General features: G+C 52.7%; 14 protein-coding genes and 1 long non-coding RNA gene across 21 annotated transcripts; 6 read left to right on the top strand and 9 right to left on the bottom strand.

The window, feature by feature from the left end:
• Window positions 1-1,176: 1,176 nt before the first annotated feature.
• On the bottom strand, window positions 1,177-13,348 carry KCNS1 (potassium voltage-gated channel modifier subfamily S member 1). Of its 2 annotated transcripts, none has more exons than XM_053993312.1 (3): window positions 12,996-13,348; window positions 7,069-8,061; window positions 1,177-2,468 (listed from the first exon to the last, which is right to left on the bottom strand). In XM_053993312.1, the coding sequence occupies exons 2-3, from the start codon at window positions 8,032-8,034 to the stop codon at window positions 2,013-2,015; spliced, it is 1,422 nt and encodes a 473-aa protein (XP_053849287.1). In that variant the 5' UTR covers window positions 8,035-8,061; window positions 12,996-13,348; the 3' UTR covers window positions 1,177-2,012. The 2 variants fall into 2 exon arrangements, with proteins under 2 accessions (XP_053849287.1, XP_053849286.1); XM_053993311.1 differs by lacking the exon at window positions 12,996-13,348 and adding an exon at window positions 11,253-11,513.
• Window positions 13,349-24,140: 10,792 nt separating this feature from the next.
• On the bottom strand, window positions 24,141-24,864 carry LOC128815968 (elafin-like). The gene is made up of 3 exons (XM_053993157.1): window positions 24,790-24,864; window positions 24,475-24,636; window positions 24,141-24,300 (listed from the first exon to the last, which is right to left on the bottom strand). Exons 1-3 carry the CDS (start codon window positions 24,851-24,853, stop codon window positions 24,296-24,298), a joined length of 231 nt encoding a protein of 76 aa, XP_053849132.1. The 5' UTR covers window positions 24,854-24,864; the 3' UTR covers window positions 24,141-24,295.
• Window positions 24,865-29,585: 4,721 nt separating this feature from the next.
• On the bottom strand, window positions 29,586-45,125 carry MATN4 (matrilin 4). The gene is made up of 11 exons (XM_053993221.1): window positions 45,061-45,125; window positions 35,844-35,960; window positions 34,360-34,929; window positions 33,890-34,012; window positions 33,293-33,415; window positions 33,068-33,190; window positions 32,810-32,932; window positions 31,944-32,357; window positions 31,447-31,599; window positions 30,546-30,650; window positions 29,586-30,378 (listed from the first exon to the last, which is right to left on the bottom strand). The coding sequence occupies exons 2-11, from the start codon at window positions 35,914-35,916 to the stop codon at window positions 30,320-30,322; spliced, it is 1,866 nt and encodes a 621-aa protein (XP_053849196.1). The 5' UTR covers window positions 35,917-35,960; window positions 45,061-45,125; the 3' UTR covers window positions 29,586-30,319.
• Window positions 44,693-58,426, top strand: RBPJL (recombination signal binding protein for immunoglobulin kappa J region like). The gene is made up of 12 exons (XM_053993324.1): window positions 44,693-44,758; window positions 44,860-45,104; window positions 51,042-51,167; window positions 53,080-53,150; window positions 53,394-53,509; window positions 54,345-54,519; window positions 54,882-55,019; window positions 55,515-55,624; window positions 56,629-56,769; window positions 57,079-57,234; window positions 57,427-57,530; window positions 57,933-58,426. Exons 1-12 carry the CDS (start codon window positions 44,693-44,695, stop codon window positions 58,204-58,206), a joined length of 1,722 nt encoding a protein of 573 aa, XP_053849299.1. The 3' UTR covers window positions 58,207-58,426.
• Window positions 58,427-69,299: 10,873 nt separating this feature from the next.
• On the bottom strand, window positions 69,300-86,626 carry SDC4 (syndecan 4). Its single transcript, XM_053993251.1, has 5 exons — window positions 86,475-86,626; window positions 72,830-72,971; window positions 71,908-71,960; window positions 71,483-71,666; window positions 69,300-70,242 (listed from the first exon to the last, which is right to left on the bottom strand). The coding sequence occupies exons 1-5, from the start codon at window positions 86,547-86,549 to the stop codon at window positions 70,091-70,093; spliced, it is 606 nt and encodes a 201-aa protein (XP_053849226.1). The 5' UTR covers window positions 86,550-86,626; the 3' UTR covers window positions 69,300-70,090.
• A 6,392-nt stretch (window positions 86,627-93,018) lies between these two features.
• On the top strand, window positions 93,019-95,518 carry SYS1 (SYS1 golgi trafficking protein). Its single transcript, XM_053992602.1, has 3 exons — window positions 93,019-93,206; window positions 93,833-93,900; window positions 94,474-95,518. Exons 1-3 carry the CDS (start codon window positions 93,045-93,047, stop codon window positions 94,712-94,714), a joined length of 471 nt encoding a protein of 156 aa, XP_053848577.1. The 5' UTR covers window positions 93,019-93,044; the 3' UTR covers window positions 94,715-95,518.
• A 3,024-nt stretch (window positions 95,519-98,542) lies between these two features.
• LOC128815684 (neuritin-like) lies at window positions 98,543-102,741 on the bottom strand. Its single transcript, XM_053992603.1, has 3 exons — window positions 102,616-102,741; window positions 102,045-102,192; window positions 98,543-99,566 (listed from the first exon to the last, which is right to left on the bottom strand). The coding sequence occupies exons 1-3, from the start codon at window positions 102,656-102,658 to the stop codon at window positions 99,341-99,343; spliced, it is 417 nt and encodes a 138-aa protein (XP_053848578.1). The 5' UTR covers window positions 102,659-102,741; the 3' UTR covers window positions 98,543-99,340.
• Window positions 102,742-104,316: 1,575 nt separating this feature from the next.
• Window positions 104,317-111,815, bottom strand: LOC128815685 (uncharacterized). Its single transcript, XR_008439705.1, has 3 exons — window positions 111,731-111,815; window positions 105,132-105,209; window positions 104,317-105,044 (listed from the first exon to the last, which is right to left on the bottom strand). It is a non-coding gene; the product is annotated as an uncharacterized LOC128815685 (long non-coding RNA).
• Window positions 106,951-113,807, top strand: DBNDD2 (dysbindin domain containing 2). The gene is made up of 4 exons (XM_053992601.1): window positions 106,951-107,094; window positions 111,744-111,899; window positions 112,290-112,433; window positions 113,211-113,807. Exons 1-4 carry the CDS (start codon window positions 107,052-107,054, stop codon window positions 113,417-113,419), a joined length of 552 nt encoding a protein of 183 aa, XP_053848576.1. The 5' UTR covers window positions 106,951-107,051; the 3' UTR covers window positions 113,420-113,807.
• Window positions 113,808-115,482: 1,675 nt separating this feature from the next.
• Window positions 115,483-121,132, top strand: PIGT (phosphatidylinositol glycan anchor biosynthesis class T). Of its 2 annotated transcripts, none has more exons than XM_053992600.1 (12): window positions 115,483-115,856; window positions 116,276-116,453; window positions 117,373-117,500; window positions 117,967-118,067; window positions 118,225-118,311; window positions 118,564-118,651; window positions 118,726-118,823; window positions 119,100-119,265; window positions 119,387-119,555; window positions 119,985-120,251; window positions 120,370-120,453; window positions 120,586-121,132. In XM_053992600.1, the coding sequence occupies exons 1-12, from the start codon at window positions 115,667-115,669 to the stop codon at window positions 120,836-120,838; spliced, it is 1,809 nt and encodes a 602-aa protein (XP_053848575.1). In that variant the 5' UTR covers window positions 115,483-115,666; the 3' UTR covers window positions 120,839-121,132. The 2 variants fall into 2 exon arrangements, with proteins under 2 accessions (XP_053848575.1, XP_053848574.1); XM_053992599.1 differs by having other exon boundaries at window positions 115,650-115,856; window positions 119,355-119,555; window positions 120,086-120,251.
• Window positions 121,133-123,828: 2,696 nt separating this feature from the next.
• Window positions 123,829-131,573, top strand: BLCAP (BLCAP apoptosis inducing factor). The gene is made up of 2 exons (XM_053993174.1): window positions 123,829-124,002; window positions 129,949-131,573. Exon 2 carries the CDS (start codon window positions 130,034-130,036, stop codon window positions 130,295-130,297), a length of 264 nt encoding a protein of 87 aa, XP_053849149.1. The 5' UTR covers window positions 123,829-124,002; window positions 129,949-130,033; the 3' UTR covers window positions 130,298-131,573.
• A 4,290-nt stretch (window positions 131,574-135,863) lies between these two features.
• On the bottom strand, window positions 135,864-163,679 carry SRC (SRC proto-oncogene, non-receptor tyrosine kinase). 3 transcript variants are annotated; one of them, XM_053992897.1, is made up of 14 exons: window positions 163,639-163,661; window positions 151,175-151,249; window positions 147,459-147,708; window positions 147,158-147,257; window positions 146,692-146,709; window positions 143,299-143,397; window positions 142,440-142,543; window positions 141,149-141,298; window positions 140,723-140,878; window positions 140,381-140,560; window positions 140,224-140,300; window positions 139,697-139,850; window positions 139,435-139,566; window positions 135,864-139,122 (listed from the first exon to the last, which is right to left on the bottom strand). In XM_053992897.1, exons 3-14 carry the CDS (start codon window positions 147,697-147,699, stop codon window positions 138,914-138,916), a joined length of 1,620 nt encoding a protein of 539 aa, XP_053848872.1. In that variant the 5' UTR covers window positions 147,700-147,708; window positions 151,175-151,249; window positions 163,639-163,661; the 3' UTR covers window positions 135,864-138,913. The 3 variants fall into 3 exon arrangements, with proteins under 3 accessions (XP_053848872.1, XP_053848873.1, XP_053848874.1); XM_053992898.1 differs by lacking the exon at window positions 151,175-151,249 and having other exon boundaries at window positions 163,639-163,679; XM_053992899.1 differs by lacking the exon at window positions 146,692-146,709 and having other exon boundaries at window positions 163,639-163,660.
• Window positions 163,680-171,847: 8,168 nt separating this feature from the next.
• On the bottom strand, window positions 171,848-180,220 carry MANBAL (mannosidase beta like). Of its 2 annotated transcripts, none has more exons than XM_053993217.1 (4): window positions 180,120-180,220; window positions 178,540-178,659; window positions 176,732-176,926; window positions 171,848-174,282 (listed from the first exon to the last, which is right to left on the bottom strand). In XM_053993217.1, the coding sequence occupies exons 3-4, from the start codon at window positions 176,879-176,881 to the stop codon at window positions 174,175-174,177; spliced, it is 258 nt and encodes an 85-aa protein (XP_053849192.1). In that variant the 5' UTR covers window positions 176,882-176,926; window positions 178,540-178,659; window positions 180,120-180,220; the 3' UTR covers window positions 171,848-174,174. The 2 variants fall into 2 exon arrangements, with proteins under 2 accessions (XP_053849192.1, XP_053849191.1); XM_053993216.1 differs by having other exon boundaries at window positions 178,611-178,659; window positions 180,120-180,219.
• Window positions 180,221-188,100: 7,880 nt separating this feature from the next.
• On the top strand, window positions 188,101-196,053 carry GHRH (growth hormone releasing hormone). The gene is made up of 7 exons (XM_053993047.1): window positions 188,101-188,273; window positions 191,380-191,479; window positions 192,303-192,434; window positions 193,091-193,195; window positions 193,798-193,935; window positions 194,221-194,317; window positions 195,150-196,053. Exons 2-6 carry the CDS (start codon window positions 191,400-191,402, stop codon window positions 194,282-194,284), a joined length of 519 nt encoding a protein of 172 aa, XP_053849022.1. The 5' UTR covers window positions 188,101-188,273; window positions 191,380-191,399; the 3' UTR covers window positions 194,285-194,317; window positions 195,150-196,053.
• A 2,252-nt stretch (window positions 196,054-198,305) lies between these two features.
• RPN2 (ribophorin II) lies at window positions 198,306-217,616 on the bottom strand. 2 transcript variants are annotated; one of them, XM_053993064.1, is made up of 18 exons: window positions 217,535-217,616; window positions 217,250-217,452; window positions 214,827-214,922; window positions 213,991-214,166; window positions 213,067-213,142; window positions 212,551-212,685; window positions 210,335-210,511; window positions 209,840-209,958; window positions 209,389-209,494; window positions 206,920-207,011; window positions 206,657-206,771; window positions 206,129-206,323; window positions 205,555-205,641; window positions 204,968-205,063; window positions 203,782-203,857; window positions 202,756-202,885; window positions 201,028-201,112; window positions 198,306-198,676 (listed from the first exon to the last, which is right to left on the bottom strand). In XM_053993064.1, the coding sequence occupies exons 1-17, from the start codon at window positions 217,614-217,616 to the stop codon at window positions 201,061-201,063; spliced, it is 2,013 nt and encodes a 670-aa protein (XP_053849039.1). In that variant the 3' UTR covers window positions 198,306-198,676; window positions 201,028-201,060. The 2 variants fall into 2 exon arrangements, with proteins under 2 accessions (XP_053849039.1, XP_053849040.1); XM_053993065.1 differs by lacking the exon at window positions 201,028-201,112 and having other exon boundaries at window positions 217,535-217,565.
• Window positions 217,617-260,041: the final 42,425 nt, after the last annotated feature.

Raw genomic sequence — 260,041 nt, 5'->3', positions numbered from 1 at the left:
CAGGGGTGAGGTGGGAACTCTGCTGTGCTCCAAGGTGGGGCTGGAGCTGGCTGACAGGGACCTGCAGCACTGAGGGAGCAGCTTGGCTGCTCCTGCTCACCTTGACCCGGCCCTGGCTCAGCCTGCATGAGCTCATACAGCTGCCACAAACCAGAAACCAGCATCCACAGCAGGTCATTGAGGTCTTTAATAAAATATACAGTATGCATCCCATGCATAGATAGAAAATTAATTTACATGCTCCTAATTATTTGCATAATGCTTTTTCATTAATAGATATAATTTACTCTTCACATTTGAATACATTTTGCTACTGGAATATTTATGTTGAGGAGGGGAAACTCCTTCCTGTATTCAAGTAACAGTGCAGCAGGAGCTGGTTGGAGCACAGGGTGCTGCTCTCCAGTCCCAGCTCCCAGCAGGAATAAGCATGGAGTGGACCATGGAGTTGGTACTGGAAGACTTGATGATGCCAGAAGAGTGAGCACCCTCCCATCCCACACCACCTTTCCTTGGGGACCCTCCCTGAGTCCCACTGGGCTCAGAAAGGCTGGACCTGCACCAGTGTTGGTTTGGCTTTCCTTGCCCATGACCAGCAGATTGCTACAGGCAGAGCCAGCACCAGCAACTGCAGCTGTGCTGAAACCCAGCCAGGAGAACCAGCAGCAAACCCATGATCCAGGCACCTGGGGTCATCCTGCAGCCTTTAGCGTGTGCTTGAGGTGGTTTGGGATTGTGGGATGCACGTTTCTCCTGCTCAAAACAGGCATTGCTGGGTGCACTCCTCTGTGTGCCACAGAGCTGCACAATTTCCAAACAGAGAACGGGCGTGGGAGGGCAAGGAAAAGCTCTGTAGGGAATTAATGCCGTGCTGGGAGCAGCCCAAAAGTGCTCAGGTGGGCTGGGGGTCCAGGCAGAAGGGGTTTGGTGTTCCAGGCTGACCTCCCTGCGTGGCTGTGAGGTGCTCAGAGGCTGCGGTGACAAAAGCAGTGCAAGGTCCCCTCTGCCCCAGATCTTTCCCTGCAGGGAATGACTGAGGGAAAGTGAGTGCAGCGGCACCCGAGGAGCTCAGCTCCCTGTGAGGACACCTGGGGCAGTGTGACCCCCTCCTTACAGCCCTCCTGGCCCTGCCTGGCCCTGAGAGAGGGAGGGAAGAGGCAGGATAAAGCCAGGCTAAGGGAGGCCAGGGCTTGGGGGACAGCCCCACTGGGATTGGCTCCTCAGTTCCCCCGGCCTGACCCCTTTGAGTGCTGCTGCCTCAGGGGACAGTGTTCCTTCTGCCATCCTGGCCATCCCTGGGTGTGTGGGCAGTGTCCCTCCCCCATGTGCCACACTCCCAGCACAGCCCCAGGTTCCTGGGGGTCCCGGCAGTGGTGGTGCAGGAGAGCAGATAAATCCTAGCAATGCAAAGAAGGTGAGGTTCAGTCGATCCCACTGCAGGGGCTGGGGACCATGGGGCTCACCCTGAGCTGGACACTGCCTCTCCTCCCATACAGACTCATTCCTAGGCCCCTTTCCTTTATGGCTGGAGGGGCAGTTGAGCCTTTTGAGCCTGTTTCCTGCTGGGGGTAGGACAAGGCTGGGGCTGGAGTTGTCGACATGGCACAGGATCTGTAAGGGCTGCCAGCCTGGTTGAGGGCTGCCTCATCCTTGAGCTATTTAACCTCACCCCGGACAACACAAAACATTAGGGCAGAGGAAAATCCCTCTCCATACGCAGGGGCAGTGCCTGATCAGGGGTCACTTGTATTTCTTATTTTCTGCCTCCCTTTCTGGTAGGGGTATATCCAGCACCACAACCTCTCTTTTCAGCCACGGGTGAGCAAGCTGAAGGCTGAAACACATCCAGGCAGGCACAGGAAGCATCCAGCACCCACTGGGCATCTCCTCCAACCCCTCCTGTCCTCCCCAGGGCAGGGGCGATGCCAGCCGCGGCTCCTCCGCCGTGTCCCGGTGCCGTGCTCACCGTGAGCAGGCAGGTCCCACATGGCCCAGGGCTGCAGTGCGAGGGGTCAGGGGCTGGGCTGGGCACCGGGGGTCAGACCACGGCGGTCGGGGCTGCCCCTGTCCAGGGAGGTCTCGCTCAGAGCCTCCGAGTCTCGGTCGCGGCTGGAGATGCTCCCCGCCTCCTCAGGGTCCTTCTTGCCGCTGTTCCTCACGGCCGCCTCCAGCGCCTTCTGCTTGCGGTAGAAGTGGGAGAACTTGTTGAAGATGATGGTGATGGGCAGTGCCACGACCAGGATGCCCCCCAGGATGCAGCCCGAGGCCGCCAGCTTCCCTGCCACGGTGACGGGCACCACGTCACCGTAGCCCACGGTGGTCATGCTGACCGTGCCCCACCACCAGCACGCTGGGATGGTGTCGAAGCCGACGTCTTCCTCCTTCTCAGCAGTGTAGGCCACTCCAGAGAAGACAGAGACCCCCACGGCCAGGTAGAGCAGGAGGATCCCCACCTCCCTGTAGCTGTGCTGGAAGGCAAAGCAGAGCCTTGGTCAGTGGGGGCCACTGACCAGGACACAGAGATCCCACAGTGCAAACACAGCCCTGCACAGACTCCCTGCACACCTCCACCAGGGAGCTCAGTGCCTCTATCCACCTCTGCTGTGGGATGTCCTGCTCCGGGGGTGGGCTGGAATGGGGCAGGAGTGACTCACATCTGGAGCAAGTGGTGCAGCCAGGAATCATTCCTGGCACCCACAGCTGCCTCTCTGCTCTCCACCAGGCTGCAAGTGCTGGGAGGGAAGACAGAGCTGTGCACCCCAGCCAGGGATCCCCGGCAGAGGCTGCTCCCCTGCCTCCAGCACTCACTCTGGCCTGATCTCAGCTAACAATATTTAGCACATTTTCTTTTTATCTTGGCAGGTCCCCAGAAACCACCTAATAGGCAGCCACTAAAAGAAGCAATTTGTACCTTCCTGAGTCGCTGGCACTGCTCGCAGGGAGGACGTGGTCTCTGCTGCAGGCTCAGCTCAGCTCTTACCCAGGTCTCAGCCCAGGCTCCCTGGGGACCCCTGAGCCCCAGGGTCCCTCCTGTACCCCAACACCACTGAGCCTCAGCATTCATGAAACTCTTTGTTACACACCTGTAGAAACATCACATCAGAGCTGACACAAAATCAAACATCCCTGGTCATCAGGGCAGAGCAGGGACCCACCCAGTGTCAGCATGGGCTGGTCTTAGCACCCATCCTACAGGGTGCTACAAGCCCCAGCTTGGTAAGGTACAGCCCAAGGGGTCTGGAAGCCTTGATGGGAATAGAGCCATGGGACACCCAGCTCTGATGGCAGTGGCAGGCAATGCTTCTTGAAGAAGACATCATTTCTCTGGTTTCAACCTAAACCTTTGTGCTGTGGTCTTTCTTTTTATATTCCTAATATTTGAATAAAGTATAAACCTGTGCCAGAAGCCCAGGGGGAAAAGGCAGTGGGCAGTTGGAGGACCAGGCAGCAAGTCATGCCAGGAAGGGACTGCTAGGGGACAGACTGCCACCACTATCCTCCCAGCATTCCTTGTCCAATCACTTTCTGACTGCCATAAGGGAATTTTTTTGATGTTTCTGCCCACTGACCTGCCAGCTTGCTCTTCATCTTTTGGGGAAAGGAAAGCAGAGCTTTGACTGTGGGAATTTTTTCCCAGTCTCCTAACAAGCAGAGAATGCTTTACAGGAGACCACATAATGGCTAAAGGAAACAACGTTTGAGCAAAGCAAACAGCAGCAGATGTGGGAAAAGGCTTCTGTGGTCAGGATGAGACTTAAAAGGAGGTGGATTCATGGCAGGGAATGAGGAGACTTTGCTTAAGACAGCTGGCAAAAGCTTCTCAGATAATTCCAGTAACACCAAATAGCGTCCTCTTCCTCCCCTTCCTCCTCCTCCTCCTCCTCCCTTTCCCCTCCCTCACCTGTGGCTGCAAATGCCCTGTAGCAGTGCCAAGGGAGCTCCTCGAGGAGGACAAACAGCTCAGAGCCAAGGGTGTATCACCTGGCCAAGAAAGACCTGCTCCTGGCTGGAAGTTAACAGCAGGTCTGTACATCCCAGCTGGGGACCAGCAGCACCGAATAGCCTCATACATTTTTTAAGAGTATCAGTTCTGGCCCTGGGATGTGTTGGAGGGGGAAGGCAAAGGGGAAGTCAAGCAGCTCCATAGCTCCTGCTGCTTCAATTTACACACAGGGTCAGGGTTTGCAGCACAGGGAAGGCTCCAGAAACCTCCCGGCTGATCCTCAGGCACTGGCTGCCACCTATTTGCAGCCCTTTATCTGCAAAACTTCTGGTTTGCTCATTGATTGAGGGGGAAGGCAGCTGCAGATGGCGTTTGGCTGGGATGCAGTTTTAGCCGTAGTTTGAGTGGGATGCAGGCTTAGCCAGGGCTCAGATGGAATGCAGGTTTAGCCAAGGATCAAGTGGGATGCAGGCTTGGATAGGGTTTGGGTGGGATGCAGTTTTAACCAGGGTTTGGGTGGGTTGCAGGCTTAGCAAGTAGCCAGCCTTGGGGGAGGAATTGCTAGGTAATAAAAGACTCCAGCAAAAAGCCCTCCAAGCAGCAGTCTCTCCAGGTTCCTGCACATCTTTCCTCCAGTACAGCAGAAGACAATTGGAATGGATGAGCCCACTTTGAGTCTTGCCAGAAATGGTGTGGAGACCGAGCAAAGACAGCCCATGGTAGTGACAGCAGGGTGACATGGGATGTGCAGAGTTCCAACCTCTTTATGTATTTGGGCCCCTGAGGGGACAGACAGCAACTCCTGAAAATCCCTGTATGTTCTGTAATTACCCAGGGACCAACATCTATGGACAGCCAGTGGGAGAGGGGATCCAAACCCACACCCATGGAGCTGCAATAGCAGTAATGGATGTCAGGAAGAGCAGAGATGTGTAGGAAGCCTCTCCTCAAATTAAACATGCTGTGGATCAGGCCCCAAGCAATCTGAGGACTGTTCAGGGTTTACGATGCACAAATGGCAGAATTCCCTCTACTAGCACTTTCATGGCAGAGGAACAATCACTCAGCTTGCCAGAGCCATCGCTCCCGCTTCCTGGCTGTTAACAGCCTTCGCTGCTCTGCTCCCGCTTTCTGCTCTCGCAATAGGAAGTAAATTATTATTAACAAGACATTGTAATTTATGTGCCCACTAAATCACAATGCCAAGCTGCTGCATCAGATTTGTGTCTTTGCTCATCCCCACGTAGAGCTGGCTACGGAGTCCCCAGGAAGGGGCACTTTCCAGCACGTCACTGGGTGAATCAGCTGCTCGTCAGAAGCCAGAGCCGGGATGCTGCCGGCTCCCCAGATCTCGTCTGCTGCTTATTAATATGCACATGAGTCCATCAGTGCCTGCTCTGCTGAAAGGTGTTGTTCATGCTTGGATGGAGCACCAGCAGGACTTAGGGAACCCTTTCCACGTGTGCAAGTTTCCTTAAATTTCACCAGCAGTTTTACCTGGGTCTGTCACTTGTCAGTGCCCTTTCAAGGTGAGTGTTCAGAAGCAAGTATGATGCAGGTAGGACTTCAGGCATCTTCATTTCAAGCAACCCACCCCGGACTCTTATTTTCAGCAGGTTTTGAGGATGCCAGGAATATTTTGATGCTCTGTGTGCTCTGCAAGATTAGTTCTGGGCAGGGCTGATCCTGCGTCACAGCAGAAGCTGGCAGAAGACCTTTCCTGCTGCCCATCCTCACCCCCATTCACACTCAGCAGTTGCTTTCCTCCATGACTCAGCCACGGGAATGGGTCCAACCCCAGCAGCCGAGACCTGCCGATGCCAGTACACCCCATGCCAGCCCTGTCACTGCTGCAGAGCAAAAACAGGGCGTCCCCAGCTACTCATCCCTGACATGGCCCTTCAGAGGGAGCAGCACCAGGAGCTGCAGCTCCCTCCCATGCCAGGCACTGAGTGGGAGGAGAGTGGCCCTTTGGTTGAATTTCAGGCTCTGTTACAAAGATTGCTTGCTTGGCCATTCGTGTGGTACAGCAGTTGTTTGCAGGGTAAAGCACAGGGATATTTGTGCAATTGCCCCGAGAAGAGGCAATGTTTGCCCTGGTGATCATCCCCCCGTGCCCAGCATGAGCCCCATGTGTGGTGGCACATTGGGAGCATGTGTCACTCTGAGCAGGCTCAAGGATCATCTTTAGGATTCCTATTCATGCATCACCAAGAACCAGGGATAATTAAAGGCTGAGTTTAATTGGCTTCTGCACCAGGCTGGATTTTCTGTATAAGCACAGGAGGTGAGTTTCCTTCTCCCCAGATTCCAGAACATGGCCCTCAGCAGAAGGGGGGTGGAGGGGAGAGGTGGTGGGGGTGAGCAGAACCACACTGGGTGTGGAAGCTGGTCCTCCTTCAGCACTGAGCTGCAGTGATGGAGGTCTGGCTGCAGCACCAGGATAGTGACGATTGCATGACAGATTTCAAGTTGCCCTTGGTCTGTCTGAAGAGGCCAGGGGTGCTGTGGGTGGGGGTCTGGAGAAACACAGCCTTGAGGCATGTTATGGGCGATGTCGACCCTCTCGCCAGACCTGCAGGGATGCCACCTGTAGGTATACCTGAATCCTGGTCCTCCACTTCATCAGCATTTCCTCCAGACCTTCCTCCTGAGGACCACATGGTCCTGGGACCAGCTTCCCCCAGCCCTGCATGCCAAGTTTTCCATCACACTGAGGGGCAGCTGCTGGAAACCCAGGCTCTGCTGAGGGCATAGACCCTGCCTGAGGCTGGTTGTCCCAAGCCACACAGCTCACCCATTGCTTTTCTATTGCTGCTTTGTGCCAGTCCCAACCTCACTGTATCCTGAAGCATTCAAGTATCAACTCAGCTGGATCAGGATTTCTGTTTCCCTAAATGGGCAGACACCAGGGGTTGGACACTGGCCTCTGGTCAGCTGGCAGCATGCCCTTAGGAGGGTTCCCCTTTTCCCAGAATGGGGACAGGAGCAGCCCTGAGCCATACACACTGGTGCTGGCAGACCCAGCAGCTGCTGGCTGGCCTGCTACCTGCTCAGCAGGTCACTCTGAGCCCTACTAGGTACTAGACTAAAGGAGTAGATAAGGAGATTGAGAGCCGGTTTACCTTCAAGGTGGCCCCCAGTGACCTCAGTCCAGTGGAGTGCCGAGCCAGCTTCAGCACCCGGAATATCCTCATGAGCCGAAACACCTGCACCACCTTGCCCAGGTTGCCCAGCTCCGAGTCACTGCCCATGGTCACATCCACCAGGAGGGTGAAGTAGAAGGGCAACACTGAGACAATGTCAATCAGGTTCAGCGGGTGCTTGAAGAACTTCCTGGGGTTGGGTGAGAGCAGGAGGCGGGAGGATACTTCAAAGGTGAACCAGGAGATGCAGAAATACTCCAGCTTGTGCAAGATGGGCTCATCATGCACGTTGCCATTCTCATCCACCTCCTGGTACTCGGGCATACTGTGGATGCACATGGTGGCTATGGACACCAGCACCACGCTGATGGACACGAAGCTGAAGAGTTTGCTGGGGATGGAGTAGCCTGGGTTCTCCATGGTGAGCCAGAGGCGCTTGCGCAGGTTGCCGCAGCGCAGGGTGCTGTAGCGCAGCAGGTCGTGGTTGATGTCAGAGATCTCATCAGGGGACGTGTCCACGCTGCTCACCTCGCTCTCCTCATCCCAGTTGTGGTGCCGGCTCTCCAGCTTGCGCTCGTGGTAGCGGTAGCTGCAGCAGGAGTCCAGGAAGAATTCGTTGATGCCCCAGTACTCGATCTCCTGGCAGAAGGAGAAGACGCACAGCTCCTCCATGACGTGCAGCTTCCCCGTCTGGTAGAAGTGGAGGACATAGAGGAAGAATCCGGGGTTTCGGTCGAAGTAGAACTCCCTGGCGCTCACGTCGTAGTCATCGCAGAGCTGCAGGATGGACTCCTCCGAGTCGCAGGAGAGCAGCCGTCCCAGGCGGGTGTCGGGGAACTTGGAGAGGGCGCTGGAGCTGAGCCGCCTCCTCAGACCCCCCACGTTGATGTTGATAACGTCCTCCTCAAAACTGGGACCCCAGTAATTTAAGGTCTTGTTGACCATGATCAGCAGAGCAGGAGTGGGTTCCACCTGTGGATGAGACAGCGGGGCTGGAGGGGACACAGGGCTCCCCCAGACCTGGGTTCTCCTGGGTTGGGGGGGAGGGAGAGAAGCACCCTGGGGAGTGAGGAGGGATGTTTACATTTTGAGAAGTGAGGACCAAGAAGAGAGAAGGGGAGAAAAACAGCTTTAGACTGTTGTTCTCCTGTGGTATGGAAGCTAAAAAAAGAAAAGCCAATGATTTTTCCATGTGAAACTTTTCCTTGCTTTTTTACCTCCTAAAGTTTCTCCCTTTGCAGGTTGTTAATGGCCTAAGGAAGGCAGTTTAATTCACCTCCAGCACCTCACCCGTGGGGCTCTCCTTCAAACAGGTAATTAGTCACTGAAAAGAAGATTTATTCCCCAAAGAGTCTCCCGGAGGAAAAATTAGATCTTGTCAAATCACCACTGCTGTGATTCTGCCAAAGTGCTTTGTAGCCCCACTACCTACGCTACTAATTAGACCTGGTCAAAAAATCCTTAGATGGTGCAATCTTTCCAGCAGCACAGGCAGTTTTGCCAAAATCAAAGTATTGTCACAGAAGGTGTCGATTTTAGGGAGAATTTGAGAGGAAGAAGTGTCAAAACAATTCATCTGCCTGTTTTGTTTCCTCTTGTGTGTTCTGCCATGTAAAATATTAAGATTATTTTGATTATGTTGAAATGCAACAAAAACATGATTCAGAATCATTGATGACTGAATAAAATCTGTATGTCAATGGGGAAATAAAAACCCAGAGTTTTGATTTCTATTGCATTTTCAGGATTTATAAGTTTCAGGGAGCTGGGCTTTTTTGTGCAGCAGAAAATCTATTTTCTAATGAGAAATGGTTAAAACATCAAAGAAAGAGAAGCATTCCCAGATGCAGATGCATTTACCTGTCTTGACCAGAAATTTAGAACAAAAAGGCAAATAAAAAGCATCGTGATCTTTATGCACCACCTTGAAATCAGATTTTTCCACCTACCTTTTTCATCAAAACAACCAGGGGACACATGGACCAGCCCTGTACTCACAGGATCTCCCTGCTCCTGGCACAGGGTGGTGGGGTTTGAGGGACACTGCTTTGTTCTCATGGTGGAGGAAATACATTTTTTCCTGTCTTATGTCACCCACAGAATTTTCCAAGCTTTTAGGGGCTGCAGGGACACGGGGCACAAACAGGCAACAGGAGCTGAGTTAAAAAAGGCTGCAGCCCCTGCAGTGATGCTGAGTTGCCAGCAGACCCCACAGAGAACAGCCTGGTCCCACAGCAGCCACCAAGGGCCAAGGCCAGGTCAATGACACGAGGTGGGTCACACCACCCAGGGGAGTCCCATGAGTCCTTCCTCACCAGCCGTCTCACAGGATTTATGGGGCAAACACCAGGGCTCTACCTGCTTTCCAGTCCGAGAACCTCGGTGTAAAAGGTTTGTCAGACTGGGAGGGACCTGGGGGACACGGTGACATCTAAATCTGTAGGTCAGAGCAGAGCTGCAGAGGAACAGGTGATGGAGCCATGGTTAAGCCCCGGAGGTGTTTTTAAGCTGAGCAGGGCTGTGGGTGCAGGAAATGCCAGATTTGTGTGAAACAGCCTGGCAAAGGCATCTGCGAACTCCACTGCATCTCCCGGCCAGGGCTCCTTAAAGACACAGCTTGCACAACCAGCACTTCCATTACACCACGTCTGGAGGAGGCAACCAGCTGGTGATAAACCTCAGAGCCTAATGGACTCAATGTCTTGCCTTTCAAACAGGAGGGAAGAAGGAGAAGGATTTTTAATGCTTATGCCAAAAGCAAGGGAGAAGAACGGGTGTAAACCCTTCTTTCAGGGATAAATTGGAATTTCAGTGTCAGATTAGCTTTTCCAGAGAAGACATCACACAGCCCATCTGTGGGGTAGGGATGACTAATCCAGGTTCCTTCCAGAAGGATGCTCATGCATTCAGGCTATAAGCACACACACACAGATGGGGGGCCCTGGAGGTGCATCTGTGGGATCCAGCTTATCCCAAAACCAGCCTCAGACTCTCTCTGCACCCTCCCTATAGAGCAGCCTCTCTGACAGGTCAGGCCACCAAAATCAAAGGCAAGGTGTTTTGGGGGCTGGGCTGGGGCACAGGACAACCCAGGATGGCAGGACAAGCCTGAAGCATTACTCCAGCTCAGCCGGACCATCCCCAGTGCACAGCTGTGGCTCTGGGTGAGATGTGCCAAACCCTGACAGCCAGAAGGGGATGGCTCCTACCTCTCTCCCTGCTCAAAATTAAAAGGTGGGTGTCAGGACACTGCAAGCTTTGTACCCCAGGGAAATCCCTCCATCCCTCCTGCACTGGAAGCAGAGCGAGGAGAAGGGTCACGAACTGCCAGAGATGTTCCTTTATGATGTTCACTTATGAATAGACCAAATAATTTCTGCCCACATACAGCTTTCATCTAGGAATCTAAAGCAGCAATTAATAGTTTTATAACTCCCTTGCCTATTTGTTTCACGAACAGCTAAGCTCAGCTTTAGAACAAAACTGGGCTTTGAACTGGGACCCAGTGTGATCTCCCCTGTTGGACCATCAAAGCACATGTGCACCCCATTCACATTTGCAGGGTATCAGCTGGGAAACAGAAGCTTACTTTGGGAAGCTTGGGTGGTTTTTATTTAAAAGCCTGACGGACAGAGAATACAAATGTGTCTGTCTGGGATAAAGTGAATTTGCAAAATTTTCCTTTAGTTGACCCAAAATTTCCATGAATTATTGGAAAAAAGGAACAGATCAAGCCAGTCTCTTTCTGATAGATGTTGAAATACATTGTAAGCTATTTTGAGACAACCGTCAGAATTACACAAGCCCAGTGTGAGCTGGGTGTTGGGCGTTCAAATTAATATCTATCTTGTGGAGAAAAAAATCCCTGGTATATGCATTTGTGACAGTAAAAATAAAATATAAAACAGATCAAGCATGTCTATAAGAAATGCTAGAAGAGTTTCCCTTGACAACATTTTTTTTTTTTTTCTCAAAGGCTTTCAAATGGAAGTTATGTATATTTATTCTACCTGGCAGAGGGAACTCAAGGGAATGGGAAGGAAGGTGCTAATAGACATTCAAGTGAGGATGCAGCAAGTGCAGGGAGCATTGCACGCAGGGTCTTTTCTAACCAGGTACAATGGATTTAGATTAACAGTCCAAATAAAAAACCCTGTACTTACAGCTCAGCGAGGCTTCCCAGCAGGGAGTCGTGTGGCTTGTCTCAAAGGAGCCATTAGAAATGCGTAGAGGAGGAGGAACCTCTTATCCTTTGCCTGTAGCCTACCCTAAATGCTCTGTCACCCGGGACTTGTGACCGTGCATGTCCCAGGTGTGCAGGGGTGGTGGCTGCAAACCACTGAGGAGATCCTGTGCAAGATATCCGTGGGACTGGGGTAGGACTGGGAGTCCCCTGCTGAGTACCTGAGGGGGCCAGTGGGGCTGGGTGGCATCCCAGCTCCTGCAGGGTGTCCCCATATGGGACAGGACTGGGGAGACATCTGCTTTCTGGTCATCCAAAACTGCCCCTGCAGAGCCCCATCCCCATTGCTGAGCGTCTTCGTTCTCATCGGCTTGAAGATGCTCAGGACTGCCTTGGGCGGTGTGAGGGTTTGCCAGGCAGGCAGTGGGGAGAATGGAAGGGGGATTCCCGCTACTGGCTGCTCCCTGCAGGCAGAGCACAAGCTGCTGCTGTATGCTGAGAGGCCACCGAAATGCTCAGGGCTGGAGATGGAGATGACGGGGGAAGCCCCTGTTCGCCTCGGGTGCAGGAGAGGGTGATTATCAACAGCCCAGCGCTGTGCCAGCCTCCACTGCCGGGTCTCACGCTGCGCGTGCACAGCGCTCCAGAGGGACCTCCGTGCTCCGTTCCCCGGGGAGGGGGAATGCAGCCCCCGGGGAAGGCAGGCTCCGGGGCGAGGGACTCCACTACACCCGCCCGCAGAGCGACGGGGAGGAGTGTCCCTGCGACCCGGCACCCAGCAGCATCCCGGGGTGTGGATGCTGGCACGGCGGCTCCCCGCTTACCCCGGGATGACGGTGCCTCGCTTCCCCGCTCATCCCTGCATGCCGCTGCTCCGGTTGCCCTCTCACCCCGGGATGCCGATGCCCCGGGTCTCCGACGCACCCCAGGGTGCTGACCCCTGCAATGCCCGGGGGTTCTGGTACCCCGGGTACCCGGGTTGCAGATGCCCCGGTCCCTGTGTTACCGATCTTAAGGTCCTCGCCGCGCCCCGGGATGCCAGTGCCGCGGGTCCCCGGGATGTCGGTGCCTGCAGCTCCCCGGGATGCCGATGCCGCGGGTCCCCACCCCGCCCCGGGATGCCGGTCCCTGCTGCGCCCCGGGATGCCGCTGCCCTCGTCCCCGCCCGCCCCGGGTGCCGGTGCCGCGGTCCCCGCGCTGCCGGTGCCCGCAGCACCCCGCTGGCGGAGCCCGGCCCCGCGCCGCCGCTCACCTGCCTCGGCGCCGCCCCCGCCGCAGCGAGCGCGCCCGGCGCGGAGCCGCGAGCCCTGCGGGGCCGGCGGCGGCGGCGGCAGAAGCTCCGCGGGGCCGGGGGGTCCCGCCCGCCGCCCTTCCCGGTGCCGCCCTCCGCCCGCCCGCCGGCGCCGCGGCGCGGGAACAGTCGGGGAGAGCCCGGTTCCCTATGCCGGTTTCCAGTCCCCGGTTCCAGACCGCCGGTGCCCGGTTCGTGGCTGCCTCTGCCTCCCACCAGCCCCTCCCGAGCTCTGTATAGGGGACAGGGCTAAGGATGCCCGGGGAGAACCCACCGGACGAGACCAGAGACCTGATTTTGGCGAAACCGGCTGACAGGTCGGCACAGCTCCGTGCGAGGCTGTCGGTGTCCCCTGCGAAGGCACCACCACAGCGGAACCGAGCCGGGAATCTGGACCAGGCGAGGGTACCCCTGGCTTTCCTGAAGTCTTACCTGCTGGAAGTCCCTTGGAAGGCGGGAGAGCTCGCAGGATGGCTGTGGCAGCCGCGCTGGGGGTGCCCGTCTCACCCGGCCCTGGGCTACCCCAGGTCTTTGCGAAGCTGCCCGGGTGGCAAGCGCTGCCCTTGGGGCTGAGCCCCCGGAGCCGGGAGTGCCGGGCTGTCCCGTGCCGAGCGCGTTCAGGCCGAGCAGGGCCCGGGCAGCGGTGCCGCCCTGCGCCGGGCACACGATGCGCCCCTGCCCTCGCAGTCGCCCTCCATGCGATCCATCTCCATCTTGCTCCTTGGAACTGGGAGTGTGTGGGGCACCGGGGCAGCCCCGCGGGGAAGCGCTCCCCTGGCTTGCTGAGCTCCTCGGAGTCTCCTCAAAGGCTCACTGGGAGGTGGGTGAAGGCAGCGAGCCCCGGGCATGGCACACGCTGGTTTCAGGTCAGCGAGCTGCCGCCGCCGCCCGGGGCCATCCCCAGCCAGCCCGGGGAGCACTGCAAGCGCACCAACTCCCCTGGAAGTCAGCTGCTGGAGCAGAGGGATGGGAAGGAGAGGATGGGAAAGGGACCTTCCCAGGGTGACGGCCGGGGCTGCATGTCCCCGCAGCGATGGCTCATTGCTCCGGCAGCAGCACAGAGCAGCTGTGTCAGACAGGCGGCTCGCACGGGGCGAGACTTCACAGCACCCTCTGCATCCCTTCCATCGGCTTGCTGATTATAGTCCGAGGGGCTGGAGCCTGAGGGCTCTCAGCCTTCTCCAGGCTTGCACGAGGCGGACTGAGAGCGCTTTTTGGTGGCGAGCATCCTTCCCCCTGCCCGCACGCCCGCCTCCCGCGTGTGCTGCCAGTCCTGTCCCTGTGCCAGGCAGAGCTGGCCGCTGCAGGGCCATCAGCGTGTCTCCATGTGTGTGATGTGTCAGACTGTGTGTGCCTGCGCTTGTTTACATGGCAAGGAGGCAGCGGAGGGAGGGGGAAGGGATGACTTTGAGGGAGGCCTCAGAAAAGAGAAAAAAAAAAAAAAAGAAAAAAAGAAAAAAAAAAACAGAGGGAAATTCCTCTGTTCTGTGATATGAAGCAAAAAGCATTTATTTTTATGGCAATTAGAGATGGCTGAGCATCCCTGGAAGCTGCAAGGTAAACATGCCCATCTTTGTCTGCTCCAGGCAGCTGCGAGCCTGGCTGATGGTGGGTGCTGAGCCCCAGCGGGGTGCAGCCCACAGGGTAGGAGGAGGGCTGGCTCCCACGTGGGGTTTTCTCTGCCTGTCACTGACATATGGTGATCAGGGTGAATTTTCTTTTCCCTTCTGAAAATAGTTCTCATCCAGCCATTTTTCAGGGAAGGAGCTGTGCCTGGTGCTGCAAGGGTGCCCACTCCATCTGGCACTTGGTATCTGCACCAGAGCCCTGTTTATGCTCTACTACAGAGTAGACCTCAGCTCTGTCTCTCCCAAAATCAGCTCTCCCAGTACAAGGAGATTTGCTGAGTGTCCCTGGGCCATGTGGAGGAGCTGATTCCTGAGTGGGAAAGGAGTTGACAGGGCTCTGTCCTTATTGCTCCCAGACTGGAAGGATTACCCTGGGAAGGAGCTGGAGAGACACGGAGAGGAGATACCTCCTTGTCTCCTGCTGCAGCTCAAGGCTCTGGCTGGAAGCAACTGCAGAGAAGGGAAGTTCACTTCCCAGGCTGCAGAGGCCCCGTGCAGGTTTGTGATGGCATCACAGCATCCTTCAGAGCGGACTTGGCTGCTGCATCAATGGCACCTGAGGTGAATTTTCTGCACAAGTTCAGAGGCAAAAGGCCTGACTCTGCCACGAGCCGACCAGAGCCTGTTGGCCTGCCTTCACACTGACACTGGTAAGCTGTGGCAGGAAAGGGTGACTCCCACTTTAAGGCTGTTTTACAGCGAATTGAGGTGTAAGGGCTGTTCCTTGGCACAGCTGTGTTTGCGATGGCGTTGGTAAAGCGCAGCTCCCCACGGCACGGGCCAGCCCTGTGCCCTCACTGCCACTCCTGAGCTAACCGGCAGTGATGTGGAGATGGGAACAAGCAGAAAATCAGGTCAGCTGGAAATGCCTCGCCATCTCTTCCTTTCATGTCTCCCCCCATCTTCCTCTCTTGAGGAAGGCAAGTCTCCGCCCGCCGAAGGCTGGGGAAGATTATGTCGATAACCACACGGCAAATCCTCCACGCAGGCACAAGGGGCAAAACCTCTTGCCGTGGTCTCTTCTGCAGTCTGGAAGCAAATCGCAGAGGCAGGGTGAGTCTGAAGCCAGCAGCCATTTCAGTGCTGCAGTGAGTCATCCCAAAAGGCGCTCAGCTTGTGGCAGCTCCCTTCCTTTCTTCTTTTTGCCTTTTTTTTTTTTTTAATAGCTGATGTAGCAATAAATTAAAAAATAGCAGGAAATACATATGAATATAGCATGTCTCCAGAGCTCCTCTAATTAAAAGAAAAATCTTCAAGCACTTTTGAGCCCCTTGGATATCTGTTGTGAAAGGCTGGAGCCGCTGGGTACCTGCCACGTGGGAGGGTGGGATAGAGCAGCGCACCTGCGAGTGCAGGGGGATCCACGGAGCTGGCGGCTGACAGGGGCTGATTAATGCCGGGGACATGAGCACAAAGCATTTCACAATTTGTCCTTTCCAGAGGGAAAGAGCTAAATTAGGGCAGATGCAAAAGCCTGGTCTTGTGTTTCTCAGTGGCAAAGACTTCATACTAAATACATGGGCTTTCCTTAATGCTGTTATTTCCTGGTGGTTTCTGTGCTCGCTGGTGCGTTTGTTCCCTGAGCTATGGGAGGGGGTTGCTTCAGCCAGAGGGGCTTGGGCTTTTCCTTCCCATGCCATTGGCTGTTCCCATTCTTGTGCTGTCAGCTGTCCCAGTTTCCATGCCTCTCCCTGGAGCCAGTTCATGGTTGGGGGGGGGGGGGCAGGAGAGAAAGCAAGCTGTGATGGCAGCATCCTCTGAGCAGGAGGAGAAAAATGGGGACACAAATTCCATGGGATTCCATCCCTACAACTCCCATCTTCCACCCAGAGCCACAGGGTGTCTGTAGATGCTGCTGACAGGGGGATATCAGCCTGCTCCATGCTGGAAATTAACTAGCTTCATTCAGTCTCTGGAGCCCTTGGACACACCTGCATATCCAGCCCCCTGCAGAAAGGTGATTTGTTGGAATCCATCTGCAGCAGGCCTGGGACAGGCTCTCAGTATGGCCTGCAATAGCCCATCCCTCTGACAGCCTGGAACTCTTCTGGACTTGAGTGTTACTGAGCTCACTGGGTGCCTGAGCCAGGAAAGATTAATGAACATTCACTGAACTTGCTGGGGACCTTGACTTGAGTTTGGACTCTGAAACTCTAACAGGAAACATGAGAAAATATGGAGAGTCGTACCAATGCAGTGGCTATTTTTTATAGAGATGGAGAGCCTCTGGTGAGGGAGCAGGGAGATGCTGCAGTGTAGGGTCAGGCATTTCAGAGCACTGATTTACTATCTGGCGAGTTCCCACATGCCCTGAGCATATGGATTGCCTCCATCTTACAGCAACCTGCAATCTCCACGTGCTGCATCCCCTCTGTCTCTGCTCCAAGTTGTCTCACCATCCTCCAAGACCCAGGACACATTACCAAAACTGAATTCATCAAAAACAAAGGCTCTTCCCAGGCTCATCATTAGCCTCTTGGAGCATCTCGGGCCAAGGCTTCCCATGGGCCAAGCCCTCTCCAGACCATTCCCAGCAGAGCCAGGAGCTGCCACAGGTAGGGATGCTGGCAGAAGGGCAGCATGGTGTCAGAGAAGAGGTTAATGTCAGGACTTGCTCTGTTCCCTGACACCCATCTTTGGTGTCAGGGTCAGTTTGGCCACACTTCATTTACCACTACAGAGAAAGCCACAAAACCCAGTCATCATGGCCATACTTGCACAGGCAGCATGGGCTCACTTCCTGGATTCTCTGCCAGGAGAGAGACAGGTGAAGATGGAAGCACAACTTTAACTGCAATTAAATCTTACAGTAGTGCAGGTAGAATGGTGCAAGTAACCAAGAGTGCAGCCGAGCTTTGACTCTCCGCAGGCTCGTGCAGTGAGGACACTTGCCCTGCATTTTGCTTTTGATAGCTCTGCACAGCCAAGACCATGGCCATGGTCATGGAGGGAGCCAGAGGTGGCCTCTGATTCCTGCCAGCAAGGCCAGGCTGGGTGGAGCCCCCACCTGCTGCACCGCACACAGAAATGCCTTATAAATTAGTATTTAGGAAAATTGGAAATCAGTCTTTTCATGCAATAAGGGGGTCAATTAAAGGGTGATTTCCCTGAGATTTATTTGATCCTGTGGATAATTTCATCCCACAGGTGAGGGCCCAGCACTGGTGGAAGTTAACCTGCCCTGAGGCTCTGCCTCTCCACCAGAGCTGGAGACAGAGAGTGGCCACTGGGTTTGGGGCTCTGCAGTCTCTGCCCAGCTGTGATGACACAGCTGAGAATTTCACAGCTATAAATTGCTGGTGAATTATCACTATGGTAGTTTTGCAGTTGGAAGTGCCCTGGTGGTTTGAGGCTCTGGGTGAACACCCTGCTCCCATTCCAGCTCTGCCTCCAGCTGCCTCTGTGCTGACAGGGATGAACACACAGGGACAACTACAGCTGGAGATCCTTGGGTGCAGGGAAGGGTCTGCTCTCCTGTCTCTGCAGGGATGTTGTCTTTCGGGCTCTCTGCAGAAGGTTCAGGCAGTGCTGAGGGTGGTGAGAGAGCTCTGCTCAGTCTTCTTGTCTTGAGGCTCTGAAGGATGCCGGGGACTTGCTAGCTTCCTCCATCCCATCTCTGCCTCTCCCTCCTTCAGACATCATCACAGCATGGGCAGGACCCCTCAGTCCAAGGAGGAAGATGTGGGGGTGGAGATGCTGGAGCACTGGGGAGTGGGGTGACGTGACAGCCAGGGCTACTGGGTGCCTCTGGGGGGCCAGACTGGCAGGGGACCCCCTAAGCCCCTCAGGTGCCCTTGGCAGCGGATCAGCCACGCTGTGGGTCTGTGGTTCAGGGCTGGTGACTCATTGCCAGCCTGGGAAGGCTGCAGAGCCACGGCAGCGGGGAGCAGGGTGTCTGACAGCTCCTGAGTCTCCTGATAGATATTCCTCTGCTGCTGCATGGAGAATCACTGCTGTCTCCATGTCAGAGCCCAGATTTGCTATGCTGGCTATGGATTTTTCCCTGCTGTACAGCCATCCTCGCTGCTTGGCACTAGAGTTTTGTAGTTTTGAGGGTTTTTACCAGGAATATTTGAGCAAGCTGCAGAGGAGAAGCCAAGGATGCAGGATGCATGTGGATGAGAGCTTGCTGGCTGAGTCTGGATGGCTGGGGCAGACACAGGCCCTTGCTCCTGCAATATGCACACAGGATTCCACCTTTCATTACCTTCTTCCACCACCTGCAATGTTGAGGGCACCCCTCATTCTTTCATTGATCCTGACAGAGTTCAGGGCTTGCCTTTCTTAGGCAGATTCAGGTACCAAGAGAGAACACATCTACCTTCTTTCCAAACTCTTGGAGCAGTGGAAGTAGCATTTGTGTCCCAAGAAGATGCCTGTTGGTTTGCTGGGATGCAGCATGGCATGCAGGCAGAAGCCCCGTTTGCCTGAGCCCCGGAAAGAGCCTCTTGATGACATTTCATGAAAGAATTTTTCTATTTTTAGAGGCCATCATGCCCAGAGGCAGGGAGTCAGTACAGGATTCCCAAGCTCTTGCAGAAAGCAGTTGTGCATCTCGGGATGCTCGGAGCAGCAGCCCTGGGGCTCATTAACACCATCGAGTCACAGGAGCTCCTGAAGCAGAAAGCTATTTGGGCATTTGGGCAGCAGTGCACTGCCTCTTTCGGTCTCTGCTGGGTCAGGCTCTGACCGTGCTGGGACCAAAGTGCTCCTCTGATTGGCACCACATCTCTGATCTGTGCCTCGAAGGTCCAAAGCTTCCCGTTCACCTGGCTGTGCAGGAACGCGACAGGGCGCTCTGCCGTGCTCTGCTTTTGCCCATCTCTCCCTGATTAATGTGAAATCCAGCCTCATGAATGATTCATGAAGCTTTATTTAGTCTAATGATTTCTGACATCCACTGCCTGGGAATAGCATTTTGGGACAGACCGTTTGCGACCAGCGAACTCCAGAAATAGGGAGCTGACGTTTATCCCATCTGAACGGGGAACATACAGAAGGGGAGGGAGGGGTTCAAGCAGCCCTGCCTCCTTCTCAGGGAATCACAGGTTGCTTCCTAATTAGCCAAATGTGTAGAAGCTAAATATTGATATCGTGTTGCGGTTCCCTGTGTCTTGCCATCACATTGCATGTTATTAACCTACATAATGTCAGGGAAAGGAGCATCTGTGTGTGCCTTGGCACAGGCAGGGCTGAAGAGACAGGAATTCCCCCATGCAACGCTGCTGGTGGGACCTGAAGGAGCTGGGAAATGGATTCCCTTCTGCAGATGGAGCTGGGAAGAGAGAGAAGCTCGTTGGGCTGCCCTATAGCATAAACATCCACACTTTTCTTCCTGAACACTTGGCTGTAGGGAGACACTGGTTTCAGCTGGGAGGGGCTCTCTGCAGGTGAGCAGCCCCATCTGGGAGGGGTGTGCAGGTACCTTTGGTCCTGTGCTGGTGGATTTGGGAGTGATGGTGAGTTTACAACCATGTGTGGGCCACAAGGTGGGATCTGTGCTGCAGTTTGATGAGTAAGCAGGGGCTGGTGCAGGGCTGGCATCTGTGGGAGCTGCTTTCCTCCCTGCAAACTGCTTCATGTGAGTCTCAGAGTGCTTCACCAGCCTTTACCAGAGCTGTTATTTGTGGAACATCCCAGCTGCTTGGCTGAACACAGACATCAGCCTCTCTGAGGGACTGTGGAAGGAGTGCCCTGCCGAGAGATGGGGCTACAGTGAGGGTAGGGATGATGGAGCCCAGCTGCCCTGCCTGCCATGGGACACAAGGAGGCCCAGCTGCCCTGCCTGTGCCACTGCCAGCCTCCTGCTGAGCCCTCACATGTGTCTTCATGCAGTGTGGCTTGCTGCACAGGAAGGAGATGTCTCCTTTCCTCTCTTTCTGCATGGGGAAAAGGATTGCTGGCATGTAGGGCTCTCTCAGCTACAGGGTGCCATTAGTGCCTCACCTTTTTTACCTTCTTTTTGGCTCCCTGGCTCAGGGAAGTCCTGCCAGCATCTGAAAGGCTTCCTGGGTGTGCACAACCTTGTGCAGCTGCAGCAAAAAGCATCCTGCTGAGGATTCCTGGTGGGATGGAGGGGGGATGGAGCCAAGCAGCTCAGCACAGCTCTGCTGCCTCTTGGCTGGGGCAGGCAGAGCTGTTCCCTGCCAGACAGAAGGCCTTCGTCACAAGCAGCTTGTGAGCTTTGGCAGCACTTTAGGCAGGAGAGAAATCACAGCGGGCTGCTCTGGCATCCCTCAGCCCTGGCTCCATCCCCTGCCAGCCCCCACAGCTCTGGGGCTCCCCACCGTGCAGGGGGCTGGGGCAGTGCACAGCTGGGGTGATGTGCCAGAGCCAGGCAGAAGGGACAGCTTCCATCCCTGCTCTAAAGGTGCCCTGGTGGCAGACACTGCCTCCCTCCACTCCGTAATTCCAGGGTTGCCCTCTGCCCTCCCAGCACGCTGCGAGCTGGTGTCCTGTATTGCTGCTCACTGGCCAGGGTGGGAGGGCACTGGGAAAGGTTACTGTAGGATCCTGGCCATGTAAGACAAAGCACTCCTGTGTCTTCAGAAAGAAAGTGCTGGAGGGCATCAGCTGGTGTGAGACAGCTCTGGCCCAGGCCACTCTCTCCCTGCCACTGGAGAGGGTCTAGGTGCAGGTGAGGAGCTGAGTTTGTATAAACCATCCCACAGACAAAAGAGCAGAGTGAATTCGTACATTTGTTAGCCTTTAACTGTGAGGATGGTTTGTTTTTCTGCAGAGGTGTGTGTCTATTCCTTTTATGGTGGGGAACAGAATGCTATTGACTCCTTTTCCCTCCTGGAATATCACTGCCCCTCAGCAGGAATGAGGAAGGCTGTGCACAGCTCCTGACCATGGGCAGAGCTGCTGCTGAGTGGATCTGCTCTGCCCAGGGTATTTTCTCCTCTGGAACTAATGTGATTGCTGAGATCCTGCTGGGACTACAGATTCCTACTCCTAGGCCAGGCTAGCTAAATAACCCTCCCCTTTCCAAGGTTGTCAAAGCTGTAGTAATTCTTATTAGGCTGGTTTGAATAATCTCTTGAAAAGGTCTCACATCACCATTGAGAACCAAACTGTTCTGTATTCAGACCCCAACCACCCAGTCTTCTGGGCCAGACCATAATGTACGCAGGGGGAGGCTCAAGAAAATATTAAAGATGGTCTGCAGTGCTGTGGGTGAGACCTGACTTCTCCATCCTCTGTCCTGTGTACATTTCAGAGTGGAACAAAGGACTTTGAGTGGAGAAAGGATGCTCTGTGATGCTGATGGATCCCTGGGCAGACACTCTGGATTCCATCCCCTGGGATGTTGGGGAGTGTTGGATGTTTCCTTTGGGAATTGTCCAAAAGTGACTGGCCTGAAAACCTTTGCTTTGAGGGAAGATGGAGTAAGCCAGACCTGCTGCCCACCCTGCAGTGGTGCTGCTGCTGTGATGTGCCATGATGGATGCTTCTGACTCAAAGCTGGGCCCTTGGGTGCAGCCTTTGTTCACATTCCCAGCACCAGACCTGGTGAGCCTGTCCCAGGAGAAGTCCTGAGTCCTGAGCCCCCAGGCAGAGAAAATTAACACCTTCCTCTCCAGGCTGCTCTGGCCTTGGGCAAACAGGTGATGTGGGAAGAATCTCTCTGGCAAAACACTCACTGCTTTTCCCATTGTCTTGCTGGCACCTACCTAGGACAAAGAGGGAAATTCCCTTCCTCCCCAGAGACCTGAATCAAAGGATTTCAGCCAATGCACACTGCTAGGAGCTTGCCACAGTCAGCGATCCTGACCTCTGTGTGTTTTGGTGCACTGCCCAGCTCCTCCCAGGTGGGTGCTGTTCCATGGAGGGGGTAGAGGTGAGCCTAATCCAGTGCTGGAAGCTCCCCAGGCTCCCCAGCAGAGCTGGTGATAGCTGGAAATGCTGTGCCCGGGAGGCAGGGACCTGTGCCTGGGAAGAGAAAGGCAGAGGATTTGTTGACACCGCTGCAGGTGGAGGCACAGTCGGTGCATTGCCTCTGGGATTTCTGACTTGCACGGCTCCAAAACAGAAAGCAGCAGGACTGAGACAGACTAGATGTCCCCAGAGCATCCTCTGGCCCAAAGTCACGTCCTCCTGCCTTTCTGGGCCAGCAGCTGGGTGACAGTGGTGACATGAGCAAAGCTGTCTCAGAGCAGGTAGAGGGACCTCTCACAGGGAGATCTGGAGGCCTCAGGCAGCAGGTTTTGGGAGGATGAGCCCTTCCTGCCATTTCCTTGTGTCTGCAGAGGAGCTGCTGCCCTGGGCACGGCATCCATAAGGTTATGCAGGGCCAGCTGAGAGGCACCCCATGCCTGGAGCTCTGTGCTTAATCAAACCAATTAGCAATCTAATCTTGTTAACAAACCAAGATAATTGCAGCATTATCAAATTAGCCAGCTGTATGGAAATGCCTGCTTAATAGCTGATAATAGCTGGTGCTGACGGAGGAGGAGGGCTGTGATCTGTGACTAAGGACCGCGGGAGGTGCAATCAGGCTGCTCTGCCCTGGCTGCCGCCAGCCCCGTGCGGGATGCGGGGATGGCTGCGGGAGCGCCGGGGCTCAGCCTCTCTCAGCCCACGGCTTGTGTGGCACAGCTCTCCCTGTGCAGAGGGCTCGGCTGCTGTCAGGGAGAGATTTCCCCTGCGAGGACCCTACACTGGGCAGAAGCAATGTCTGATTTTACACTGAGTTTGGCTGATGAGCTCCCAGTTCTTGTTTTGCCTGTCCCTGCTGGATCACCGGGCGTTTCCAGCCTCCCCAGCGCCGCATGAGCTCTCCGCTTCTCTCAGCCCTCCCACGGCCAGGCTAAGCAGAGTTGGTTTTTTCACCATAGGACTTCCTCCTTCTCAGTCAGAGTAATTTCTGAGTCTTGCCTCCTTCCAGTTGCTCCACAGAGAAGAGGTCACCTACATAGATGTGACCATAGAAGGACTCGCTCCAGCAGATGCTCTCCCCAGTCTTGGCCAGGAAGCTTCCAGCATCTCCCATGGACCATGCAAGGAGGAAGCCAGAGTCTTCATCCTGCCGTGTTTGTGGGTGGTTTAAAATCTGGCCAGCGGGTGCTTTGCTCGTGCCTGGCCATGGGGATCATTAGCCCAGCTTTTACACAGCAGCAGCTCCTCTCTGTTCCCTCGGTGTGTGCAGACAGACCAAGCTCCTCCCCAATCTGGGCTGGGACTGGTTGTTGAGAATGGGACATTCTCAGCAAGCCTGGCATCAGCAGTGGGCAGGGGAGGGCTGGCAGACCCCTCTGAGCATTAGGCTGGGTGATGCTCTGCCCCTGCGGTGGATGGTGGCAGTGCCTGGTTCTGCCACTGCACGGAGGCCAGCAGGTCCCTCAGGCTGCACACACTCTCTTCTGCTGATCTTTCTTGGCATATCCTGAAGTTTTGTCCCCAGCACTCAGCTGTACAAAAATTACAGGAGCCCCTTGGAGCTATGATTTTATTGCCCTGGCTTGAGGCTTTCCCAGGCAAGATTCTTCAGCTGAATTTTCCCCACCAGCTCGGGTTCAGTGAGGGGTTCAGCACCACTTGGGGTTTGGGTCTGTGTAACCCCCTCCTCTGCTCTCCAGATGAGCCCCAAGTAGAGTGTTCATAGGGAGGCTCTGCCTTCTGTGTCCCCCTGGGCAGGCAGGGTCAGTCCCCTTCCACAGCCCTGTCCAGCTCTGGAGGACACACTGCTCTCCAGAGCCCCTTGCTGCCTTCCGAAAGCAACCTGGCATGTTTTGGTCCAGTCCCTTCCCATTGCTCTCCCCTCCTGGAGCCTGTGTGGATGGATTTTGTCCCCCAAGTCTGCCCCTAACCACATTGCAGGTGTGAAGCCAGATTGTTTTCATCGTCTTTCCCCCGAAGAAGGAATTCTGAGGTGAAAGCAGCAGTGGGACTGTCTGCCAGGATGGAGAGAGGAGGTGGGGAAAGGAGTCACACGTCACAAACGCCCTTAGGAAAAGCCTTTTTTATTTGTTAAAAGAGCAGTGAGGGAGAGAGGAAGCGGGTGGCACAGAGCACAGTGCAGCAGCTGTCACGGAGTGATCCTGGAGCTGAGCTGGGATGGGAATGCTGAGATGACCCTCAGTGTATCGTGGAAGCCGGAGCTCACACTGGGAAAGGGAGAGAAAGAAAGATGCTGGGTCTGCTGTTCACCCCAGCCCACCGTCAGTCACCCCACCAGCCTGACGGGGGGCTCTGGCAGCTGGGCACAGCCCCCTGCCCAGAGCCACCTCATCAAGCCCAGCTCTGCTGCCCGTGAGCAGGCGGGGCTCCGGAGCTCCTACCGTAGGAGACGGGGATGGAGGGCGGCTTGGAGATGCACTTCATCCCGCAGAAGGACCGGCAGCACTTCTTGCCGCGGGGGCAGTGCCGGTCGATGAGGCACTGGTTCGGCGGGTTGTGCATGGCGCAGGTGAAGCGGACGGGCGGGCAGGACCAGGCGCTGCCTGCAGGAGGAGGGACTGGTTGGCTCCAGGGCAGCTGAGGGGCACCGGGCAGATGCTGCCCGGCAAACACCCCTCTCCCCTCCCACATAAACATGGCTCCTTCGCCGCACCTGAGCTTTTCCTCCCCGTCCCTTATCCTCGGACATCTCCTACCTGTTGGCAGTTCTGCCCAGAGGATGAGCATCCCCACCAGGAGGAGGGCGGCCACCGCCTTCATGCTGCCGTGTCCCTGAGAGGTGCGAGTGTGAGAAGTGGGGGACGCCAACATTTAAACCCTTGGGGAGGAGGGGTGTGGGGAGCGGGGCTGGGCACGTGCCAATGTTTGTACCTTTTTCCTCTGCCTGTTGCATTGTGTTTTCCAGAAAAGCCTTTTGCGCAAGGTTCAAATGTGATTGGTTGCTCAAAAAGCAGCTACTGCATTGCACAACTGACCCCTGCAGCCACACCTGGGGCTGAGGGACAAGCCAAGGGGAGATGTGCCAGGGCATTGTCCACCCTGGCAGGCAGTGGAGCTGCTTTCTCCTGGGCAGGTATCTTCTCCAGGTATCCTTTTTCAGGAGAAACCCTTGTGGTGACTGTGTTTTCCTCTGGAGGTCTGTTAAATGGGTTTCCCTCTGTACTTTGCTTGCACGTGGTCCTGCAAACCAAACCTTACAGCATGATCCAAATCAGCATGACACTGACAGTGCCTTCCCAGGAATGATCCTTCAAGTTTTTTCCCAGAGGTACCTTGCCCTAGCCCCAAATCCTCCTGCCCTACTGGGAGTATAAGTTGGTGTAGGGAAAACAGCTTTGGCTTAGCCCAAGGTGAGTCCTTCTCAAGCTCTGGGGGGGGGTCACCTGAACCCCAGTGTCTTCTCTGGTGGCTTCTGCCATACAGGAAGCAGGCTGGTGCTGGAAGAAAGTGGCTGACCCCTCTGGGGTAGGATAACCCACTCCTTATAGACCTGTCATCAGCCATGATGCAGCACAAGGACAACTTGTCTGAGCCCTAACTCTTGACGTCTGTAGGGATTAGGGGCTGTATCCCTTGTTTGGATGGCAAAGGTTCCACCACCCATTTCTCCCTCCCAAGGAAATTGTAACCCTGCCCTGGCCTCCAAGTAAATCTGTTTTCTTTAGGTGCCCTTGGGCAATGGGAAGTTACTGCATTTCCCACTGATTGGTCAATGTCCCACTCAGCTTGCGTAAGGGGTTCCTGAAATATTTCTGTGGGACTTCTGTGGCTGGCAGGAGCCCAAGCTGTCCTGGAAATGTGCTCTGGGAATGCCTGGGTAGGGAAAGGCTCCCACAGCCAACCTCCCCCAGTCCTGCAAAGGGCAGCCCCTGATCTCACAAGCAGGCAGGGACAAAGAGCAGCAAAAGCCCAGTATCACCTCTACATGCTCTGTGCAGCCCCTGAACACCCCCAGAACTTCACTGATCCAGCCCCTGGAGCTGCCACTTTCCATCCAGGGCACGGTGAGTGTCCCACTGTGTCCTTTCCTGCTCAGACTTCTGTTCTCAAGTCACAACAGGCCCCGTTAACTTGACTTCAACTAACCTGATATCTGTTAATTATTGTCCAATTTCCCTGTTGACTCTGTGGCTGCATTTAGCTCTTTGTGAAGTCATTTATTAAATAACATGCAAAAAGATTTTCTGGCCTGTGCACCAACAATGTAGCACTTTTAATGAGGAATACAAGCACTGGAATAATTTTTAAGCAATCCATTGCCATTCAGCTGCTGTTGGGGCTGGAGAGGACATTGCTGTGCTCCCAGCTGGTGCCAGAATCTGGCTGAGGTCGTGCTTGGACTTATGCCTCCAAGGGAGGAGAAAATATCAAAGACCAAGGCTTGGACTAAGCTGCAGAGAATATGGGAGGGATGAGGGAGGGAAAGAAATTCACCTGAAGAACATTCTATAGTGCTTTATTCACAGCAGGGGGGAAAGTGTGAACTGTTTTTGTCACAAACCTGCATGAAACAACCAGGACCCAGCATTTCTGGGCACAGGATTGCCTGCAGTCCTCATGTTGCATTCTGTTACCTGTGCAGCACCCATTGCCCCAGCACTCCCCAGAGCAGTCCCCATCCCACACGGCTCATGCTCTTCTCCATGAAAACCACTTTGTTCCCCTCCTTCCCAAGCTGCAAGGCCCCAGTTGTGCAATGTTTGGGGTGTTGTGGCAGATGCTGCTTTCTCCCAGCCAGAGCAAGGCTCTGCAGTTTGTATTCCCTGGGAAGGGAAAGGAGGGAGACCAGCAGCCCCTGATCCCCCAACCTTACCCGGGTGCACAAAGCACCCCAGGAACAGCTTGTGCCCCACCAGGTGATGCAAAGCATTCAGCCTGATGATGAGATCCATCCATCCATCCATCCATCCATCCATCCATCCATCCATCCATCCATCCATCCATCCATCCATCCCTGGCCGGCTCATGGCTCAGGAAGCTCCCCCCAGCCCCGGTGCCCGGGAGGAGAGGGTGGCCGCAGCCCAGCCTCACCCTCCCAGCGCTGGTGTCTGGTGCCACCTAGTGAAGTGTCATTGATGAGGCTCTGCAGGACCACGCAGGCTCGGCCCCGATCCCAGATGGAATCTCACGGGAATGAACCCTGTGGGAGCTGCCTCTACAAATACAAAGTGTGTACAGACCTCTAAGTGGGACCTGCTCTGTGCACAGATACCCCCAACCCAGCACTGCCAGACACTTCCAGCCCAGAGCAAGAGAAAACCACAAATTAGAAATGCAGTCTGTAGCCAACGCAAAACAAAAGAGGGCAGGAATGTGAAAAAATTGAGATTTTTTGGTCCTAGAAGAGCCACAAGTTTCCTGTTCCTGTTGTAACACGTGTATTTCACTTGTAATAATCCCTATAAAAACAACAAACTATAAAACATATTTACATAAGAATATATATAACAATTATGTATGAAACATATTTACAAAAGACAACAACACTTTCTAAAATATATATACAGAAGACTACTGAAGAACACTCTACATATATCCAGAAGAATGGCATCCCTGCCCGGCACCTCCATCAGTCCTGGAAGAAAAGCAAGCGACACGGTCACCCCGGTCAGGCACAGAGGGCTGTTCCCTGTGCCCCCAGGCTGGGACACGCTGGCAGAGCGGGACTCTGCTGCCAGCACTGAGCCTGGCTGGGGCTGAGGGCAGGGCCCCAGGCAGTGGGACCCAAAGGGTGGCCCAAAGCAAGCACAGGGTGGTGCTTGTGCCACCAGAAGCCAGGGCCCCCCCCCGGGCACCGTGTCCCTGAGCGGGGCCACCCAGCCCAGCCCCAGCCTGGCAGCAGGGGACCCACCCTGCCTGTGGGCAGGGCACAGCCAGCACCTGCCTGTCCTGCTGCTGGGCTGGGTCTTCACCCCAAGACCATGTCCTCCTCCTCCTCACCTTTCTCATCCACTTCCATGTCTTCAACATAATCCTCCACATCCACCTCCATCTCTTCCTCCATCTCCTCCTCCACATCCACCTCCATTACTTCATCTCCATTCTCTTCAACATCTATGGCCATACTCTCTTCTCTATCAATCTCCACATCGATTTCCATCTCCTCCTCAGTGTCTGTGGCAGCCTGCACAGGGAGCAAAACCTCACAGTGGGGTCCCTGTCCCACACCATCCCCACAGAGCTCCAGCCCACCCAGGCAGTTCAGAGGTTTCCACCTCCATGGAATGGCACTGTACCTTCACTGGGACAAAAGTGAGCATCCTGCACGGATGGGTGGCAAGATCCAGGCAGCAGGAACCACTCAGGACTGATGACAATGTCAGGGACTTGGTGACAGAGATACTCTCAAAGTGGGATGAAGGTGAGGCGGTGGGGCCAATGGTTGGTTGCTGCTATCAGCTGTTCCAGCCCTTTTCTGTAAGTTTCAGCTGAGCATTTCCTGTTTGAGCTCTGCTGCGTGCGGTCTAGGAAATGTACCATCCTGTTTGGTTTGCCTTGGAATGGACCCTGAAGATCAAACCTGAGCTACCTCCCACCAGACCAGACAGAGTCCTGTCCCCCTGGCCTTGGATGTTCCTAGGGATGGGGCATCCACAGCTTCTGTGCACAGCCTGGGCCTGTGCCTCACCCCCCCTCAGTATAAAAAAACCAGCTTCATTTTAACCCAGATCAACCTCTTGCAGCTGAAAGTCATCCCCTCTTCTCCTCCCACCACAGACCCTGTTGAACACTCTGTCCCCCTCTTTCCTATGGGACCCTTCAAGCCCTTCATGGCTGCAGTGAGGCCCCTCCATGGCCCTCTCTTCTCCAGGCTGAGCAGCCCCAACTCTTTCAGCCTTTCCTCACAGCAGAGGGACTCCAGCCCTTGCAGCACCTCCATGGCCTCCTCTGCACTCACTCCAAGAGCTCCAGGTCCTTCCTGTGCTCAGGACCCCAGAGCTGGAGGCAGGGATGGGTTCTGGGGGGGCTGCAGCTTCATGGGGAGCTGCAGCTTCAAAGGGGAATTTTGTGTTATGCCCTGAAAGGAAGTAAATGCACTCTTGTGCTGAGGGATAAAAAGAACGTAGACTGCCCCGAGCAGAGTCCTGCTGTCAGGGGTGTTTCTTTGTGAAGTCTGCAGGGATCCATCAGGAGCAGATCCCGGGTGTCCCTTTGCCTCAGCACCTGCCCCAGAGCAGCCCAATGGCCACCTTGGCCAGGCTGTGGGTCCATGCCCAGCTCAGCTCTCAGCTCCCTGTGCTCCCACAAGCAGAGGCTCCAAAGCAAGCCCTGCCCATGGGGACACGGGGTCCGTGCCACACTGGCTCCCTCCAGCTGAGGCCAGGCCTGCAGCACCCTGGGGTGCTTCAGAACAAAGATTTCCCCAAAGGATTTCTGGATCCTGGGGACAGGAGCTGATGCAAAAGCCAGAGACTCCACTTCTGACACAGAGGTACATCTGTCACCCTGCAGCCCAGCTGAAAGGAGAGGGACATGTCATACAAATCTTCAGGGTGTTTATTGTCAGAATAGAAATTCCTTTATATAAAACAAGAGTTTAAAAATAGCACTAACCCTGCTCTGAAAATTAAATATACATATATATATACACACACATAGATACTGATAGAAAGAATAATTAACCATTTTGCTATGTGATTATAAAACCAAACAAGATTAATACCAATTTCCAAACTATTCTGCCAAACCAGGGCAAAGGGATCTAAGAATTCCTGCCGCCCATCTTCCCATGAGAGCCCACCTGGGCACCGTGCTGGGAGCCAGCTGGGCATCAGGCATCCCCTGTGCTGCCTGCACCACCCAGCTGTCCTTGCCCCACCACTTGGCAGCAGAGACAACAGAAGCTCTCAGGGTGACACCACTGTAGGTTTTTTCTCTTGCAAAGCAGTCTGCCAGGGTCCAGGGGGACTGTGCCATCCCAGTCACTCTGGGGGACACCAGGTGCCATGCCTGTCCAGTGACCAGCCTGCCCACATAGTTGCTCTCCCTCATCCCAGACCTGCCAAGGAACAACAACTCAACCCCTCAGCTTTGCAGCAGGGGCTTTGTTCAAATTCCTTTTTGTGTGTTTTTAGGATTTTTAGGTTTTTTAAGTACAGTCCCCTGGGGATTTTGCAATACAAGAACAAACACTGATGCTTTACGATAACCTAGCAATAACAATGTCATGTAGCTACTGTACATCCATCCCCGTGCCCCGCCGAGCACTGCAGCCCTCTGCCAGGATCACTTCTTGTTGGCAATCTGCTTTTCCAAGTCTTCAAGTCTGGCTGTCATCTGAGCAAGTGAACGTGCTAAGGAAACAGCGTGATCCACACAGTCTGCTGGGCAAAGGGCTTCATCCCCTTAAAAGAGCCTAAAATTTCCCCCTCCCATTTACCTACCCCTCCCTCCCCCATGTGTACTCTGTCCTCAGCACCCTGACAAGCCCAGGCATCACCCCAAAGGATATTTTTCTCGGTCAGGCTCTGCAGGATGGCCACGGTGTTGGTCTGGAACTGCACCAGTGCCTCGCATTCGCACGGGCTGCGGATCTCCGTCTCCCCTTTGCCCTCCTCTGTGACGGGGGGTTTGGCTGCAGTCAGACCATGGCCCCACGGTGCCCGCTCTCCCTTGCTCCCACACAGGTCCCTTGTCCCTGCAGCCACCCACTGGGGCGCAGGGCTCTCCCCACCATTTTTCCCCCTTCTTTCAGCCTCTCTGCTTTCTGTCAGGTTGCCCTGCTGATCCAGCAAGCTCTCTGCCAGGCATCCCACAGAGCTGTCACACGCGTGGTCACAGTGTGCCAAGGACAGCCAGTGCTGAGCTCCACTTTGCCTTCAAGCTGGGGTGGGGCAGGGGGCATGTTGACTCCGTATCTGCAGCCCTGTGGGGATCTCAAGGGCACTGGGGAGACCCAGCCTGTCCCTGGGCAGGGAGACCCTCACAGTAACCCAGCAGCAGCAGAAGCACAGATCTGAACGAGGTACACAAGTCTGAACAAGGTGCACAGGCCACCTTCAGAGCATCCCGCAAGGCAGAGTGCCACTCCCAAATTCTGCCCATGCAATGGTAGAGGGGGGGTTAAGCACATTAATACTTTTTTATTAACCCCTCCTTTAATTAATTAAGTTTTTTTATTAATTCCCTCAGCTTCACCTTCTCCTCTTCCAAATCCCTCCCAGAGACCCACATCTACACCCACAACAGACTGAAGAGATCCTGTGACAGTCTAGGCTCACACCAGCCCTGCTCAGCCTTGGGGTACTTGACACAGGGTGACAAACTCACAAACCACCCCGCTGGCTCTGTGGGGACAGAAGGGCCTTCCCTGGCTTGGGGTCAAGTCCCCTGGTGTGGCCAGGAGCACCCACCTGGGCAGATGTTCAGGGAGAAGTTCTCCACAAGGTGGGTCATGGTGGTGAAGTCTGCTGAATAGGAGAAGTGCTGCTCCACTGGCTCGGAGGCGATCGCTCTCAGTTCTTCTTCCACAGCTTTTCCGACACCCACGGCAAACATGACAATCCCTGCGTGGCAAGGACAGATCCTGAGCACTGCGCTGGCCACCCCGCAGCAAGCAGCCCCAACCCAGAGGGAGCAAAGGCAACGATGTAGGATTTTCTCTGGGCTTCCCAAATATGCAGCAGGAATTTGGGAAGGACAGGCAGGAGTGTGGCAGCACTGTGGTGGTGGAGGCTGCTGCATGAAGGATGCTGCTCAGAGCACCCTGTGGCCACAACAGAGCACATCTGCCGTGGGATGCAGCTCCCCAAGGCTGGATGCTGCAGCTTTTCCCTGAGACAGTCACACCAAGGAACCATCCCAGGATGCCCAAAACACTGCAATTTGAGGTTCCCAACCCCCCCTGCACCTGATTCCTTTGCTCTTCTGGCCCATTCGGAGATGTCATCCTGGGAGCGTCCATCCGTGAAGACCAGCCCGATTCTGGGGATGTTGTGGGAGAGAGGCCTGGCACCTTCCAGCTCAGAGAAGCTGTGCTCCACCATGTGCTTGAGGGCCAGGCCTGTCATGGTGCCTTTCTCCATGTACTCCACATCCATCACCGCCTTCTTGATCTCATCCGCGCTGTGGTACTTGTTGAGGGGGAACTCGGTGCGCACGCGACTGGAGTACTGCACCAGCCCCACCCGCGTGCCGTGGGGGGACACCTCCAGCAGGTCCACGATACGGTTCACAAACTGCTTCACCAGCTCAAAGTTCTGGGGCCGCACGCTCTTGGAACCATCGATCACCATCACAAGGTCGACATGCCCAGCTCCACACTCTGCAGGCACAGGGGGAAGGTGACAGAGGAGCAGCCTGGCCACGGCCACTGTCAAGAGTGAAGGAGCCTGGGGCTGGGGGCTGAGCTTTGGGACTTCAGGACACTGTGGGAACACCCTGGAACTGCAGCTGGGAAGGAGAGCAGACTATGCCCAAGGGACTCAGCCCAAAAACCTCCACTGACACCCTGTGAAAGTCTTTTCTAGGTTTCTCTTTTCCCAAACCTTTCCTTAAAGCTGTTGCATCCTCTGGGCCATGTCTCTGAGGACACAAGCATCCATCCCCACAGCAGCCAGGGTGTTTCCCCAACCAGAGCTAGCTCTCCACCCTCTTCCAGCCTAGCTTACAGTCCCAAGTGGGGACAGAGCCCCCCAGTCCAGTTTCAGGTGAGCTCTCTCCAGGAGCACAGAGCCCAGATAAGGAGAATGTCAAGGGCTGTGTCCCAGTACTCACTGCTGCACGTCTTGCCATCAGCCTGGAGCTGCTGGCCCTCGGGGCACACACAGTGGTAGGAGCCCTCCGTGCTCACACACTTGAACTCACAGCCGTGATCCACCCCGTTGCAGAGGTCGGTGGCTGGAAGACAAGCCGAGGGCATGGGGTTATTCCCATTCAGGATGGTCCGGGAACAGCCCTTCCCTGGACGCTGGGCAGGACATAAAGGCACGTGCTATAGACACAGCCTGTGCCGTGCAGCACGCAGGGACCTACCCCTGCAGGACTTGCTGTCGGGCTGGAGCGTGAAGCCGCTGTGGCAGCGGCAGTAGTGCCCGTTGGGGATGCTCACACACTCGTGCTGGCAGCTGTGGTTCCCAAAGCTGCAGTAATCAATCACTGGGGAGACAAGGAGAGCAATGGCAGAAAGGAAAAGACAAGAAGAGAGAGAGAGAACGGGAAGCAAATGAAGAAGGGACAGGGAGGGAGGCAGTCACTTACTCGTGCAGCTCCTCTTGTTGTGGCTGAGGTAGTAACCTGGCCGGCAGCGGCAGGAGTACGACCCCTGCACGCTGACACAGTGGTGCTGACAGCCGTGCCTCCCGTCCGCACACGCATCGATGGCTGCGGGGGAACGAGACACCCATCACCCTCCTGTCCCAGCCTCCCTGGGGCAGCAGGGCAGGACTGCTCCAGGGCTTCAAAGCAGCTCCCAGCACCGTGAGACAAGAAGGAAACGTTCTGGTGTGGTGGTCAGACCAACTAACATGGCATTGCACTAAAATCCAGGGAAAAGCACTGTGCACTTTGGTGCTGGGGTGTGAACCCTCTGGTACTCACTGCCCGGACCCCCTCAGCTGACAGGCAGCTGGTTGTGCCCACATAAGTCACAAGTGTCCCATCGCAGAGAGGTGGCCAGGATTTAGCAATGCTGAATGTCTGCAGGCATTACTGACCCGGGAGGCAGTGGGCCCAGTGAACAGAGCACCCAGGCTGCTGCTGGCCTCCATGAATCCTCTGCTGTGTTCCAGCTTCCCTCCATGGGACCCATAACTACAAGCTCCTTATGAAAGTTCAGAAAATAAAAAGGGTTTTTACGGGAACAGGTCTTTCCATCCACATTGAGCCTGTAGCCTGGGTTGCACTCGCAGTAGAAGGAGCCAGGGGTGCTGACGCAGCTGTGCTGGCAGCCGTGCTCCCGCTCCACGCACATGTCCACCCCTGCAAGACAGAACGGGCATCAGAGTGGCCCACAGGCATGCCAGACACATGGGGAGACCCTGGCTCTGGCATATGCCCTGTCTCTGCAGCAGAAGCCAGTGTGACACAGCCCCACAAAGCCCCAGCCCTGCCAGCCCAGTGCTCACCACTGATTTCCAGCACACAGACACAGAGACCATGTAGTGCCCTGTCCTGGCACCTCACTGGGGAGGTTGTTTCCCCATCCACCCTGCTTCTGGCAGGGGCAGCCACCTCAAACACCCCTCTGAAGGTCACCTTCTGGCCTGGGTGAGGAGCAGACACCAGGGACCCCCCCTTGCCACTCAGCAGCAGCGGCTCTCACCCACCGCAAAGCTTGTCCTGGAACTGCTTGGCAAACTGCTGGATGAGCTCAAAGGACTCCACCAGGAAGACGTGCTCCTCCAGCGGTGGGGAGGCCATGGCCCGCAGGGAGTTCATGTCTGCCCGCTGGATTCCCACGGCATAGATCTCGATGCCAGCGTTCCGGGCCTGCGTGGCCACCTCGGTGACGCGGTCCTGGGGCCGCCCGTCCGTCACGATGATGGCGATGCGGGGGATCCTCTTGTGCAGAGGGCGCGCGCCCTCCTGCGTAGTGAAGGCCACGTTCATGGCGTACTGGATGGCCAGGCCCGTCATGGTGCCCTGGGCCAGCGGGATGATGCTGTTGATGGCCCTCTCCATGTCTGCCCGCGTGAAGAAGGTCTTGAGGGAGAAGATGTTCTGCACCTGGCTGGAGTACTGGATCACCCCCACCCGTGTGGCGTTGGGGCCCACGTCCAGGTTGCCGATGATGTCCATCATGAACCGCCGCATGGTCTCGAACTCGAAGGGGCGCACGCTGCGCGAGCTGTCGATCACAAACACGATGTCCAGGGGACCCGTCCTGCACTTCAGTGCTAAGGAGAAGGCAAAAATAAGGCTCAGTCCTGTGGCTGTCTGCAGGGAGCAGGGAGATCTCTGCCCGCTGGCTGGGGGCTGCTCATGAGGGATGGAGAGAGCAGGTTTGGGCGGCCCCCAAAGACCAGCACCTTTCCACTGCCCAGTAAATGCACAGAAGGTGGTGGCAGAGTGGAAGCAGGGTCAGCAGGCTGGGGAGACATCCCCTGGCTGTGGCTTGTTGTGGCTGTGGTTTTTTAAGGGCAGAAAATGAGACAGTAAAGGCAAAGCTAAGGGCATGCACTTGGTAGAGATTGAGTTTCTCCTGAGCATAAGGATGCTACTGGGAGAGTGTTCATCAAGTGAAATGCCAATGAACTGATTTTGCTTGGCTTGTGTGCACCCAAGCCTGGGAGAATCGGGCCCTAATCATAAGGAAACACTTTGAGTCCCTTTGGGATGATGCCAATCTCAGTTGCTCTGAAGGTCTCTGAGACATACCTGCTCCTTTCTCCATTTGGTGCCTTCACTGTTTTTAAACTAAAATTGATTTAGATCTCTCTCTCCTGGGCAGAGAGAGGCTGGTATCCCTGGGTTTGCTTTGTCCCCTGCACCTGGAGAGTCAAACAAGGACTTGACTCTTACAGCTTACAGCTGTGCCTCCTGCCAAGGTCACAGCCCATGGCCTGGAGGGTGACAAGCCCTGGGCAGGGCTATGTCACAGGTGAGGAGGTGCCCAGAGCAAGCAGCCCCAGAGCCACCATGCTGGGGCCAGGAAGTTTGTGTCCCACTGCTGGGGGGATCCTCCATCCTCCTGGGGATGCTCCCAAAGAAGAGGCATCCTGTCCCACAATGTCACACAGCAAAATGTCCTCTGAGGGCTCCACTGTCCTATATTCTCACTATATATGCACTCCCACCAGTCAGGGCTCACCTGCAGGTTTTGCCCTGGCTTCCAGTGCTGTCAGGAGAAGCAGGAGGAGAGAGGCAACAGGCAGGAGCTTCATGATGGCACTGGGAGAGCACACAGTTCCAGTGCTGGAAGGATGTGCTGCAGGGAGAAGACGAGGTGCAATCAGTGCTGAGGGTGGGCTCAGCCACAGGGCAGCATTCTCCTGTGGTGGGTGTCCCCAGGCAGTGCCAAAAACCCTGACCAGCAGCAGTTTTGACAGATCAATCCCCAAACTTCTCTGAACCCACATGGAATCTTTCCTGTTCCAAGGACTGGCAGTCTCAGCACATCTCAATTTCATTACAGTAGCAACACTGCCAAAGGGTCTGATTTTCTGCTCTGGGTGGAGCTGGCCATTGAACAAGACTTATTTTCACTTGCAAACCAGGCAGATGGGATGTTCAGCCAAATGCTTTTTCCCTGACTGTGTGGCTGTTCTCTGCAGCCAGTGGAGAGTGGGAAAGCTGCACGCAGGGATGCAGAGCACCAGCCCTCCTGATACTCCTGCACGGGAAGAGAAGCCCCCAGATGAAACACCAGCATAGACGACACCTGCTCAGAAGTCTCTCAAAGTCACTGGCAAAGATCATTTTTCCAAGTTCCATTCTCTGCCTGTCTCCAAACTCCCTGGGGAGAGCAGAAGCCTCTGCAGGCAGAGGGTGTAAGGATGCCTGTGCAGGTGGGCTCACACCTCTCCCCCCAGGCAGGTGCTGGTGAAGCACTGCCAGCCTGCTGCTCCCCTTCACATCACCCCGGGGTCCCCACCACTCTGCCACCAGCACCCTGCACCTCTCCCTGTCCTAAAGGTTTTTCCAAGGGATACTCTGCACCACAACAGTTTTTTCATGTCTTTAGGGTGGGATCAGTGGAGGAAAAGATATTTAAACTTGTTACCCAAAACTTCAGCTTCTCACTTCTCTCCCTCCCTGCCCACCTCTGTGTTGTCTTGCCTTTCCTGGCTCCTGCAGGGATATGGATTTATTTAGTTTATTTTTATTCCAGCTCTGGTTGAAAACCCAAGGTGCTAGGGATGGAAATGCCACAGATAATGTGACTCTCCCCAGGAGATGTGCAGTGCCAGGACTGGGCTCGGATACTGGAAGGGTGCTTTTAAGAAAAAACACACAAAAATTCATTTTATCGGTAGTTATCAGCCAGTATTTATTTAGCCCCAGGAGGTCTCAGCTGTAATTCATCACCAGGGTTGCTGTTTAATTGCTCAGTGGTTACGTGCAGCCCTGAACACCATGTCTTTGATAGCAGGGACACTGATAATAGGTTTCACAGCTGCATCTTAAAACTGTCTCGAGACTCAGTGTTCACACCTGGAAAACTATATTAAAGAATTAGGAGGACAGAAAAGGGGTACAAGAGGATACTGGGATCCAGAACACCAGTCTCAAAGTGAGAGACGTGGCCTTTCCCTGGAGGCAAGAGCCTACCAGCCCGGGACCAGCCCGGGACACTGACTCCGCTGCAGTCCAGGAGCTCCTGCACAACCGTGCAGGACCAGTGGGATCGCTCTGGCTGAGGGGATGAGCAGGGACAGCAGCCTGACGGGTCTTTTCCAGGGGACAGAGGTGAGCTGTGCTTCGTGGCCAGGACTGCTCAGGCACCTGTGCCCCTCACCACATGCAAGCAGAGAGACAAACAGTGCTCCTCCCCCAGCTTTGTTTCCCCATTTATTTAGCAGATTCTTTTTCCAGCACTGCTTCTTTCCTGGGAGAAAGCACTCACAAACCACTATATATTTTTGCAACAGCCATGCCACCTAGAACATTTCTGCAGCTCTCTTCTCTCCACACCTCCCTGCAGTGGCGGGCTGCTATGGAGCCTGTGTCTCACAGCATCCAGAGAGTTTCAAAGACAGCCCAGAGGGAGGAATGAGCTGTTGGGCCAGGAACCAAGAAGGAGAAAACCAGTTCACGACTGATCTATTTTTAACATCATCTCAGCTTTTGGATGAAGTCTTGGCTCTCCCCGCGGCTGGAAGGGCTGATGCTGCCTGGACAGGGCAGGGCATGGCAGCTCAGTCATATTCTGTCCTGGCAGCAGAGACCAGGCTGGGACAGAGTCCTGGTCCCTGATTCAATTTAATGCCCAGTCCTGCCGCAGGAGCAAAGGGATGGGGGAGCAAAGACGATGGGACAGATGTCCCCCAGTATCTCTCCCACCATCCCACACTTGGCAACTTCCCTCTACCCTCATTTCCCTGGGGCTGACTTGCATCCCTGCAGAGGGACTGCTCACACCCTGAGGGGTGCACAGCACCCCCTCCAAGCCCGTGCAGCAGTGGGAGGGCCATGGGTGGGAAGCGAGCGGCTGGCAGGCAGCTGCTGCGGGGTAAGGCAAACACGGCGCTGGCTGCAACGCCAGAGACCTTGAGATAACACTGAGCTATAAAGGAAAAAAGGTCCAGGCAAGGTGAGTGCTGCTGCCTGGGCTGGTTCAGCTGAACCCTGCAGATGAGCTGAGAGGGCACTTGGACCATTCCTGACATTTCTGAGCAACGCAGTGAGAGAAACAGTTATTGCTTTTCACTGCTGAAGGAGATGGTCAGTACATGATGCAAGGAGGGTGACCAAGGGGAGAGCCACACGTAAGGACAGAAGGGCCACCTCCTCTTCACTCTACACGTGATCTCAGCCAAGGAGGACATGGAGATGGATCCCCAGAGACAAACAGGTAAGCCAGCACACCTTCCCTGGGCACCTCCACTGGCAGTGCTGCTCTCCAGGGCAATTGCATCCCTCCCTGCTCCACCGCTTGTCCGTCTGCTCTCCCTGCCAAACGCTGAGTCTCAGGAAAAACAGCCGCTTCAGGTTTCAGCGTGGCCTCCTTGGCAGCTCTCTCCTGGCTGCAGGTTAACAGAAATACTCAGAATATTCCCCTCTGGTTCATCCAGATGGTGGCAGGTTGGACCTGGGCACACCCTGCCTTGGACAAGGCCAAAGGACAGGGCATGGCAGGGAGCAGGGTGAGGAGTGCTGCCAGCTCCCTGCCCTCCTTGCTGTTACAGGGATGGGGGCTTTCTGTACTGAGCTGCAGAGGGGATGAAGCAGAAGGGGAAAGGAGAGGTGGCAATGTGTTCAGAGCCCAGGAAATGCCCTGACCATAGTGTCACAAGGAGGAAAGCAGGTTGTGGACCAAGGCTATGGAGCCACGCTGCCTCCAGACCCTGCAAGTCAGGACAAGGGATCATCATGAGTTGCAAGGAGTGGGGAAGAGCTGGGAGCCTGTGAGCAAGCACCAGCCAAGGCAGAAGGCTGTCCCATGCAGCAGGGCTGTGCAAGGAGGAGGCACATACAACAGGTCCAGGCACACATGGCAGGGTGCAGGGCACTGATGCCACAAGTGCTAACAGCACCTATTTCTGTGCTGGAAGTCATGGCCAATGGTAGAGCAGCCCTAGACATGATGTTGCTGAGATTCACCCTCCTCATCTGCCTCTCCATGCATCCTACTTTGCTCTGCAGAGCTTTTCTTTGCAGAGACCCATCCAGGCAGTTTTGAGAAATTCAATTCCATCAGTGTTATTTGATCAAAGTGTCAAAAAACCCAATCAAAATACGGCCAGGAGTCCCAGCCCTGGGTCCTTTCACTTAGGACACCTGAGTTCTGCCACGACAACAGCAGAAAGACAGCAAGAGCACCATCAAGCTGGAGAATGGGGAGAAAAACTGTGATGTCCTCAGCAGGACAGCAAGTCATCATCCTTCTGGTCCATGCTTGAGGGAAAGGCTGCCCAAAAATGCATGTGGGACCAAGGGAGGAAGACGGAAGTGTGCCTTGCCCCAGGCGACAACAAAGCAACCAGAACTACCTGGAGAGATGCAGACAAGTTACATCATCCTGGAGGCACCTCTTGATACCAAAATTTGTTGTAGAAACATGGATGAATTGCTGGCACATTGTATTTGTGAGACCTGCAAGCAGTGTGAAAGAATGAGGCCTGGGACAGCCTGGAGCTGGATCCACCCTCTCCTGGAGAGCTGCCCAAAGGTTGGTTTCTCCCAGCATAATCCCCAGTCTCAAGGTGCTCTCTGCTTGCAGATGCCCAGCTCTCAGTGCTGCTCACAAGCACTGAATCCACCCTCAGGACTATTTTATAGGCAGCATTGACCTTACACTCAATCACAGCTCCAAAATCTCAGTGCTCATCCCCCCACGGCAGCTGGGTGACGAAAGGCAAATCAGAGAGGACAGCAATGCAGTTTTTAGAGCAAGGAAGACTCAGGGACCAAAGCACATCAAGACCATGGAAATGGCAAGAATTTCCAACCCAAAGGGTTTTTTTCCCCCGTTTAAGGACTGATGTGTCCTTGGTTTTTCCCAAACACGTGTGGGAGAAGCCGAGCAGACTCTTTCCAGGACATCGCCGAGCTCTCTGGTTACAACTCTATGGCAGCTTTACTGGGCCAAGTGCCACCTGGAAGGACACATTGCTTGAAAAACAAGGCTGTATTTCTCCAACAGCACATCAAGGCTCCAAACCCAACAGGAGCAAATCAGCAGGAGTGCTGCAACAGGAAAACCTTGCTGGATGCAGAAGGAACCTCTCTTTTGCTCTGCTTGCTCCCCACAAAAGCCTATTCCCCATTTTATGGGACTCACTCGTGTATATTCACAGGGAGGGCAGGAGGAAGACATTTCTTGACCAGGTCCTTTTGCAGTAACAGATGTCTTTGACTCACAGCTCGTGGACTCAAGTTCTGGCAGGTTTATACTGTGACATGACATTTGCAGTCCCCTTGGGAAGGAAATGCTGGGTGTAGCAATGAAGAAAGCATCCCCCTCTATTCTCCACAACAGCACACGGGGTATTTCTCTGCCATCAATCTATCTCTAAAAGATCTCCCAGTGCTCTGCCACACACTGGGCAGGAAAGCCTCTTGCCCAGACAACCCTGCACTGAAACAAGCTGTACCTGGGCTGCTTCAGCAACAGCTGCCACAGATAAAAGCCACATTCACTTGCAAATTAAAATGTTAAAGATCTAGCCAAGAGGAAAACACAGCTAGAGGAAAACACATCTGCCAAATCTCCTTGTTCAGCTAATCATGTCGGAGATGGCTCCTGTTTCAGGACTGCTGGTGCCATTTCTCTGTTCCTCTCTGTCCCACTCAAGACCTTTAGGCTACACTTGTCCCCTGAGCTGCACAACAGGCAAAGTCAGCCCATCGCCTAACTGCTATTGTCAACAAAACTGGAATACTCTGATTTTGATGAAGAGTGATCAACAGGGAACAGATCCACCTTACTGATTCTCTTTAAAAAGCAAATGCTCTTCTGAAAACAGGTCCTTGGAGGACAGCTGAGCTGGGCCAAGAGACTTCAAACTTTGGAGAGAAGGATGTCCTGGGCATCCAGAAGCTGACGCAGCAATCCATTGCCTAAGTTCTTGTTTTGGGAGGAAGGTGTTAGCATTTTTTTCCGCCAGAAATATGCATGTTCAACCACAAAGGAAAAGTCATGGCCCAGATCAGCCACTGGGCTGGTGCAGAGTTTGTCAGCTAAGCTCCTGCTGCAGCAGGGCTGGTATGAGATTGATAGTTACTACCAGGACATCTGTCTCCCAGATCTGCTAGGACCACTATCCCCAGCTGACCTCCAGGAAGTTTACATGGCACAGACAACCACAGAGACCGCCTGCTATTCCAGCCCAGCAATCATAGATCCATTGCCTGACCTCCTTCTCTAAGTCTTTATATCATATTTCTCACTCTACAGATATGACTCAATGTGTTGGCATAAGAAAACACTCCAGGAGAATATTCTTGTGCCTCTCCCCTTTATCCTACCCATCCTGCTATGTGTTTAATTGAAATAGCAGAAAGTGAGGAACGTTTGGCAGCTGCAGAAAGGCACGCGGGGACTTTTTGTCCCTCCTCAGAACAGAAAAGCAAGCTTTGTGTAGATACTTTTCACAGGGAGAACCTGAAAGGTAGCACAGGAAATGTCTCACACCTAACTTCACAGCAGCTTCCACATCTCTCTGGCAGCAGGAGATCTAGGACCGAGATGCCATCACCCCTTAGGAGATGCAGCAGAGAAAAGCTTCACCAGCAGCACAGTGGGCTGTGGCCTCCCTTCTGCCCACGCTGAAGAGCAGCTAACACTTTGGGGAAGCCATCCAAGTCCAGCTGCAGGTGTATGAGCTGAATTCCCAAAGGCAGTGTTTTTCCATGACTGGAGCTTGCCTAATTTTCCAGCCCAGACAGAGACTCTTGTACAGGGGGTTATCTCTGCTGTCAACAGATCTGCTCCCACTGGTTCCTGCCATAGAGCATGCACTCCTATGGGTCCACAGACTACCCTCAAAGACTCCTGAACTTACACATTGGCAAAGCACAACACAGCTCAGAGACAGAAAAGCTGAAGTCTGGAGAGAAACTAAGGTACTGCCACCTCTCTGCAAGGGACAGCAGCTGAGCCCTATGGATTTCCCTAAGGAGCACCAGGGCTAGGGATGCACTTGTGTGCAAGCAGAAGCTTGCAAGGCAAGAGGATCAGAAGTTTGCAGACAGACAGGCAAAGAGAGAATATTGATGGGAAAGATGAATTCTGACTCCAGTAAAAAATGCCAGGAAGGACAAGCTTTGAGAACCAAGAAAGATTCAGACACAGGGTAAGACTCAGTCTGGAGCATGCCACGTGGAAATGCTGCCATCTCTGTGAACCAGTCTCTGGACTCTCCTGAGCACACCCCTCTTCCCTTTTCCTGTTTTAACAGAGCTGGTTTAAAACCCTTTCTAGTTAGCCAAGGCAGGAGAGAACCAAAGCCTTCTAAGAGCTGAAAACATTACCTGGCACCTAAAGGTACATCTGTGCTGGGAGTACCTACAGGGGGTGATGCTCACCAGCCCACAGCAGGGAATGGAGAGCAGAGTCAGGGTCCCTGTGGCCAGCAGATCAGTGGAGCCCTTATGGCAGCTGCATTGAGCTCCTGATGGAGCCCCAGTGCTCAATTTGCTACTGTTTGGGCCCAAAGTGGAGAAAACACGATTACTGACAGGTAATGACAAGTGTCAGGAGCCACTCAGCCTCCTGGCTCAGCTGGAGGAGACATCTGGCATGAAAGGGCCCAAGTGGTGCAGGGAGAATAGCTGACTTTTATAAGTTTCTTTATAAGCACCACTCCATCTTTTTTTTTTTTTTTCTGTGTTTTTTCTAGGTCCCATTTATTAACTCACGGTAGGGCTTGTCTGTAAGTCCCATGTGGGTGTAGATAGAAACGTTACTTATCTCCCCTCCATATTTCAGCCCTATTCATCAGGCATTTGTAAATGGCATTTTATGAGTGCTGAGTTTTTAACAAGGCAGGCACGCTGCTCCAGAGCGAACAAAGGGGCCCCTATTGGAAACTTTAAAGATGTTTAAACAAAGACTTCTCTTGAAAACCTTTAACCCCTAATGCCAACCTCAAGGGAAACGCTATGTTATGAGCAATGGGAGCACAAACATCTTCTGTGACCACAGATTGCTACAACGGGCTGCCTTGTTGGCCACAGCTCCTCTGTTTGCTACGGCTGCCAACCAGGGCAGCTCCCAGCCCATCTTGTACTGAGCACATACGGTTTCTTTAATTCTGCAACAACAAAAGAAAGTTACAACTTCCACAAAAATCAACAGCAACTTTTCCCATTGGATGCAGCAATACCCAGCCTGCTTCCATGAAAAGTGTCATTTTACGGCAAACACCAAGATCCATCGTGTGGTTTCCAGAGGGAAGTTTGCATTTTGGATGAGGCTGAATTTATCCATATCCTGGTGGCAAATATCAGGGCTGAGATCTGAGAGATTTCCCCACAGTTTTTTGCTGCTATCAACAGCAATCTAATGAACTGCTGCAGAGATCACAAGAATCTGCTTGTGAAATTCTGCCTGTGAAATGCAATTTCTACTTGTTATTGAGAACCTGCACACTCACTGCCTGGGATTAATTGCTCCTATCCTTGAAAAAATATAAATCTTTACTATCAAGAGATGCTACAGAGGGTCCCACAGGGAGGGGTCCCAAAGGGAGAACTTCATAATAACTTTATAAATAATCTGGGTTTAAGTGAAGCAAAAATCCAGTGTGATTAAGCAAAAGAGGCAAAGCCTCGTGCCTTGTCTCAGAGTTTGGGCTGAGAACAGGTCCCTCTCATGGACCCCTGCTCCCCTCAGTCCCACTGCACACATGGTGGCTTCCACTGACACGGGACAGTCCCATTTCCCTGCCAGCCTCCTCAACCACACCAGTTCCCACTCTGCAGCCTGCCTCCTGAATGGATTCAGCAGCTCTCTGCTCCACAGCAAAGGCTGTCCCTGCAGAACGAGGGGCAAAGCCCCAGCAGAGCACATACCACCACACCGTGCATCTGCTCAGCTCCACTTAGCTCACTCGAGTGCGCGTCCGCACAAACACGATGAGTGCAGAATAATCTGATTTTCCAAACAAGTTTTCCCATGCAATTGCTTAGAACAGAAGTGCCCAAAGCTAATTTTATCCTGTGAAACACTTGGAATGATAAGCTGAAGGTGGGTGATTGCTTGTGCAAACGAGTATGCACAGACCCAATTTTCCAGTCGTGCAGAAACGGTGCATAACAAACTTAGGGTACACTTCTGAGCTTATCATTCTGCAGGATCTCGATCTCCAGCTGCTCAGTACGCCTTGCCCAGGTGTACCAGAGCTTATTATTGTCTGCTAAGAGATCCTCGGTTGTATAAGCAGGGACCTGCCCGACAGGTAGGCAAAAGCTTAGCGGGGCAGGCAGCCTGAGCCATGCCGACCGCACGGAAAAGTTCACATCGCTCCCACAGCACCGAGGCACCGAGCGGGTACCATGGCCCGGCTGCCCCACCGAACGTACCCCGGCACCGCTGCGGGGGCCAAGCCCGTGCGGCCGGGGGTCGGGAAGGCTCCGGCCCACAGATGGGAGGAAAAATCCTTTGGGGCGAAGCTTATGCTCCTTCCCTCCTCCCGGCTTTGCTTTCTGCTCCTGACGCCCAGCATCGCCGCTCCCCTTCCTGCCAGCCCCGCTCCAGGGAAAAGCTCCCCCGGAGGCTGCCAATCTCCGAGGCGCTGCGCGCAGCCCCGCCGGGCGGGCTGGGACCGGGACCGGGACCGGACTCACCCGCACCCTCCTCACCCTCCTCCTCCTCTCCTCTCCTTCCCGCAGGGGCGGCGGTGCCCGCGGAGCCCCTCACTCACCCGTGCCGGCCGCGGAGCCGCTCCCCGCCGCGCTGCTGGCTCAGGTACGCGGTGCGGGCGGTGCGGGGCGGCGGCAGCGGCGGGGCCCCGCCGGCTTTAACGGGGCGGGGGAGCGGGGGGGCGGCGGGGCGGGCACGGCCCGGCCCCGGGGCAGCGCTGGGAGGGGGGGTCCAGCCGCCTGTGCCGGCAGGGGGCTCGGGGGCTCCCGCCGGCCCCCGCCCCGCCGAGCGCGTCCCCGCGGGAGCTGCGCGCAGGTGGAACCGGCACCGAAGGGTGCGCGGCCCGGGCCGGCCGTGGGCTCACCGGCGTGGAGGGCCCTGCTGCTTTTAGCGTTTTCTTTTTCTTTTTTTCTTTATTTTTCTCTATTTTTCCTTTTTTAACTCTTTATTTCTCTTTTTATTTTTTCTTTATTTTCTCTATTTTATTGTTCTTTTTTATGTTTTTGATATTTTTCTTCCTCTTATATATTTTTTCTCCTTTTGCTTTTTTTTCTTTGTTATATTTTTATTATTTTCTTTTTTTTTTAATCTTTTTTCTACCCTTTTGTTGTCTCTTCCCCTGCTGGGGGAATGCACCTGGGAGCCCCATAAACTCAAAAGTTAATGGAAAAACGAGAGTCTAAACTTAATACCCACTTGACCTACAGGGTCCTGGAAGTTTAGGAACATCAGCAGGTAGTGGCTGCAATGTGGGGAGGTGAGTTAGAACCGGGAGACTGCAGACCAGAGCTTGGAGGGCTGCAGAGCCTCCGGTTAAGCTTCCATCAAGAAGGTCAACTGATGTGCATTGGAGATCAGCAGAGGCTTCTTAGAAACCCTGGAATAGACCTTCCCAGTCCTCCACCTCTCCCAGCACTTAGATCAATGTGGTGGTGGCAGGAACCACCTTTAGTGCTTTATAGGACTGTGTTGTGGCGCTTTAACAGCACTTCCCTTCCTCTTTGCACACGAGGAACAGAGAAAGGAGACTCCAGGAAATCACCCCCACCGTCTGAATTTTCTAGCAGACCTGCCAATACTGCATTATCAAACTTGGGCATTTTGGGGGTGCTGGTGCTGCTGGGGTGCCCTTGCTCCCTGCAGAGCTCACTGCCACAGGCTTTTCGTGCTTCCTGCTCTCGGCCGCTGTTTGCCCTTGGTGTGGTCGATAAATCCCCCAGGCCTAGAAAAGGCTGAATTTCACTTGTGTGTGCAGTGAGGAAAATACAGGATTTATAAATACCCATGCATATACAAGGGCTGTGGGTTGGGTTGGTCTGGATTAAAGGAGGTATTGAAAAATGAGGGAAGCCAGAAACTGCAGGCTTCTCATTTCTGTGATTTCTAATGGCTTTTCCTTTTGCATAAACATTGCGTTGACTCCATACCCAAGAGCACTGCAGGCATTTTCTCCCCTAATCTGCACAAAATATAACCTAGACCTCTAAAATGGATATTTTTTATTAGGATGTTTGGTTTCCCCAAACTGAGGGAAGAACAGTTGCCCTCTGTGGCAGCAAGTCCCCAGCAAGCTTCAGGGCAGCTGTGTCCTGAGCGAGGCAAACCACAGCTCCATTTTTGGGGGGAAAAGCAGCAAATTAAGTCTCTGCACTTCAATTCAGTGCTACCTGCACTTGGGGACACTGTTACTGTGAGTTACAGTTCTTTTATAAAGAGGTGATTTGAAGACCCAGTTTTTAAACAATAGCTGCCGGGATTGTATTTTGGTCTCCAGAGTTGGGTACTTTCATTCCCAGGGGACCAAATATATCAGATCCCTTCCTCAGCAGCCTGAGCTGGTGGAGCTCATTGAACTGAAAAGGAGCAGGGCAGAGGCCAGTTTGCTTCTCCCAGTGCCTGTAAAGCACTTTTTCTTCTGCTGCGGTTGCCCAAGGGTGTGCACACAGAAGGTGATGTGTGGAGCAGAGTTCCCCAGCTGGAGGCAGGACAAAGCACTGAGTGATGCCCCTAAACACTTGCTGCTGGCAGGGAGAGGGATAATTTTCAGCTGTGGTGTTAAACATCAGTTCTCCTAAAATCAGCAATGGGACTGTGGGGTCCAACCTTACCAAAGCCTCTCGGCGCCTGCCTGGGCTCCCTGTGTGCCCACATGAAACAGCCCTTTGCAAGGTGGTCCAGCTGTGTGTCTCCTGTGGAAAACACACAGAGTCTCCTCCTTTTCTGCTTCATTTCCCATGGGAGAGGGCACAGCAACCCAGCCAGGGCTTGCAAAACCCCCTGGGGTACCCTGGGTCTCTCCCACCTCAAGCAGCAGGGCAGAGTCACCCTAGAGATGTACCACAAATGCGCTCACACCCTCTCCTGAGGCACATCCTGACCTAAAGCAAAGGAAAAGCCTTGGTAAGTGGTGCCAGGCTGAGCAGGGAAGGGGAAAGGCTTACAGAAATCAGTGTAGGAGAAAGGTGGTGGACCCCCCCTTGCTCCCCCCTCCCTTTTTACTACATAATGCCCAACTGTGTGGAGAGCAGCTGAGCCCCAGCCAAGACCTCAGGCTCTGAAAAGGCAGCTTTTAGTGAGAGCTGTAAGAGCCCAGCCCGTGTGGTGCTGCTAACATGACACTGAACTAACACTGCACTACAACCTAAGCATTTTAATAATTTAATATAATAAATGTCAGAAGGCGTGAATAATTCTCTGTAACCCTGAGGAGGCTGTAAGTGCCAGAAGGAGCCAAGTGGGCATACTGAGCTGCTTTAGCAATAGCCCTTTGACTCTCTGAAGGTAAATTTATACCACGTGATGGATGCTGGGTGGTCGCCTCTGTGGGCAGAATGGCAAGCACTGTTCAGAAGTGCGTCACTGACACAATTTAGCCCCAAAATTTGGAAGGCAAGGGCTGCAGAGAATGGACAAAGAAAAGAAAGGCGAGTTTCTAGGTAGTTGTTCCTCCAGCTGGACATCAAATCTGAAGAGCTCCCATCTGTTTACCTGCCTTTGGCATGCACATTGCCCCTTGAAGCAGTAGGTAGCACGTGGGTAGCTGTTCCAGAAGGCTCTTTAATAAGCTCCAGGCAGTGACCCACGTGCCTCTGGAATTATGGATGGATGGCAGGGAGCAGTGATACCTGCACAAGCCTGGCCCTGCCCTGAGCCAGTGCTGTGGGAGGCTCTGCAGAGCAGGCATTGCTGCTGCCCACGCTGTCAGCACACGTCTTAATCCACAGGTTTTGGCAATTTGCTCCTGAACACTCCCTGCCACTGCCTGGCCTCCATGCCAGGCTGTTCCACACTTTGCCAAGGGGTTAATGGCAGAGGAGCCCCACAGGGAGACCCCAAGCTACATGGTTGGGCACTGGTGACTGCGTTGGTGACACTAGCAAGGATGGAGCATGTGACTCTGCAGCTGAGACACAAGGACCCAAAGCTATACTCCTAATTTTACACAGCACACTGAACGATGAGACTCACCAGGAAAAAATTCACACACCCAGCCTGGTTCTTCCCTGCTGTGTGTCTGTTGTCTCTGACAAACTGAGGGTGAAATGCTACTGAATGGAGCCAGCAAGGTTCAGTATTCATTTAACACTGTGTTGCATTCGTGTAAAAGGGTACCCAGGGTCAGGCCAATTTCCTTGATACATTTCCATATTTATCCCAATCATAATCAGTTGTTCTGAAAAAAAGAAAAACAAAAAAAACAACAAAATCGACCAACTAACAAAAAAAAAAAAAAAAAAAAGAAAAACCCAAAACCAACCCAGATTTTTGCTGAGAGATTCCCAAATAGTGCTTTTATATGAAGGGAAAAAATAGCAAAGGCGGATCAAAGCTGAAATCACACCATTGCTTGGCAGCAGAGGAGTGAAACAGCTGCAGATTGCCATTATGGAAAAAGATTCAGTAACTTTCTTATGGGATCTCTTTGGCTGTGCAAAGATATAAACAAATCATTGGCTAGAAAGTGGAGTGAAACTTCAGCAAGACTAAGTGACCCACCCTGAAGCAGCTACTGGTGGGATGCTGGCTGGTAAAACTCTGCTTCAGTGTGCTGGAGCAGGAGTGTCCCAGCACCTCGATGGAGAGAACAGGTACAGCCTTGGCCAAGGAGCTCCTCCTGCTTTGCCAAGAGTGCTGTGGGGTGAGCCAGGGCTAAGCCCAGAGCCCTGTGCTGGCAGCAGCTCTGGGACTGCCACAGGAGCAGAGCCTGGTGGCAGCCTGTGCTCTGCAGTCAGGAATGGCCATAAAACATTCATTTTCCAGGCACAGAGTAGCAGTTAATGCTGTGGGTGACACTGACACTGGCCCTGGCTGTAAATCTGATTCTGCAGGGCTCTGTTGATTTATGTTTACTAGTGATCCAGCTAACACATCTAGGATAAGGAACTGGGAACAAGGAGGGCAGGAGATTATATTGCCCCTCTGTAACCAACAGAGCATGTCTGTGCAGTGCAAAGTGTCAGCTCCCCATGGCACTGCTCAGAGAAGACACTGGGTATATATTTGCTTGTGGGACATGTGTTTTTCTTCCTCATACAACAGCAGAGCATCAGCTCCATCCAAGGGTGGGAAAGCTGGACCTGAAGTGAGATGTGTTTAAAGTGAATTGCAACATGGGTGCTAAAAGCTGTAAGGGGCACAGCCTTTTTAAAGTATTGCACTGGGAAGAGCAGAGGTGGCAGGCAAACTCTTCTAGCAGGTTGCTTGGGATGACTGCTTGTAGCTTCTTTCCCTGGGAGCTTGCTCTGGCCTCTGAGCCCAGAGGAGCTCACCACGAGGAGCCTGCCTTGGGGTGATGGCAGGACCAGACTTATCTCTCTTCACACATCTGACCATTTATGCTCTCAACTTTTCTCCATTTCTAGCCCACTTAAGAGGAAGAGAGACTGTGTTTAAAGGGAATGCTCCCCTGCAGATCTCTTACAAGTTCCTCCTTGGGTGGCCATGGCTGATCCCCCTACTGTCGCCCCTTTTCCTCCAAGTCATCCCCTAGTGCTGCCCTCAGCCCCCAGATGCTCTCTCACAGTTACTCTGTGATGTGTTTTCCACTGTGGCTGGGGCTTCACAGCCTTCTCTGGCCTCTGCTTTACCTCTGTCTCTGATAGGAGAGTCATTAACCAGGCTGAGTCTCCTCAGTAGGATCAATGTTCCAAGTGGCCACACTGACAGATGTGCCAAGGAGGGACTTCTACACAGTGTCCTAGGTTGACATCTCTTCCCTCTCCTCTGGTTTCATGTTATCCAATCAGATATCCCAAACTCAGGGAATGCTCCTGTCCCAGACTCAGGGGGTTTAGGGCCTTTCAGCAGGGCAGGAGCTGGTGCTGTCAGAGAGTGGTCTCAGCTCCTCTGAAGGCAAACCAGCACCACAGAAGGCCTCCACAGCTGACATCCCAGAGCTCTCCCCCCTTGCACTCCCCAGTCCTTGCACACGTGTCCCAGGTGGCAAAGCAGGGCATCTCAGACCCACCTCATCTCTCTCCAGCTGGTTAACACCCAACCTACTGAGTTAGCAGAGTTAAATGCCAGGTGCCTGGGAACTCATTCTAGTTAATAGAGCAGAAACAATCAGCAGAACCACCTACTCCCTAGGTCTCAGAGAAAAATGCAGCTATTTTTACCCAACATCCCTTGCAGAAGCCAACGAGTTGCTCCACCTCGCATGACAGCTCCCCAGCTGCACTCACAGCTCAGCAGCATCGCGTCCCAGCTCACACAAAAGCCAGAGAGCAGCAAGCACATCAGGCTGAAAAAGAAATTCATAATCAGTTAGAGCACAGCCACCATTGCATGGGGCGGGAAATCTTAGAAATGCCCTGTGTGTGTTTGGTGGCAAACTGATGAAGTTATTCCGTTATCCAAACTTTCTGTTTTTCAATGCCAGCCCCATTCTTAGAGCAGCTGAGCTGCAGTTCTTTCTGATGGGAAAGCCTTTCCACCTTCCCCACCCCATCAGGCTGGGCATGGAGGGAGCTCCTTGCTCCCTGCAGGGCTGGGCAGGAGCTGGCTCTGGTGCCACGGTGCCAGGGAAATTGTGTCTTGTAGACCCAACCCGTACCAAGCCAGCCTGCTCCAGGACAGCGTGAGGAGGTACCTGCAGCTGCCAGCAGACCAGACAGTGCTGATCCTGCACGCCAAAGTCGCACAGAAGTCCTACGGCAACGAAAAAAGGTGGGAGATTGTCAGCACAACGGGCCAGGACTGGGCAATTAGTTACATTGTCTCCACATATCACAGAAGGCTGATTATTATTTATTAAGAAACCCATTCTTTTATACCCTAGTTCACTACAGGTTGACCTAATTGGTCCTCCAATCAAAACACCATCACCAGTGGCCAATTAAGAAACCACCCTTTGGTAAAAAAATCTCCATAACACATTCCACATGTTCACAATATCAGATGCAGCAAGTAAAGATAAGAATTGTTTCTCATTCTTTTCTCTGATCTTCTCACAGCCTTCCCAGAACAATGCCTGGGAAAGTTGTGTGTTGCTCTCTGTGGCCAGAGAGCTGCTGCCACAGGAGATAGTCCCATCTTCTCTGATAGCCAATTCTAAACCCAGCTACCTAAAGCTTGATTTCAGCCTTGCTGGATTTCACAGATCTAAGCTGGTGAAGCAAATTATCCCCTCTGCATTCACTCATTACATCTTTACATCCAAAGCCATCATTTAGTCTCCATGAATTGAATAACAAAAGAAAGGTATTAGCTCCAACCTGCATCCATCCCAGCAAGATATTCCCAGTGGGTAGGTTCTTCCCATGAAGTGGTAAAGAAAGACAAAGTAAAAGAAGTCAAGATTCTATTCAAATCTCATGCCCCAAGAAGGAAAGGCTAGAGTTTTAACTGCCCTGTAACTCTTGTCTTAAAATCTGCACGGCCACAGCAGGGACTGGGGCGTTTCCATCAATGCCAGTGGTCTCCAAAAAGCTGCTATTTTTGAAAATCCTTCCCACGCTGCAAAAACACCTTGAGGTTCTGGCTTGAATCTCCAAAATTGCCGCTCGCTGGCAGTGACATCAGACTGCGGCACTGCAATGTAATTAATCCTCCATTAATCCTTGGGATATAAATACTGCTCCGTTATTACCGAGTATGGAATAGCTATGAGGCGACGAGCTCAGCCTCCAAGGTGTAACCACCCAGCCCCCAGCGACCCCAGGGGACAGCTCTGGGATGGGCTGGCTGTGCCTACAAAGTTCTCTCACCACATCCAGTCTCCTGCCAGGAGCTGCTGGTCCACAGGTAAAAAAGTTATTTCAGGGCTGAATCTTCCAGCCAGGAGGGAGCCCTCTCATCACAGCCTCTTTCCTCTGCTGCTGACCCCGTGCAAGGGAAGAGCATGAAAATCAGATGGTAGGTCTGAAAAGGGAGAGAAAAACCTGCACAGAGCTCCCAGGTTAAAGTTTGAAGGTGCTGCTGCTGTTTTCCTTAATAATGGGAGTCAGGGGCCTGCACTGTGGATGAGTTGTTTAAATAAACTTGTACCTCCAGGGCTCCAAAATACCCAACCCCCTGCACTGGTGTTTTCTTTGCTAGTGCTTTACCCAGTATCAATAGAGGATGAATTTACACCATTCACACAAGTGCAAAGACAGTGGAAACCCAAATAAAACACAGGAAAATGGGCTTCCAAACTCCTGGCTATAGATTTATTTGCACTGGGCTCCAGAACTGATTGTGAATGCAAACTCTGTTCCCAGCCTGCTGAAACTCCCACATGGCAGTCAGGCAGAGGCAGGGTCTGATGGCTCCCTGTCTCTGGGGGAGCTGGAGGTGGGGGTGCCAGGGTCCCTGTCCTCCCATCCCAGGGCCATCCTGTCACTGGTGGGATCATGGCCACCAGTGGCACCACCAGATGTGGCAGCTGTTGAGGCTGGAACCAGGCACCGGAGGAGGTGCAGGGCAGAGGGTCCCCAGCCCCTCGCTGAGCATCACGTGCCTCCCGGGGTGCAGGGTTGCCCCCAGTGCTGGTGATTCCCAGTGAAGATCTCTGCTCTCAGCACAGCCATCCAGCCACTCCCAAGCACCTTTTCAGGGTGCTGAAGGGCAGTGAGAAAATGCCCTCTTGTCTCTGCAGGTTTTTCTGCCCCCCACCTTGTGTTTACCTGAGCGGGCCGGGATGGAAGTTAAAGCAGGAGCAGATAAAAGGTGAGCAGAGCCCTGGACCTCTCCTCCCTCCCTTCCTGCACCAAGGAGAGCTGCTCTCTGCCTCTGCAAAGGGGACAGGGAGTCTGTTTATGTTGATTTTGGCTCCCCAAACTCCTTTCCTGCTCAAACCTGAGCCCCCTGAAATCCAGACCCAGGGAGGGCTGGGGATTGGTCATGCTCTGCTCCTGGAGAAGCTGAGCCTGTGCAGGGGGCTGGAAGGTGCTTCTCCTCTGTCTCTTCCAGCCAGGGACCTGGGAGAGGCTGGATTTCGGGTGTGTGGGTACATGGGGCTGGACAGCATGGGCAGCAGCCTGATGGAGACCCAGAAGCTGAGCTTTGAGGAGCAGCCAGATGCAAAGGTAAAGCCCGGGGCTCCCTGGGCCTGTGGGAATCCCCCTCATGCAGGGGCTGAGCTGTAACCAGCATCACCCCACACCCTGGGATGTCACACCCTCCCCATCCTCAGGATGTTACAGCTCTTTCTTCCTAGCCATAACTCCCCACTCCCACTCTGCCAGCCTGTTGTGGTATGTGCAGCAATCCAGACAGCCCAAAGATCCCTGTCTTTCTCTGGAACCATCTTTTCAGGTTGACAGCCTGTCAAAATCTGCACAGCTCCCTCAGCCCCGGTTCCTTCTCCTGATGAGCAGTACTGCTGTTTGTTACAAAATGAAAGCCTGGTCCTTCATTTGCAGATAAACAGCTTAAAAAAACTGCCCCAGTTGATCCCAAAGTTCAAAACCTTCAGCAGAGCTCTGGCATCTTTTGATTGGAGGGGAAAAAAGGGAGAAAAAGCATTATCTGGGGTCCCTGAAGAGCACGGGGTCTGAGGCAGGCCAGGAGCCTCACAGAAAGAGCCTTTGTCCACAGTGCTTGCCTTGCTGCTAAAGCACAGCATATCGGCCAGGATGAGGGAAACCATAAACCCAGGGTGATTTCTCATGTTATGTGGGATAAATCACACATGAACATTCATTTCCATAAGGAATACTCTGCCCCCAGTGTAAATAAAGCCTCTGCCTATCCCCAGCTCTTCATTCCACCTGTAATAACATCTCTGGTCGTTTCTCCCTTTAAATGAACCCGGGGCTCGTTGAAAGGGCGCTATTATGTCCTCGTGGGGTGGTGAGGAGGGTGAGGACGGCTGGTGGGGTTGGGCTGGAGCTGCTGGCAGCCCCTCTGTGCCCCTGGCAGGGGTTCAGCTGTGCCAAGGCCCTGTACATCTCGGACACGGACAAGCGCAAGCATTTCCGCCTGGTCCTGAAGCTCTTCTTCAGCAACGGGCAGGAGATCGGCACCTTCCACAGCAAACTCATCAAGGTCATCTCCAAGCCCTCGCAGAAGAAGCAGTCGCTGAAGAACACAGACCGTGAGTGGCTCTGTGGGGAGGGAGGTGGGTGCCAGCCCAGCATGGGATGCTCTCTGCTCACAGCTTGGCTCTGGAGTGGTCCAGGCTGGACCCAAAGCCCATGGGAGCTCCCAAAAGAGGATGTATCTCACACCGTGATGTCTCATTTCCAAATGGTTCACCCAGCACGAGCTGTAATGCCCTGATGCCAGTGTGGTCCCCACGCCAGGGGCCTCACCTGCACTCACGCAGAGGGGAAGGCTGTGGGCTGTGGGGAGGGTGTTGGCTGCTGGGTACCCCAGGAACCAGGGCTTGTCCTCGCTGGGCTTGACAAAGCCATATTCAGTCCTGGCAAGCACTAACCCAGCCACCTCTCCCCACAGTCTGCATCTCCTCAGGCTCCAAAGTGTCCCTCTTCAACCGCCTGCGCTCCCAGACCGTCAGCACCCGGTACCTGTCTGTGGAGGGGGGAGCCTTCATCGCCAGCGCCAGGCAGTGGGCAGCCTTCACCCTCCACCTGGGTAAGGACCCTCGGGTGACACTGATGCCACCATGCCCGGGGCTGCCTGCCTCCAGCCCTGGCTCTCCCGTCCTGCAAAGCCAGTTCTTGGGGGCAAAAGGCATGGGAATTAGCCTGGGGATGCAGGAATCTGGCTCAGTCTCCCCTCTGCCTGGCATTCCTGGTGTGTCTCTGGACGTTTCCCACTGGCTTTGAGGGCACAGGGGCTGTGACCAGGGCTGTACTGGTCTGGAGGTTTACAAATCCAAGGGATTGCCTGGAAGAGACCACAGCCCAACAGTGTTCCTGCCCACGCTGCTTCCAGCAGTGTCCCTGCAAGGTACTGCATCCCCATCCTGCTCTCCCGGGCTGGGCTCCCAGGGAATGGTGGTCTCTCCAAGCAGTGAGCACGAGCAGAGAAAGCAGTGAGAAAGCAGCGGGAGCAGAGCCAGAGCCGTGCCTAGCAAGGTTAACCAGCCCCTCGGGCGGTGACTCTGCCTCTCTCCTTCCCGGCCAGCCGACGAGCGCTGCGCCCGGAGCGAGTTCCCCCTGCGGGAAGGGTACATCCGCTACGGCTCCGTGGTCCAGCTGGTCTGCACGGCCACCGGCGTCACCCTGCCGCCCCTGGTAAGCTCCGTCCCTGCGGGTGTTGTGGGAATCCTTAAAATCAGAGGGTTTGGGGCAGGTTGCAAAAGGCAAGCCTCAGAGACAGCAGAACTACGATTAGAGCTAAGCAGTAGCCATAAGATTTGTCAGCAGAAAAATTATACAAGAAGTAGAAAGTAAGGACAAATAGAACAATGGTCAGTGTATTAACACTTGCCTAGAATAACTCCCTAAGTTACAGAAAAGTATATCTAGCAAGATATTAGGAAGTTCTAAGCTTAATAATGGAGCTCTGTGCATTGTATCTTAAGGCTTACAAGCAGGTATTGTAATACCTGAAATAAGAGAGCATTGTTTTAACCAAAGGTACGTGTGCTTATAGTGGTTGGACAGAACTACTGTCAATATGCTTTTGCTTTATGTGATTGGTCAAAAAGTTTTTAAAGTTGTAACATCAAGTTCTTAGTCTGCTGCCTGGGACGTGAGCTGCTGGCATCTTCCCATTGTCATAACCATGTAATGAGGCTGATGCTGGAAAATAAACAGCTCGAGACGCGTTCCTCACAGTCCCGTCCTGCTCGTGATTTGTACACAGTCCCCCGGCCAGCGATAGGTGTCAGGCACACAGAGCTGGCCACTCCATGGCTCCGAGCGGCGGGGCCCTGCCGGGGATCAGTGCCAGGGATCCATGCTGGGGATCCATGCCGGGGATCTGTGCCAGGGATCCATGCTGGGGATCCATGCCGGGGATCTGTGCCAGGGATCCATGCTGGGGATCCATGCCGGGGATCTGTGCCAGGGATCCATGCTGGGGATCCATGCCGGGGATCTGTGCCAGGGATCCATGCTGGGGATCCATGCCGGGGATCTGTGCCAGGGATCCATGCTGGGGATCCGTACTGGGGATCCGTGCTGGGGATCCATGCTGGGGATCAGTGCCGGGGATCCATGCCAGGGATCCACGATGGGGATCCATGCCAGGGATCCATGCCAGGGATCCATGCCAGGGATGCTGCCGCCCGCAGATCATCCGGAAGGTGATGAAGCAGTATGCCATGCTGGACGTGGATGAGCCCATCTCCCAGCTCCACAAGTGTGCCTTCCAGCTCCAAGGCAGTGACCACATGTACCTGTGTCTCTCCACAGACAAAGTGATCCAGTTCCAGGTATGGCAGTGCAGGAGCAGGTGAGGACCCCAGGGTGCTTGCTGTCATCTCTGCAAACCCCTGTGTTGCGTCGGGCTGGCGAGCATGTCACTGGGAGGGGTCTTGCATCCAAACTAAGGCCAGAATCATGGCAAAACTTTAATGGGGACGCTGGGACTGAGGTCTTTGGAAAGGAATCACGATCCCCATTTCCCCATGAGCAAAGCAGTCACTTGCTGGAACCAAGACACTGAGGGCAGAAGGCAGGCATCCCAGCCCCATTCCCCACCATCTCCCGTGCAGCGTTTGGAGCTCTGACACTCTCCACAGGCATCTCCCTGCCCGAAGGAAGCCAACCGGGAGCTGCTGAACGACGGCTCGTGCTGGACCATCATCAGCACGGAGACGGTGGAGTACACCTTCAGCGAGAGCCTGGCGTGTGTCCGCGAGCCCGTCAGCCCCGTGCCGCTCATCGCTGCCCTGCAGGTAGGCACAGCCACGGGCTGCCCCTCTCTGTCACCTGCCTGCCTCGTGCCACCTGCTCCTGAGCCCTTGCGCCCCCGTGGCACCTCCCAGTTTTGGGATCCTGTGGGAATGAGATGCACAGACGGAGCATCCTGTGGGAGGAGTCTGGCTTCATAACCCACACAGCCCTGCCACACTCTCTGCCCGTCACAGCTCACAGGTGGTGGGGACGTGGCCATGCTGGAGGTGCAGGGGGAGTATTTCCATGCACACCTCAAGGTCTGGTTCGGAGATGTGGAAGCAGAGACAATGTACAGGTAACATGGACAGGGGAGCTGGGCAGAAGGCAGGGAACAGCAGCCAGGTGTGGGCTGTGCTGGGCAGATCTGGGAAGGATGTGCCTGCAGACCTTGGGGACAAGGACACTTGCACTGCCCATCCTGCAGGAGCAAGCATGAGCACTGCAGCAGAGGCTGGAATGAGTCTGGTGCCAGCTCTCTGCCCTAGCTGCAGTCTGGGGATAACCATGGGTGGGGACAACAGGGATTTCAGGGAACTGCAAACAACCAAGCAACCCTAGCAGAGAGGAATGAAAGACTGGCTGGAGGCTTCACACTGAGCTCCAGGATGGAGGAGAAGTGCAGTCACTCACTGCTGGCTGCTCCTGCGTAGGACCTTCCCCTGTTAATGCACGTTTTCCTCTCCTGCACTGTTGCCAGGAGCCCCAAGTCCCTTGTGTGTGTCGTCCCTGACGTCTCTGCCTTCGGCAGCGACTGGAGGTGGCTGCGATATCCCATCACGGTCCCGCTCCTGCTGATCAGGGACGATGGCCTCATCTACTCCAGCTCGTTCACATTTACCTACACCCCAGAGCAGAGCTGCATCCCAGGCCAGCAGGTCCTCTCAGATGTTCCCCAGGACTCAGACAAATTACTCGACAGCATCCACCAGGAGTTTACCAGGACCAACTTCCACCTCTTCATGCAGACCTAGCAGGCTAGGCAGGCACAGGCTTGGCCTCACCGCTGGCCTAGGGAAGGGGAACAGCCCTGAGCCATGCTGGGGGGCTCATCCAGGGCTTGGGGGGCCCTGTCAAAGGGTCCTCCCTGCTCACTGAACACACACCATGCTCCTGTGATTTACTGATTTCTCTCTCTCTCACAGCAGCATCTTACACTGCTGAGATCTCACATGAGAGCATCAATAAATCAGGCTTGAAGGACTCTTCACTGATTCAATTGCCTTTTTACTGACTTGCATGATTTACCTGCATGCTGGCGTAGAGCACCACAGCTCCCCCAGTGTCCTCAGTCCATATATTCAACGGCCAGGAGGGACAGGGATAATGCCCAAATGCGACCTTAAGTGTTACTGATCCATACCAGGAGTCCCTGCATCGCTGCTGTGCTTTTCAGCTCAGCAGGAGCTGCTTCCCAGCAGCCAAATACCCGGCACCAGATGTTTTGGTTTTTTATTGGAGGCCCAAATGGGGTTATTTAAGAAGAAAAAGGGAAAAAGAGAGAGAAAACTTCAGTGTGAAACCCAGCTCCTCCCTAGCTGGCGTGGCTCTGCCAAGCTCTGTTGTTTCACACAATTAGACACACGCAGAAATGCAGTGCTGGCATCAGCAGCAAACTGCTGATTTAGATGCCATAAAAAGCAGCCAGCTTTCCTGGAGCTGGACACGAGCATTTTGCAGAGTGGGTGTTAAAGGCTTTATTTAGATCTCCATGGCATCCAAAGGCCCATGGTGTACCTGGAAACCTTCTGGATTGGCACTCCTGAGCTGGGGCTTGAAACAACCCAGCAGCCAGACTACAGTGGCAGTCAACCCACTCTGACCTCAGGGCAGTGGGCAGGAGAGCAGGGGAAGCACAGCCCCCTGTGACCTGCAGCACCCCAGGATGCACACATGGGCATCCCTGGAGCAGCACCGGATTGCCTCCGTGTTTTCTGTGATCTGGAGTGTTTCAGATGCAGCACTGCCATGCATGCAGTCCATCCTCAGCCTTGTTGTGTGCACCCCATGCCTCACTGTGGCTCCAGGTGCTGAATTTGGGGCTGCAGAGGACTTACATCCTCACACCACCCAGCAGGGAGATGCTCAGGCATGCCTGGAGTCTTGGCCTGCTCCCTCTGCAGCTTGTAGCTGTCCCTGGCTCCCATGGGAACACAAGAGCTTGGGTCCCCAGCATCCTAACCCAGGGCTTCCCAGGGAACAGCACCTCCCTAAACTCCACCAGGAGATGGGGTTCCTTCTTCCCAAAACAGGAACCTCACTGAGGGTAAAAAGCTGTAGGCAGACACATCTCTGCATCTGGAGCTGCTGTGGGAAAACTGGGAGAATATTACAGCATGTGCCAACAGCCAAGGGCTGGTGGAGGAAAAGGCTGGAGGACAGAAGGGTGATCACGTGGAGATCCACTAGGGATCCAAAAGCAAGTTCCTCCAGCAGGTGGCAAAGTCTTAATGTGCTCATTAGGTGTTGGGAGCAGTGGTACAGGTCTCTACTGCTTCCATTTCTGGAAAATGCTCTAATATCTTACACAGCTGTGGGGGCAGTGGGGCCTTCCCCTGTGCTGCTGCTGCTGCTGCTTGGGCCACCCCATCAGCCCACACTTACCATGCCCTGCACTCACCTCCCCAGCAAATCCACCCCAGCCCTAATGCACCTGAGGGTGAGATGCAAGAAAATACTTTAATCAACGCAAACAGAGGATCCCCTTTATTTCCCCCAAAAGCATTTCCTCCCCCATCTACTCAGTGCAGAGCTGGAGGGCTGTGAAAGGATGGGGTGAAGCCTTTTGGTTGCTGCCTGCATCAGGAGTGTCCAGAGCCCTCAGTTCCTCAACCCGCTCCCCTCCCTCAGAGGCCAGGGCATAATTCACATTTTATGAATGGAAAGCACCCTGGGTTATATTTAGCACCAACCCAGACGCAAAGGGCAAGAGGAGCACTGCTTCTTGACTTCAGGGGCTTGGAACAAGCCTGCCTTGTTATGTTTACAGCACTTTGCTGGATGGAGAGGCCAAGAAAGCACTGAGTGGCTCATTCTTGAAGCCTGATGGATTAAGCAAACAGCCGCAGTAATTCAAGCCACATGGGGGAAGGGGAGAGGTGGCAGCGGCGGGCTGGGGGGCCTCCCGGGGCTCCTGCCTTCCCCCACGGGCCACAGGCTGCCTTTCGTCTGCTTTTCACAGCAGGTCCCACACTGGGAACGAGGCGCTTTGAGCTCCTGGAGGGGACACTTGCCTGCCACGAGGAACATATGCTCCACGTCGCGGCGGAGCTGGGAGCGTGGCAGAGCTGTTTATTTGCATAATCGCTGATTAACACAAATGTCTCGGACAGGCGCCAGCCAGCCAGTTGCATGTTCTCGCTCAGGAGTCAGCAGCGCCTGTCTCTGCCGGATCCTACAATAAGCCAGCGTGTGTCCGGGGAGGAAACACGGCCCGCCGGCTCTGGCGAGCTGGGCTGCCCGCGGAGCCCGTCTGACAGCTCCGCTCTGCGCTCCTGAGCTCTGCCTGGAGCTTCTCCCTGTCCCCCAGGCAGCCAGAAACATGGGTGGGTAAAAAATGGAGCATGAAAAAAACCTTTACATGGCTCCAAGAGCTGGGGATTTAGGAAAAGCATCGAATGCTTTAGGGATGCAGGGGGTAATTCATGTGTAAAATGCGGTGTGGCACGAGCATCTCCAGGTGATGGTGAGGCACGAAGGTGATGGGGATCCCCTGCTCCCACCATCCAAGGTGCACATCAAGCAGCCACTTCAGGTCCCAGAGGAGAGCATTACCTTTAAAAACATCAAAAAGAAAAGGAAATCCTGGCTTTCCCGCCATGACACAATATCCCAGAGGCACACTCAGCCCGTTTTGGGTGCCTCCCGCCCTGCCCGGGCTGTGTCACTGTGCTCTTTGGAAGAAGCTGCTGCCATCTAGTGAACCCAGCCCAGGGATCACACCGACTGCCGGACGGGGCCCAGGCCAGCCCGGGGGACACGCTGGGCACCTCCGGGGGACATCTTCTGTCCCAGTCAAATCGTTTGGCTGCTTTCTAAACACCCACTGCACTGCACTTTGCCCCACATCACACAGCAGGTTTCCCGATGGGTTGGTTGAGTGTTTTTCAGAAAGGGGAGGGCAATGTCCCTTCCCTGCTCACTCAGCCCACACCCAGCTGGTGACACCACTCTTGGCACTGAAGTGGCAGGTGGGCTGGCTTGCTTGTAGGGCAATTTGTAACAACACCTGCAGGAAGACCAGAAAAACTCTGTTAAAGCAGGGGTTTTGCAACCCCTGAGTGCAAGGGGTGGGCGAAGGGGGAGCTGGCCAGGGGGCTGTAAGACGTGGGGCTGTTCTGTACCAGTGAGGTGTTTGCTGCAGCAAGGACAGCCCCGGGGCAGCTCCCTCTGCTGTGCTGTGACTTGGTCACCTCTCTGACAGGAGTGTGGCAATTGTCCCCGGTCCCTGTCCATCCCCTGTGGAGAAGCACAGAGTGTAGGCCAGCATCACCAGGGAATCTGCACCAGGATGAGCAGCTGCAGCCAGTGCTGGAGACACCCACTGAGAGCAGCCTGTCCTGTCTCCCCTGCTCTGAGCCCTTTGCCTGGGGCTGTCCCTGCCCCACACCCCCAGGCACAGCCTCCAGGAGGGCCAGGGGGCCCACGGCCCACACTGCTCAGTGTAAATGGCCCTCAGGAGCAGGGGATGTGGGGATGCTGCTCTGCCCATCAGCCAGGGGAAAGGAGCAGGGAGAAACCTTTTCTTGAAAACTGCCCCCAAGGTGTTGATGCCCAGGGCTGATGCAGTGCACATAAGGGACCCAGCCAGCCAGCCAGAACCAAGGGGCCAGTTACTGCATCACAAGCCATAAAATCCCTCTCCTACCAACCTGCTCCCAACACTACCCACACACCCCAGTTGGGTCCCTGAGCATCCCACCAAGGGTACTCCTGGCCCCAGCACACAGATTTGCACAGTGCCCAGAAACCCTGTGCTGATTTTATCCTTTTTCTGACAGAGCTATAAATTACCCAGCTGGGCCTCAGGATGCAAAACTATGCTGGGGCCAAAATAAGCCAAGCTGGGTTGCTGAGGAATTACAATTACCTGCTCAAGAGGCTTCAAGCACATCGGGAACTGCTCAGGCGTGTGGCCCTGCTGGCCAGGCTCTGAAATCAACCCAAACAACATCAAGGGGAGAGCGAGCCCGAGGCACCCGTGGGTGCCCGTGTCACCAGCAATGCCAGGAGTGGCTGTTATTAGCCCCGGGCCCGAGATGGGCTGTTCAGGGGCAGAGACTGCCACGCTTCTGTGCCCACAGCCCTGGGCACTCAGCCCTGCCCATGAAGCCAAAAAGCCTGTGGAAAATGAGGCTTCCTTTTTGCCAGTGGTTTTTGTTTTTTTTTTTTTTTCCCTAAAAGCAAGCTGAAAATAAGCTAATTCCTGTCAAGCTTTGGACTCCCTGCAGTTCAGGGAAGGACCAAGCCCAGAGGCCAGCAGTGTCCCACAGGGCTGCAGTGCTGGGCCACTGCCCCAAGGCTGAAGCCGGGGCTTGGTGGCCTGATCAGGGGTGTGGGGTCAGTGCTGGGCACGGCTCCCTGTTGTCAGCCCCACGCTGCAGCACTGCTGGGGGGTTTGGGGATCCAGTGAGCGGGGCCGGATGGAGGGCAAGCTCCTTTCATCCTGCTCTCAAAAGAAACACATGGATCGTTTTCTCAGGATTCACTAGGGAAGGAAAGTAGCTTTTTAAACAACTTAAATAAACAACTGGGCTTGAAAACACGGCCCTGATTTCCATGCACTGCTGCAGTAATTAGGGTGCAGACCAGGCAGGCAGTAACAGATCAGCACTGAGAAGGAAAGAACTGGACGGAGCTCCCTCCCTCTGAGGACAGGGGGGATTTGGCATCGGTGGAGCTGCCAATGGATGGGCTGAGCAGCACCCCTGGGTGCTCATGCACAGCCCCAAGGCTGTGGGGCTTGGCAGGACCCTGGCATGGCTTTGCCCAGAGCACTGTGAGGAGCAGGCAGGACTGTGCAGTACCATGCATGGAGCACACTGGCACCCGGCTGCGTGGTGGTGCTGCCTGCAAGAATCCCCGTGCCCCATATCCTAAATCAAGCCTCCTGCCCTGGCTGGATCAGGCTGGGACAGCTTAGGGGTGAAGCCCCAGCTGTCCCACTGGTGCCCCTCACCTCTGCAGCAGATTTGGCCAGAGGGAGAAGGAAAGGCACTTCATAAACCTAATATCTAAATGAACAGCAAGAGCAGGGTGGGTGCCAAGAGGCAGGGTGAGATTTGCTCTTTGCTTTCTGCCTTGGGGTGCTCACCAGGAGTGTGGCTCTGGGAGAGGAGCCTCCCCACTGCAGCTGTGGCTCCCAAGGAAGCTGGGGATGCAGCCAGAGTTTGTTCCCAAGCCCCTGCCCAATGTCACCAGCCCCATTGGGCTGCTTTTGTGGGTGTGCACGGTCACCGACCCTCGCACCCTGCCGAGAGCCGACACGTGTGCGTGCCCACAGCCCCGGGCTGTGCTGGGGGAGCGGGTGGCTTTGAAGGGCTCTTTGTTCCCCCGTGTAATTATACCTGAGCGGCGGAATAGAAACGTGCTGAAAACCCCTCGCTGGACCTTTCTGACGGGAGCCGGCACGTTTGGCTGCACAGTGGCTCCATTGTTCCCTTCCATGGGCCTCGAGCAGCCAGACCATCTCCTGCACCCCCCGCTTCCCCAAAATAACCAGCCTGTGATTAAAAACCAGGTCTTTTCCTTCCAATCCTGGGCAAAATGCCCCAAGCCTCCACCCTTCCCAGGGCTAGCAGGGCGACGCTGCGGCAGCAAGGGCAGGGCCCGCAGGTCAGCCAGTGCCTTTGGCACTGGGGACACCCTCAGCACCCCGGACCTTCACAGGGCCATGGGGACATCCATGGGGACATCCGTGGAGACTCGTATCCATCCCTGCCCATGGCAAACTCCACGGGCAGAAAGGGACAGGGGGAGAAGGACGGGGGAGAAAAAAAAAAGGTGGGGGGGGGGGGAGAAGAAGGGGGGAAAGGGGAAAAAAGAAAAAAGACAAACTCCGCATCCAGCAGGATTCACCACCATTACTGACACCGCAGAGCGCAGTCCTATTGCAGAAGCCGCCGCCGCCGAGGAATTCCCACCCGCAGCGGGGCCGGTCGGGCAGCCTATAACCAGTAGGGACAGCCCCTGAATGATCCCCTTGGCGGTGGGAGGCCGCGGGAAGCCCCCGAATGATCCCCTTGGCGGTGGGAGGCCGCGGGAAGCCCCCGAATGATCCCCTTGGCGGTGGGAGGCGGCGGGAAGCGGGGCAGAGCCCGGGGGAGCGGGGCTGCCGTGCCGGGCCTGCCCAGGAGGGGGCAGCAGACACGCGGGAGCGGGACGGGCGAGGCGGGAGCCGGGATAACGGGGGGAAACCGGGATAACGGGGGGAACCGGGATAACGGGGCGGGAGCCGGGATAACGGGGGGAAACCGGGATAACGGGGGGAACCGGGATAACGGGGGGGGAGCCGGGATAACGGGGGGAAACCGGGATAACGGGGGGAACCGGGATAACGGGGGGAACCGGGATAACGGGGGGAAACCGGGATAACGAGGGAGGAACCGGGATAACGGGGGGGGAGCCGGGAAAACGGGGGGAACCGGGATAACGGGGGGAGCCGGGATAACGGGTGGGGGGGGGCAGGATAACGGGGGGAGCCGGGATAACGGGGAGCCGGGAAAACGGGGGGAGCTGGAATAATGGGAGGGGCCGGGATAACGGGAGGAGTTGGGATAACGGGGGGGGGGGGCGGGATAACGGGAAGCAGTCGGGATAACTGGGGGAGCTGGGATAACGGGGGGGGCGCGATAACGGGAAGCCGGGATAACGGGGCGGGGGGGGGGGGATAACTGGGGGGAAGCTGGGATAACGGGGGGGCCGGGATAATGGGAGGGAGAGCGGGTAATATGTGGGGCCGGGATAACAGGGGGAGTTGGGATAACGGGAAGCCGGGAAAACAGGGGGGGGTAGGATAACCGGGAGCCGAGATAACGGGTGGGGGAGCAGGATAATGGGGGGGGGGGGGCTGGGGGGATGTTGCGGTGTTCTGCCAGGAAATTACAGTTGTCCCAATCCTGGAAGCGTTCAAAATCGTGTTGGATGGGGCCCTGAGCAACCTGGTTTAGTAGAAGTTGTCCCTGCCCCTGGCAGGGGCGGTGGAGGATCAGACTTTGAGGGCCCTTTCAAAGCAAGTCATATTCTGATTCTATGAAACACAACCCTCCAAGAGCCCCTTTGGCACAGGGGACAGGCTTGGAGCCCCCAAAGGGACCCGAACTTTGGGCATCACCACCTGCACCGTGACTGGCACCAAGCAAGATGGGACAGAGGACAGGGAAGGAGGAACTGACAGGTTTTAGCCCCAGGTGTCAGAACATCCCTACAGCAAAGGCTCACCTGCACCCAGTGATACCAGAGGAAGGAAAGTTTTCACCTGGCAGACCCCAGCCCCAAAGACAACCTGCTCTGGTACCTCCCACACAGTCCCAGCTTATTCAGCTAACTGGGAGCCAGTGATGCCCCACTCCAGCCCCAGAGGGCAGGGGAGGGCTGTACCCAGGACTCCCATCCCTGTGCTCACCCTGACCCTGCCTGCAGCCACAGGGAGCCCAGCTGTCCACCTGACTCGGTACCCAGGGGCTGGGGGAGGCTCATGGCAAACACCACATCTCCAGGGTGCAGGAATTGTGCCCTCCCAGACTCTGCAGGTTCGAGGTGCTGGGGACAGGCACCACAATCACCAGCACATCACTGCTGTCAGCCATTTTGGCACCTTTGGCACACAGCCCAGTGCCTCAGCTCACACTGCAAAACAAGGGACCCAAACACCCACAAACATCACCTCAAAACCCCCTGGAAGCCATAAAGCAAAGGGGGTCAGCAAGGTTACATCTAATTTTCCAGCTCCTCCATGTCCCTCATTCAGGGAGCATTTGGGAATGGCAGAACTTCCCTGGCTGCTCGATCACATCAGTACCTGGGAGGGTTCCAGCTATTTTCAAGCCAGATAAAGCAAATCCTGAACCTTTTGGTTTTAAAACCAGAGCAGCACTAAGAAGAAAACCAAAAAGTGCCAACTGTGAGGTCAGAGAAGAAGACCAGGAATTCTCATGGTATTGGTACCTCTCAGCACACAACCAGGTACAGGCAGATGGAGGGAATGGTGACAAATCCATCTCAGGAACTGGGGCTCTGCAAGGACAGGCAGGCAGCCAGGCTTGTGCTCTGGGGATCTGCAGACTACCCGTCCAGATTGCTTTGCAAAAACAAGGCACTTTTACACTGAGGGCAGTTTTGGAAAGTACACAGCATTCTTGCAACCAAGAGACGAAGCCCAGGAGAGAAAGAAAGGGAAAAGAAAAAAAAAAAGTGACAAACATAGGTTGTTCCAAGCAGCACTTCCAAGAACCTGTCACAGCCACGAGAACACGGAGATCGCAGGAGTACGTCAGCGATGTGCTGACAAACAGCAGCTCCCAGGAGCACAGGAGGGCCCTGGGAGCACATGGCTCTGCTTTCCTTAGCACTGGATGAGACTCTCAGAGGACCTTTGAGAGCACACCTGGCACAGAGCAGACAACAAGGAGCAGAAGAGCACGTGCTACTCGCTCACCCTGAGGGAGCCTGTGTACTAGCCCCAATTTGTTTCCTCTGTCCACGCTAATCCAAACCACCTGGAGCAGGAATTCCCACCAGGGAGAAGGGAATTAGATTTTCTCGAGGATGATAATCCATTTAAATACAGCACTTCTGAGGAGCCTCAGCACTGCTCCCAGTGAGCAGCCTGCTCCCCATACAGCCTCTGCTCTCCCACCTGCCAGGGGAGAGAGGTGGGTCCTGTCCATTGAGAGCACCAAACTGACAGAGCAGAGGAGCTTGGACAAACAGCAGCTTCCTCCAGAGCTTGCCCGAAAGTACAGCTGTTTAATCCCAAACAGCACGAAGGCACCTGTGGACTTGCTCCCAGAGCAGCTGATCAGCTCTTCACCTAGTGGAAAGCCCACATTGGTTTAAACAGGGTTGGCTTGAAACTTGATTATGCAAAACACCCAGTGCACTGCTTTCATTTGAGGGGACAGGCACAGGCCTCTTTCTACCTCCCTCTGCTCCTCCTGATTACAAGGGGACAGCACTCTCCAAGTGTCATCACAAAACTGAGCACAAGGCAGGACACTCACCCCATGGCACTGTGCTGTCTCTGCTTTACTTGTCTGGAGGAGCTGAGCAGCTCCAGAGACCCAGGGCAGCTGGTGCTATGGGAATCATGCATGGGTTGGGCATTGCAGGCACTCAGGAGCTGCTGACAAAGCCCCTTTGAGCCGCAGGCCACTGCGCCAGGTCCCAGTGTGCCTCTCCCTTCAGTAAACCAAATGGTTACACAAACATTAGCTCCTGGTTAGCCAGCTCCAAAAAGTAATTTCAGATCAGAAACAGTCCAAAAAGCCAGTTTTAGAAAGTACCATTTATTTGAGGAAAAAAAAAAACCAAACAAACAAACAAACAAAAAAAAAAAAAACAAAAAAAAAAAAAAAACAAAAAAAAAAAAAAAAAAAAAAAAAAACACCCAAAAAGCAACAAAACCAGTAACAGTGGAAAATCCCCAAGAGCAATTACACAAGAGAATCTGAATATCCCGAGAAGCAGCCACAGCTCCTGCCTGCCTGGCAGTGCTGTCCACAGGCAGTACAGTCCTCCCTCTCCTTTGCAGCCTCCTGTGAACTCTGTGCAGCTTTGAGAGCCTCCCAGAGCCCACAGTTTCCCTGAACACACTTGTACTGGGAGCGAGTGAGTCACCCGCAGGAGGACCTCTCCTCTGCCCCGATGTCTCAACACATGTTTCTGCCTCACACATTTTTTTCTATCATCTCTCTGGATTTGGCCTCAAGCCTACAGCAAATCCTCAGGAAGGAGGCATGAAGATTTCCAACCAGCCTTTGCAACTGCCTGGCTTGGTGCTGCCTGCTCAAGTGCTCATTCTGGGGACCCACACACAGATTTTCGTCTCACACCACATCACAGACTCACAGATGCAGGAGGACCCAACTTGCTCGTGGTTCTGTAACAGCTTCCTGACACGGTGGCACCAGACACACAGCACCCTTTGCTCTGGGAGACTGGGGGGTTGGTCCCACCCTCAGTGGAGGTAGGAGCCATGTCCAGGGGATGTTAAAAGAGCTCCGTGCTTCCCAGTGGGAGATGCCACCAGGCAGAGCTCAGATCCACCTTCCCTGAGGCAGGGCTTGGCACAGCACCGCAGGGGACAGAAAGTTGTCACCTCCACCCTGCAAGCTTCCAGAGCTTGCTCCCAAGGGCAGCTCGAGGTGGGGATCTCTGCTCTGACTCTGTGCATCCAGCCCAGCACATCCTGGCTGCAGCTGCTTGCAGGAGCTGGACACGGCCACGGAGCCCCCGGGCTCCTTCCCAAGCACAAGCCCTTGGTGCTCTACACAAGACACTGGACAAACAGCAGCACAAACAAGATCAAAAGCCTCTTACACACCACACCATAAGGCTGCTGAAGAATTAACTCCAGCCTTTTCATTCTCATCTGTATATATCTCAGTAAAATATATAATATATAGCTCTATAGGACTGATTGTAATATATTACAGCCTAGAATTACTCCTGTCTTTTCCCTACTTCAATCATATTTATGCATCCAACTTTGCATACAGAAGTTATTGCCTTGAATTTGTAATTGAAATTCACAGAATAAAGCTTAAATAGTTTTCACAGAGACTCATTATATCAGTGTTTTACATAAAAAGGATAGAAGTTACCAAATGAGAAAGCAGCCATTTCAGAAACTATAAATAATTCTATTTTAAAAAATCCTAGAAAAGTTATGAGAAAACCATAAATATCTTTACCCTCTATAGTAGCTGCTGTAGAACTAGAAGAAACCTGTAACACTCTGTAGCTAACTCTGCTTCAGTTCAGAATATAAATCATATAAAACAGCATCTCCAGAGAAATGCCCGGCCAAAGGAAACACAAAGGGATTGAAAAAATAAATCTGAGGAAATTAAAAAAGTATATTTTTTTTATTATTTCAAAACAATTTCTACAAACTTTATATAAACATTAGGCTATTTTCTCTTAAATTTTGTTATAAAAAAATCCTACAAGCAATCCTTAAAAAAAGGTAAGAGACTGCAGGCAAGGAAAGGGTGTTGCCATAGCCAAACACAACTGGCTGTCCTGATTTCAAGGACTAATGACCCTTGCCTGGGGCCAACAGGAAGAGACAGAAGTCTCCTGGGGAAGACATTCCCATAGGCCCTTTATGGCATTCAGGGATATTGAGCCCTTGTGGGCCTTTTACTCCCTGATAAGGCAACATTATCTGTAGTGTAAGAGATTCATAAATAGTTCTCCACAAAAATGCTTTGCATCAACAGCCTGCTGCAAGACATCTAGTAGCAAGATTTATACAAAAAGCCATCTTCTATAGAAGCAGCCAATCCCAGCACGGCACACTGGATGCAAACACATGGTGTTTGCTTCCATACAGTCTGGTTTGTGTTTATATACCCTCTATAAAACCAAGCAGAAAATTTGGCATCTTTATTCCTTTTACACTAACTTAGAAAAAAAATACACTGAGGTTTTTTTTTCAGACTCTTTGTATTTCATTGGGCCCTTGTTAGCTGAGTGGGATGGGAAGGGTCACGAAGGAAATTTGTTTTTTCTCAAAGCCACTTTGAAATTCAATCCAAAAAATAAAAAAGCATTTGTTCAGCACATCTCATCTGAGGGTACAGTGTTTCCATACAGTCTGCTTGTCCCTTGATGGGCACAAGGTGCTGCTGAGCTTTAGGCATAGAACTCGTTTGTGGGGGCTTTCTTGTAGATGGGTTTCTTCCCCAGGTCGTAACTGCCCTCGTCCTTTTTCTTCATGCGATAGACCAAGAGCAGGATCAGGAAGATGGCAAACAGGAGACCCACTGCTCCTCCTGCAATGAGAGCTGGGGAGGAAAGAGAGACTGGAGTAAGTCTTGGACAACTCCAAACCACCACTGCTTCAAGAGTAGCAGCCCCCAGAGCTGCCTCCAGAGTCAGTGTCCATGTGCCTGTCACTGCATGTGCTGGCACTTTCAGCAACAGCAGATGTTACTGGCAAAGGCCAGGATTGCTTCCAGTCCAACCACAGAATAATCACATGTTCCACATTAGCTCAAACTGGTTAATCTTCCAGTTTAGTCCAAAAAAGAAATGTTGACAAGATGATGTTCTCCCTGTATAGAGACAAAACAAAACAAAAAAAAAACCCACCCAAAAAAGCCCCACCACAACCCACAGGAGGAAAGTGGTGCAGCTCCAATCTGAATGCTTTGTTAACAACCTGTGTGAGCACACCCTGGGGACTCTGTATTTCAATTGATCAACATCCAATTACCAGCACCACTTCCCTCAAAAAAAAAAAAAAAAAAAAAAAAAAAATCAGAAAACCCCAACAACCAAACCCCACAAATCTGCAAAAAAAACCCACTAAGATTTCCTCTCTCCTCACACCAAGCATGGCCACAAGACTTCACTGAAGTTTATTCCTTGTTGTGACACCTATTGTTTGCACTAAATCATCTTCTTTGTTAAATGGGTTTGCAATTCACTCTTCCAATCTCTTCTCTGACTGCAGACCAGCACAAAGGGCTTGGGTTTATACTTGGACCATCAGGCCAAGTGCCTGAAGCAGCAATATGCTGCTGGGGACAGACCTGAGACCTGTCCCACGTGTTGAGGGGAAGGCAGTTGCTTGGCTTTGCTCTAGACATTGGTACCCAGATTCCTACAGCTGACCACAAGTTGGAATCCCTTAGAAGGGTTGCTTGGCTCCTGACAAAGCTCAGAAAAGGCAGACCTTGGAAGAAAAATGCCTGTATTTGATATGAAAATCTATGATGTCACTACTTTATGACCAGAGACACTTCTTGTTGAGACAGTCTCTGGGTGCAGAGCAGCTGCCACATGAGTCAAGCCAACAGTCAGCTGGCAGGCTCAAAAACAAGCTGTTTACCCCAGCAAAGACAGCAGCAGGCTCTGCTGTTAAGGACTGGGAGGCAGAAGCCACCCTGCTACAGGTAGCCACAGAGGTAAAGCAACTCATTCCCCTGTCAGCAGGGAGCTGCTCCCCAGAGAAACAGGGAACAACAGAAAGCATTTTGATTTTCAGCATTAATGATTTACCAGGACAAGGTGAAGTATTACCTGTAAGGACTTCTGTTCTTTCAAAGATGCTGCTGTTGGCTGTGCTTGCCATGGAGATCTTGTTGGACAGGTTCTCTTCGACAGGTCCAGCTTTGTCTGGAATGATTTCATTGTCCACCACTGTGTTTTTCTTCTCGCCTTCTATCTTTCTCCCAGTATCTCCAGGGATATAGTTGTCAGATATCTACAGAACACAGACAAACCACACCCATCAGCAAGCAGCACCCAGCCTACCCACAGCTGAAACCAGGAGGGTGTGCAGGGAATAGAAAGTTTGCTCAGTGCACTGCGAGTACACTGTGCCTGCTCATGCAGGTGGATTCGTCTTGATGCCACGTCCTGCAGCGGGGAGGGTGTTCAGAAAGTTTCACAGACAGAGCAGAGGAGCTACGTGCTGCTTAAAGACACACTGGGGCAATACCTACCACAGGGGTATCCATGGTGGTCAGATACAAGCCATCTTCAGAGTCTGGGTAGTCTGCAGAAGGGGCAAAAAAAAAAAAAGGACTCTTAATTTTTGTCTCATTACATGCTGTTTTTACAGGATTCAGACCCCTCCTGCAATACCAGCAACTGCACATACTAGGACTCTTGTCCTCTACAAGCCCCTCTTATCTACTGGTTCTATTTATCGTTTAATGACTTGGATTGCACAAGACCACGAGATGTAATCTTGAAACCAACACCTCTCCACTGGGAGGGATCTTCAGCTGGACCCATTGGCCCTGCAGAGCAGGTCTGCCACAGCTTACATAAGGTAATGCCAATGGAGGGCACTGCTCCCACCGCCCATCCCTAAAGGATCCTTCACCAACCCTCCAGATCTGCCCAGACATGTCAGGCACTGATTTCAGCATCTGTTCTTTTACTTTTAGAGAACAAATGTTCACATAAAGGGACACAGAGCTACAGCAACTGGTTTGGGCAGGCAGCTTTGCATGTCACAGAGAGTTCACTTGAACACCAGCTAGTCCTTTACCTTGTTTGGCCTCAACCGAGACATTAACTTTAGGCCTTTTAACACTGCCTCAACAATAGATTATTTTTTTTTAAGTTTCTCAGCAGTTCTTTGGAGTTCAACAGGAAAAAGATCCAGCCAGCACAAGGCCTTTTCATTTGCAGCAAGACAAGCTTGGCTGGACTCCATCTGTCCTCCCCGAGTGATTCAACATCACAGCACCACTACTTTCACTGTTCTCATCTGAGTGACTACGAGTCACAGTTTTCATCTCCACCTGACACTGTGGTTTCTCTGGAGCTCCGGCTGTGATTTAGCCCATCACTCAAGGGCTGGTGCTGAAAGAAATTTCACAGCAGCTGCTGAGGGAGATCCACTTCCCCACTCACCTCCTGACCCAGATGTCTCATCTATATCTAAGCCATCAGAGGTTAAGTGAGGCCTGAAATCACCAATGTCTTCATCATCTGGCAAGTCCCCAGAGGCAGGGTAGTCAAGCCATCCAGCATCCATGGTTTCAGTTTCTCTCACCTGTAAATGGGGGTGGAGACATGTTAAATATGAACAACTCTCCAGAAGCATTTCACAGAAGGTTCAGAGCCTGAGCACATCATTTCCACCAGAAAAATATTAAATGCTGAACTTCCTCTCTACCAAAAGCCTTATCTTTATCAGCTGAATTTCCCTAGAATTTCTCAGAACAGAAGTGAGAGCCAGGCTGGGAGGGGAATTTCCTGAGGGCTGTAGATTGAAGAGGTTCACCCAAACACACAGGGTGAAAATATCACAACAGGATCTCAGTCAGGAGTTTGTGGCAAAGCATTTGGAAAAGCAGTGCCTTCAGCTTATGATAAGGGAGAGTTTGGAAGGACTTGTAATTCCCAGGAAAAAAGCCTGATGGGTGTAGGCCAGTTTTTTGCATAGCACCAAAGCTTCATGCCAAAGCAATTCCCCACTCTTTATACTGAGAACAAGCCTATTTTATCACCCAAGGGTTAAGAGCTGGTCTGTCAGTTCAGCTGAATTGCAGTGCAATACAGGCTGAGTTCAAGAGCACTGCTATCAGTAATGACTTGCCCGAAGGAAGAGCTTCCCCTGCATCACCTTCTTTAAAAGCATGTAAACAAACAAACCCATAAAATATCTGCAGGATCCAAAGGCCCAAGGAGTGCAGTTACAGCAGGAAAGCTGGAGAGCCTCCCAGCTATCAGCTGTTTGGCCACAATGGCAATTTGTGCACACACACAAAATGAGCACACCAGAGCTCATTCGCACTTGGACCTTGAAGGAGCCACAAGCCCAAATCTCCTGCCCTCACCAAAGTTATGCAACTTCCCAGAAGTATTTCTCCTCACCCTGGGGCCAGGCCGGTGAGGGTACCACAGGTATGAGCTTTGGGGTTGCTCAACACCACCCCACAGACTCCAGATGCTTCCAGAGACATGAAATCATCACCATGGAGGGGGACTCAACCGCTTCCCCCGAGGCAAGGGGCACAATGCAGATGGACAGGTCCCTTAGCTGGGGGCTAAGCTGACAACATTCTTTCATGCTGTCCTCACAGGACAACTGGGAAGTCTTGACAAAGGTTTTGTCTACCCAGAAGAGCATTGCACAGTCCTGCACATCTGAGGGTCTTTCCCAATGTACCAAGCTTACCGGGCTACAGCCTCCCTGGGGTGAGGAGGATCAGAGACTCGTGGGGACACTCAGAGCTGGATGGCAGCACCACCGAGCCCTGAGCAGCTGGGGTCAGCCCCCCTGCTCACCTGGCCAGGTGTGGCCCATCCCACAGCCCGGAGGTGGTGAATTACATCCGCTATTGATTCTAACCAAGGCAAACAATCAGCCACGAGCCATGTGTCAGCTTCCTCTGCCCTCCCCCAGCCCCATTCCCCTGCCCACTGGCACACGGGGTTGGCCACAAACAAGCACAAGATGTTTCTCATTTTTTGCACCAGGAGCAGTGGCACTGGATGTGCTTTTCCTTGCTTATTGAGGCATTTTTGTTTTCCCCAGCAACCCCGCTACAGGATAAGCAGATGAACAGCCCAGAGGGCATGAAGTGCTGAGGCCAGCTCTCCTCCCAGACCCTTTCTCTCTGCTGTGCCAAGCCTGGCACTAGATGCTGGGAAGGGGGCCGGGAGGAAAGGCAGCTTGGAAGGAATCCTCTCCCAGCCTGGAATCAGGCATTCCTAACTTTATGGATCACTTGCTCCAAGGCAAATTCATTTCAAGATATGTGAAATCCAGCCACAGCCAGCCCTGCAATGGAAATTGCTTGCCAGCATGCAGTAGCTGTTCCCAGGGCACCTTCTGGCCATTTCATGAGGTGCAGGAAGAACCCAATTCCTGGGGCTGGGGACCACGTTTGCTGCAGATCCAAAAAGCTCTGTACCAGGCAGAGATTGATGTTGGCAAGTGCTGTGCCGAGCCACACCCCAGTGCCAGCTCACCCTGTACTTCACCATGAGTCACAGCCAGTAATGTCCAAGCAAGGGCAGCTCAAGAAAACCCAGGTTTAAGCCCTGGAGTGGCTGGACAGCCCACTGGCCATATCAGATCAGCCCAACCACGAGCTGAGTGGTGGCACACAGCCACAGTGATTAGTGCACGCTGTGCAACTCACCAGGCCTGGCTATCAAAAATCCCTATTTAAATCAGGACAGACAGTGTTTACCAGCAGGGCACATAAGAAGGAAATTACTGACTCACAAGCACAAATAAGATTATATGGGAGCGTTCCCTGAACTCATTCTTCATCATCCTCTTGAGCAAGGATGGGGAAGTTCCTGGAGGCCACAAGAACTTCGCAAACCATACAGGAAACTTTTCTTGTGGGCAGTGGCCTTGCATTACAGGTTCATCCCACAGGGAAGTCAGAGGGCTGCTGGGCACCTCCACAATTACTCTCCAGGTTTAAAGGCATGTACTTCTAGGAAGCAGGCCCTGCCTGGGAGCTGGGGCACGGGCAGGCTGGGAAGAGTTAACACTGGAGTGCAGTGCTCACAGGGCAGGTCTGGAGCAGGCACATTCCTCACACACACACCTGTGAGAGGGCACACAGGCACCTTCACAGGACTTCAGAGCAACAGCGCTGGGGCTTCTCAAGTGCCACATAAAGAGCTCCCTGGAGTATTGTTTAAAAAAAGTACATCCCTTTCCAAGAGCACGCAATCCTCCCTGCAGCTCTGCTGCCTGGTGAAGAGGCACCTCGGAAGGTGCCTGTACTTCCTCTGGGCTTGCAGGCTGTGGCCAAGAGGGAAAAGCTCTGAGATGACCACAAGAGGATGGTCAGCCCTTGCCAAGTCATCCCTGGCCACATCCAGCTTAACACCTTCTGCAACTGTGCTGTTCTGAGCCTGCTTTCCACCACCTGCTGTCCCTGCGCTGGAGCCAGGCCAGGGACTTGCTGGGAGAGTCTGGGCGGCTGCACAGCCCCACCTCACCCTGGCAGCTGAACTGGAGTCCTACAATTAATATGCTCCTCTCTAGGAGGGCTCTGTACAAGAATCAACCTTTCCTGCAGGAGTCTAGTTCAAGGATTTCTTCCTCATGTTAAGCAGCTTTATACCCAGTAAGCACGAAGGGAGATTAAGCAGCATGCTGGGGAGCAGAAGCTTTTCCTGCCTGCCAGTGGCAAAAAAAAAAAAAAAAAAAGAGTTTATTCCCTGCCCAGACAACCAGCACATCAGGCACGTGAACTGTGAGTGTCATTCCTGGAAAAGCTGGGCACAGAAGCCTCATGTTTTGAGACAGGCTGCACTACTGGATGAAGCCAGACACTCTTTGCTCATTGAAGACACAGGAATAACACCCCTGAGACCCCAGGCAGCCCTGCTGTGCTCCATCCCTAACCCATCCCACTCCATTTCATGCTCCTGGGGTTTTCCCATACAGCCTCAGAATACCACTCACCTCTTCTCAAAGCAAGATCAGCTATTTATTGAGGCAGCAAACAAGGTTTTTGTGCAATGTGTGAATTTCCCCAGCCACTGGCAAGTTCTGGGAAATAAACCCAGGCAGCTCACCTGCCCCAGCCTACATGTCCTCACCACCACCTTTGCAAACCCTTTCAAAAAAACCTAAATGGTGTTTTGGGACAGCAACAAAGTTTTCCAAACATGGAACTGGCTTTTACAGCTGTCCCTTGTCTCTGATCAAACACAGAGTTCAGTAAAAGCTCCTTTGAAGGGTCACAGCCAGCAAGCTGTAAAGGGAGTCAGACCTGCAGGGACTGGGGCATTCACAGTGTACAGAGCCCTTTATCAAGTTTATAATTTTGGCATGGAGACCCAGTGCTTGCTCCTGGCCTCCCTCCCCAGCACTGTGTACATAAACCTGGGAGTAAACAGGAACAAGGTGAAAGTCAACCTTTCCTAGACAAAGGCACATGGAGCTGGGCCAGCCTGGGAGGTGGCAAAAGAGGGCAGAGGCACAGACCTGTTAACCCTGTGCAGCCTGCAGGGACAGGTAGGTGTAAGCTGTTCCCAGGGCTTCTCAGGTGCTCTGCACTCAGGGTCAGTGGTACAGATCACCTCATGCCACTGCAGCAAGCAGCAATACACAAAATATCCTCCCCAGACCCCGTGCTGTCACAGACAGGTGTCACCCCACACCACCACAATGCACAGCTATCAGCATAACCAGGAGGGGCTCCTGAACAACATGAGCAGCTGCAAGGATGCAGAGCTCTGTAAACCACAGAGCCCAAGAGAGGGGATTTCCATACAGGTCACTTCACTTACAGGAGCCCACAGACTAGGAAGGTTTTAAAGCTCAGGCCAAGCATGTGAAAGAGCAGGGGCTAGGAGAGAGCTCACCCCCTTGATGTCCCAACAGCTCCCAAAAGCAGAGGAGCCACACAGCACTGGAAACAGGGCAGCTCAAATCAGTGTGAAACAGCCAGAGCTGATCTCCACAGGAGAGGTGAGCAGTGACAACAAGCAAAGACTGCTCTATCTTCCCATCTGAATAAGCATTAAAAAAACCTTATTAGAAGTGACATGAGCTTCCAGCAGAGGCAGCTCCTTCCAGACAAGTAAGGGTAGGGTCTGTATTCCCTCCCAAAATACTCTTCACTCCCTTCTCTCACTCCATGCTTCAGCTCCATGTAAAGGAGAAGAAAATAAATACACAAAAGTCATTTTAGTTTTGAGAGCAAAGCAAATATCAACATTTCAACTCAAGTCACACCTAACTCCCTTAACACACCAGCCACAGTAAAATAAAAAAAAAAAATCCACTTGTGCCAGCTCCTTGTGACCATGCCTGGAGGTATCATTTTACCACCCGTTCCTGGTCAGTCTGTCCCACATAACTTGCAGCACACACAGCCTGCACTGGCCTTTGTGCCAAGGGACAAAAGTTAAACAGCTCCTATCCAGGCATATGTTTGCATTTAGTTGCATGACAGGATCACCTGAGGCTTCCAGACATAGTTAAATACTACCTTTGCTCAACACTTCCCAAGCAGTCCCAGAGCAGGGCCACAGGCAGCCTTGCCCATCTCCTCTGACAGCCACTGTCCAGCACTCCCACCACAGTGACCCATGACAGTAAACCCATGGCTCTGAGCAAAGGGTGAAATCAGACTGGAGTACAGCCCAGGGCTTGCAGGCAGCTCCAGTACCCACAGCAGCTACTGCACAGCCTGTGCCTCTTACCAAAGAGGGGAATTTTTTTTTTTTAATTGTTCTCAATAGCAAAAAAAAAAAAAAAAAAAAATAAAGGGTTTTGCTTAATAAGACAGCAGAAGCAGCATGCAGGCTGGGGAACTGCTCAGCTGGTTAGAGCATCACCTGCTCCAGGTGAGCTCAGGGAAGCCTGCCCAGTGCCCATCCAAGCAGGTCTCCATGTCCCAGTGTGCTCACCCTCCACAGCCCACGTGCAGAAGGCACATCCAGCCCTATCCCAGCCCCAGCCTGGCCCACTCCCCCCCCGGCCCAGTCCCTGGGTGATTCTTTAAGCCGTGTGCTCTCTGGGGGCTCGTGCAGCAGCAGAGCCATAATCCCCGAGCAAGGACTGTAATCCCGGGCCCTGCAGAGCCACTCGCTGTCACGGGTGCCTCCCCTGCAGCAGGCATGAATCCTCCCAGGCCCTGCCTGCTCAAAATAGGCTTCCTTGCACTTACAAAGTCAAACCCCAGCTACCTTTGAGCTGCTGTGCTCCTGCTTACACACAGCCTGTTCCCTCCAGCCCACACCATGCAGGGCCACGCAGCAGAAGCAGGACAGAGAGATTAAAAAGGAATGAACTCTTGTTTAACTGCTTTTGCCTGATTATCAGCCAAGAGCAAAGCCATAAAGATCGGGTCCTTTGCCAGACAGGCACATGCTGGGATATGTTTACTGCAATGGTGGCAGAAGAGCTGCTCTAAACACTCAATTCCCAGCTCCAGAGCGTGACTGGGAAGGAGATGACCGCTCCCCACTCCAGCTCAGGGAGATAAAGCTCAGCAGACAGTTACAGATGGCTGTGTGTCCATCACTTGCCCTGAAGCAAATGAAAAAAGTTTGGAGGAAAACTACAGGAGGAAAGAGCAGGAGCTCTCAGGTGACTCAAGAGGAAAACAACTGTGACAGACATTTCACACCCCTGAAGGGTTCTCCCGGTCACAGGCCATGATACACACCTAGTTCATAAAGAGATTTTTTTTTTATGGCATTTACAAACCTAATCGTAAGTAGTTCATATGCTTCACTGTCCAGAGCTCAGCTCAGAAGCTGGAAAAATTCTGTTCAAGCTTAAAAAAGGAATTCACAGTTTTTCCAGCTCACAACTCACTCTGAGTTGCCCTAGTCTATAATAAATGTTTCTATTGCACCCTTGTCTGTGGAAGAAAAAAAGGATATAAGTGCCCCAGCAAACAGCTTTTCCATCAAGGATGATTTTTCATGCTGACTCTTCAAACTTGGGATATTTCACATGTCACACTTCCCCCACATGCCAGGAAGAAGCCTGCCCTCACTGCCCTTTCCTAGAATACAGCTATACCCCAATGCTTCCCCAAACATGCACATAAGCAGAATTTCCACTTGGCAAGAAATCTGTGACGTGCCTTTTTGGGATCTTTCTGCTCCCTCATGCCAGAGCATTGGCAAAATTAAGCCAGGCAGACACCCAACTTCAAAGAGTGCCCTTCCTATCGGGCTCACCATGCAGCTAATCTCAGCTTGTTTGTACAGTCAAGATTCCCAACGCTGCGCTCTACAAATGCTTCCCCTCCCACGATCCATTTTAATCTAATCAGAAGTAGTAGCTCAAAGATTTAGGCTTAGCCCAGGCCGTTGAGCTCTGCCAGCACAGTTATGCTATTTCAAGCCTTGCTCTGCTGGCAAAGGTGCCAGCAAAGAACAGCAGCAGAGGAAGTTATCGGCACAAAAGCACTCAAGACAGTGGAGTGCTGCTGCTACGCTATCAGCCATACCCGTGTGAGCATTTATACAAACAAACATTTCAACAGCAGGGATTTTCCTGGCTAGCTGCAGCACCAGAGGCTGGGTTTTCAGTGCACGGGGCTTGGTGGGGATTTTTTTGTTTGTTTCTTCTGAAGATATTGCCTACTTATGGCTTGGCTTGGGCCCAGAAAGCAGCAGACACAGCACGTGCTATTCGGGATAATACAGCTGTACTTCAGGAAACCTGTCACTTCCAGAAGCATTTTCCTCCCTCTCAGGGCTCTGAACTCCCAGTCAGGTTCCCTCCCCTCTATGAGCAGAGGGTGAGCAACCAGCAGCAGATTTCCAGCCCTTCCTGACCACATCTGTGCACCTGCAGTGCCACAGCCAGAGCAGAGGGACCCAGCTATTGTTCTGGTCACTCCTTCCCCGGCGCTGCAGAGCCCACGCTCGGCTGGACGAGCAAGTCTGTGAGTAACCAACACGCAGGACCAGCTCCTCGTACTCAGCCTCAGGAAATTTGGAATTAGCGCCAAGAACAGCCCGCACATAAACAGTCTCCTGCAAGATCCTGGCTCCAGACTCTGCTCCACTGCACACTGCGGATTTGCAATAAATATTTACCTCGCTGGGGAACAAAATCTTCCAAGCAAAAGCTCCTGACATCAGTAAGGGCTGTATTTCCATTTGGAGGAGAGTAGGAGCTTCTTTGTTTTTGAAGTGGGACATCAGCCCACTAAAGCAGCTTCTGCCACCCTCCTAGCACCACACCAGTCAGGATCTGCCCCTCCACCTATGGGTCTCACCCCTCTCCAGGCCAGCACAGGAGCACACCTGGTGCCTTCCTTCCAGCCATACTCCTCTCAGTCACTCTGCCTTCTGCACAGAGATTTCTGGCTACTGTGCTGTGCAGGCCACTTCAGTGCAAGTCCAAGCACTTTCACAGGCATTAATGCGTGTTACCATTGCTCTTTATTGCTCTAGTTCGACTGTAACAGCAGCTAAAGGGCAGGAGGCAGGGTAGCCTCACAGCAAGGTAAGTGGGCAAGGCCACATCTCTTTGTATTCAAGTTTGACAGCAGCACAGCTTGAGAGGGACCATGGTGAAGATACCTTTTTCCCTTCAGCAGCTGAGGCAGAGCAACATTGAGAGAGAAATCCTTCCCATGGAAAGCTTTGCTTTTCCTGACAGAACAGGATTTGTTTAAGCAAGAAGCAGCCGTGGTTTTGGCTGACATAAGACCAGCTGATTGGGTAACAGTGCTATGGGTCTCCCAGTCTCCTTCCTGCCCCAAGGAGTGTCTCCCTGAGATTTTAATTAACTGCTTTGATTTTTAAGTTATCCCAATAATTTGTCTAACAACAGCCTCTTGGCATTTCATAAGCAGAGTCTCAGCCTCAAAGGATTTAAGGCTAAAACTGACAAGAGTGCATACTTCCAGCAAAAATAAAGACTTTTACAAGAAGCATACTTTTCTAGTCAGCCAGCCTTCAAAAACTGAGACACACAGCTATGTATTGCATGCTTTCCCCTCCTATGCTGACATTTTCTCCAGATTTAGGATTAAGTATTTAACCCCCTCTTTTGAGACTTTACACTCCTTTAGCTTGCTTTGAATGCTTTCAGTCATTTCAGATAATACTGCTGCTTTCCTGTGTCCCATGCAACTCTTGTTTCCAACAGTATCTGCCTGAAAATGAAGGAACCACAGAGCTGCCAGAGCAAGTTACAGCTGCTCAAGACAGGGCCATTTTCTGATCTGTCTTTGCCAACACCAACTCGGCTGCTGGCAGCAGTCACATGTCAGAGCCCCACAGCTTTTCTGCCCACCAAAGCCACAACCAGATTAAACAGGAGGCAGCAGCAAAGGCCCTCGGTGCCAAGGGCAGCACAGACTGGGTGCAAAGCAGCAGCACCAGTTTTGCCTGTCACCCCTTTTCTAGCCCCAGAAGAGACTCACCTCCACCTCAGAAGTCTGAGTCACTGCTTTGGGTAAGGGGCCAGGGCCGTTACTCAGAGGGTGACAGCAGTGTCCCCAAGAGCTGAGATGCCAAGCCAAGTGCCAGAAACCTGAGTCAGAGCATGACTGCTGCAAGTCAGGGCGACACACAGCAGAGCTGGTCCTCTGACCAGCAGCATTTACTGGACAAACATTCAGGCACACGCTGAAATACAAAAAAGTAAGTCTGAACTAACCTAGGAGCACAGCCCTAACTGCTCGTTAGTGTAGGATCTTTTACAGCCCCTCAGAGCAGAGGCTTATTACAAGTGAAACTCTAACTAGGCTGCCCTGTCTATTCAGAGCCACCAAGCCCAGTCTCATCACAAGAGTCTCATTCTAGTGCAAATCATTTGAATTCTTAATCTCAAGCATTTGCATTCCAGCGAGTCTCAAACAAACAGCCACACATGCTCCTCAACAGCAGCCCGGAGGTCAGGCGTGTGCAGGGTTTGTCCCCTCGGTTTTGTAGTGCTTCAACTGCATCAGCTTCTCCTTTGAGGCTGCAAGAGCAGCACAGCCCGGCTGTTGTTACAGGGCATAAAGGAACAGGATGTACTGAGCAGAGGGGGAGAATGCAGCTGCAAGACCTAAGAGCAGGCTCAAGAGGATAAATGTGAACTCAAGAGCTAGGAAGTGTTTTGAAGGATGGATGTTGCGTTTAGTCTGGCCACAATGACAGCTGGGGAGCTCTGTGGGATCACAGGGCCACGATACCTTCATCAAGAAATCTTACAAGTCAACCCAAGTAATTTACATGGCAGACTGTGGAACCACAGCTACCATGCCACCCTTACAGGAACAGATACTATCACTAATCAAAAAGTCTTTAAACCCAAGTCCAACAATCCATTCATTTGAGGAAAAACAATTTACACACAAAATACAACACAACCTAGTGGTACCTTATAGTCAAGGGGATTCAAGCAACCAGGATATTTCTAACAGAGCATTTACCAGCACCAGGAGTCCAAAGGGAAGGAAAAGTTGCTGTAGGAGCTGTGCTGAAGCCCTGCAAGCTGAGCAGCAAGCCAGTGTGCCTCACCCCCCATCATCAATTGGAAAGTCAGGTTAGCAGCTTCTAGCTTGTGGTGGAAGTGGACACAAGCATTTTGAAAAGGCAGTATGACTTGACAGGAAAATCATGGCAGGGTCACATTAGGCTCTAGTTCAGGCATTTGAGAGCAAATGGCCTCCCCAAGCCATTCAAACAGCTCAAGGCAATAGTACAGCCATTAACAGAGGCTTGGAAGGGAAGGAAGAGGGGAAGACACATAGGAAAAACATTTTCCCTGTTGCTGGGCTGGATGCAGGCCTTTGCAGGATCTCAAAGTGCCAGAGACCTTGGGAGAGAGCAATCAGAGGGGCAGGAAAGAGGGCAATCAGGTTGGCTAACAGCCTTTACTTCCCAGGGTGAATGAGCCTCCGGTATCACAACTCTGAAAAGTACCAAGTTCAGCCCCCATTTGCCTCTTGCGTAAGATGCTCAGGAAAGCTCTGAAGCACAGGAAAGCACTCTCCAGCATGGGAGCTGGCAGCACTTGGTACAGATGAGAGCTGGGCAGCAGTGCTGTTTCCCTGTGCCCCAAGTGCTGCAGGGTGACTGTTCCTACCCATGGGAACCTCCACATCCAAGGTGCTCAGCTGTGGAGGGACCGAGCAGCCCTGAACTCCCACCCCAGGAGCTGCACATGCAGCTCAATACAGTACAAGGTGCTAAAGAAGTTGTTTTTTTCCTACACATTACAGTAATTTCATCCCAACAACTATAGGTTTGACTTCAGAAGTCATGAGCTCCTTCTCCTTAAGGCCTAAGGGACATTGCTGCAGACACTGTCATTTTGCTGCTCTGTGTTTTAGAGAGACTGAAGCAAAGCAGAGATTTGCTCGAAATGTGAACATGGCAAGTAAAGGTAAAATAAAGTAAAGCATGCAGATTGCAATGTCTTGATTTGATTGGGAGGGACAGATGAGAAACTGGGCAAAGAGCAGAAAGAACAGGCCTCGGGGATCAATGGCAGCAGGACAAGCCAAACCGGTTTTAACATTAATAATGCTGCACTACTTTCCAAACACGGCTATCATCAACAAGACACCAGCTTTGCCAATCGGGAGGCCTCTGAGCACGATTGCTTTAAACCAGCAAACAGAGCCCACAAGCAGCACGAAGCCTCCCCCACCTCTCCCTAAGCAATCCTCTGCCGGCAGCTTCTGGGTTGGATTTGTGTTCCTCTGTACTGCTGAGGACACACAAACACGATGTGGTGCTGCATGAAGACTTTTTCTGCATAGTTCAAGGCACAAAAGTAGGACAACTGCAACAAGCCTGCAGCCCACTAGCACTGTTACAGCCCTGCTGGGCTCCGGGCACTCGGCCCTTTTGCAGCCCAGACAAACTGAGCAGAGCCCAAGCCTGCAGCAGAGGGAATACCTTCACCATGGGGCAATACCCCCTGCTTCCCTCCCGTGCTGCCAGGGGCACTGCTGGATGCTAAATGCACAGGGAAAGCTCAGCGACACCACTCTGCCCAAGCGAGGCAGACCTCACGGCCGTTGTTAACTCCACTGATCCCACATCTTGGATGCGTTGGTGACTTTCTGTCCATCCCCCCTCAAGCATCTTCTGCAGGAAGCCCATCCTTGCACAGCACAGAGGGGAGCATCCTGCCCACACATCCTTTGCTTTCCAAGGCACTCAAGCGGAGAGGGCTGGGGACCACCTGGTGACATCAGGCATCAGCTCCAGCCCCCCGGCCCCACGGGAAGAAGGGAATGTTCTCACACAAAGCTGCGGGGCTGTTGTAACACGACCCACCCACCCACAGCCCGAGCTCCAACGTCACACTGAGGCACTTCAGTAATATTCCCCACCCTCTTACACATCCAGGATTGCTTCACACGGAGAAATCCCATTTACACCAGAAAGCTGCTCAAGGGGAAAAGAGCCAAGGCACTTTTGTTTGTACAGGCTTGGGGAAATATTCAAGCACCGAATCACTCTCAACATCCATGCTCTTACATAAGCACAAGAAATACAATCCCCATCTTGTTAAGAAACAGCTACCTGTCTTCACCCTGCCCGCACAGAAAAACCAAGAGCCACATGCTGTGCAGCCCTGCACGTTTTGGCAGTGCTATTAAAAAAAAAAAAATATGGGAGGAGGGCCAGCAGAACTCTCCCAAACCGTGTGTCATCCTTGTCTCCTCCCTGGCAGCCTCTAACCCAAACAATTTGTTTGGATTAGGCTTTATAGTAGGCCAGTGTTACTGCTCAAGCATACACTCAATCTTAGGTAGCTTAGAAGACACGGATAAATATTCCACGTAAATTCTATAAAAGTATTTACAGACCACATCTGTGCAAAATTTGTTGTCTTTGCAGAAACCCGATGCTTGCAGACCAGTCCAGTCCCCAGGGACACCAAGTTGCATTTCATACCAAACATGGTCAGTGCAACTTCCAGATGCTGTCTGCCCCAAAGGTTTGCCCTACCAGTTTGGGCCAGTTCCCAAACGACCAATTCACGTGCTTAATGGCAGGGATAAACACGCCAGATTAGAGTAAAGTGGATTTGGGCTGCTTGGTTTTAGAGAGTAGCTGACAATTACTACAGATGCTCCCCGTGGGAGATTCCTGCTCTACAATCAGCAACCCCCCAGTCCTGTGCCCCTACTAGAAAGCAGCAGAGCCTTATCAGCTCTGATCTGCCCACCCAGCTTTCAGTCCAAAACAAACCAATGTGGATGATTAAACCTACTTTGGGCATCCCTCATCTCCTGCAGTTACCTTAATCTCAGCAGCTCTTTCACACTAACAGAGGAATCTGCCCTGATTGCACTATCAGCAAGATGGTCACACACAAAAACAAACAAACAGCAGGGAAGCCAGAATCCCCAGATCTCTGCTCCACCACGAAGACCCCACACGTGCCGGCTTGAAGCATCCAAAATGTTTCACCTCATTATATGTTTAAGAGATTTTTAAACTCTCCAGGGTAATGCATCACTTTTCACTCCCGTGTGGGCGCGAGGAAGGTTTGATAGCCACAGACACCAGGTACCAGCACAACCAAACTCAGGTAAGGCTGGGAAGCCTATCCAGGTACTGTAACGCATCCAACCCACCCCACACGCACAAGAAAAAAAGAATTAAAGGGCTTTCACGACCAGAAGTTGAAGATTAAAATTGTAATGGAGAGCAGCTCATATCCACCAGGCAGCCGAGTCCCCTGCACTGCTGTAAGCCCAGCAGCCTGAGCAGAACGGGAGACGTGAGGAGCGGCACAGCCGCGGGGACAGCGGGGACAGCGGGGCACCGGGCACGGCCGGGCCGGCGCGACGCTGCTTTGGCATCTGCCGCAGGAAGCAGCGTCCGAGCCAAGGGAACCGGAGGAAGAACAGGAACGGCCCTACGGCCGTCTCCCTACTTCGCCCACCCTTCCCTTTCCCCGGAGAAGGGCACGCAGCGGGGGCAGACCGCCCGGGGGGCAGCGGTGGCACCGGCCCTCAGGCGGCTGGCGAGCGGGGCCCGAGACCCGCGGGTCACCCACCCCCCCGGGCACCGGGAGCCCTTCGCTGCCAGGGCAGACCCTCGCCTTTCCCCCCCCGTCCCGCGGGGGCCCGGCGGGACTCACCGACTCGGCGGCGGCGGCTCGCAGGAGGAGGCCGAGCAGCAGCGCGGCGCGCAGCGGGACGCGGGGCAGCGGCATGGCTGGGCTGGGCTGTGCCGGGACACACGGAGAGAGGAGCGGCGGGTCCCACCGGAGCGAGCTCTGGCCGTGCCCTGCCGCCGCCGCCGCCCTTATAGGGCCGGCTGAGCGCACGGGGGCGGAGCGGCGCTGCTCCCGCCCCGCCGGGAATGCCCGGCCGCGCACCCGCCGGCACCGGGGTGCGAGCTGCCCCGCACCGACACCGGGGCACACCGCGGGGCTGGCGGCCCGGACACCGCGCGGGGACACCGAGGGACCCGGCCCCGCAACCCGCTGGGCACCGCCGGGACCCCCGCGCTGCCGGCGGCCACGGTCACTGCGTTATGGGGAGCGGGCGGAAAGGAGAAAGGGAAAGGCGAGAAAGGAAAAGAGAGCGGCGGGGAGAAAGGGGGAGGGGGAAGAAAAGCGAGGGAAGGGGGAAAAAGGAAGTGAGAAAGGGGTCAGGAGAAAACGAAAGGAGGAGAAGGACGGGAAAGGGGAGAGAGGAGTGAAAAGGAGGAGGAAAGCGAAAGGGGGTGGAAGAAGTGAAAGGGGGGGGGGAGAAGTGAAAGGGGAGAAAGGAAAAAAGGGAAGGGAAAGCGGGGGTAAGAAAGAGGAAAAGAGAAAGTGGGGGGAGCGGGCACACAGCATCCGCTTTTGCAACATTCCACAAGTGACAATCTCACATTTACAGAAAACCCTGTCCCTGGCAGCGTGTCGCCGCCGCGGTTATCCGGCGGGTGTTGCATCACTCGGCTCTCGTCGGGGATGGAACACGAAACCGCTCCCTCAGTCTTCTGTGTAAGCGGCAAGAGCAAAAACCCACACTGATAAAGAAGCGGGGGGGAAACCCAACAGCACAGTTTAACTATTTCCGTTTCTCTTCTCACATTAATAACTTTGCCCGGCCATAAGAATTTGCTTGACAATATCTGTTTCAGCCCCTTAACCCGAGGGGCACCATTATGAAATACCATAACACTCCAGCCCTGTGCTCACGCTGCAGCCACATCAATTTGCAGTTGGGTTCTAGTTTATAGAGAATAAAATATTTTCTTAACAGGAAAGCAATGCATAGCAAAGCATATGTGCTGTGATCCCACCTGCCAGGTACAAATGCCAGCTCCTCTCGGTCTGGCTCTCAGCCTCCTCCAGCACCACAAAGTTACCCGAGAGATCTTGTAGCCTTCCCCTTGTCCCACCTCCAACCAAAAAGATCCTTAAGGTGAAGCAGTTTTTCCAACTGTTCCTCTGGGAATAAACAGCTGCAGAGGGTGTGAGCTGAGATCCAGATGTGTCCTCAGTGTTTGCTAGGACTGTGCCTAGGCACATGACCACGGGCAGGAGGGATCCGTGCTGAGCTGGCTGTGGAGCCTGTTGGCATAATTCAAAGTGACATGGAGCACTGCTCAGGGCTTAAAAAAATAGTTAAAATCTGAAGACAGCACACATGTGGGTAATGGTAGGAACCAACCTGAAACAGGCTGTGGGGGAGTTTGCTGACCTGCTCTGCTCAGGACAGCCGTGTGTCACTAACCCTTTAGTTCACCTCAGCATCCAAGGCCATGAGGGATGGATCTGTGCTGCGGGCTGGGTTACTACCCTTCCTTATTACCCTTACTTCGTCACACAGAGGAACTGATAAAAATCACTGCTGGGGCAGTCAGGGAGTCCAGCTCCCATAAATCTCCAGCTCTGGATGCTCAGCAGAGGTGGGGAGCAGTAGATGGTGAGGAACAAGAGCACACAGATTGGGTCAAATGTGCAGAGTGGTCTGTACCATGGCATCTGCCAGACAGGAGACAGCCTCAGCAGCACAAGGTGGCCAGAAGTCTCCATGCCCCCAAACCCTCTAAATGCCACCTGTGTTTGTGTGCATGTGGCCGTGACCTCTCTGCACGTCCTTCCAGGTAAAGCAACCACCACAAAGATGCTTTCAAAACCAGCTTTCTGTATTGTGGCTACAAATATTGCTCGCTCACCTGTTAACTTCCTCTCCAAACAAGAACAATATGCTGAGCTCCTGGTAATCATACCCCTCAACACATACCCCTTCCACCAAAAAATCACCTTGCATTGCACAGTGTTTTCCCTCCCAGGGAAATTCTGCTGTGATAGGATGGAGAGGAGTCAGTCTGGCCCAGGGACCACACACACTGTCCATCCATCTCACACCTGCATGCACAATCCTTCAGGCAAGCTGATCTTGGGCTTCTGGAAACAGAAGAGAAAATTAAACTAAACCCTAATGTACTTTTCAACCTTGAGAACAAATTCCTGTAACTTTACTGGTGACATTTTTAAAGTGCATTGTGTACATCTACCTTACTTCCTCACACACATGGAAACATTCTGTGACTGTATCTCAAGAGAATAAGAGGAAATGCAGTCATAAAAATCATAATATAATTCTAAACTCATGGCCTTACAGCTGCCTTCATTTTGCCATTCAAGTGTTTCCTTTCATGACATTCTCCTCTGACATTCTCCTCTCTGGAATAATGCAGAAAATCCATGGGTATATGACATTCAGAGAGAGCAGCAGGACAAATGGGCCCAGAGAGCAAAAATGCACCACTGAAATGTCCTTTCCTGAAACTTCACCACGAAGGAGAGAAGCAGAAGCAAAATAAAATGCATGTTGAAAAACACATTTCTTCTGGGCAATGAATTCTCGCATTCAAGGTGTGTCAGTTGCATTCTCCATATAAAAATTACAGTTGGCAGAGAAATAACACAGGCTGGCCACCATTGTTCCTAACCTAGTGCTCAACAGTGAAGGATGACCTAACCCTCATGTTGAAAATCAAAATAAACAGCTGTCATTACCAACAACACAAACATGCTGGAAGTGAAATGGAGTGTCCAAATACAACACATTTGGAGGGTGAAGAGAATCTCATTTTTACATGGCACATCAAGAAATGTCTAGATAGTCTTGAGAAGACCATACACAGGGCCCTTTAAACAACTTGATCATAAATTCTGTGGCACTAATCAGGAAAAAAGATTCTCCAGCCAAGCTCAGCACAGTTCCTACAGCAAATTTTTAAAAAGAGGTTAGAGTAGGATTATCAAGCAACAAGAAACCTTAAGTAGAATTTAAAAAATCCCAACTTCCGAAGTCCATTCAGTACACAGAACTCTTTGGAAAAACACACCTGCACACCACGTGGGTGGAGGAAGAGGAGTGACTGAAAACTCTCATCCCATGGTTTGAGCCACTTAATGTTGAATTATTCTGGAAATGTGTGCTCTTAGCCTTGCCATCCCTTCAGCAAAGGTGACCTTAGCACAACTCCTACCTTCCAGTCAAGAGGGAAATGAACTCCAGCAAAGGTCATTCAGACAGCACCACCCTTTGTACACCAGCTGGTAAAGTACAGACCACCTAAATAAACAGCTTCCTGTTTTAGGCAATGATTCCTGGGGAGGAAAACAGCTATTTTTTATGTAAAGAATCTGTGGCTAAATAGGGTATTCTTTTTCCACACTCCTGATAAAGAAGTGACCACAATAGTTTCATGTGATCTGGGTACACCCTCAAGTCATCAGCTGTGTCCTGGGCGTATCGCCACTTTTCCTCCCACCAGCTGCTCTTCACAACACGCAGGTGGCACACACAGAACAGTCACTGGTTAAAAAGGACTTTCTAACCAGAAGTCAGGCGAGCAGCACCCACTGTAGCACCCTAGAAATCATGGTCTCTGTGTTTCAACATCCTTTTTAACACATTTCCTTCACAGCTGTCGCCAACTTTTTTTTTTTTTTTTTTTTTTTTTTTTTTTTTTTTTTTTTTTAACTAAAGGGGAAGAAAAGAGAAATTAAGAAAGCTGTTTCATTCCCCAATACTGTTTGCTTTCCAGGTCCACTTTAAACTTTATTCACAGAGCGGGATTGGGGGGCAAGGCACCCCATAGGGAGAACACCCTCTTTTCTAGGAGAAGGACACATTCTTCCCTCCCCTATGCTGGAGCAGCCTGGAGAGGAGAGAGAGACAAATCAGGAGCAGGAACAAACAAACACGACCATGAAAGATGCTGTCACAAAGTCAGACAGGAAACAAGTTCACAAACTGGGCTGCAGTTGAGTCACAGCACAAATGTCTTTGTAGCACAGCACTTGCCCATGTCCATATGGGCACTCTGCCTGTCCAGGGCAGGAGGGAGCCTCAAATCACACCTCAGGCTCAGCTGCTGCTGTGGCTATTCGATACCTTCAGTCACGAGGGCAGCAACCAAGCAGGGAGGAGCCTCAAATTCCAAAGCAATTCAAGTCAACACCTCCCAAAACACCGGCTTGTATCGTGTGATAGCATGGGCTTTTGGATAAGTCAGATATTTGGCTGGGGAAAGATACCCAGCAATGATACCAAGAGTCCTACCTTACACCAGCTTGGAGTTTTAGTCAGCTTTGTCTAAACTGACAACATTTTTTGGCCAAGTTAGTCCTATGAGGGACTATAAAAGAAAGAAGTAAGTGAGAATTTATATCTGAGCGATGGCTTGCCTGTCTCTGAGACCCAAACACGGCAGATTTCAGGAAAGGAAACCAATTTCTACTAAGAATTAGCAGAGGAAGTGTTGAGCGTCACAATTTATGCTCAGCGATGTGGTGGCAACAGACAGCCCTAGGATTTTCCCCTGTTCATTTCTGCACTGGCTAAGGCTGGAGCTTCTGCAAAAATAAATTCTCCAAAGGCTTAAGTGAGAACCCAGCAATAGTGGCCCACATCCACCAGACATGTGCCTCTGCCTTGCACAATCTTTCCTAGGAGACAGTCCGGGAACAGGGAACAAAATGTGTCAAACCTGGCTCAGCACAGAAATTCACAGAATGAGGAAAGGAAAACATACAGCAGAGCTGCATAGGGAACTTCCCATAAGAGGCATGGAAAAAACGTCATGAAAGCCTGTCAGAGATCATAATCTGTGTTCCTATAGCCAGTAAAATCCACACCCACGACTGATGTGAGCCTACCACCTCCCTCGGAACCTGGATTCCCCTTTTTATGTCTTCTCTTCTTTTCCAGGTGAAATAGACTCTTGTGGCAACTCCCCCATCGACCGAAACAGCCCGGGGGTGCCTCCTCTCCTTTTTCCAGCAAAGATTTTATCTCCAAAATGCTCCGTTGTCGACACAGCCTTGGGGATTTTGCTATTAAGTCAGTGACAATTCTTATACCTGAAGCCAAGCAAGCAGGACAGCTCACAACAAGCCCCAGCAGCCAGGAGCTGATCACAGAAAGGGTACAGTGGAGCACGGGGTGTCTGGCACCCGGCCATTTCATGAGGCTGAATAGAAGAAATCAGCACGTATCAGAAGAAAGCTCCCAAAAGAAGCCAACCCAGCCCTGTAACAGAAAGGTGCTGCCAGGGCACACCAGGACTCAGAACAACATCCTGGTACCCGATGGCCTAAAGCTAAAAAGAGCACAGCTGGGCGGCAGCTGCCAAGAGCCTCGGCCCCTACAGGAACTGGCCTGGAAATGAAAGGAAATACCCGGGGACAATAATTTCTTGTATGGTTGGTATTTGTGTCTTTAGCAAGGGCTGCTCAGCCAAGTTACTGAACACACTGACACCAGTGCAGACAGGCAGGGACAGCAGCTGGGGAAGCCTTATCTCCAAAATCCTCTGCTGTCCCACACAGCCTTGGGAATTTCACTATTCACACTGTGACAATTCTCATACCTGCAGCCAAGCAAACACCGCGGCTCACTGAGGCCACCAAACCGAGCCCCCGCAGCCAAGAGCTGATCACAGGAGGGGTACGGGGGAGCACGAGGGACTCTGCGTCTGCTCAGCAACTTTTATCCAGGTTACACCGAGCCAGGGCAGGACGGGGCTGGGGACGCCCTTGGCAGGCAGCTGTGAGGGAGCGGGGGATGGACACTGGGCACAGAGGGCAGCCGGGCCGGAGGTCGTAGCTGAGAGTCGGGGGCAGCGGGCGGGGGTCGGGATGGAGCGGGGTCGGGATCGGGATCGGGATAGGGATCGAGCGGGGTTGGGATCGGGATCGGGATCGAGCGGGGTCGTGATCCAGCGGGGTCGGGATCGGGATCGGGATCGAGCGGGGTTGGGATCGGGATAGGGATCGAGCGGGGTTGTGATCGGGATCCAGCGGGATCGGGATCCAGCGGGGTCGGGATCCAGCGGGGTCGGGATCGGGATCGAGATTGGGATCGAGCGGGGTTGGGATCGGGATCGAGCGGGGTCGGGGCAGCGGGCGGGGATCGGGATCGAGTGGGATCTGGATCGGGATCGAGCGGGGTCGGGATGGGGATCGAGATAGTGATCGAGCGGGGTTGGGATCGGGATCGAACAGCATCGGGATCGAGATAGGGATCGAGCGGGGTCGGGGACACCAGCGGGCTTGGGACCGGGACCGGGACCGGGATCGGCATCGGGGTCGGGGCGGCGGGCGCGGCTCGGGGCGGCAGCGGGTCCTCCCCCGCGCCAGGGGGCGCTCTGGCGCGGCGGCGGCGGCACTTCCGTCGCGGGCGGCGGGCGGGCGATGGCGGCGCAGTTCCGCAGCTACGTGTGGGACCCCGCGCTGATCGTGGCGCAGATGGTGCTGCTGCAGGCGGGATACTACAGCTCCCTCGGGCTCTGGCTCGCCCTCCTCGGCACCCTGGGCAGCACCGGGCCCTCCCTCCAACAGGTGTTCAGCGACGAGGTGAGGGCGCGCCCCGGGAAGCCGCCGTGGGCACAGGCCCCTGAAGCGGGGGGGACTTGCTGGGGCTCTCCTGGGGGAGACAGAGCCCGCTCCCGTGTGGGCATTGCCGGTGTTAGGGACAGCCCCCCGCCCAGGGAGCACGCCGGTGTGGGCGCTGAGCTCCCCTGCCCCGTGTAGCAGCCCCCCAGTACACAGACCTGCTGTCTGGTGTAGGTGCCCCAGTGTGGAGGTAAAGCCGTCCCTCTGAATAGCTGGTACCCGGGGTAGAGACAGCACTTCGGTGTGTGGTGGGTGGTAGCCCTCATAAAGAGACAGACGCCCTGTACAGGTGGTGCCCCTGTGGAGAGAGAGCACCTCGCTCTGTAGGTGATACCCCCTTATAGAATTCCCGGTATAAAGACAGCTCCCCTAGCCCCTAGAAATAACCCCAGTATGGACGCACGCCCTCCACCCCCAGTTTAGGTGGCTCCCCTCAGCACAGAACCAGACCTTTCCCGTAGGTGCCCCCAGACGGACAGACAGACAGACAGACATGTCCAGCTCCTCCTGTAGATCCTGATCCATGCAGGGCTGTGCCACTCGGGCTGCGATTTGTGCCGCGGGTTCCTACTAATAGTCCCATGTAGATTTTAGGCTTCTCAACCCCGCCGGGGAGGCTCTCCATGATGGCTTTCATCCTCAATGCACTCACCTGGTAAGTCTGCAGCTAGCTGGAGCACCTGCATCTTGTCCTTTCGTACCATTAAGCTGTGAAAGAATTCAGTGTGGTGTACTGCCTCTCTCCAAACATCCCCCAAAATCCCTGTGCCTTCTTAAGCATGTTTGCCGAGGGCAGTTGGGAACTGTTGACTTGGCTTTCTAGAACATGGAAAAGTTCATTTCACTTCACTGCCTCAGTTTCCTTGCTGAGAATGAGATTTGCTTTTGTGGGAGATTTTACTAAAAGTTAGAATTAATGGATCTCAGCAAACACTGATCTATAAACACTAATGTATTTTGCCACTGAACAGAGATTACTAGAGGAGATAGTTTATAAATCCCTGCACTAAAATATCATTTTCTTGCCATCATGTAATTTAAAAGCTGCAAGCCTGTAAGTCTTGCTGCAGCAGCCAGGAGAGAGGTCAGAAACAACCTATTCTTAAAATATTTGAAGAAGTTTTAAACCCACTCCATAATCAGCACTGACAACTGCTGATAGCTCTTGCTGCAGCACCTTTTCCATAGGTCTGGTGGCGTTCATTAACCTCTTGCCTTTTCTCTGCAGCGCTCTGGGCTTGCTGTACTTCATCCGCCGAGGGAAGCAGTGCCTGGATTTCACCGTCACCGTTCACTTCTTCCACCTCCTGGGCTGCTGGGCCTACAACTCGCGCTTCCCCTCGACGCTGACGTGGTGGCTGGTGCACATCGTGTGCACGGCGCTGATGGCGGCCATCGGGGAGTACCTGTGCATGAGGATCGAGCTCCGGGAGATCCCCCTCAACTCCGCCCCCAAATCCAACGTATAGACTGCCTCTGGCAACAACATGCTGCGTTTGCTCATTGTTCCCAGCACAATGCATCCAATAATCATCCCTGAAGAAGCACAGCAGGTCTGTTTAGACTTTATGAATTTTTTTTTTTTTTTTTTTTGGACCTCGGTGACTGCATGAGAGTGAGCGTCTCCTCTGGCATCGGCTGACAGCGGGGGAGGAGCAGATAGCAGATGTTTATTTTGTTAACACAAAGTATTAATATGACTGTATGGAGAGTGTGCCCTTAAACTCTTCACTCATGAGACTGTTAAAGGCCAGGTAGCAAAACTCGGTGCGTGAGGAGCATTTGGAATTTAACGATGTGGGAGTGCCTGAATGGGTAACACAATGGTCAGCTCTTCTTGCTGGAGCTGGCACGGTGAGCAGTGGGGCTGGGAGCTGCTGCTTCCAATCTGTGACTTCTTTGGGCTTTGCTTGGGAAAGAGTCAAGGAAGTGAATGGATGGGGAGAAAGACAATAGTTGTACTTACCTGAATCACCAGCTGAGACACTAAATAATAACCTGTAATGTTAGATGGGTTTGTTTGCTGTTTCCATGTTTGATACATAGAGGTGACAGACAGCAGTTTGCTGAAGAAATCTTTTGTAATAATAAAAATATAATGTTGCTGTGAGTGTTACGGCTCTCCTGGGAAGCTGAGCACTTCAAGAAATACCACGAGTGTCTGTATCATGGCAACAGAAGGATGCAGCCAGAGAACACTTGGCTGTGAGGTGCCCACTGTCTGGGGCACATAAAATTTCCTACAATAAACATTTCATACCTCTGCTCTGAAAGGAAGGCATCATTGAGTGCTGTCTTGGGAAGTCAGCTGGCATAACCCCACTTCAGAGGGAGTGTCAGCAGTCCAGGATCTCCACATGTCCAGCCTGAGCCTGGAGCTGCCCTGGGGAAACCTGCAAAAGTGTCCTGGAGCCATGATGCTCTTCCCCCTTGGATGGGCTTTCCCATCAGGCTTCAGCAGTCCAGCAACAGGTCTTGCCTGGTAGAGTGATGTGAAGTAAGAGACTGTTGTTATTTCTTGAATATTTAGAGGTCCTTCAAATAAACTTAACCAGGCAGGGACATCCCCTTACTGCTGGGGGTCCAGAGCTGGGTGATTCCTCCAGATCCAACGGCCCAAGCAAGCAGCCCCACATCCTGCCTGGTTTCCACTGAGGGATGGCCATGTTGTGCAACCCCAAACGAGGGCAAAGCCAGGTCTAGAGACAGATTTTTCTCCTGTGCAGCATCTTGCTGCAGTAACTTCCCTTTGTATGTTAATATTTGTAAGTTTTTTATTTGTATAAATTGTTTGCTAATTCAGTTTGTTGAAAAGTGGTAGGATGATGTGAGACTGATAAACTCTCTGAAGCTGCTCTTTTGAGTTCTGTTACTGGGCAGCTGAGCTGTATTTCAATCCCTGCTCTCACAGTCAGACACTGTAAATGGGGGCAGGATGACATCCTGCTGCTTTACAAGCTCAGCAGGTCTCCAAAGGAGGATTTCTGTCTAAACAAATGTAACCAGCACTTTTTGAATTGGGGGATTTCACCAGGAGCCCATCCTGACCAAAGCCCCTGTAAGCAGAGTTTCAAACAGCAGCAGCCTTTCAGAGGGAAGAGTTTACACAAGTGTTTCTCTGGACAGGAGCCAGCTTGGAAGGCCACCCCGAGGTCACTTCTTAGGGCTGCCCTGCAGCAAGACAGTCCATCCCTTCTCAAAATCTGCTCATTTTTCACGTACAAGGATATTTGTCTTTCTCCCAGTCACCTCAGCCTGGATATAAACTGGTGTCCAGTAGGTGCCAGTATCTCCCTCAGAAAGGAGCAGGGAGAGTGCTGTGCTTGGGATCAGGGTGTGGAGCAGAGGGCAGTGCTGCCTCGGGGTGACAAGTACTGGCGTGCTGTTAGTCATGTTTTAAGACTCCTTCAGGGTCATTTTGTCCTCTGCTGCTTCTTGGTGCTATTCTTGAGAAAGAACATCCCAGTCCTGCAGGGACAGGGAAAGCTTGCAGGTTTACTTCAAGGCTTAATACCACACCAAAGCCTTGTGTGCACTCCCGTGTTCAGGGCTGTTCTTGAGGGAAGCGGGAACTGAGGAATAATTACAGTGAATTTGAGAGCAAGGAGACAAAGCCACGTTCTTCCAGCTGCTCCCACAGCTGCTGTGGGTCTGTATTAACAGAGCTGCCACCTTTGTTCCCCTGCAAGAATAGAGGTGAAGCCTTTGGACTAAAGAATACTTAACCTATTTCTTTTTGAATGCACGAGATATGCTGTAACTGCTTCAGCAGCTTCCCTGGGTGGGGAAATCTGGAGACAGCTTTGTATCTGGAGAAACTCACAGCAAGGCCATGAGAAGAATCCTTGACAAATGGGGCTTTAACTCTGAGGCTGCAGGACATCCCAGGAGCTGCACTGCATCAGCATGAAGTGTGCTGCAGGATCAGAAATCTTTCTGAAAGGCTGCTGACTGCCTAGGAGAAATGAATCTGTGTATTACTTTTTTTTTTTTTTTTAAGGACTTCTACTTTAATTGTCCTAGTCATAGAGGAAGTTCTGCTAAAAATGAAATACTGATTGAGGAAACTCATCACTCTCATACTGTGAGACCTAGTTTTCTCTCACATGCTTTCAGTCAGATTTAGAAGCACCTTTGGCTTACAAAAAAAATCTGCTGCTCCATACCAGAACAGTGGCAGATGGTCTTTGTTTATTAATGAATCTTTGGGGTTTTTTTGTGTGCAATAGTTGAGGGATTTGCTTCCAGGGAAGATACAGGTCCCAAGACCTGTTCTTCTCAGAGACAGTGGCAGTGGAAGTCAGCCATTTGCATCCATGGTTTTGCAAAAAGATCTCTTGCCAATCTGATTATTTTACTTTCCTTTCTCCAAAGCTGTTTCAATGTAGAAAATTTTAAGAGAGGAATTGCCAAATTCAAAGAGAAGGCAAGACTTGTAGGATTTTAGGGGGCTGTGCTTACTTCTTTTCCTAACGGCATTAAACAGTTGTTCTAAACAAAGAACAGGTACAGAATTTGGAGCCAAAATATTCCAGTCTTGGTTGTACATGACTCTCCCCTACTTCAGCTTTCCCCAGTCACTAAAGTTAACAGGGGAAGGGGGAACAGGATCAAACAGCAAACAGTGCTGTTGGTATGGAGTACAAAGAAAGAAATGAAGCATCTGAGTGGTTCACTCCAGGTTTTACCATGCTCTGATTTACCCTTTCTCCACTGCTCACCCTAAGGCTTTGTGCCCCAGATGCTGAGTACTGAATACATAAGTAACAACTCGTGCACTGAAGTGCTGTCTGAACACCAGCTGCTCTGCCCTGGCTTATTTCTTGGAATTTGCCCCAATTTCTTCATTATCTCCTGCTGCTGCTGCAGGAGCAGAGGGTTGAGGGATAGAGAAGGTGAGGAAGAACACGTGAATGCCACAGGAAAGCAGCATGACCCAACACCACTGTTAGGAAAAAGACCCTTTGCTTGCCCACTGCCTGGAATGCATCTGGTGAGATCTGTGGAGTTAGCAGGGCCTTGGTTTCCCTGCTCACACTGTGAGCACACGCCCCATGGCCCTGTGCAGCCAGGCAGGGCACAGAGATCCATCAGCATCCTTAAAGCACAGACTGCCTTGGGCTAGCCAATCGTATTGTTGTGGTTCTCCAACATGCTCAGAAATCACTTGCAAACACTTCCAAATGCTTCCATGTTTGTACTGAAGCTGCAAAACTGACGACACTCTGAGCCACAAAGGAGACAAGAGGAGACTGTGCTGTCGAGCAAGAGCCAGGACAAATAACTTCTGCCACGCTGTTGGCTCTACAACTTTAATACTCTGGAATTACACACTTCTACCCACAGCTGCTTACACGTACCTTGGGGAAAGCTTTAAAGCAGAAGAGTTGCTATAAATCCCTTTTGTCCTCCTAGCTTGATACTCTCTCTCCCCCCAAATATTTTTCACCTCTGTCCATAGAAAAGGGATTTACACATAACACAGAAGTTACTCAGGAATTCAGATATGTGCAAGAAAAGTCATGCAACTGTGATTATTGTTCAGCAGGGGGTTTTACCATGTCCTCAAAGAAGAAAGGCCAGTACAGAGCAGTAAGGTCTCCCTCCTTTCAGCCTGTGACAGGACAAACACCATCCCCTGTACCTCATGGAACAGTGGGAAAAATACCCATCTTTTCAGTGCCCAAATCAAAACCCTGGAGAGTTGATCTGGTGGAAAGAGTCAGCAAAATAAACAGGGTTCCTTTCAGTTGCCACAGAAGAGTGCAGAAGTAGCCAGCATTCGTCCTTTTCCCAGAATTTAACATTTCTCCCCAAATCCTGTGCCCTGTATTTACAAGTTCCCAAATCTCCCGACAGCCAGATCTGTGCCTGTGCCTTGAGGCAGAAGTGGGAGAGGAGTTATTCCAAATTACAGAGAAATTTCAACACCCTGGAGATGCTGCCAAGCTCTTCCGTGTCTCACAGGCACAGGATGGAGCCGGGAGTTTCTGAGCTCCACGCGGTGTATTCCTCAAAGGTTTGGAAAACAGGTCTGAAAGATGCCACACCACACACTGCCACCACTTTTGCTGGGATACTCACAGAGCTGCAGTTTATAAGTTCAGCCAAGTGACGATGAGGGGGATGCTGAGGATGGAAAGGTTGGGAACACGGGTCCAGGCAGAGCTTTGGGCCATGCTGGGGCTGCAGAGGTCGAACAAGCTGCCTTGAAATTTGTTTTTTCGGGACTCCCTTCTCAGCATCTCCCAGACAGCTGCTGCTTCCTTCTGACATTCCCAGAGCACTGTCAGGGCACAGGTGTGGAATTCATCCCAATACCTGCAGCCAGGGAGATACCACACTGTCAGTCCCTTTGCACTCCCACAGTGCAGGATGCCAGGCAGAGCCTTGCTGCCCTGAGCCTGCCCTCAGCAACAACCCTTGTGTTTTGTGCAAGTTTCCCAGACTATTCATCCCCTCCCTCCATCATCTGCCAGAGCATCTTGGCTAAAACTCCAAATCTCAAAACACTGAAATTATTTATTCCTTTTTCCCCCCCGCCTTTTCTCTGGAAGTCAATAAAATCCATTATTTTCCATCAACAAATGTTTCCCTGAGTATCTCACACAGGCTGCAAACAAAGGCCCAGCACATCTCATTCATCACTTTCTCCAAGCAGAGTCAAGGGCAAATGGGAGCACAAAGCACGGAGAAGGACAAGAGCTCCCAGAGGCTGTCTCAGCTTTTCCTGAGGTATGGGCAGGGGCAGGAGGAATTATTCACTGTGTTTTCATTAGAATCATCTCTATTTATCTGCTGGGTATTACTTTCACAAGTAGCTGTTCAGTGGAAAGAGGCTTTTGGAGAGTACCAGAGGGAAAAGACAAAACAGGCAAAGATAACCCGTGGTCCTCCAGGAATAAAGCAGGAGCTGCTCTGCTGTTCTGTCCCACATGGGCTGGGGCTGGGCACCATGCCCAGCTCCCTGCAAGCTGGAAGACAGGGGCCTAGAGGACAGGAGCAATTGCTCTGACACCTTCCCTGTGTCTGCCAACACACCAGGCACACATGTCACCCGTCAGGAAGGGGATGCAGTCCAGCTGGCTGAGAGGGGACACTGTGCACCTGAAAAGGACAGCAGGGTGCTGTCTGAGTGCACTGTGCTGGAGATGACACTTTGTGCAGACAGGCAAACCTGAGCACTCTGCTTGCTTAGAGCTGGGGCTTACGTCAGAGCGCCAGCTGTGAGGGAGTTCATTAAACTGAGTCACTGTGGCAGAATAAACGTCCCCAGATAATGAGAAAAGCTGGTGCCAACCCTGGCAACCTCCGGCGCTTGCTCCCGATCTGCAGCGGGCAGCTCTGACAGGTAAGAGTTAAACCTGACCCATGTCTTCAGGCAAGACAAGCTTAGGAAGGTGAAGGAGAATGGCAGCTCCAGCCTGGATCTGCTTTCAGCTGGGATGGCAATTCCCAGCATTTCACCCTTCACAGCCCCCATCTGCTCAGGCAGGCAGGCTGCTGGCAAGCACCTTGCCAGCCGGCTCTGGGGCAGCGCTGCACACTGAGCTGAGACACCACCAGCCCCCCACAGCAGCCCCTGGCTCCCTGTCCATCCCTCACCCACCCTCCCGGAGAGGGGACCAGCTCCAGAAAAGCCAGCAGCAGTGGATAAGGCTGAGCATCAAAGGCAAAGAATTCAGAAATATTTCCTGGCAGGAAGCTGGGACATCATCAGCTTCCTGCCAGGGAAGATCCCAGGACCTGTTCGGTGGTGGTCTGTGCCTCTGAGCTGCAGGAAAAACTCAGTTCACGTGTTTCACGTGAGCTTCAGCAGAGGAATCTCTCCTTCAGCAGCCAGCAGGAGCATGGGCTGTGCTGACTGCTTAGGTGTTTTCTAATACCAAGAAGCCTCCTTTAAAAAAAGCCCAAACAAACAAAAAAGGATCAATTCTGTCCAAAGCCTGGAGAAGGGGGAACACAGAGCAGGTCACAGCCTGCAGGGTGGTTTCCAGCAGTTCAGAAAGCATCACCCCCGGGCACTCCACCCTCCACCTTGCTCTGCCAGGTTTCCACCTCCCCCAGGCACGTGAGTTTCCCCTTCACTTCTATCTGCATTTCCTTGTAACTCCTTCCTTGTTCACTCCCCACAACTTACTCTGGAGATGCAAAGCTGCCTCCATTTATCTCTGCAAACATTTTATATCCACCTTGCTGCTTCTCCTCGTCTGCTTTTTAAGCAGACCTTTCCCCAAATCTGTCCAACACAACCCCTCATTGCCCAGCTCTTCTTCAGTTCTGTTAAAGTTAACATCCTCCCAATATCGTCATGTCAGGACACTGCTACAAACTCGGGCAAACCAGGACTGGGACAAATCCAAGCCTGAAGGATGAAGGGTCTAGACAGGGAGGGAGAAAGCTTGTTTTGGGCCGCACGTGGTGCAGGCTGCTCCCGGCAGCGCTGGGCACTGGGGCAGAGCACTGCCGGGAACCTGCGGTCCAGGGGAGATTTTCCTGGGGTGCAGAGAGGGTCGGGTCCCTCCAGCCCCGCTCCTCCTGGCTGCAGGCATGCCGGGGCTGATGGGATCAGTGCTGGGGGCTGGAGCTGCTGCCGAGGACCAGGGATACAAACTCCGGTGGGAGACAAGTAGGAGATGGATGGGTGGACAGACAGAGAAAAGAAGCTCGCTGTGTCAATCTGAAACCGGAGTGAGGTGTGGAGCACATGTGTGTGCGCAGGCACGACGGGACTCAGGAGAGCAGAGACTTCAGACAGGGACAATGCCAAAAGCCAGGCTGCCCATGCACCGTACTCACCTGCACACTCGGCGCAGCCCCTGCAGCTCGATGCCCTCCTCCTCCTCGTACGTGGCCATGCTGTCCCCCAGCTTGAGGACGCAGTCCGAGAGGCCGCGGTAAGCGTCGGCGCAGGCGGGTCCCGCTGCCAGCAGCCCGGCCAGGTGCCCTGCCAGCACCGGGGGGCGAAGTGAGCACCGGCACCTCTGGGGACCCCTCCCCGCGGTGCCTCGGCTGGGCGAGTGGCCCCTTCCACGCAGGACAGCCTCGAGCCCCCGCTGCCCCCCGGCTGTGCCCGGCGTTGTCGGGGTCTGCCGGACCCCGGCGGACAGGGGGCGACCCGAGCCCAGTCAGCCCGGGCTGCCATCCCCACACCGGCACCCCCGGCCCGGGGCGGGGGACAGTGGCCGGCGGGAGGACGGCCAGCGGCCCCGGCAGCGGGAGCCGCCGGGGAGAGCCGCGCGGACCCCGCCCGGACGAAGGGAGAGAGGGAGGGAAGAAGGGGACACATCACCGCATCGCCCCCTCCCCGCGGACACCCCAGACACCGCCCGGTCCCCCCGCCCCGAACCCCGCCCGGGCATCCCCTCACCCAGGGCGAGGAGCAGCACGGCCGGGCCCCGCCGCTGCCCCATCCCTCCGCCGGGCTCGGGCTCCGGCCCCGCTCCGCCGCCAGTGCCGGTGCCAGTGCCGGTGCCCGCACCACCGGGGCCGGCAGCGCTCCCCTCCCTCCCGCCTCCGCGGGGAGGGCACCCGTCCCCAGTCGCCGCTAATGAGCGGCTTCGGCCGCGGCTAATTAAGGAGGGGGCTGGGCCGAGGCTATCGAGCGTCCAGGGGCACCCCCGGCCCCTCGCCCCGCAGCCCCGCGATCCCGCAGCCCTGCACCTCCCCGCATCGCATCTCGCCGGGACTCTGCCAGCATCCACCGCTGCCCACACTCTGCATCCACCTCCGGGAACCAGCGCCCACGGCACCCCGGTAGCAGCACCCTCACCCTAAAGGCCCCCACCCCCTGCCCACCACAGCCTCCGCTGCCCACTCATGGTGCAGCACGAGCTGGGGACATGGGACAGTGCCCGCTGCCAGCAGCAGGATTCCAGGCAGGGCAAGGAACTCTTTGCTTGGCTTGAGTCTCTTGAACAGCACAGGAGATGAAGGGTGGGAAGCAAAACCCAGAGCGTTTGAAAGGTCAAAGAACTAAACATCAGCGCCTACGGCTCCAAAACCTTCTACCCAGACCCTGGCTCAGTAATTCCCAAGGCTGCATGGCCTTTGTGGCATCATTTGTGATCTTGTATGTCTGAGGCTTGATCCCAGCTCTTGCTCCAGGAATCCCTTTGGCTCCAGCAAGAAGGGGAACAGAAAGTTTCCTGCCTGCTTTGGTGGCATTGCTGTGGAGGCTGGTCATGTCAGACCCCTCTCTTTGCTGGTGACAGCTTTGCTCTTGGGGACACTGCTTTGCACCAGCTCGTGAACATGACTAGTACCAGGACCCTCATAAGTGGGACCCCTTTGTGCACGGGTACCCTCATCCCCGGGGCAGCTGTGCCACCACACCCAGACACCTCCAGCCCCAGAAACCTGGAGCAATTGGAAACCATAACTCTGCAAACACTGCATGTACCCAAATCTAATGCAAAAAGAGCTGGGCTGTGAAAACCAAAGACTATTTCTTTATGAAAAATCAACAAACTACAAACGAACTACAAAAAAAAACCAACGAACTACAGCATTTATTTAGAGATGAGTGCCACGTGCTGCAGCTTCATCAGTCCTGGAAGAAAAGCAAGCAGCATGGTCATTTCAGTCAGGCTACTGATGCACATTCTATTTGCCACCAGCCTGGGACACTCAGGGAGAGCCTGGCCCAGAGGTATCACCACATGCCCACAGCTACCTGCAGGGACAAGCCAGCCCCAAGGGCTCTTCCCAAGAACCTGCATGAGGCCCCAGGACACTCAGAGTGGGTCCATGGCACTAAGGGCAAAGTCTGTGCAGAATAGCTCAGCTGCACGTAAAGAAGTGGGATATGACGAAGCGGAAATTCCTCTGGGACAGGCACCCTCTACCAGCCCTGCCTGCTCCTTCTTTGGCCGAGGCTGGTGTCCTGCTGCCTGCACAGCACCTCCCAGCTCTACCTGCTCTCGTGCCAGCAGCTGGCAATCAGGAATGTCTGTATGGCGTGGGGCCCGAGGACATGGGGACATGACACCCCCGGGGCTTGGCAGGAGCCTCTCCCCACACCACACAGGGACAGTGTGCACAGTTAGCACTAGGACAGGGGGTCTTCCCTCGGGACAGGGCATGGCCAAGGAACCGGCGGGCTCCAGGCATGGAGAGGTGGTGCAAACCCCATCCAGGCTCCCCCCACCTCGCCTCGCATGCGGAGATTCCCGTTTCTCGGCAGCCACATTCCTCTGAGGGTGTTTATGGCTTTTCTGTCTCCCCGCTGTCCCAGGCTAAAATCTCCCCTTTTAAGGGAGCCACAGGACCACGGGCTGCTGGAGCTTTGCCGGCTGCAGGCTGCTCCCTTGCAATGTATCACCTCATTTACTGGAAAAGCAGCCTTGCCTTGCCTTGCCTTGTTTTTTTTTTTTTCTTGACTCCACAGTTTTCTGATGGAGTCAAGCTGCAGCTCACTCCCAGCCCATCCACGCATGCCTCCCAGAGAATAAGATGTATTTTCACTAGCAAGTGATTCACCTGTGCCTGGAACTGGTTTGCCTTTTCCTTAGCTGCCGATTCCTCCCCAGCTCCATCCTCACCCCGCAGCTTCCTGACTCACCTCCCAAACCTCTAATAAAAGGGAAAAACCTGAGCAGGAAGGGCAGGAGGAACAAGTCACCTTACATTTTCTCACAGTGACAGGGGCACTTTGATGCTGCTCCCCCTGGGGTCTTTTGGCAGGAGCTGGACTCCGTGTCGTGGGGAGAAGAGGTGACATTCCGACCTGGGCTCGTGACCTGGGCATTTGCGGTAAGGGCGAGGGCTCTTGACACAAGACAGTGCTGTGAGCCTGCACTGGAGGCACAAGGGAGGCAGGGATGCTGCGGCAGCCGAGACAGACCCTGCAGGTTTCTGGCAAGACTTATTCTTAGGGCTCCGTACCAGAGGTGGAGACTCCCCACTGACTCCAGCGTCACTTCTGTCCCCTCTCACCTTTTGGCCCGGGGCAGGCACGCTTTGCTACGAGTAAAAAAAAAAAAAAAAAAAAAAAAATCATTATGTAGAGCTGGCTTGCCTGCAATGGTTTAATTGGAATAAAATGTGTGCCCCGCTGAGCGGCACGGCTTGTGCTGAAGAGCCAGGATGAGTCAGGCTCTGTGCCGATGATATCAGTGCTTTTCCAACGCCCTCCCGGCAAGGCAGGATGAAGGGGCCGCGACAGCGAGGGATCTGGGAACGTGTCACTCTGCACGGGCAGCACCCACATGCGCCGTCCCCGCAGCGGGATTCGGGATGCAGTGAGCTCTGGGGACCTCGGGGTGCTCCGGAAACTCGTGTGCGCACAAACAGCCTCCACGCCTCGCAGCAGTGCCTGGTGCCAAGAGACACAGACGTGTCACATAGCAGAGACCTGAGCTAATTCCCCGGCCCTGCCTCCTCGCCCCTCCGCTGGCAGGGCCGGCCAGGGCAGGGCAGGGGGGCAGTAGGGACGGTGCCGACAGGCCGATGCTGCCCGGAGGCCACACGGAGCTGTGAACAAGCCAGCGCCGGCAGGTACCCAGCAGAGATTTGGTCATGCAGCTGCTCAGAGACCATAAGCCCCAGCTCGTCCTACACCAGCCTGGTCCCCCCAAACTGCAGTGCATCCCACACTACGTGCAAACATCAGGCAGGAAGGACTGGGAGTGCTTATGGATAGGGATAAACATTTACGTGGACAAAATTCAAAACCACCGTGAAAGCTGGAGCCAGCCCCAGGGTCCAGGCTCCGGATACCCAGCACAAAGCCGGTTTTCGGCAGCAAGAGGTCCCAGGAGACGTAGGGGGGACAGCAGAGCAACAGTAGCCAAAATAGAGCTGGGACACAAACAATACCCAGTTATCTTTTGTTATGCAGACAGCGAGAGGAGCACACTGAGAACGGGACAGGCGGGACACGCCACAGACACTGGAAACTCCCTTCCAGTCACAGCAAAGGGCACAGTGGATGTCCCCCATTCCGGCTTGGCACTGACCAGGCTCCGGGCAGAGCTGGCGCTGGGCACGGCGAGGCACTGACTCACCCTGCTGAGACACAGGAAGGAGGCGGCGGCCAAGTCCTTGGCCCTGCCAAGGAGCAGCCCTGATGTGCAGGGCTGAACGTGGGAGAAAGCACCCCAAAGTGGGGTCTGCTGGGGATAAGGGTCTCACGAGGCCAGGAGTGAGATGGGGAGGGCCTATCTATACATCATGCTGTCCTCTCTCCCGCGGGAATGCGTGAGCTGCGCATTTTGAGAAGATAAGCAAAGAAAAAGCAAGCATGAATGGTAACTGTTCTTCCTGCCCAGGCAGAGAGCCCCTGCCTCTCCCGCCTCCCCCTGCCCACCTCCTGCCACGCGGGGCACAGCTCCTGCCGGAGCAGGGCACCTGCAGCCCACCACTGTGCGCACTGATCTCTGCTGGGGCGGCTGTGGTGGGGAGGGACCCTCTGCAGGGACCCTTCTTCGGGTCCAGGGACACTGCATGGGGACACTCCGTGAGTCCCGGCAACGCAGAGCACCGGGTACCGCGCAAGGGGACCCTGCGCTCCATGGAGACCGGCGACCCTTCACGGGGACCTTCTGATTCTCCCTGTGCACGGGAGACCCTATTCCCGCCGCAGGACTCCCGGCGGCCCCGGCAGCGGCGGTGCGGGACCCCGGCGGGGCGGCAGGCGGGAGGCGCGGCCGCGGTGCCGCGGTGATGGGCGCGCCGGTACCGCCCCGTGCCGCGCCGAGCGCCGCCCCGCAGCGCGGCTGGGGAGAGCGGCGGCGGCGGCGGGGGGGGCCCGCACTGATCCCCGTCCCCCCGCCCGGCCCGGCCCGGTCCGGTCGCAGCAGCCGCATGTCGGGGCCCGGGGCGCAGAGCCGCAGCCGGCGGCTGCCCGGTAAGTGCCGGCCGCGGGGTGGGCTCGGCGGGATGGGAGAGGGGCACCGCGCCGGGCGGGCGGGCAGGGCTCGGGTGCCACATCCCCTCCATCCTCTCCGCAGCGCCCACCTGATGCCCCTGGCAAAGCGGCTGTGCCCCACTTGCCGCCCCAAGAGCCTCCAGTCCCGGTCGCGCCCGAGCCCCTCGCTGCACCAACCTGCTGCCGGCCCCGCTGTCTTAGGGCAGGGGCTGCGCGGGGAGCTCCGTGCCTGGGACGGGGATGCTCGGAGAGCGGGGGGATTTGAGGGACACCTGCTTGGGAAGTGGCAGAGCTCGGGAACCTGTTGGGTCACGGGCTTGTTTTGGAGTGGCATCGGCAGCCCTCAGAGTCCCGTGGCTCCCGGAAGGAGCGGATCCCCCCGTAGCCGCAGGGCTGAGGATGCTGGGCAGAGCGAACTCCGTGGCGAGCGGCGGGGCGAGCGGCAGCCGGGGGAGCGGGGCTCGTAGAGGGGCAGCCTGCCAGGCACCGTGCCCGGGTCGTGCCTGCCGTGCCTCGGGCACCGCGCTGCTCCGTTCTCATGCTTCTCCTCGCATGAAAGGAAGCAGGGCCCCGCAAATAGCAGGGTCTTATGACACAGCCTCTGCCGGGGAAGAGCTCCGGGCGGCAGGGAAGGATATTTTTAGTGCTGAGACGCAGGGGATTTGGAGATCGCTCGGAGGAGTGCAGGCGATGAAACCACGGCACACACAGGGGTTACGAGGTGCCGTGTCCTCTCTCCATTTCCCCCCGCTCCTGCTTTTCCCAGCAAGCAGCCCTGCCAAAACCACTGCCTCCCTCGCACTCGCCCGGTGCATTTCCTCTCATCAGGACTACGGTTATTTTTTGCTGTGCTGCTGCAACACGAGGTCAGACGTGCCGATGGAGAACTGTGCAGGGCATTAACACTCAGGCAGCCGGCGTCTGAGCAGCCCATCTCTGCATGGCCTGACCCTGCGTGATTGTCTGGGCATTCCCAGCTCTCCTCTCCAGCCGCTGCTCCCAAGGCTGAAGGAGCTGAAAGCCCTTGGGAGTTATCCTTGTTCTGCAGGGGTCGTGCTGGGGCAGGGTGACAGGGAAAGCCTTGCCATCTCTGCACAGCCTCCCAGAAGATGCCGAGGCAGTTGAGGAGCTGCACCGTCCCCCCACCTACCTCCTTGCAAACCTGGGCGGGGGGGAATGTGCATTCTGGCAGTTGGGGGCAGTGGGGCATACAGGACTTCTCTGGAGGAGCAGAGTCAGGGGTTTGGTCTCCAGGAAAGCTCAGGGAGAAGGGCAGAAACCAGCTTACTCCAGCCTTTTCATTCATCAGAGAACTCACCCTTGCTTGGAGCAACCTCCCACTTAAACTCTGCTCAACTCGCCAGCACCTGCTGCTCTTTTCCACATCCCACATTATTTTTCAGGACCTTCTTTAAATCCCTCGAAATCTCTGCAAGATATTGCAGAGCTGCGGCCTCAAGAAAAGGCCATTCCCATCCTCTCTTGGCCTTGTGCCTTCACTAACAATCCTTCTCCCAACCCAAACACACCCCTCCTATTTACCGGCACAGAGGGGGTGTGCCAGGATCCCAAAGGTCATGAGGGATGAAAAGCACATTCCCTCCCAGTGCAAAGGTAGCTGGGTCTGGGTACCACCCTGAGCTGGTACTCCCAGCACCCTCCAGCCCCGTCTGGCCCCTGCCCCATCCAAACTGCATCCCAGGAGTTGCTCCTCTCCCAAGCCTGCTTTGGCGAAGGTGTGGATGGGAGTGCTGACAGAGCTTTACCTCCCAAGTCTTCCATGCCTTTCCCCACCACAGCGTGGCCACAAGCCCACACAACGCGAGGGGTGGTGGCTCCTTGGTGTGCGTTGGCAGGGCAGAGGGACCACTGGGGGCCATCGTACTCGCCCACAGCCACCCTGCGGCCATCTGCCTAGCAGCAGGTGAGGAGGAAATCCCTGCCTGCCCTTCCTGCGGGGACTCCTGCCCTGTCCTGCCCGCCCAAACTCTGCAGCAGTGTTTGGCCCCAGTTCCAAGCAGCGCTGGCGAATAAGCCGTGAGAGCCGGAAGGATCTGAAGGCAGCGGGGCGCTCGGAGCCGCCGCAGCCGCGCTGGGCGGTTCAGCCAGCGGGGCAGAGCCTGGCTCTGAATGCTGATCAGCCTCCAGCCCCTTGGCTGAGCGGGCTGTAGTAATAACCATGACAATAGTAATAAAAGCCAGGCCACCAGCAGGTACCGACAGATCCCCCACGGTGCACAGGGGCCGCTTTGTGTGTGCTAACGTGTCCCGCGGTGGGAACATGCCAGCGGGATGAGACAATCCCCGCGACTGACAGCCACGGAGTGTGACCGGCCGTCACATGGGAAAGGCCGCGGCAGGGAACGCCGCGCTCCTTTATTTCCCCGGCGAGGGTTGCCGAGGGGCAGCCACACTGGCAGGGCTGTTCGCTCCCCCTGGGCCCGGAAGAGCCGTGCGAGGGGGGAAGGCTCCATCCCCGACTCTCACCGCGGTCACGGGTCAGGCAGGGCCAAGCACAGCCCCAGCTGCTGTCTCCCGCTGCCGGCGTTCCTTACATAATGGGATCTCAGTGCTCGTGCCCAACTCCCCGACCAGAGCTCGAAAACAAGTTCATAAACAGGTCCTGCTAATTTCTCCCTCAAGAGAAACCGTGGCGCCCACAGGAATGCTGCCACCAGCAGCCGTCATCACTCTCCCCAAGCACACTTACTCCGAGTATCGGTCACGTGCTGGGGAGAGAATTAACAGCCCAGATCAGCCATATTCATGGCACTCAGAACAGAAACCAAGAGCATTCTGGTTTACTTTGTATTTGCGCTGCAGAAGGATTTGGACACTGGTCCTTACCTCCACACTGAGGTCCCTTTGGCAGGACATCCCGTGGGGAGCTGGTCTGTCACCCTGAATCCCGGAGCCAGCACAGCCTCTGCCCTGAGCCCAGCCTCCCTTCAGCTGGAGCCCGTGGGCTCTCCTCGGCGAGGTGAACTGCGGCAGTTTGCCATGGATTCAGCACAGCTGGGCTGGGGAGCACAGCTCTGCCTGGGACAGCCAGCTGCTGAAGGAAGACAGCTCCATAATCAGAGCCTTGATCACCCCCTCCTTGTCCCTGGCTTCATTCTGTTCTGCAGATAGTACAGGGAGGCCGGAGGTTTTTGCTGTACCCCAGCGGCACCAGGCTACAGCCACCTGGTGAGTTGGCTTTCCCAGGAGGAAAGGTTCACTGGCACCACCATCCTGGGCCCTGCACTGAGCCTCGGCACCAGAGCAGGCAGCAGTGCTTTGGTCAGACATACCAAAGCAAAGAGCCCTTTGGGCAGCCTGGATTGCTGTGTGAGAGTGTGTGGTGAGTCGCCCTGAGTCACGGTGCATCCCCACGTGGTGCTGCCAGCACAGCCCAGCCCGCCGGGGCAGGCACCTGCAGATGATGGGGTTTCACTGAGGATGCCCCAGACACAGGATGCAGAGAAGCCCTGGAAGAGCTCTCAGGAAGATGTGACATTGATCTCCATGACATCTCACCAGGCTCAGCACCTTTCTCCTACATGGTTCCTGTGCTGCTCCATGCTGCTGGCAGCCAGCTGCCCTGCTGTCCTTGCCCCTGTTCCTGCCAGACAGGGTGGGGATGCTGCTCCCTCTGTTCCCTCCTCCCCAGCCTGGAGGAGCAGAGGGTTTGGGTTGTGCTCAGGCAGAGCACAGGATGTTTGTTTGGTTTCCTTGGTTATTACACTGCCTGCTCCAATAATCACATTTTCCTTGTGCTGATTGGGCCAAGTGCAGCAGAAAGGAAATGTGGAATGGTTGAGGTCAAACACCAGCCTGGGAACAGCTGGAGCCACCAGCCACAGCCTCTCTGTGCCACTTGGGTCCTTGCTATTTTGGGTACCCAGCCCAAAAGGAAGTTACCAAGACCGGGAATGCAGCAACAAGCTCCTTCAACAATAGCCCAAGGGCTCCCATCACTCCCTCCCGTGAGCTGGGGACACAAGCACCGGCAGTGAACTGCTGGAGGAATTACAGGAATGAAAATGTTTGTGCAGGCAGAAGCCAAGCTGGCTGTGAGCAGGGATGTGAGCAGGAGCCTGGAGCGTGGGTGCAGCTGCATTTATAGTGACGGTGGTGGCGGGGGTGTGCACAGGCAGGGCTGTGCACGGGTAGGGGTGACAGGGTTGCCAGTTCCTTTCATTCCTTATACATGCTTCAGCCCAGAAAGCCTGGAGCACTAAGGCCAGCTCTTGACCCTGGGAGTTCCCCTGCTCGTTAGCATTCACAAACACCCTCTGTTTGGCGGCAGGGAAACTGAAACTTGAAAGTGTGCAAACCGCAGCCGATCTCACACCAGCTCCCCTTCCCCCTTGATAATTCCCTTCAGCAGTTGTGAGCACAGCTCCCCATTCCTGGCTGCCCTGCACCTCAGCGGAGGGATCTGAGGCTCCAGCACAGCAAGTGCTGGTGACGCTGCTTTTCTGGAGTGTAACATCTATCCACGGTGACTAAATCAACACGTGCTGGTAAAGCAGAGCAGAAGGGAACCACCAACCATGCAGCACAGCTATGCAGTGTGAGCTGGGACAGGTAGAAGGGCTCAGATAGCCCTGCCTGCTCCAACTCTCCTCACCTTTTCTCCTCAGCTGACATGGAGCAGGCCCAGCGGAACCTGGATGCAGAGCAAATGCAGCAGCAGCAGCTGAAACTGCGGGACCGGCAGAAGTTCTTTGAGGAGGTTTTCCAGCATGATGTGGATTTCTTCTTCCCAATGTCTCACCTGCAGATTGAGCACCGGAGACGTATGTGCTGTGGGCACCAGCATGGGGCCAGGGGTGTTTCAGGGGACAGTGACACAGGGGTTGGACATTGGTGGGACATTCCCGGTCTAAACAGGACATGCATGTCCTGAGCCAAGATGGACCACAGTGGCTGTGTGTGGGTGTGCTGTGGATTACTCACACCCCTTAACTGAAGGCACATGGGTACCCAGGCTGGTGCCCTGTAGAGTCTGGCTGCATTTTGGAGCAGGGACAAGGACTGCAGTGACACAGCCATGATTTTTCTGGGACCTCTTATCAGCAAGTATAATTCAGTTCCTTGTGGAAAGGCTGGTCTCCCACCTCAGGGAGCTGATGGTGCCCTTTGCCTGGCATTATCACTCACCTTTTCACTGGCCTCTGTCTCTGCAGCCCCCTTAGGCAGCATTTCCTCCATGGAGGTGAACGTGGACATGCTGGAGCAGATGGACGTGCTGGACCTGTCAGACCAGGACACTGTGGATGTGTTTCTGGGCTGTGGGACAGAGGAGAGCAGCATTGCTGGGTCTCTGCCAGGTATGTGCAGTCCCAAGCCCTTTGTGAGCCAGGCTGGAAGCCCTTCCTGCCCCCAGTGCCCACACTGACTCATTCCTCAGCCCCAGCCACCCTGTGGGCAGATCCACGCCCACCCAAAGGCAGGCATTTGCCGGGTCTGTGAAGTTGGAGGATCCTCACACTGGGCTGTTCCACATCAGTATGCACCTCCACAGCCCAGACATACAGACTCCTGTAAATTCCTTGTGCTGCAGAAGACAGAAGAGTCCAGGCACTTTCCAAAGTGTGTGAGTCCAATTCCCTTGTCCTGAGGCTTCTCTGGAGCAGCCAGTGCCTTGTCACAACTCCCAAGGTCCCCTCCATGCTGCAGAGCTGATTGTGCTGAGCAGGAAGGCTGCAGAACCTCTCCACCTCCCAGCTAGACCCCAGGGAGCTGGGCTGGGGTCTGCAGGGAAAGCAAGGGGTGCCAGCACATTCCTCCCCACTCACACACTGTAGTGAGGTCAAACCAAAGTCTCCTCGCCTGCTGCAGCCAACAGCCTCACACAGCATGGCTCTGAGCCGTGTTTCAGGCAAGATGGAAGAGGCTCCACTGCCAAAAACGGGGAAGGAATGTGCAGCAACTGCCCTGAGCCAAGCCGGGGGTGTGAGGTGGGGAATGACTGCAGCAGCCACATGGGGAGCAGTCAGGAGAGCACAGCCCACTGAGGAGTGAGTGTCAGAGGGGCTATCCAGGAAGCTCAGGCAGCAATAAACCTCCAAGAGCCTTTTTCGTTCTCATACTGCTCTCTCCTCCAGGGGCAGATGCCAGCCAGTGCCCAGAGGAGATCACCCTGCAAGTGCCCAACGCAGCTGAGAGCAAGTCTCGCATTTCCTCCACGTCCTCTGCCTCCACGGATTTGAACAGCCTGGACACCAGCGAGGAGGGGGCCGAGACCCCCGTGGTGCAGTCGGATGAGGAGGACCTGCAGGAGGACAGTCCCAAAGAGCAGGTGGTGAGAAGCTAGCAGGCAGCTCTGCCCTGCTCCCAGCCTCCTCTGTATGGACTCACCAGCCCAGAAGGAAAGCTGCTGGTGCCCAGCAAACCCCATCCTGGACTGCTGCCCTGCCAGAGGGGAGAGATGGTTCCCCCCCCCCTCTCCCTCCACGTGTTCTCCTGGCAGCTAAAAGAGAAGGAAAGGGGTGTTGTAAGCTCCCAAAATTAACTCTTCAGGCTTTGCTGCTAACACTCCCTGCTTCAACCCCCCCACCCCTCAACATGCTAAGCATCCCACAGCCCCACCACCTCCAGAAAGCCATCCTTTAGAACCCAGTTCCCCCTGCCCTACTGACAAAGGTTCTGTCCAGACAAGCACTTAACGATGGCACAGAGAGAAATAACACTGATCTAACCAAGCAGTGGCTGTGTGTGTCATTGGGGGAAAACAGCACGGGGGATGAGGGCTCAGAGGGGATTGCAGGATGGAGAGCAGTGCACAGCCAGTGTGCTCACTGTGCCTCCTGTTGCACAGCCCAGGGATGGCTCCTGTGCCCAGGGCAGGAACAGACAGCACAGGCCTTGGCAGAGAAGGGCTGTTGGTACAGCAGGGCACGATGGGGAGCGACTCGAGCTCTGCAGAGAGAACCAGCACAGACACAGCTGGCCTGAGCAGGGCTGGGGTGCTCCTGACCTGGAAACACCAGCCATGACCACAGTGGGGACTTGCCAGGCAAATGGGCTGAGCAGAGAACAGCAGCAGCTGCTCCCCCAGTGCTGCACTCCCCAACATGGGGCCACTTTACAGCCCACTGTGCTTGGTGCCTGCAGGCCAGGCCAAGAGGAGCTGGGCACAAAGCTGGCCACAGGCCCCTTGCCACCATCAGTGCCCCTGCATCAGCACAGCCGTGGTCACCACGGGCAAAGGAGCCTGGGAGATAAGCAACAGAAGCCAGGGAATGCTCCTCATCCCGGCTGCTTCCCAGGGGGTGTTGAGACATTACTGCACTGTTCCTGTGCCAACCAACACTGTGTGGGACCAGCTGGAGTGCCCCGTATCTGAGTGCAGCATGAACGTGTTGCATGTGCTGCCTTAAGCTGGGAAATTGACCAAGAAAAAAGGGCCAGGCTTCATGACTATTCAGGTTGTAGCACAGGGACCTCCCTACCTAGGTATAGGGTACTTAACAGCTCTGGATAGACGTTTTTACCTTTAATTTGGCTGATCACTTCCAAAATGCATCTAAACCTTTATTACCTACCAGTATCCGGTTGCAAGGAGTTGCCCAGTGTAAAAAAAACCCAACAAAATGAACAATATTATGCAAATTATGCAAATATGACCTTTTTTTTTTTTTTCTGGGCATGCTGACTTTCTGGTTTTACGTGATGTCACTAATTAGCAAGAGGAGAAAAAAGAGATATAAAGTAACTTCTTATTCTTCACAAATACTGAATCACATTGTCAGTTCCAAGTTAACGTTGCATGAGGACCTTAGATCTCAGCAAGTAAGTGGGTAAACAACAAGGTACAGCAGCTGGTGAGTGGCAACCACACGTTGCTATAATTTCTATGCTTATTTCCTACTGGAGCAAATCATCACCACACTCAAATCATCACCGGGAGAACAGGAGATGCTGTGAGCTCCATCGGACCGTCACCGCCGGCGCTGCCTTGCTGGGGCTGCCGTTCCCTTCCCCCGGCGGCGGCCCCGGGCTGGCGGGTGTGGAAGCTCCCGGCTGGCTCTGCACCCGGAGATACGCGCTGCCCTCCGGCAAGGCGACGAGGAGCGAGGGAGAGCCGCCAGCCGCGGGAAGAGCTGACAAGTGGAAGTCACCCGGGGACAGGCACGGCCCTCGCAGCGTCCTGGGACACAGCCAGGCCCCGCAGGGAACCAGCCAAGCTGAGACGGCGCCAGGGTTTCCCCTGCAGCACCAATTTCAAAGTGGCGGAAGGGAGCCCTCGGAGAGCCCCTCTCACACCACCAGGGTGGGCCGCGACCACCCCTGTGGGTCCTTTCCGACGCAGAATATTCTGCGGTTCTGTGAAAGCGCTGCCGCTCGCTCCTGGGCTGGGGGCAGGCGCAGGCCCGGCCAGGCTGGCGCTTGTCCCCGCGGAGGCTCCAGGCTCGCTCCGTTCAGCAGCTCCCGGGGCCAGGCCGGGACAGTCCCGCGGCCCGGGCGCACACGGCGTCTCCATGGCAACCCCGGAAGCGCCGCCATTGACGGCGCGGGCGGAAGCGGAAGCGGCGCGGGGCGGGGCGGGGCGGGCGGTGGGATGGCGGCGGCGGCGTTGCTGCTGCTGCTGCTGGCGGCGGCAAGGCCCGGGCCCGGGCGGGCGGACGCGGGGCGGGAGCGGCGGGACGCGCTGCGGGAGGAGCTGCTGCTGAGCCCGCTGCCCACCGGCGATGTGGCCGCCACCTTCCAGTTCCGCACGCGCTGGGACGCGGACCTGCAGCGGGGCGCAGGTAGGGCGGGCCCGGCTTGGGCGGACCGCGCCGCTATTGGCTGGCCCGGGGGCGGACCGCGCCGCTATTGGCTGGCCCGGGGGCGGACCGCGCCGCTATTGGCTGGGGCGGTGCGCAGGGGCGGGGCTATCGCGGAGGGATCGCGCGACGTGATGGTTTGCCTCGAGCGATGACATCACTGGTGCGAGTGACGTCAGAGGCGGGGTGAGGTGAGCAGGGACAGGGCATGGCGGGGCTGTGGGGACGGAGCATTGCGGTGACATCACACGAGGGGGCTCGGGGCCGTGACGCAAGCGGGCTGTGTGCGATGGCGCAAGCAGAGGCAGTGCTGGGGTGATGTCATGTTTGGGCAGGCCCTGGTGTGATGTCAGGGGAGGCGATCGGGGGATGAGATGGGCAGGGACTAACGCTGCCCACAGTCTCTCACTACAGGCTCTTCCCGAAGGCGCTGGGGCGGCTGGTGGCAGCGCTGGGCGTGCGGGAGCTCCACCTCGCGCTCACCCAGGGCTTCTGGCGCACCCGGTACTGGGGGCAGCCGCCCCTCCAGGCACCCGCTGGCGCTGAGCTCTGGGTCTGGTTCCAGCCCACGGTCACCGAGTAGGTACCCCAGCCATGGATCTGTCCCTCTGGGTCCCCTCTGTGGCCACTGCTCCCAGGAACTGTTGCTCGCCTCTCCTGAGGCAGCCACGGTGTGTGAGTGGGGTTGAAAAATGTCTGCTGGAAAGAAGAGCCCAGAAGTAGCTCTAAAAAACCCACAGAACATACCCCATCTGTTCACAGCACAGGATGTGGTGCTGAGGGCAAATCCTTGTTCACTAGAGGCCCAAGTAATTCCCCTGTGGGCTCTGTGATGACAAGCACTTAGCGGTGGCACAGAGAGAAATAACACTGATGTAACCAAGCAGTGGGTGTGTGTGTCATTGGGAGAAAACAGCATGGGGGATGAGGGTTCAGAGTGGATTACTGCGCTAATACAATGGGGCTATATCTTGACCTCTCATCCATGACTCACTTCCTTTGACTCCCATCCAATACCTGTCACCATCTCCCTTAGCACACCACCCCTGTTCAAGCTGCAGCAGCCCTGAGGGGACTCACAGAGCTCTTTCCTCCCTGCAAGTGTCCCATTCCTTGTCTGCTGGTCGGGTCAGCCTTTGGAGCTGCACCAAGGCATTGCTTTGGGTCTCACAGCCCCTTCCCCATTCACATACATCACCTCCTGCATGCTCCCTGTTCCCCTGGCCTCTCTCCTCTCATACCAGCTGTGCCCACCACCATGTCCCTTGGCTGTGTGACGCCTGTGAGTCCCTGCTGTGTGTCCTTCAAATCTGATGTGTCAGAATAAAATACCAAGAGAGCTGGGGAGTGCCAGCCCAGCAGTCTCTCTGCACACTTCATGCAGCTTCGATAACCCAGTGTGGTCACCCCGCTGTATTTTCTGAATGTTACTGACTTAACACTTGTTGTTTCAAGGACTTGAGCTGCTGAGTAATCTCTGGTGTCTGTTCTCACACAGTGTTGACAAAGCCTGGAAAGAACTGAGTAACATCCTTTCGGGAATATTCTGTGCTTCTCTCAACTTCATTGACTCGACCAACACAGTGATTCCAACAGCATCCTTCAAACCCCTGGGTTTAGCCAATGGTGAGCCTGGCTCTGCCCTCTCACTCTTGCCTCTCACTTCAGTTCTGCCCTGTGCTACTACCAGCATTCCAAGTGCAGGTGCTGCAACAGCTCTGGGTCTGGGTGTGTACAACAGCATCTGTTAACCTCTTCCTGGAAGGACTTGGCTTGGATTTAAACAGAAGAAACCCACAAGTAGTACATGGCAGATGCTCCCAGGCCGTTATCTGTCTCTACGAAAAGTGTTTTATGAAACAGTGAGGGCTACACGATGTAAGGCACTGACAAAAAAAGATCTGCTAGGATATATCCTTACCCATTCTTTCCAATCACTCCGAACAGAGTGGGATCTTCTGGTGGAGCTCACGGCATTTCAAGCATACTGAAAGGGTGGTGGGGTGTGGGGTACACTGGGGGTGGAACAGATCTGCTGCTGTGCTCATGCCTGTAGCAATCCCAGCCAGCTGACCTCCCTCTCCCTGCCCAGGGACGGATCACCATCTCCTGCGTTACGCTGTCCTGCCCCGGGAAGTCGTCTGCACAGAGAACCTCACCCCTTGGAAGAAGCTGCTGCCATGTGGCTCAAAGGTAAAGACAAGTCCTGCTGCCTAATTGGGCCACTCCTGATGGACCTGGGCTCCCAGCAGCAATCTGGGAGCATGCACTGGGAAGTTCCCTCAGGGCCTTTCTCTCAGTGGGAGCAGAGGACAGGGCAGGGGCTGAGTTTCTCCTTTGTTCCCTGCAGGCTGGGCTCGCTGTGCTGCTGAAGGCTGAGCGCTTGTTCCACAGCAGCTACCACTCCCAGGCAGTGCACATCCGCCCCATCTGCAGGGTGAGTGCTGGGCTCAGCTCCCTCCCTGAACCCCCCAAGAGAAAATCCAAACCCCCCCCCCGTCACATTGCAAGGTATCACACTGGTTTGCCCAGCTACCAGTGACGGGTTCACTGTGTCTAACACAGCTGTCATCCTGCTTCTCTGGTAACCCCAAGGGAAATCTTACAGTTGTGGTGGAGTTCCAGCTCCATCCTGGTGTCTTCCCCCTCCAGAAGGTGTATCAGAGCCGCTTGTCTCTTTCTTGTCCAGGATGCCTCCTGCCTGGCTCTGTCCTGGGAGCTCAGACAGACCCTCACTGTGGTCTTTGACTTCTTTTCCAGTGGCCAAGGAAAGAAAGGTAAGCTTGGTGGCTGTGCTCGAGTGCTCCCAGCCTGTAGCACTTGACCTGCCACCTGACCTTGCTTCCCACAGACTGGTCCCTCTTTAAGATGTTCTCTCGCACGCTGACTGACACGTGTCCTCTGGCATCACAGAGCAAAGTCTACGTTGACATTTCCCCTAAGAACAAGGTAAGCTCATGGGCCAGAAAGCATGCCCTGCTCCCTCAGGTCAGCCACTTCATGTGGCTCTGAAACATCCTCACCTCCAACCTCTGCATGGCCTGGCCTCTCAGGGCTAACAAGGGAGGTGATTTCCTTGCTCTGAGCAGGGCTGAGGGGATGAGCCTGGTGGTGTTAGCAAGAGCACGGAGCTGGCTGTTGGGTGGCAAAGCTCAGGGCTACCTGGAGGGACTTTGCCCAGTGCTGCCAGTTTCTTCAAGGTCACGGTCCATTTGCTTTCCTCAGGAAAAGGAGCTACTGGAAGTGTCCCCCCCTCCAACATCAGTACACGAAGCTATTGTCCAGGGAGACAAGAAAACCTATGCTGTCTATGATCTGCTGAGCCCCTCGCTCTTCAACACATCTCGCAGCCTCAATGTGCAGCTGAAGTGGAAGCGGCCCCAAGACAGCTGTGAGTGAGCAGAACTTCACTTCATCTGCACCACTAGCCAGGGCTCCAGGGCTGAAAATCACCCCACTCCTGTCCTTCCTCTTCCACAGCGGAAATGCCCATTCCCACACTCCATGCTCAGCGTTATGTGGGGGGGTACGGGCTGCAGACCGGGGAGATCTGCACCCTGATCTACAACACGCACCCCTACCGAGCCTTCCCCGTGATCCTGCTGGAGACTGTGCCCTGGTACCTGCGGCTCTACGTGCACACCCTGACTATCATCACCAAAGGGAAGGAAAACAAGCCAAGTAAGTGAACTCTCCAAGCAGCACATGCCACCCAATTCCCTTGGCGTGAGCAGCTCATTCCAAAGATGGTTTAGTCCCTCCCTCAGGCCCCAGTGATCACTGGGAAATTGGATTGTGAAACAAAACATTTTAAGATGTTTTCCTAGCCCCAAGTTCAGTGCTCACAGCAGATGAGACCATTAAGTCTCTTTTATTTATAAGAGGCACATGGATGGTGTTTCATAATCCAACAAGGCTTTAAACCAACATGAATTATTTTTGTAGCACAGGAAGCTCAGTTTAAAACGGATGATTGGCTTTTATTTTGTACCTTCCCTTATGAATACCTGACTGTCATGGGTTAGTAGCTTTAAAGAACAGCTAAATTTAGCTTTAACACATGCTTTTTGCTATGTGTACATCTTCACTTGCCCAGAAAACCTCTCTCAGGACAGTGGAAGCAGGAGCACCCACCTCATGGGAGATGTCCAGGCAATGTGAGATTGGACAAGGTTCCCCTGGTGCCATTGCTGAAATCTCTTTGGGGTTAGGTTACATCCACTACCAGCCAGCCCAGGACCGGAGACGGCCTCACCTCTTGGAAATGCTGATCCAACTGCCAGCCAACTCTGTCACCAAGATCACAATCCAGTTTGAGAGGGCCTTACTGAAGTGGACAGAGTACCCACCTGACCCCAATCACGGCTTTTATGTCGGGTAATGACATTCCTCAGCTCTTCATCTCTTTCTGGGCTTTGCATAAGACTTACTGCCCAGGTCTCTGGAGATGTCTTTCCTGTCAGGACTGACACTGGCGTGTTCTTTGTGCCCTTAGTTCATCTGTGCTCAGTGCCCTGGTGCCCAGTGTCACTGCAATGAAGGACGTGGATGTGGAGCAGAGCCCTCTCTTCACCTCACTGTGAGTGTGCTGGTGCTGGGAAGCGAGGCTGTGCCACAACCTGTGGGCTGTGCCTGCTCTCATCCTCTCTGGTGAGCACAAAGCACTGGTCCTGTGCAGGCTGACTCTGCCTTTCCTTCTTCCACTCTCCAGGTTTCCTTCCTCCGATGGTTCCAGCTATTTTGTGCGCCTGTACACGGAGCCACTGCTGGTGAACCTGCCAACACCAGACTTCAGCATGCCCTACAATGTCATCTGCCTCACCTGCACCGTGGTGGCCGTGTGCTACGGCTCCTTCTACAACCTGCTGACCAGAACGTTCCATGTGGAGGAGCCCAGCCGGGGCGGGCTGGCCAAGCGGCTGGCCAACGTCATCCGAAAATTCAGAGGGGTACCCCCACTCTGAGAGGAGCCAGGGCAGCCAGCACTACCTGCTGGGCTCTGTGGGGAGACAGACAGCAGAGCACTGCTGCCTCTTGTCTTGCTGGAAGCAGCTTGTTCTGTTTTGCTGCTGGGAACTCTCTTTGGGATCCAATAAGCCGAGAGATCACTTCCATTGCTAAGATGGGAAATGGCTCTAAGCCCATTGACTACTGAACTGCACTGCTGTGGGACTGGGAAAAGTAAAAGACTTCTGTTTGGGAGAGGTGTAACTTACATGCTGGGAATGGTTGCTGGAAGTAAACTGGAGTGTTTTGTATGTTTGTGCTGCTCCTGGTTGGTTTTGTTTTCTCAGCTCATGGGCAGAGTTGACCCTCTAAGACTGTGAGCTGCCAAGTCTGTAGCACACTGCCTGGATCAGCTGGGATTTGATGCAGGCAGGACCAGGCAAGGGGGTTTGATCTGCAGAAAAGAGAGGGATTCATCTGCTCTAACATCTCACCTTTCACAGTTGCCATGTTTCACATATATGTGTCCTGTCACACTTGGCCACATTGGAGCCAGTTTGCAAATTAATTATTGGGCACAGTGTATGTCTGCCCCCTCACCAACAGCAAGGGTTTATTTTCTGTCACAGGAAAAACCTTCTCTTGCTCACAGCTTCTATTTGGAGGATTTTGAAACCCTCCACCTGCTCACCTCTCTGCCACAGCACAAGATTCTCCTCTGCACCCACAGTGTCCCTGGAGCTTTGGGGAGCCTTGGCTCAGCAGACCCCAAGTGCTGAGCTGCAGCCAGCCCTGGGCTGGGAATGCAGGAACACTGGCACCACTGTGCTTCTCAGTTATTTTCTCAAAATTCAAATTACCACCTTGTGGTTCACACAGGGCAGCGGGAGGTCAGTGGTGGTGCTGCTTGGCCTCTGACAGTGCTGCTTTCAGGGGTACGCCCTCTTCATCTCAGATGTGGCTTTTGTGATTGCAACAGACACTGCTTACAGCCAGCTAAACAAAGGACAGGGAAATCACTGGAAGAAATACTCCCCAGAACCAAAGCAGAGCACAGCCAGAGGTCCTTTAAAAGCTTCTGCTTGAACAGAAAGGCCATAAAACCCCCATGGCCTCCTGTCCTGCACAGAACAAGCTGTTCCCACTAGCTTGGGATTACCTTTCCCTTCCATGCCAGAGGTGCTTTTTACTCTGCAGCTCCTTACAGATCCACTCCACTGGATGGCTCCATGCAGCCTGCAAAGCCTGCTGAAATACGAGTTTTGGACCATCCCTCTCTGTTCCTGCCTGCTGAAAATGATGCCACGGGGCTGGGAGCTCACAGCCCTGCCAGCCAGGCTTCAAGTGCAAAATGAAATTTCTTTATAGAAAGCCAGAACTACAACCAAAACCCAAGCGAGCAGACAGCTCCCACAGCAATCTGAGGCATGAGGGTTCACATTGCAGTTTGCAAAAGGATTTGCAGACCTCAAGTTGTGTCAGGTTGGATCCAGTATCAATCCTGCAGACTGCAACCAGCAGCATGTGCTGGAGCAGCTCAGAACAGCCCAGTTCTCCGGGTGAAGCCTGCTTGCTGCTGGTGTTGGGTGGGGTCCTGAAAGTCCCCTGAGTGCCATGGGAATCATCAGCTGGCATCTAGTAGTTATTTTTACTATGAACCATCAGAGCTGGCATCAGCCAAAGGCTTTAGGGCCACTCCTATGCAGTGCCATAAACCAGGAATTTTAAACACCCCATAAAGAGGTCAGCCCAGAATAATGTCAGAGCAGAGGGAAACTATGCTGGGCTGGACACACGCTTGTTGGGCCATTGGGAGAGCAGATCTTATCATAACTATCAGAAATGCACAGGCCAGCCAAGTGGAAAACTGTGGGAAATGTGGGTGGCCCTGCAACTGTGGCTGGGTGGGTTTTAAATGGTTGTGAAAATGCCAGATCTTGTTCTTTGGGGTTTTTGTTTTTCCTGGACTATTTTTTTTTTCTTTCCCTTGGGTTACTCAGTGCAGGACAGACATGGAGCTCCCCGAGGCAAGTCAGGGGAGGGCTGTGAAGATGACATCTCTCTTATAAGGAAAAGCTGAGGGAGCTGGGGCTGTTGAGGCTGGAGGAGAGACGATTGAGAGGGGAGCTTATCAATGCCTGTGAGCAGCTGCAGGAAGGGTGTTCTGAGCATGGAGCCAGGCTCTCCCCGGTGGTGCTGAACAGTGGGATCAGGTAACATCAGGTCCCACCTGAACATGAAGACCTTTACTGCATGGGTGACTGGAACAGGCTGCCACGGAGATATCCCCGTGCCCCTGCACACGATCCAGAGCACTGTGCTCGAGGGGACCCAGCGGGGCAGGGGGGCGCAGGGATGGCCTGCAGTGCTCCCTGCCCTGCCCAGCCCCGCTGTCCTCCGTGGCTCTGAGGCAGCGCAGCACAAGGTGCAGTGGAGCGTGCAAACACAATTTAATAATAACCACAGAATATGCTGCGTTGGAAGGGCCCCCTCAGGATGCCCGAGTCCAGCTCCTGACCCTGCACAGGACACCCCAGCAGTCCCACCCTGTGCCTGAGAGCGGTGTCCAAACGCTCCTAGAACTCAGAGAGGCTCAGAGCTGTGACCACTGCCATGGGGAGCCTGTTCCAGTGCCCAACCACGCTCTGGGTGAAAATCCTTTTCTAGTATCCAGCCTAACCCTCCCCGGATAGCTTCAGGCCATTCCCTCGCTCCTGTCACTGGTCATGAGAGCCAAGCGATCGGAGCTGCCCCTCGTGAGGAAGCTGTAAGCAGCGCGCTGAGGTCTCCCCCTTAGTCTCCCCTTCTCCAGGCTGAACAGCCCAAGCGTAGCTCACTTCAAGAACCCATAAAGACAAAAATCTTTTCACAAAACGAGAATCCGGCCGAGGCCGGCTCCCAGCGCCGCCCTCCCGTGCGCAGGCGCAGCGCCGTCCGCGCAGGCGCAGCACCCGCCGCGCTCCGCTCCCGCCGCGCGGGGCTGCCCGGACCCGCCTGAGGAGCGGCCGCTGCCCGCGCCCCCGCCCCGCCGGCGGAGCCGCAGCGCACCGGGGCCGGCAGCGCTCCCGGGGACAGCCGCCCGGCCGCCTGGGCAGCGGGGCGTCCCCCGGCTCCCGGGAGGCCTCTCCCTCCTTCCTAAGGGCGGCCCCGGGAGGGCGGCGTGAGGCGGCGGCACCGCGCGGTGAGTACGGGCCGGAGAGCGGCCGGGGCCCAGCCGGCGGAGCGGGGGAACGCTGCGAGCTTCGGGGGTCGGGGGGGGAAAGCGGGAGGTTTCCCTGCCTCGAGGAGCCCCGCGCTCGTAGCCCTGCGTGCGCCGGGATGGAACAGGCTTCAACCGACCCTGAGCTCGGTGCCAGCATGGAAATAACAGCACTGTGTGTGCCCTCCCCTCCCTTCCTTCTGCTCTCGGCCACGAACCTCTCGTAGCTCTCGTTAGCGCCTTCTGAAAGGAAACCCGGGCCCGTTTCTCCCCAGGGCAGCACAATGCTCTGACGAGCTTTTGTCCAGGCAGCTGGACTGGGATGGGCCTTGTGGGTCCCTTCCAGCCCGGGATATTCTGTGATAGTTTATGAATACAGCGCTCTGCAGCGGCATCCTCCCCGAGCACCCGTACATGCTTTGAGCCAGCTACAAAGTGAGTTTACAAGCTGTTCTGTCATACGAACATTGCTCGTGACATCCCAAACGTGCAAGTGCAAGAGAAGAGGAGAAACAAGCTCTTGAACGCAGTTCACAACATGCTCATGCTGAACTCTCCCATACTTCCCTGGTACCGAAACATTTCAATGGACCTTGCAAGTACTGTCATACTGTCGTAGTGCAGTAACCTTTGTCTTTCCAAACTGTAGGTCATAACTCCTCACAGCTGCTCAAACAGCATTTTTGCCTTTCCTGATCTGAGATGCAGAAAACTCACCTTTATCAGGCTGTATTTGGACCTCTGAAGCCTGCTGAAGGCACAAAAGGTAGATAAGAGGTCCAAATTAAAGCTACTTTTCTCAGGGTGCTTGGAATGGGCCTGGAAGTTGTGATCTTTGGCAGTTAAAGGTAGAAGGTGGGAATGAGGACCTCTGAAAATGAATGAATTAGTACAAATGAAAGTAGTAATACTTCAGATGACAACTGTGACTGCTGACATCTCTTCCCATCACAGAGCTGGCTGACTTAAGCTTCTGCTTCTCTGATTCCTGATGATTTCCAGGCCCATTCCAAGCACTCTGAGAAAAACAATTAGTTTTAGTTGGGATGTCTCCTGTGCCTTCCTGTTCATGGGTGGAAAAGGATTCACTCTGGTGCTGTGAGGGCATTGCAGTCCAAATGGAGTGGACATGCCTCTGGACAAAAGCTCATCCATCCCCCATCAGGAATGAAGCTCAGAGGGCAGCTTTGGAAGTGGTGAAAAGAGTGGTTCAACAGAGAGCCTCCACTTTTCACCAAGTGAATTGCTTTGGCTTGTGTCTAGCTTGAGAAATCAGCACTAACCCCAAGTCTTGGTTAGGAAAGGATTTGTTGCTCTTTTTGGAAACTGTTGTGATTACATTGCACCATTTCTGAGTCTACATCAAGTGTCCAAGGCATGATCCAAGACTAGGGTAAGGCCTTTGCCAGAAAGTATAGACTCACTCTTTCCAGCTGAGTCATACCAGCAGATAAAGCTTTTAAAAAAATTGAAATAATAGTGGCAAGGCTAAAAAAAACCCTAGAGAAGTTAATCCCTGCTGCAAATTTAGGTCTTAAAGTTTGAGCAGTTCTTGGGTTTACGACAGAGGGTTGGCATCTGGGAAGCTGGTCTGCTGTTGCTTTTCTTAGCTGAACTCTTCAAACTTGTCACTTGATAGTTCTTCACGTCTCTTTTTGTCCCAGTGGTTTAGATGTGTATTTTTCAGCAGCTGTTTTGGGTGCTGTGTGATACTTGAGTTGGTTTGAACACACGCTGGCAGTGTGAAGGACTGCCCACACACATCAGTTAGTATTTGTGGCAGGGTTTTTGATTTAAACCATTTTGAGCAGACAGGTGAGCATTGTAGGTAAGAAACACATCCCTGAGGCTTCCTATTTGGTGTATGTGCACTGGATAACTTGAGAGACTTTTATCTAACCAGTGTGGCTTTTCATCACAAGCAGAGACCTCAGCTTTTGGGAAAGGGGGAGGATGATACCAGCACACCCCAACAAAAAGGTTACTCAGTGTTTTATTGCAGACCTTTCAGCTCTCAGCCTGGGAAAGTCTTTCTGTAGCATCTGCTGGGGGAGTTCTTTGTGGACAGCACTGGCTTAAAGGCTGCCTTTGTAAGGTCTGAGCAAGCTTACCCTGGAAGTGCTTAGGGAAATCTGGCTGATTATTCTCCCCTTCCAGGGTAAATGGACTGTTAAAGAATTCAAATGTTCTTGAGAAAGATACAGACTTGGTATTGACATACTGATGTGTCAAACCTGTGGTGTAGGAACATCTCTCAGTGTGTTAATTGCTGACTTAGTTTGTAGAATATGAAGGAACAGCTGGCTAGCTCCTCAGATGGATTTATTCCAAAATGTGACTGATCCATTGCAAAGCAGTGCACTGTGCTACTCACTCTAGACCTGTCATAATTGAAATTTTGTTTCTGCTTGGGAAAGGTCTGCTGCTGCCTTTGCACTGGAATTCCAAAATCCTTTGCACAAACATACACCAGTAGGACCTGAATGTTTTTGGGAGGGAAGATGACAGCCAGGAGGGCTGGGAATGCAATGGAAGCCAGCTAATAACATGTGGAAAAGCATTGGTGCTTGCTTATTAAGGGGGTGTGCAGGGAACCTCCTCTGGCTGCTCCTCTGCCTGCAGGAACTGGTAGGAGGAGGCTCTGGCAGCACGTGGAGATCAGGCTGGGCCACAGTGGGAGCATCACCAGCTCTGCTGCTGAGGGGTCTGAAGTGAGTTCAAGTGGCTCCAAGAGCTGTGGTGAGCTGAAAGGAGGAAGTGGGAAGGAGCTATCAGGTAAACATGAGTGGCCACCAAATCAGGTGACATGAGGAGCAGCACAGGAGCAGGTTTGGGGATAGCAGGACACTGGGCTGGCTGAGGCAGGAGATGAGTCAGGCAGGGGAGAACATGAGCAGCTAGTTGAGGGAAAACAGGATGCAGTTGTGAAACCAGTTCTGTTGGGTGACAGGTTATTATTTGCTCTGGAACATTTGGCTTGGATTGTGACGAGGGGACAAAGAAAACTAGGTAGGAATCTTTAATTTGTAATTTTCACCTTGCTTGAGAAACCAGGCAAAACCAAATATTGTTGTGGCTTTCAGAAGGATCTGCCTGTCCTGGGCATGAAGGAGAATGTTCCCTGCTCAGTGAAGAGCTGATAGCAGGAGGTGCTGTTTCTCTTGGATCAATAGAGTGTAAAGAGAACTCAGCCTCAATGCCAGCTCTACAGAGAGTCTCTAGTGAAGAGCACATATCTTACTGGTGGAAAGTCCCTTGAGGGACACAGAGCTGTAGCAGCCTCCAGTAGTAAGTACTTGGTCTAGGATCAGCTGTGGGATACAGCAAAGGGTCCTCAGCCTTTAACTGGTTGGTAGTGAAGGGAGACGTGAGAATAAAAGCAAGCTGACTACGGATACAAAGAGCAGCTGTTTGAATGGCTGCATTTGGCAGAAATCCAAGAGGTTTGTAGGTTGAAGGGCATTGGCATTGAAACTTCATAGTAAAAATAACTACTATTAAATGGTTCTTTATTCTGCAGTGGTTGTATTGATTGCTACAAACAACTGGTTCTTGCAGGAAATACTAGTATTTAAAAATGAGTAACTTGTTGTGAGATGGCTTTGTGTTTGTAGGAACTGCACAAGTAAAGCTTAGACACTTAAAATCAACTCAGTATTTAGTGTTATTGTTAAGAGCATTGTAGGAGCGAGGAGGCCAGACTATGAAATACAAAGTGTAGCTAAAACACAAATTATAATTATTTTCTAACTGTAGTCAGTTGTAAAGTTGGGGGTTAAAGGCTCAATACTGACACATGACCCTATTAAAGCTGAGAGATTTGTGACATTAGTTCTGAAAAATTCTAGTTCTTTGTTTCAACCTTGTGCTACTTAACAGACACATTCTTTACCCATTTCTTTACTCTAGAGACAGAAAACCCAAAGCAAAGTAGGCACTTTAAAGTTTCGAGAACAGGTGACACAAATTGCCACAGAAGTCGAGCTGATGCAACTTAGGGCTGGATCTAGCAAAAACATAACATGATATTTAAGCAGTGATTTTTAATGCTCGGTGTTTGGAGCACTTGTGAGAAAAAAAAATGCAGGAAACTTCAAGAAGGGAACATTTCAGGAGGATTAAGGCAGCTGCAGATCATTGATTTAGTAAAACTTGCTGCATTCAAAGCAATCTGAACTGGAAAGTTGGGTGATGGGGTTTAATTCCCTTCCTGTTCAAATATTTGTTGTTAGATCTTTTTCTCTCCGTTCTTCCCCTTGGAAAAAAATTCTCTAGTACTTCTGTGGTATTGTTTACTCCAGAGACATCTGAGCAATTCACAAAGGCAAGCAGACAGCATGTTTTGTTATGAAATGAGTAATAGCTAATTCCAGTTTACAGATGGGGAAAAGGCTTGGGACTAGACTTGACCTTAAAGAAACAAGTGAGTGACCTACCTAAAACAGGACTAACACTGGGGGTTTTATTCCTATGACTTGCCTTTATCTGTATTGCAGCATAAAATAACTTTTTCCTTACTCTTTGGCTACTGAGCTGTAGCTTAGTTTTACTAATTGAACTCCAGCTGCTCTCTCTGCTGGAGAACACTCCCTTGCAGGAGCACCAGCACAATGTACTTCCCCACATAATGTTTGTGCTGGTGGGGATGTTTGCCTGCATTTTCCTGCTAACATTAAAGTAAAATAGATCGTGCTGCTCAGGATGGCAGCATTTCCTGCTGCTGACAGCAGAGCCCATTGCTACCTGCGAGACAAGTCTGACCTCAGTGTTCTTTTGGAAGAGAATCTCGTGTGGTTTTCTCTTGGCTTTTCTCTGCAATCCCTCATTCTCCCTCCCTTTGCCAGGAAATCCCTTCTCCTGCCGACAGGAGCCAGTGGAATGTGCTGTTTGTTTACATTCTCACTCCTTCATCCTACTAACCTTCCCACCCCCCAGCTGTAATCCTAACAGGCTCGGCTGAGCCTTTCATCCTTCTGAGGGAGCACTGCTCCATTGAGTAATTGCAGATATGAGGCTTTCTGCAAGGAGCTGTCCCCACCAGACTTTTCTTGGGGGTGAGGCATTTATTGTTTTTAAAGCCATTTGAAATTCTTGAAGGGGTTTGTAGTGCTTCAAAGGAAAAAACGAAGCACACACTTAATGTCATTGCTAAAGGTAGGAGCAGGTTTTCTGGACTTGTAGTGAGCTGCCATCTCTGCCTAGGAAAGCCCTTAAAGCTCAGTTTCCAGAGGGTTTTATAATAATCCAAGTGAGGAAATCCTGTGCTTACAGCACTTATGGAAATTGCCATTTTGAGCTTGTCCCCCCCCATTTGGTCTATTCACATACTTTATCTTATCTGACTTTAGCTGTTTGGCAAGGATTATAAATCTTTAAGCTGGGACTGTCCTCCCCTTTGTTTTACAGCCTGGATGCTGCTAGGGCTTTCCTGGGTAGCTTGATGTGTAGCTGGAAGACTTTATTGTTTGTGTGCAGAACAATTCCTTATACTAATGCTTCCTTAGCATTTCTCTGTAGCACCAAATAATGATTACCCTTCAATTGCATTTCTTTATATCATCTCTCAAGCCTTTGGACTGTGTTGGATTGATGTGTGTAGGGAAGGCTGTGGCAGCTTGTTTCCCATTTCCACCTCTCCCTTTCTGTTCCTGCGCTGTGCTAAAAAGGTCTCACTTGTTAGCCTGGATGAAGGCCTGAGGAACAGAGGACACAGGATACACTTCCATACCAGCATTAGCTGATCCTGTCCCCAGCTGGGTGGTTCAGAAAGCAGGAAGCTTTCTACCAGCTCCAAGACACACTAGAATTTAGTATTGGGAGTTCAACCATCAGCATATGATGCTTGGAATAAATGAAGCTTTAGAAGAATGTCAGTTGATTTTTTTCCCTGCATTTCTCTGAGAGTCTGACATTTTCTTCTCCCTACAGAGCAGCCTGCCCTCCGGAAGAGTTGCTGGAGCCTGTTCTGGAGCACTTCTGACTGCTACTGCCAGCGAGGCCCCAGCCAGCCACGATGTACTGCCTTCAGTGGTTACTACCTGTCCTGCTCATACCCAAGCCCCTCAACCCAGCATTGTGGTTCAGTCACTCAATGTTCATGGGATTCTACCTGCTCAGTTTTCTCCTGGAACGGAAACCTTGCACAATTTGTGCCTTGGTCTTCCTGGCAGCTCTATTCCTCATCTGCTACAGCTGCTGGGGGAACTGCTTCTTGTATCACTGCACAGGATCCCAGTTGCCAGAATCAGCTCATGATCCCAATATAGTGGGCACCTAGAAAATCATAATCTTCCAGTCTGCTGAGGGCTCTTATTTTGCTTTTTAAAAAAGGGGTGGGGCTGGGGAGGAGGGGGGTGTTGGGTGTGGGACTGGAGTAAGGACAACCTATTTCCTGTAACTGTGCGTGGACTGGAGTGGCAAATTCTTCCCACTCTGCCTGTGAAATTCAACTCGTTTACTGTGTGAACTCTGGCAGCACCACCTGCTTTTTTAGAAGCAGAAGTCTTTTTTTTTCCTTTCCCGTATCACCGGGAGCAGACACCAGCCCTCTCAACTGAGAACTGCTGGAAGCCTGAGCTGCTGGCCCCTGCCCAGCTGGGAGTGCTGGAGCTGTGTGTCACTTGTCTGCATTAGGCCATGGTGGTCTAACTCAGGGCTCTTGGCCCACTGATCCTGCTTGAATAGCTACAAGATTCTCTCAGTCTCTCTTTGTGGGGAGCCAGCCTTCCCACCTTGCTGATCAAGGGCGAGTGCAACAGCTCACAAATGGACTTGGCCAAAAGCTGCTGGAGCCAGAGGCAATTGAGTCATCTCCTCCTGCTCAGCCTGCCAAAGAGATGTGTGCACTGCCGAAGTGCTTTCTGAACTCTTTGCTCCAAGATCCCAGCCTGAAAGCCTCAGTTATGCGTTATGCTGCTGCTTTTATAAAGCCTGACAGGCAGTAGAGACTCTCTCTTCCCCTCCTACATGTCCCAGGTTTACCAAGGTATTGACTGTTGGGAGAAAGAACCAGCATGCTGCAAGACACAGGGTTTTGGAAGCCACTGTGAACTTTACCCTACAAAACTCATGCTAGCCTGAAAGGCTGGGTGTGGGCAGGGCAGGAGAGGATCCATGAGGTGGAGGCATGGCTTGAAGCAGTAAATGCTTCAGCCATTTTCAGAGATAATGGTTTTGGGCCAGAGGTGACAGAAGGTGCTGGTGCTACTGACTAGAGAAGGGCAGAGGCTGAAAAATGCCTGGTGTCTCCAGCTTCCCTGGCAGAAGGATGTCAAGAATCCAAGGTGCTGGTGGGTCAGGCCTACAGCCTGGGGCAGAGGTTGGTTTGTGAGAAGCCTTAGAGGTTGACACAAAACACTTACCTCTAAACTTTGAAGGTTTCCCTGCCCTTTGCCATCTGTTTGTCTTTCCTTCAGTCTTCTGGTGGAGAGCAGCAGAAGTGGTTGTTGCTGTCCTGAGGCAGTTCAAGCTATGAGGTTGTGAAACTTCCAGAGTATTGTTTGTTCATTGCACAGCTGTTCAAAATGTTTAATAAAGCTTTATAAACTTTGGTCTATGGCCTCCTGCCCAGCATGATGCATTGGCGGCTCATTGTGGATGCCTTAGCCCAGCAATCACGTGTCCCTGCATTGTTCTGTTCCCAGCACAGCAACCCCCAACAGTCTCCAGCAAGAGGCACAGCCTGTTTGCCCTGTAGCTCCCAGTACTGACTCCTCTTGACTGTTTAGGTTCACCATGGGCTGACTGGTAGCCAGACTGGCAATTCCTAAACAGCCTCATCATAACAAGAAGCACCTCCTGTGTCGTGTCTGCACTTATGTGACAGATTCCCCTTTTTCTTGCTGCTTAGGAAATTAAACCCCTGAGCTGTGTCCTGGAAGCCGCTAATCCCCAGCGCCGACAGTAAAAGTGTCTGCTGGGTGCCCACGTGGTGTAAGCCCATCCCATGACACCACATCACCCCAGCCTGTCCCTCTGCTCAGGGCAGCCCAGCTGCCACCAGCCATCCAGGAGGGCACACGTGCTGGTGTGAGCCCTTCCCCAGCCTTGGCCATGCCCCTGTGTAGAGTGGGAAGAGACCGACTGGGATCCAACAGTGCCCAGAAGCACCTGAGAGTGTTAAAGGGTGTGGGAGCTATGTTGCTGGCACTGAGACTGGCTTTATCCCTTGCTCTGAAGACCAGGTCCAAGCTGGAAAGAGTTCAGGGCATATTATTGTTTACATGATTAAAGAAAACCATGTGCCACATCAAAAATAGATGTGACAGCTCTGTCACCTGTCAGGCTGAGGGAAACCCCAGTAGCTGTCACATCAACTCAGGCATAAATAACAAATGGAAAGGAGAGGGGAGGGCACCCATGGCCAGCTGTGCTCTGAGCAACTTCTAAGTTTTAATGTATTTAAACTCATGCACCCTGTTCTGTCAAGAGAACACTTCTGTTGCTCACTAGCCAAGTTGCACTTCACAGCAATTTAAATAAATGCTAGCCACGAAGCCAGACTATGCTTTGGATGAGAGGAAGCCCTGGCTTTGTATGTGGGGTTCAAGACAAGGTACAGCTGCGGGCTCTTGCCTTGTATGAAACCCAGCTCATAAAAAGCACTTCAAAAGAGGGAGGCTGCAGGACGGCTTTCAATGGGTAAGAAGCTTCCCACCCCTACTGCAGAGAAGGAGCACTCTTTGATGTGCACACAGCACTCTCCAGCACACTCTCGTACCCTCCTTAGGGCCCTGAGATACCATCTTCATTGTAAAGATAGAAAAGTAAAGCAACTTGTCATGGTCAGACAGAAAGCCTCGGGCAGAAGGAGGAACCCAACCAAGTCTCACATCCCATGCTAATGCCTGGTTCATCCTCCATAAAGAGACTGAAAAACCAGCCTGTGACTGCAGAACAGGTCAAACCCGATGGCTTCTGAAAAGCAGCATCACAGCTTCCCTGCCTGTGCACCACAGATGGGGCTGAGCCTGGACAGACACAGCCAGAGTGCTCAGCCAGGCGTTTGCCAGCCACATGGAAAAATGCTCACACGAGATGTTCTGCCCTTCTCTGCCACATGAACAGTGGGGTGGCTCTGTCCCTGGGTATCCTGGGGGCACCGTGGTGTCTCTGTGTGGGGACCACACAGGTGGGCAGCTGCACCAGTGGCTTAAAGCAGTGGGATGTAGAGCACAACCACTGCTGTGCACGGCCCCACTGAGCCTGGACACTGCCCGCAAGTGTCACTTGACACTTTGGCACTGAGTGAGTGTCATCACCTTGCTGAATTACAGAGTGTCCATCTGCCTGATGCTCCCTGGATACAGGGAGCTGGAGCCTTAAGCTGTTCCTTTGTCTTTCTGTATGAGGGAGAGATAATTTTCTAGGTCACATAACAGAACAGTGACACAGCAGGGTCAATAAAGGAAAAAAAAAAACCAAAAAACAACCCAAAAGCCAGCCCAGGTTCCAATCCTTAGAAACAGAGATGCAGCTTGGCTGAGGCAGTCCTTGGACTCCTCAGTACAGCTTTAGGGTCCAGGGGCTTTTCATACTCCTCCTCAACCCTTCTCAGGGAGAGGGAGCATCCCCAGGATGAGCAGCTGGAATACCACAAGGCTTGCTTTATTTTTTTTTTTTTGAAGCTTTAGATCTGGCTGATATCCATGATAGCCCATCATCTTAGGATCTGATACTTGGCAGTTGAGCTGCCCAGCACTGCTCAGGGTGCAGGTAGGAATCAGCCTGCTCTCCCAGCATCTGCCTCATCCAGGGATCTTGCTGGGTGATTAGTGCCTCCTGCCTGGATTCTCTTCCTGCTCACCCTGAGACAAGCCCACAATGTGGCCTTACAAACAGCAGCAGCCAGAGGAAAGAGATTGATCCCATGGAGGAGCCATTTGGGCTGGAAGCACCCACCAGTGGGCTCAGGGAGGCAGCCAAGTCTGGAGGCACAGTCCCACTGACAATAGCACCAGCCTTGTCCCCTCATCCTGTCACCCAGGCTGGTCCAGCCAATCTCCTGAGCCAGGCAGACCACAAACATCACTGGGGGTCACAGGTAGCCCTGCCCTACAGCTTTTCTCTGACACCAGGTGGTTTCCCAGCCGTGGGAGGTAAGCTACAGTCAGGTAAGGACTTTAGCCCTCCCCCAGAGCCTGAAGATTACCCCTTGGCAACAGGGTTTTGCTACTCTTCCAGCAAAGGCAAATCCTCTGGTAGTAGGGCAAGGGAGGACAGATGGCTCAGGTGCCACCCAGATGAGATCCAAGTGACAACAGGCTGTGTCCTCCGAGTGAACACATGCTGGCAGCCTCCTGTCCATCCCTTGTTACCAGTGAGTAACAGGCACTGTGGGAGCTCTGGTGGCAGTGCCAGCAAAACCTGAGAGCCTGACACGGGGACAGTCCTGCTGTGAGCCAAACCTTTAACATACAGCACCCTGCTCCTGCCCCAGGAGATCTTCTGCTGCATTTAGGCTGTGGGAGAGACCCCAGACCCTCAGCACCACTTGGAATTTGCAGTTCAGGGCTGACCCTGTGTACTCAAAAGCATTTATCCTGTGGGAGCCAGGAGTCCACATTCTTGGGGAGTGCTACCACTGAGCTTTGGGTAAGTGAAGGGGATGCTCAAGTCAAACAACTCCTCCTCGCCATTTTAGAGCCCATTGCCAACACAAACTGCACAGCACAGGACCCCTGCCTCCTCACTAGGGCTGCTCAGGGGCAGCCACAGCCCCACCCCAATACCCTCTTAAGATGCTGCCACTGAGGCTGAGGACAGGACAGAGAGAAGAGGAAGCAAACAGTGCCATAGGAAGGGCTTCCAGGGCTTGGAAGTCCTGAATCCAGTCCCCTCATCCCCTGCACACAAACCACCTCAGTTCCCCTGCACCTCCCGAGGGTCAGGCTGGACAGCAGCACCCTGGCCTCCCCCAGCACCCATCTCCTCATCCATTTCACCCCCCATGGCCATCCCATTCTCAAACAGCAACACCAAAGGTGCAGATCTGAGGGCTGGAGGAGCCACGGCCACATTGCACGGAGACCAAGGGACCTGCACACACGAGATAATCCCTCATTCACTTAATTGTTTTAAAGACAAACAAAACATAAAGCATTAAACTTTTAAGGAGATAAGATTGAGTCACTTACCAGTCTGAGGAAGAGGGAGCAGCCAGACTCGGGGGCTTGGAGCACTAAAGCCACGCCAGGCTGTGGTGATGATGGTAGTGGTGAAGGAGCAGCAGCAGCATCCACTCTGAATTTAGAGAATGCTCTATGCCCTGCACTGTGCAGTTTGTCAATTACTTAATCACCGAGTGAGGGATCCCATTCAGCACCCACTAATTACCTTAACACAGCTGTCTTGTTTCTTAGAGTTGTTGATAAAGTACATTCTGCTGAAGGGAGGCTGCCCCTGTCCTGTCCTGTCCCCTCCAGCCCAGCCTGGGTGGCTTCACTCAGGGACACTGTGCCCCATGCCCTGGCTTCTGGCAGCACAAGCAGCACCCCTGCCCTGCCCTGTGCCACACAATGGCAGAGTGTCCCAGGCTGGGGGCACACAGAACACCCCTCAGGCCTGACTGCAATGATTGTGTCACTTGCTTTTCCTCCAGGACTGCTGGAGATGCCAGACATGGCCCTGATCCTGTGCTGAACCATGAACCTGTCTGGGGAATGGCTCCAGCGACACAGAAGCCCCACCAGACCCCAGAAGCATATTCCAAAAAAAGTGTCTGAGGCACCAGGAGCTTCACATGGGTACTGCACATGCTCCAGGCAGCATCAGCTCCTCTAACAGGGATGCTAAGGAGCTAACAAGTCCTCTCATACACAAGCTACACTTCTGTTTTGTGAGGTCTGTTTGTATTTAATTATCAAATAGCAAAGTATTTACATCAACGTTAGAGTTTCAAAGCATCTCCACCCCCCCCACCACCCAAAAAGCTGTACCTTTTCAGGTTTTTTTCCAAAGTTGTATTATTATCCAAAAAAAAAAAAAAAAAAAAGCTAAATATTTTACTTAGACACCAAAAAAAGGCGTGAGGAAGTGAGGGGAGCTGGGGAGAGAGACACAGATCCATACGTTCTCTGCATAGTCAGTTGGAGATCTTACAAAAGACTGTGTAAAAAATGGTAACAGCAGAGGAGAATGACTTGTAGGGTTTTATGGACCCCAGGAAGCCAAAGAGCATCCTTAGGGGGGGATCCCCTCTGGAGTTTGTTGGCTTAAAAAGTAAATTGGCAGACAATAATGGAGGGGAAGCTCTGAATTCCCAGGGCCTCCAGGCCATGCTGGCTGTGGTGGCCACTCTGGTGACACTGGGTCCCACCACAAGCACTGCACAGAAACACGGATGGACACATGGACACATGGACACACCCTCCCCCCCCCCGGAGGAGGGCTTCTCTGGGATTGCCTTACTGCCCTCTGCCCTGAAGTGTCCCCAGCACATCTCCTTCACCAGATCTTGCTGAAAGCCTTAGGGAATTCAGCCATCCCGGGGTGCTCCTTGCACCTGCTGCCTTCTGGAAGAGCCAGAGGCTGCACTCGCCTTCCTGTCCTGCTGCACCCAAGGCCCTGCACGTGCCAGACAACCAAAGGCAAACATGTGCTTGCCTTCTCTCTTCCCAGCTTCCAGACCAAATCTGGCTTCCACATGTTACAGCTGTAAAAGGTTTCTCCCAGGGACAGGGATTTGTGTAATTCAGGCAGAGCTATGGCACAAGCCACCCCTTGGAACAGCTACCATGGGACAGGGTATCTGTGGCAGCTGCCTATCCCAAAAGGCTGCAAACATGGGAAGACCCAGAACACTGAGGTCTGGGGAGTCCCTGCCCAACTGCAGAAATGCAAACACAGCAAACCTGCTAGGAAAGGAAGGGGGGGGGGGGGGGGGAGAAAAGGCTCCAACTCCCAGAATAAATTTTTTAAAAAATCCGTTAAACCAGCTGCTGCTCTTCAAGCTAGCATGTTCTCTCCATAGTGCTGAAGAGCCTGTTCAAACTGATTTTAAAAGCTTTACTATTAAAAAAAGGAGCCACCAAACAACCAACCATGTACTTGGTTTATAAATAAGTGGCTGGGTCAAACCACACCAGGGCACTGTGGGAGTGAGTGAGTGAGAGGCAGTGGCTTGCCTGGGTCCTGCTCTGGTGGAGATCTGGGGCAGGGGTTTTGGCCACCTCCTGCCCATGCCTGGCTCCCACCCAGCTTTTGTAGGACACTGGCACCATGGCAGGGGCTGGTGAGGAGTGGGTTGGGTCTGCTGCCTGCAAGGAGGCTGTGCCAGAGGCAAACACCATCCTAAAGGTGATGAGGAGGCACAGAAAGCCTGAGGACTGAGAGGAAGACACAGCCACTGGCTCCCATCTCCAAGTCCTTCCCTCCAGCACCCCCTGCCACACAGCATCCCAAAGCTCCCAGCCCTTTGTGCTCCAGGAGAGCATCCAAAGACCCCCCCAGGTCTCTCTGAGCAAGGGTCTCTGGGACCCAGGAGGTGAAGGAGTGAAGCTTTGTGAAACCTTTGTGAAAGGTTTCCAGCAGGGTACAGCCACTGGAGAGGGAAAACTGACACATGCAATGAAGTCCAGGTCTGGGATGGTGCAGGGACCACTCAAGGGTTATGTACAAGCAGGTGCTGGGTGGGAGAGGGCAGGGGATGAGCGTTGCCTTGCCAGGGATCAGCCCCACGGGATGTGTGTGGAACAAAGCTGGGCAGGAATAGCCACCCACAGCTGAGACATGGCTGAGGCCTTTGGGAGCAAGCAGAGGGGAGATGAGGATGCAAATGTGGCACAGCACTTCCAGATGGGGGATGTGGCTGGGGATGCTGCATGGGGACTGCTGCCTGGAAGCTGAGACACAATGGGTAGAGGGAAGGCAGCTAAAAACATACCAGGTGGACAAAACCATCTGTGGAAGTTGAGTACTTCCTCCAAAACATTCCCACACCCAGAACACTACACAGACCATACACCCAAGCACCACAGTGGACCTGGATTTGGTGGCAGGGCCAGCCCAGGGGACTCTGCTGGGAAAGCTGGTGGCAGAGCTGGGGAGGGCGGCTGGGGGGTCCTTCCCAAAGGTCTGGCTGGAAGACCTGGAGCATGTGGTGGGACAAAGCACAGCAGGGTGAGGGCTCTGCTGGTGTCCCCAGTCCTGCTCCCCAGAGAGGCAAGACGTGTCCCTTGGGGGAACAGACACAGCTGGAAGATTTGATCGTGTGCTTGGGTGCTCCAATAGGACAGTGTTGGTCACCAGAGCCTGGAGCTGTCACATTTCAGAGTCCCAGAACCCACCAGCCATTAAGGTCACAGTGAGGCCAGAGGGACCACCAGAGCACCAGAGTGCTGTCATCCCATGCTGCCACCACCACCCTGGCACATCACCCCATTCAAGCCAGCCTGGAATTGTGACATCCCTGTGGCAAAACATCTCTGCCAGCACCCTCAAGAGAGCTGGAGCCAAGAGGGAAATGGTGGGGAGGGTGAAGGGGGAGGGAAATTTGTGCTGATTTAGAAAGGGGTTGCAGGAGACTGGGACCATGTGTCTAAGGTGGGGTGATGCTGTCCCTCAAATCCTCCTGGCTCACCCCAGAGCTGTGGTGGGAAAAGTCTCCCAAAATCCAAGTCTCTTGGCAGGAGATGCTCTGCTTGCCCTCCTGAGCTGGCTCTGTTGGTGCCCACAGGCTCCTTTTGCCAGCAGAACAGCGCCGCTTCATTAAACACGGGCCAGAAGTCTTAATGAGCGATGGGCGAACCCAGGGGCTCCCCTGGCTGCATCTGGAGATAGTGCCCTGTCCTGCTCCAGGGCTGCTCCACAAACACAGCCCCTCGGTGGGGAGGCCAACCCTCGGCGCCCCGCGGTGAGGACAGCAGTGTCCCTGGTGCCAGGAGGAGCCCCGCGTCTATAGGTTCTCTCCAGGCTGGTACTGGGGCTCTGTCGAGGTGAAGTAGTCCTCCAGGAAAGCCTGCAGGTACTCAAAGGTGGGTCTCTCCTCCGGGTCCTTCCGCCAGCACTGGCACATGAGGTCGTGCAGGGACTCCGGGCACTCGGGCGGGCAGGGCATGCGGTATCCCCGCTCCACCTGGTCCAGCACCTCCCGGTTCACCATCCCTGCATGTGGCCAGAGGAGACATGGCACTGATCAGAGCCAGGTGTTGTGCCAGGACCCGCCTTAGGGGAAATCCCAGTGACCCAGGGAGAGAGGGACCCCTGGCCTAGCAGCACTTGTCCCTGTCACCTTGCTCAGGGACTAGAGCGGGACAGGGTGGCTGGGTTCCTGCATCCTGGCCAATATCTGCTCACCCCAGTGGGGCAGGATCCAACCCGGGAAGAGGCAGCAAGGGGGCAAGCACTGGGCATGGACAGCTGGTGTTGGGCACCACAATGGGGACAGGGCCTCTGCCAGCAAGTGCCGGCCCTCACCTGGGTATGGCACTCTGCCCTTGGTGGTCAGCTCAGTCAAGAGGATGCCAAAGGACCAGACGTCTGACTTGATGGTAAACCTGCCGTACAGAGCTGCTTCGGGGGCCGTCCACTTGATGGGGAACTTTGCACCTGGATGGAGAGTCAGGGTGAGGGGGTGCCTCCAGGGCCCCGTGCAACCAGAGCCACGTGCTGGCTCCAGGCACAGCACACCGTGGGACCAGTGGCCATTGCTCCAGTGCCAGCAGCCCCGGGCACGCACCTTGCCGAGCCGTGTACTCGTTGTCCTCGATGAGTCGTGCCAAGCCAAAATCAGCCACTTTGCACACCAGGTTCTCCCCCACCAGGATGTTGGCTGCCCGTAGGTCCCGGTGGACGTAGTTCATCCTCTCCACATAGGCCATGCCGGATGCGATCTGTGGGGACCAGCACGTGGGGCACCGTGGCTGACAGGATGACACGAGGGTCCCCGGGGAGAGCCTGGCACCACTGAGGGGAGCAGGCCTGCAGTGGGACCCAGCTGAGGTGTGGGAAACACCAGCTGCTCAAGAAATGCCATGCAGACTTGGGTTTGCTGGCCAGGGAGAGTTGGCAGCAACAGGAATGGGCAAAATGATTGTCCCAGAGTGCAACCCCGCTCTGGGCTGAGACCCAACAGTGGCACCCACCCAAGCGAGGCTGCAGAGCACCCCACTGCCTGACCAGTGACAGCCACCACAGCCAGTGAGGGGCGCAGGCAGCCAGTGCCCCCACAAGGAATGAGGGAGGCGCAGGGATGTGCAAACCCACCTGAGCAGCCATATCCACGAGCTGGGGCAGCCGCAGGTACTTGCCCATCTCACCCTTCAGGAAGTCCAGGAGGCTCCCTGTGAGGAAGACCGTGGTGAGAGCAATCCAGAGGAGCAGGGCCCCTCAGCTGCCCCCTCGGCGTCCCTCCCGTGCTTACCCTTGCTCATGTACTCGGTGACGATGTAAATGGGCTCCTCTGACACCACAGCGTAGAGCTGAACCAGCTTCTCGTGTCGGAGCTTCTTCATGACCTGGGCTTCCTGCAGGAAGGCCTCTGGGGACATGGTGCCAGGCTTCAGTGTCTTGATGGCCACCCGGGTGGTGCCATTCCAGGTCCCTGTGGCACAGGACACGCTGCTCAGGACACACATATGGGGCAGGGGGCTGTGTCCCTCCCCTGCTCCCCCACCCCACCACCGGCTCCAGGCATCTGCCAGTGGCGGGGGACAGGATGCAGGTGGTGACACAGAGGGGACAGCAGGATGGGAATGGTCCTTACCCATCCACACCTCTCCAAAGCAGCCCTGTCCCAGCTTGACCTCCAGCCGCAGCGATTCCCGGGGGATTTCCCAGGCATCCTTGGCAAGGCCTTGTGTCTGGGGCTTGGACGTGGGGCAGATGTTGGTGAGACGGTGGCACAGGCCGTCAGCATGCTCTGGCACGGGAAGGGACAACAGCAGGGTGACACATGGGTACTCAGGCATGCAATGTCTTTACCCCACATCTTTCCTGTAAACAGCCTGGGGACCCATACCCAAACCCTCACCTCTGCCCTGAACCCCAGCTTTTCACCACAGTCCCACACAGCTGCTTTGGTGTCCCCCAGTGCAGCGGTGACTTCCCAGCAGCGCCCGCCCTGCAGCGAGGGCAGGGACAGCACCCAGGGTGCCACCCAGACCCCAAGGGGACCCACGTGGCTACCCACTGGAGTAGTAGGCCACCAGCTGCTGCAGGCTGTTGAACTGGGTGCGGGAGGTGATGTAGAAGCCGCCACTGTCCAGCTTGCGGATCTTGTAGTGCTTCACGTTGAGCCCCTTGGCGTTGTCAAAGTCGGACACGGACAGGCAGTAGGCACCTGTGGGCAGGACAGAGGGGCTGCAGATGGGCCATGGATGGGTGCTCCCCATGGGGCCCACTGTGGGTGGGCATGGGGCAGGCAGGACTGGGCATGGAGGTGCTGCCTTCACCCAAAAGCACAGGATGGGGAGCAGCAGCTCCTGGCTGCACCAGGTGCCAGGCACACGTCCCTCAGCTACAGCCATGCCACACCATCACAACCTCCAGCTGCCCTCTGCTTGCACAGCAGCTCTGCCAGCAGCCATCCTATGGGACGTGCTAACAAGGGGAGAGGAGCAGGCAGAGCCAGGCTGGGGGGAGCAACAACTCCTCAGTGTCTCAGAGAGGAGCTAAGGGGCTGGTGGGCCCAGTTCCCTCCTGCACAAGTCCCACCATAGGCATTGCTTCAGGAGCCTGGCTCTGCTCTGCCCACATGAGAACAATGTGGTGTTGCTGGGGCCACAGATAGCAGAGGGCAAGATTTATGCTGCTGCTTGAAGAAGCTGCTTCCATCAGAATAAAACAAATAGTGATAAGTTCAAGGCATAAAACCAGAAAGGAACATAAAGGAGCTTTTCCCAAAGGTACATTTGGAGCCAAACTAAACCAGGTAAGAAACACCCTCAGGCAGTCAAACCTCAAAGATCACAACTCTCACTTTCAGAAGTGTCAGACTTGAAAGGACTAAAGTTCATCATTCCCTTGGGCTGGCTGCCCAGGAAGCACGTGTTCAACATTTTGTCACTAGACAGGGACCAGGGGAAAACCAAAAAAACATCTAGTTGGAGGTGTATAAAAACCCAGCCAGATAAACCAACAACAAAAAGAAAAAAACAGGAAAAAAGACCATCTTGCCTGGTGGTCTTGCCAGAGTTGGTGAGAACCCTGGCTTCCACACTGCCATGAGCTGAACCACCTCTGAGAAGGGCACTCACTGGGTAGGCAGTGGTGGGAGAGAAGTGGCCACATCCCTCCAGCCCACGGGCTCAGTGGTGTAACAGTGCCTTTGGCACAGGCACGTCACCGGTGATGTGATGGCCACGTCAGCATTGGCTCCCTGGAGACCAGCACCAGCAGGAGACACTGAGGGGACTCAGGGTACCCCCACACCCCCCAGAGAGGGTCTCCTCCAGGCCAGCAACCCCCCCAGCCCTGCTCACCTTTCGTGGTCTCGCTCTCCCGGACCAGGAAGGTCCCTCGGGGGTTTTCGGGGTTGAGCAGCAGCCGCTCGGACTCCCGGCGAGTGATCTTCCCAAAATACCACCTGCAGGACAAAGGCAGTGGCTCAGCCCCTGCCACTGCCCCCCTCCACTGCCTGCCCAAGCAGGGGGCTCAGGCCTGGCCCACCCACTGCAGGTTTGGGAGACCAGGGGCTGTGTCTGGGCTCGGGCACCTCGGTGTGTGCCACGTCCCCATACAGCCTGGGCTGGGCATGGCCTCCCTGCCAGAGGGGTTGGAACCTTCCTGCCACACCTTCAACTAGACCAGGTTACTCAAAGCCCCCTCCAAACTGGCCTTGAACACTCCCAGGGATGGGGCAGCCACACTGGGCAACCTGAGCCAGTGTCTCACCATCCACTGGGTAAAGAATTTTTTCCTAACATCTAATCTAAATCTCTCTTCTTTTAGTTTATAAACATTCCCCCTTGTCCTTTCCCAGGCCTCTCTGCCCGTGTAAAACATCTCTCTCTTTTTTAGAATCCCCTTTAAGTTCTGGAAGGCTGCAATGAGATCTCCCTGCAGCCTTCTCTTCTCCAGGCTCTCCATAAAAACCAGAGCAAAAGCATCCAGAGCCCTGCTATGCCACCACTCACCCCTCCACCATGCAAGCACGCTGCAGCACTGCACTCATGGCATTAAAGAAAGGCTGGTTTGCACATTCACAGGGGAAAGCTAACAAAAAGGAAAAATCCAGAGGACTTGGAGGCTTCTCCCAGGAGTGGGGCAGAGGTGGAGGGGGAGTGCTCGGGGTGTGTTTGCTATCACTTGTCTATAAACTCTCTAGAAGATGGCAATTACTCTTCAGCCTGGATGGAGTCTGAGGGCGCGACATAGTTACTGGGGATGTAGCCCGTCTGTCCTGTAGTGAGGGAATGAGCCAGCCACCAGTCACCTTCCCTGCAAGAGAACCAAAACACACTCAGTGTGAAGCCAGGAGCCCCCCGGCCAGCCCCTCACCCGCCCACAGGCACCAGGGGAGGATGAGCCAGCACAGAGCCCCAGTGGGAAAAGGCGCAGCCCCACAGCCCCCAGCCCCACAGCCAGACCCCAGCCAGGAGAGCTCCTGCTGCCAGCCCCTGCCTGTGGCTCTGTTTGGGTGAGCTCTCGCTCCTGGGGCCATCCATCCACATATGGAATGCTTTAAACCTGAATCAGGCAGGGCAGCCAGCAAGCCAAAATACCTTTAGAGCCACCTGAATGGGAAGGGTATCTGGCTGGAGGCTGGGAGGCACTGGGGGTCCTGGCAGCAGGGAGCAGCAGGCAAGGGGAGGGGCAGGAAACGTGGAGAAGCGACAGAATGATGGCAGCAATTGAAAAAGGAACCAGGAAAACCCAAGGGAGTTAGTTAAACACAGGCTGCAGAAAAGCAGCGGGACAGGGCTGAGGCTTGGGCAGGGGCTGAGCCCTGCCCATCTGCGGTGTCCAGCCGGGATGCAGCGGGATCTGTGCAGCTGTCCAGCCCGGGTGTCCCATTCACAGCCCCTGCAAGGCTCCAGCCCCACCCCGAGCCTCCTGCTGCCCCAGCGAGGGCTGTGCCTGCACAGCCACCAGTGAGGCTCCTTGTCCCTAAAAACCTGTGGCTGAGCCAGCATCCAGCCCTCCTGCCCCGGGCACATTGGCCCCAGGCATGTCCCCAGGAGCTGGAGGCTGCTCTGCCCTCCTTCCCACCGGCTCCTGCTCCGGATGGGGCTGGAAAGGACAACAAATAGAGAAGAACAAGAGGACGGCAGGAGGTGGCTTCCCCTTCCTGTGGACAGCAGGGCTTTTCCTCCCACCACCTGCATCTTCTTGCCCATCAAAGACAGCCACTGAATTCATCCTGACCACAAGGGAGACGAGGCTACGGGAAAAGTGCAGATTCGTGGGAACAGCCCCGTAAGGATACAAGAACTTGGCAGGACAACCTCCACAAACAAGCTACAGAAAAATACCAACAACCTCAGTCACCACTACAAGGATCACTAGACCACATCCAGACCCATCCCTGACCCTGCAGACGTGTAAACCTCCATCCTTGCTTCAGACTCACCAGCTGCTTGTGACTCGTGCTTTTCCCAGCTAAACCAGCGATGCTTCAAAGCACTGGCATAACCCAGACATGGCCCCCAGCTCCCCTTGATGGTGTCACTTGGTGGAGATGGAGGGGACCTTCCAGGCATCTCTTCCTACTCATAGAGCTGGGCTCTGCCCCTGGAACAGCCTCACAGCAGCCCTGGATGACATTTTAGCTTCTTCCAGCCCCAGCACATCTCGTGGCAGGCAGCTTGTGCTCCTCAGCCAGGGCTGTTACCCCAGTCACCTTTACTGAGGTGGCTCTGAAGGGGACAGGAGGCTGGTTGGGCTCCTTTCCCACAGGACCATAGTAAACATCTGCTTGAAAAATGCCCAGCTTTTGACTTGTGGCTTTATTCCAGCTTGGGCTGCAAGACTACAAGCTGGGAATTCAGCAAAACAAACTATTCCATAAATATCTCAGTGGGGGAAAAAAAATAATAATCAGCAGCAGCAAAACAAAGCATTTCAACAATTCCCTGCACTATGTTACCCAAAATATCCCACCACATCCCAGCTGGCTGCCTGCTGGCTGGGAGGAGATTTCTTCCCACTGGAAATGGTACCACAAGAGCCTTTCTGCACTGGGTAGATTGGTAGGATGACCCAGAGCAGAGGAGATGAGCATTGTGGAGGCTTCTCATCTCACTCTGAGCAACCCCAGCCCCATCAGGGCAGCCAAAACCTGCTGCCACCCTGGCCATGGGCTCCGGCTGTGCCCAGCACCTGCCAGCCCTCCCTGGACTGAACCCAAGTCCCCTCCCTGCAGTTCCAGGGCACTGACTGTCCTGCCAGGGAGACCAGAGGAAGGGGACATCACAATCTGTTTGTTGCTGTCCCCAAAGTGCAGCAGCCCGAGCTGTTCCCAGACTGTGTGAACATCTCCGGGAGGTCATTGAGAAGAGTGATTCACCCCTGAGCACTGCACAAACTGCCCAACTTCCTCCACCACCTCTCTCCCTGTGGACATCTCACCCACACAGGCACTGGGAAGGTTGGCAGCTACATCCTGCACCCTCCACCAAAGGACTGCATCACCAAAAAAAGCCCTTTTGCTCCCCAGGATGCTGCAGAGCCCATCACAGACTGAGCCTTCCCTCTGACAAATAGCAGTAGAGGGGGAAAAAAAAGTGTGGAAAGCCCAGAACTGATAAAAGGTGAAAAGAAAAACCCCTCATGTATGGACCTGACCTGGACCCCCACAGGCAGAGCTCACTTTGCAACAGCCAGAAAGCAGAACTCAAGCATGGAGCTCACACACTGCTGAGACTGAAAGTAAGAAGCACCAAAACTCCCAAATCAGGCTTTTCCTGCAACGTTGAAACGCTGCACATGCCAGACTTCATAGATGAAACAAACCACCACTAATAAACAGCACTGGAACAATGAGAACAAGGATCAGACTGAAAACATGTTTGTGCCACACTGCCCAAGCACTGCAGGAGAAATCTCAGTCCTGGGATGTTCCCTTGTCTTTCCAGCCTTTGACTTTGCTCTTTTGGGTGCCCAGGTTGGAAGGCAGCAGTGGAGGGGGAGCAGGAGCTGCAGACCCTCGGAACCCTGTGGCAGCTCCATAGCTGGGGACACTGGGGACATTGGCTCTGCCAGCCAGGCTCTGGACTGTGTGTGCCTCCTGTCAGGACAGACCACACATGGGGTTAACACAGGAGCATCTTCCAGCTGGCCATGCTGCCCTGCATGAGATGGATGTGCTGTGGTGACCAGGATGGGGAGCAAACCATGGGGTCAGAGCCCTGAGGAAATACTTGAATCACCAGAGCCACTCATAAAATATAAAAGTAAAATTTAAAAATGCAAAAGAAAAATGCAAAGGGCAGGGGGGAGTGAAGAGCCAACTGGAAAGAGAGTGCAGAGGGGAGCCACACACAGACAAGGAAAGGGGATGGGGTCAGAGCTCCCAGGTGCAGACACAGCTCTGGATGGAACATTTCCCCAGCATGGGAAGGGACTCCCTGCTCTGTTCTGGTCATTTAAAGAGGACAAATGCAACCAACCACAAAACCATCTGGAAACCATCTCCTCCCAGCCCTGCTCCATCCAACCTGCCCTCAAGTGGCAGCAGACAGGCTTTGATCAAGTAGGTCATTTATAATAGCAGTAAGAATGTGCAATACACACCTGACATCCACCTTTCTCCTAAACGACAGCATGGAGGGAGAGAAAGAAGAGTCAAGAGAGAAGCTGAGACCAGAGACAGTGTACAAGCACAGGGAAAAGCACCCATGAAGCTGAGGGATGTGTCCAGGCTAACAAGAGGGAGCTGAGCATGGATGGGGATGGGACTGGTGGGGAGGTGGCTCTGTGCTGGAGGGCACAGAATGGCCAGCAAAGAGAGGACATGGCTTGGTGACAAGGCTATGAGGCCACAGTGACCAGCAGCAGGGTCAGGAGGATGAGGAAGCAGGCAAATGACTGCTTTCAGTGTCAGTGTCCTTGGACAAGTCACTGTGTCCGTGTGCATTTTGGCACATCCCTCTGAGCACCCATCCCTGGGACAGCTGGTCCTGCCAGGCTGGGCTGGGGGCTCCCCAGGACGGACAGAGGTGACAGCTCACCACGTGGGCTTGGCTGCAGGGACACTCACGTGTTGTTGACGATTTGCAGGCGCTCTCCCTTCTTGAAGGACAAGTCCGTTTCGGTGCGGGACTCGTAGTCGTAGAGGGCTACGAAGGTGGTGACTCCCCCTGTGACAAAGAGCACTCAGGAGGGGCACAGCCACAGGGACACTCCCCTCCCACCACCCTCCCACTGGCTGATAACACAGATCTACTTCTCTCCCAAGCCCAGAGTCCCTCAAAAACCCGAGACCCCAAGAAGCCGGACACAAACCCACCACGACCAGCCTGAGACCCTCCCCACCCTGCCGAGCCCCAGCCCACACGGACCAGCCAGTGCCCCGGCACGCTGCGGCGAGGTGACCGTGTCAGAGGTGTTGAAGCCCCCGAAGAGCTTGGATTCAGCAGCCATGGTCCCGAAGGAGCGGCTGGGGGTGCGGTGGGCGTCGGGAGCAGCCGCCTTGCTGGGTGTCTGCGAGGCCGGGTAGCCCCCATGGTGGGTGTTTTCAGCGGGCTCCAGGCTGCGCCGGCGCTGGCTGGGGTCCTTGGGCTTGCTCTTGCTGCTCCCCATGGTCCCGGGCTGGAGGACACACAGACACACAGAGGGCTTCTATTATTAGTAGTAGTATTATTATTGTAATTATTATTGTTAATAATAAGAAGTTGTTTCCCAGGGCTCGAGTGACAGATGCCTGCCCACCAGGAAACGAAACAACCTCTGGAGTCTGTTCAAGCAGCAGCTGCTGGGCAGTCTGGCCATCCTGCCCTTGCCCTGGGATACCATCGCCCCTCATTAACATGGAGACACCTCCTGTGCAGCCACAGCAGCCAGTGAAACTGCCAGGACATGCTTTGGGAGCAGAGGGAAGCACTCTGAGCCATGGGAGTGCAGAGCAAAGATGCTGAGCATGGAACATGGACCTGTGCTGAGACTGTGGCAGTTCTGCGGCAGCTCTGGGGCCAGGCACCTGCCACAGCTCAGTCCCCACGTGTTTCCTCTTACACATGAGTTTCTACCAGGATGGGGATTTAAGTACTGAAGACAGACCTTTGAAGTCCAAAACATGCAGCCAACAGGATAAAAGTTTAAATCAGGAGCAGTTTCAGGCAGTTTGCAGCTAAGGACCAAGGGATCTCGCCTTTATATACAGTCAAATAGTTTATATATAGCCTTCCTTTCCACTCAGGACCACGCTCTATAAATACCTTCAAGGTAATGACATAAATGAAGGCAGGGAATTATTTGCAGTCTCCAAAGATGGCAGGATACCCAGCAGTGTCCTGAAGCTATGGAAGGAAATATTTAGGCTAGATCACGCATGGCAGGAGGGAAAAAGGAGGTGGAGACAAGCAGGGAGCAGAGTATCTCTGATAAGAAAACAAGCAGGGAAGCAGCAGAGGAGGCAGCTGCTGCCCACAGGGTGCAGACCTGGATGCTGCCATCCGTGAGGCTTTGGGAGGGCTCAGCCTCATCCAGCAGAGGGTTTGTCTAGCCCAGCTTTGGAGAGAAGCTTGGGCCGAGCCCCCCAGAGCCATGGGCAGCCCCAGCAGCCTGCACAGCCCCAGTGTCACTGGGGCAAAGCCCTTGGCTCTTGCTGTGGGGAAGCTTAGGGGTGCCAGGCACAAGCTGCTCCCTGTCCCCCTCAGCTCCCCTCCCACAGCAAGGGCTTTGACTGACGATCAGGGCTTATTTCCCAAAAGACACAATTTCCATCTACTGCTTTCCAGCTCCCACACTGCACAGAGGATCCAGCAGTGTCCTTGTGTGACCCATGCAGGCAGGCTCAGATCCTGCCATGGTTTGGGAAACGAATAAACTGTGGTTTTTTTTGTGCTGGGTATGACTCCAGCAGCCAATCCAGTAGGCAGCAGAGCTGTCCTTCCTCCTGTGGATGCAGGTGATGAGGAGGGACCATGCCTCTATCTGCCACAGAACTCTGTCCACCCATATCTGTGCCAGGCTTTGGGGGTCTCAAAGCAAATAAGGGTCAAATAAAAGCTTTGGACTTGCAAATGGTCACTTCTGGCAATCCAGAGGTAGATCCTGCAGCCAAGGGGAAGGAGCCTGTCCCGTAAATAAATGCACTTTAAAAGTTTGTTGCAGCAGGGGAGAGCAAGACCTGAGGAGTGATGACAAGCAGCCCCCACCTCCCTGTCCCCAGCCAGCCCCTTGCTCACCTCTGCCCGGGGCTCTGGCACTCACTGGGGCTCCCGGGATGCCGGTGGCAGTGCAGGGAGAAAAGTGGGAGCATGGCAGGGCTGTGACCGTGTGGCTTGTGACTCCCCATGGGACCATGAGCAAGAGTAGAGCTGCTCAGAGTTTCCCCTGGAAGCAGCACTTCCCCAGGCAGGAAAACACCCCAGCCAGGGTGGTGGATTTAGCAGCACTCTGGGGACACAAGTGTCCCCCAAGCACATTTTCTGAGCTTGGGTCAGAAAATTATTTATCAGTGTGTTGAGGAAATCAAGGTATAAAATAGTCAATATGCCAGAGATTAGCCAGAAGCAGAGCACACAGAGGGGACAGGAGATCCCCCAGGCACTTCCCTAAAACAGGGAGGTCCTCACCTTCACACCTGAGAGCCTGTGGGCAGAGGATGTGCAACTTCCAGGCATGTCCTGGCCAGGAACACCATGAACTGGGAGTTCATCCCTCCTCATGCAGCAGTTTGGGCAGGGAGAGCTCCCACCCTGCACTGGGGCTCTGGCCCTCCCAGGCAAGGGCTTTACTGGATGTGCTGGTCACTGGGACACGGTGCTCTGACAGGCCCAATGCAGCTGTCAGGGCTTTGGCTGCAGGAGCCAAAGATGGAAGAGGAGGAGGCAGGAGCCCACAGATCTCTGGGGAAGGGGCTGCAGAGCTCCACTCCAAGCTCTCCTGTTGCTTTGCATCTGAATACCTACACACTCTGCCTGCAATCTGGCCAGTGCAAAATGCAGGCTGGCAACCCCAAACTGTGCCCAGGGGCACTGGCAGCCTCGCACCATCCCCACTCAGAGTCCCAGGTAACCCAGCCAACATGACCATGTGGCTTTGGCCCTGTGCCTCTCCACCTGTCCCCAGGGAGGAGAGGGGCCTGAGAAAACCCTTGCAGCTCCCACATCCCCTTGGCAGCTGGAAAGAAAAGGGTGCAGATTCTCCTGGGAGAACACAGGGTTGTGCAAAAGCCTGGCAAATGAGTGAATAATGATAGCAGGAATGTGCTGTGCACTCAGGCCCTCGGGAGGCACCAGGGAGAGACCCCCTGCCTCTGGCACAGTCGCCAAAGAACCCTTCCCCCCTGCAGCCAAAGGGCAGAGGAGGAAGTGTGGTGGCTCCCAGCACACCCCAGCAGCATCACTGGGAGCTGTGGGACAGCAGCCAGACTGCAAAAAATACCCATTGCCAGGAGCTACGCTGTGTATCTGTCTAATAAATTTATGTCTAATAAATACAGCATTTCCACACGCAGCAGGCTGCAGGGATGCTCAGCACCACCAGGGCAGCCTGGCTGATGCCCCGTGGGATTTTGCCCCGCTGCCGTGCTTTTCACAGCTGACAATGCTGGGATGGGAGGCTCAGCATGCCCTGCCTTTCAGCAGGGCTGCCCCTCTCCCCCTCGCAAGGCTCGAGCAGAGGGCTGGAGCAGGGCCAGCGCTCCCTGTGCTCGGCTCGCAGCGATGCGAGGCGGCGGGCAGGCAGCTTTCCTGCGGCGGGGATTAGCACCCCGGGCACGTCGCAGCCTGCAGGAACTCCCTGCCTTCCGCTCCGGGGGCAGCGCCAGCGGCACGGCACGGCACGGCACGATCCACCACGGCACGGCACGGCACGGCACGGCACGATCCACCACGGCACGAGATGCGAGGCCTCAGCTCTGCCTCCCGGCCGGCCACGCCGGGAGCTCCCGCGGAGGGCTGTGCCTTCTGCACCTGCAGCCAGCCCCCAGCCCCCCAGGATGCTCCAGGGCCAATCCGGCTGTGGCAGAGCAGCCAGTGCCGGGCTGCCAGCCCCCCCAGGAGGTGAAGCAGCCCGGTCCCCCGCTGCCCGGGCCATGGCGATGTCTTACCGGTGCTTTCGGCTACAGCCTCGCCGCGGGGTGGGGAGGTGCTGCCGGAGAACTCAGCTCAGCTCCCGCTGCAGCCTGCGAGGAGAGGGAGCGTCAGCACCGCGGCAGCCCCTGCACCCTGACACCCTCTCCCGCCACGCCACGGTTCAGTGCCCAGGGCTGCCTTCATCCTCCTCCTCCTCGCCATCCCTCCGGCGTGGGGCCGGCAGCTCACACCCGCTCGCTCTGATCTCTGCCGTGTGAAGAGAGGATGATTCTCTGCTCCGCTTCATCAGCCCCACTGGGGATGGGAGAGCAGGCGGCTGGAGCCGCCCCAAGCCACGTCCCAGAGTGGAAGGGGAGCACAGGCACCCCCAGCCCAGCAAGGGATTTTTCAGGGGAAAAGCAAAGCCAGTTCCTCCAGACACACCAGCATTTCCAGCCCTGTTGCTCCATCTCCGGACAGCCACGACCTGCGGCAGGCACGGTCGGCCACCAAGCAGAGACCTCGTCCCCCGGGATGAGTCATCTGCTCCAAGAGCAGAGACAAATGCTACGGCACAAACTGAGCACAAGGCATGGGAGCAACCTGTGCTGCTCAAGCCCTGACTCATCCAGAAAAGCATATTTTAGCTACATTTTTCAAAAAGGACGGTTTTCTGTCGCAAGTGTGCGTGATGGGGGGACCCTAGTGAGCAGCAGCAGCTCGAGGCAGAGCTTTAGGTGGAAAGCAGAGGAGGACATGGCCCCGCAGAGCCAGGGCAGCCCCTCACCTGGCTTTGCCACCCTTTCCCAGCCCCAGCTCCTACAGGAACTGCTCCCTCTTCTCCTACAGAAAGGAAATTATCCCTCCAACCAGCCCTGCTCACCCAGCGCTGCGGAGAGGCTTCAGCCACCCCTGAGGGGCACCTGCTCCTGCACAGAGGGATTCAGACCCTATTTCAAGGCCCCAGGCAGTATCCCACCGTGCTCCTGTCCCAGCTGGAGCCCAGGTTTCACACCTCATCCAAGAGCAACATCCCGGGTTTCACACCTCATGTAAGGGGAATATCCCATTGTCTGCATGCAGGGGCCGTGCCCCCACCGCAGGTTTGTTTTCATGGCCTCCCCTTCCCCCTACTAATAAGTTTTGTCACTATTTTTAGTGCATTTGATTAGGATAATGAGTGGGAGCTGACTGACAGCCCTTTAAGACGTTGAATGGTTTGTAATTTGTACTTGACAAATACTGGCTGGTAATGATTGCACAGCGGGATGCAGGGGGGAAGCTGCAGCCCCAACTCCAGGCTGCAGCACATACAAATAAAGCTGTGCCGCGCACACACGTGGTGCCCGTGTCCCTGCCACCCGGGCACGCTGTGACACGGGCCACAACAATGATTAGACCAAAAAGAGCCAAAAATTCCACGAGGAAAATCCAAATATGCCTCAGCCTGGGGTCAGCCATGTGCCTGAGTGGCGAGGTGCCAGGTCCGCTGATGGGGAAGGGCAGGTCCCTGGGGGGATGGACGCACTAGAAACCTCACGCTGACAGATTTGACTGTTTGGTGGCTGAAGGTGGCTGCTGTGGCAGCAGCCTGGCACTCCCTGGCACATCTGGCACAACCTGGCACAGTCCTGCTGCTCGCTTGGCAGTGGGGCTGCCATCCTCAGCAGCACATCACTGGCACGGCCATAGCCAGGCTCAGACAACCGCCAGCACTGCCATCCCCACGGATCTCCGTGAGCTGCTGGCTCTGCTTTTGGGGTCTTCCCAGCCTCCATTCCTCCCTAGACACAGGGGAGGGTGCCAGGGCTGAGCTCAGCCACACAACTTGCCCGGGGCAGAGGCCGCAGCAAGGAGAGGCCAACCCAGTCCTACCCTCTCCAAAAGCAATTAAAAATGAAGCACACTCGGCTGCACACCTCAGCTCGGATCAGATCACGGTACGCCAGACAGCGGCATCCCCGTCCTCCTCTGCCGGCGCTGGAAATGCCACCTGGACTGCCCAGCACCCCCACGCCTCCAACAGCCACGCTCCAGGCTGTCTCCCCCCAGAAATTAACTGGCAAGTTGGGTGGCAAGAAAAGGCTCCATCCTCTGCCCTACCTCCCCGAGGAGAGATGCCCTCGCAAAGGCAACAGCGAGGGGAAGCGGCAGCTCCCCGGCGGTCCCGCTCCGGCCGCTTTCCGCCGCGCCCGGATCGCTCAAGGATACAATGGCGTGGTACGGGCAGGCTGACAGCGGAGGGGAAGCGATCTTATCGTCTTTGCAAAGACACTAACAAAAGACACTGATTGGGAGCAGACAAAACACAGCAGAGGCAGAAACATTGGGAAATGCCGCGACAAGCCGGGGCCCAACACCGACACCGAGCTTTGGGGAGGGAAACATCTCTGGCAATAAAGGCACTGCCCTTGGAGCTGCTCCAGAGCCGGGGGTGCTGAGAAGCACTGCCGGCAGCAGGATGGGGGTGCTGGGGGAGAGGGAGCGAGGGGCTGGGAGCACCAGCACCCACCCACTGACGGCGGGAGACGAGCTGAGCCGTGCCCTCGGCTCGCAGAGCCCCGGTGAGATTAATCACGGCAACTGTCTCACACCAGACTGAAAAATGAAGCGTGCGGGACGGCGAGCGAGACAAAGCAGCCTGGCGGCACCCAGCCCATGGCAGCCGGCACCGGGGACAGGGAGAGGCACAGAGCAGCGGTCCCAAACACACCCAGCCCCTCCATCCCCTTGGCACGCAACCAGCCCCCTCCCAGCAGGGCCAGGGCCAGCCGGGGCAGATCCGTGCAGGATCAATGGAAGCTGCCCGCAAGGGAGGCCATTAAACCAGAGGTCTCAGTCTGGAGGCAGCCAAAGGGCACTTTGCCATCCCCCGTGTCCCCCTGCTGGGGTGGCACCAAGTGGCAGCAGTGCTGCCCCTGCCAGTGTGGCCCCCAGGGAGCGGGGTCAGTGCTGTGGGTGAAGTCCCAGCTTGGTCAGTGCTGCCATAACCACAGCGAGGTGGTCTTTTAATCATCTTAAGATGTCACCCTGTCCCCTTCCCTGTTTTGCCCTCTGCTCCCTCCCCACATTTTAGTAGGACACACAGCCCCGGATATACTCACAGAACAGCTTCCCCCTCTGTCCCAGAGGATGCTCCCGGTTTTGCCCTTTCCCACGACAAGCATCTCAGCTGGGGGCCAGCGAGCAGCAGCACAGCCCCCGCTGCCGTGGGGACAGCCTGGCTCAGCCCACCATCCCTCTGCCACCCGAATACACGGTCACTGTGTCCAGCCAGTGACAGTTCCTGTCCCCTGCCCATGCCATCAGGCTTTGCTCAGGACAGGACAGGGAACACAGGCTCGTCTCTGCCAGGCTGGGACCAGCCTCACTGCGATGAGTCCCAGGAGCTGTGAAAAGGGGGAGCTGCTGCCCCAGCCCCACAGGTGGGGTGTGATGCTGCAGACCCTGTCCCTGCCCGGCTGACGCAGTGAGGACACGTCTGGCTTGTGCCTGCAGCCCTTCTCCTCCACAAGGACACTCATTTCTCACCTGCACTGATTCCTAAAACAGGAGGAACAATGCGGGGATGCCCACTTCATCTCTCAGCTCCAACCAGGAGCACCACAGGCAGGTGTCCCCAGTCCTGAGCTCTGCTTCACCCAGTAACAGCATGTTGAAGGCACCTGAGCCAAGCAGTCCAGCCTTCCCCTGGCTCCCCCCAGCTGATGGAGAGCTCTTCCACATGAAAGAATGGCTGGAGTAGGGAAGGCAGTGCAGCTGCTGTGTGGGGGCCCAGTTACCACACTCCCCACAGATATAAGCCCCAACTCCTCCTCTCTGACCCTGTCAACTCCCTTTAAAATTAAGACCATCTTAATTAAAGCTCCACAGCCCAAGAGAGCAGAGGCCAGTGCATCACAAAAGGGGAAAAGATAATTAGATCAAGCATCCAAATTCACTCCCCCTAAGCAAGGGGGAGAGTCACAGTCAGGAGTGATGCAAAACGCCTCCGGAAAGACATGTCAAAACAGGGAGTTTAAAAGACCAAAACAAACCCTGAGAAGCACACAAGCACATTCTGGATGTTCATGTGGCCAAGAAACTGGGAAACTCCAAGCATGCACACTGGGAGCATGTAGGAAGCTTGAGCTCTCCCAGCCGTCCCAGGGTCAGCCCCTCCACAGGCAGATTTTGGCTTGCTGGGGTGATGGGCAGTGGCTCTGCCAACATCAGTGACCACAGAGAGCTGCAGGCTGTGCCCCCCCCTACCCCCACAGCACCCCAAACCAGGCAAGGGCAGGGGCATCCTGACACTGGGCACCCCCAAGCACCATCCTGCATAATGCTGGCAGGAGAAAGCCACAAGCCTTATCTCCCTGAAACAATGCAAGCAGCTGGATGCAGGAAGTGGAATGTGCTGCAAGTTGTGCTTGCTGGTGCTGAGCTGAGCACTCAGTTTTAAGCCTTTTCTCCACTCAGAGATGTGAGATGGGGAGGTGGCCATTGCCACACCTTGTCACATCCCTGTCACTGCACTGCAGCAGGCCTGGGGACGGACAGGACCACGTCTTTGGATCTGTCAGCGTGTGGGTGCATCCTTTCTGCACTGTAAGGGTGTCCAACAATTACAGAAGGGAAAACAAAGCTTTCTCACCCTGAGGATGGTCCAGCACAGGAACAGGGACCAGAGGGGTGGTGGGATCCCCAGCAGGAGATGCTCAAAGCTGGCTGGGTGCTGTGCAGCCTGACAATGCTCCGGGTCAGAGCAGGGATGCCTCCCAGTACCTCCCAGCCTGACTCAAGCCTGCACTTCCAGCATTCCCATCAGGACACCAGCCAAAGCCAGGAATTGCCCAACCAGCTCCAGCAAATGCTTTCCAAGGCACACAAAGCCCTTGGCCTCCACTAACCTGAGCTGACTTCTCCCAGGCAGGTGATGAGGACACCGCTCTCCTCTTGCCAAGTCCAGGAGAAGGAAACTGAAAGGAAATGCTTCCAAGGGCAGGAGTGCCCGTGGGGCTGGGAAGAGACAATGCCGGGCAGGGAAACTCTGATGTCGAGCTGGAATGGCACTAGGAGCTGGAGCTCTTGGCCACCAGGACTGCCTGGAGCCATGGGACAATGCTTCCCAAAAACACCCCTGTGCCTCAGCACTCCTCAAAATGTGCCCTTTTAACACTGGCCCCCGGGCATGCTGGCACCTCTGAGCTCCCACTGCCAGCCACTTAATTCTCCAGTGTCCCGTGGCCCATCACAGCCCCACTGTTCCCATCCTCCTCCAGGCAAAGAACCAGGACAAGGGACTGGCCCCACTGGAGGGGGTGATGGAAACCTGGTGACCCAAGCTGGCCCTTGGAGGAGAAGGGGTGATTTCTGTTCCCCATTTCTGCAGCGCCTCTCCCAGCACAGGCAGCCTCAGGCTCCAGGAAATGTGGTTTCCTTCTGCTTTCTGGAAGTGAACATCAAGCCCGGGTGCTCTCGGGGGACGGCTGTGGCAGCACCCAGCCCACTCCGTGCCCTGCCCGGCTCCTGGGGAAGGGGCAGGTGGCAGCAGGAGGCTGCTGTGACTCACAGGTGTCTCAGATCCGGACAAAACAGTGGTGCCACCTGCGTCTGCCGTGGCTGCAGGGCTGACACACCCATTCTGACCCGGACGAGACAGCAGCGCAGGCAGGCGGCAAATCTCCAGGGCAGGGGGAGGAAGGGGGCAAGGAACGCAGGAGGCAGAAAAGCTCCACATCTGAGCAAGTTACAACCACCCTGGCCACGCTGGCGTCACTGCTAAAACATTTCCACTTTCAGAGAAACCAGCCCATCCAGTCCAGCCAGGCAAGGAGCTCCAAGGGCTCCATTGGCCCTCCAGGACCAGAGCCACAGCCCCATCAGCCCTGCTGAGGGGTCCTGTAGGACCCCCGTGGCAGAAACCTCCCACAGCCCTCCTGACATGGAACAGGAACTGAAACACTCATGGGAAAAAAAAGGGAAAATGCAGGGAGGGTATGTGGGTAAGGGCACCCTTGACACAAACCCATGGAGCTGGGAATTGCCCCTCTCTCAGCTGGAGCCACAGGGACTTGGCCAGACACATGCTGGGGTTCACTGCAACGGGAGGGGATGAAGGACAAGCCAAGCAGAGGCCAAGGTTCTTCTGTTACAGATTTCAAACACTTCCCACTTTGCAGACCTCTGAACATTTTCAAATAAATAAGCAGGATCCCACAGAGCAAATTTATGCTGATCATTTTCCTGGTTATTTTGGGACTTTGGGGCATATGCCCAACACAAGCCTTGTGCTCTGGGGAACCATGGGGCCACCAGCCCTAATGTACACATGCTACATGTGGCTGGATGATCGGGGTCAGCCTCAAGCAGTACACACTCAGCTCCTTCTTTCACCTCCGTGGGCATGGATGGGACTGGGAGCAGGTCCCATACGAGTGATCACAGCATGGGCTGTGGCTCTGGCCTTGGAACACCGAGGACATCCCTGGCAACAGAGCCCTGAGAGATGCTGGTCCCCACAGCCACTCCCATCTGCACCACCAAAACAAAGCATCGCTCAGGATGCGTCAGAGGAAGCAACCAGGGAGGGTCCTGAGGGGCAGACAGAGATCAGCCAGCCCCAAGAAGCTTTTCCAAGCCCAAAATGCCAGCTGCTCCCAGGGTGAGTGGGATGCTCACACCAGAGAGGATCCAGCTGGGAGGTGCAGCCCCTGATGGTGCTCACTATCAACAACCTGAGCAGATGAAAAACAAAGAAAAATGCTGAGCTGGTGTCTTTTATCCCTGTCGCTCCTGGAGCAGAGCTGGGCTCTGCACACCTCTGGCACTGCTCACTGCAGTTGTGGTGAGGAGCAGAGATGGACTATGGACAAGGTGGATGTGACCAGTGACATGTGGACCTTGCACCCTCCCATGGGATCTCTCCAGCCCTCACTCATCCTACAGGGACAGCATGAAGGGATGCAGGGACAAAGGGATGCAGGGCGTCTCCTCTGCTTCCCATCACCTGTGGCTCATGGTGGCTTCAGCGCAGCCCTCCTGGACCACAGCATGAGAGCACGAGAGCTGTGCCCATCCCCAAATCACCCAGAGGGCTCAGGTGAGTGTGCACACACACGTGCACACCCCCATGCACACCTGTGCAGGCAGCCAGGTGGGCAGGCAGCTGCCCTCCTTGTCAGCCCCCTTGCCCAGACCTTGTACTGTCCCAGCAGCCTGAGCCTTCCCACCCCACACACTTCCCAGCTCAACTGCTCATGGCCTTGGAGCATGGAGCTCATCCTGCTCACAGTGACTTTTGCAGCTACATCTGCACCCTTCCTGACCCCATGTCACCCTCCCTGCCTGATGCAGCAGGCTGCTCACTGGAAACTCCCTCCTGCTGTTCCAAGGATTTCCAATCCCTTTCCCAGCACAGCAGGGCCCCACCAGCACTTGCCCCATGGGCAGGGGAAGGAAAGGGCCCGTCTGAGCAGGGAGTGTCTCCAAGAGCCTTTCTGTGTAGTTTTTTTTTTGCATAAGTCAGCAAGCACATGCTTCAACCCAGGAACATCAGAAGCCCAGGGAGAGCACTGCCTGACCCCGCTGCTGCTGGCACTGGCTGCAGCTGCAGCTGAGGATGAGGAAGGTGCTTGTGCTCCATGGAGACCAGATTCTATTTGCCCTGCCTAAGGGGAGGCTTTACCCGTGGTGTGTGCATGGGGTAGGGTACTGCAGCTGGGGCTGGGAGAAGGGGAAACTGAGGCACACACTCTGTGTAAAACCTCACCAACTCCAACAACAGCTTCTCCTCAGGTGCTCCTGGGAGAAACTGAGGAATGCAGTGGGAAAGCAAAGTGGAGAAGTGAAACCCAGACACAGCACTACGCCTCCAACCCCAAATTACTGCAAAAGGGTGCCCTGAGGTGAGATATTTTTAGGATCAATTTAGCACTGACCTGACCCTCTCATGCAGCCCCCAAAGTGGTGCGTGGCATGGGAGGAGGACACATTGCTCAGGATAGGCTGGACTTGTTAACCTCTCCCATGGTGGAGGGGGCAATGCAGCAATGGGCTTTTACCCTCATTGCCCAGGTTTTTGGTGGCCAAGGTTGCCAAGCTCAGTCAGGAAGGATGGGAGCAGCTGCACTGGGTGAAAGCTCTTTGCACAGCATGCAGTCAGGTTTCCATCCATCCATCCATCCATCCATCCATCCATCCATCCATCCATTCTCAGCACAGGGGGCTCAGGGCCAGCAGAAACCTCACGGTCACAGGAGTGAGACCACAACAGGTCAAGCATGGCTGGGAATCTCAGGGCCATCCTCTGAGTTTTGCAGCACATGGAAAGAACCACAGCATGGCCCAAGTCACACATGTCCCCCTGGGCTGCAGACCCCAAAGCCATCCCAGAGCCCTCCTGCATGGGGCCCACGGCTGTGAGGTGAGAGCAGGCTTGCTATGCATGGGCCCCATTTCTTATTTTTTTTACTTTAAACACCCAGGCAGTTCTGTTCTCCACATTTCTCCAGACAAGCCCACCAATCCCACATGCCAGCCTATGGATATTTCAGATGCTGCTTCTCCAGTGAGACTACGTGGAGTCGGGCAGATTTGTTTAAGGGTTGAGGTAAAATCAATGATCAGTCCCGCCCTGCCCAACGGCCAATGCCCCCGGCAGCCTGGCCAGCCCCCAGCCCTAGAAAACCCCTCCCTGCTCCCCAGTGAGAGCAGCCAGCAGATCCATAGCCTGAAGGGAAGTCAGCACAACACACAGATTTGCAGGTCCTGGTTCCTGGCCCGGGTTCAAACCACATTTGTTCCTGAAATCTGTTTCAGGGTTTTCTTTGCAAAGCGCATGTGCAGAGCCATGTGCACGGCACCGGTTCCCAACACAGCCAGTGCCAAGGTCACTGTGACAACCTGGGACTGAGCTGGGGACCTCCTAAGCATACTCTGGGCAAGTCTGGAACCAGATGATCAGGGAACTGGAACTAGATGAGCTTTAAGGCCCCTTACAACCCAAACCATCCCACGATTCTGTGACGTACTGGACTATCTCCCAGCTTGCTGCCCATTTAAGCGAAGAGGAACCAAAGGCTTTAAAACAGCCCCGTGACACACGCCGTGTTTTTTGCTGATGGGTGGAAACTTCAGCAAGACACGAGCCCTGGGGAGCTGGACTGCACCACCCACAGCTACAGGCAGTTGGGCAGAGGAGCTTGGACTGGAAACAGTGACAACCCACTGCGCTCCTGTCCCAGGAACAGCTATGCGTGGATGGTTATTTCCATCCAGAGGTCCGAGCTGCTCTCCAGGCATGGGATTCAAGGGCTCCCCTCTGCAGGGAGGTGCAGGGGTGTGCTGCTGTCTGACAGGGCCGTTTCCGATGGGATGCATGCTGGACACATCTCCAGGCGGGCTTTGGGGCGAGATGCGGAGCGCTGCGGAAGTGAGCTCAGATGGGAAATTGTTCCAAGAGATAAAGAAACAAGTTGGAAACTGAGCTGCAAAATAGACAGCACAGGAAACAATAGCATTTCAGATAGGCTTTCCAATTTCCCACAGCCGTGCCAGGAGTCCAGTGCTTTGTCCCAGGGATGCCCTGCTTAGACACGCTGGGAGGAGGTGCAGGCTGCTTGCTTGCTCCTACCTCTTCTCTTTCAAGATCTTACAGGCATTTGCTGGTTGTTTAAATGAGAGGCTGGGGACCAAGTCCTTCAGGTCTCATTAGATAAGAGTTTAGCTCTGTGATGATTTCAAAGGCCAGGTAGGATTCCACACTAGTAACAGGGAGAGGCAGTGGGAGTCGCATGGTCCATCCCCTGCTTCCCTCAGTGAGTCCAGTGGAATGATGCTGCTTTGCAGGAGCTGCCCGTGCTGCTAAAGGACACCCCTGTCTCAGGACCGTTGATGTCCCCTCTATGCCACCAAGGCAAAAAAGGACCCTCCTGTGTTTGCAGCAGAACCTCCACACTGGTTGGTCACCGCAGTGCTCTCCTCGTCTCATCCCCCTGCTCCCCAGCCAGGGGCTGGGATGGCCCTTTCTGCCTCCCCGCGGAACCTCCCTGATTTTCCATCACTCTGGCACAAAGTCATTAAAGGGCAGAGCTATCATTAGGGCATCTCCATCACACAGGGAGCACTGCAAGGCCACTAACGATCGAGACAGGGAACATTGCACTTCCCTTTGCTGCTGCTGCTGCTGCGTAGCCCATAAATAACCCTGTCTTGGGCTGTTTTGGTGAAGCCAGGAGGTGTTTAGAGGAGTCCCTGCCCTGCTGCTCCCAGGTCGAAGCTTGGAAGTGAGAATTGACCCTCGATCTCCTAAGCAAAGGTGTTCCTTCCTGATATATAAGTATTAACTGGCTAATGATTGCAGAGACACAGCACACAAGCCTTGGCTCAGACACTGAGTGCCACAGTTTTGCTCTGGGTGGATCTGGAGCCAGCCAAAGTGATGGCTTAGCACAGGTAAGCCAGGATCAAACTCTATGGCAAAGGTGTCAGGAGCAGCCCAACAGTAAAAATGACAGAAAGGATATTTCTTTAAAGTGCAAGATTGCTGATGTCATCCTCCATATCCCCTTCCTCACACCTTCCTGGGCAGCCCTGTGACTGTCTGACCAACCAACACCTGCTGCACAGGGGGCCTGGGCTCATGTTGAGCCACTGGGTTCTGAGGGGTGTCTCCAAGTCTGGCAGGGACAAAAGGATTCCCATCACTAATGGCTGGATCTTGGGAAGGTTTGTCACGACTCAGCTCTTGCACTGGTCATGCTGGCAGTGGGTATCTCCTTGGCTGAGAGGAGAGCAACAAAGACCCCCAGCACCTCCTCCTCTGGGAGCACCAGCTGGGCAGGAGAAAGAAAAATCAAGTCTTTTGTTACAGCCTTCATGCAGTTTCATAGAGCACTGCTGGATATGTTCTGTCCTGTCCCTGCCCCTGCTGCACAGGCAGGAGCTCACCTCAGGAAACCCTGTGCTCTGCACCCTCCACTGTCCCCAGCTCCTAATGCCCCGTCTTGAGGGACGTCTGGCTGCATGTCACATCATTTCCCTTCCATTGCATCACTTCTGGGGAGCCAGAGGACAGGCCATGGCACACACAGGGCAGCACAACCTGCTCCCTGCCACCTACCACCTTTACTGCTGCTCAACATCTCTGGGACCGGGACCAGGACCACAGTCACCTCCTGGCACCAAGTCCAGGGCTGAGCCCTGGCACACCACAGCAGCCACTGGGGTGAGGAAATGCCAGAGGAGAGTGCACTGTGCAGGGCCTGCAAAACCTAGGGAGGTGGAGCAGATCCCCACTCAGTCCAGCAGGTCTCACACGAGGCTGCACTGCTCACTGACATGATGCCAAACACCAGAGAGGACCATGCCAGGATCAGTGCCACAAGATGCCAGCCCCCTACCACACCTGTCCCCATGCACACCGCCCTGTGCAGCAGCTTCATCGCTGCAGGTTGCCTCCTGTGTCCATCCCAAATGGCCCCAGGATGCAGCACAGCCTGTCTGGGCAGTGAGCAGGATAAAACCTCATCCTGACCCCAGTGTGGGTCAGGGCAAAACCCACGATGCTCATCCATGGCACTGGGGGCTGTGACAGTGGGAACGTGCCACTGCCACCACTTGCAGCCACACATGGGGGTTGGATCGCCCGGGCTACAACAGGGAACTTCCTGACTGAATGAAGTCTTAAATGGGAGAAGCCGGGGCTCTGCAGCCCCCCAGCAGCTGAGCCAGGCGGGCACAGCGAGGGGCACGGTGAGGGGCACGGCGAGGGGCACGACTTGCCAGGTCCACCAGGGCTGGACACTGGCCCCAGAATCACCGGTGAACAAACACAACAAGGGAAGCGGATCACGAGACATCAAAGCAGGGGGGCGATGAATATTTCATGTCCTGGCCTACATACAGCCCGGCTGTCCCCGCCCTGCGCTCCCGGGGGTCCCCCACAGCCCCTGAGCACAACAAAGGGGAGTTGCAGGCAGGCGGGGTCGCCACGCCGGACCCCCCGCGTCCCCAGCTCTGCCCCGCCAGGCAGTGACACCCCCAGCCGGACCCACGGCTGACCCACCAGACCATGTGCATCCCGCTGGACCCACAGCCGCCCCACTGACACCCGGCGCCAGACCGCCAGCATCCTTGTGGGGATCCGCAGCCAGGGTATCCCACGCTGCCGGACCCACAGCTGCCCCACGGCAGCCTGGGCATGCTCGGCCGGACCCATCGCCTCCTCGCCGAGCTGCCAGCATCCCCGATCGGACCCACAGCCAGGTCGCGCCACCGCGGGTATTTCCCCGCCGACCCGCCGGACTCCTCTGCGGGCATCCCATTGCGGGCATCCCCCCGCCGCCCCGCTGGTCCCCACTGCGGACATCCCCCGCCGGACCCCACGGCCGGACCCTGGACATCCCCCGCTGGATCCACGGCCGGACCCCGGGCACCCCCCGCCGGACCCCGCTGCCGGACCGTGGGACCCCCGGCTGCCCCACAGCGGGGCACCCCCGCCGCCGCCGCCACTCACCTCCCGCCTGTCCGCGGAGCGGGGCCGCCCCCGCCGCTCGCCTCCAGCGCTCGGCCCCGGCTTTGTCTCCGCGCCGGGGGCGCGGCCGCCGCCCCCCGCCGCCGCCGCCGCGCTCGGTGCCCGCACCGCCCCGCACCGGGCCGGGCTCAGGGCTGCGCCGCCGGCAGCAGCATCGCGCAGCGCCGCGGCCCCGGCGCGCTGGTGCCTCGCCCGCCCCCGCTCACCCCTTCTGCGGGGCGGGAGGGGAGCACCACGGGGAGGGGAAAATAAAAAAATTAAAAAAAAAAAAAAAAAAAAAAGAGAGTAATATGGCAGCAAACCGGAAACGGAGGATGGGGGAAAAGGCAGCAGCAGCCCCTCCCCTCCCTCCGTGGCTTTTTTTTTTTTCCAGGGAGAAGGCTCCGGGCAGCCGGGCTCCGCGGGGCGCGCACGGGCCAGGGGCCGCCCCCGCCGCCGGCGCTGCCGGCGCGTCCCGGCCCGCGGCGGAGGAACCGCCTGGTTGCGCCGGGGACACGCGTGGGAGCGGCGGCCGCGGTCCTCGGGGCGCGTCGCCCCGCGGGTGAGGGGCTGGGGGTGCTCCCACCCGAGCCCAGCACTGCTCGTCCCGGCGGGCTGGCTTGGTGTGCTACCTGGAAGCCGGAGCTGGTAACACAAAAGTGATTTTCAGGAGGCTGAAATCTCCTGGCTGGGTTGCGGTTCGCTTTATTCAACAGCTCTAACACACGGCGAATTGCAGGGGAAATGCTGTTTTGTCAGATTCTGTTCCTCCCCGTCCCCAGGAGGGATACCTCGCCTTCCCAGAGGGCTGCAACCCACGTTACTCCTTCTCTGAAGTCGGAAGGAGGCAAAACTTCAGATGGAAAAGCAGGCAAAGATTAAACCACGTCCTGGGCCTCCCTGGGAACCCGGGGGACTTTGTGGGGCCCTTTGGAGGCAGCACAGGCACGCAGCGGTGTCTGTGCTCCGCTGGGGCATCCGTTTAGGGGTTAACACCTCCCACCCCCGGTCACCCCTGAAGCGGGTGCCGGATCCAAAACAAGGCAGAGTGGAGCTGCGGGTGTTCCTGGCGTGGGCAGTCCCCAGCTGGCAGCTTCACCCCCTCAGGTGTGTGTGTCCCTGAGTTCCACTCAGGCGGGTGGGCACACGGGAACAGTTCCACCCGTCGTTCCCCTTGCTCCTCAGCACCCTCCCCTTTCAGCAGCAGCAGGAGGTGGGAAATGCCCAGCTTTGCCCTGGCACCGGGGTGCACACACGGGCTCAGGGCTCAGCCGGGTGTCCCCATGCCTGCACCCAGCCCGTCGGGGCTGCCCGACCAGCTCAGCGGCGCTGGCAGCCCTCCCACCTCCCCCACTGGCGATCCACTGAAGTGTTCCCTGTCACGTTACTCTCCCGGAAGAAAGGGGGTGAAACAGTCCACTCCTTAAACCCACATTTAGGTCTTTGATGCGGCACGCTCGGCTGCTGGCCAGCTGCAGTGACCCTTGTATTTCCGCAGCCAGCACCACCTCTGCCATCCGTGCCCACCCCTCCGACTGCAGCCACTCCGCGGGGGTTTTCTGAAAACCCTCCTTCCTCTGAGCAAGATCTGACATTTCAGAAACAATTTGGGAAGTTAAAAACTTTTAAAGAACTATGTGGTGGAGTTTTTTTTTTTTTTTTTTTTTTTTTTTTTTTTTTTTTTTTTTTTTTTTTTTTTTTTTTTTTTTTTTTTTTTTTTTTTTTTTTTTTTTTTTTTTTTTTTTTTTTAATATTTCTGTTTCCCACTCCCCCTCCGCCTTTTGAGTTATTAAAAAAATATTTCCCATGACACTGGCGAAGGCCAGCGAATCCATGAGTCACCAGGAACAAGGAGTCATGCACGCGCCGATCCATCACCCGTGGCCAGCACATTGTGAGGGGCCCTTCCCTGGGAGGAGCTGACGCTGATAAGGTCCCTCCAGCCGGGCAGGAGTCGCTTTCCCTCTCGGCTCCCTCCCAGGGCTGGGCGAGGCCGGCCCGGCTCCCCGGACACCCGTGGCGTGTGTGGTCTCCGTGCCGGAGCATCCAAGCGCAGCCTGGTTTGTTCCGAGGCTTGGGGGGGTTAATTCTTAGCCCACCCCCTCTGCTATTCAGCTGCGGAGGGAAGGATTCTTCATCCGCTGTGGGGTGAAGGGATTAACCCGGTGGTGTGGGGCAGTCCCGGGTACTGCTCTGCTCACCCACGCGGATGTAACGCAGGGGAAAGAGGGGGTCACACCAGTGCCTGGGAGCCCCACACCTTCTCCCTGCTGCGCTGCTCAGGGACACAGGGACACTCCCCTGTCCCTCCCCATCCCAGGAGCTCCCACTCCAGCCCGGAGCTCTGCCGGAGGGGAGAACACCCCGGGGGAGTGGGGACCTGGCTCCAGCCCCGGGTGAGCTGGTGAGGATGACTCAGCCTCTACTGGATCCAGACCCAAATCTAAGATGCAATTATGACTTATAAATATTTGTATTTTGTTTTTCTCTTTTGCAATCAACTTCTTTTCTCCAGGCTGTCCTCCCAGTCGGAGTTCCCATCTCTGGCGGTGCCGGCCCATGGCTGCAGGGCAAACACCCACAGCACTGTGCCTTTCAACAGCCAGACCAAGTCCACGACACAGCCTCTTCTTCCTCCTCTAAGATGATGCCAATGTGCAAATCTAAAATTACAAACAGACACTGTCTAAACCCAGACTCTTATCTTTTGGTCTCAAATGCTGGAATGTGCCCTCACAAGGCTGACATTAAACACGAATTGCTGGTGATAGTGCGATTTAAGGCCATTTAAGCAACACAGCTCACCTCAGGACACTCCTGGCTCAGACATGAGGTCTGGAGCCTGAGAGCCCCTGGCCACCCACTTCCCTTTGCCTCCTGCCTCTCTCCAAATATGTAACTTTAAGCAGTCTAATGCAAATTGCTGCTTTTTTCACCCAACCAGGGATTTCAGCCTCTTGTCTGAAACTTACTTTCTTGATATGATTCTTCACTTTTAAATAGTGCTGATAAAACCCACCCCAGAGAGAGGAAGAAGGTTATAGAAACTGAAAACCAGGTACTTTCAATTTGAACAAAAAGTAGCACTGAGTATTTCCAGTGGCTCGTTTATTACAGGACGTCTTGAAATGATACTTTAAAAAGAAATGAAGACATGCTCAGGTATTTCTGTGTTTTCTTGCTGACCTTTACACGAGTTTCATCAGCAACAAGAAGAATGAGAGTTACTGTGGGCAGATGCTGTCATGCTCATGAGTAAGTAAGTACGTGGTGGCTCCTTCCCCTCCAGGTGTGCAGATCAAACTGCTCCACAGGGCTCCTGAAATCCTCCTGTTAGGTAAGAGGGTGCTCATTGGGTCCAGTATTTGATCTGAGCCCTGACCTCCCCAAAGTAACTGTGGATTTGCAACAAAGCATCTATTCATCTCCAGCCAGCTTTATTTTTAAGCATCCCCTTGGCACGCGTGAATAAGTTTTGTCTATTGGATTCTGTTCCTGAGGCTGTGCTTTGCTCACTGCAAATTGCAAATACAGTTGCAGGAATTATTACTATTAGTAATATAATGGTTGTGTTTGAAATGCTGGCCTGAGAGAGAGGCAGCCATGGCTCTTGCCCTGAGATTTTATGATCATTGAGCTTTACAGCCCTGCAAATAGTGAGTGTGAGATGGGAAATGATCAGCACCATCAGCCCTGTTAGGGAAGCTGCAGTTTCAAGCTCAGGAGCTGATTTAGTAAGGGGGATTGACCAGAATAACCCTGCAGCACGAGCCATTTGGCAATATTTCATGCTAGAAATGCTCATTCTGGCCATTCTCTCCTACACTGAGCATCAGGGCTGCAGGAGCCCAGCAGTGACTGCCAGCATCCTGCAGGTTACAGAATAAAAAGGGGCACCTGAGAAGGAATTACCAGGAGGGCTCAGGACCTGTTGTGTCCCTCAGTGTGGTGACAATCTGCTATGCAAAAGGGGCCCTTAGCCCCTGCCAGGAAGTGTCATTGCAAAATTCCCTGGGGGAAAGGGCTGCGGGGGGGGGGGGGGGGGGGGGGAAACCACTGACTCGGTGACATGCAAATATTTAATAAGGAGGCACTGAGTTCAACAGCTGTGGGCTGAAATTATCTGCATGGTCAATAAAGGCACAACATTTCCTGTCAGGTTTATGACTGATAAAATATGCTTTGATACAATCTGAATTAAGTATCTTGGAATAGCTCGTTTGGGCGAAAATCTGACACGTTTTGCTTCTTGCCTCAGCTCAGCATGAAAGCCACACACAAGATGTTGGCATCTCCCAGCATGGAAATTCTGCTTTTTGGCCAGTCTTAGTATCCATAGACAAGAGCAATTCAGAGAAACTCAGGGAAGCTCACGTAGATGAGATTTATAGCCCTGCTTCTGGCTTGATTTGGTAGCAGAGCAGTAGAGGGCGGCTGGTTGGTGCAGAGCTCTGGTAGCCTCATCCAGGAGACCCTGCCCCAGGGCTGGGATGTTCCCTCCCTGCCAGCACCCAGCTGCTTGCTGGCCCGCCTGCAGCCTGAGACAACACAGCCGGAGCAGACACGAGGGTGTTTCCCCTTAATCATCCAGTCTTGGTCCTTGGAGCGAGGGATGGGCGAAGGAGGCCACAGTCTGAATCTGAAAAACTTAAACCATGTGATGTTTGGATCCCAGCTCAGTTTAAAACAAGTTAAGTGAGGGGGTAGGTAGGGATGAAAACTGCTTCCAGCTTTTCTCAAAATCTGCTCCTCCTGCCCAGGCCTGACACTGGGGGATATCTGCTTCACCACAGGAGCCACCACAGCATCACAAGCAGCTGCTCCGTGGAACCACAGCCACGAGGACCCTGTCCTGCACACACCCCTCCCTGCAGCTGCATTCTGGCCCTTTGGCTAGAGCACTGGGCAAGAGCTGCCCTCAGGGAGCCAGAAGGATGTCACCCCACAAGCTCCACACCAGCAGCACAGCCCCAGATGGATCCTGCCCGTCAGCCAGAGCTGAGGCACAAATAACAGCAGGAAACGTCTGGAGCTGATTCCTGGAGCCACGGCAGCGGCTTTGCCTGCAGAGCTCGATGGTGTCTGTTGTACTCTGGACTTTGGCTCGTGGCAAGGTGAATTTATAAGCTTGGGATGGTTTTTGCACAAGCAGCAGCCAATGGGAAGGCAGCAGGAACAAGCCTTGGAGCCAGGGACACCCGGGTTGCAGCTTGGGCAAGATATGAAATGTCTCAGGCCATTGCTGATGCCTTCCATGGCCCCAGTCCATGCACTGGGACTGGCTGAACTTGACACAGGGGTGGCAGCTCAGAGGCTGGGACAGCCTCTGGCAAGAAGCATGGAGCTGTCCTGAGTGCAGGTTTTGCACAAAAGGAATGCTGTGCAAATAGGACTTCCAGCAGAGCATGATGCTGAAGACACAGCTCCTTGCCTGGAGCTGGAGATAGGGAGAAGTGAGAGCCCTTCAACCCTTCCAGCCACAGCTCCCCCATTTGGGAGCTGAGCTCCTTTCACACGAGAGACATTAACCAGATGTTTTAAAAAAACAGAGATGTGACCCAAAGCAGGTTTACCTTGTACCCACCAGCCAGAAAGGCTGGACTGAAACCGTGGAGGAGCCCCTGTGCTCCGAGCCCCTGCTCTGCATCGCTGAGTCCTCACCTGGACTGTGTTTTCTCAGGGATGGCAAGCAGAGTGCAAGGGGCATCAAAGCCACACTGGGGCCTCCAGGCAGTAAATGAAACCGGGGAAGCTGCGAGGAGGGAAGTGGGCACTGCAAGAGGTTTGGGATTGTACAAGACAAATCCTGTGTGTGCTGGTGAGGAGCAGGATCTGAGGGGTGGTGTGGGGCACAGGCAGCACCACAGCACTCACTCATCACGAGCTCAGAAGTGTGGTGTGTGATGGGTTTGGCTCCTCATGGCTTTGAGGGATGATGTGCTTGGCACAGCTGTCCAGGGGTACCCAGGGTTCCTAAGGCATGGAAAATTCCTTCCCTGGCTGTTACATCTGCTGGCTGAAAAAATCATGGCCAAAATTTACAAAGGGACACCATTCTCCATCCTGGATGCTCCTGCACCTGTTCCTTCTTTGTATCAGTCCTTGCTAACAGCAGGTCATGCCCACTGTCACTGGCAGGTAAAATGTGTCTGCAAGGACAGAACTACTGCAGTGGACATGAGTCTACAGGCTGGAAGAGCAGTGATTTATGGTGTCAGAAAAGCCACAAATTGGGAAGAAGTATCACAAAATGGGAAAATCAGCTGAATTTCAAGGGAGAGGCAGGAAGCCGATTCCATTGCCCTGCAATTGCCAGCCCCAAGCAAGTGACACTTGGAGCAGCTACTGCACAGTGGCCTGGGTACCAAAAGCCAGAAAACACCCCCACAAACCACCACTCAAAAGCCACAAACTGCCAGAGAAGAGCTGGACCTTGGACCTGCAGTGACTGTCAGCTGGAGGAGGAATGCAAACACTGATTACAGCCCACATGTGTGGCCAGGGAGAAAGGGAATGCTTCCCAAACAAATCATCCCTCATGGCTGCGTGAGGAAGAGGAGGGTCAGATCCCTTCCCACTGCCAAGGCCAGCAATCAAGCTAATCATCAAACACACAGCAATGCTCTGTACCCCAGCACTCTCCATTCCTCATCCCATTTTTCTCACTGCAGTCAGTCTCTGATGCCTCATGAGATTAATAAACAAACCACTAAATCAATACAGTCATCTCAATCCCTGCAGGCTACAGGCTGTGAACAACACAACTTCTGCCTGAAAGAAGTATCAGTGTGGAAGAGACGCTCCCAGGAGAGAAGTCCAGCACCCCAGCTGCCAGCTGTCCAAAAATTAACACACACACACAGGGGAATGGTTGGGCAGATACTGAGCAGGTCCTCCCTTCCCACAGCTTCCTTATCATCTCCTCAAGCACTGCCAGATAGCCTGGCCCTCCCTAAACCCAGGCACTGAAGGAGTGTTTTCATTCTTCATGATGGGCTGGGAAATAATCTGAGCTTATTGACTCGACAAGGGGCTGCTCTGCAAACATCAGTGTCTGATGGGCCTCGGGCTCTGCAGTCCTGTCAGCAGGGAACCTCAGCAGAACCCCTCTGCTGAGAGAGGCCTGGGTATGAGAATGAAAGAAAATTAGGTCTGAACAAGATTAACAGGGATTTAATTGAACTTTGTGAACTGGAACTCCAGTCACGAGCTACTTATTAGCCTGTCTCAAGGGACTGTGCTGCTGGCCCTGGGGGAGCACAAAGATGCATTGTGAGCGTGGGACAGCTCCAGGGACAGCCATGGCCACAGCTCTGGAGATGAGCGTGGCCAGAGAGGCAGAGCTGCTTGAACGTGATCAAAAACAGGAGAAAGAACTCCCAACTCCCAGCCACATTTCTTCAGAGCTGAGGCATGTCCTGCTGGGGGACAGGAGCTTTGTGACACACACCAGCAGAGGAAATCCAGCCCTCAGCCAGCGCCTGGCTTTGGGTGGCAGAGCAAGGTGTGGCTGCAGAGGTGCTGCCTACTGGCAGATACCTGGAGACAACCTTTGAAAACCTCCCCTTCAATAAAATTGACTTAATGAGGTCTTCAGCTCCCTTTGGGATGGTAATTACAGCCTGGAGAAAAGTGCTTGGGAATGAAAGGAGTCACCACACTAGTCCTTCTCTGTTTTGGTTTTCTGGTGAGAGAACCAGCAGACACTTGCCACAGCTTGGCTACCAAGAACCAACACACTTGCCAGAGCTTGGCTACCACACTGGTCTCACTGCAGCCAAGAAGAGCCACCAGACAGCCCCATGCTCCAGCCATGCAAACCTGGGCTCCTGAAAATCCCTTTTACCAGCTTGAATCCCCATCTAATCCCCTGCTTGCATCGTTAACAAATGATGCCTTCACTGGGGCTACCTTCGTGGGGGCTCTTAGAGCCCCTCACGGGGGGCAAATTGATTTAGTCACTGGCTGGTTTTCTCCTTCCTTCCAGGAAGGTGAAGCAGTATTAGGAGATAGTTTGCTGCTTCCAAGTCGAACACAGATACAGATGCACACATGCCTGACAGTATTAACGAACCAATTTCTCACAGATTAAAGGATCTGAAAGGATTTCCCTTAATGGATCATTTTAATGAATAGGTTATTTATGACCCTATGTTCCTATAGTCTGGGAGTTCTGGCAGCTTTCACAGTGAATGTGAGGGAACAGGCAGCACAACTTTAAACACAGATTTATTTTATAACAAAGATTCTGATGGCATTTATTACACATTTCAGGATAAACTAAAATACATGGGTTATTGGTAATCTCTACATACTTTAAGTTCAGCAAACAAGAGCATTCAAATAGGTATAAAGCTGTCAGGAACAGACTGGGGAATTTATCTTCATCCCTCTTCCCCCCAACAAAACCAACCCCCAACATCCATGATTTCTACTGAGCAATGAGTGAGCCAGCCTGCAAATAGCTGGATGTGGACATTGATGTAGTAGCTGCTATTTCAGGTAATAGCCACACAGTGCCCACTGCTAACTGGTTCTGAGCTGCAGAAGTGACTCTGTATTTTGGATAACGTGTAAAGCATTAATCCCCTGCTTTAGGTAACCTGCAGAAAGCTGGAATTTACATAAAACCATTCTCATGAATTAAAATGGAAAGAGTGATCCGCAGTTCCTACTCAGGGCTTTTCTTTGCCCTGCAGATCAGAGACAGAGCACAGGTCCATCATGGAAACTCATGGCACAACACTGTTCTTTGTTATTTGTGTGGGAACTTTTTGTAATATTTCTTTGTACTGAGAACTTAAAGCAACTTTAGAGTGCTTATGTCTCCTATGCTTTGTTCTGTACTCCTGGTACTGCCTTCATGTAGCTCAAAAAAAAAATAAAATTAAAAAGCAGAATTCAAAGCAGAACTCCAAGCTGGATTTTAAGAAGTGCAACTTGGTGCCAGCATTCTGGCTAAGAGCATCAGAGAGCCTGGAGCAGGGAAGTCAGAGTCACACTGGTCCTGGGATCCATCTGTCACCCCCACAACAGCAAGAGTGAGCAGAGGACGTGGCTGTTCTCAGCACTGATGGTTTCTGTAGATGTGCTGTTCACCTTCTCTTAAAGAACACACACCTGGGCTCACCAGGCATTTGTGACTCGAGGTTGGAGTCTGTATATGCAAAGAGGATCACAGACTTGCAGCCCTGCCAGGGAGAACCCTTCCTTCAAAGCTGCTCTGAACCCTGGGTGCGCCTCAGAGAGCAGGTTCTCCTCCCATTGACTCACTCCTGATCAAACAAACCAAGATGTGAGCTGGCATCAGGAAGCTCGAGCTGCTCGACAGAGACTCCGTGGCTACGTCACCACCTCTCTCCTCCAGTCCTGTCTAGCCATATTTCAATCCAATCCTGGATTGTCCCTGGGCCTGGAGAGCCAGAGCCTGAAGGAACACAGTGTGTCTCCTGCCATACAGTCAGGGTACACAGCTGGCCTGTGCCCCCTTGGATCTTAAAATACCACATCTCCTCAGGCTGAGAACGTATTCACCTTCAGGAGGAACTCAGCCAGAGGAGATGGAGCAGACTGTGGCAGGGAAGGCTGGGAGGGATTTGCAAGTGCAATGATCCCCAGCTGTGTTGAAAGAGGGCCCATGGTCAGGGCTCAGCCAGCTGGCAGGAGGGTTTATCCATGGTACAGTGAGGCAGTGCAGGCTGATACACCACCAGTGCACCATCCCCAGACTCCCCCCTCAGCAGCTCTTCTCCAGCATGCATTCCTGGTCTTCCCAGGCTTCCAAGAACAACTCCCCTAGCATGGGCATTAAATTCTGCACCTTCCAGAGTCAAATTGTTTCCTGATTCTTGTAGTCATTGCAATCCCCACCACAGCCTCAGTTCCCTGAAATGTACCTGCTTTCAAAGGTGGGAATAGAAAGGAAGAGTGCATGGGTGGGGAACAAGAGGCAGCGACGCTGGGGAAATGAAAGCTTTCATCTCCAGTAGTCTGGAATCTGGTGAGTTATTACCTAAAGAATTAAAGAATATGACAAAGGCATTATGATTAAGCCATAAAATGCAGCTATGTATTTCAAACTAGATGACAACAGAGATGAATACAAAGCTGTGTAGTGTGGCATTCTTGATCCATTTGATCCCTCTGCCTTCAAAAAACACAACACAAACCAGTATCCAAAGTAGCAAACTCATGCTCCACTTTCCACAGGGACTTCACTAGAAATCCCAGCCAGCATGGAGGAGCCAGGCCAACAGCCCTCTCCACCCACCAGAACTGGAAGAAGTCACTTTAATGATGACTGACACATTAATCAAGTTAAATGAAGTCCTGGATATGTAAAGTTCTCTTTGCTTGTAAGAAATCTATGGCAGAACCCCAACCCTTCCACTCTTCTAAGTTCCTTCTCCCTTGCCCCTGAAAAGTAAAAGATGGCAATGCCAGAAAACCATTAACAGAGTTAGTTGCCTTTGATGTTGTGTCTGAGGAAGCACGATTATAGGTGGTTATTTGGTCTTTGGGGGCTCATCAGCCACACCTCTATCGTTTCTTTTTGGTTTCCTTCTTAGGTTTCTTGCTCATCTGTGGAGCAGCTGCCTTTGGCTTCTTCACAGTCTCTGAATTCTTAGGCTCAAAACTGTCTGAGTCCTAAAAGAATCAATTAAGAAACAGTCAGTAACTATTTTTTTACCATTTGCTAACAGGTTGCTTTGGGGATTCAAGTATAAACCAGAGGAAACAAGTGCTGGGTATCTCTGTTGGAACACATTGATGTCAAACTGAGACCACATTTAATGAGACTTGAGCACCATCTCTGCTCCTTCTGCATCTGCTTTTTGATGAGTGTGAGTTTCTGCACAGAAACAGCTTGTTACCAGAGATGCCATTAAAAGCTTAAATAGCTAAAACAGGCTTTGGAGAAGAAAAACTTTGAAGGCAAGAAAATCAACACTAAATGAAAACTATTTGAATTAGGAAAAGATAACATATAATCACCAGGATGCATGAAAATAGTCAGCAGGCATTTCTGCGAAACATTAATCACTATCATGTGCAAGACAAAAAAATATTCCCCAAAGCAGCAGTAAGAATATAAAGTTCAGAGCCTCTAAAATCTGAGGAGGGAATTGCAGGCAAAGCTTTCTTCATCTGGACTAACAAAATACTGAGATGTGATGCTTGTTTCCTTCAGAGAAGATGAGAGATAATATTGCAGCCATGGGAAATAAAATCTAGTTATCTTGTGAAAACACAAGGGAACAGCGCCAGTCTCCTCTGAGAAAGCACACACATGCAGATTGCCTCCTTTCATTAAATGCATTTGAGTATAAATATTGCTTTAGCATCTCGGGTTCTCTCAGCCTGAGTGTGCCAACTGGAAAAGGACACACACAAAAAGGCTGAGCAAGACGTGCGAGTTCCAAGCTTCCAAGCCAGAACTCCAGATAATGGAGGGGGAGGCAGCATCTGACAGTGTCCTTTTAATCAAAGAGCTTGGTTCAAAGTCTCTCAAGTTACTGGGCTATTACATCTCACATCTGTGTGGCTTTCCAAGGAAGGAGACTTGGCTGGCTTTCCAAAGGCTGTGATCAGTGCACAGGGAGCTGGTTATTACTCAGGGATGCAGAATGCTGCTGCCATAACGTGAACACTGCTGCCTTCTAATGTCCAAACCAAGGCAGACTTCAAAGTTTGAGGCTCCGAGACAGCAAAGTTGCAGTTCTCAGGATCTGGAGGGGCAGCCTATGGTGTTTATGGCCTTGTAAACAAGTCATATGGACAGCACATCAAGAGGACAGTTTATATACGGAGAAAATAAAAACTAGAGTATGCAAACATCAAGGCACACTACAAATGTAAGCAGTAAAAGGTCCTTGAGCCTTATCATTTTAATTGGGGCTGGTCTCCAGTTTCCCACTCCAGCCCAAAGCTCTCACTCTTTTCAACTTTCAAGAATGGGGTAACCTGGTATTTCTCAAAAATTTGCTGGGGAAATGATGGACTCTGACAGACAGGCACTGGTGGCTGCAGAGTAACAGTGCAAAGGTTGGACTCAATTGATCTTGGAAGTCTTTTCCAGCCTGAATGATTCTAAGACTTGCAATGGCACTGCATGGTGTCCAACAACTGCCTGTTTATCTCCCTGCTGAGAGCTGCAGCTCCTGTGGCAGGACAAGCAGGAGGGAGCATGACCCATGGCAGGACAGCATCACATCACACCAGCAGTTAAAGGTGGAAAAATTGGGTCATTAACTTTATCCTTCACTCTGTGTCTCATTCTGAGGCATTCCCTTCCCCCAAGAGGTTGAAAATTTCCAGGCTTCCTCTGCACAGGAGGGAGCAAACATGGAAATAGTCTGGAAACAGAACTCTCCATGCTGAGTTGTTACTGAAAATATACCATCAACATCTGTATCAAAGCACCAAACTTGCAGCCTGATCACCTTGCAGCACTGAAATACCTGTTCCCAGCACCAAAGACATTTTTCTCTTTAATGAAAAAAGCCAGGCAGATGCAGGACATCCCTCAGTCTAGAGGAACAGCTCACCTCAACCCTTCCCTTTCAACTTCTGTGCCAACTGCATCAAAGGAGCCTTGGCCACTGGATGGGATGTCAGTCCTGAAAACTGCTTTTCTCACCTTTAGGATATACCAGAAATTTCACCTGCATCTTGGTTCCAAAAATCACACACAAACTCAAGCCCAGAGTCATTTCCTGAAGGCAGGTCCTGCAAAGGGGATGCCCTGCCTGGCAATTAATGAAGCAAATCAGCAGCAGGATGACAATATGGCTTGGGACAAAGCCTTCTCCTGCAGCCAGGAACTGCACATGCATTTAGCACCTTGTCAGTGCTTCAGGTTGCTTTTTTCACTGATATTAAGGGAGATCCTGGCTCAGATATTTGTTCCTGACTTTCCTATCTGGTAGTAAATCACAAAACAGAAGCTGGAGGTGGGAAAGCCAGAGGGAAGGAAGGAGATTAAACAATGAAACTGTCATCAATCCCAGGGGCAGCTGTGTCTCCATTAGCTACTCAACATTCCCTCCCATCCTGTTTTCTCTGATTTGTATCAATATTAAAGAGCAGCACTTACTGTCTTGTGGGACTTGGACACGGGCAGGATGATGGCAAGCACACAGATCAGCTGGAAAATGGCTCCAAAGAAGAGTCCATAGCGTAGCACATTCTCCATGAACGTGGGCTCAGGGATCTCGGGTGGGGAGAAATCCAACTCTGCAGCCATTGTCAGTGCACCCTTCTCCTCTACTGCTCTCAAGAAAACTGGTTACTGCAAGGGGGCAAATACAGAGCAATTTTTTGCATCATCCTTTCTGGCACTCACTTTGTTATCCACAAATGACAGATTCCCTCATGGAGTTTTGAAGATACTCTTGATCTACTGGAGCAATAACAAAAAGGAAAGCTGTGTTTAATTTGGGTGTTTGTCTTTTGTCACCTGCCTACAAAAACAGCCCTCGACTCCTGGTATTAGGCCATTTGTGGGTGAGGAGCAGACAAACAAAATATGAAGCATGTTCATGAAACAATAAGGGAAAAGCTTAATAAGCAAGAATACATTTCTTCCTGAAGCTGATCACACATGCAAGGCGATTACTACTTATTTTTACTTATATTGTCCATGTGGTCACAGCCTTGTTTTAGATGCTCTACAAACCCAACTGCTTAAACCACACAGAATAGAGCTGCTGAAGACAGAGGAATGAGTTATGTGTATAAATTTAAGTGTGGCTTTGGTGGCTGGTTACACTAAGCCCCACATAACTTAAAACAGGCTCACAGGTAGTTTGTGGCAGAGTTAAATATTGATCTCCTGGGTCCCAAGCTTCTCAGCCATGAGACCATCCTTCCTTCCTCCCTTTATCTTTTGCTAATGGAGTTGTCAATTTGCTCTATGAATGAGTAATGGCTTTTTACAACGAGGGAGAGCTCTGCTGCCAGAATTGCTAGAGTATGCCTCAGGAAGTCCCCAAAGGGAAATCCAATTAGTCTGAGATGGCATCACACTCAGCTGTGATTAGTGCCCCACTCGGTTCTCCTGACCTGGATGATGCCAGTGTGCATTCCCTGGATCAGCACTGCTCACTGATAGTTACAACTCTCTGTACCACTAAAGCTTGGGTGTGACTGAGTTTGTAGGCTGAGTTTGCCTCCTAGGAATTATCTCCAAAGCAGGAGGTATCTCTGCATTTCTCAGGCTGGGAGGATTGTTACAATCTGCAGATGTGACCCAGTCCAGAAGGATGGTAAACGTGGCATGTAATTCCAGAGAAGTTACAGTTGTTAAATCTGAGAATCAACTCAATGCCATTGCACAAGAGGCAACTATCACTTGGTGACACACTAAAGGGAGAGGTATATAAATAACAAAAATAATTATTTAGTTTTCATTCAGTTGAAACACAGAATGTTATTTTGCATTTTAAGACAGAAGAACACTTCCAGCTGCACAGACTGCCAGCCACTGGAATAGAGAGTGTGGAATCCCTGCCACTGGTGATTCAGAAGAGCAGATCACATAAGCACTGGCCTGGGATGGGTTTGGGTATATAGAATTCTGCCTTTGAACCAGGAGATAAGAATAGGTGATCCCTTGAGGTCCTGTTCAGGTCTGTACTTCAGTGAAAGAGAATGTTTCAAATTCTGATTCAAACTCAGTCAGCAAGGGCTGTGTGGGACCTGAACGTGAGGTCAGGACACACACTGACCCAGCCAGGCTCAGCCAGTCCCAAAGGCTGCTCACTGCTGTGAACAAAGCCTGCATGCATGTGCCTCATCCCAATTGCTTCTGCCTTTTAAATCACCTCTCCCAACCCACTAAGGCAGCAGTTCCTAAGCAAGGAACAGAATCACCTCTGAGTTGCATTTATCTCATTTGGATACCTTTTGAAAATGTTATTGCTGCCCGCCCTGTTCTCAAACACAGCAGGAAGGGAAGTTCCTTCATTCCTCACCTGGAGTTTTCTCAGGACAAACTCCTGCTGATAATCCTGATTCTCACACCTGAAACACAACACAGAGATAAACAGGAAAAGGAAACAGATACAATGAAAACAAAAAAATCTCTGTCCTCATCTTCCACAACTCTCCCCCTCCTTTCCCCTTTTCTAGCTCACCTCCCCTGAAGGCATTAGTAGTTCTCTAACAAATCCAGGTGCCATGACCAGCACCAAGAACTCTCCTGCAGGCTGGCAGCAGCTGCCACCACCATCTGAAGCAGTACCCCATGAAACATGGTCAGAAAAACCTGGCATTGTGCTCCAGCTAATTACAGCAGTGTCCTTGCTTGCTCAGGCAACCCACGCTCAGACCATTGATCTTCCTGCTCCAAACTGAAGCCCAACTCTGAGCAAAATTCCTCAGTTTTAAAAAACTCCAGTGGTTCACACAATGCCCAAAGCCTCCACCTTGCACCTAAACCAACAGGTCCCTGGATGGTGGAGCCTTCCTCCCTGTTCCCAGAAAGTTCAGTTTCACCATTTATTCCTCAGATAGCATCTCTTCTTCTCCACAGGTTGTCAACTGCCTTTCTCCTCAGACCATCTCACCATGGCCACACTTAGAGCAGTTCTTCTTCAATTGCATTTAATGAACAATGCTCCTCTGTCAGACCCTGAGAGGAAGCTGCCCTTGCCCCCTCCAGTTTCTTGATGAGATCTGATGCCCAGTGAATGAGCTGGAGGAGTGGAGGGAAGGAGGAGGAGGGAAGCTGGAGGAGTGGGAAGATCCTTCCTCTCCCCACAGAACCAGCCAGGGGCTCCTTGGGGCTGCAGCTCCTGCTTTGCTCAGTGACAGCACCAAAGAGGATGTGGCTGCTCCCCATGGCTCAGGACCAGCCCCTGTGATAAATAACCAACATATTTCCAGGGTCAGGGCCGCACACCAGCCAGGAGACACTCCAACCTTTCTTCTTGCTGCACTGTGTTTCCCAGCTGATGTGGCACTACATAAATAACCGGCAGAGGACAAAGCCACGGGAACAGCTCAAGTAATATATATCAGCTTCTTCTTGGGGTGGAAATAAAGTACAGTGAAAGATTCCGTCAAAGGACGAGGCAAAAAAAGCTCAAGTTGGAATTTTTAACTGGCTCAGCAGGTGCCGGGAGGGAGCCTGGGCAATTTCCACCGGCTATTCCTACCCGCACCGCTGAATCCATGGCCGAGGAGCCCAGCTGTGGGACAAGGGCCCGGGGGCTGGCCAGCCGTGCCCGGGCTGCGGCAGAAGCAGCGGTGCAGCCCCAGGGCGGGGACATTGGCGTCCTCCTCCCTCCTCCTCCCTCCATCCCTCCCTCCTCCTCCCTCCATCCTCCTCCCTCCCGGGCCAGCTCCCGCGGTGCCGTCCGGCCTCGGCAGCACCAGCGAGCCCCCCCTGGCTCTGCACTCGCTTCCCGGGGCGATGCTGAAGCCACCGCTGCCCCTCGCCAGCGCCCCTTGCCCGCAGAACCCGGCACGGCCCCGCTCACCGCCCGCTCCGCTCCGCTCCGCTCCCCGGCCCGCGCCGCCCCGGAACGGCTCCCGCCCGCTGGAAGCGCTTCCGGCCCGGCCCAGCCACCGCCGCTCCCGGCAACCGCCCCGGCAACCATCCCAGCAACCATCCCAGCAACCATCCCAGCAACTGTCCCTGGCAACCATCCCAGCAACCATCCCAGCAACCATCCCAGCAACCATCCCTGGCAACCATCCCAGCAACCATCCCTGGCAACCATCCCAGCAACCATCCCAGCAACCATCCCAGCGACCATCCCGGCAACCGCCCCGGCAACCATCCCAGCAACCATCCCAGCAACCATCCCAGCAACTGTCCCAGCAACCATCCCAGCAACTGTCCCTGGCAACCATCCCAGCAACCATCCCAGCAACTGCCCCGGCAACCATCCCAGCAACCATCCCAGCAACCATCCCAGCAACCATCCCAGCAACCGCCCCGGCAACCGCCCCGGCAACCGCCCCGGCAACCATCCCAGCAACCATCCCAGCAACCGCCCCGGCAACCATCCCAGCAACCATCCCAGCAACCATCCCTGGCAACCATCCCAGCAACCATCCCAGCAACCGTCCCAGCAACCATCCCAGCAACCATCCCAGCAACTGTCCCTGGCAACCATCCCAGCAACCATCCCTGGCAACCATCCCTGGCAACCATCCCAGCAACCATCCCAGCAACCATCCCAGCAACCATCCCAGCAACCGTCCCAGCAACCGCCCCAGCAACCATCCCTGGCAACCATCCCAGCAACCATCCCAGCAACTGTCCCTGGCAACCATCCCAGCAACCGTCCCAGCAACCGCCCCAGCAACCATCCCTAGCAGCCATCCCTAGCAACAGCCCCTAGCATCCTTAGCAACTGCCCCAGCTACCAACCCTGGCAACCATCCCAGCAACAGTCCCTAGCAACCGCCTCAGCAACCATCCCAGCAACCAACCCTGGCATCCCTAGCAACCGCCCCAGCTACGGACCCTGGCAACCATCCCAGCAACCGCCCTAGCAACCACCCATGGCAACCATCCCTAGCAACCGCTCCAGCAACCATCCCAGCAACCGCCCCTGGCAACAGCAGCTAGCAATGGTCTCTAGCAACTGTCCAGCAACCGCCCCTGGAATCAACCCCAGCAACAGCCCCTGGCAACAGCCCCTAGCAACAGCCCCTGGCAACAGCCCCTGGCAACAGCCCCTAGCAACAGCCCCTGGCAACAGCCCCTGGCAACAGCCCCATCAGCTGCCCTTTGGAACCACCCCCAGCCCCCTGTGCACTGCGTTGCTCAGGGCGGCCTAAGGGCAGTCCAGGGCCTGGGGGATCAGGGGTAGCGGGGGCTTGGGGCTCCACTCCATGTTCCTCCAAAAGCCCCCTGAGGCCAATCAGCCTCATGGTCCGTGGGCCCCAGCCCAGCTGCGGGAGCCTGTGGGTGCCCACCCCCGGTGGGTCACAGAATCCCTGAGGCAGTAAGGTTGGAAAGGATCCCTGAGGTCGCCAAGTCCGACCTGTGACCCAACACCACCTGAGTGCCACGTCCAGTCTTTCCTTAAACACCTCCAGGGATGGTGACTCCACCACCTCCCTGGGCAGCCCATTCCAATGCCTAATCACCCCTTCTGTGAAGAAATTCCTCCTGATATCCAACCTAAGCCTCCCCTGGTGCAGCTGAAGGCTGTGTCCTCTCATCCTGGCTGGGAGCTCATGGCAGAAGCACCCCAGGTCTTTACAGCTCAGGCTTAATGTACTCACCCCCTAAATCCCTGTGAGGGTTTTAATCCCACCATCAATTATGTGGCCTTTCAGTCCTGGTGGGTTTCTCTTTATCCACAAGGGTTTCATCTGCTCCCTTGACACACTCTGGCAGCATCAATTAAGATGTGCTTCTGGCTTTGCTGTTGACAAGACTTCATTTTTAATGTCCTGTCCAGTTTCCAGCTCTGAACTGGAGATGTCTCCATAGGATGAGCTACAAAGGGGGAAATGCCTTGGGCTCTGTTTTGCTTGTTTGTGGTATTTAAAGAATCTGATTTGTTTTGCCCTTTTCCTAACCCTAAACTATCAGAAGTGCCAGGTTGGTTTTTCTGCAGAGCTTTATTACCAGAGAGCCTAAACACTTTGGGGAAAACCTAATCAGTTACTTATCTACTGAGGAAGTAAGGTATGGCATTTGTAATAAAAGGATTTTCTAGGCTGTTACCAAGCATTTGAATTAAGTGGATATTAATGATAACGATTTCAAAGATTCTTAGCAATTGGATTAGATAATCCTTCATGTCTTTCAGTGCAGAAGACATTACAGACAACTGGAGAACACTGATGAATGAGTGGCAGAAGCCAGAGACATTTACACACAGCAACTCTTCTGGCATAATAATCCTAAGAGAAAATTACTCTTAAATGGAGCTTTTCCTGCCCCTGGTGAGTGACTAAGGGATAACGCCAGAGCTCAGGAAAGCAGTAAATTCTGCTCTTTCACCTTTTTACCTCCCCAACTCTAAATGTTTGGGATGAAAAAAAAAAAAAACAAAACAAAAAACCACTGAGAAGGAAGAAATAATTATTGAAAATATCAGGAGGGATCTTACCAGAATGGATCAACAGACAGATTAAATTCTTCCCAGTATTACCAGTACATTGAATGTGCTGGTGCTGCTACCCACAAACCTTCTCACAGGCTCCAGTCCTCACAGATGGAGTTTGCAGGCAAAGGGAAAAAGACCCTCGTTACTGTATATTTTATTCTTTTTTTTCTCTCCCCAACAGAAAGGGCACTACTCACTCCAGGCAGAATTGGGCAGGTGAAGTGTGCAGTTTTTAGGCAGCTCCTGCCCCTCCTCTCCCACTCTATTTCACCCCAAGGCCACCAAACCCTCCAGGCCAGGAGTGCCCCAGCCCACTGTGGCTCCCCACCTTCCACCAGCATCACACTGACCCACTCCTTGCACCTGACTGGGAAATGACAAAAAAAGAGGAAGCCATTTATTTTAAAAAAAGGGGAAGATTTTCCCAATACCTACCAGATGCAAGTGGGTTTCAAAGCTAAAATTGATTAAACAAGGGGACATGACAATTTTGTCAGCACTCTGTTCTAAGTAGGGACAATGCTTGGGCAAGAAGTCTTTCTCCAAATCCAAACAATCCTTGGCTTTTTTTAGTCCTTTCTACATTTCTTCCTTGTGGTATTTCCTGCTTGTCTTTGCGGTGAGGCCTCTTTATTACCACTCACTGTACGTGTGATCCTTGTGCTCCAATGTCTTGTCATCCTCAGGTTGCACATTTGTATTCAGCCAGGAAAAAAATTACTCATTACTGCTCTCATTTCTCATCCCTCACTTGAAACACAGCCTTCCTCATTCCCTCTCCATAAACCACATTTTGCCTTCTCTATGCCAGTAACATCTCACTCTTATTCAGTTTTTTATCAGTGGCTTTTCAAAGGATTGAAGCTGCCTCTCCCTGTTCACTGATCCTGGCTGTAACCTTCTAGCCAAGGCTCCTTTCCAAACTGAAATGAGAGTGGTAAGACTAAAGATGAGCTCCTTAATTACTGACATTCACTGCTGGCATCTCAGCTCTGTCTGCCACGGTTGGAGGAGGAAGGAGATGGTATTTAGAGAGCCAGAAATTCAGGAATCAGTAACTCTCAAGCCTACAGCTGAGTGTAACGTGCTGATGCCTGGCTGAAACTCCTGGCAGCTCACTTGGGCGATGCTGAAATGCTCCAAAGCTCTGCTAGGAAATAAACAGAGCCAGACAGGTACAGGCTCTATAAATGGATCCCACCTGCAGAGCCCTTCGGGCCTCCTGACAGATGCACATCTCACAGGCTGCTGCTGTTTGCTCTGTTGTACAGGCTCAGGGATAGCTCATGTCTGAAGATTAAGCAGGCTTTTCAAGCAGGCTTTTAACACCACGAGACAGTCCTTCCGACAGCACTTCTTGCACATTTTGAATTTCTGATTTATTTTGTCTGTTTTTAATCTGATCCCCTGCTTCAGACTCATTCTCAGAGTGCAAGCAGTGCTCTCCTCCAGAGTGTCTCCTTCCTTGAGATTATTTTGATAGATGTTTGTATTCGGCTTTCTACCAATTTGAATTCCTCCAGGAAAAATTCTGCTCAGGAAATCTATTGATGTTCAAAGAGCTGAGTCTGGAGGATCTGAAGATCCAAGTCCCAACACTTTATCCTTCCAAGAAGAAGAAACCAAGTCTTGTATAATTTTCTAATGGCAAGTCTCACCACACCCGCTGGGTTGGAGTTTTGGGTTTTTTGTTTCTTCCTCAGAAGGAACCAGTATCACAGGCTAAATCTTGTCTTTCTCATCTCATTTAAGTTTGCTTGCCCTCCACAGAAATGTCTGGATTTTTACAAAGAACTTGGAAATGAAAGTTACTGTGAACACAGCAGTGATGAACGCTGCAATTAAATGATTATGAATTTATTATAATGTGCCTGAGTTCTGCCTCTTGGGATAAGACACTTAAACCAAAACGGGTTCCATCCTACCTCTATGGTGGCAAACCCAGGCAAAAACCATAACTTTTAGTCTTAGGCAGTTCTGTTTAATTCACCATTAGGGCATTTGCCACAAGTTAGTCCCCACCTCACCCCTCACTCAAGTAAAAGCAAACCAGAGGGAACAGCTCTGTCCCCAGGGCTCTCTTGGAAGTGGTAGAGGGTGGAGAAGCCACCCTGTGTGACATTTTGGAGAAGTGCAGAAAAGCTTTTGACAGCTGAGAACCCAGGATGGTTTTTTTGCCATTTGATGAGTTCTGACTGCCATTAGTTTCAGCCCTACAAGGCTGGACCCCATTTCCCACACTGCTCAGCTTATCTGAAGCTGTTAGGTCATGTAGCTGGAATGGACAGGGGTGATTTTTTAAAGCATGGCATGGAGACCGGGGGAGGTAAAGCTGAGAGGAAATCAATACTGGGAAATTGCTTCAGGATCCTAACTCTGTGTCCTTTGTCAGCAAAGGATTGGCACTGAAATAAGAGTAGCTGGCATGTGCTGCACCCAAGGGCTGTGGGGAGGGTGGGTCTGCTTGGATGTGACTCCAAAATCCAGCAGTTCCAGATGCTGAAGTGGCAGCTCTACCTGGCCGTAGATTCCATCAAGCTTGCACTGGTGTAGGCTTGGGTTTAGAGGGCAAACTGAGAGCTACCCACTGCTCGTTTGTGATATTCACATTCTCTGAACAGAGAGACATGATTCTCTCTCCCAGGATTTTTCCTGGGAAGCTGTGAGACACAGTGAGGAAGCTCAGAGAGAGAAGAAAACAATTCTTATCTCTATTGGCTGCTTCTGTTGTTTGGCACATGTGGAATGTGTTATGGAGATTGTTTACCCAAGAGTGATTTGTTAATTGGACACTGGTGATGGATGTTTGGGTTGATTGACCAATTGGGTCAAAGCTGTGTCCTGACTGTCTGGAGACAGTCACGGGTTTTTCTTTACTATCTTTTTAGTATGCTGTAGTTCTAGTATAGTATAGTATAAATGTAATATAATTGCTTTAATAAAAGCAACTTATTCAGCCTTCTGCAACATGGAGTCAGAGCGGGTTATTCCCCCTTCAAGGGTCGCTGCTTTGATACTCACTGCTAACGTGGAGATCTGTGGGAGGCAGTGAGTGTTACAAACCTCTGGTTTGGGAGCCCGTGGATGCTGACACAGCACTTGCTGTGGTAGGGAGGAGAGATGGAGAGAAACTGGGAAGGTTCTAGGAACAAACTAAGAGGTACTCTAAAGAGAAAAAGCTGTTCATTTTGCAAATCAAATGTGTCATCTGTTGTGCCAAACTGTTATTGATACTAACCCTGAAGTGAAATTCCTGTGAGGAATGTTGTCACACAGGCAGCTTGTTTAGACTTTGAATGCCACTGATAGTCCTGGGGGCAGCTCTGGGGCTGTGGGGAGCACAGAGCTGCAGCCAGAGCCCCCTTGGCACGTGCAGGGGCCACCAGCTCTACGTGTGTGACAGCCCTACTGAAAAAACGACCATGAGAACAGAGTTCTTATGGTCCCTGCCAGTTCCAACACACACTGCAACACCAACAGGGATGGATGCAAAAGTGGCTCCAAACAGCTCTGGATCCTGTCACAGTCCATAGCATCTTCATCCAGGCAGCAGTGGGGATCACAGACATTTCTGCTGCATAAGCAGCTACATGAGCCAGAGGGAGAGCCTGCAGAGCCTGGTGGAGAAGCTCCAAAAATGACCTTTCTGGGTCCTGGGAAGACAGGAAGGTTTTGATTAAAGCTGGGACTGGAAATCCCAGGGACAGAAATGCTGCTCTGTTTATGCTGTTGCAGAACTCCTAAGCTGGATGCACCCAACAGAGCCTCAAGGGTCTTTAGAAATTTCTGCTGCCTCCTTCAATTAACCCAAAGCCGTTGTTTTGGGTCTTGCTGGGTCCAGCTGTGCATGGCAAGCACAAGGAAAGCCCTGGGATGATGGAGCTTTATAGAGCCTTCTGTGAAAGCAGCTCACTTGAGATATGAACACAGATCACAGCTCTCCTAACCCAGGCTGGGCAGCAGGCAGCAATAAACAAGTCAGTTATAGACTGATTCTCCCCGATCAGAGAAATATTGCCTGGTATCATATACAGCTCTGTGTAAGGCAAGGGGCCAGCTGGATGGAGAATCACCTCGAGACCAGGCTATAAGATAATACCTTGAAATTGCACTGGCTCTTGGCTGGTTTAACAGCATGATCTGATTCATCTGTTCAGCCAGTGCAGCACCAAGAGAGTGGAAGAAAAATAAGTCATTGTGAAAAATTAGTGCAACCAGCCTCACACATGAGAGACCACGAATAGATTCAAAAAAGCTAACAAAAATCCCTTTCCAGCTTGCAGGGACTGCATGCAGCTGTGTGCACAAGGACAAGGATTCTGGAAAACCTGCTCTGTGCAGGAAAAATCCCCATCTCCAGTGTCTCCAGTGGATGACACAGGTGATACACTTGCCTGATTTGCAAGAAGCAATGAGAGGCAATAACAGAGTTAGACCATCACTGGATGCTTCTGACCCCCTGCACACACAGGCACCCACGTGCACCCCAGCTGCACCATCCTCCCTGCAGTCCCTCTCTGCCACCAGCAGCTGTGATGCCACTGTGGTGCCAGGTGAAGGTATTTGGCAGCAGGCAGACATGAGTCATCTCACCTGCTGAAACTTCTCCCCATCATGGAGTCATGCAAGCCCTCAGACAGGATGGTCTGCGTCCCCATCAATTCTGGGCACTGTAAAGGCAATATGAAAAATCTGGCAGGTGGAGCTCATGCTGACACCTCATTTTGAACTCCTCTGAACTGTCCTGGTCTTCTTGGTGTGAAAGCTCCATTGGTTTTAATGGGGCTTTCATGAAACTTGTTCCAGGGATGAGCACAGCTGCAGCACCCCAGGGAACACTCCTGCCTTTTTCCAGAGCACATGGATGGAGCAGGGCTCTCCAGTGGCTCTGTGGGCTTGCTGGGTGTGAAGCTGTGATGTTTGTGAGGAACTGAAGCGTGAACTGCCCCCCTGATGCAGGTGTGAGTAATAAAGGAGAAGGAGGAAAAGGCTGATAATCAAAGGGAAATAAAATAGCAAAAAAAGATCAACCCTCCTGTTCAGGCAGTGTGAGAAAGTACTAATGGTTAACTCACTCTCACTGTGGACTAGAAGGAAAAAATGCAATTGCAGAGGAAAAGAGAAGTTTACCAAGCAAAGTGAATTTGTCATTCACTTTGCCAGATTATTGCCATTATTTGCTCTTCACTCTTAGAGGGATAAAGAGAAATCGTGCAAATGACCCTGGGCTACGGGCACAGCCCCCTTCGCGCACACACACGCACACAAAAAGAGGATGCAAACACAGCCTTTGAAATTCAGGAGGATAATTGATTCTCTGACGCGTGGAAGCCCACAGGACTCCTGAGGGAGCTCAGGTATAAAAGCGGAGGTGCACCTCCCTGGCAGCCAGAGGACACTGGGGAGGGAGGTCCGGGAGTGCCCTCCCTGCCCGGCACCGCGGGGCGCGGACCCGGCGGGCTCACGGAGGCAGCTCCAGAGGAGAAGTTGGATTTGCAACAGGGGAAGGAGCACCTGGGCAGGAGCTGATCTAGGAAGAGCTTGTTTTCTCCAGGAACGGTAAGTGGGAGCCTCTCTGTGTGCATTTAACAAGATAATGTCTGTTTGGAAGTTGGGGACAATTAAATTCCACTGAAATGCAATCAAAGCTGGCATCAGGAAAGAGCTTTGCCAGGTGCCTTTGTACCATATAGAGATTTGTACCAATATGTTTTTGTACCAACTTACAGAATGAAACAACAATCGAGCTGCATCATAAGTGCAAACCAATGGAATTATACTATAGATGAGCTTTATAAAACATGTTAGATGATGACCAGCTGTAGCACAGTTCTCTTTTGCTATGTCAATGTGAGTTTCTTTTTCTCTGGCAAATGAATGGTGTTTTACTCACCCAGCAATGAAACTGTATTTGAGCCAAACCAAAGTGTGAGGAGAACCACAACTCTGTGGTGCAGGTAATGCAAATCCAGCCACGAGGAGGCACAGGGAGGCACTTAAAAGGATTTCTGCTTTTCTAATGCAGCATTTCAGGGTACGAAAGTTTTGGCTTTATAAAACAGCAGGCATGGCAAAAGCTTCATTTCATCTACACAGAGGTATTTTGAAGACTGCTCAGGCTGAGGTTTCAGAATTGGCCAGAGGCAGTTACCCAGCTCTCCAACATCCCTGTCACAATGCTGCTGTTCCCACTGCACAGGATGGAACAGAGCTATTACGCTTCATCTGCTGGAATTGTGCTAAAAGCTCTTCATCTTAAGGGGGATTTATTTATTAATCATTTTTTCACATGCTGCCAGAATGGAAAGGGAAGGTGTCCCTCACCTCAGGAGAATTTCGAAGGTGACAATGTTTTGCAGAGCTGTCAAGCTGCCTGCACACAGGGTGACACTTCCATTTCCCAGCTTCTCTTCTGAAATGGCAGACACATCTGGGAAGGGATGTAGAACTTTCATTTCTGATTTATTCCTCTGGGGAAAAGGGAGACAGACATACCCAAAAATCTGGAAGCAGTCTGTAACAAAGGGAAAAGACAAAGCAGGATAGGGGAAAAAGGGCAAAGCCAGAAACAAACAAAAAATTGCAAATAAACTAATAGTAGAGAAATAAAAAAAGAATCTCAAATGTTCAAAAAGCAATCGTAGAGAAGAACTCAGCATTTAAAGAAGAGAAGCCAGAGACAGAAAGAAAGTGATAATTAGGGCTGTATCCTAGGAAGAGGAAGCAGACAACGCTGAGCTAGGTTTTCATTTACATTGGCACTTCTCAGTTCACATAGAAGTTGCTCTAATGCTGATTAAATCTCCTGGTTGGCACTTCTATAGATGCTGGTGCCACAGTCTGCTGGTACCCACTGAGAGATGCCTTAGATAATTTTCGCTAGAAAAATATGTCTTGGGATTTTCTTGAAGATATTCAGGGAAGAGGCACAGAAGCAGCATGTTTTTCCAAGTTCAAATGAAAAAGTCAAAAAGGAAAGGGAAGCAGGGGAGTTGTTCTAAAAGCAGAAGTCCTGTACGTCTATCAAAGTCCCTTTAAGCATTCCTTGGCTCTTTGGGGGGACAAAGTGATTGTGCAGGAGGCAGGAGATGCCACCCATGAGCAGAAGGAGCTTTGCAGGAGCCACGGTGCTATTCCCAGGGGAAATGCTGGGGAAGCTGCTGGTCCCGTCTGGGAGCACAAGTAACTGGAAACAGAGACTGGGTGAGAACGACTTTGTGATAAGAAATGAGATTTCTTAGAGTGACACCTTTTCCATGTCTGTCCGTGCACTTCTGGCACTGCCACTAATTCTGTTATTAACTTCCCTGGTGTCAGCATCAGACCCACCTGCAAGACCTCAGGTCCTTACTCAGCCTCCCCCTCTCTGTGCTGACCTGCTCTGTCCAAGCAGAAAAGAGAGCTCACTGATGATGTTTTCCATCAGAGAGCCTCCCTGCCCCCCCATCTGTAAAACCCACTGCTTGAAAGTTCACTCGAGCAATCAGAAGTCCAAGCAAACCCTTTCCATCTGGAAGCTGCTCCTTTTACAAGGATGTATTGTTATACATTTGGAAAGGGATCTTTTCCCCTCCTCTTTGGGAGATCAAACATGTTTCTGCTTTTTCTTGTGTATAATAAGATAGGGAACGGGGAAACTTGGTATTTTAAAGGTTCCTATCCACATTCTTAAAGAATCTTCTTTGAGCAAAAGATCAGTGGCTATCAATGGAAACTCAGGAAGAGCAGCATTCACTGAAATACCTTCCTACTGCTGCTCGCTTCTGAGGACAAAAGCGCGGTATTCAGCTCAGCTCTTCAGCTCCCGAGGGTGGGTGACCTCGGGCCACTCTGGCCTGAGTCATCCTCAGCTCTTCAGCCAAGCCCAGGACACGAAGCTCTGCTGGAGCAGCACACACGGCTCAGCCCAGCTCCCCTTGCTCCAGCGCCGGAGCTCAGGGCAGCTGGGGGAGCCGCTCTCCACAGCAGCAATTCAGCCCTTCCGAAGGGACACATTTCAGTCCAGTCCCGTCTCCACCCCCTCCCCGCTGAAGGAACAGTCTGTGTTTTGTTTGGCAAATCAAGCCTTTGATAAACGACTTTGCCAGGAGTACCTCTGTGCAGTATTACCCCTCTGCCCAGGAGTTTTATTTGGATTTCCCCGTTTCTCCCCAGCCTCTGACCAGCCAGTGAGGCAGCCCAGGCACACACCTGTGCCCTGCAGGTACGACCATGTGAGCAGACACAGCCAGGCAGGAGAGGTGCCAGGGCAGGCTGCAGATGGTTCTGTGCAGGCAGCGAGGTTCCTTTCACATCCCTGCCAACAGCTGCTCTCATCCAGGAGCTTTTACAGCCCCTGCAGGGGTTCCTGGGGCTCACACCAGCCCGAGAGAGAGCTCCCCTCCAGCCACAGCAGTGGCACAGGACAGTGAGGGGCTCCCACAGCATCAAACCCTGACAGAGCAGACCCCAGCTCCAGGGGATCACACACAGCCACTGCCCCCAGGAACTGCCCTCCACGGGGGACACTGTGCCACACCAAGACAGCTCTGCCTTGGGAAGCACCACAGCCACAGAGGCACACTTCCAGTCCCTTTGTGCTGAGGAATGAGCGGAGGGACTGAGAACACAAAGGTGGAACTTGGCCTCCCCTCACTGCCCTGACTCAGGCTGCTCTGCATTTTAGGTGACTCCAAGGGGTGGAAGATGCTGGATAAGGCCACCCTGCTCCTGTTCCTGCATTTAGTCACATGCTCCATCTCCTCCCCTCTCTACCCAGCTCTCAGGTAAGTGCTGAGTGCTTTATGCACACTCTCACTCTGCCTCATCTCTGACCTCGTGCAAAAGAAGCAGGTGCCAAACTAAAGTTGCCAGCACTTCTGAAAGCCAGATCAGCTCTAAATGTGTTTCTAGGCCTATTTCTCTGCTCTGTCTTAATTTTTTGGGTACATTGCTGGCCTAGGGGCGATTTCCAAAGAAGGCAGGCACCTGATGGAATATTTCAGCCCAAACAGTTGGGTTTAGAATTGAATGCTGGGTTCTATAAAGGGAAATCTGGCAATCTCCAGAGCAGGCAGCACCTCCAGCCCAAACACTGATAAAACATTGTGGCTGCAGGGCACCTGACTGAAGTCACAACTGCAGATATTCTAGTACCTGAAATCTACAGATACCTATTAATATTTCAAGTATTTCCGTGTTGGGTCTTAGAAGTTGCAATACTGCTTTGTACCTCTACAACTCAACAGAAGCCCAAATTCGAGCATTGGCTTTTCTAATGTGGATTTGCAATGTCCCATAGAAAATGCTTTAGCCTTGTGCCAAATCCATGGCACAAAGACACCAGAAACAGTGGGATTCTGCTCAAGGATGTTGGGAGTTCAGGGAGGGGGATGTTTGTTTGAGGCAGCTCTATAAACCATCCTTTCACTGCTGGAAGAGCTTCAGGGCAGCTTCTAGCTGGGGAGAGTGACAGTCACTGTGTTACTGCTAAGATGGGATGAAAAATGGAGAAAGAAAAAGCAGGAGAGTAGGGAATAATGGTTAAGAAGACTGAGCCCAGCTGGCATCTGAGCACACCTCACGCTGTGCCTGGGGTTTCTCTTGCAGGTACAGTCCAGGGCCCATTGCTGGCAAGGCCATGAGCTTCCAGCTGCAGCACAGCAGCTCCTTGCAGAGCCAAAACCCCTTGGCAGAGGAGCAGGAGGAGGAGGGTTTTTTATCAGACCCCACAGAGAAAAGGTTTGTACCTCACCTGCCAGCCCTGCTGCTGCAGCGTGTGCTGGTTACAGCCTCCCCCCAGCCCAGGAGCAGCTCAGTTAGTCCCAAACCATCACCCCTGTCCAGAGCCACGTCCTGCTGTCCCCACCAGCAAGGACACACTGATGGGGCAGGCCCATAGGAGCAGGGCTCCTGCAGGGAACAGAATTTTCCACTGAGCTCTGGGAATCTGCAGGGATGCTAGAGCCTCTCCTTTCCATCTCTGCCTGGAGACAGAGGATCATTATTTCTGTCTGAAGCAGAGAGGACTTGTCCTTACAACAGTGGTACCAGCCCAGTGGTTTGTGCTTCTGGAGCCTGGGTCTAACCACAGGCTAGAGATCTGCTGGAGGCTCCTGTCACCTGTCCCAGACACAGCCCTCCCAGGAGGTGATGGTGCTGCTGCAGAGCACAGGAATATCCCAGCCCAGCCCTGCCCTAGGTATTTTATTTAGCCTGCTGCCTCTGTGTCAGGACTGAGCTCCCTCAAATCCTTTTACCCTCCAACAGGAATGCAGTCCAACACTACAAGGTGTTTGCTGTGGTTACCTGCCCTGGTATCAGCCCTGTGACACCTGGGCTGTTCAGATTTTTCTCACTGACAGCTCAAAGAGCACACTGTGCTTCCTTTCCCCCAGGATGCAGCGCCACGCTGACGCCATATTCACTGACAACTACAGGAAATTCCTGGGGCAGATTTCCGCCCGAAAATTCCTCCAGACCATCATTGGCAAGAGGCTCGGGTAAGCCCCAGCACCCTGCTGCCCTAGGGCTGGGTTTTGCCGATTGCCCTGGGCAGTGTCCTCCATACACCTGGCAGAAGTAGCTGCCTTTCACTGCAGCAGAAGCAATCTCTCCTGCTGGTCCACATCCCGAAGGGCATCCTGCATCCCTACAGTCTTGGATACACCTAATCACAGTTATCATTAAGCAGCCTAATTAATGCTTTCCTCCAAGGCTGTAAGCATCAGATCAGCTGAGAGTTCTGCTGCAATACCAACAAGCAATAATATTTGCTGGTAATATTTGCAATGATGCTTCACTGGTAGGGAACAGTTATCCCTGGCCTGGTTTGAACACAGGAAACAGCCTCTCCATTATCCTTGGCTACTTAGATCACTGGCTGCCACTAAACAAGGCCAACTGGTCAGATGCAAGCCAGCCCAATCCATCTTCTAACAAAACAGCAAATACAGCGACCAATTCCTTGTTGAAATTAAGCATAATGACCTTAGGCTCAGTCCCAGCAGGTTCCCTTTCTGTGCTGCTCAGCCTGAGCCCAACTTTGAGTGAGGGACAAAAAAGCATCTCAGAAACAAAGAGGTTTCCCATCTTCACCGAACAGAAGCAGCGAGAGCAGCCCAGGGGAAGGGGTGCAGGAATTCCTGACCAGGCGCCAGTCCGACAGTATTCTGATGGACAGCCAGTACCAGCAGCAGATGGTGCTGAGGGACTTCCTGGGAGCCATCCTGCAGAACCACAGGTGGGTGGGAATCAGTTCATTCTCTGCTCACTGCAGGAACACACCCAGGTCCTTATTGCTGCCTGCCTTCCAGGTGTGAACCTACAGAATTGTCATTTCAGGAACACTCAGGGAAAGAATAAGGCTGACCTCACAAGCAGGGTGCAGCCTGTCCTGAGCCAGCCTGCACCACACAGCAGCACATCACTCTGCTGTCTTCTCAGCCTTGTAATCCAGTAAAATATAGCAGAAAAGAGAATTTCTCATTGGTCCCAATGATGCCATCCCTGTCCTCTTCCTTGACAGGCCTCAGGACATCGACAGCAGTGGGCTGGAAGGCTTTCCCAGCACCCTGGCTAAGCTCATGTAAATACTTCTCCATTTTCCATCTCCCCATGCTCTGGTGAGTACCATTCCCTGCTCAGTCCTGTGCATAACTCACTGCTGCTGCACTGCTCAAGGCTTGAAGGCTCTCCTTCAGTGATGCCAGCTCCCACTGCTGTCCAGAAAAAAGGTGCTTGCTGCAATTTAAGGGGGGGAAAGAGCTCCCAATCAATATTGCCAAGTACCTAAAACCCTGATAGTTTGAACAGAGAGAACACAAGTGCTGTGAAGCTGCATGTGGATGTCTGGAAACAGGCTTGCAGCAACCCAAAGCAGCCTTGCAAAGCTATCTGAGATGCAGTGCCTGAGGGTCTAGGCCAGGCTAAAGGCAGACAAAAGGCTTCTCCAGCAGCAGAACCTGTCTCTAGGCGCCTGGGACATGTCAGATTTTCCCTGCATTGGGCAGCAGAGAAAGTTTTACTGTTTTCTGTATCCCTCAATCCTGAAAACAGTCAGCTGGGACTTGAATTATGCTCTAAGTCTTGCCATTCCTGGAGGAATAAGAGCCAGCAAACTGTCCATCCTTGGGAATACCTTCACTTGATCAGCTGTCCACAGAAATTAAGCCTGTCCAATCCTGCCAGCACAATACAAAGGGGTGTGGAGAGATCAGTGTGCACACTGAGCAAAAGAGGGGCTGGGGAAGAGAGGGAAGATCAGAACTCTACATAAATCACACGTGTGGATTCAGCTGGGAGAGCATAATATTCCAGCATCTCTCTTGCCATGCTTGACTTGGTTACCTTTCCACAGATAAGGTCAGTCAGGAAAAGCCTCCAAAGGATGAAAAGAATTCTGTGTGTGCTTATGAAGTTTTCTGGTAATTCTCTTTTCCTCCTCTTTGTGTCTAGAATAATTCAGAGCTCATGGACCAGACTGTACAGTGAGCCCTTCACAGCACTGAAGACAATCCCAGATGTGAGCAGCTGGAAACTGATGCATACACTCCTCAGATCTGATCAAAGGAATGCAGTGCTGAAGCACTACTTAATTTACTCCAGTCTTTACAATTTAACTCCCCTCTTGAAATATTGCTCTGTACTAAATCAGAAAAACCCCACCTCTGTGGTTTAACCTCGGGCTGCTTTACACAGAGACTAAAACAAGTGATACACTTGTAATCCTGGGGACATTCTGTCTACTAATTAAGGTTTCAAATCACAAAGTGTGGCAAAATTTCTGCCAAGTCATCTTTCTGTTTGAGGGCCTGATTAATAAATATGAGGCCACCGAAAGGCACCTTTAGGCAACTTAGTAAATTGATTACAGCGTTCTCTAAATTGATGCTGATGGCACAACCACACACAGCAAGGATCTGGGTGAGACATGAATCCACACGTCTCCCATTCACTGGAAACACTGCCCAGGGCTGCTGCTGCTTGTCTTCCTGACACAGAGCCCTGGCAGCAGAATGAACTCTAAAATGCTCAGCTACGCTGCCTGCTCGGCCTTGAGGAATTCAAGCTGAAGTTACAGCCCTGCCAGAGCTAAAGGAGATCCCTGTGCATCAGATTGGGCTGTCACTGTTTCAACTCAGCCTCCTGTTATGTGCCACCCCCTGGCTCTGAACTCCACCGTGGCTACAGTTACACCGTAAGTGTTGTAAAAGGAGTAAATTATTACCCAGTGATCTCCTTCCTCCCTCTCACCCCAATCCCCCTGTTGTTTGTGTAATAATCATGTCTTCAGAAATGTAAATAACACCAGGATGGGGTCTGCTCTCCCATCAGCAGCCAGAAATAACAGTTGTTCTAAATAAACCTGTCCAACAGCAGGTCAAGATGGCTCTTTTGTTGAGACCTTAGTTTATTGATTCTGGGCCCACAATGGAAGATGCTCCTCAGAGACAGTTGTCAAGTGCACCAAGCATGACTCAAAACTGGGCTAACAAAGGCACCAGCTCCAATACCAATAATAACACCAGGCTGGAACCACAATGATATATAAATGTGTGTTAAGGCCTATGAGATTTTCCCTCCTTGCACTCCAACAATTCCTTGTTAGTCTGCAGTAGTTATTATCACCAGGTGACATGTTTTAGGATAGGAGGCTCCAGTGTGCATGGAAATAATTTCATCCTTGCACCAACTCCCTGTTACAGCCCTCCCTGTTCAGGTTTTACAATTCCAGCACTGGGGAAGTAATACAAACCACCCAGCAGGATGGGGAACACAGAGGATGTTGAGTGAGATCAGTGAAGCTGTGACAGCAGCAGGAGCTCTAATGGATAACTGCTACCCTTCCATGGGCAGGCAGCTGTCAGAGACATCCTTCTGCTCCACAGTGCAGAAATACACAAAAGAAGAATTACCTGAGTAGCTCAAAATGGGTTTGTAAACCTGTTCTGTAACAACAAACTCAAAGCCATTAAGACTTAGTCCCTCCAAGGAAAGGAATTACAAAAATTGAAGAAGATTCCTAAAGTAGTAAGTAGGCATAGTAGCAAAATGAATTTAAACTCTTAAGTGGCATAAAAGGCACATGCCTCTGGATTGGATACTGCCAATAAAATCAAAGCCCTTTCAAAAACATTTCAGAAAGTGTTTGGGTGTTTCAGAAAATCCATTTGTGATTAAATGGATGGGTGAGTGTAGCTATTTGGAATAAAACAGACTCCTTTGGAGGTTCAGTTTGCTTCAAAATGAGGAAATATATGCTCAAACTCTGTGATATTAAAGCAAATAAAGATATCTGAGGACTAAAAGACCAAAATAATAAACATAGTATTTCCTAATGCATTAATAGCAGAATCAATAGCAACACACACAGCTTAGAGAAAATACACCACAGGGGCACTCCAGGATTTTCCTTTTGCATCCTTGGTCTCCTTGGATAGTGCTGCAGCTCTACAGGCACAGGGAAAGTTCTGTTCTAGCACAAAGCATCAGCAGAAAGAATTAGTTAAAAAACAAAGCTTCTAAGTAAGCAGTAACAAAACATGAGGCTAAAAAAAGTATTTCAGGGTAAATGACTATGAAGAGTAGCTTAGTTATTTCTTGTCTAAAACTCCTTTAGCCCCAGAGGACTTGAATGCAGCCTGAGATCTGGTGTTTGAAGGAGTGCAGAGGAGGTCAAAGAAGTTCATTAAACCTCTGTGGGCCCACCCTAATGTTTACACTGAACCAGCAGGTAGGAACAGCTGCAAAGAGCAGGAACAGTGAGCTAAGTGTGAGCAACAGCATGGGGAAGAGACAAGGTGGATTTAATAAAGTGGGGTCACGTCTCACATACGTGAAATGCTTTGGAGGATTGAGCTCCACACCCTTTATCCACATGCTTGCTTGCTGATGTAATTTTCCTGGATTTCCAGAAGACATTTGATAAAGGCCTTTAGAGCAACTACCCTTGACACAGGATGCACAGGAGCAGGGGAGGGAGCAACTGTTAAGTTTTCCATCTGAAAGTTGCACATCAGAAGGAGATTTAGGCCTTTGGTTATTAGTATCTGTGAGTCCTTCAGTAACAGCCAAAGCTGCTGCCTCAGCACTGCTTGGTGGTCCTGAAGGGAGGAATTAGATGGGAAATGAGAGTTTGAGTAACTCAAACATGGCCACATGGCAAGCAGCAGACACCTGGCTTTTGGTTTCATAGAAGGCCAGAAGCAACAATCTCATCAAACTCGTATTTGGAGTGAGAAGGTTACTGCCAGAGGTTGGAAAGAAAGTGAAGCCCCCACAGGACCCCCAAAGCTGCCAGGTCAGACACAGCCAGGCACACCAGCACCACAGCTGGCTCCACAAGGCCTGACCCCAGGGGCCCAGAGCACAGCCTGGAGTGGGAGAGACAAGCCTTTAGTGGAGAAAGGCAGCCACAGCCTCACCCAAGGGACAGGCAGGAGGGAAGTCACCCCCAATAAAAACAGCCCCCAGGGAAAGGACATGAAAGAACAGGAAGCTTCACACTCAGCAATGACTCACACACAAAATTACCCACCAGAAAAAGCTCTTCTCATTCTCATGTGAACCCAGCTTCCAATCACAGCCTCTGAGACAGCCAAAACACAACACTCGGGACCATCCTTTCCTCCTCTTTATTCACAAATCTTTATGATGAGGAAAGGGCACCTGGGGAAAAGCAATTTGTATTTTCTTCTTTCTTTTTCTCAAAAAGAAATTCAAATGTCCTGGGAGAAGGGGAGAGGATCCAGGGAAGAAAATATTTTCCAGATTCATATGAAAAGCACTCCAGTAGCATGAACACAATGATGAAAATAAAGATTTAAAAAAAAGTTTAACTGGCACCCTTTTGACTTAATATATAAAAAAGAATTATCTTCTGCCTTCCTTCTTCTGGACTTTCAGTTATTTATTTGCTTCTGCTCTGAAGGCATTTGCTTTGTTTTTCCACATTTCTTCCATTCTTCTGGTACTAGTGTGTCCTGGAAAGAAAAAAAAAAAATTAACTCTTCCAGGCAACAAAGCACTAGCTTGTACAGTACAAGTGTCCTCAAACCCTTCATTCTCTCTCAAAGGCAGCTTGTTGGACAAACTACTTCCCCAAAGCAGCTTATTTGAGTGATAAACCAGTACTGCTCTGGAATGGGGGATGGAATTCAAGGAGCATGGAAATGGTCAGAGAAAATGTAGATTAATTTCTGGTGCAAAAGGGATGAATGTCTATTAAATTACAGAACTGAAAAAAAAAACCCAAAAAAACAAATCCAACCCAGGCTGAAGGCAAAGCCTGCAAGTACCTTAACTTCTCCTCTGAACAGGGCTGATCCATCTGCTGGCAATCCTTGGTCCATGTTAACACAAAGATCTTCATCTCCCCAGGAAGATCAAGCAGGGTTAGCATAGCAAACCCAACCTTTTGAGGTCCTTTTGCCTTCCACGATGCCAGACAGGCACACATGGCATGACACTCTTAACTGACATGGCTGGGGCATCAGAAAACTCAGCATGAGGAAAAATACTTGTGACTGCACATGGCAGCAAAATCTAACTTAGGGTTTGTGCATATTCATTTATTTGCAAGATCTTAGGGCCACAGACGTGCTCTGAGAGCTGCAGCCCCTCTGCTCTGAGGCAAAGCTGAGGGAGCTGGGGATGCTCAGCCTGGAGAAGGCCCAAGGGAGGCCTCACTGTGGCCATGCAGGACTTGAAGGGGGTTTATGAAAAGGAGTGAGAGGGATGTTTTATACAGGCAGATGGGGCAGTGGTTTTAAACTGAAAGAGGGCAGGTTTAGATTGGATGTTAGGAAGGAATTTTAAACTCAGAATGTGGTGAGGCACTGGCACAGGTTGCCCAGAGAAGCTGTTGCTGCCCCATCTCTGGAATTTGTTAAAGGCCAGGGTGGATGTGGCCCTAAGCAACCTGGTCTAGTGGATGGTGCTCCTGCCTGTGGCAGGGGGGTTGGAACTAGTGGACCTTCCAACCCAAAGCAGTCTGTAGTCTAGGACTACTTTCAGCCCATAAGGAATGAAGGGTTAAAATACCAGCCTGAGAAACAGGAAACATGCAGGCTGTGGAGAACACTCATGAGGCACTTGGTAACAGGCCACTAAAAAGCTGCAAACCACTGGCCCAAAGTGATGTTAAAGAGAAGCATCCAGGAGCCTGAACAGCAAACACAGCAGTCAAAAGGACAAGTGACAGCCACCTCCAGTTCCTTTCCAGTAACCTGCTGTAGTTTGTTCTGTGCTCAAGTACCTCAAAACACTCCAAGGAGAGAAAAGACATCAAAAGGGTGTTTTTCTGAGGGACATGATGCCACATTTTCCACAGGTAATTTCCATGCAACCATCCTGCACGCTCCCTGATCTGCAGACAGGAGCTCTCACCACAGTGCACACCATTTGTGTGGCACAACCTCCCAGTGCTGGTTTTGATTTGCACCACAGAAACTGGGCTCCATTCAACTCCCCACGTGCCTGGAGCACTGACTGTGCATGTGAGGGGAAGCAGATGCTCAGATGTACCTGTGCAGCACATTGTACAGTGATTTGTGTCACCACAGGACCCATCACACAAACTCTTCCTTTCCCCACAACAAACCAGTGCACTGAAAAGGAATGAAGGCCCCATGCACACACACTCAGAACTGGGCAGTCCTGCCTCCTACACCACAGTGCACAGAGCAAACTGGGACCTTACCTCTTGGAATGAAAGGAAACAAAGGGCTTTCTCCTGGCAAATGGCAATGGAGACCCAGCACATGACTGAATGGAATGGAGGGGGCTGGGAGCTGCTGCTGCCATGGCTCACCATCATGTTCAGTCTAATGGAGGGTGACCTGGGACTGGCTCGTGTCCTCAGCTGACAGAGGTGGTGCTGACCTGGCTCTGCTGCACAGAGCTCTCACCACCCCAAATGAGGATGTAATTCAGCAGGCAGAGCGGGAACAGCCCCAGTGTCAGCCACTGATCATGGTCTCCTCCAGCTGACACTGCTAATAATTTATTTATAGGAGCAATAATATTGTTTTATTTCATCACCTGAGAGCTGCTTGATGCCCACAACAGCATATTTACATGTGCACATATCACCACACAGACTTCAGATAATTCAGGAAATCACACAAATGCAATTTAGCCTCAGAGAACATGTCCTGCTAATATGCCCAACCCAGCTGCAGCCAGGGCACCCAAGGACTAATTTTAAAGCCCACTAAGCAATGCTGGGGGATGCAGCTTCAGCTCACATATTTTTTGTCAAAGGAGTGAGTGATGAGGTGAAATGAAACAGGCAGCATGCCCAGGGAAAGGCAAAATCCAAAAAGGCCCTTACTTCCTGAAGAGCTGGTCACTAGCAAACCCCCTTTTACCGCAGCGTTCTATACTTTGCCAACCTACTGCTCTGCTCTGCAGCGATCCTGCCAAAAGGAGAGAGGGAGAAAGGTTCAGAGAAGACAGGAAGGAAGAAAGCAGCCCTGTTCCAGGAACCAGACCCAGTGACAGAAATGCAAAAAGCAAAACCAGGCCTTCTGGTAACTTCTGTAACAAGATGGTTTATACAGACAGCCCCCTTCCCTCTCCTTCCCACGCCTGCTGTTGGCCTCCACAGCTTTGCCTCAAAGTGCAATCTGGTTAATTGTCACTGCACTTCAGCATCTGAGACAGGCAGGCACTGCCTTCACAAGAAGATGTCTTTTTGAACATTAAAGTCGTGTACAAAGGGTTTAACTTTAGCCTCAGAGAGAAGTTTTACTTTTAAATTTGCCATTGTAGTTGCAGCTTCGTGTCATTTACAGTGAAAAAGCACACGGACACCCCCTGCAGTGGTTTGAAGCAGGAACCAACCACCTGCATTTATGTGCTAACAGAAGCCCTGGTTGAGCCAAGACACTTAGAAATTTGCTTCATTGTATTATTTTCCCCCAAATCTGTATCCTAGGCAATCTACACTTCATAATAATGTCTCATTACTCTTTCAATGAAAAAGGAAACATTATTAAATGACATAACAGTCCCAGGGGCAACACAATTCCCATAGGAAGTCATGCTACACAATAAAAGGCCACAGTGGAGAGGGCTGGACATCTGAGGGAGCAAGGCTGAGAAAGGTGGGAGGACAGCATGAAAATGGTTAATTACATTAATCATCCTCCTGGACATAGCCATAAATGTAGAAATGTTTGAAAGAAAACCAATCAATGCAACCCTCCTGAAAATTATATTCTTATGGGTTTTTTTTACAGCTCTTGTCCTGGTTTTAATAGAGTGTAATAAAAAAGGTGAGACCCCAGGGATATCTATGCAGGTAGGTATCCAGTAGCTCAAAAAGGGGAAAGTAAGGAAAGCACAGGTGTGATGGCAAAGCAGGTCAGTAAATCATCTTCAAAGTCAAATGCTACATTAGTACAAAAGCTTAAGTCTCACATGAAAATTGTGGCAGAAGTGAAGGAGAGGGAATGGTGTGACCTCTAACCACGGCACTGCACTGGCAGCTTGGGTCAGCAAACTGCTGGCTGCCCACACCAGGGCAGTCACGAGACACTGTGTGGCAGAAGACACAGGTGTGCAGAATGAATCCAATCCAGTACAGAAAGAAATGCTGTATCCCTAATACCTAGCAGAATTTTCTCTGGGTTTGCTCGTGTTAGTTGCCTCTTGTCTGTTGCTGCACAAATGATAAGCAGCTGCTTCCCTTTTCCCTACAATCACCCCTTAGCTAGAGGAACACAGCAGTGGTTTACTCCCACCTTACATTCCTTCTCTTAAAACCTTTATCACAAGCAGAACTCCCAAATAGTTGGGCCTCTCCTACATTTACAGTGGCTTCCATAATCTGACAATATTCTAAGAGCTTCCTTCAGCACATGCCACATGGCCAATTCTCTCTGCAGGAGCTGCTCCCAGGGACAGCTCCTCACTGCCCCACTCAGTTCAAGAGGCAGGGAAGTGGGGCTGAGCAGCCCAGCCCAACATCCAAAGTCCAAGAGCCCAAAGCACTGGTCACTGACACACAGCAGCACCCTGTGATCTCCTCCCCACTGATGCTCTGTCCCCTCCTTACCTCTTCACAGCTTTCTGAGCCAGCATCCTGTTGCCTGCCAGGAATGTGATGCCACCCAAAATGGCCAAGTACTTCAGAGTCTGGAACATGTTGAGCTGAGTCCAGTAGACATACATGAGCCCCAACATTGCTAAGGGAAAAAAAGAGACAGCTCATGGCTGAAATTGCATTTCAAAGACCAACCATTTGTCATCCTCAGAACAACTGTACTGCCAGGCCTAAGCATTTGGTTCCTATCTCCTTTCTGAAGCTCTGAATGGCAGCTCTAAAGGCCACATATTATTGCCAGGGAATGAAGACATCTGGGTTTCCATTCTGGAGTGAAACTGTGACACTGACAGCTTGCAACCAACTCTCCTGTGGCAGAATTATGGACATATTATAGACATTAAGGGCTATTAAAAAGAGGAGGATACTCTGGATTTCAATAGGGGATATTAACCTCACACATCTGTAAGGGCTTACAGCTTTATAAAGCCTCCAAGTAACCTGATTTGGACTGAGAAACATAGTGACATTTGGAAATCAATTCTATGTTCTTCCAACCTGCAATGCTTTTGAAATTCTACCAAGACAATAAATAACTGTGTAACCAAGGACACAATAAAATTGATGAAAAAATTTGGTTCAGCCAAAGAACCAGAAGTGCTTTTATGGGAAGAGCTTTAAAGAAAAGATGCAGCTTTTCACTGTTGAGAGTCCTGCAGGTCTCAATCCCCACAGAACCTCCTCACTCTCAGAGGATAAACATGCAATAAAGTGTGACCTCTGGAAATACAAAGTTCTATTAAGTACAGATAAATGGAGTGAGAGAGGGGCCCAGATAATGATGGCTGTTATAAGCTGATGGCCAAAACAGGTTTATCACCATATTAACAATCATGAAAAGCAGGAAGGCAGATGGAAACAAGAGAACAAGTGTTATGCTGTTATGTCATTAGAGTTAATAGACCACGAGCCCATTAACCACAGGCTCTCATCTGTAACTCCCAGGTGAGGAGGTCAAACACACACTCTGACACTTACCAGCATGTCCCAGGTGAAAAACAATGGTGCTGGGAGCAAAGCTGAAGTTGGAGATGTTGGCACCTATCTTGATCCACTAAAAAGGAAAAGAAACAAAACTGGAATTTAACAGCCTTGTAAACACAAGATTTTATTTTAAGCTTCAACATCTTTTCAAGCCTGTTTAAGATCTTCAGTGTATTCTCTACAAAAGTCCTTGTTTATTACTGCAAGAGGAGACAGTAGTAATTTTGCTAAAGGCAGCATTGTTGAGCTCCTTTAGTGGAAATGTCTCCTGCTACTTCTGACTGCCCCAATGCAGTTCCTCAAATATCTTAAACTGATGAGAGAGGACCGCTCCAAATTTAAATAGTGAAAAATAAATAGATTTTGCTATTTCTACCCACTTGAATTAATTTCCATTAAAAATAAAATAAAAAAAAAAAGGTAATGCTCTCATTTTGGACTCATCCAAAGAACAGCTATGGATACAAGATGTTTGCTCACAGTAACATTTATAGTTTTTGACTACAAAAGATAAAGGCATGAAGGGTGGAAAAGAGGAGCAGCAACAACGAGTTTTTTCATTCAAGTGTCATCAACTTGTATACTGTGAACTCCATAGACCAGAGGACACAATTGCCTGAATGGCAGCTTTCACTGAGACTGGCTAATGGGAAATTACTGTTGGAATCAGTTTCATATTCCAAATAAGAAATAATTTAACTTGCCTCAGTGAGTTTTTTATTGCATTAAGTTCAAAGCACTGACCTGATGAAACAGTGAGTAGCAGGGATGTTTCAACTACAGATACTCAAATGTCCATAAATGGGAATTCAATCTGATAGGATTAAGCAACAAAGATTTTGTGATGGATTTATTACATGTGAGGCAGAATAAATGCCTTTTCCCTGTGGAAGTCTAATGTTATTGTAACTTAATCTGCCCACTGTTATTCACCATCCTCAGCTGAAGCACATTGAAGAAACTCATCCACCTACTTCAACTTGGCAGCAGTGCTATTCTGCTTTGACTATAACCTCAAAAAATCAAACCAGACCAGTGCTCTGCACTGACAGCTGCTAGCTGTGACTCCAGCACTGTTGTGCCAGTCATGATTAACCAAGAGTTTTGAGCTGTCCAACCTCCTAAGTGACTCTGACTGGATGGGAAGAAGTGTTGTTTTTCTGTGACCCAGTTCACTCACCAAGATGAGCAGCAAAAGCAGTGGGGAGAGAACCAGTGCTGTGAAAGTGTTGGAGACCACTGTGGGAGGTCTCTTCTCAGGTTCCCTGAAGAGGTGCTGCAAACAAACCAAACCAACTCATGAGCAGGAGTGTTCCAACAGAGCTCCTCTGCTCCCAAGCTGCAGCCCTAGTGCTCTTCTCAAAGGTTCCTCTGGGTGAGGGCCATTCTTCCTAAGGCAAAGACTGACTCATTAACACAGTGTCTATCCCAGTCTCTGCATGTTTGATTTCTTGCACAGTTAACTTTTGCTTGCACTCACAGAAGCACTGGTTAGCTTGACATCAGCCCAGATGGCTGGAATGAAACAGAGACCTTTCTGTGGTGCTTACCTAGACACGTTTTCATGTTTGAGTCTTTTCACTGACACCAGTTGCTCCCTCATAGCTAGAACACACAGCTTTTTTATTCATACACCAGAGAACTCCAACAAATTTCTTTCCATTAAGCAGTAACTCTGGTCTTCCTTTAATTACATTACTTACAAATAAATGATGATGAGAACACATAACACCAAGCCCTCATCTCCACATATAAACTTGACTGTACCTGGATTTCAGGTTTGGGAACAAAGAGGTTCTTGGACTGGACTGTGGATGGTGCATCCTCTTCTGGGAATGTGATCACAACATCAGCCTGAAATGAAATCGTGCAGCTTCATGCACTTAGATCTAAAAGCATAAAATCCGTTCCATTACTGTGCTCTACTTCCTTATTTGACAATCTACAATTCACATAATTTTAAAAGGAAATCACAACCTCTTAAAGAAGCAACCTCTCCTAAACAGGGGCAGTATTATCATTCACCCATCATTAAGAATTGGACTTATTTCCAGCAGAGAAACAACCTCAAGAGCCTGCCATGAAATTGCATCAAACCCATAAATCTTCTGAAACTTCTGCACCACCACATGATAAAATTAATGTTTATTTCTGTCTTTCTTTGATGCTTACTTTAAACTTGCAAAGAACAGCAGATCTCAGAGCCCACAAATAGTCAAAAGGATTCTAGTCACTAAAAATAACAAAACATTTGAGCTTTTTGGTTCCAAGCGTGTACCATGCCCTCCTGTTAGACTGTCAGTAACGACAAAACCACTTCACCCCACTTCCAGCTACATACCACATTCCAAAGGATTGGATTTTCCAGAGTGGCATCTCCAATGATCAGGTAAAGAGTGTAGGTCCCAGAGGCAGAGTCAAATTCAGTCTTTCTTTCAGAGGTATCCAGTTCAAATTTGTACACATTCTTGCTGTCTGGTTCTGCAACAAACACCACCTCCTGGCCAGTCTTTTGGTTGTGAAGTCGAACAAAAGTCTGCAAGGAAGATCATAACATTCAAGGACTTTTCAGCCAGCAATCTACCTTAAAAAAAAAAATCAGAAGTGTGCTTTTACAGGGCAGGCTATGTGCACTCAATCTGTGGAGTTAAATACGACAAAATACCAGAGCCAGGAGAGGTTTCATTTAACAGACAGACAAAACAAATGAAGTGAATCTCCCATCCAGTGAGATCAGTGATCTTCACAGTACATGTCAGAAACATAAGGCTTCTCAAAACCTATCAAATCTTTTCAAGAGCAACTGTCACCTCAGATGCTTCATGATGGAACATCTTGGTAACACAGCAATGACAAAAATTGTCCTAACCTGGTGAGGGATGAGCTCAGCTCCACTGTTCACATCTATCAGCTGGAAGGATAAAGCAAAGTTCTGATGGCTGTCAGCAGTGAATGAGCCCTTGGCTTTGGCTGGGTAAGCTACCCTAGGAGGAAAAAAAGCACACAGAACTGAGGTGATCTTGCAAGAGAAGGCCTGGTGCCCAGAGAAGCCAAGGCTCTAGTCTAGAGCCAGTTGTCCTTCCAGGATCAAGGACTGAACTCCATGCCATGCCAACCCCCATGCCATTTTACCTGGTTGTTTTTGGTGCAATGCTCTGATCTTTATCCACGATAGAAAGATCTACATTAGTAATCCCCACTTCTGTGGAAACTTTTACTTTCAGCTGCAACAGAACACAACAGAAAATTCTTCAGAGCACACTACACACACCAATTATGGCCAAGTTCACTGCAGATGCTTTAGCTCCTCAGTCTCTCTTCCCCAAAGAGAGTCTTATGACAAAGCCCAAGTCAGAGCCTAACCTGCACAGAAGGATCTACAGCAATTTACCTTCTGGCAAAGCTCCAGCACCAGTCACTGACCCATCCCCTTCCTCCCTGCACAAGCAGCCAGCTCTGCAAACACCAACTTCTCAGGCACGCTGGAATTAGCTGTCCTTGATAGAGCTGTTTTGAATGAAACAGTCCAACTACCCAGATCCAACTAGTTTTCCTTCTGAACTAGCAGAAGCTATTAAAGATTACATCACATATGATACAACTTCACACTGCCTGTGCACGTGTTCTACTTTCTGGACAGCAATTTGAGACAAGAGGTCTCTGGACAGCAACAGTTCTGCCTCTGTTGGCTCCTAAAGCCCAACAGGTTTCTGCTGATTTTATTACCAGCAGGCAAATGCCAAAGCATTCCTGCAGACCTGCACTTTGTCCAGCAAGCTTTCCTGCAGAGTCACAGCACTTACCCCTTAGTGCAGGGCAGCCAACAAGGCCCTGCCATTTATCACACTCCTCTGTATAAGTGCAGTATAAACCCCAAGCAGAGAAATGATTTCCTGCCCTTTCCCCAGCCCCAAACCACAGCCCATTCAGGCACTGAGCCGAGTGGGTTTGACTGATTTCAATTCTTTTCTCAAACATAAGCAGTTACTGCAGTCTGTAGTTTTTAATTAGCACATTTGTTCTCACAGCTTATAAATGCTTCCCTAGAGAACTGAAGTTTCATTGCCAAGACATTTTTCATCTTATACTACCATTTGTTATTACAGGTTTGCTCATGTGAGCCAGCCCCACACCCTCAGCCTGAAAAATAATTCACAGAGAACCTGTAGGAAAAATATGTAAAAACATTAACTAAACTATGCAGGTCAGACTTCAAACACAATTATCTTGGCTGTTCCTTTACAACAAAAAGTATAATTTAAGAAAGAAGCTACCTCCAAAAATGGATCCATTAACATGCAGATGATTCAGGCTAACTTTAGCAAAGCCTTAATTTGTTCCAGGATGGGAGTAAAGAAAGATGGACTAAGAAATATAAATTTTTAAAAAGTTGTGTGAAGGCAACTCAGATCTGCTGCACACAGCCCCTCCAACTGCACAGTACACAAACATCTCTCAAATATTTTAATGCCAGGAAATGTAGTCTCTGCCTGAGTAATAACCCACTGGTTTAGCTCATTACTGTCAAAACGATGGTGCATTAAGGACAATTAATGCTAATAACAGTAAGGAAAAAGCAGCTCCCCAGCAGTCCTCCCCCATAACAATGTGTCTTATTAGCAGCGGTTCCCACAAAGCTGCCGGAGCTAATACATTCCTGCCGGTGCCTCCCTGTGCCAGCCCCGGCTTAAGCAGGACAATCCAGCCCCTTCTGACACCCTGAGTGCCATTACTGCTCCACTGACAGAGCCAATCTCAGAGTAAAGGTCAGCACTTGTGTCTTCCTCCACTCCAAGTGAAGTACGTTGGAAGACTTGAAATGCTAATTGTTTCCTTAAATAGGTGATTGAAGGCACAAATTAACCCTGGGAATGGACCTCTTTGGAGAAGAGCATTCTCAGCTGTTGACACCGGGGGGACTACATGAACAGTCAGAGAGGTCACATTCCTCTCACTGTTACAAACTTGAGGAAAGGAAAACTCCAAATGTTTATATAAAACTGCTCTTCAGAAAGGTGAGGTCTAAGAGCTTTTGCCACCAAAAAAGAGCTGTGTATGCATGAAAAGAAGACTTCATCTGCTTTGGTCACTGCTTCTCCACTACAAAATCTTCACCACATACACAGTTTGGAAATGCCAAAAGACACCCCCCCCCCCCGACTCTCTTCTAGGGCTCTAGAGCTTATACAAACAGACAACAACAAATGCTCAGCTTCCACACAGCAGGCAATCCCCAGACAACTGACAGCCAAGCCTTGAGATTTATGGGCTCAACTCTAGAATGCTCTGAAGAACTAACACTTGGTAATCATTTCTGTATATCGACTTAGGGCTGCCATATAAACACTTCCACTGTTACCCTTTGTTCATATGCTGTCAGATCAGCTTCTAAATGATAAGACAGGTTTGAAATTTACACAAATCCCTTTTGATCATGTATTAATCTGGTTACTGGCCATAATCCTGAGTCAAAATCCAATGCAATACAGAAAAGCATGTGATAAAAATTCCATACAACGAGCAACATTTTTCACAAGTATAAATAAAAAGCTGTTTCAGTGAATAAGCACAGAATGAAAATACATCAAAGAGCACACCCACCTCCACTTTGTTAGCAATAAATCGCTTATCTCCATCTACACTGATAGAGAAATCATAATATCCACTAGCAGGTTTCACATTCATGAAGTTCAGCTCAAAGAAATCTCTGTAACAAAAAGCCCCAAGGTGTTAAGAAGACTCCAAACATGCTACATTAAACAGGTAAACAAACACAGCACAAAACTAACATTGCTAAGTGGAGCAGGAAAAGAATTCTTCAAAGCCAACCAAAGTCAAAATAACATTGGAATTTCCCACTCCCAGTCAGAAGAAAAAACAACAGAAATTCACCATCACCATCAAATGTGATCAGTCACTCTACACTAACAAAACACAACCACAGCATCTTGAGTTTTCTATCACAGAAACATTTCTCTGGTGGAAAAACACTTATGGAAAACTAAGTCCAACATTGCTTAAATAACACATAAATATAATCTTATTTTCTTACCCAGAGAGAGTAAATGGTAGCTGTTGAAGGACAGTGGCTTTGCTAGACACAGACTTGGCTTGGTCAAGCTTTACAGAAACTTGAGTCAGGAGCTGGGACATAACGTTGGTCACTTGAAGCTACGAGAGAAAAACCAGCATTTCTGTGAGCATTTCTTCATTGTCCCAGAAGAAATGCAGGAGCACAGACAGCTTGGTACCCCTCTGTGTTACACACCCAGAGCTCTCCCCTCCTCAGCCTCCCAGCCTCCCTTGTTCTTTCTAACACAACAGGGAAGGTGAAGAGCTGACTTCCACACGATGCCTTCTTGAGGCAGTGCCTGGTAAGCCCTGGTAAGATGAGGTTCCTAAGAATCACTTCACAAAAGCACTACAATCCCAGATCTGCTGGAGCCTCGGTCACAGAGCTAAAAGTGGAAGACATCGACTTACACTTTCAGTGAGCCCAGAGCTACACCACCACAGACTGAGCCAAGATCTGGGGCTAAGGCCTTACCCTGAGCAGGGGCTGGTGATGAGACACAGCTGCAGGCCCATCAGGGACAACGATGATGGGCAAGTGGAAGCGGTTCTGGGATAGGGCACCTGCAGCACGAGCAACGCTGAAGGCCTCTGAGAGTGTCTCAAAATTCTTCTTGCTAAAAATTGCATTCATCAACTGGATAACCTGATCCTGAAAGAGGAAAAGCCAACCACATATAAGCACCAGCAGCTTCCCACAACACTGCAAACTGGCTCAGTATTATGTTATTAATGAAAACATCATTCATAAAAGACTGTTTAATTTTCCACTTGCTTTAAAAACAGTTCAAATTATGAGGCAACCCAAAATTATCTACCTTTGGAATTTCATATGCATTCTTATTCTTGGCTAGGAGGCTCCAACCACAATGGCTGGAACTCTCTCAAGAACTTGGAAAAGCAGAATATGGATCCACCTCTGCAAGTGATGTGTTTCAGAGTAAAAAGATGTCAGCAGCTCAACTACCCAGACTGTATGTGGCTGCAAAAAGACAATTTGGCTGCAAGAGCTGCACAATTGTCTTCATACGTGGAGTAGAACCAGGCTTGATGTCCTGGCTGGGAAGGCCACAGAACAAAGCATCCCAATGGCTCTGGAAGGAGCCAGTCTAGGCCCATGCAGGCTTTTCCCCTTCGGCTCAGCAGTGTCCTCAAGCTAAGAGGATTAGCTTTAAAGCAGTACCACCAGGAGCACAGAGCCAGCTCTGGATTTGGGATGTGCCAAAGCTAATTTGTTCTCTCCAAAGCAGGAGTGGGACAGCATCCCCCCAGCTGGTTTTGCAGGCTGACTCAGTAGGGTTAGGGCATCTGCACCACTCTCTGCAGATTATTCATTAGCCATCATTATTCAGCTTCTTCCATCACTGCCTGCTAGTCTGGAAAGCAGAGGGACTGGCTACCTGTACTTTGATCCAAACCAAGGATTTTGGGCCAAATTCTAATGAGAATGAGTACAGTGAAAGACAATCCCAAATAAAACAATAAGGATACAGCTTAGTGACCTGCAAAGAACACTTCTAAATGAAATCCACTGCATCTCAAATCTTCACTCTTCTGCTTGTACCAGTGAACACCAAACAACATCACAACTAGAAAAGCATCCAGACAAATGCTACAAAACTCCTGCACAGTGCAAATCCTGCAGTGTTTTTCATGTCTGTGGAGGGCATGGCACTGCTCCAGACCCTAATCAGCAGCTGACACTCTCATTGAAGTTGTGGGGGGAAAAAAACAGGGAGTTATTTTTTCAAATATGACATCTTCATTTTTAAAGACAATTTTGTGGCATTCCAAAGGCACTCTCACCATTCAACAGAGATAAAGCCTCAAGCCTCAACAGCAGCATTTCTGACAGCACAATTCTGAAAAAACCCTAAATTTCCCTTAATTGGTCTTTTTTAAAAGCATCGTTTGGACGCTGACAGTTTGAATTGCACGTGGCAGAATCACCACCCCAAAAATGACATCAAAATTACTTTGCATTAGTCTGTCAGCAGTATGGAAAAGGGCCAGGGCTGAACTCAGATGTCTTACACTGGCTTCAGTCTTAACCCTGCCACTTTGGCTTGTGCTTTAGGGAGCTGCCATTCTCACTCCAAAGTACATCTAACTCCATTAACTTGTGGGAAAAAAAATCAAGTGGATAGCTTGTAGTAATGATTTCTGGCTTAACCAAGATCAAAAGGAATTTCCAGCAGTCTTTCATCTTAGACAACAAGTTTTTTCATCTGGATTCCTGCAGGCACATGGTAATGTTGTCTCTCTTTTGAGCACCCCAAACTGGGGTGCCTGCATTTCCTCACAGATAAATGACATTTGCAAAACACCTTGAAATGCTGGAAAGTGCTACAAGTGCCAAATACCAGAACAAACTCTGAAACAAGGGGTTTTTTCAACACCATGTCTAAATAAACAAAGAAAAACTAAGCTTCACTTGCAATTTCCTTCTGTACACTTGAAAAGGGAAAAAAAAACCAACAAATTCAGCCTGTGATCTTTAAGTTGGAATTTCCTCTTAGACTCTGTTTCCTAGCATTCCCTCCACAATGTCCCTTTTCACTGAGTGTTCTCAATACTTTTTGCAGTAGAAGTTCTACCCAGTTACACCAGGCTCTGGCACTGCACCACAGGGACTGAGCAGATCCTTTTTGGGAGCTGGAGTGTGCAAGGAAGGAAAGGGCAGGTACAGACCTCCTTTATTGCTGGCTCTGTACCCACATGGTCTGACAGCTTATAGGCAGCAGCAACAAACAGGCCAGTAGTCTCAATTCCTTCTTCAAACTGCAGGTAAACTCCACCCAGGTCATCCAAGCGAGCAACAAGATCCTGACAGAAAGAGTTATTAAAATTTAAATTGCATTCTAGTGGATCCACAGAAGTTAACTCTGCTGTTAGGTCTTTAATCAAGAATTATCTGTATGGGATCAATGATATATTTTGTAATAGTTATTTAGAAACAGGATGAAAGAAAATCCTCCAGCCTTTAGCGGATTTAATTATATGTAAATGTCAGGATTGTCTATTTTACAGTCCACTGTGAAACAGATAAAAGTCCAAGGAATTATCTGCTTGAAAGCCAAGCCACATCATGCAGGCAGACAATTAGCAAGGCTGGTTTTTCATTTTGTTTTTCACATTAATACATCTTTTAGTTTGAAAGCAATCTAGCAAATTTCTGAATAATTAGATAGCACAGTGGGGTCCTACCTCAATCTCCTCAACAATGCTACTTAGATCTGCCTGCTGGGACAGGTAAGATGCCGTCTCCAAAGCCTGGATGGTTCTTAAACAAGAACAAACAAAACCAAACAAGTGTGTGATTATTCCTTCCTTAAAAGCCAAACACCATTTAAATCAAAGCAGCTGTTTTACACTTCATTCAGAATAGAAAACAAAAATAGAAAACTGCCTTCAGTTCACTCAAGAGAATGAATCTGAAGTGATTTAGTGTGAACTTAGCATTCATTGCAGAATGCCACTTTAGCTGTATCAGTGCTGCAAGGAACTCATAGACTCAAAGGCAGAGAACAAACTGATCCCTGCAGAGCACAGATCCCAGACTTGCTACTGAGGCTTCCAGGAATCCACTTTTTTAGTCAACAAAGCAAGTTTTAGTTTCTCTTTCTTCCCTGGCCTTTAAGGGACATTCTGTTCTCTTGTTTCATGGTGAAACAAATTTTTTTGGTGATAAATGCCAGGATTCCTTCAGCTTACTGGCACATATTTTCCAGCTCACAGTGCAGGCACCCCGAACTACAAACAGGGTTGAGAAAGAGCATTAAGTCTGCTGCAACCATAAATGACACAGAATCATGGTTGGGTATAAAGTAATAATTGTGTTATCAATCCTTTTAAGAAGAGGCTTTTTTGGGGTACCATCCCTTTACTGACCATTGTCCTTGAACTAAACTGAATATATAAGTTAATTTACAAAATCATACAAAAATAGCCCCAAAACGTGTATTTCCTTCCCCCGAGGAACAATAATGAACTGGATAAATACACCAAATGAAAACACAGCACCTACTCTACTACATCTATATTCCAAATATTAAGCAGTAAAATAGCCTTTAATTCACAACCCAGTAGCCTGGAGGACAAACACACAGATCCCTCCTGTGTGAGACTTACGCCAGCACGCTCTCTTCCTTGCTGAGCCGAGCAGTGAGAGCACTCAGGGCTTCCTGGGATGCCAAAGGAAGGCCAAAGCCACTCAGGGCACCAACAGCGTGGAAGATCTGGGTGACTGAGGAATCCTCACTGACAGCTGCCAGCAGCAGCTCCCTGGTCTCATTTGAAATGGTGACCTGAGGAAGAGCACAGGGAACACAGCGATTCACACTTGAAAACACGTGGTCTTCAAATCACCACTGATCTCTCCTGGAGCAGCACTAGATTGGTGAACTGTAAGCTTCTGGGAAAAATCCTTTTATCATTCATTAGTTTTTACTTTAATCGATTAAATCCTTAAGTTTTGCTGTCAACTATCAATTAGTCAGGATAATCCATTCAGATGTATCCTGGCAACCTGCTACTGCTTTTCATGTGGCATCACCTCATTGTGCAGTAGCCAGGGGTACTGATGACAAAGAGGGCTTGGATAACCCACCCCAGTTCAGCAAGGGTGCTCTGCACCTGTATCCAGCAGTGTTCCAACACCCAAACAGTCTGTCATCCACACAAAGAATTTCTAATTGACACAGTCCTGAGAATTCTAACAAAATGTGCTGCCTTTTTTCTTGGCCATCAGTGTTTAATTAAAAAACATTCCCTCAGAATTACCCTAGACCAAATACTTGTGTTACATATTTATACTCTGCCTTGTGTAAAGCACGCCCAAACGTTTATTTACCTAAGGCACAACAGAGAGTAGTCCACTAAAAGAAAGTAAAAGTTATGCATAAAATAAACCCAAGAAAAACATCAAGGCAAATATCTCCTTGGTAGTATCGGGACTCCACACTCACCTCACAGCCTGACAGGACCTGCATGGACTGGGCAGCATAAAAGAGGGATTCAACACTGCTGGAGTCCACATGAGATTTGATGAACTTGCATGCAGCCTGTGGAGAAACAGAAGTTAACTTAAACCACTGAGAGGAGATTTAAATGATACTCTAAGACAACTCCATGAACACTGTGCATTTTTATACCCCCCAGATTCTACTCTGCCAGGTGCTGCACAGAAACAAGGGTGGTTCCTCCTAAAAGACATAAGGAATTTTCACATAAGTTCTACTGCAACCATAATTCAAACCTAAATTGAGTATAATTATAAAGCCTATCAAAATTAAAGTCTAACAGGTGTATTTAGTAGGGCAAATCCTCCAGGACAGAGAACAGATGAACAGAAGTTCTGTAGGTGAGCTTCCTTTCCAGCTGTATATCACACCATCATTAATGGATACAAATACAGAATTTCAAAGAGTGCAGAGAGAAAAGTGGGGCAAGCAGGTACAGCATAAAGGCAAGCAATGGGACTGCTTGTTAATTTGTGTTAACTGACAGCTGGATAGATGGATCACTGGCATGCATTTTAACCAGAAAATAACCAAGAATTTAACTGCTCATACAGAAATCACAGGCCTTTACAAGCAGGACAGGATTGCACTATCCAGGAATATTCCCAGACTTTCTCTTGGCTGAGGAAGATCAGGTTAGAGATCACTTAATAAAACATGACACCCTCAAATAAATCCACGGGCCTCAATGGGATGGAGCCACAGGTGCTCTGAGAGCTGGCAAATATTATTGCTAAGCCATTCTCCATCATCTTTGGAAGCTCATGGAAAATAGGAGGTGCCTGAGGACTGGAGCAAAGCCAGTGCCACTTCAGTCTTCACAAAGGGCAAGGAAGAGGACACTGGGAATCACAGGCCAGTCAGCCTCCCCCCAGCCCTGGAAAAGAACAGCTCACCCTGGCTCTCATCTCAAAACATGTGGAGGAAAAGCAGGTGATGAGGAGTAGCCAACACAGATTCACCAAGGGGAACTCATGTTTAACCAATGGGCTAGTGCTCCAGGAGATAAGCCTGGGTGGACAACAAGCTGTCCATGAGCCAGCAGAGTGTCCTGGGGGCCAGGAAGGCCAGTGGCAGCCTGGGGTGCATTGGGAAGAGCACTGCCAGCAGGTCAGGGATGTGACCCTGCCCCTCCTGCCAGCCCTGCTGAGGCACATCTGGAGTGCTGTGCTCAGTGCTGGGCCCCCCAGCCCACGACAGACAAGGACATGCTGCAGGGCTGTGAAGGTGATGAGGGACTGGGGCACCTCCCAGGAGGGAAGGCTGAGGGAGCTGGGACAGTTCAGCCTCCAGGAGAGCTTGGCAGTGCACACAAACGTTTGAGGGTGGGTCATTCCACAACAGATGTTCAAGTGTTATACCTAGCTATTATTTTTACTGCCTCTACCTTTTAAATAGCCACACCCCGTGAAGAGGTGCACTGTGCAGAAAAAATGTCTCGCCACAAACCTTGAGAAATAAAAAAAATAAATAAATGAATGCTGTTTCCCTGCAGAAGCAAAGGCTGTGCTGTCACTGCCAGAACTAGGAACTGATAAAAAAATCCAGCCACGATGACACAAAGGAAAGCAGCAATTCCCAGGGTAGCCCACAGATGAGCAGTAACTGGCCACAGCAAGGGGTGCACCAAGATGAACCCCATCTTCAGGAGCCTCACAGTTAATGGCTTATGTGCAGCACTCAAAGAGAAACCAAGACCAAAGGGTTTAGAATTCTGGATGAATCTATGAGGAAGGCACTAATTTTTATTTACAGTTCAGAAGCACAGGTAAGCATCCACATGTACATGAGCAGGCGTGCCTGTGTGACGAGGCTGTACAAGCACAACCTGCAATATTTAAACTAGAAATGCTTAGAGACACAGCACAATGAGAATTATGTTGATACCACCAGCCTTGAAATTATATAATTAATCATACATAAAAATTGTAGTGCCTGAATTCAGTACTTGAACTGAAAGAAACTAATGAGAACTCTATTTAACAGTACAGGCCACCAAATGTGCCACAGGCAGGGAACTTATTCACAAGGCAAACTGATACCCGCAGCACCATCACAAAGGGCCGCGCAGGAGCGAGCCCTGAAGCCACCAATTCACAGGCAGCGAGTGCAAGAGAACCAGCGCCACGGTACAAAGATGCAATCTACCCAAATAACACGAGACTCGCCAATTACCAGTGATACTCCGGTACTTACTAAGGATATAACGCTTTTGTAAACGTTTCACATTTCCCACACGGCCCTGTCCAAGCAGTGCTCTCTCTACAAACTCGTATTCTGTTAATAATTCGTCATTCACTGCTATTCACAGCCCCTCAGACAGCAAAGCGCCGCCGGGCAGCGACAGCCGGGCCCTCTCTCCCGCTCACCTTTTCGTCCGCCACCCGCACCCCGAGGCTGCTGAGCCCCACGATGGAGTAGTAGGCGGCCCGCACGTCGGTGAAGGGCCGCTCCAGCACCGCCCGCAGCCGCGCCAGGTCGCGGGCAGCCAGACGGTGGCTGGGGACAAGGGCCTGGGCACCGGCGAGGAGAAGCAGGAAGCTGAGCGCCGCCTCCAGACGCAGCCGCGGGCCTGCGGAGAGATAAACGCGTTACCTCGCGTCCCCCATGCCCGCGGTACCGATACCGGCCCGGCCCTGCCGCCCTCGCCTCACCCGGCGCCGCCATGATGCCGCCCCCTCCCGCGCCACGGCGCCGCTTCCGCCCCGCGCCCCGCCCCGCCCCGGAACGCGCCATCATGCCATGGGGGGGGTGAGACGGACGGTGTATTATGCGAGGGTCCCTCAGCTCCCCTGCTGCCCGCTACGACAACGGAGAAACTGTGAACGAGAGAGAACCGAGCCGGGCGGGCGGGGCACAGGGCGGGGGCCCGGCGGCGGCAGCGGGGTCGCCAGGCCACGGGAAGAAATGACTCCCCCGCGTGGCGGGAGTGGTACGGGCCTCCCGGCGGGCCTCGGGGGCGGCCCCTGGCGGGGATGTGGGCTGCACTGATTGGCCAGGGCGTCTTAAAGGGGCCGCGGCGGGAAAGTGCCCGGGGGCCGCGGCCGTGCCAGTCCTGGCGCGCCGGGCCGGGCCGGGCCCCAGTGTTCTCACACTGTGTGCAGCCGTGCCGTGCCGTGCCGTGCCATGCCATGCCCCAGTATTCTCACACTGTGTGCAGCCGTGCCGTGCCAATATCCTCACGCTGTGTGCAGCCGTGCCGTGCCGTGCCGTGCCGTGCCGTGCCGTGCCGTGCCATGCCCCAGTATTCTCACACTGTGTGCAGCCGTGCCGTGCCATGCCGTGCCATGCCATGCCCCAGTATTCTCATGCTGTGCCATGCCATGCCATGCCATGCCATGCCCAGTATTCTCACGCTATGTGCAGCTGTGCCATGCCATGCCGTGCCATGCCGTGCCATGCCGTGCCTGTATTCTCACGCTGTGTGCAGCTGCACCATGCTGTGCCATGCCCCAGTATTCTCACGCTGTGCCATGCCGTGCCGTGCCATGCCATGCCCATATTCTCACGCTGTGCCATGCCGTGCCGTGCCATGCCGTGCCCATATTCTCACCCTGTGTGCAGCCGTGCCGTGCCGTGCTAGCTGGGGTCCCCGCCAGGTAATAATTAGCATTGACTCCATGATTGCAGAATCAATCACTGTACTGTACTATATTATACTGTACTATACTGAAAAATGCCAATCACTTGTTTAAAAATTTTAAAAGTTCAATAGTAATAAAATAGTTATTAAAAAAAAAACCCACAGTAATAAAAATTAGAGCAATAAGAATTTGGACAATCAGAGGACAATAAAAAGCAAAGAATTACGGATGTCCGGATGGTTTTCCTCAAGAAAACATGGCTCGCTAACAAAGGATTACCCCTTAAAAGAAACAGCCTGTTGCATATTCATCTATCTTATACATGATGCAAACATTCTTTTCAAACAAAGGATGTCTTCTCCTTAGTTTCTGCCCCCCCCCCCCCCTTCATCTTGTAAATAGATTTCTTGGTTCCTAGAAGTCTGGAAGAAGTCTGAACAGTCCCAATAAGGAGGTCGTAATTCCTCTCTTGGAATTTTTGGTGTCAGTATGCAAAGAATTTCTTGATTATCTTGTCCATTTCTTGAGCTAGTTACAAAAAGTATCTTAGATCACATAGTTTCTCTTTTAATATTATGCTATAGCTCAAAAACTATATTTACCACACTACTTAAAAGAGATTAATGCAGCATAACTTTGCAACATAACACATATAGTATTCATTTTAATATTTGCAAAAAGCCAATATATAATATGCATCTATAACATTATACTGTACTATACAGAGACAGTCATCGCTCTTACAGACAGTCCAATACAGACAGACCAGATTGGTTAATTGAAATCCAAACACCATCACCCTTGGCTAATTAAGAAACCACCCACTGGTAAACAAATCTCCATCACACATTCTACATGTGCACAGCAACAGGTGCAGCCAGTGGAGATAAGAATTGTTTCTCGTTCTTTTCTCTGATCTTCTCACAGCTTCCCAGGAAAATCCTGGGTCAGCTATCCCTCTCTGTTCAGGGGATGTGTGATTACCACAGCCGGGCACTGAGCAGGGAATGGTCCCAGCCTGGCAGAGCTCCCAGGCACACGGTGGGGTTCTTGGGGTGTCTGTGCAGAGCCAGGAGTTGGACTCCGTGATCCTGATGGGTCCCTTCCAACTCACAATATTCTAATCTGTGTTCTGTTCTAATTCTGTGATTCCAGTCTTTTGTTTTAAGGAAAATAGGAGTGGGCTGTCTGGCTGAGAGCTGCCAGGAGTGAAGTCAGGGGACTGAAGAGTAACTGAGGGAAAGGTAATTTTGGAAGTGGGAGATCACAACCACTGACTCATTGGCCGCCTACTCCAAACTCAAGGCTCAAATGGAGGGAAGAACCCTGCCTGTGGACTAATTAGCACGAGACATGAGAGACATAACTAGGAAGTAAGGGATTGAATACTAATTAACAAAAAGTTCTGATATTTGCAACCAATGAATGCTAATAGCTTTGTTAAAATGTATAAATTATGTAAAGTCTCGAGGAGTGGGGAGCCAGCCTTTTGTGGATTATCACCCAGCTCCCTACTTTGTGCAAATTGGAAAATAACCCAAAAATACCCCCCCTTGGTGTGTGGATTGGTGCTGCACACTGGGGAACAAGCCCGTGCTTGGGACAACAATCCTGTGCCACAGGCCATGTAGTGCTGAATCTTGTTTTCCATCTGTTCATTTCTTCTCCCTTGTTTTTCCTTAAGTACCAAATAAAAAGAGACAAAAAAGCAAGTGTAATGTTAAGCCCCAGCTCTGCTGGGCACAACCCAAACCTCTCGTTTAACCAAGCTGGATTCCCTGTGGGAATAAATAACAGTGATTATTTCAGGTGGCTCTTGGGAATGGCCATGACCACGCTCTCAGGGTCCTGGAGTTCCTTCAGTGAAAGCAATGTACAAATTAGGGTGCAAAATGGCTTTTTCCCTGTGAGCCCTGGGGATGGGCGGATGGGCCTCCCTGTCCCTGTCCCCACAGGGGACACAGCAAGCCATGGGTGACAGACACCCATCCTGCTGCTCACTGTCCTCCTGGAAGGCCCCAGAATTTGGGGAAAAGGGTCGTGATTCCTCCTGCAGAGGGCACTGGGAACTTGTTCTTTCTACTTCCTGGGAAAGATCCCCTGGAGCCGGTGCAGCTCCCACTTGCACACCCACCCTGCTGCCCCTGCTCACCTGGAGCTGGACATGGACAGGCTCTTGGGGGAAAGCCAGGACCCATGGAGCTGCTAAATGTGGAAAAGCCACTGCTGAGAAATCAGCCTGCCCTGCTCTGCCCCTGCTTCTCCCTCTGTGCCAGAGTGATGAGATGTCAGCTCTGGAAGGGCTCCCTGGTAGTTTTTAAACCCCGGGCAAGATGTGCTGCCTACAGGTTGGTTTCCACAGTGCTGAACCACCAATCTCACCTAAATCCCCCAATTATCGAGCCTGAACGTGCCTGAGACAGCAGGAGATGCTCACAGCTTTGACATGTGCCATGCAGAGGGTGCTCCCTTGCACTGGGTTACTCCTGTCCTGGTCTCCCTTGGGAGGTGTAGCTCCTCTGAAGTGCAAAATCCTGTCAGCATTCCTGGGAGAAGGAAGAAAATACCCTGCATAGGTGTGCCTGATTTTACTGTTTTGTCTGAGGAAACGCTTTCCTTTTGCCGGGCTGGGTTTGTGTCACCTCACATTTTGCAGTAACCAAATGACACATTTTGGCTGTCTGAGATGGCATTTCCCATTCCATTGCCCTTCCTGGTGACAAAATGGGCTGAGGGGAAGATGATTTGCCCAGAACTGGAGCAAAACCAAACTAAAATGAACTCGAAACTCTTTGTGAGATGGTATTTCTCTTCCATTCGAGCTATCAGGAGAGTCTTTGACCTCACCCTATTCTGGCCCACATCAGGCAATGGCCACACGATCCCCAGGGATGCTGGGACCCCTCGGGGAGGCTGCAGGGTGGCTGACCCCACCACTGCCCCGGGAGAAGGATCCTCAGGGGCCATGGGGAGCCTGGCTGGCTGCAGTGCCTTCTCCCAGGGCTAAAACACTCCATATGCACCAGCCCAGCCTCAGGAGGAGGCTGGAGACTCTCAGCCAAATTCTTCTGCTATGACAGATGGAAATGGGACATTTCCTTTTCTTTTTTTCTTTGAGATGAGAGGGGGAAAAAAAGCTAAAGGCCATTTGTGCAATTAAGAGCCTTAAATGTGGATTTTATTTCGATGTAATGGGACGGTTATTGCATATAAAAGGAGAGCCAGATGGTTGTTAAAACCACATTTACTAAGTTATAATAACTGTGAATTTGACCTGCAGCCCATCAAGAGCTGCAATCCCTCATTATAAAATAGCTTGGGAGTGTCACCCCCAGATCCTCTGGCTGCTCCTTGCTGGGACCTTTGGACACAGCAGCACTCACTGATCAGGGCAGGATTTGCCCTCGTGGCACAGCCCTGCAGCCACAGGGTGTCTTGCCTGTCTCTGCTCGAGCTTCAGTTGGTTGGTGGTGGTGACAAGGACAGAGGGGTGAGGAGATGGAATACCTCTGCCAGCTTGGGGAGGAGGGCCAGGGCCCCTCCGTGGGGTGTAGGGCAGTGCAAAGTTTCTGCACACCCAGGGCAGAGCTCTCCTCTGCTGCTCCACCTGGTGCTAGGGAGCTTGGGGGAGGGAGCAGTGAGGGTGAAGGATGGGGAGTGGAGAATGGTGGGTGGAATGTGGAGGGTGGAAGATGGAGGATGGAAGGTGAGGGATGGAGGGTGGAGGATGGAAAGCTGAGGCTGGAGCGTGTAGAATAGGTGGAAGGTGGAGCATAGAGGAAGAAGCTGGGGTATGACTCCTTCTCCCCCCGTGGGAACCTTGTTTAAACCTGTGCAGGCAGGGAAGGAACGGGGTGAATCTATGGAGGGAAGTGCAGCTCTCATCGCCCATTGCCTCCCAACACCTGCTCACACGATGCACAGGGTCCAGGCAGCTCCTTCCCTGCGGCAGCCCTTGCACAGCACCAGCTTCTGCAGCACCTCTGGGCTGCATCTGGCCCCTGTGCATCCAGGAGGAGCCCAGGACAAGCAGGGGAGTGAGCCCCCAGACCTGTGGGCTGGGCTGTGGCATCCCTCCCCCCAGCTCTGCCTGCCAGCAGCACAGCCGGCCTTCCTTCTTTGGTAAAGATTCCAACAATTCCCTTTTTAGGCTTAATACCGCCAGTGCTGGGAAGGAACAGGAGCCTGTTCCCCAGCCCAGCTTTGGGTTGAGGGGCTGTCTGCAGGGAAGCAGTCCCTGCTCTAAATGCCTGCAAAGGGCTTTCCAAGACAGCCCTTCAAGACTCTCTGTGCCTGGCAGCTCCTGCCCCACTGCAGAGGCACCCCTGCTCCCTACTCAGCTGATCAGCTGCCCAACCTGCCTTCCCAGGACCACACTTCACCCAGCCAGCACGAAGGTATTGTTGTGCTGGCAGGAGTCTGCTTTCCTTACTATTACTCCTGGAAAGCTCTCACTGATGAATCCCAGCTGGGAGACTTTTTTTTTTTTTTTTTTTCCTAGGTCTTATTAAATTATTAACGTGGATTTCTCTGCAGAGCCATTCGTCCTCCCCTTCCCATCCCACTCTGTGCCCCACCAAGATCCCCCTGCCAGACTCCCTGGACCCAAACCTATCCCATCCCCTGGGAGCACTGGCTGCTGCAGAGCTCTCCCAGTTAGCCCAGTCCCTCCAGGAGCAGGCAGCTGGCAGGGCTGGGGCTGGCAGTGCCTCCAGCATTCCATGCCATCCTGACAGCATTCCCAGGAAACAGCCTCTGTGTGAGCCCCTCCAACATCCTCTCCTGTTGGCAAAGAGATTTATTGATCTCCTCCTGCTCTGTGCCACCCCAGTGATGAGACCTGTACCCAGCACTGCCCAGCCCTGGACAGGAGGATGGATGGGAGCTGCAGTGGGATGGGAACTCATCAAAGGCTCCTACAGGTGGATTTGTTTGCATCATTCCCATTGGACATGTTGAAACTCTTCTGTTTTCCTGGGATGATGTCAGATCTGGGCTCCTTGGCTGGATTCCTTTTGCAGGAGGGAACACCCACAGCTCCTGGTGTTGCCTCCTCTGGGGATGTGCAAGCAGCCCAAAGTAGTGCCCCTGATGTGGGGAAGATTTGCCCACCTTCCCTCCACATCCCATGGGAGCAGTGGCAGGGCAAGCTTATGGGCACTGTTGGAAACTCATCCCAGCAAACCCCTCCCTAGATGTGCTGGAAATCCCGAGGTTTTGGAGCTGGAAACCCTCTAAGAGGTAATGCTGGGGGTTGTGCTGGATCCACTGAAACTCTGGGAGCAGCAGCTGCCAAGATACAGCACAGCACTGAGTTCTGCCAGGGCCATGGGTACCACTGCTGAGCAGCTCCAGGATTCCCTCCATCCTCCTTGCTAGAGACAAGGAGTGGTAAGAGATATCCCCTGCTCCTAGAGCACTTCTAAATAATGAAATCTCCAAGGGTAGGATACTCTGGCACATCTTCAAAAGCCTTTTAGAAAGCTCTGCTTGGCAAGCAAGGAAGGTGGACAGGGATGGTTCAGCGTGGGCTCTGTGTCCAAGGTGCTGCTGTATCACTGGGGGTGAGGCTTGTCAGCCTTGGGAATAGCAGGGTGGGGCTGGAACCATCAGCATGGAGAAGCCTGGAAATGTGAGATATTTGAGCTTGAGGTCCTCTTTCTGTTGTGGGGGAGAATAAAGTTATGACTAGCCCTTGCACTGCCTCCTGCAATGGGTGGGCAGGTTCTCCCCAGTGTCCTCCTGATGGCCTCAGAGCAGGGACACAGGCAGGTCACCAGCAAAGCTTTGGTGGTGACACAAAGGTAGCAGCCAGCTAGGGCTGTGCTCCCAGGGCTGAGTGGCTGGAAAAGACCCTTTCCTTGGCTTTGTCAGTGTGTGAGTGTGGGTGGATGCTCCTGATGGGCATGGGGCTGCCACAAAACCCCTCCATGTGGTAGAAATCCCAGCTTGGCTGATAATATTTCCCTTCTGCTCCAGCTTTGCTCAAGTCCCTAACTAAGACTAAAGGCCCCAGGGAGCACTCAGAAAAAATAATTTTAAAAAAAATCAAAATTTAAAAATAATTTAAAAATAAATTTAAAATAATTAAAAATAAATCAAACCAAATAAATGCAGAGAAATTGAAGAAATACATCCTGGCTGCACAAGTCCCAGCCTCCAGTGCTGCCTGTGCTGGTGCTGCTGGCATGGCAGCCAAGGCTGTGGCACAGACATCCCAAAATTTCTGAGCCCAGGTAGGAACAGGCACCCAGAGTTTTCTTCCTCTCCTGACTGGATGAGGCTGTCCCTGCCCCCAGCTGCCTGCAGGCAGGGAAGCAACAGGCATTTCTTTGCACCAGACCCGTGCAGAGACAGCACTGGATTTCTCAAGAAGACTCCTGCTGAAGGAGATGGATAGTTTGAGGCTGGAGCAGCAGCAGGGGTGTAAGTCAGCGTGGCTGCCATGAGCTGTGCCCGGTTTCAGCAGCCCGATTTGGCCCTGCTGGAATGGAGCTGGCTGATGGGTTCTTCTGCTCCCTCCCACCCCTGTCCGGGGGGACGCGCTGCTCCTGCCCTCCAGCCGGCAGGAAGAAACTGGTTCCTGACTGTTTTAGCAACTGCACGTATTAGGTTCAGTTTCCTTTGATTCCCCGTGTTTGGTTTGCTCTCCTACTTCATAAATATTCAACCACCAGATGCTTGAAAAAGCGCCTGCGAATTCCCCCGCGCGTCGGTGGGAGCGGCGCCCGCGGTCCCTGGCCGCATCCTGCCGAGCTCCATCCCCGCGGATAAGGCACAGGACACGGCCAGGGCCAAAGCCGGCAGCTCGTAAACAAGAGCGGTGCCGAAACGCTCCCCAGCCTGCGGGTACCCGGCGCGGGATGAGGAACGGCTTGAGGGGCTGCGGGCTGGGAACTCGATGCCCTAAAGCGCAGGGATGGCTCTGGAGGGACATTCCCAGAGAGCAGAGGGGATGCAGCCGCTCCCGGGACACCCAGGTTTTGTGGGCACTTGCTCCCCCGAGCGCACTGCCTGCTCCCTCTCGGTCTGCTGTCCGAGAGTGAAATGCAAAGGGCTCCTCCGAGTCCGGGGGATGATGGAGTTACAGGGAGACTTTTTGCACTGATGTTTTTCTGCTCCCTTCCCCCATGGATAGGGGCAGCATCACCCACGTCATGTGCCCACTCGACTTGTCACCAACTGAGGACACACCTGCACCACCAGCACAGAGTCTGCAAAGCTCGGGGGTGCTGGGCACCCTCACTGGAGGCTTAACCGGAGCTGAAGGGACTATAGGGACAGAAAAACGGGGGAAAAAAGTAAAACCCCAGGCAGTGCCCTGGTGACATCAGCACCAAGGTTGGGTGGCAGCTTCAGAGCAAGAGGTGTCAGGAGGGTGCAGGGCTGGGGAGGGGGGAGCACAGCAGCCCTCCCCAAGCTCCCTGTAGGCAGTCCTACAAACCCCAGCTCCTGCTTAGTATTCCCCTTTCTTGCCAAAATCACTCCGGAGCATGTCAGCATGCTGTCATGCAAGGAATCTCATTTTGGAGAGGCTTTTTCTCTCTAATTTTGCCCTCGATACAAACCAGACACAGGCTCACTTTATTGGGTGTGAGGGCAGGGCTGCCCACATCCGGCCTTCCTCCACTCCCTCCCCAAAACCATGCTGGAGTGGAGCTGGGGGACTCACCCTGTTTGTCTGGGATACTTTTTGCTGTGCGTGCCAGGACCTTTGCACAGATGTACTCGTGTGCAGGACCCCCTTGGTGTGCAGGACCCCCTTGGTGCTGTGGAAGCCCTGCATGGAAGCCATGGGAGAAAGAGCCAAACTGCTCTGTGAGGTGGCCTTGGGGCTGCTCAGGTGCTGCCTGCTGAGCCCGGGAGTGAGGCAAACCTCGGATGTGTGGGATGCAGCATTTCCCTCTGCTGCATTTTAATTTTGAGGACTGGCAGCCAATTCCCAGACGGGCAGTGGCCCCCTGCAAAGCCCCAGGAGATACTTGTTCCCTCCTCTTCTAACTCCCATCACCCAAAAGCCCCTCAGCGAGGCCACAGTCTCTGCACATTCCTTCCCCTTATTCCAGGTGAGTGCACAGACCCCAGAGCCCCTTACCTGCCTGACCCCAGGGCTCAGCTCTGGGGATGGATAGTGATGGACAAGTCCTGGCCTGGATTCCCCATGCCCCTCTCAGCCCCCCTCATCAAAACAGGACTTTCCCTTCTCTGAATAATTCCCTGTGGCTCTGGCTGCCTGGGGAGTCAGGGAGCAGCTCCCCTTGGCCCTGCGTGCAGAGCAGTGGTGATCAGCAAGGTAATTAATTGGTTTGGGTGGCATTTATGCCTGCTTTGCACACCTGATGTCATCCTTCCTTTCCGAGAGGTTGGGCCTGGGAAGCAAGAATAATCTGCTTGGGTTAGTGAAGGATGAAAACCCTCTGTCCACCTGCAGTCCTACACAGGGGGTTTTGGAGCTGGGGGCTCCAGCCAGATGTGCAGAATTTGCCTAAAAAGGGCTGTGAGAGCCAGCAAACTGTGATGCCCCTGCAAGACTGGCACAGTGCTGAGGGGCTGCCCTGCTGCCCTGAGGAAGATGGACCTTCCCAAGAGAGCTCAGCCCCATGGCTGAGCCAAGGGTGCTGAAATCAAATGGGGGCTTTGCAAGGGCTGCTCCCAGAAGGTGCCTGAATCCCACCTGAGTCCTCTTCCAGTCCTGCTGCAGTGGCCAGTACCAGCTGGGACTGGGAGTTCTGTCCCCATCACAGTGTGGGACCAGAGAGGTGGTGTACAGCAAGTCCACAGAGACCTCGAGCATGGTTCAAGAAGTTCTTGGACGATGCTCTGAGGTACGTGATGTGATTTTTGGGGTTGTCCTGTGCAGGGCCAGGAGCTGGGCTCTATCATCTTTGTGGATCTGTTCCAGCTCAGGATATTCCATGATTCTGTGATGGTTGTCTCCAATTTTACCTGCAGTAACCTGGGAGTAGCTTTTGCCTCTTCCAGGTTTCCAGCCCAATGTTACAATATATTGCAGTATGTACATTACAATATATGCAGTGTATTACAATATAGCTGTGTCATGCAAGACAGATGTGTTGGAGAATATTTTGGGTGCAAAGACTGTTGCACCCAGTGAAGTATTCTGCCAGCAATGCCATATTTAGACCTCATCCCTGCTGGGTCTGGTCCTGAATGCCCCCTGGACTAACAGGGAGCCAAGGCAGCATATCCTCTCTGAACAACATCCAGCACCTCTGCTCCCTCCTGTGCTCCTGCACCAGCCCAGCCATCCCTGACCTCACCTTTCCCCATCTGCAGGACTAGCCAAAGGTGTCCTGAGCAGGTTCTGCATCCCAGGGAGAGAACAGTCCCCTTTCCAAGGATTCCTGGCCCATATGGAACACAGCTTTGCAAAGGCACAATAATTTGTTCAAGAGTTCACTGAAGTTAAAAATGAGTTTGTCTCAGACGCACCCTCTGTGATGCTTTTCCATCCTAACTCACATCAAATCATTGCTGGACATTTATTGTTTCTGGGCATGCTCCAGTTCCTCCAGGAGGCAGCAAGAAGAGGGCCCCTCACCTCCTTTTTCTCCTGCCATCCCCAGGCTCAGTCCCAGCCCCCCCAATTTTCCATCCCTCAAAGCCTCCAAACTCAACACCCCCAAAGCCCCCAGTGAGGAGCTGGGCTGGATCATGTCCCAGAAGGGTGAGGGCTCTCCATGCAGCTGGAGCAACCAGTCCAGACTGTGGAGCTCAGCCTGGATGGTGGCAGCAAGAGGGTGAGCAGCGTGGAAAGGCTGGCTGGGAGCAGAGCATTGCAGTGTGGGAGACAGAGGAGGTGAGGAGGTGCAGGAGAATGCCAGGATCCCCCCTGACCGGTGGTTGATGCTCCCTGCTGCAATTCAAAAGCTGCTGCAGCCTCAGGATAGGGTTTCCAGTACAAACACTTGGAGGTTTTCTCTCCAAGTTTGTGTTCCAAGACTAATTTCTCAATATTCGTTTAGGGAGTCTGCCTTTCTGTGGTGTAAATCTGTGTACCTCCACCACCTCAGAGAGGCCCTCACTGATTGATATCAGCTGAGATGCTGACCCCAAATTTGCAGTTTGCACAAATGTTCCTGCCAATAAAACTGTTATTTAAAGTATTCAGAGAAAGTGAACTCAGGAGGCATGTGAACATGGTCCAAACAAATCTAATTAAAGCTTTCATCCAGAAAATTCTTCCTTACTATAGAACAAAAATCCACACATTAATACTTGTCCTCACTTCACTGGGGCTAAAAAACTCAGTTTGGAAGCTTAGGATAAATGAAATTTGTGCTGGGCTGAGCACTCACAAACCCTGCTGGCTCCAGGACACCTCAGAGCTCCCCTTTGGTCTCCTCCTGCATCCCCATCCTTACAGAACTTTCAGGATGGCTCTTAGCTTTATGGAGAAGCTCGTTGCTTAATTCAGCCAGTCCAGCTGGGCTGCAGTGGAGCAGCCACATGCTGCTGCTTGTGCTGGGGAAGCAGCTAAGGACACATCCTGCCAGGGGCTGATGGAAGCCAGGGAGGACAGAGGTACCAGCACCAGAGGAAGCACCAGCTTGCAGAAACATTGTGGAGCTGATCCAGATGTTGCATCCTGGCTGTTCCAGTGGCTGGGGTGCTGGCTTTGGGCAGGTCATGTCTTATTTTAATCTGCACAAAGGATCACAGTAAAGCCACCCAGGAGCAGCAGCTGCTGCAGTCCTTGCAGCAGCGTTTTGGAGGGCTCCATGCTAATCAGTACTCCCCAATAAACTGATTATCCCGTGGGATACAGGCAGGGCTCTTCTCCAAGGGCTTCACTCCCAGGAATTACTCCTATGGGAACACTCTTCTGGTGCCTCTGATGGCTCCAAGTGGGAGCCAAGGACCAGCTCTGCAGGACACGTGTCTGACCCTCTGAAGTTCAAAGACTACAGACACATGACCCATTGCTGCTCTAGCCTCTTCCCATTTTCTCTTCTCCTGTCTTTCTTTGCTGTTTCAAGTGACATTAAGTGGAAATCACCCCATCACTCACCTTTTTCTTCCTTGCTGCCTCTCCAAGAAGCTAAACAAACACATCTACCCCCCTGGATCACCTTCATTTCATCTGCCCTCCCAAAGCCCTGTGTTTTTCTGAGGTCTTCCAGCAAGACAGCCCTGCAGGCATTTTCCAAGACAGGAGAAACTTCAGACAGCAACAAAAATGTGTAGAATTTGGCCTATTTCTCTTCCCTTACCTTTTGGTGACCTTCAGGGAGCTTTAGGCAGCATGTTCCTTGCTCCCTGTCATGCCCCAGGACAGCTCCTGCCAGCCCAGCCCAGGCTGCCTGCTGGGGAACAAGCCACAGAAATGGAAAAAGAGAAAGAATGAGACAGGTGGGGAGAAGATGACCTGACTACTAATGTAGGAATTATTTCCATGCACATTCCTCGTGCAACCAAATGGCTGGAGGAAGATCTCTCAATACCAGATGTGCTCCTTCTCCCCACTCAGTGAGTCTGGCTGCTCAGGGCGACTCCTAAGTTTTAGATTTGCATTCATCACATTCTCCTAGATGGTTTTGGCCACTGTACAGCTGGAGAAATCCAAGATAAGGTCAGAAACAGAAATTTTGGCCTCTTTATCCCACCCCTTTCCTCCAAGGAATTGCCCAAGGGCACAGACATCCTTCTCCCCTGCTGGGAGCCAGGCCTGGATATCACAGGACGAAAATGACTTGTCTCCTGTCCCCGAGTGGAGATCAGAGCTGCAGAGGGACTGCTCCTTCTGCAGCACCAGGGCTGATAGACAAACCCAGTGCTGCAGCTCACTGGGAAAATCCCAGCCTTGGAGCACAGGATAGAAAAGGTCAAAGGATATCTTGTGTGTGGCATTGCAGAGGGAGGCTGGGGCAGCAGAAACTGCCCAGACATGCAGGATGCTCTTCCTCTGTGTCCCTGGCCAGGGAAGCAGCTGGTCCTGCACGTACACCAGGGGTTTCATCAAGTGTCCAAGAGGAGCAACAAGCATCCCTCAGGATGGGCCACTGAGCCAGGGCAGGGATGAGATCTCTGAGGGCTGCAAAGCCCAGGGGTGAATTCATCTGAGGCATGAATTCTTCCAGAGCACATTTCATTGCATTCCTACCCTGGCCATGACTTTACCCTTGACCCGGAGAGCCAATTCCACGCCCTGTGCCTGAGGGACAGGGTACATACAAAAGGGCCACTCTGGGACTTGTAGGGGACACCTGCATCACGTGTCACAGCTGCTCACACTGCCGAGCATCCTGCCAGGCTCCCCAGAGGAGCAGGAAGCACAGCAGGACACACACACTGCCATCTCCTCCATGAGAGTGTTTTACTAGCATGGCAGATGAAATAAAAGAGCAGGAGAGCTGTAAAGAAGCTCTTTTGAATGTCTCCCTGGGGCCTTGTCAAGTCAGCTTCAGCTCCAGTCAACACCTCCCACATCAGCCAGAGCCCAGCCCAGCCAGGCTGCCCGCAGGGACCTGTCTGCTAATGGATTTCAGGTGCTCCAGCAAGGCACGGAGGAAGAGCCCAGGGAATTCTCCCCCCCCCTTCCCATCCTTGTCCCTCATGATGTCCCCTCAGCTGGCTCCTGGCTCTCAGACATACATTTCACTGCATGATGCCAATTTCTACCCTACCCAGCATGAAACTCTGAGGAGCAGTTCTCAGCACAGTGGAAAAATATTCTTTCACCCCAAAATTAAAGTTAGGTCAGGGCCAAACACAAATAGAAGAGCATGAAGAGTGCTTGTCAAAATCAAGTGAGCTTTTTAATAGACTTCCAGAGACAATTTCCTGCCCAGGTCTCATCTCTTCTCTTCTCTACTCCCCTTCTTTCCCTCCCCTTTCTGTGCTCTAGCTGAAGCCTCCCTACAAGCCAACATCCCACCTGTTTCCAACCCAAACACTCCTGTGCCACATTTCCCAGCAGACATGATGAGGAATTCAATGGAAAAGGTAAAAGGTCAGGTTGGAGCCGTGCCAGGGCTGCAGAACACAGCTACAGCTGGGAATGGACTTCCAGAAAATGTCCATCCTTCCCAGTGACAATCCTCAGATGTCCTAGAGATGATACACTGAGTGCAGCTGGGCAGGGAGTCCTCTCTTGGGAGCCCAAGGATGATGGAAGAGGCAGTGGAAACCCCAAATGGCAACGGGGAAAAGCAAGAACCTGGTTTGCAAGTTCAAAGGAGCAGGAAATTAGGAGGGCAATTAGGTAGGCACGCATCCGATCCGTGACAAACTGGGCCACCAACACATCAGACAGGCAACAAAACAAAGAGCCAGTGATGAACCCAGCAAGCCACCATACAGCCAGCAGCAGATGTGTTCAATTAGCCCAAGAGCCAACATCCAACCAAACACCAACCTAGCCAGCAAAAAACAGACAATAGTCTACTTGTTCCATCAAACAGCTGAGTTAATAGCAAAAACGTGCAGGGAGTGAGCGAGCAGCCAAAAACCCACGCCAGCCACTCAATAAGTCAATTAACCAAAGACCCACATAATCAACCACTTAAGTAGAGCCGAGCAAATAACTCACAATGAGTTATTTATCCGTTGAATTTCGCTTTTAGTTTTGCTTGGGCCATCTCTGTGAGCACATGTCAAGTCCCTTCAACTGGTTTTCAATTAATCTCATTTTAGCTTGTTTGCTCTGTGCATGGCTGGCCAAAAGTTAACATGTGAACTGCACTCATTAGCTGTGATTGCCCAGGAAGATGACATGTTACTCTCTAGTCTCAGATTAGGTAAGCACAGTTTTGCTAGGGAATCTCAGCCCCTAAAATGCTCCAACAGGACTGCTCTTAACCCACCAGGACACAGCAGTCACATATATTCAAAGGAAAAACCACAACAAATGTAAGTGAGAACTTATCCAGCCATCCAAGAGGTCCAAGTAAATAGTCCTGCAGGAGGAAGGCTTGTGGTGCTGCCCAAACAGGACTGGGAAATTGGAAGGTTTGCCTTTAGTGCCCTAGGGCTGGGTCCCATTTCTGGGGATCTTTTCCATTGCTGAGGCCACAGCTCCCTGAGCAGGTGAGGATGGCCCAGCTCTTCAACTACAACTCCTTGTCTGGGGCTCCTCAGACTCTGCCTGGGGTATCCAGTGCCTTTTGCAGGACCTCCCAGCAGACCTCAGCTCCTGATTTATCATAGAATTGTTTAGTTTGGAAAATACTTCTAAGATCATCAATTCCAACTGTCAACCCAGCACTGCCGTGTTCAGCACTAAACCACATCCCAGGTCCACATCCAGATAGTTTTCAAACACTTCTAGGGACAGTGATTTCACAATTTTTAATCCCTGACCACTCATTCAATGAAGATTTTTTTTCCTAATTTCCAGTCAATTGGGAAATTGCTTCTGTGGTGGCAAGTGCAGTGACACAGCCAAGACAGCACTGCCTAGCGAGGGCTGGGACATGCAGGGCTCTCATTGCATCTGGGCGCCCCAGGCATCACCAGAGCACTAAAACACCACCACCACCACTCTGAAAAACCCAGGCAGCCAACTGGCACATCTCAGAGGACACGTTCCTCATCCCACCAGCCTTCAAGGAGAGGCCACATGGTGCCATGAGTCCAGGGCTGCTGTTGTTCTCCTTTGGGGGCAGAAATGCTCCCTCCCTCCAGCCCACACCAGGCTCCTTCACTTGCTGCCAAGAGACCATAGGTCTTCTCAAGCAGGTGGTCAAACACAAGCCCAGCTGTGCCACAGCAGGATTTGGCCCGTGCTGTGGGTCACACTGCCCTTCTTGGGCCCTGCTACCACCAAGCCATGGCCATTTCCACATTAGCTCTAGGAACAAGGCCCATTCCTGGCCTCCTTCACGCCAAAATGGCCATGAGGAGAAGCAAGCTGAGCTGGCTGTGCTCTGAGCGTGGCCCCACACAGCTAAGGGAGGTTTCTCTCCCTCTCCTCCGGGGCTGCCGTGAGCGCTGTGCTTTTGGCTCTGGCTGGGGAGGAGGCCTGTGCTGCCAAACCACACTGTCAACTGCTTCCCTGCTGCCTGCAGATCCTAATCCCGCAGGCAATATATAACCAGCGGGAGCTGCAGCATCCCTAAGTGTGAAGTGGAGTATCAGAGGAGCACTGCTATCTCCTGCCTCTCCAAGAGGCTGTCGCAGGGACTGTCAGAGATTAGGACTAACAGTACTTAGCTCACTTCAGCAGCCAGCTGAATCAAATGATCCTTACATGCCCTTATGTCCTAATGAATTGCATTTGATTCCTTGCCCAGCTCAGAGCATGGAGCAGCAGCACAGCTCTTTCATACTCCAAGGGCTGTAGGAATCACCCCTCTCATTACCCTTGCAAATCCAGCCTGTGTTTTTAATCCCGACAGCATCTCCTACAGCTCCCACTGCAGATTCAGGTTTGAGTTCATCTTTCAAAGAGAACTGACCTCTCAAAAGCCAAGCTCAGCTGCAAGCATCGAGCTTCAGCTTAGAGACCAAACAAAACCCACTGATTTCACATTATTTCCATGCAAAGCTATAAATCAGCTTGGGCTCGGTTTGACTCTGGGCCAAGGCTTGACTGAAAGGTTCACGAACCTTAAGGAATTTTTTGACAAGCTTGGTCTGAAATTCAAATTTGTAATGAAACCCCAATAGTGAAGCTCTGCTAGTTCCATGCAATTTCAGGTTTTGCTGTGAACATTTCATGCAGCTCTGGGGACAAAGTTACACCAGCATAAACCCAGTTACTCCTCAAGAATCAATAGAGCTGACCTGGATTTCTGCCGGTGTGAGAGCAATCAACACAGCCCAGAAAAAGTTATTTTTATTCCTTGCCTTCTGTTTTGCTAGAATCCACCCAATAAAAGTTCCCAGCCTGAGTCCAGACCGTAGAAATGTAAATGCCAGTAGAGCATAAACCCCAGCATGTGTCTGGAGAAGTTTGTGTAAATCGACAGGGTCATTCCAGCTGTGAGGACAATGAAAACCCAACAAGAACTCCAGGACCCCCTTCCCCATCCAAATCTGCTAATACCCCGAGGGGCTTCTGTGAGAAGAGACATTTTGTGGGCTGTTGCCTGAGATGACTATTTCTGTAGGGCAGAAAAATCACTGTGCCACATCAGACTGAACTCAGGACAGGCATTTCTGCAGCCCTAAAAGCGCTGGCTCCTGCTCCCCCAGCACAGTGCTGGGTTCCAGTGGGTCAGTCAGGCTTATTCCTTATTCATTTTTCACAGATCCCCAACTCTAATAAGGCAAACCAAATTTGTGCTCTGGAAGGAAAATGCTGTGGGACTCAGGGGATGCTGTCCTCCACCCTTGCTCTAATTTTATAGCATATCTGCAGTGATGTGTCAACATCAAACTGCTCCAAATGGGGGAACTGACGTGAGGTGCTGTGCCAAAGCCCGTTTAGCCCCTTCTATCCCAGCACAGGAGCCCATCTCCACAGGTTCAGCTGGATGGCTTCTGGGGTAAGGGACTTCTGCCCCTCTGTTCCCTGGCCTCCTGCTTGCAGGACAGAGAAATCCTGGGTGCAGAAGCAGAGCAGAGCATTGAGCCAGGCACTGAGCTCCATTGCCCTGCAGCAACATTCACCCTCTCTGCAGAGCTGCTCCTCTGGTCCGTGCTGCAGCAGAGCTTGGCCTGCCACCAGCTCCTGCTCCTTCCTATGCCAAGCACTTCCCGCAGTAAGACAGCAAACAGCAGGATTTCCCTCTATTTGCTTATTTTAAAAACGTTTCTTACTGCAAAGGTTTAAGACCTGGCAGGAAGCTGGAGCTTTATGCACCCAGGGGCTCTCAGCAGCCCCAGAGATGTAAAGCAAGGAAGTGCTCTTGCCTGCTCCCCATCTGCACCCCAGCCCCCTCCAAAGACTGGCAGGCTCCCCTTCCACAGCTCATTTTAGTGCCCAGAAAGCCATTATTCCCAGATATTGCCAGATCCCCCTGCCCTTGTTTTAATCCCACACCCACTCCCAAGGTCTGAGGTACTCCAATGCTTTGGGAAGTCCTGAAAGGCAGCTGTACTGCCGAGATGCTAGCTTGGCCTGCTGCATTCCCTGTTAGGCTCTTCAGAGGTGTTAAGAGGGAATTCCTCACTCCCTGGCAGCATCTTGCTGACCTTTCAGTGCAGACACGCTGAGATTTAAGTGTTTGTCCACGTTATAAAATCATCATTGATTTGCTGCCCCCTGATCTGAGTAAATAAGTGCAGCCATCTCAGAGGGGTTTCAGGTGTGATCAGTGGGACTTTGGGGCTGGTTGTGCCAGCCTGGCTCCTTCCATATGCCCAGGGCAGGCTTGGAGCAAGGTTTTGGAAGAGGTCTCCCCAGTGACCTTCTGTGCTGGGTGTGGGGCTCATTCTCACATACTCTGTGTCCCATGGCCATATTTCCTAATTGATGATCTCTATGTTCCTGGGGTGAAGGAGCCAACATTGCCAAGGGCCTGGTGCTCCCGTCCATAGTAGCTGTGGGCTGAAGGCACCACCCAGGGGGTCAGACACCTCCCAAGAGCACAAGACTGAGTCTTGTGTGGCCTTGCAGCACCTGCCCAGCATGTCCAGCACCTGCCTAACACGTGGGCAAAACTCCCTCATGTCAGTGGCATCACTCCAACGTGCCCCCAGCCAGCACAGTACCTGTCTGCTGTCTGTTTTGGAGCTTCCCTTTGGAAAGCACCAGAAAATCTACTGCTTTAACAGGTCAGATTCCAAGCCTTGGATGCCATCTTCAGCCTTAAAGGAGCGTGGTCCCTCTCCCTATAGATAGCACAGATGAAAATTAGAGTTTCCAGCACTCACCCACTTTGTTCCCAGGGCTGTGACCTGGTGCTGGGAAGGCGGTTCAGGGCTCTGCTGTTGGCAGGGAGTGGGGGCAGCCTCTCTTCCCAGAAGCAACTCTGAGCATCAATAGGGCTCCCCCAGCAGTGATTCTGGCAGGAGTCTGGACCAATAATCCCCAAATTCCAGGGAGGGATGGTGGTGGGTTGAACGCCTTGCAGCAGACACCAGGTTTTGGCTCCTGAGTGCTATGCACAAGAGGAGAGAGCCCACTGGGGAATGTGGAGTTATCCAAGTTGGATGCAAGCTACACTTTATCTTATTGGAGTGGGTTTGGGGGTGATGTAATCACTCAGTGTGCTTGTACATTTGGGATCCGGATGAGATGCTGTTCATCATGAGCTGACAAGTCAAGGAAGGATGCGAGAAAATGATCTGGGACTTCCCATGCAGGACTGGCTGGAGCTGTGAACTGGGGCAGACGTGACTGGAAGCCGTAAGGATTAATGGCCCCTCTGCTGCTGTACGAGGTGCAAATGAATGAAATTCTGTTCCCCTTACAAAGGAATGCCATTAATTCAAGGGGAGATTGTCCAGATTTTCATCCAGTGCGATGAAAGCAGAATTTGGCCCTTGATCTTGCACAAAAAACGTCCGTCTAGCAAGTTTTAAGTTGCTTCTTTCCATTTCTCTTCTGATTTGATTGCATTCTTTTATGTAGAAACCCTTTATCCAGCAAATGCAGAAAGAAAGGAATAGAGAAAGATAGGCAGGCAGGCAAGGAGAGGCACTGTCAGACAGGAGCAAAGGGAAAATGACTGAGCAGAGGGAAACTGTACCTGGGACACAGGGAGCTGCTCCTTTGGGCAGTGGGAGGAGATGCTGGGGTGTGAGGGGTGAAAAGCCTGGTTGGTGAGAGGTCTCCAGCACCTTTGTCGCCCCTTTGGCTGGAATTCATAAGTAAATACAGAGCTGACTGAAACTGCTCCTGCTCACCAGCGGCCTCTCTTTGGCACTCAGTGGAATTTGGGATGGGAGGGGGCTGGGGCAGTTGTGTTTACTCACATTCCTCTTCATGTGCCGGTTTCGGGATGCAAATCAGGGGATGGCAGCAGGGTGCTGCGTGTGGCCAGGAGGGGTGATGGGCTCCTTTGGCTTTTGGTGGCTTCATGCTCCCATAGCTGCTCTGGGAGGGGGAGGCGACAGGGGTTTGTAGTGCAGAGGATCGGGCAGGAGAGCTGGGAGGCGTGGCACTGGCACTGGAAGCTGCATGGGGATGGGAGCCCCAGCAGATGAAGCTGTGCCGTCTCCCAGCAAGGCACCAGGTCCCTGGAGAGCCCTTGTTGAAATCCTGGGTGTAAAATAATGCAGCAGTGCCTCCTTGCATGCCTGGTTCCAAGCAGATCAGCATGCAGGATGATGCCACACGACCACCTGCCAGCCCAGTCCCTCTCCTCTGGGCTGTGATTCCACCAAGTTTCCAGCCATGGGATCCTCTGGGACCCTACCAAAATGCACTTCAAGAGCTATTTCTCCTCAAGATCTCCATCCTGCAGCTTTGCAATCCATCAGAGCAGGAAGCTTCACCTATTCCGTGCTTGAACCCAGCAGTACCTTTTCTTAAGGAGCAGGTTTGTTTTGTGTCACCCAGAACAGTGGCAGGCTGAGCTCTGCTGAACTCCTCTGCCTGGCATGGAGCATCAGGTTTGCCACCCACGTCCTACTTGGAGCTTCCCCTCACTGGCAGGATGCAGTGGTACAATGAGCTACAAGCAGAAGCAGCAGATGTTTGCTAAAATAAAAAAAAAAAAAAAAAAGGAGGCAATAATCCAGAATTTTGCAGATATAAACACAATACCAGTACTGAATACAACTGAAGGAAGACAAAAACATCCCAAAGACATAAAACATCAGGCTACTTGGAGAACCTCCAGGCTACATGCGCTGAACTCTGTCAGCCTCAGAGAAACGAGTGCTTAACCCCTTTTCAATCTCTTTGGCAGTCCAGCCCTTGAAGATTTACAGTGGACTCTGTCTGAATGAGGGATCTTCCCTGACACATCGTGCTCCTTTAATTCTGGGTGAGAAAACAAACAGCTGCCCTGCAGACATCCGTCTGACCGTCCCGTTCCCCTCCCCGGGGGATGCTCAGCCCCTTCCTCGCCGTCATTCCCCGCCACCTCTGCAGCCCCACCAACACCTCGAGGCCCCCGTGGCTCTGGGGGTGCCCGTCTGCCAACCACCCACTGCTCAGGTACCCACTGCTCCCCGTGGGCCGTGCTGGCAGCCCAGCATCCCTGGCATGCTCCTGTGGGAGCTGGGTGCCCTGCTGCCACACACCCCTGCCTGCACCGGGATGGGGCAGCCAACAGCAGTGAGCGGTGCTGCAAATTCCTCTCTGCTGGTGCTGCAAATTCCTCTCTGCTGGTGCTGCTCATTCCCAAGCCCTAATTAGAGCCTTGCTGCAGGGACCAGCCTGGCGCGGCTGGATCCGGGGTCAGGCCAGGCTCCGAGGGCCAGCCGAGCTCCAGAGACAGCGCTGATGGATTTTGACAGGACTTAAGGACACCTGCTACTTTTAGAGATTTTTCTCTTTTTCAAGCAAGCTTTCGAATGAGTGTGTGTGTGTTGACAAGGGCAGATATCACTGGAGGGTGTTGAGGAGGGAGCAGGAGGGAAATCTCTGGAGAAGGTGTCAGGAAGGATTTTTCTTGGCTGCTCACCCTCCAGTGAGTGATGGGCAGTGAGGAACTGGCCTCCCTTGGACCCAGATCATGTGGGCTCACTTTGGCTGTGGGGCCTGACCATGGTCTTTGTAATGTCCCCTTAAAGCCAATTAGTAGCATTAATATATGGAGACCACACACATGCCCTACGCTTATATTTATGCTGGATGGCTTCCACCTTGGAAACTTTCTTGGCCTTCTGTCCATCCCCAGGATGTTTCCAGGACCCCACCTTTCCCTTCCCAACCCTGTGGCCATAAGGGAACCGAGAAGATTCATGGCCAAAGCATCGAGAGGGAAACTGAGGTACCAACCTCTCCCATCCATTGGAAGTTCTCAGGCTGAGCAAAGAATGTGCACCAGGCACGGGAGGGGGCTGTGCTAACCTGTGAAATAAAGAATGTGTTCTGTTCTGGGAGTGCAGTGCACAGAGGGACAAACTTCTTTCATTGCCAGTGCCAGGTCTCAGGGATTGCACCCCAACAAATCTGGTGCTCTTGAGGAGTTTGCTCCAAACAAACATCAGAAAGTAAAACTGGCTCTGTATGTTTTTCTGGTCAGCTCCATTAGCGTCAAGGAACAGCTTGGGTTGGAAGAGACATTTAAAGACCATCTAGTCCAACCTCCCTGTCATGGGCCTGGACACCTTCAACCAGATCAGGTTGCTTAGAACCCCAACCAACCTGATCTTGAGTGTTCCCAGGGACCAGCATCCACTACCTCTCTGGAAAACCTGTACCAACGCCTCACCACCCTCACTGGAAAAAATGTCTTCCTTGAAAATCACCCCTTGTTCTCTCCTCACCTTCTATCCTGGTTTCCCTTGTCTCTCCTAAATGAGGACAGCAGCGGGCAGGGAAGGCAGGTCTGAGCTTCACCTGCCTGTGCAGGAGCTGGGAATGCAAGATCATCTGCTTGCTTAGGCATGGGTGGCCCTTGAGGGGAGTGGCTGGGAGCCTGGTGAGGCCAAAAAGTGTTTTTCAGCCTGAGAGCCCCAGTCCCATCCCATTCCACATAGTTTTACAGTGCAGATCTCTCTGTAAAGTGTCGGGTGGAGTGATGTGGAGCCATGTTGGCCGGATCTCCCTGTGAGTTTCCAGACACATTATAGATGTATGCACACATATATTTACATCCGTAGCTGCTGTTTTGCAGCCGGTGGGAAATGAAGGCTGTTCTCAGCCTTGTTCCCTTTCTGCACATTACCCACACTCCCCCTTGCTGACATCCACTGGACCCAGTCTTCTCCCAGAGGAGAAGCCAGGAATTTATTAGGCAATGAAGGTGCTTGACGTCTTCTCAAACTGCTTCTTCTCCTCTCTAGGAGTTTTTTGCCGGGTTGGAGTGTTGGGATTATGTGAGGAAGGCTGAAAGGAGCATGGCTGCATATCTCCCCTGGAGCCTCTCCGTCTGACTGCTTTCATGTGCAAAAGGCAAAACAGAAACACAACCGACCTCTGAACCCTGGATGGGCCCTTTCAGCACCTCAAAGCTGTTGCATTATCTCTCTTTTACCTCCTTCCTCTCTTTCCTCCCGAGCCTGGACACTAATGCTGGACACTAACCAAGTCTGGTTCTCAGCACATCTGCTCTTTCAAAGAGTTGGGAGGTCCCAAGACCACTCAGTCCCAGAGTCAGGATTCTGACATCTGGCTTGGCCTTGCCTGTGAGTCACTTGGGGAGCTTGGGAAAGTCACGTAACTCTTCCTTGCTGGTGCAGCGGCTGCTGGGGCGGTGCAAGCCCAGCCCAGTGGGCCTCAGTTGGCTCCTCCTCATCAAGGCTTCACCTCAGAGTGCACGCCAAGCACCTTGAGCTCTTCTGGTGGAAAGAGCCTTGCAAGTGCTCCATGGTCTGATGTCCCTTAATGGGAATACAGGTGTCCTGTGCCAGTGTCTCTGCCAGCCCATCTGGAGAAGTGGAAGGTGCAGAGATGCTCCGTGTAGTCTTCCATCAGCTGTAAAGACTTCAACAGGCACTTTCATGTAATGCCACCCTGTGGGATTTACCTGCTGGTCCCCTCTGCCCCGTGTCCATTCCAACCCACTATTTTAGAGAGATTTCTACTATTTTATTGCATTTGCTTCTCCAGACCGAAGCCTCCTTGGAGAAACACCACCAGTCACAGCTTTACACTGCGTGAACTGAGCAGAGCCTGGCCCCAAGCGTGTTAATTGTTGGCAGACTCATTATTGCCCTTTCCTGGTCTTTGTTTTTCCCCGGAGGGCCTGGGAGCCACGGACCTCCGGCGCCGGGTCCCAAGCAGAAGCGTGCTGCAGGAATGGGAGCTGGCAGCTCCCAGCCAGGGGTTGTTGCAGGAGATTTTGTTCCACCTCCTCTGCTGGGGCTCTGTTTTTCCATCCCCATCCAATGAAATAAACACTTTCACATGTCACGAAGCCCTGCGGACACAGCTTGGGAGTTTTGCTTTTCCTTGTGGAGCGCCTGCCCCCACTGGTCTCCCTGCCAGCCCAGCTTGCTCCGTTGCCATTTCCAATCCCCTTAGCTGAGAGGAACCTCAGTGCTCCCCTCCCAGGGACCCTGATGACACTTTTCAGCAAGGACAGGATTTCTGTGGAGGTACAAAACCTTGTGGTTTTGGGACGTGGTGCTGGACTGTCCCCACCATGTGCAGTTGGGAGTGGAGATGAGCTGGATGCCTGGCAGGAGTGTTGGTCAGGGACAAGGAGACAAGTGCAGCAAAGAGGGGAGCATATTTGCAGAGACACCCCCAAGACTCCCCACTCCTCTCACTGTGGGATCCCAACTGTCCATCACTGCTCCTTGGCTGAGCTTGAGCCTCTGTGCCCCTGAGATTCATCCAGAACATTCCCCGAGACCCCCTCCTCCCTTTTCCTGTGAGCCCAGGGGCCGTACAGGGAAGGATGAGGGGGGGCAAGGGGGAGGGAGCATATTTAGGCCCCGTTGTTTCTGCTCACAGACGTGGCAGTCCCCAGCCCCTGCAGCTCCAGCCCTGGCAAGCACAGCCCAGCCTGTTTTTATGTTTCCTGCCTCGGCTCCCAGGCAGCCCAGAACAGCCCAGCACCGCGCTGGCCGTGACCCTGCTGAGCTGGCTGAGGTGGGGGATCTGATCCCCGGGGAACTGCAAGGCCCTCCGAGCACCTCTGGATGCAGGGAGTGCAAAGAAAGGGCAAGCCAGCCCCAGGAAGAGGAAAACCTGATGTAGTCTCCCGGTGTCCCTCTCCTGGCTTGGGTCAGGACATGTGCACCAGCCAGGGTGATGCCATGTCCTGCATTAACCCTTTCCATGGGGAGAGCTCAGGAGGAGGGCTGGGGCTTGCAGAGCCAGTCAGACCTGATCCCATGGGAAAGGTTCTGGCCCTCCTGCCTTCCCCACATGTGCCTGAGGGAGGTGGGCATTCCTGGGGAAGGCTGTAGAGCCCAGCAGGGATGAAGGAGCTGTGACCAAGGCTGCATGAGGAATCACAATCCTGGGAGCATTCCATGGATCCCTAGTGGAATTAGGTATCTTCTGAGGCAGGCCAAGGATTTGGCTCTCCTGGGACATCCAAATTAGTGTCACCATCTGCAGTAGGTCACAAACCAGGTGGATGTCTCTGCCCTCCATTGCTGTCACCAGAGACGTCAAGGTCTGATCCACACCCTAAAGAAAGGGTCAAATTCTACTCAAAGCTGGGTCTCTTGTGGCCTGGCTCATTCTGGGTCCTTTGCTGCATCCTGGGAAAACCAGCTGCTCTTGTGTTTTGGAGAGATTTCCCAAGAAATGGGACCTGGGTGGCACCTGGAGCAGGGAGAAGGCAGCACCCCAGCAAGAAACATTCAGGGCTGGGAGACTTTAGAGCTGGTGGCAAAGGGAACCAGTACTCTAATGTCCCCAGTCAGAGGCAGACTTTTCTATTTGGAGTGCTCAGCCTTGAGCCTGGTTTCTTGGAAAGCCACAGTTTCCACAGCATCCCCAGCGGGCAGCCTGGAACCAGGCTGGGGCCCAGGTGGAAACCTGCCGGCTCTTCTCCTTCCCTCTGCACCCCTGGATCTGGCAAGTGCCACTGGCAGCATAGGAAGAACAGACATTTCATGGCAGAGACACTCATGTCCCCACTGTGCTGGCAGCCTGGCTGCTTCTGCTCCCCCAGACAGGCAAGTCCAAAGCTTCCCCTCTTCTGCTGCGTTTCAGTTCTGCTTCTTTGATGCCATCAATAAAAGGCAGGACATCATAAACAATAACAACAATAAAAACCCCGTGCACAAACACATAACAAATCAAAATGACCCCGTCTGTGAATGAAGGGAAAAAAAAGGCGGCTCCATCCCTGGAAGTCTCAAGAGCTTCCAAAAATAGGCTGTGGTCCCAGCCAAGGCGAGCACAGCCAGGGTTTGCTCGGTCAGCGCCAGCACTGGGAGGGAGCTGCGGTTTCCCAGTGGCTCCTGCCCTGCTCCAGTGCCCATGGGCAGCTGCACCACATCCCTCTGGCAGGGGCAGAGCAGCCAAGGGCCCTGTGGGGCAGGGAAGGGCAGCACGGCTCAGGTGGTGTGAAATCCTTCTAAAGATTGGGATAACATTTTGCTGTTTACAGCTGAGCAAGCCATGGGCCACAAAACACCCCCACACACATGTACAGAAGGTGGGCATGGGTGGTGCTCTGTCTGGAAGGGTAGAAGGGTCCCAGACTTCAGCACCCAGCTGCTTTCTAGCTGTCATGATGGCTGTTACACAAGTCTGGAGGATTTATCCCATTTTCCCAGGTGCTTGGTACATGCAATCGGAGATTTTCCACCTCCGAACACCCTGCCAGCAGCAGCCACTCTCCCCACTGTGTTTTTCCCTGGGATTTGGGCTTCTCCCAAGCCTTGCTGCAGGAATGCTCCTCATGCTGGCCACTGCCTCCCACATCTGGGAACCATGAGCGGAGCAATGGGGCCGGAGATGGAAATTTGGGCTTGGCCCCATTGGCTCACCTGCCTCAGCCCTGCAGCCGGCCTGGGGACTGCACCAAACCCCCAGCAGATGTTGGCACCTTTCCCCTTGTCGAAGGCAACTCCGGGCAGCATCTGCCAGGCAGGAGAAGGAGAGATGGAGCTGGAGCTGCTGCTGAGCAGGCGCTGTCTGCGCACGGGCGGCACGGCCCCGCTCGGCTCCGGCCGGGGCCGCATTCCTCCCTTCACCCGGCGTGCCGCAGCTCAGCGTGTGCACGAGCGCACACGTCCTCCAAGAGCCCCAGCCGGTGGCCAAGAGACTCCAGATGCTGGAGGAGCTGTGCACAGCTGCTGGCCAGCAGCAGCAGAGGGAAAAATATAAATAAAGACTTGAAACTCTCCTCTCCTCTCCTCTCCTCTCCTCTCCTCTCCTCTCCTCTCCTCTCCTCTCCTCTCCTCTCCTCTCCTCTCCTCTCCTCTCCTCTCCTCTCCTCTCCTCTCCTCTCCTCTCCTCTCCTCTCCTCTCCTCTCCTCTCCTCTCCTCTCCTCTCCTCTCCTCTCCTCTCCTCTCCTCTCCTCTCCTCTCCTCTCCTCTCCTCTCCTCTCCTCTCCTCTCCCAGCACCCAAGTCCATCTCCCCTGCCAGCACGGTCCCTCTGTCCCAGCAGGTCCTAGCACAGCAGCAGGACATTCCCGTGTCCCCGGCATCCCCCTGGGTCCATCCTGCCAGCTCCCAAAGCCGGGCCGTGCCTGCGGGGTCCCCTCGGGCAGAGCCGCCTGCCTGGCTCGGCGCGGGGTGTACCGGCAGAGTTGGTGGCGTGTCTGGAAAGAGAAAATCTCCCTGCAGAATCTAACGGGAGCACAGCGAGCTGGCCTGTGCGGGGTCTGCCTGAGAAATGAGAGCATGGAGAAGGAATGTCAGGTATTTCCTTCGGCTCCCCAGTGCTAGAGCAGCCCCAGGTAACTGACAAGGGCAAAGGAAGGGACCAGTGCTGTTACCCTGCATCCCTTTGCTGCTGGTAACCTCCAGATCACAAGCAAAGCTATGGGGGTGGAAGGGAAACCGTGTCTTGCTGGCGAGACACGGATCTGATTGTTTGCTCAAACGGGAAAGGAAACGGTGAAAAACCCGAAAAGGATTGCAGGAGGTTTTATTGGAAGATTAAATCGATCGAAGCCTTTCTTCAGGGTGGGAGCTGGGTTGGAATCGCCTCAGACAGGGCCTTGCTCTGTTTAAAATGAAAGCATTCCCTGGGTCATCAGCCTGTGGGAACGGGATGGGGACAGCACCAAGCCCACGGAGTCCCAGAGACCCTCCTGCACCGCCTCCTGCACCGCGTCCTGCTCGCAGGGCCGAGGGTCCGCCGTGGGATGGGGAGGGTCGAAGGAGGGATGCAGGACTGGAGAGACAGCAGCCCCCAAAGTTGAACTCAGGTCATGGTCTCACTGGCCCTTGGTTTTTTTCCTTCCTTCGCGTGGCTTGCGGTTGAAACCCGAAACCGGCCCATCTGGCCGGCCTGGGAGCGCTGGATCTTGGCACCCTCCTCGCCTGGGCTGCGCAACTCCCGGCCATCGGCGCAGGGCGGAAAAGCACAGTAAAGCTTTCGCTTCCTCGCTTGCTGTCAAGTGCCGCTGTCATCCCCAGAGAGGATGGGCAGGGTGTTCAGGGCTGGGGCAGGATGGAGAGCGGCTGGCACGGCGTGGGCAGCGGGGCTCACCCCGGGCGCGGGGAGCTCGGCTGAGGCAGCCCGAGCACCAGCACCATCCTTGTGCCTGTGCAGGGCTCTGCCTGTAGGACATGAGCAGGGTGCAAGCGGCCCCAGCCCCCGCAGCTTTCCTGGCCGCTGTTTCCAAGCATTAGGTGTGCGGACACGGCGCTCCCCGCAGCTGCACGGCAGATGAGCGGCTCTCGCTGCTCTGGAGCGCTCCGCTCCGCCGGCGGACCCTGCCCCGTTACACGTGGTCTTCCCGAATGCAACTCAGCAGCAAAAAACCTGAGCAGCTCGGTCCTTCCCTTTACTCGACTACTCGGAGGTTGAAACATCATCACCTCTATGTTTATATCCAGGGATGGAGGCAGGTCCCAGCTTCACCCAGAAGTTGTGAAATGGAAGGCAAAGGGAAGAGAGCAAAACAAGGTGACCCCACACTCAAAATCTGTTATTTTGTTTTTACCTTGTTCTTCCTCCTTATGCTTGTTTCTGAGCATCAGTAGGGATATTGGTTGTGCCAGCTATCCCACATGTGAGGCTTGGCTTAAATCAAAAGAAATCCAGCTGCTTTCCATGAAGAACATTAAGTTTTCCTTAAAAAATAGCAGCTGAAGCTTTTGAATTTGGAACAATCCACAGATCCATCCTGGTGGCTCTGAGGCCAGGGCACCCTCAACTCTTCCTAGTGAGGTCTCATTGGATGGCTTCTGCTCTGCCACCTCTTCCTAGGTCACTTGGAAAGGGGACCCTGGAGAAGTGGCCTTGCTGGGGCCATCGAGGGCTGTGACACTGCAGGTGCTCTTGGCAAAGCCCCACAGGGACAGTGACAGAGTTCTTTGCCTTTACTGCTCTGCCCAGGACACAGCTCCCACCTTCAGCCCTCTCTAACCTTGTGCTTTATGTCTCAGCAATTCCCATGTTTCACCCTTTTCCAGACTTATTCTTTCCTGGGTGTTGATCCTGCCCATTGCAGGATGTGCCCATGTTCTCTGTGCTTTTATCAGGCCCCTCAACACAGGCAGAGGCTGGTGGGGCTGGTCCAGCCTTGAACTTGGGGTTCTGCTGCCTCCCCCTTCCCGGCCCCTCCTGCTTGGCTGGTATTCAGTGCTGCTGTCTCCACCCTGGCTCCTCAAAGGCCATTTCCCAATGCTTGTCTGTTCTAATTTGGGTTTTGGCAGGACAAGTCTCTCTCCTCTCTGGGTTCAGGTCCAGTCTGTGCTCATGGCCACGGCTTGGACCCATCTGTGTGTGGACAGGCAGCCTGGCAGTGGCCCTGGCTGGGGATGCTCTTGGTCCTTGCCAGGGAGAGCATCAAACCCCGTGGCAAGCACACCTTTTGGTCTCTCTTTTTTTTTTTTTTTTTATGTGGCTGAAAGGTATGCAGGAGTTTTTTCCTTCTGAGAGCTCTGCCCCACTCCTGAGCCGTGCTGGGACTGGGTGTCATAGTGCTGACACCTTGGCTGCTCCCACTGGATAGGCAGAATGAGATAAAATTAATTATTAGTGTAAAAAATTAATTAAGCAATATAACTAATTAAATAATGATGATTAATTATCAATTACATGATCTCTTTAAAGGGGGGAAAGTGGAGGAAAACAAGGCAGAACCAGTGCTTCTGGCTGGGAGTCCCCTCTCTACCCACCAGGTCCTACCTTGTCCCTCAATAAACAAGCAGCTCATCTTCCCTTCCACACACCCCAGCTCTCACCCAGCCTTGGGCTCTTGGAGAAGTCATGTGGTGCTGGGGAGAAGGGATGGTGCCTTTAAAAAAAAAAAAACAAAAAAAAAACAAACCCAAAAAACCAACAGAAATAGGTACCTGCCAGGAAAAAAAATCAAACATATTTTCCGTTGTGTCTTGGCTGTGGAAGGGGGATGTGACAGCCATGGAAAATGGACAGATTCTACGAGCAATAAAAAATGGCTTTGCTTTTCCCCCCCTCTTCTCCCCCTGTCTCTTTTCATGTGCTGCATTTCCTACAATCTGATTTTCTTCTCTCCAGCAAATACAGGTTTCAGGTTCCCAAGCATGGGGCTGTGGTTTGAGAGGAGCAGTGGAAACTCCCTGCTCTGGAAAGGGGCCAAAGGCACGGGGTGGGGGGCAGGAGGGGAAGGAAAATGGGGCTGTTCTCACTGGGGTGTGAAGGCTCACAGGGGCACAGAGCTAAAGCCCTGCACTCTGCTCTGCACTGGGCACGGTTTTCACTCAGTGCCTCCTGTCTCAGGCTGAAGGTGAGGATGCATCAGGAGCTGGGCTGTGCTCCCACGCTGGAAGAGACAACCCAGGAGGGTCCCATCACCCCAGGGCCACCCCAGACCACAAGGATTTCCCCCAGGAGGGTCAGAGCTGGGTTTGCTGGTGGCCCCTGCCCGCTGTCACCTCCATCCCTGCCTGTGCGTGTCCCACGGGGCGCTCCCCTGCCTGGCTGCTGGCCAGCGCTCGCCTTTCCCAGCCTGCCGGGGGAGAAGTGAAAGTGCTTCTCCTCATTCCCGAGTGAGATCTTTGTTTACAGGGACTTCAAATATTTATCCAAAGTGCAGGGCTCTGGCAGAGATGTCAGCTCTCTCTTCCTCACCTTTGGGCCGTCTCCTTCTTTTTATTTATTTCCCTGAGGATCTTCCCTGCAGTAAATCACTGCTGGCAACATCAGTCTGGGGGTGATGGGATTCAGCTGCCCACTGCCATTTTGGCTGTGACTTGCAGGAGTACCTCTTCTTCTCCTTACAGGGGATGGATTCATCCTACAAACAGGGAAAATAACAGGACTTTCTAGAGGCTATTTCCCTGGATCAGGGAGCTTTGAGGCAATTGGGATAAATGAGAGGCATCATCTCCATCCCCACCACCCATGCAGGCATCTCCAGTGGGCAGGCACTCCCAGTGTGGCTCAGCTGGGTGAGGGCTGAGCTCTGCCTGCCCATCACTGTCCGTGCTCTCATCAGATAAAACATCCTGTGAGAAAGAAAAGTGACTTTCTGGATTAGATTCTGGCATGAATAAAAACACTTGTGCTAGAATTTGCCAGTCTTTCAGGAACTGCAAGTATTTTCCCAGTGTCAAATGTTCATGCAGATACTGTATAAATAATGACCTCGATTATGTCAGTTATTACAATGAGCAGAGCTCTGGGCTTTGGTTCATAACAGTATCTGCAAATCAGTGTCTTGACTTTTTTGCTCTTCTTGGGAGATTGCTCATGCTCCAGCACTCTGAGGCCAAATGTCTGTGGTTTTGGACAGGGCTGTGGCAGCCTGCCAGCACCTTCCTGCACCGGGCCAAGTGCTGCGTCCCCATGACATGGCAGAGCTGTTCTGGGAGAAATCTGGGGTGTGTGACTCCCTGGGGGGCCTGGCCATGGATCAGAAGCCTCTGTCCATGGCACCTCCTGCAGCAATCCCAAATGCAAAGCCCAGACTGATGTGCAGCAGAGGATGTGGGAACGTCCCAGAGGGAGCTGGGTGTGAGGGTCCCACTGCAGTGCTCCAGGGCTGTTTCCCCGAGGGGGTGCCAAGCAGAGCAGGGAAATGTGGCAGTTGTACCTTTGAGAACACAATGCTGTCCCTGGGGCTGGGGGTTTTGGGGGCTCCTCCCGCCCTTCCATGCCTTGGTGCCCCTTGGGGGATGGACCTGAGATGGGACAGGGGAGGTACCTGGGGAATTTGGAGACAGTCCTGGGTGAGATGAGCAATTAATGAACCCTGATTGCCCTTGGAGAACATCTGGGATCAGCCTCTGCTCCTTATTCCAAGCTTGGCACTTACAGAAATCTCCCTTTTTCTCTCACCCTGTCCCAGGGGCTGCTCCCAGAGGCACAAGGGAACCATCTGCCAAGAGCACAGAAAAGCACCAGACCAGCAGCTCTGCTGCTTCTCCAGAGGGAGAAATGACATCCACAGGCTGTGGGTGAGGAGAGCACCAGTGGGAAATGGCCAGGCAAAGGCAAACTGAAACTAATCTGAGTCTGTTTTTTCTCCAGATTGCTCTGTTTATTCACAATCTTTCTTTGATAAAATTGCAGAAAATCAGAGGCAACATACACTGCCTTCCAAATGTAAAGGGAGGGATGGAAAAAGAGCCAGGAAGAGAAGGCAGCTCCAGCACAGAGAGCAATGCAGAGGGGCCATCTGAGAGGCACAGAGTAACTGCACTCAGTCTGTCAGCAGCTTTCATTTGCTGCTCCTTCCATGCAGGAATTTCCTATTAATAGTCAGCATCTGAATCTGCAAATTAAATAATAATAATAATAAAAATAAAATAATAATAATGAAAAGAAAGACCTTTTGTTTTCAAGGCTTGAAGCAGCTGCACAGCATCTCCCGAGATGATGGCTGCAAAGATGAAACCAAAATCAGGCACAAGTTTCACATCAGCCTGGAGCAGTGTTCTGGAACCATGTCCTTGCCTTGTCCCCCACTCTTCCTGCTTCCTCCTGCCCTCAGTTTGTCAGAAGCTGTGCATTGCCCATTTGGGATGCTTACAGGGTACATGTGGGAAATGAGACTGAGAGTAGGATTGCTTTGATTTTAGCCAGAGACTGCAGAGTAGGTGAGAGTCTCCAAAAGAAAAGGGAAAAAACCCTAAAAAAAAAAAAAACCCTAAAAAAAAAAAAAAATGGAAAGAAAAAAGGATTCTTACAAATTTCCAGCAGTTTTTATTGTAGGTGGAATTGGTAATGGATGTAGTCTGACACTTCTAACTACAAGGCTCTGATTTCATTTGCCTTTAACTTTGTCAGACTCAAAACACTTGGCCTGAACTTCTCCTGGCTGGCTGCACATCAGCCAAAACAGCACCTCCATTTGCAAGGACAGGGTTCAGGCAAAAGAAAAGCATTTTCTGCACGAAGGCTGCAGCAACCCTCTGCTCTGGCAAGGAGGTGCACTTCCCCAGAGGTGCATTAGCTGGAGATGAAAACCTACCCAGGCTATAACCTCTGAGAAACTGAGGTCTGCCTGGTACAAAGGGCAAAAAACCTCAGAGTTCGAGTTTGAATTTGTGTTTTTTATAGGCTGATGTGGAAGGAAATGGTGTAGCCTTGCTCTGAGGCATGAAGGGTGTTAATATTGAGCTCCAGCCCTGTACAGAAAGCAGAGCTTCCACTGCACTGTGCCAACACAATTCTTAAAATCCAGACTGAAATTTACCCTTCCAGTCCAAAGTGGAGATCCACTTTCTTTCTCCTTGCCCTCCTGCTTTGGGAAATGACCCAGGGAGGAATTCAGGAGGGTGGGTCAGAGGTCTCATTTCTCCTTGTTCCAGGAGTTTTCCAGCCATGCTCTGGAGAGGGGAGCACACAACACCCTCTGCACATTCACTGGGGGTCCTCAGGACTGGCATATCAATGCAGGAACAAAATACCCTGTCTGTGTCCTGACTCCAGCAACCAGGATCCATCCTGAGCCAGCTCCACCCTTCCCTTAAAAAACTGGAGAAAGGATTTCTCCAACACTTTCTTGCAGATAGATCAACAGCAAGGAAGGGAGTTTCCATTCCCTGTGTGCTGGTCCAACTCTGCACTGCGAAGCAGCCTGATGTTGTCTGGGCAGCCAAAGCCCTCCTTGCTTCTGCCTGGGATCTGACAGCACCAGGCAAAACCTTCCTGGCTGCAGGGCCAGCTCTGGGCAGTTGTTATGGCCTGGGCCAGCTGAGGAGCTTTGGGGGAGCTGGGAATTGCAGCATTAAAAACCTACGGAAGGAACAACTGGTGAATGCTCAGACCGGATCTTGGCCGGGGCACCTGAATTAGCCCCTCGCCCTGGCTGGTAGCACTGAGGTCTCCTTAGCAACAACACTTCAATATTTAACACCAAATGCATGTGCCCAAATGACCTTCCAGGTCCTTTCCATAGTGCTGCTGCTGAGCTGGCTCCAGGAGCACGGCAGCTGCCAACTGAGCCACCGCCAGCTCAAGATTTCCTCTGCTTCTCCCAGACGAGCACTCACTGGGCTTGCCATGATCTGGGGCTCAGCACTGGTGAGCTCACGGGCAGGGTGGAGCCTTCAGCAGGAACAATGTCTGACCAGGGGGGTTACAGAAAGCCAAAGTCCGGAGGGTGCATGGATAGAGACCATCCTGTTGTAGCCAACAGATGGAGAAGGAGGAGATGTGCTTGGAGATGCAATCTGCAAAGAGGTGGAAAATACAGCTGTCAGGAAGCCTGGAGCCCATCATTGTCCTGACTTTGGGGAAGGACAGGGGAGATGGTCACAAACTGACCAGATGAGCTGATGGGCAGCAGAAGCAGAGAGGGGGTCTGGAGGTTGTCCATGGACAGAGGAGGGCAGTGAGTCTGACTGGCCATGAGGAGCTGAGGGAAGCTGAGGGAGACAAAGACATGGCCTGGAGGCTGTGCAGCCAGGATAATGGGAAGTGTTTGGGCTTGCAAGGGCAGAGATTCAAGAGAAACTCAGCAAAACAGAGACGTGGAGGCTGCAGGAGCTCAGCACTTCTCACTTCACTAAGTGCCTGTTTATTCTGGTTGTTATGAAAAGCAGGACTGACACTGCTGTCTGCAAACCACGGCTCTCCTTCCTTCCCTCCATCCATCCACTCACCCATCCCTAGAGTATCTATGCACCTCCAAAGCAAATTGTATTCATTTTCTACAGATTCATCCAGGACACTCTAGCACTGCACCTGCCTTCACCCTGAAACCTTCCTCTGTGCCTCCAAGCATCAGTGTGCAGTCACGGTGTGTGCATGGAGAGGGAACAGCCCTGCCCCAAGCAGGAGGTGGGGGATGCTTTATGAAAAGCAGTTACAGCCATTCTTGGAAGACTTTGGCTCCGAGCCCCTCTGCCACATTCTTAGGAGAGATCATATCAAAAAAAAACATTTTTACTAAAATTGTAGTGGTAACAGGCTCCAGATGTCTGTTGTTATGTAATAGGGGTTGTTTTAATGGATCCGACTTCCAGATGTGCAGCGTGGGCTCAGGGTGTCTGCTTGGTCCTCTGTGGACCAGGGGGAGCAGCCAGCTCTCCCTGCTGTGCCAGAGGGGCAGCTGCCTCCATGGCAGATGGGATTGCTCCTGCTTCATGAGCACTTCTCTTCCTTGTCCTTTCTGGTACAGCTTTAGTTGTCCTGGGCGCTCATCTCAGGTTTCACGTCTCATTTTGGGACAAAAGCAAGAAGGGTCACTGAGTACTGGTTTGCTCAGCCCTACATGGGAAAGGAAGGAGATCACTGGCAAGGCTGGGATGAGGAACAGTCCCTGGCAGCACTGTGGTCCTCCCATGGGACTCACTGGGACTATCTGTAGGTATCACCATCACATACATGAGAAGTATTGTTTGGGGATTCTGATTAAGCAGTGACTGAAGATTGGAAGCTAAAGGGAATTAAGGGACTGACCATGTCTTGATTTCCCAGGGCCCATTTTGTGCTTTCCCTGCTGTGAGAAAAACTTGGGCAGGATAACTGCTAGGAGGAATGAACCAGACAGAGGTTTCCTCAAGCAGAAACATTTTGGACTTGGAAGCGAAGAGGAAAAACATCTGAGGAAAGAGACTGTCACCTTCCCATTGAGCCTGTGGGAACAGTTCAGACCAATGGGACCAGCCCACACATCCTTCTGGACCAGTTTCTATGCTGTCATTGATGTTTTCCAGCTGAGCTCTTGCCTTGGTTCATCCTGCTTGGTGAGGTTCACTTCCCTGCTGGAAGCTGAAGGGAAGGTTTTTGAAGACATTTTGAGGCCTGGTGGTTTCCCCTTCCCTCAGTGCAGCTCTTGGTGCCACAGGATCAGTGTCCCCCTTGTCCAGCACTGCAATTAGCTGGAAACATTGGCTGCTCTCCCCTTTGACAGGAAGAGCTCCAAGGAGGGACGCAGTCTGGATCCTAGCTGCTAGGTGGACAGGGGGATGAGTGGTGCATGTTAAGCCAAGGAGGATTTGAATTCAAAGTATGTGGCTCTGTGCCACTGCTATTAACATCTGCTAATGAAATGCTAAGACTTATTAAGTGTCCAGATCGAGGAGGGAGGTTTAAAGGGATATTCCTGGACTGAAAGCAAGAGGCTTAAGTGCTTTCTGGAGAGCAGAGAGAAGGGAGCGCCCAGGGTTGGCTCCCCTGAGGAGAAAATGGAACTGCCACCTGATGAGAGAAGGAAAGAGCTGGAGAGTCAATACCAACCCTGCAACACTCCGTGGGACACGAGCTGAGCCCCAGCTCTGAGGAGAAGGGAGATCAGCGGGGCAGTGACAGATCTGCACCTGTGGAGGGGCACTGACTCTGCCCCAACATCACCGACCAGCCAGGCTGGGACCTCTGAGGCAGCTCAGGAAAGTGTGCTGAGAGAAGCTTCCTGTGGGTTTGCCGTGTCTCAGTTTGAACCTCCCTAGTGCCAAAAAAATAAACAAAGACCAGTGGGACAAAATCAGCACTCAGCTGGAGCCTGGGAAGTCCAAGGGGAAAAAGAACTGGTCTGGGTTCTCGAGTTCACATCCACTCTTGTGCTTGATTTTATGTGCAGCAAGGCTTTTGCAGAGCTGGGTTTGCTTTGCATTGCAGTCACGTGCTTGTCTCAGTGATTTGGTTTTCTCTCTCCTCTTTGCAAAGCAGCACAAGGCGGGCTCTGGGGCTCTGCTGTGCACATGAAGGAGGCCTCGGCCACGGAGTCAATTGGAAAGCCATCTGCTCCCACGAATGAGGATGTTTCCATGGTTTTATGAAAGAAAGGGACTCTTCTTCTCTCTTTTCCCTTTTTCTTTTCCTTTTCTTCCTATGAGGAAGCCATACGTGTGTGCACACAGCCTTGCCAGAAATGTGTTTATCAGAGGTGTATTCCCCCCATGGCCAGGCGACAGAGCCTGATGGAGGGGTGAGAGTGGAGGGGAGAGTGGATACAAAGGCATCCCCACCCCAGGAGACAGCCTATGGAAGGTGTGGAAACAAAGCTGGGCAGGGGAAATGAATGAACACTTCATCCCAGGCCCTTCCCCCCAGCACGTCCATGTGAAATGTGGAGATTAGGTGGAAAATCCATATAGAAGGGAAATGTATGCCTTTAGCAGAGCAGGGCTCCCCACAGGCCAGCTAATTGTTCTGAATGGATGTCCTGGCTCACAGACAGTCTTTTCTTAGTTTGTTTTCCTGCTTTGACCAGTGTTTCTGCTGTTAGCCCTTCTTCCATGGGAGGACAGTGGGTGGGAAAGAGGGAACTGTCCCTACCCTGTTTAACCAGGGCAGCAACACCTGACCTCTCCAAGAGCTTCCAAAAGTCACAAGGGGGGAAAACATTTTGAGATGAGGTGTGAGAGGTGAACACACGGGTCTGACAACAAACAGCCAAGGAAGGAGAGAAGCACTCCTGCTTGTTTTCTGGCCAGCTCCTGGACTGGCAGGGATGGGACACGGAGGAGACTGAATTAACTTCCAGGTTTAACCATTAGTTATTTTTACAGTGCAAAAGGATTTCTCCAATACCTTCAAATGTCAACACCCTTGGGGGAATGAAGCCTCATGTGGCATTCAGAGCAGGTGAGTAAATGTGGAAATATGAGGTATCTGGGCACTTTTCCAATAGGAGATCACATCCACAAGCTGGCTGTGCTGGGCACACTGGTGCAAGGCAGGGAGAGGCCCTGTGAGGCCCTGCCTTGAGCCATTCCACCCAGGTGTGGCCTTCACACACGGTCCCTTGCATGGTAAAGAGGTGATTCACAAGGATAAGAGAAGGGAGGGTTGTCAGACATGGGCTTAAACCAAGCTGGGGAAAGCTGATGTCCTGAGGGATGTTCTTCTTGTTCACACCAAGCACCTAGCTCATCCAAGTGCCAGCTCCTCTGGGGGCACCATTGCTTAGGGCCTGGGTTGCTCAAAGCAACTTGGGAAGGGAGGAGGAAACATCCACACGATGGGAGAGTGGAGAGCCAAAGCAAGGGGCACTCAGTGCCCTGCTGAGGCAGGCAAGGTTCAGCATCATGGCTTGCAGGTGAAGTGGGCAGGCTGGGACAGCCAGACTCAGCCCAGGTGTACATGGATCTATCAGATCTGCCATGAGGGACCATGGGGAGTCCTTCCAGCTGGCCTTGATGAGGGTTATGGGCAGGCAGGAGGGCACAGGGTAGGACTCGCAGGCCAGCTCTTGCTCAGCTTCCCTCCCTCCCTGCAGCCTTGGGGCAGGATTTCTGCTGCTGTGCTGAGCCCCCAGCGAGGGTATCCCATGGCTGGGGAGAGCCTGATGATGGCTGACAACTGCAGGCAGGCAGCAATGGTTCTGAGCTGGATCCTCCAACTCAGAACCTCACCCTGTCCTCAGGTCTTCTCCTGGACATCAGATGGGTTATGGCCACACACATCCCCACTCTGGCCATCCAAACTGGATGCTAGAGGGATGAAGGAGAAGGCAAGCCTTTATCTCCAGCTTTGCCATAACCATCCACAACAACACTTCTGTGGCAGACACATCCTATACCCCCTGCTACCCACTCTCATCAACGACCTGGGGGTCCCAAGAGGTGCAGTAGCTCAGCAGAGGAGGGCAGAGCATGGCCAAGGCAGCGTGTTGAAAATACGACCACTAATTACACAATGGGTTCCTTATGTTCCCTGGAAATGCAATATGTGGGAGGACTCCCAGCCAATTCATGTTTTAGGGCAAATCAAGGCGATATATTACTCGACTCAGCTCCTAAATTTGGTCATACTTTAGCTGGTGTTTTCAGACATTTGTGAGTTAGGTTGGCCAATGCCACAGAGAAAAGCGATGGGGCAATTACTCTAATGAGGAACAAATGCATTATTTCTGCAAGTTATTTGGTGCTTGGAACAAGCCCTCCCCATTGCGTGACTACTTTGTACAGAGTTAACCCCTGCCGAGACCTCTGGGAGGTCATTTTTCTGGAAGATGAGAAGGAAATTCAGTGCCCATCAGATTGCTGGGGTTAAACACTGTGCAATGCATGAAGCCTTCACAGCATCTGGCAGCAACTTCAGTGGCTTCACTGGCACTGAGCAGCTTTTACCCTTCACAGGGGTCATGGACAGGCTGTGTGTCCTACAGAGGTGCAAAGGACCAGCCTAGGAAAGCCCAGCTGCCCTTGGGCCCAGAGCAGCCCTGCAGAGATCAGCCTGGGCAGTGTGTCTTGGACAAAGCAGCATCTTCACCATGTGGATGAGCAAGGCTTCTCTTGCCCCCAAATCACAGCCTGCAGGTGCTGGTGATGCCGTGTGTGTGTGTCCTTGCTTTTAGGACCCTGCAGAGGAGCAGGATGAGCTCAGCCAAAGACCTGGCCCTTCCCAGTTGGCCACTGGCTCTGCAGACTTTTCCCAGCATTGCATCCCCAGCACCCAGGGGCGTTCTGAAAGAGCCAGCAGAAACTCCTGGCCCTCTTGGCCCACCCACTATGCCTCATTTCCCCCCTTTTTAGCAGCATCCCCAGGTGATTTAGAGGCAGTAAGGACCATCCTGCCTCTGACTATGCAGGATTCACAGCCCCTCACAGCAGCACTTCCCTCAGCCCTGTTGGAGAGCCCATAGGCCAGTGGTGTTCAGGCTCTTGTGTGGCCTCAGTCATGGAGGGGACAGAACCTCATCCATTCCCCAGACCCAATTTCAGAGCCTTTAAATGGGTTTCCAGCCCTGACATCCCAGCATTGTTTTGGCGATTCAGCATCTCAGTGGTGACTGACTGCTGTGCCCACGGCTGGGGCTGGTGTGGGGAGGGGGGCTCCAGCAGCTCGCTGCACCTTTCTGGCAAGCAGCCCCACCCAAAGCCAGACCCCCAATTTCTGCATATCCACCCCCTCTCTGTGTCAGCCTGTGGCTCACACCAAGCTTCCACCACCTGTCCCAGTCCCATGGGGAATGCTGAGTGGGTGACAAGGGACATGGCAGGATTGCTGGGACAGGCACAGCCTGGCAAACCCCCATCTGTGCAGGACTCCCCGGCCCCACCCACAGCGGGTGCAGGGGCACAGGCTGCTTCTCTCCAAATCCTTTTTTGCTTTTGTATTTTTCTTTCTTCTTTTCCTGCCGTCTCCAGAAGGGCCCAGATGCCTTTACTTTGGCTGGGCTCCCTTGGCCAGCAGCCCATGGAGGCACCAGGAACGCCGTGTGTGAGTGCGTGAGCCTGTGTGTGCAATATTAATACACAGAAATGGAAGACGACCAGCACATAAACATTCTTTACTGTTTGGGTCACAGCCCGGGGAGCTGGTTTGAACACACAGACTAAATAGAGAAGAAGCAAGTAGAGCAGAGAGGATGAGAAGCTGGGAGAAACAGGGTGGGAGGATGAACAGGAAGGAGAAGTGAGGAGGACCCCCCTGCACACCATGGGGTCTGACAGGAGTGGGCAGGGGACGTGTTGGTGCAAGGCTGGGAGCTCCAAAGGACACCCACATCTGCTCCACATAGAGGGCTAGGCTGGAGGTGGGAGACAGACCAGCTTGGGGCTGCTCATCACGCATATTTTTCTGCATTAAAGGTAAAATAATAATAATGATGGAAGTTGGCTGAAGGCTGAAATAACCAGGATTCCTGTGCAGATCTCGTTCGAGTAGCTTCAGTGTCAATTTGGGAATAAGGAGGAGGGGGCTATGCTGGAAGTATTTCTGCAGCAGGCGAGGGAAGGACGGTCTCTCCGGAGCTAACAAGACCCAGCTGGCTCCCAACTGCGGCCGAGAGTGTTAAATCAGAAACTATTCCGTCAACAGCCAGTTTGGCCAAATATGAAACATTTCCAGGGAATCAATGGCCGGTGCTGGTGACGCAGAAGCCAATAGTCTTGACTTCTTTTCCAGAGCCTCCAGAAATGCACTCGTCATTTTGGACTTAAAGGGGCAGGCCACACTTTTCCCGCTCATCTCGGCGGCGTTCGGCTGAGAAATCCACATGGAGCAGCGAGAACGGCGGCTGGGCTGGTTTAATCCACTGGTTAATGCTTGCAAAGGGCCCCAGGGGGGTTGGACCTGCCAAGCTGCACCACATGACAAATCTGAACTGGCTGTGTCCTCCCCAAATGTTTTCCGTGGAGATGAGCTCAGACGGAGGCCTTGAGCTCCGTGCAGCTGAGCTCCGACCGCTGCTGCCTTCATCCTCCGCCGGTGTCTGAGCCTTTGACCCTCACCTGTGCAGAGCACGATGGAAACCAAGTGTTCAGGCTGGGCCCGTGGGGCTCCAGGAGAGAGGGGAGTCACCAAACCCTCTGGCACAGACAGGGCCGACCGGTGACCACCTTTGCACTTGGTGACACATTTAATGTCTCAGTCTGCACAAGAGCAAGGCCAGCAGCAGGGCTGCAGCCAGCATGTCTCAAGAACATTTAGATCTCTTAGGAATAAAACAGGGCAAACAGTGTAACTTTTTCTCTAGGTCCTCAGCCACTCAGTTCTTCTCCCACTTTCCAAGGCACTGAGATATCCCAGTGGTTTGTCCCAGCCTTCTTCCCAGTCTGGGTCACACTCATCCCATCCCAGCAGAGAAACAGCACCCATGGCACCTCACAAGGCTAAGCAAAGCAGATAAATAATTAGAGTATAAAATAATGACCCCTGGGGATAACATGTTGAGGAATACATTGAGTGCAGGTAGCCTGGTGTGTAAGCTGCAGGAAAGTTTCCTTAACAGACAGAAGGGGTAAAAATGAAAAAAAAGTATCAAATAATAGTAAATAACTTGACAATGCAGCAGTAAGGTCTGTAGAGCTGTACTTGCTGCTACTTGGCCTGTACTGCTGTTTGGAGCAAGGCAGAACCTGCCCAGGTCTCAGCTTTGCAGTGCCCATGCATCCATGTCCTTTGGCATCTTCCCTGTCTCAGAGAGCTCCTTCCCCATTCCTGTCCCTGATGGGTTACAGAGATCTTCCTCCCAAATGGCATTTGGTTGAGGACATGCCCACACCTGCAGCTTGGTGCTGTAAAAAAGCCCTAAAAACCAATCTCTCACCACAGTTAACCAGGGTTTTCTTCCACATAGCCAAAAGCTGCTGATCAGGGCTTCCTGGAGCAAAGCTGTCCAGCTGCTGGGACACTGGTGACATGGTCTGGCTTTTCCCAGGGTGTGCTCAAGCACACGTGGCTCTTCCTGCTCTGCACAGCTCCCAGCTCGAGCAGGTGAAGGGCACTCTGCATCCACAGCATTGTCAGCTGAATGTGTACTCCCAGTCGTGGCTGGACTTTAAAGGCTGGGTTGGTGGTCTCCTCTGGTGATCACAGCTTTTATCAGGGGCCAGGGAGCTGGAAAAAGGAGCCAAGCATCCTGTTTCTCTTTTTCTGCTGTAAGCAGCCTGCATTCCCACCAGCTGCTCCAGCCACAAAAATAATCCTGGGAGTTCTCCTGTTGAACAAACTTGGGGAAAGAGTGAAGTAGATGGAGAGGGTTAACCTGGGGTGGGGGGCAGCCAGAAGTTGGGCAGAATTAGAAGCAGAGGAGGAGGCATTTGGAGCTCCCTGGAGAAAGGGGCTCTGGGGGTTATGGCAAGTGTATCCCATTGCTTCAGGGATGATAATGGAACAACTTCTATCCAGAGGGCACTGGG

Source organism: Vidua macroura, chromosome 17 (genome assembly GCF_024509145.1).
Source record: "Vidua macroura isolate BioBank_ID:100142 chromosome 17, ASM2450914v1, whole genome shotgun sequence".
Classification (NCBI taxonomy): Eukaryota; Metazoa; Chordata; class Aves; order Passeriformes; family Viduidae; genus Vidua; species Vidua macroura.
This window is presented reverse-complemented; position numbering and strand designations above follow the sequence as displayed.

Bases quoted from the DNA above. Each gene is read 5' to 3' on its own strand.
- MANBAL (XM_053993217.1), bottom strand. From the start codon at position 176,881: ATGGCTGCAGAGTTGGATTTCTCCCCACCCGAGATCCCTGAGCCCACG. The intron at 174,283-176,731 runs GTAAGTGCTGCT...TGATTCTTTTAG, and splicing joins TGTCCAAGTCCCACAAGACA to GACTCAGACAGTTTTGAGCC.
- GHRH (XM_053993047.1), top strand. From the start codon at position 191,400: ATGCTGGATAAGGCCACCCTGCTCCTGTTCCTGCATTTAGTCACATGC. The intron at 191,480-192,302 runs GTAAGTGCTGAG...TTTCTCTTGCAG, and splicing joins CCTCTCTACCCAGCTCTCAG to GTACAGTCCAGGGCCCATTG. The intron at 192,435-193,090 runs GTTTGTACCTCA...CCTTTCCCCCAG, and splicing joins TCAGACCCCACAGAGAAAAG to GATGCAGCGCCACGCTGACG.
- KCNS1 (XM_053993312.1), bottom strand. From the start codon at position 8,034: ATGGTCAACAAGACCTTAAATTACTGGGGTCCCAGTTTTGAGGAGGAC. The intron at 2,469-7,068 runs GTAAACCGGCTC...TTTGCCTTCCAG, and splicing joins CACTGGGGGCCACCTTGAAG to CACAGCTACAGGGAGGTGGG.
- LOC128815968 (XM_053993157.1), bottom strand. From the start codon at position 24,853: ATGAAGGCGGTGGCCGCCCTCCTCCTGGTGGGGATGCTCATCCTCTGG. The intron at 24,637-24,789 runs GTAGGAGATGTC...CTCCTCCTGCAG, and splicing joins CTGGGCAGAACTGCCAACAG to GCAGCGCCTGGTCCTGCCCG.
- DBNDD2 (XM_053992601.1), top strand. From the start codon at position 107,052: ATGTCGGGGCCCGGGGCGCAGAGCCGCAGCCGGCGGCTGCCCG. The intron at 107,095-111,743 runs GTAAGTGCCGGC...TTTTCTCCTCAG, and splicing joins CCGCAGCCGGCGGCTGCCCG to CTGACATGGAGCAGGCCCAG. The intron at 111,900-112,289 runs GTATGTGCTGTG...CTGTCTCTGCAG, and splicing joins GCAGATTGAGCACCGGAGAC to CCCCCTTAGGCAGCATTTCC.
- MATN4 (XM_053993221.1), bottom strand. From the start codon at position 35,916: ATGAAGCTCCTGCCTGTTGCCTCTCTCCTCCTGCTTCTCCTGACAGCA. The intron at 34,930-35,843 runs GTGAGCCCTGAC...CCTTCTCCTTAG, and splicing joins AGCCAGGGCAAAACCTGCAG to CACTGAAGTGCAGGACGGGT. The intron at 31,600-31,943 runs GTGCAGGGGGGG...CTTGCCACGCAG, and splicing joins CAGAAGAGCAAAGGAATCAG to GGATTGTCATGTTTGCCGTG.
- SDC4 (XM_053993251.1), bottom strand. From the start codon at position 86,549: ATGCCGCTGCCCCGCGTCCCGCTGCGCGCCGCGCTGCTGCTCGGCCTC. The intron at 71,961-72,829 runs GTGAGTGGGGAA...CCCCTTCTGCAG, and splicing joins TGAGACATCTGGGTCAGGAG to ACTACCCAGACTCTGAAGAT. The intron at 71,667-71,907 runs GTAGGTATTGCC...TGTGTTCTGTAG, and splicing joins CCACCATGGATACCCCTGTG to ATATCTGACAACTATATCCC.
- RBPJL (XM_053993324.1), top strand. From the start codon at position 44,693: ATGGCCCGGCTGCCCCACCGAACGTACCCCGGCACCGCTGCGGGGGCC. The intron at 54,520-54,881 runs GTGAGTGGCTCT...CTCTCCCCACAG, and splicing joins GTCGCTGAAGAACACAGACC to TCTGCATCTCCTCAGGCTCC. The intron at 57,235-57,426 runs GTAGGCACAGCC...TGCCCGTCACAG, and splicing joins CGCTCATCGCTGCCCTGCAG to CTCACAGGTGGTGGGGACGT.
- PIGT (XM_053992600.1), top strand. From the start codon at position 115,667: ATGGCGGCGGCGGCGTTGCTGCTGCTGCTGCTGGCGGCGGCAAGGCCC. The intron at 117,501-117,966 runs GTGAGCCTGGCT...CTCCCTGCCCAG, and splicing joins ACCCCTGGGTTTAGCCAATG to GGACGGATCACCATCTCCTG. The intron at 120,252-120,369 runs GTAATGACATTC...TTGTGCCCTTAG, and splicing joins AATCACGGCTTTTATGTCGG to TTCATCTGTGCTCAGTGCCC.
- LOC128815684 (XM_053992603.1), bottom strand. From the start codon at position 102,658: ATGGGGCAGCGGCGGGGCCCGGCCGTGCTGCTCCTCGCCCTGG. The intron at 102,193-102,615 runs GTGAGGGGATGC...CGGTGCTGGCAG, and splicing joins CGTGCTGCTCCTCGCCCTGG to GGCACCTGGCCGGGCTGCTG. The intron at 99,567-102,044 runs GTGAGTACGGTG...CCCTGGCTGCAG, and splicing joins GGGCTGCGCCGAGTGTGCAG to GTATTGGGATGAATTCCACA.
- RPN2 (XM_053993064.1), bottom strand. From the start codon at position 217,616: ATGGCGCGTTCCGGGGCGGGGCGGGGCGCGGGGCGGAAGCGGCGCCGT. The intron at 213,143-213,990 runs GTAAGTCTCACA...TTCTTGTTTAAG, and splicing joins AAGGAAGAGAGCGTGCTGGC to AACCATCCAGGCTTTGGAGA. The intron at 206,324-206,656 runs GTTAGGACAATT...TCTTCCTTGCAG, and splicing joins CTGAGCTCATCCCTCACCAG to ACTTTTGTTCGACTTCACAA.
- SRC (XM_053992898.1), bottom strand. From the start codon at position 147,699: ATGGGGAGCAGCAAGAGCAAGCCCAAGGACCCCAGCCAGCGCCGGCGC. The intron at 147,258-147,458 runs GTCCGTGTGGGC...TCTTTGTCACAG, and splicing joins GCGTGCCGGGGCACTGGCTG to GGGGAGTCACCACCTTCGTA. The intron at 141,299-142,439 runs GTGAGCAGGGCT...TCCTGCCCACAG, and splicing joins GGAGAGCGAGACCACGAAAG to GTGCCTACTGCCTGTCCGTG.
- SYS1 (XM_053992602.1), top strand. From the start codon at position 93,045: ATGGCGGCGCAGTTCCGCAGCTACGTGTGGGACCCCGCGCTGATCGTG. The intron at 93,207-93,832 runs GTGAGGGCGCGC...AGTCCCATGTAG, and splicing joins AACAGGTGTTCAGCGACGAG to ATTTTAGGCTTCTCAACCCC. The intron at 93,901-94,473 runs GTAAGTCTGCAG...TTTTCTCTGCAG, and splicing joins ATCCTCAATGCACTCACCTG to CGCTCTGGGCTTGCTGTACT.
- BLCAP (XM_053993174.1), top strand. From the start codon at position 130,034: ATGTACTGCCTTCAGTGGTTACTACCTGTCCTGCTCATACCCAAGCCC.